The sequence below is a fragment of the Onychostoma macrolepis genome, chromosome 13, assembly GCF_012432095.1.
Source record: "Onychostoma macrolepis isolate SWU-2019 chromosome 13, ASM1243209v1, whole genome shotgun sequence".
Taxonomy (NCBI): domain Eukaryota; kingdom Metazoa; phylum Chordata; class Actinopteri; order Cypriniformes; family Cyprinidae; genus Onychostoma; species Onychostoma macrolepis.
Genome location: NC_081167.1, coordinates 12,919,013 through 13,207,370, shown reverse-complemented (window position 1 = coordinate 13,207,370; position 288,358 = coordinate 12,919,013). Strand labels below are relative to the sequence as shown.

At 36.7% G+C, this 288,358-nt stretch overlaps 10 protein-coding genes and 1 long non-coding RNA gene across 19 annotated transcripts; 4 read left to right on the top strand and 7 right to left on the bottom strand.

The window, feature by feature from the left end:
* Window positions 1-68,112: 68,112 nt before the first annotated feature.
* Window positions 68,113-73,220, bottom strand: emx2 (empty spiracles homeobox 2). 2 transcript variants are annotated; one of them, XM_058796101.1, is made up of 3 exons: window positions 72,308-73,026; window positions 70,785-70,969; window positions 68,113-69,321 (listed from the first exon to the last, which is right to left on the bottom strand). In XM_058796101.1, the coding sequence occupies exons 1-3, from the start codon at window positions 72,696-72,698 to the stop codon at window positions 69,154-69,156; spliced, it is 744 nt and encodes a 247-aa protein (XP_058652084.1). In that variant the 5' UTR covers window positions 72,699-73,026; the 3' UTR covers window positions 68,113-69,153. The 2 variants fall into 2 exon arrangements, with proteins under 2 accessions (XP_058652084.1, XP_058652085.1); XM_058796102.1 differs by lacking the exon at window positions 70,785-70,969 and having other exon boundaries at window positions 72,308-73,220.
* A 4,741-nt stretch (window positions 73,221-77,961) lies between these two features.
* eif3s10 (eukaryotic translation initiation factor 3, subunit 10 (theta)) lies at window positions 77,962-90,208 on the bottom strand. Of its 2 annotated transcripts, none has more exons than XM_058796822.1 (22): window positions 90,069-90,208; window positions 89,168-89,358; window positions 88,578-88,714; window positions 88,129-88,292; window positions 87,741-87,940; window positions 86,174-86,382; window positions 85,831-86,002; window positions 85,627-85,731; window positions 85,193-85,291; window positions 84,966-85,082; window positions 84,613-84,798; window positions 84,178-84,525; window positions 83,939-84,043; window positions 83,668-83,781; window positions 83,246-83,368; window positions 82,944-83,097; window positions 82,621-82,802; window positions 81,125-81,204; window positions 80,486-81,021; window positions 79,900-80,032; window positions 79,160-79,326; window positions 77,962-78,576 (listed from the first exon to the last, which is right to left on the bottom strand). In XM_058796822.1, the coding sequence occupies exons 1-22, from the start codon at window positions 90,115-90,117 to the stop codon at window positions 78,389-78,391; spliced, it is 3,759 nt and encodes a 1,252-aa protein (XP_058652805.1). In that variant the 5' UTR covers window positions 90,118-90,208; the 3' UTR covers window positions 77,962-78,388. The 2 variants fall into 2 exon arrangements, with proteins under 2 accessions (XP_058652805.1, XP_058652806.1); XM_058796823.1 differs by having other exon boundaries at window positions 80,501-81,021.
* Window positions 90,137-98,020, top strand: dennd10 (DENN domain containing 10). Of its 5 annotated transcripts, none has more exons than XM_058796825.1 (9): window positions 92,491-92,952; window positions 93,708-93,904; window positions 94,483-94,562; window positions 94,712-94,860; window positions 95,084-95,195; window positions 96,089-96,189; window positions 96,265-96,372; window positions 96,450-96,544; window positions 96,689-98,020. In XM_058796825.1, the coding sequence occupies exons 1-9, from the start codon at window positions 92,913-92,915 to the stop codon at window positions 96,854-96,856; spliced, it is 1,050 nt and encodes a 349-aa protein (XP_058652808.1). In that variant the 5' UTR covers window positions 92,491-92,912; the 3' UTR covers window positions 96,857-98,020. The 5 variants fall into 5 exon arrangements, with proteins under 5 accessions (XP_058652812.1, XP_058652808.1, XP_058652813.1 ...); XM_058796828.1 differs by lacking the exon at window positions 92,491-92,952 and adding an exon at window positions 94,090-94,151 and having other exon boundaries at window positions 92,967-93,904; XM_058796829.1 differs by lacking the exons at window positions 92,491-92,952; window positions 93,708-93,904 and adding an exon at window positions 90,137-90,267.
* sfxn4 (sideroflexin 4) lies at window positions 97,551-101,936 on the bottom strand. 2 transcript variants are annotated; one of them, XM_058796832.1, is made up of 14 exons: window positions 101,271-101,936; window positions 101,099-101,150; window positions 100,840-100,902; window positions 100,708-100,734; window positions 100,251-100,305; window positions 100,088-100,113; window positions 99,901-99,954; window positions 99,759-99,821; window positions 99,586-99,654; window positions 99,060-99,150; window positions 98,796-98,911; window positions 98,628-98,713; window positions 98,427-98,544; window positions 97,551-98,274 (listed from the first exon to the last, which is right to left on the bottom strand). In XM_058796832.1, the coding sequence occupies exons 1-14, from the start codon at window positions 101,276-101,278 to the stop codon at window positions 98,197-98,199; spliced, it is 906 nt and encodes a 301-aa protein (XP_058652815.1). In that variant the 5' UTR covers window positions 101,279-101,936; the 3' UTR covers window positions 97,551-98,196. The 2 variants fall into 2 exon arrangements, with proteins under 2 accessions (XP_058652815.1, XP_058652814.1); XM_058796831.1 differs by having other exon boundaries at window positions 101,099-101,164; window positions 101,271-101,641.
* A 139-nt stretch (window positions 101,937-102,075) lies between these two features.
* prdx3 (peroxiredoxin 3) lies at window positions 102,076-104,791 on the top strand. The gene is made up of 7 exons (XM_058796833.1): window positions 102,076-102,234; window positions 102,772-102,889; window positions 102,969-103,110; window positions 103,467-103,602; window positions 103,800-103,903; window positions 104,039-104,204; window positions 104,554-104,791. Exons 1-7 carry the CDS (start codon window positions 102,199-102,201, stop codon window positions 104,602-104,604), a joined length of 753 nt encoding a protein of 250 aa, XP_058652816.1. The 5' UTR covers window positions 102,076-102,198; the 3' UTR covers window positions 104,605-104,791.
* Window positions 104,792-105,393: 602 nt separating this feature from the next.
* tm9sf3 (transmembrane 9 superfamily member 3) lies at window positions 105,394-127,485 on the bottom strand. Its single transcript, XM_058796824.1, has 15 exons — window positions 127,200-127,485; window positions 123,801-123,996; window positions 123,494-123,616; window positions 120,202-120,362; window positions 119,900-119,977; window positions 119,657-119,788; window positions 119,290-119,456; window positions 119,084-119,178; window positions 109,079-109,209; window positions 108,400-108,539; window positions 108,131-108,199; window positions 107,882-108,028; window positions 107,585-107,668; window positions 107,104-107,180; window positions 105,394-106,995 (listed from the first exon to the last, which is right to left on the bottom strand). The coding sequence occupies exons 1-15, from the start codon at window positions 127,290-127,292 to the stop codon at window positions 106,928-106,930; spliced, it is 1,761 nt and encodes a 586-aa protein (XP_058652807.1). The 5' UTR covers window positions 127,293-127,485; the 3' UTR covers window positions 105,394-106,927.
* Window positions 127,486-135,052: 7,567 nt separating this feature from the next.
* Window positions 135,053-139,543, bottom strand: LOC131552098 (lysophosphatidylserine lipase ABHD12-like). 2 transcript variants are annotated; one of them, XM_058795614.1, is made up of 13 exons: window positions 138,344-139,543; window positions 137,974-138,065; window positions 137,782-137,875; window positions 137,505-137,624; window positions 137,151-137,181; window positions 137,016-137,061; window positions 136,771-136,900; window positions 136,576-136,613; window positions 136,382-136,470; window positions 135,983-136,065; window positions 135,720-135,798; window positions 135,515-135,639; window positions 135,053-135,260 (listed from the first exon to the last, which is right to left on the bottom strand). In XM_058795614.1, exons 1-13 carry the CDS (start codon window positions 138,439-138,441, stop codon window positions 135,233-135,235), a joined length of 1,053 nt encoding a protein of 350 aa, XP_058651597.1. In that variant the 5' UTR covers window positions 138,442-139,543; the 3' UTR covers window positions 135,053-135,232. The 2 variants fall into 2 exon arrangements, 1 of the variants encoding a protein (XP_058651597.1); XR_009273889.1 differs by lacking the exon at window positions 135,053-135,260 and having other exon boundaries at window positions 135,599-135,639; window positions 135,929-136,065.
* A 148-nt stretch (window positions 139,544-139,691) lies between these two features.
* On the bottom strand, window positions 139,692-144,378 carry LOC131552097 (lysophosphatidylserine lipase ABHD12-like). Its single transcript, XM_058795613.1, has 13 exons — window positions 144,144-144,378; window positions 143,668-143,759; window positions 143,484-143,577; window positions 143,247-143,366; window positions 141,738-141,768; window positions 141,600-141,645; window positions 141,355-141,484; window positions 141,187-141,224; window positions 140,870-140,958; window positions 140,489-140,571; window positions 140,318-140,396; window positions 140,108-140,232; window positions 139,692-139,935 (listed from the first exon to the last, which is right to left on the bottom strand). Exons 1-13 carry the CDS (start codon window positions 144,239-144,241, stop codon window positions 139,908-139,910), a joined length of 1,053 nt encoding a protein of 350 aa, XP_058651596.1. The 5' UTR covers window positions 144,242-144,378; the 3' UTR covers window positions 139,692-139,907.
* A 41-nt stretch (window positions 144,379-144,419) lies between these two features.
* Window positions 144,420-258,211, top strand: srbd1 (S1 RNA binding domain 1). Its single transcript, XM_058795612.1, has 23 exons — window positions 144,420-144,538; window positions 145,015-145,085; window positions 145,388-145,691; window positions 145,948-146,181; window positions 147,050-147,216; window positions 148,210-148,327; window positions 148,450-148,588; window positions 149,268-149,364; window positions 149,551-149,713; window positions 153,618-153,721; window positions 155,186-155,293; window positions 155,369-155,526; window positions 156,766-156,856; window positions 157,463-157,570; window positions 168,309-168,400; window positions 175,190-175,272; window positions 187,506-187,612; window positions 189,379-189,546; window positions 190,612-190,764; window positions 200,672-200,856; window positions 206,157-207,582; window positions 254,388-254,498; window positions 257,654-258,211. Exons 2-21 carry the CDS (start codon window positions 145,015-145,017, stop codon window positions 206,447-206,449), a joined length of 2,943 nt encoding a protein of 980 aa, XP_058651595.1. The 5' UTR covers window positions 144,420-144,538; the 3' UTR covers window positions 206,450-207,582; window positions 254,388-254,498; window positions 257,654-258,211.
* On the bottom strand, window positions 247,409-284,320 carry LOC131552101 (uncharacterized). The gene is made up of 3 exons (XR_009273890.1): window positions 284,194-284,320; window positions 254,373-254,449; window positions 247,409-247,994 (listed from the first exon to the last, which is right to left on the bottom strand). It is a non-coding gene; the product is annotated as an uncharacterized LOC131552101 (long non-coding RNA).
* Window positions 284,321-284,889: 569 nt separating this feature from the next.
* Window positions 284,890-288,123, top strand: six2a (SIX homeobox 2a). Its single transcript, XM_058795615.1, has 2 exons — window positions 284,890-285,950; window positions 287,271-288,123. Exons 1-2 carry the CDS (start codon window positions 285,391-285,393, stop codon window positions 287,575-287,577), a joined length of 867 nt encoding a protein of 288 aa, XP_058651598.1. The 5' UTR covers window positions 284,890-285,390; the 3' UTR covers window positions 287,578-288,123.
* Window positions 288,124-288,358: the final 235 nt, after the last annotated feature.

Sequence of the window (288,358 nt, the reverse complement as noted above, 5' to 3'; positions counted from 1 at the left end):
CGCAGCGGCGGAGGGAACCCTACGCGTTTATTCCGACATCAATCAGGAAGGCCGTCTCTCTCGCGCGCGCTCAGCGTCTCTCTCTCCGCGTCTCACTCTCTAAAGCTCTCTCTCCCTCCTCCTGCTAGGCGGCGGGAAAAAAGAAAGGCCCAAGTAATTTATTCGGGATCTTTGAGAGGATAATGGCCAATTATTTGTTTATAACACTGGTTAAATTTTCATTAGGCAGATTAATGGAATATCATGTACTGTCAACAGTGGACCGAGGGGTGGTGTGTCAGAGATAAACGCCCCGGCAGATGATGTCGCTCTGTGGGTAAATTGGTTTTTCCCACTCCCCTGTCTCTGCTTCTCCATATGGAAATGTAAAAGGTGGATGACAGAATATGGAATTGTGGATATACTGAGAGAAGTGTGTGAGCACTCCAGGCAGAATCTAGCCTTTTTATATATTTATATAAGCGTATGGTCTTTTTCAGACTTTCTGTCACTGTTTAGATCATAAAAGTTGCTAGCATGTCTGAATTTTTAGTGCTCGATTCATTTCTGGAATATGTGTCTTGGGAACATGGGCCCAGTGCTTCTTGAACAAGTTATACATTGCGAGAATGCGGATATAAGCCTTCTTTTACAGTTTTCAATTTCAACTCCAACACTTCTAATGGTTCAGCTGCATTGGAGATACAGTTCCCGCTTTGCCTTCTATCGGGGCAAGATGTTGGCACCATTTAAATGATTCATTTCAACAGTTTAAACTTTCAGATGGGCTCATAAATAGATTCATGGAGTCATAAATAGAGCTTTTCGAGTGGTGACACGAGGGGGACAGCATAATCTGACATTATGCAGCCGACTCTATTTCTGTAAATGACAGTCTTCAGTGAAGCGGCTGCTACAAGTAAAGGCAGTGGGACACATTCTGACCCCTCAGACTGATAGGATGATAAATAGCGGTTTGAACCTGAAGTCAAAGGTTCATAAACAGCCACTTGAAACGTATCTAAGAATTCCTATTTTCTGCATATTGGAGCAGTATACTGCCAGAGGCGTATTTATAAATCCAGATATTATTTACTGGCTTTTTATGTTTCAAAGAAAAGTTCTGAGTAGTCTTAAAGTAAATCATGGGGTATTTAGAAATTTGTTTGGCGAATTCATTGAATAGTAACACCATAGTGTTTCAGCATAGTAACCTGAGCTTTATTCACTTTTAGCACCAATAATCCAATTTAACCAAAGATTTCTACATTATTTCTATGTAAGTTTGTTTATTTAAAATTTGACCTAAATTAGTATTTTTAATCAAAATGTTATAACATGATCGCTTAAACCCAGCACCTTTATTAAAATTGTCTGCAAGCTCACATTTAGATCTGCCTCCATCCAATCAACAACCAATACATTCAACCAAGCTCTCTCCCTACATTTTTCGATAATCCATCTAACTTGGATTTACGTCACAATACGGAAGAAAAGATCTGTCACTACTTCTGTTACATCACAAATTCAGTTAAGATGTTATTTTGTAGTGATCGTAGCAGCAGTAATTCACTACATGATGCAATGGAAATTAATAATGGAGAAGAGTATTACAAGCAGTCATAAATCTAAATCTGTGGTGTACAACAGTGTAATTTTTGACATTTTAAAGAGCATCATCTGGTACATGGATTGAAGTAGTAGAGTGATGCTAACAGTCTCAGCTGTAACCTGATAAGTGTAGCATACAAATTGTGCTCTGCAAAGATTTTGTGGCCGTATTTGTGGCATTATATGATTTGCTTCTCAAGAATCAGGCACTAAAACCACACAAGCAAGTTTTATTCATTTCTCTCTTTGACTCTATGCACTAAAAGAAATACCATCAAAAATGTCACATTGTCATTTTTTAGACTGACAAGTCTAGTTTTAAAATAAATATTTGTATATAAAGGGCATTTTTAAGACAGCCCAGGATAATATATTAAAAATGTTAATAATAGATGCTTCCCCCAGTTGGTAACATATAAGTACTGCAAACATTTTTTTTTAAATGTTATGTTTAAATAGGCATTGTGTAATTAGATCTGAATTTGCATGCATTTACAGAACAGAATCTGACCATTGGATAAAACTAGATTCCAACTCTTGTTACATTTTTGTCACAAAGGTGATTTTGGATATTTCTTTTTATCATTCCTTAAAACAGAAAATACTGTCAGAAAACAGTAAAAACCAGCCTGTAAATAGGTACAAAATGTTGTATAAAATAAACATTTTATAAAAAAAAAAAAAAAAAACTGTAAAAACCTTCAGAATATGGATTGGAATAAAACTGTAAAGTTTGTTGTATGTGAGTGCTACTGAAGTGGAGCAAAGCACATAAGGAAAAACTGGTTCAGTGCATGAGGAAAAATTTATTTTGCAAAAACACCTGTATGGTACAGTATGTACAGTAATTGAAATCTACAGATGCAAATTTAGTGTAATAAAATAAACACATGAAAATGCAATTTGGATGTTTCTTTCCACTAGTCAGAAACAACATGTTATGAAAAGCCAAATAGCTCAAAATCTCAATACTGACCAGTGCATAAAAAACAATATTTTTGCCTTTAAAAAAAAGGTAGAATGAGTGACGACAACAAAAATGATTATCCCAGACAGTTTAGATCAACACAACTACCATATGCAACAGTCCCGCATCAAAGCAGAAAGAGGAAGTGAGCCGATCTAATGGCCTAAAAAATGGGAGAACGAGTCAAGCTTGTTGCCCCCTCCTCTCTGTCACCATCCATATCACCGTGGACAAATTGTCCTGATCTCCCTTTCACACATGCCTCCTCCACATCTAAATATTCATCCATCACTTTCCCTAAGTCTAATATCACCCTCCTTAAAAGCCCATGGGGAAACCTGAACGGCCTGCTCCACCCAATCAAAACAATCGCACGGCGAGAGGTGGGGGTTATCGAGGGGCGAGCTATCTGTAGCTAGGGCTACGGGTTGCTGGCAGGACATAGGGTCCATTTAATTAGGCCTGCTGCTTCCCTCTGGTGTGAAAGACTCTCAGACCACTTTGATTCGCCATTGCTCTCCCAGCAGGAAGTGCCTGGTGATAATTGACACAGGATTTCCTTGTTAACCAGCCACAGACTGGCTGGATTAAAGTGACAGAGATCTCCAGAAGAAAGTGGGGAGCAGATAAGGGAGGGGTTGGTGAGGTGAAGGTGCTCACTGAAGGCAGGGGAAATGGTGCGAGGGGAGTGAGCGAAGCAGCTATTTACCGCTCTTGAGAAACCGGAGAGGAAATCGCAATAACAGATGGGTGTGTGGGTCCCGGCGTGAGTTGTAGCTCCTACTTATCTTGGCCATTTCAGCTTGGCTGATCAAAGATTGGCTCCCTCAGAATAACCTGGACCCTGGGTTGAGTACATGCATCCATGCTTTGGGTTTTTTGGCAAATTATCGTTCCCTCCTTCCCTGCTTCCCCTCTACTGTGGTATTACTGTTTATTGAGGGCTAGAGAGGTAATCTCCTTTCATTCAGACAATTATGCACTATCGTGAAATGAAAGCACATTTGCAAATGACGTAATTTTCGCCTCTTTGCACCAACTAGGTCATGAGCCCTGACAAAAGTATTATCATACAGAGAGAGAGAGAGAGAGAGGATAAAAACTCATTCGGCCGTGGACAAACATGAGGTTTCCACAGCACCTAATCCATATTATTTATTTCCACATTTTCACCTCCCTTATCCACACAGCTCACACACTCACACACACACTCACAAATACACTCACACTGTGTTACCAAGTGTCCAGATTTAGGAAGGAATGGAAAACTAAATATCCAAGAAATCAGGGCACGAGCGTCTACATCTGGCATGACAGCATACAGTCATACAGACACTAAAGTCTCCAATTGACATCATTAATTGTAAAGATAAATTCTGTACATTTCACTGATACATGAAAATGTCTGTATCAAAACACATTCACATATTGTTGTAGAGATGCAATTACATACATGCAATATTTAAATACTTTTTGTTGAGACAAATAAATCATATTGCTATTGCAATAAGTTGTGTTTTCTCCAAGAATTTAGGTACAGTTATCTTTCACATGCAGTAATTTTGTTTTTGTTAAATATTTGTTAAATATTTTGTTTTCATAAATATATGAATAATAATTGCAACTAATGAACAGAAATACTAGACCTTTTAGGATAAAATTCAACTTACCAATCTTTGGGCTCATTACAATTTTTTTAAAAGAAAGTAATACTTTTATTGCATTAAATTCATCAAAAGTGACTGTAAAGATATTTGTAAATTTGCAAAATATTTCTATTTCAAATAAATGCTGTTCTTTTAAACTTTCTATTTATTAAAGATTCCTAAAATGTATCATGGTTTCCACAAAAATATGAAGCAGCATAACTGCATATCAGCCTATTAAAATGATTTATTAAGGATCATGTGACACTGAAGACTGGAGTTATTTCTGTTGAAAATCCAGCTTTGTATCACCAGAAAAATTACAATAAATTAAAATATAATTTGTTGTTTTTTTAATTGTAAGATTTCATGGTATTATTATTATTTATTTATTTTTTTCATATTTTTGAGCAAATGAATTCAGTCTTTGTGAGCATAAGAGACTTATTACCAACCCCAAACCTTTGAAAGGTATATAAATGCATTGATTATCTCTATTATAAGGTATTTTAGATCTTATTTTCAATAGCTTCTCTTTCATTGGCAGCATGATGAATAGTCTGAAGGTGATATTACTGTCCTGTAGTGGAGTTCATCAGGAGGACTAGCATTTGACCCCATCTGACCTTCACTTCCTTCAGCTCCATCTGCCCAGAGGTCAGCAGCACATGATCACACATGAGAGAAAAAACAAGTAAGGTATGAATTTGGCCTTGTGTGACAGAGATATATCTGTAACTGTCTCTCTCTATACAGCAGACTAAAAGTCAAAATTATTCAATTTCATTTGCATAAGCTAATGCTAATAGTGTCATTGTTTTCTGGTCAAATTCAAACAGGCATCTTTTAACATTTCCAGACAGAATGCACTAATATTTAGACATGTTGCTCCAAATATTTTGGCTCAATTGTCACAATGAACAGTTAAAACTGATTAAAATTTGGTTAGAATCCACCTTCTTTAGTTGACTGAATGTATGCTAGTGTGTGAGTGTGTGTGTGTGTGTGTGTGTGTGTGTGTGTTAACTTGTTCACGCATCTATTAGAAAATATATGATGATATTTTCCAATTTTAGTTTAAATTGACAGAATTCACAAACCTTATTCTGGTTTTGAACGAGATCCTTGAAAGCGACATGCCAAGTTACTGAGAAAACTTCGCCTCATGAATGACTTTTTGCAAATATCTTGAGTAAACAAACTTTACTCAGACACAAAATGATTTTAATGCACATTAACTCACTTTTAAAAATTTAAATTAAGCACATTTCTAGATTAAAAACATACTTTAAGTGAAGTGTTCTTCTTTCACAGGCCAGAGAAACTTTACACTGTGTGTTGTGAGACTGTTATCAGTGCTCATGTCGGCAGGAACTGCATCTAAACCCTGCTGTAAGACTTCAATATGTGAGTATTAACACGCTTCAGGGTGCTTGACTTCTGTATCCGGAATTGCTTTCTAGCAGAGAGTGAGAAAGGCGAGACAGAGGGTTAGAGATTTGCTGTTCTCTCAGACCAAAGTAAATATGATAGGCAGGAAAAGCAATCATATAACCAACATATGCTCCCCTATCGAGAAAACACAGGAGTCTAGATTAAGATTTTGTCATGAGTGAAATCATTGCTGTTTAATTGAATCGTGCTACAGATAAACTCCTTGGTCGAGCCCTCTCCCGATGGCTTGGTCGTGATAAACAACTTCAATCAGAGTGCTATAGAGTCACACACTGGCTCTCTTGACTTTTCCACTGATCTTTATTCTGTGAAACTAGAGGGGATTGTGTGTGTGTGTGTGTGTGTGTGTGTGTGTGTGTGTGTGTGAGTGAGTGTGTGTGTGTGTGTGTGTGAGAGAGAGAGTGTGTGTGTGTGTGTGTGAGAGAGAGAGAGAGAGAGAGTATGCCTTGATGGCGAGTGCTGTAGGACTGAGCTAGTTTAAATGTTTTAGGCCATTGGTGCTTTTCTTCATAGTTTTGCTCATGCATAGATGTCCCAATGTGAAGTTTATTTATATAAACCTCTGCGATATATAAGTCTGTACAGTTATGACATGAATATGCATGTAAAAAAAATGCCTCATCATTACATAGTTAAATCTACTTTTATTATATAGTTGACTGAATGAATACTGTACTTTTTTGCTTATGTGTTTGTTTAACTTGTTTTACACATCTATTAGAAAATAGATGATGATATTGTAATTTTAGTGGACAGAATTCACATCATTCTGGTTTTGAACAAGGTTCTTGAAGCAACAAACACAACCTTATAATTACTTTTTATTAAAATTAAACATATTCACTATTAATTAAGAGTTTTTCCTCAATGAACTCCTAATTTGCTGTTTATTTATAGTTAGTAAGGTAGTTTTTGAGTTTAAGTATGGGGTGGATTATGGAATCTAAAATATGGTCATGCAGAATAAGGCATTAATATGTGCTTTATAAGTACTAATAAACAGTCAATATGCTAGTAATATGCATGCTAATAAGCAGCTAGTTAATAGTGAGAATTGGTCCATAAAATAAGGTTTTACCTTAATAATATATTTTATAAGTGTAGTTCCTCTTTCACAGACCAAATATCAGTGCATAAACCTTTGAGATATATCAGTCTATACAATTATTTGACATGAATATGCATGTAAAATGTGCATCAGGGGGACAAAATTAAATGCCAGGAACATTTTTCCATGAATCAATAAATAATTTCATGGTACGCTCTAAGAAAAAAAAAAAGTACAAAAGCTGTCACTAGGGTGGTACCATTTCAAAAGGTTCTAATATGCACATTTAGGACTAAATAAGGCACAAATGGTGAACTTTTGAAAGGGTTTCACCGCAGTAACAGCTTTTGTACTTTTGTGTATAGGTCACAGTGAGCATTTGAAAAGATCTATGACTAGGAAATCAATATGAAGCGTCATTATGGATCCTGATCCAGAGGTGATAATTATGATTTACTGCAAATCCTATGTCACTGAAATTTGAGAAAAAGCACTTTTATCCAGCTGAAAGCCTGTCTAACTCTATATCACAAAGGCAAACTTCAAACATGTGTACAGGGAGCCGTCTGACTAAACCGCCATAGGGGACAGGGTCTTGAGTGGAGATTGTTGGGTTAGTATTTTGAGTGCACGCCAGAATCAAATGATTGCTAGGCTCTTTATCAGAGCACCGCCACGCAGAGGGTGGGTAAATTTCTGGGCGTTGTGAACCATACCTTGTGATCCAGTCACTACACATTCCCCTAATCTGACCACTTCAGCTTTCCACTCATTGTTCTTCTGTATGGAGCCATGGTCTAGGATCCATTTGTGCTACTGGCTTGCTTGACTGAGATAAAGTAGTCCAAGGCCTCCTATGAGATTTCAGTATGGAGTACAGGCACTAGAATTCAAAAAGTTGGAAGATATCTAAAAGAAAATAGTCTTTTATGTTTCATTGTTTGCTGTTGCAACTATTAAGCCATTTTTTGCAGCCTAAATGTTTGTAATGTTCCTGTATTATTTATATGCTTATGTCCCTTTAGTAATTTGGCTTCAAATGGATCTGGATCAGCTCAGATTTGTTCATTTTAGTGTGGCTAAATATATATATGCAAAAGGATATGTTGAGGGTAGGTGACCCAGGGTCAGCTGCAGACTTCAGGACAAATGTCCAGGGAAAGGGAGGAAAGGGTCGTGGCCTCTTCCGTCCAGGACTCCTTAGCCTTCAGATTACCCCCAACGGCAGCCCCTGATAAAGTACTGAAAATCAGAGCCACCTGTGAGCACATATGAAACCTGAGTGAGAGGGCAGAGGTGCTTATTTGTTTTTGCTAAATTAATGGAGGCTAATTGATTCCATTACATCATTACAGAGGGGGAGGAGAGATGGAACGTTTCCAATCAATCGCTGTAGGATGCCGAGGATGCCGAGGACACTTGATGAAGATCTGTACTGCTAATCAGAAACAGACATGCTTGTCCACACTTTGTGACCACGTGTCAAACTTTCTCTCTTCCTCTCTCTCGCTGTCATTCATTTTGTTCGGCAGAGAGTGTGTGGTGTGGTGCTATGAAACATTGGCTCTGTCTTTAATATGTTTATTGTAAGTAGGATGGGAATTAGCAGGGACATGGCGATATCATATTAGTATCTGGGTAGCAATTTTTAAAAAAAGCAACTACGTATTTTCTAGTTTACTGAACCTTTTGCGTCACAAATACTAGGAAATACTAGGAAATTAAAACTTGTGTTAGATCAAAAGAATCCACACTAATGTTGTCCCAACTAATCAAACACAGTTGTTTGAACAATATTAAATTTAACAATATTGCTAAAATATTGAGGGTTTGTGAGTTAGTATGCATTGCAGCATGACCAATATATGGTCTATGTACAGACTTCAGAAACTATATCCAAGACTGCTTTGTGGCATGAAGTGCTTAATAGTTAGTGAACAAACAAATTAAAAATGAACAAAAAGTGTAACTTATAGTGTTACTATTAATAAATCTAAATAATTCCTTTTTTTTTTTTACTTCATAATTATTCAAATGTCCAATCATTATATTGGAAGCTTGACTAGAAAGATTTTTTGAAAGAAATTAATACTTTAATTCAGCAAGTGTTTATTAAATTGGTCAAAAACTATATAATTTTAAAAGTTATTTTAACTTTTTAATATAAAATAAATAATAACTTTGCTGCCTTAGTAAAATATCATTCTTACCCCAAACGTTTGAATAATTGTGTGAGTATATTTACTGTACATAATTTAGTGTGCCTAAAAATCAAGTGAATTTTTCTGTTAAGATGTGTGACATGTGACAGTTCAAACAGATTCCAGTTACAGTCAGGACCAGAAGCTTAGTGAGGTTCAAGACTGTGATAAAGTGAATTAGCCTGTTTACTCTGACCTGAGTGGGTGCTGAAAGATGTGCAGTGTGTGTTGGATGTTGGACTAGTGACATGCTAGGCTACACTGGTGATTTAGATGACAACTAAAGGAGAGGGCAAAAAAGGCAAACGAGTTCATTATACTTTTCTCCACTTCCCCATCACTCCCTTAGGAGCAGACAGGGAAGACATTGAAGAAATGCGAGAGCTCGGTCTCGTTCTTCAAAACCTATTAGCAGAGGCCCAAGGGTGAGAGGGCCATCTACTATCCTACCCCCACATCCTCGACCCCTCCTCGAAAGGTCGCCCTTTTTCTTCCAGTACAGCTTAAACATTTGTATTCCTAAGTTCTCCCCAAGCACAACTTTTATTTTTCCAAAATGAACAGGAGGGTGGAGGTTTGTAGGAAGAGAAGTGATTACAAATGCCTCCGTTCTAGTCTAATTGGATCAAGCTGACTCAGAGCATAATGAACAAGATGCTGTTTGTCATGCTGCATGTAGATGAACAATTGAATTTGCTTCATGATGAAGTGTCATGTACACCTCAGAGCCTAAATTAAGCAGTTGTTTGCATAAAATAAAGCTTTTAGGCAATGCCATTAGCAGGGAATTGCTAATTATGCTTCTTAAATAATTTAGCTACACTTTTCTGTAATTTGTAAAGTGGAAGTGTTTCATATTTATCAGTTGCATATGCTTTTCTTGGCACACTGAGTTCACAGTTGCTGCTGCCTGACGGATTCTATTAATCCTCGGCTTTAGATTAATTTAGCATGTCATTTAGAATGGCTAAACTTGATAATACAAGTGTTGAGTTGATATATAATGATCATAGTACCATCGTAGCATAGCGGCATGAGCTTGTTTTGGACTGTACAATGATTCTGGTTACTATTTGTTCTACACCTGAACCTGAAGTATTTAACTTGTGCTTTTAATCCTGCCCAAATGTACAGACTTCATTCAAATTTGCACCACATTACTCCATATTTTGTGCATGCATAACTAAATTGTACAAACAGTAGACCATAGTGCCAGCAACACCATGGTTAGAGTTTGATTCCCAGGGAATGCATGAACTCATTAAATGTATTCATTTTTATTTTTAGTTTATTATTTTATTTTATTTTTAATTTATAGATTTTATTTTATTTCACGATCAGAACTCACAGCTAACATTTTATTTTGCCACCTTGCAAGCACTAGTATTTCCTTCAGGAATTTAAAATCTTGTTACTTTCAGATGATTTTGTAAGCCTGAATCGTAAACTTGTGTCATCATTTTTCCTTCTGTTGCCAATTTCTAAGCTGTTAATTGCCGTTTCTATGGATATGATCCCATGTAATCTCAGCAGTAAAGCTGCCTCAAGCCTAATGAACCTGTTGCTGTGTCGCCCCACCAATATTATTAAAGATGTGTGAACTGGCTCTGCGCTAGAACAGGCAGCCAATCAGAATCAGCGATGTCATTACCAGCAAAATTCCCCCTTTGGCTTATGAAGAAAAGCAGCTACATCCAAACATGCTAACCTGCTGGTAGCATGCTAGACCAACACAGGAAAATCATGTATCAAAAGCTTATTTTAAAGCTCCATGAATGTCAAAATGTGTTGGCGTTCTTAATTGAAATGTAGTCCGCTAACCGAGGAAATATAGCTAGCCTCAGCCAGCATGTTTTATGGCGATGCTAGCAACACCTGCTTAATATTAGCAAACCCCCCCCTTACAGTATATTTTACATTCCATGCGTCACTCTGACTTTGATTTATCCGAGGGAGGTCAAGCTGAGATAAGATGGCTTATTCATACTCGTATAAACATTGAGTCATTGATTTTTCAGATGCTGGCTTTGTCTCAATGCACAGTTTGTTTTGAGGACACGCAAGGTGCTAAACAAAGTCAACTTTAAGCATTGGCGAGATGCTCCCGTAATGATTAACGAACGCTCTCTGAACGTTTGTCATCTGTGAGTGATTCAGTTTCAGCGACTAAGCCATTTCATGTGTGTAAGATCTGCAGAGGCACGTTTCATAAAGCAACACCAGGCTGTGAGTCTAACAGCTGCGACGGCGGAAATGATTAGCCGGGACCGCTGGTGTCTTTCGCCCAGTTCTCCGTCAGAGAGATAGAGCAATTAAAATCGGTTAATCACCAACCCTTCCGTAGGATACAGAGCAGTCGCATAGTCTCTCTGCCAGCATTTCTTCACAATGCTCTTCTTCATGTCAGCAATTTGGGATTGTAGATTTTTGGATGCTATCTATCGCTCTCCGTTTTTATTTCCCATCCTCTCAGCTGCAGAATCTGAATATAAGACCGAGGGTCACCCTTCCCCCTCTCTGTCAACCTTACCATAACCCCAGGCTCCTGAACTCACTTGTACATTTTAGTCCTCGATAATAAACCAACATCTGCAGAACTTACAAGTGCTTTAGCCGAGTTAATTGAGTAAATTGAAGCAAGCTGTGGCGCAGTGGTGATCTATGAGCCCCAGTCCAGAGCCCAGAAAGGAGACAACAGATTTACTGCGAAGACAGTGGGCGGCCTTTTGTTCGGGCGCTGGTTCACGGGAAGTTTGAGGTCAGGGCGGATTAAAATATCTAGAGGAACAAATGGAGTAATTTTGAGTGTAATATAAGGAACGCTGTGCCAGTTTCCACCAGCCGGCAGGTGTGATTTATTTAATTTCAAGCCCCCTTTTTTTCGTCTGATTTTCACCATCCCCCAGTTCTCACCTGACCACTGTTGCATTATTCAGGATTTATAGATAACAGGGAGATTTGACCATATTAACAGGTAACTTCAGTTACGGTTGACATGACTAAAGGAGCGTTAAAGAGCAGGGGAAACGCAGAGAGCGAACGGGAGATGCATAACAGCAGTAAATAAATAGCAGCAGGGGAGAGCCTCCACTGAGGGAATCAATCCAGCTATTTCCTCCTGTACTCGTGCCCCGGGGGTCTCTACATGGTCAAGTAGTGTTCATCTAAAACCAAAGCGAAGTGTTAGAGAGCATGAGAGAGAGAGAGAGAGAGAGAGAGCAAGCAAGATTTATAATTCTTTACCATAGCCTGGTCTGATGTGGTCCACTTGTGCAGTGATTGCATTAAATTGAGCATGCAAATTTAGCATGTTAAAGCTCAGGTAATATGTTTGTGTAGAGCGTGTCACATCTAAAAGAGAGAAAAAAAAGAAAGAAAAAAAACCTGCTGAGATAGTTATTTAGCACGTTTTCATTAATGCATAACATATTTGATATTTTCAACAAATATCAGTTTAATGAAATAAAATTAGCATTATCATTTTAGATTTTGAAGGGCTTTTAGTTAGTAGTTGACATAAAAGATTATTATATTATATTATATTATATTATATTATATTATATTATATTATATTATATTATATTATATTATATTATATTATATTATAGTATAGTATAGTATAGTATAGTATAGTATAGTGTATTTAATTAGAGCTGCCAAACCGTACTTGATTTATTTGAAACCATAAGCAGAGGAGTTTTATATATATATATATATATATATATATAGGAGCAGCAAATTGGCAATATAACCATATTTTAAAAATAAACAAACATATATTGATAAAAAAATGTTTTACCCTGCTGTCATTTCATTCTTGAGACATGTTCATTTGCGTAAGGATAAGAAAAATTAAATTTTTATTACAGTACATTTTACACAAAAATACTATATCAGCCTTTTTGCATCAAAATTTTGTTTAATATATATTATACAATTTTATTTATTGATTTATCTGAAACAATAAGTGGAGGAGTTTGTAATATATATATGTGTGTGTGTGTGTGTGTGTGTATGCAGAAGGAAAAGAAAAATGATTTTTGGAAGTTGTAATAACAACATTTTTATTACAGTACAATTCACACAAAAATACTATGTCAGCCTTTTTACATCAAAATTTAGTTTAATATATATTATACAATTTCTTTTTTATTGATTTATCTGAAACAATAAGTGGAGGAGTTTATATATACATATATGTGTGTGTGTGTGTGTGTGTGTGTGTGTGTGTGCAGAAGGAAAAGAAAAATGATTTTTGGAAGTTGTAATAACATTTTTATTACAGTACATTTTATACAAAAATACTATGTCAACATTTTTGCTTCAAAATTTTTGTTTAATTCAATGTTACTTGCCATTTCTTTGTACTTAATTGTGAAATTTACTATCAATTTCTGAGTGATAGTTTTTTTTAAACCTTTTTTTTTTCAGTATAAAAAAATGCAAATCAGTAGTAAATTAAAAAAATTATGTTTTTGGTTTTAAATCTACTACAACAAGAAGAATTTGCATTATTGAGTCATTTGGCAAATGCTTTCATGAACATTACAAGCAAATAAAAAGTCATTTTTATAAAGCATGTTATCATCGTTTAGGATCATTAGCATGTTATGTTCATTGTTCGGTCAGCTTCCATAGGTTGTCTATTAATGTGGGAACACATAGATTTGATTGTATATGAGGAGAACACTAATGAACCTGGATGTCCTGGATGGATCAGATAATTATCCCAACCTGATCAATGGCACTTCAATCCTGCTGTCTGCTTCAACATTCATATTCAGCCAAGACCAGAGATCTGTTTCTTTTCTCTCTCTCTGTGCGTCTCTCTTTCTCTCTAACCGCTCTTTGTGATTGAGTATGAAGTCTCCCACAAAGAGAATGTCAGAATGAAAGGCAGAGAGCAGGAGGGAGGGAAAAACAGTGGGCCAACCTCGTTTTCCGCTTGATGGGTTAGCTGCAGAGAATGCGCCTCGACGAGGTAAATGATTAAGGAGGGAGAGAGAGAGAGAGCTACAGATAGAGAGAGAGAGAGAGAGAAACCTTTGCGGCTCTGCCATTTTGCACTTCAAAGATCTAGCTAGGCAGGTTAAATGAAAAGCAAATGTGTTGCCCTGCCGTGCAAATACCTCAAATGTTTTAGCAGGTGCAAGCAATGAGGGAGGTGGGCAGTGACAGAGTCTTGAATGCACCTTGCTTTAGGAACAAGAGAGAGACGTCCTCCTCTCCCCTCATAAGAGACCTGGCCTTCAACAGAGGCTATAGAGAGGTCAACTTAGTGCAGGTCTCAAAGGTCAATTACTGCAGGTTACCATGGGATAATATCCAGCCAAGTAAAGAGGTCAGTTTTCTCATAGAGTGCATGGGAATATGTTGTGTTCTTCCATACTGTACCGTCACAGTGCTTTCAAAACAATGTGTGAATGTTGTCAGTGTCAGTGTGCATTATGCAAACCTATTTTTATTAAGATGTAAAGAGAATTTACCTAATATATAGTGAATTATCCATCTGGCTTTTATAGTAAGTCACCAATAGTTGGCACTGTTTCTCTGGCTATAGATAGACACTGAAAGCCCTATAGCATAAAGTCTTAGTGAAATGTAAATATTATATCTGTGCTTGGAATGCTTTGTATTTTAGTCTTGTGTAAATCTGAAAATAAAACTATATTAAAGAATGTATGAATGCAAGTCAATTAAATCGACATCTGTAGGATGGTGCATTTATTTAGCTCAGATAATGTTGTTGTTAATATTTAAGTCCTGCTGCCATTTGTAAATCCTTGTCCAGGGTTTCCAGGTGTTTATAAATCCCCTCGACATTTTACCAAGACATTCTTTACTGCTCAGTGACATTCTGCTACTCCTGGGTGGGGGATAGAGAGTTTCATCACGTGAAGACTGACTATATATTATATGTTTACCAATGCTGCATATATTTAATTTTAAAAAATCAGGAATGCAGTAATATTGTAACAATTATTACAATTTATAATAACTTTTTTTATTTTATTTTAATATATATTACAATATTAGTCATAAGTCAAGATGTTTGAAGAACATCTTATTCTTATCACTGAAAACAGTTGTTCTGCTTTCCATTTTGTGTGAATTAAATGTAATTGTGGAACAATTTACATTTATTTATATTTTTATTATATTTTTTTACAAATGGCAAGTTCGTCAAAAGAAAAACTTATTTAAAATAGAAATCTTTTTTAATATTCTATACATATTTACTGTCACTTTTGATCAATTTAATGCATCCTTGCTGAATAAATTTCTTTTAAAAACATTACTGAGCACAGAATTTTTAGGGGATATATGTGGGAAGTTATATGTGCAGTTATGTGAATAACCCTTAAACCCACTTTCCAGGATATAATCATTATTTTCCGAAGAGTCTCACCCACTTTGCAAATCCAGATCATTCTTACTTGCCTGAAGATGACTGGGGAATCAGGGACAATTATTAGGCAATTAAGGAAATTGTTTGTCAATTGTTCGCATCTCGGTGTCAAACACAATGGCACTCATTAATTAATTTAATCTTAATTAGTGACCGGCGCGCTGGCTCACCATCCAAAAAATTATATGGATTCAATGTTGGTTTCAGACATCATTATGTGTAAGATGATATCTACATATCAGCTACTACTAATGTTGGGGTTTTGTTCATGACAAGGCGGTTTGTGTTTCTGTAATTACAAACTCAGCTCGAGTGTTCCATGCTGCTGGAAAGAAAAAAAGTGAAAAAACAAAAACGAGGGGCAAGGCATTCCCAGCACGCCTACGTTTGATCTGCGTTACCGCCAGATTGCTTAACACTACGCTGCTCTACTGTCAGACAGTTCAAGTCTATTTTGAGGAGGATCGATTATATTTTCCTGAGAAAATTGTGTGCAGTTGGAACCACAGTGTAGCTTGAGGCTGAACATTATGCAAAGAGGCAGTAACCCAACAAAAGAGGGGTGTTTTTTTTTCTTTTTTGAAGGGTCAGGTTGTGGAGCTCTCTGATGGAGGAGAGAGTGGAGAATCTTGGCTTCTGGATTTATCTGGTGAGCGAAGCGTGAGGCACTTCTCTCCCTCTTCCCTCCATTTCTCCTCTATCTCTGGCACCAAACTTATCACAATAATGTTGAGTAAGATCGTTTTTGGCTTGTGCCTGACAAACTGATATAAATTTCAATCTGACTCTGACAGAAGTTTTCATTTTGCCAAGAGTGCAAAAAGAGTTAAGGGGAGAGACCGTATACACATTATGTGGATACAAGCGGTAGCTTTAACATTGGGAGTCAAGACTTTTTAAGGATGACTGAATGAGATTTCTACTATTTAAATTGATCTGCACAGCTGGGTATGACTTCTAATATTTATGAATATTTGGTACTTGTTCCATCGTTGAAAATAAACAATATTGTTAAATAGTTTTGTGCCCTGAAATTTATTAGAACAAATTCAGAGAAGTTTGCATGCATTTTAATACTTATCATATATCATTCCTTAGATCTTTCTTGAAGTATTTCTTGACAGTTTATCCAAAGATTAATTCAAATGATTCAAATTGAACAGAATGGCCATTGCATTTAATTTGATGATTTCTCGTGCTTTTGGCTGTTGCAGTTTCCCCTATGATGGGCATCTACAGCCAGGTCCAGTTTGGCACAAACAACAGAGGGAGGAATCTTGCACCCTCATTACATAGCAGCCACTCTAATTACAAGCTGCTCAAGAGATGTTATTCTACACCTGCCGGTGACAATGACAGCACCTCTGTCCCTTGCTCGTCTTTGCTTTTGTGTAACGGGGCGCGGGGTGCAACACAACACCGTTTTAAATAAATGAAGCTTCTCCAGAAGGAAGGGCCAGCCAAGGAACAAAACAAAGAAAAGAACTTGACTAGACAAGTTGAGAAGGCAGGTCATAATTTCACTTATTAACAGTTCAAATAAAATGCATACGTGCTCTTTAACTTGGTCTTTAATTGGTCAAATTGACTTAGTTTTTTAAGTATTTATACTATTAGCTAAACTAACTTTATTGTGGCAATTTTCAAGTCCAAACTCAATGAAACATAAACTCCTATCACTTCATCACCAATACATAAACATATTCTCTTTGAAATACTTTATATCACATTGCTGCCTTTGCAACAATAGCCTGGAAGAACAGAGAGAGAATTTTTAGTTATTTTGGCACAGGCGTAGAGATTAATATTGAGCAAACGTTGCACATCATGCTTTAGATATTGTAAATTCTAACAAATGTGTGAATTATTTCATTCGCATTACATTTATGCCATTTGTATCCTGTGCTATTTGTGCCACAAGACGTCTTAATAAATTGCAGCGCAGCCTGCGTGATCAGTATAACGAGTGCGGACCCTTAAACCATTGTTATACTGTAAGTTCCCCCTTGGTCTAAATAAAAACATAAATGTATTACACCGCCGAACACTTTTACACAAGTACACATTAGGCGGCATGTCTCCTAAAAGGTTTATGACATCCATTTAGCATCAGTGAAGCCAGCTTAACATGGCCATGTCAAGATAACATGTAAGCATCTAGTGGGCATTCATTGCCTGTCAGATGAGATTTTACAGTGGCCTTGAGGAAATGGAGCCTATGTTTCCCAGGCAGGGACAGGGGACTTAAAATAGCACCTAAAAAGAGAAAGAAAGAAATAGATGGGGGTGAGAAACAGAGAGACAGGGAGGGAAAGAAAGTGAGAGCAACACAGAAAGAGACAGAGGAGGCTGTAGACTGAGAAACCTGCTCTATGATAATGGTCATTTTATAAAGCTTACACTCTTAAAAATAAAGGTTCCAAAAAAGGGTTTAAGCAGCAATACCATAGAAGAACCAATTTGGGTTCCCTACAGTAAACAGTTTTAGACTAAACAGCTTTCAGTGAACACACTGCTAGTGTTTTTGCTAGTGTGAAGGTCATTCTAATAATCTAAAGAACCTGTTTCCACTACAGAGCCATTTGTGCAATGTAAAGATTCCATAGATATCAAAGGTTCTTTACGGAACCATCAATGCCAATGCCAATAAAAAAAATAAACTTTATTTTTAAAAGGGTAAGATATTAAATCAATAAGGATGTTGCAATGAAAATCAGCACTGTTCGCAGTGGCTGAGTGTCGAATGTAATTGCTGTGAGTGTGAAATTCTAAAAACATTTTCTATAATCAAGAAGTTTAAATCAGGTTTTTTTTTATATATATATATTGCTAAGTAACACACAGACTAACTGATTAAAGCATTCTATAACCAGTCCACTCCGGGTTTTTACCACTCTACTTACTTTACTACAACACAAGACCAGAAGTCACTAGCATTGTAACGGTCCCAGAAAGGTGGACTGCTGACATTAAAATCCATATTGGGTTATGCATTGGCTCTAGATGAAAGCAGAGTAGAGCAAGTATCTGTGGATAAACTGGATATAAGAGTGTCTCAAGCAGAATAATTTGAGATGAGAGCTGTAAGAAGAGACTATAAGAAGAGTGAGAGCAGCGCGTATGTGATGAAAGAAAACAGAATATGGACTAGGTCCGAGCACACAGAGGTGCACTAAAGTGCTCTTTACCAAGCTAGAAGAACAGTATATTTCCACCATCTTTAGTCTTAATTCATCTCATTAGCCTCGTTCCAAGCCCCAGAAGGTGAAAGCAAACTGCTTATTATCTCATGAAAGGCTGTGTATTAGTGATTGTTGGGTTGAAATTCACAGACTAAATAATTACCCTCTGTTTGTGTCTCTCTCTCCATCTTCCATGCATAATAAGAGGCTTCTGGTGAGATGAGTAATCTGGTTCCAGCATGCCTCTCCCGGCGCGCTCCCCTCTTCACGCGATCGTCAGATGGCAAGGCAGCTTAGTCAACCCTTCGCTATAGGCCAGGATAATAATTGCTGTATTAATTGGTGTTGTCCAAGCTCGACAGAATATAAAAGATCCCACTGGGGCTAATAATTAATGTTTTTTTCGCTCTTAGTTCCTCTGTCTCCCGCTTTTCTTTCCTCTTACCATGTCTCTGTCTGTATCTCTCTCTCTCTCTCTCTCTCTCTCTCTCTCACCCCCCACAACCCCTCCTTCCCGTCTTTGGTTAGATGTTGGAGGCTCATTTACAGTGTTTTTGCATTATTAGCTGGTCAACAACAGCATTGCTGGCACTTTACTCTGTTTATTCAGAGTATATGTGAATGTACACATAAAACTACAAGTGGTCCACAATTGTCTACTAGGAAGGAACTCTCTGATAATGTCTATTGTTGAAGCCTTCTCTAAATTAAATGATCCTAAATTGATGAAATTGCATAGTCCCACAGAAAGTGTAGTCTGATATCATCGTTACTGTAAGTGTTGATGGAATAAATGAGGATAATTCAGTTAGTATTAGTTATATATTTTTAAAGATCATTACAAAAAAAATAATATATATATAGTTTATACAACTACCATCACCTGAAATGGCAAAATATTGAATTTTCAAATAGGTTTCACTCACTGTACAAAGTTTGAAATTTTTACCAAAAAATCCACTAAAAACCTATTATTGTTAATATATATAGTGAAAAATATTAAATGGTTTGACATCACATTATATGTAATTTTAGTCTAAAAACAGCACCACATGCTTTACGGAGTAATAAAAGGACCAGAAGTTCACTTCACATATAATCATGATTTCTTCAAATTTGTTTTTGTATCAGAGCATCAGAGTGTTTATGTAATAACATTAGTATTATATATTAATTAATATTAGTTCATATTATATATTACTTATATTATGGTGGTTATCAGTACATTTAAGTCACAAAACAGCTTTGCTTGTTCAAGTAGCTTTGGTATATTAACATTACATCACATGCCATTTTTTATTTTTTATTAGCAGTATATTTTTTACAGTGCTGAATTTTTCACTGGTCTTCCATTGGTTGGACAAACAGTTCATCCCCCCCAAACTCATTAGTAAATGTTTGATGAAAGTAATAATGCTATTGTCAGGCTGGTCATGATGCTCATACAACCATAGCAATATTGTGATAGCACTTTTCATGGAAATCTAATTACAAATGTCCTATGTATGGTTGCATATTAAGCTGGGATAGGAGACTGTGTTTTATCATTGAAAAAATGACACACTTTAAAGCAATGAGACCAAAGTTCTGTGCAGTTTTCCTGTGGAGGGGCTATTTGAGATGACTGTAAAGGAGCCGAGCAATTTCATCCACTATACCAGTGTCAGGCACAAATTCACAATGCTTCATTATAACCAGTTGTACTGCAGAAACTTATCAACAGATCTCAGAGTCAATCTAAAACATGTAATTCTAATTAAGTCTCAGTGCACTTGAACTGCTTAGTGGCTGTCAATAGATTACTTGCGTCTGCATAAAGGCTGGTAATGGTCTTGACCCCCTACCCTTTACCCTCCTCAGAAAGACAGCAGCAAGACAACTAGTTCATTAAAACGCCTCATTAGTCTTTTTCTGGTATGAAGGTTGTTCTCGAAGTAACACATTTTTGGAGGTCCATTTATGAGCCTCTAACTGAGTGTTCATAAGCTAATCAAAATCTAAAGAACTGTAGCCTTATTAGTCAGTGCTTGGTGAGCACACAATCATTTGTCAATTCCAGATGCCCTCTTTCTCTCTGAAGCCACCTGACGACACATTTGTAAGTAAAGTTCTGCTCGTTGTTAATCCCCCAGCTGTATTTATTGTTCTCCTTAATTGTACCCACGGCCGTAGTGAGGAGGGACATGGGTCCTGGTGTTAGCAACACGACTGTAATGACCTGTTAGGGGAATAAATCCTGAGTTACACAGGTATATCTGACCTTTATTTTTAAAACAGGAAGAGCATTACAAAGCATTGACATCTTATGATTGCAGGTCTGACAGGCAGATATGGCCATCTGTCTTAATTATAGGTGCATTCACATAGGTGCAGAGCCAGGGTACAAATATGCTTCTAACCAAAGTACAAGAAGGGCAGCCAAAACTCACTTAAAAGCACAAATTTCATAATAATAAGCAAATAATACTTAGCAAATTTTATCACAATTATTTATTTAATTAATTAATTATGTTGATATATGAGTACTTTAGAGATCTAATACATTCATGGGGACGAGATTAATATTTTGTTCAAAACTGTTATTTCTACAATGCAAAGACTGTATTTAATGCTATACATACATATTATATGCTTTGATAAAATGTTCTCTGACCATTTATATTTCTGCAGTAATTTTGGTGCGGTACTGATGAGATATGGGCATGGCAGAACATGATGAGAAAAAAAAACTGCATAAGATGCCCACAGGGCAAATCAAATGGCTGCCTTCCCAGCATGCACTACTGTGTGAGATACTGGTAATTAACTTAATAGGGGCCTTTAATTATAGTGGACGGCTGATTCATGGCATGTGTTGATGCTCCCCCACTGGCCTAAACAACTACTTGCTGTCTTGTTAAAGACAAATGCTAATGAATCTCATAGCAGGTTGTCTGACAGCAGTGGGAAAGCATATTTTTGAAATGGCATGACTGTGGCAGTCTGGTCATGTGTGATCAAATCTTTGTTCATCACACTCAAATGCATTCATAAAAATTGCACTGATGGGCATATGTGCGTTTATTGTTGTTATCAACAAATAAGTACATCTCATGCTAATGTTTGGCATGTTGTCAGATAAAGAGCAGGGGTGTGATATAGCTTTACTATGAAATGCTTCTCATCTCGCAGATAAACAGGTCCACCCAATAAAAGAACATTCTGAGTTCTTCGTTTCTACTAATGGGTCTAGTCTCTGCAGTCCTGGCCCAAATCACCTCACCATGTGCTACCAAAGAATCATTTAAGGGACTAAGTGCACTAAAGCAGATGAAAGCCATAGAAAACAATCATGAAAGAGGTCAGAAATGTGGAGCAGAGGGGATAAAAACATCACTAGCAAATAGCATGTTTTAACATTTTAATAACCAGTTAACCAGTTAAAAGCATGCATGAAAAATAAGTAAAAGGACATGCACAGGTGGTTGTGGACAGATAATGAAGACACATTTAATGTAATGAAAAAAAAGAAAAAGTTTTGCAACTTATGTGAGTACAAGATTTTTCACTTTTTTTTCAAGCATTTTGTATACTTAAAGGGCAAATTTACATGTAATAATTTAATAATTTTAAGCATAGTTTAAATAGGAAAAAAACACAAATAGGGAAAAATGAAGGAAAGACAATGGTAATGTTATACTCACTAGCTGAGGTAATCTGTTCCTATTCTGTGAGTGTTTTTGGCAGTTGTAATGAAATAATCACAATAAACTTTTTTTGTGTGTGTTTTGAGATGCTTGACAATTTAGGAAGCTGGAGAAGCACAATATGCTGTCAGCTGCCCAACCCAAGCAATAACGCGTGTTAATTAGTCTGATAAATTACGCTCAAAACAATGACATGTTTAAATAGCCCAATTTAGCTTGAATCCTAAATGAGATATTACATCAAAAGCCATCAATTTCCTCCTTTTTTTCTCATTTGAAGAGGCGTGTGCCTTCCTGAAAGCATTTTAAAGGTTACGATTTCCTTTGACGATAAAGCAGTACCTTTTAATGAAATTCTAATTAGTAATTTCATGGACTTTGTTATTAAGCATATCTGATTAGTGCACATTTTTACAGCACTGCTCTAATTAAGAACACTTACTGTATGGTTTCTAATAATTCTCGTTTCAAAGATGGAGCAAATATGTTAAAAACCTATTTGGTAAACAATAAATGTAGCAGTTCAGAGTTTTAATTAAGTTAAAGTGTGATTTCCCTCCACACCCTCTCATTCCATTATAGTGTGGCAGCAGTTCTCTATAAATTAGCAAAAGTGTTTGCTTCTTTTGATATTTAGTCACACTGAAACTTAATTTAAACTTTTTTTTTCTGTAGACTACTAAATCACACTAACTCTCTTAATGGCTTGAACAATATGAAATTTACGTCACTGTATTTATGACATTACAAGAACTTTAGGACAATTTTTTCACTATTCTGTATGCAAATTTGCATTGTACTGATGACAGACTGATATAAGTCTAGGTCTGGAAAATTTTGCGGTTGGTGAATTCGTTTCAGACTCCACAGATGACCTGTGATTTTTAGAAATACAGCCGTTCTTTGAGAATATAAATAAACCTACAAAATATCTATTATTACCATGATTGCGTGGTGGAATTTGTAATCAAATACTGTATATATTTACAATAAAAACTACACCAGATTGACCTGGCTCCTTGAGAGTCATTGATTCTTATTGCTCCACACCTGACATTGACTTCTCAAATGGTCCCAGTACAGGCCCCTGTGGGACTCCCGCAATCCCAAACTGCCAACATGTTTCCACAGTGGCGATCTGTTGGGCCAATGACTGACACCCCAGTACAGGAGAGCCCATTTAAAGTCCACAAAGCCCCACAGACCACCCCTCCAAACTTAAACCTTATCCCCCTCACCCCCACCCTTCTTTAACATGAAGTCTACCTTGTCAAGTCACAAGCAGGACCCGTAATTTGGTCTAATAATTACCAGACATCACCACAATGAAACATCAGTGTCTGAACTTCTTTGGGCCCAAATGAATTTTAATACATTTGGAAAAGGTTGGCCGGAGGTGGGAAAGGGCTTTCCAGAAAAAGGGAGGAGGGAGCTCACATGTGGAAGCACTTTAGGAAGTGATAAATGATTTGAAATCCATTGCGTACCCTAGAATGGAAATTAGGGCAAACAGGTGTTAAATGGTAACCGCTGGTGCATTTTTTTAAAACAGGATGGAAAGGGGTTCCTGGTCTTTGGGATTAGAAAAGAGATGAGGTGTCAATCTGAGAATGAAATGGTTTAGAAGACTGTAGGCTTTACACCTTTGACCCAAAGGTCTGGACTCTACTGATCGCTGGTGCTTTTGAAGAGCTCTACTACTGTTCAAATAAATACTCTTCTGTCCATGAGCTGTGTGCTCCTGCTTTTGTTGCTTACCCTGGTCCCTTTAGACATTGCATATATGCTACTACAGATTGTGAGGTCATAATATTACTAAAACCTTTACAAAAAGCACATAAAATTACTAAAAAATTTAATTAAACTAAAATGAAAACTAATAATATAAAAATAAAAGCTCAAAAAAGTCAAAATACTAATAAAAACTAAAATAATACACAACTAATACTAAACACTGCTGTGAAATGTAAAGATAATTTGTCATACATACAGTGTTTTAAATATTTGTAAAGTGGTCAATCATATTTCTGTTTTGATACAATATTCTTTTAAATTTGTTACCACTTTTTAATATACAGTAGCCCCAAAAGTATTTGGAGATTAAAGTCTGAATGTTTTGCGTTAGATAACAGAATATCAAAGCATATGTCGTTTGCCAACAAGTGATACAAGACTCTTTGTCAAAGCTAACTTGGTGGTCTCACTGTGATTTTGGTAGATATATGAAGTCAGTTCCCCTCAAGTTCACACAGGTGTCCTAGCAGATGTAGATGTCCAAGCAGGTGTAGTTCGTCACATTAACTATGAACATGTTCGACTAATGTTTGAAAACCACAAAGTCTCCAAATACTTTTTGCCTTCATTGTTTAAAACAGAAAATCCATCCATCCATTTTCCAAACTGCTTTATCCTTTGCAGGGTCACGGGAGCTGGAGCCTATCCCAGGATCACCCTGAATGAATGGCCATTTAATCCAGAACATTTTTCATTGTTTTTGTTTTTTTAATACTGAATACCTAACTGAAATCAAAATGAAATCATGTTGATGTCTCTGTAATATCTTAATGGCCTCTTTTTAATGTTGTTGACTTAGAGGCCCTCAAAGTTAAATCCCTCTAAATAGCTTGAGACAAATTAAACGCTTTCCCTTGTAGTGATATGAGCTATGCAGACTAATAAATTATCTCATAATTGTAATTTGTCCGACGGTCTGTTTATCTGTTTGTTTTTCTGTCTCTTTCTCGGCCTGTCTCTCTGATTCTCACACCCACCCATCAAACACTTGATTTTATACAAAGTTTGGGGAAAGCAGTTGAATTGTCCACTTGTTTTAAGTCGAAACACTCTCGGCTTGTTTGGTGCCAGCTGTCCAAACACAAGAGGCTGAGATGATGATGGTAGTTTAGGGGGTTGAAGAGAGGGCGACTCAGTCTGATGACGATGTGTTATATTTCTCCCTGACCCCAACACATCCCAGAATGCATTACAGCGTAGCACACTCTAATCAGGCAGCACACAGTGGGGAGATGGACAGCTGGTGAGACTATTTATTGTAATTCAAGTTAATTTACATCATACCTATAGGCTGGCCCACAGCCCAGATGGAACATAATCCTATCTGTTCTCCAACATGAGTTAACCATTTCATTAGCCCAAGAACACTGCAAGAGGCTTTTTGGCCTGGATCTTCACCTACGTGGTGCTTTGCCATTGTTTTGCTATATTGCAGTTTTATGGGAGTTTCATTGGCTGTTTCATTAATGGACAAACTAATTTACCAGATCCTGTCTGCTTTAAAACTGCGGGAACAAAGGAGTGGGAGGGTGGAAATCAGTCTTTGCCTTGTGGCAGAGCTGCTGACCCGTTTATGCTTTGAAGACGGTCACTTTAAAAAAAGAAAGGGAGGGAAGGGAAAAAAGAAAAGGGAAAAAAGCATCTCAGAAGTTATTTAACTACAAACAACGCCTACCTTCCCCATTCCAGCTGCATAATCAAGCATAATAAGTGGCCTGCAAAGGTCCACTTAATGTATTTCTAACACCGCAGACCAGCTAATCCTGTCAGAGAGAATAAAATGGAAGGAGCATGTGTGTGTGTGTGTGTGTGTGCGTGTTGGATGGGTGGTGTTTGTGTGTGTGTGTGTAAGCTGCAGCATGGATTTGAATGTTTAACTCCATGAAGCCTCATATTTCTGCCCAAGTGCGGATCCATTTTTCCGCTTTAGTGGCCATCAAGGAATAGAGAAAATAACAATAACAGCAGGGGCAGGCCAGCAGCTCACAGTGGACTGAAATATGCCTGTAATGACTGCTCTTATTCTGCCTCTAAATGGAGACCTCCTCTGTCAGGCTCTGTAAAGCATATCTGAAAGTCTGTGTAATATTCTTGCAAAGAGACGTGAGTACAAATCTGAAATTTTAGTGTGTGTTTACCTTAAAAAAGCAGAAAGCAAATGGGGTAACGGAACATCTCTATCATTGAAGTCATTTTGATAAGATGTGCTACTTTGAGAAGTTCTTAGTTCTGCAGTTCCATTCAAGCGATACACTCTTACTGACCTTAGGTAAAGGGATAGTTTACCAAAAAATGACAATTCATCATTCCAAAGCTGTGTGACTTTCTTTTTCCTTTGGAACACAAAAGAAGATATTTTGAAAAAAAATTTATACTATTGTTCATACGATAAAAGTCAATGGGGTCACATGCTGTGCAGTGTTGGACACTATATTGACTTTTATTGTATAGACAAAAACAGTTGAAACATTCATAAAACACCTTTTTGTGTGTTCCCCCAACGAAAGAACGGTATACAGATTTGGAACAACATGAGTTAATATAAAGACGGTTATACTTTTTGATGGTTTTTAAACTTATAAAGCCGTAACATGAATAAAATAATAGCCAGACAAATATTTCCTATTGAAACTTTAGACAAAATATATAAAAGTTGTTTTAGTAATATATATATATATATACACACACATATACTGTATGTGTGTGTGTGTGTGTGTGTGTGTGTGTGTGTATATATATGTATATATATATATATATATATAACTTTTTGAGCATCGTATTTTATACATCAGGCTTCAATTTCAATAGTATGATATAATGAGAATATAGAGCTCACACTCAAGTTTTTAATGATACTTAAAGGCAATAGAATAGAAGGCATGTAGTACTTTGTGTATAACAGCTTTTTCAGCACAGTTGATAATTTTGAGGTCTTATAAATTTGCATATCAAATGACATACAGTAAGCTTTATAGGGTTAATTACAAAAAAAAAAAATCATTTTGGGTGAACTACCCCTTTAACAGCATTTTTTTTTTCAAACTATTCTCGTTCTGTTGTGGGTACAGCAGCAGAGCTCAAAGCCCCATGCTGAAGAGTTTGTTAAAGCGTGAAATTTAGAGATGCATGTGACGCTAGACCAGTCATGAGGCAAAACAAACAAAGACGTCACGGAAGACAAACAGAGATTTGAGTGCATCAGATGCCTCGTTCTCTTCCCTTGGCTCTGTCAAAACACCTTTCCCGGGATCTGTGAAACAGACAGGGTCCATTAGGAGCTCAAGCATATAATCACATCTCTGTAATGAGTTATTAATTAAACCAGGGGCATTCATTGCCCCGCTAACAGCCTCATAAACAATTGACTGGAGATTTGTGATTTTTGACTCGCTGACACCATTAAACAAATCAATATTGGGTTTTGCAGCAAGAGCTCTGTGCCTGGCTCTCCCTGGTTTTTGCCAATCAGCTGTGTTGAATACTAATAAGGGAATTAGTCGCCTCATATTCCGCATGTGTCCCATCAAACAGATCCTTATCAAGAGGGAGCAGAAGACTCATTTGCATGGAGGAAGACTCTGCTTTGTAGGTAAAGATTTCACAATATGTCATTCATTTCGGTTCGCTTCCCATCCTCCATCTTCCTCTATGGCTGCACAATCACACACACACACTTCGCTTTTGCCCAAATGACGAAAACATGGTGTGCCATCACTGGCCCCTAGGAAGCAGTTTATCCTGCTGTGACAACTCTTGAATGCTTCTTTAAATGCGCCTGCTTTCATGTTTGCACAGTGTTTATCATATTTTTTATTTATTTTCTGAAGCATCCTATTTTTCTAATGACGTCTCTGTCCTTTCTTTGAAAACGCTGCCGCCAACGAGCGGAGACCCAGCCAACCCCAGCTAGCATTCGGTTCCTTTTGATAGCTGCGCCAATCTAAGTCGATAAATGTTGCACTTAGCACACCTAATGATGTTTACCATTCAAAGCGTGGAAAGAGAGGCTCTAAAGTGTGCTTTTATTTGTGATGTGTTAGCCAGAATGCATGAGAAAAATTTTACATGATTAGGCTGAGGACTGCGCCTAAAGCTAATCGGCACTACAAACATGTCCGTATACTTGAAAATGTTATAGAGGAAGAGATCGTGTAAATAAAATCAGGCTGAGTCTGTGCAATTCCATATCCTTGAATGTATAAATGATATGGCTGCCAGTTTAACGGATGTTTTAAAAATATGAACCATTTTAAATGGGAGACTCTCATGGTGCGAGATGCTGAAAAACAGTGAGATGCATTGCGTGCATGTGTACATAGACCAACAATTGAAAATCAATGGCAGATGAAATGCAAGCACGTGTTCTTGATGTGTGTGTGTATATATATATTGGCTTTAGAATATATATAATAATTAATCTTTATATATATATATATATATATATATATATATATATATATGTTGTTGCTTATTTGCTTTTAATATATGTGAATAATTAAATTACCCTAGTTAAAAAAGGTAATATATTTCATACTAAGTATAGTTCAAATCTATTAACATATTTACTGACATATCACTTGAGACTGATATAAAAATTATAATTAAACATTATTTGGAGTACTGTACACATAAAATGTGTTTTAATGTCACTATTGATGAGGACTGAAGATATTTAAAGTGTACCTAAAGTATACTTGCAATAGTTTCACTTTAACACAATTAAATATGCTTCAGTATATCTTCACCGCTACTTCCGCACAAATAAAGTACACAATTAGCTGTTCCAATTTAGCAGACTTCAAGTATACCAGTTTAGTGTAACAAAAGTAGCAGGGTATTTTTATTAAGTACATAAATATGTAAATGTATTTGTAGCATACTTAGCATGAAATAAACGTGTTTCAAATACATTCTAGTATATTTATTTTTCACTAGGGAACAATTTAAGTGAGTAAATTTGATAACATAAATATTTTCATAAAAGGTTTTAATTCATTTCCATAATAAATAACATACAAGCTTATTGTTAATTTAGTGTCATCAAGATCTTTAATATTTTGAATAAATGTTTGTTTTTGTATTTTAAATGTTATTTACATTTTAGTTGACATTTTTACAGTTTTTTTTTTTTTTATCAGTATAGTCAATATGGTTTTTTTTTTTTTTTTTAAATGTATTTATTGATTTGTAGTATATTGAGTTGATTAAATATGAGAAATGTTGCTTTGGAAACTAGCTGAAATGGAACAAATTAAAGTTTTTATTAACTAAAATACCATTCTATATATATGTGTATATAAGTGTAAATGAGTGCAGAGTGATTGCCAAACGACTGCCTTGGGCAAGATATCTTGGAAAATGAAAGGTTATAAAGTGCACTGGAAAACATATTTGCAGATGTTTTACCCCAGTCAGTATATCTGAAAATATGTTTTCCAGTGCACTTTATAACCTTTCATTTTCCAAGATATCTTGCCCAAGTCAGTCATTTGGCAATCACTCTGCACTCATTTACACTTAGTATTCAATAAACCACTCTCTTAACTCAAGTTAAGGACATAATTATGCTCAGCCTCCCCCACTTCTCTGATCCTGAAATCATTATCAAGGCTCAGGTTTAAGTTTCACCAGGTGGACAGGGGAAGGAGAGAAGCACTCATTTACTCAAACCCAGCAGTGATACTGGGTCCATCCCTCCTCTCCTCACCTGAGTGCCTCACAGAAAGGAGTCAGCAGGGGGGAGGCCGTGCAGAGCGAACCCCTCGTGTGTGGTCGCAGCTCTGTGGGGCTAATGCAGGAGATTGACTCTTTAATTGAGGCAAGAGTGATGCTCATCATCTCTCATTAATGAGGCCAGTTAGAAAAGTGGGAGTGCGTGTTTGAGAAAATGAGAATGTGAAAGAGGGAAAAAAGAGAGGTGAAGAGGCTCTGAGACATGCCTGACCATCTCAGGGTGGTTATTAGTCACGAATCGCTCTGTGTTGTGTGTGCGTATGTGCTTTCAGAGCATCTAATGAGGCAAAAGAGAGGCTCGCTTATGATATCAGGTATCAATCACAGTCAATATGTCCAATTAAGATCAAAGCTCCACGTTATTTTGAACTTCCATGAAAAGAAAAATGATCTCCTAATTAATATAGATTATCCAGGACAGACTGGAAGAAGAGAAAGGGACCGGTCTAGACGCAGAGCAGGGTACCTCAAGTGTTCACACCAGTCCCACTTAACGGCTCCCTCTCTTGTGGTGCATAACAGTGAAGGATTATGGGGGGACAAAATGGGCATTATTAAAAACCCGCTCCTTTGGGTTTCATTGAGAAATGATTGGCGATTTAGTGTTTGAAATCTGCTATGGACCAGTATTCGATAGAGAGAAAGAGCAAGAGAGAGGTGAGGTGAAACTCTATCTGTCCTGCTTATGCAGTCAATTTTCCCATTCTTTATCCCTCTTATTGCACCAGGATGTGTGTTCGCGGTTCGCACCGCCCGGCGAGGTTGCCAAACTCATTTCACCTTGTGGACCTCAACTTGACTGCAAGCCAGACAACCCAACGTGATAAGGCCGCATTAAACCTTCACTCTCCTAAGGGAGGGTTATTATACAGACAGAGAGAGACGCCGCTCTGCATGAGAACAACAGGTAATGCTACATCGCTAGCATCGTGTTCGCAACATTAAAGTGGGGATAAATGCATGTCATTACAATTCATATCTACAGACGGGTAGAGAAAGTAAGTAAAAGGGTTTCTTCTGTCCTTACAGCCTTTCCAACAACAGAATCCAGCCGCTGAGAAGAAAAAAAATCCCATTCATTTCCTCCATAGGGAAATTATATATAAATAAACTTTAAAAGACCTGTGATCTTCAAGGTTGTTAATCGATGATGTGCACTTCTGCTGCAAACATCAGTTTGCATCTTTTCAGCTTCATGCTACATTTATTTTGTTTATTTTTAAATCATGTTTAACAGTGCACTTCCTGGTGTAGAACTACATCACCCATGATCCTTCAGAGAAATATCACCAGATTAGAGTAATGAATCATGGTAAATAAATTGTACTCACTCAAATGAAGCACTGAAACATAAATAAGTAACCAATCAGTTGTTTTTCCTACACTTTTTGTATATATCTGAATATTTTGCAATAGAAACTTAAGATATATAGTTTCTGTACTAATAGTGAGCAACTTTAATATTACTATTTTTCCATCTTTTTTTTATTTGATTATGCAATTGAAAATGCAATTATTGCAAAATATTTGTTTTGGTGTCCAAAGAAATACTTTTTTACTTTCCATCAAAGTTTGTAATGTTGTGATTCATTACTAAACTGGTTAGTTTGGTTCATGTCTATCTTTATTTTAAAATATCTATATATAAAAATTTAATTGGGAAAAATGGTAACACTTTACTTAAAGCCTTTATAATGCATTATAAGGTGTTATTAAAGGGTATAATGCATTATAATTATTCATAATGTGCATTGTAATAAATTATATGTTGTCGTAAATAATTATAACTGAATTTAAAATGCATAGTGTATTAAGTGTAAGTGTATTAACTGTGGTTACAATTATCCATGCGATTGTACAATGCAGTATAAGGTGCATTACAAGGCATAATTAATGCATTAAAACTACTTTTATAATACATTATACATAAAGGCTTTAAGTAAAGTTTTACCAAAAAAAACTTTAAAAGTAGCCTTGCACTGTTGCTCTCTATAGCAGTCTGGAAATGGTTGATGACCATTACCTGGCTTGCACATGGTTATGCTTTCATCTGCAGCGTTAAGTCTCCATCATTGCTGTGATGGTGAAAGTGCTGACAGACATGTTCTCACACTCACCTACAGTACTCCATAATTTCCAGTGATGTAGTCTTAGTGATAAGTTACTGAGTTACAGTCATTCATTTTCATTGTATCTTCAAAGAAGGCGAGTAGACGTAAGATGGCCAGTTTCTTTTGCACAGCACATGTGGGACCTAAAATCAAAGATGTGGTTTATAGTTTAGTAAGCTTACATAAACTACATGGAATCTGCAGTGTAATAAAAGGCTAGAATAACATTATTGTGTTACTTTAAAAGAGTATCAGTGACTGGATCCAATGAGAAAACAGTTGATGACTCCATGACTTGATCTCTCCATGGTGTATTAAACTCTATGTTGCCAAATTATTACTAACAGGGAAGGAAACATTTTTCCAGTAACATTAATAATGTTTAAAGTTATCTGATCTTTAATAATGTTCTTAAAACTTTTTTTTTTTTTTTCATTTTACCATTTAAAAAGCATATGCTGCAATTTTGTCAAGACCGCTGTGCAACTTTGTTTAAGAGTGGTAAGAGGACCTGTGTTGGGGATATGCGGATATGTTAAGTAGTCTGTGCGGTATGGACTAAAAGCTGTGGGGTGAGCAGGGTGAAGAGGCAGTCTTAGTCCACTGGACAGGTGTAGGTAAACCGATCCTGGTGCCACCCAGGTTCAGGATGAACTTGAGACGTGTCTTCACCGTCCCTCAGAGGTGGAGGTCAGGAGGATTGTCCAATCAGCTGCAATCCGAGAGAGAGGACACCCCTCTACCCCTCCTCTGAACCAATGAAACGGAGACAGGTCACTCCGGTCCAATTAAGAGCCATAAAACATAATCAAAATTCAAAGGCTACTCACTACGGTCTCCATTACTGGGGTTGGTCAGGCTCTGAGGCCAGCACTGATATCTGTTGACCATGCTTTAAACAAATACATTGTGTTCGTAGGCCTGAGCCTAACATCTCAGGTGAACTTGACACAATGGTCTGAACCTGACCATCAGTATGACCTATGCATGCCTAAGCAGCATTCGGTGAAATAAAGAACTTTAAAGAAGAATAAATGGGATTCTGTTTGCTTCAAAGCACTTTCAGATGTTCCATAAACACTGGATTGACAAAGCCATGAGAGATTTGTGGCTTGTTTGTTCATCATTTGTTTAAGAAAATGCTCTTTTTTGGTTATTGCAGAGTTAATTCTCCTGTAAATTTGGATTTGTGTTTTCTGTGGTTTTGGTAAATATCACCAGAACGTCATGCCCAGACATAAATATATTTATAATATAAATATATAAAGAACGGTTACTAAGTCATGAGAGAAGTGTCTGATGCTCACTAAAGCAGAATTTATTTGATCAGAAATACAGTAAAACAGTAATATTGTGAAATAACACTATTTAAAATAACCATTTTCTATTTTAATATACTTTTAAGATGTAATTTATTCCTAACATCTGTTACTCCAGTCGCATGATCACACGTGACATATGATCCTTCAGAAATCATATGCTGATTTGGTGCTTAAGTATCACTTCTTATTATAATCAATGAAAAACGTAAGTTAATCTTGACTAATATTTGATTATGGTTTTGTGGCATTTTTTCAGGATTCTTTAATGAGCAGAACGTTCAAAAGAAAAGCATTTATTTGAAATTGATTATAACATTATAAATATCCCTACTGTCTACTGTTCAGTTTAATGTGTCCTTGATGAATAAAATAATGTCTTTAAAAATAAATAAAATCTTATTTACCACAAACTTTTGAAGAGTAGGCTTTTTGCTTCACTACCTCTAATGTGTATGCATTTCCAATTGAATTTTGATTTAATATTTAATATTTAATTCTTAGACATGGATTACTCAATTATGGTTTGTATATATGTAACAATGTCTCATTTTGCATTTAAAGCAGACAATTCTATATATGTAAAAGGATTAGTGTATTTACAGCAGAATTTTGATTATCATTATGATTTTTATCACAAAATAGATTTCATCATTTGATTAGCATCTTTCATACACAGACTACCAGTCAAACATTTAAACATACCTGAATAAATGTTTTAAATGATCCAAAACTCCACTATAAGAAGTTATAGTTATAGTTATAGTCATAGCCTCAAAAGGATGTTGTGTAAAATGTGTGCTGGCTTATTAAATATTTCAAGTTAATTATCTTGCACATTGTACCCTATTACACACAGTTCTTCAGCTTCCCCTATAATCAGCTATAAATTAAAAAAAAAAAAAAAAAAAAAGTCCATTCCGTCTGGATCTTGTCATAACCCTTCAGGAGTGACACAACAGCTGGCGTACACAACTAACAGGAAAGTGAGTGAAAATTCAGATCACTCAAAAGCATTTTTTCAGATCTGACACTTATTATATTCGGATTACATAGAAACATCAAGCTTGAACATATTTCTCATTTCTCCACTACACCCCAGACAAAGAACCACATTATGAGTAATATTCTTCCGGCCCAGAGGGATTTTCTGGCCTGGGGCAGCACCTGTGGTTGACATCTCAACTCAAAACCTGATTAAACCTGCCCATCAACTCTTTAGGCCTCGCCACCTGTCCAACAACAAACATGTCAGGGCTTTCAATCTGCACTCGAGGTGATTCTTCCTTACACAAACATGTATACTTAAGATGACGTGTGACTTGTGTCTGTCTGATCGTGTGTGTGTGTGTGCAAATGTGTTTGTCTTGGACAGCAAATGCAAGTGTTTACTTGCAAAAATGTGCATTGTGTATGTTATCAGTGCATTGCAGTGACAATGGGAGGCTATAAAGCATTTAAAACAACATAAAACCAAGATCAAAAGTGCAGGACTTTTCCTTTATTGATGTTTGCTTTCTCAGGTTGAGACATGTCTACTAATGACCAGAGACATGGTGGCTTGTAGCCAGTGGCGTAATGATAGAAGCATGTCATTGCTGCTTCCTCCCCCTGCAGTGTGCTCATAGGATATGAAGCTGGTAGGAAATTAGGCTGAGATTTGTAGAACTCCTTTCATGTTTCTGATGGCCATGTTGTTTTATTATTTTGGTACAAGCTATAGAGCTCTTACAGGAAATAGCACGAAGGCCAAGAATCTGCGTCTAAAGTTCATAGTAGATGCATAGTAGTACTTTCACATCGTAAGTTTAATGTTTATATGTGCTAGCATACGTCCCAAAGCGCTAGTATAGGCTCTAGTATACAACCCTACACAGGACAAGCAGTTTGGATGGATGAATGGGTGTACTAGCATTCTGGGAAGATCAGTGCACATTAAACTGAGATGTTTTCTCTAAATCTCAGAAAATGCACTTAGATGCATTTAGCATACATGTAGTGCCATAGCACTTCAGGCATCCCGAGTCCTGGCTCGCGGACCTTTCCCGATCACATCGCTCTCTCTCTCTTGCCAAAACTAAATTTAAAAGAAAAAAGAAAATGCACTTAACTCTTAACTGATTTGACATTTCTTGAACTATTAAACATGATGAAAAACACATTATTTGTGTCCTAAATAACGTACTGTGCACTTATATTATTCACTATGTACTCTATCATATAGTGTATCAATTTTATATGGTTATTTTGTCATCCATCAAACATTCCACACTTTATTTCTGGTTAAATCAGTGCATCATCCAGGTATTAAAAGTCCACTTTTCAGTGTGAACATACGACTGCCCTATTTATACTACAAAATGGCATAGAATAGTAAATAAATGCACAAATTGTGTTTATTCAGATTAATTAGGCCTATTTTCAAATGCGAGTAATGTTTAGTTTCTGTCTCAGAGTAAAAAAATAAATGAATGCATACATAAATAAAAATATATAATTATGATATGAATCCAGTACAAAACAACTAAATCCAAAACCATAAAACATTTCTTGAAATAAAATAAATATTAACTGAAATAAAATTTCTTGGGAAATATCTGAATTTGACATTTACTTGTGAATCTTCTGCTGGACGTATAAAGCTTTACTTAGAATCATTTCAATTGTTTTATTCTCACATGAACTGAATTTACTCAAGATTTTTCACATTACAGGTTTAACCACATTGCACACCCAACGACTTGTAGAGAATATGACTGTGTCGTTTTTATTTTCCCTCTTACATTCCTCAAGCTTAGCACTGTCATAAGCTATTTTCTGCTCCAGCGCAAACCCTAATTGATCGCCCTCAAAATCAGCTTTACATTGTATGGGAAGATGACGGCATTTGATACCGATATTATGCACTGCACTTGCCAGCTAATGCTATTTTTTCTGCTCTGGTGGAACCCAGCGTCTAGACAAAGTGTATGTACACAAGAACGCAGTAAGGATAAATGTTTAGACAATCATTATTGTAATTTAAAAAATTTTAAGGTTGACTTGCTTTCAGATGGAGTTGACTCTGATTGTTGGAGTGTGTGAAGCTGCCATGCCTCGGCTTGCACTCGTTCAACTTTATTGCCGTCTTGCTTTAGACAGCTGAGTCTCTTTCGAACATAGGATGATCTAATTACATAAATAGAGATCTGTTCTAGCCGTCAATCATCACGCAGGCAAAGCTGCTTCAAAACTTTCGTGTGACAGTGACATGTAGATGGAGATTAGAGAGCTGGAAAGTGTTTTGTTGACTGAGTCTAGCTTTGTTTGGTCATTATGTTACAAATGTGCCAAATGACGTGCCCAGCTTTCTTGCATGGCAGATGGTACGGCTGTAAATATTATTGCAAGTACGTCAACACAAACAGAGCAACAGCGCTAAAGTATAGCCGATTTAGCTGTAAAACCTTCTCTCATCTTCTTTAAAAGATTCATTTAAGAGATTCCAATTCCACTCAAGTCCACAAAGTCCATTCAGATCCATTGACTACACTGATTATTTCCATTTTTCATGTTAAACCTATTTGGACAGTCACAATAAATACAATTTGCATAAATACAAGTGAGAAGATATTACTGCAATTTCTGACCTTTATAGTCAAATTGTGCACTTTAAAAAGTATAGAAAGGATTTGCCCATATCTTAAGACATAAGACAACTGTTTTAACCTACATTTTTCTCAGTTTAGCCCGAGGTTAGAAGCAATAACCATCAGTTAAACACCTGGGATGGAGAGTAATTCATCTGACCTTAAACAGCCACAAGCACAGGAAAGGAAAGAGGGAATATTAGCAGAGCCATCGGAAGTCCTGACATCTCTTGTGCTTTAAAGCTGATTCTGCTGTCATTGTTTTCTTTATTTTTCCAGTAGATAAAGAAACATGCTAGCTTAATCAATCCAGCTTATCACCATGAGCTCATAAATGTCCAGGAGGATGTACTAATGACAATTTAGTGAGAGGGAAGTCAGCTGAGAAACCCAAACACACACACACGCATTCTTTCCCAGTGTGGTAGAGAGGTCATGGAGAGCCGAGGGGCGGATGGACCCATGGCTGTGAATGAAAGCTGGTTTGGGGCAGTGTCTGTCGGATGGATTGAGCTGATCACAAAAGCATACCGCACAGGATGCTGTCCCCTGGCCCTAACGAGAACTGAATTATTGAGTAACAGGAAATTAAAAAATTCTTGCAATGCCGATCCACTACTCTTAGCCTTTGCGCTGTGACTTGGACTGCCCCTTCTCTGAACTTCAGCCACTGAACAGGTTCTTTTTATTTTTTCAAATATTTTTTTTTTTCTTCCAACAACACTAATATGGGAACCATTAGAGTCATTGCAAGGATTGGTTGTTTTTCCATCTGGTTTCTTTCTGCTGTCTTTTTCATACAAAAGCATTTCGGTCACAAAATTCACATTGTTTCGTCAAAAATCAAGTGCTCCAGGACTGTGATAAACCCCTCACTTTGACTTACAGTCTCAGCAAAACTTGAGCATTTTTAGGCCAAGTTCAGAGTAAGAGAGCAATGATGGTTACCATGGCTTCAAACGAAACATTTAAATGAATCATCCACCTCTAATTCCCTAATCTGAGGGAATTATACTGCGCAGAAAACTGATCACTCAGGAAAACCCTCTGAACCTAATACCTAGTCAATTACTGTCATAGTGCAAAGTGCGCCGGTTTACGATTAATACTGCTATATAAAAGTTGTGAAAACATCTATTTGTCAAAGCTGTCATTTTGAGTCAAACTGTACATGGCAAAGGAAAACGGAGCTACATGGAGCTTATTGCATTTGCAAGCAGAGGAAAACCATAGCTGGATTGTTTTAATATTTCAACAGCATATGGAAGCTGTTCAGAAAACATTTGTACTTCCTTGCTAATATAGACTCTTACATCAGAAGGGTTTGCTGCGATTAGCTTAGTTAGCTGAAAATGCTGGACCGAGCAAGAGGCTGATTTTGCTAAACATCCGAAGCAAAGACCTACATGTGTGTTTATGGACTTGTAGGCACATTCATTGCAGGGAATGCTCTGATGCCCAACACAGGTAATGAGGTATGACTGTATTACACACACTAGCTTGAGCTGAACTCCCTGTGGAACCACTATACTGATTGGCTGAAGGGGCCCCTGCCATATTACGGTTAGCGATTAGCAATAAATATGACATCACTTTACTCATACGTCTTCAGTATTCATCGGTTTGTAAAGTTTACTGAAGTCACAGATTAAACAGAGGTTTAAAGAGATGGTATAACATACCAAATCGTAAATTCAAAGCTGTTGCAGGGGCAACGTGAACCTATTTTTTAAGCAGGCCAGACCAGTGGCTCTCCAGTGGCTCTAGCTGAGTTGATACATGACTAAAGAAAAAACAAAACACATTTTAGTTCACTTATTTATTCTATATTCAAGTGAAAGTTGAAACAACCTTGTGGTAAAGTTTTGTTTGGCAAGCAAAGGGGACTCAGGTTTAAAAATTGCAACTGAACTTGACAGCCAGTGATCAGCATGTATTTTCACAGCAAGCTAAAATTTTAAGGATAACCCATTTTGTGTTGCACTGGACAAGTGATGATAAGAGCGATGACAATTTTCTTCTTGTTCTCGTGTTTAAAGCAAATCAAATTTGAATTGATTGTACTGATCGGATCTAGACATGTCCCAGCATTTTAAAAGATGTTTTTGATCAAGTCTCTTATGCTCATCAAGGCTGCATTTATTATAGTATTACAGTAAGACAGTAATATTATAAAATATTATTACAATTTAATACAAGTGTTTTCTATTATAATTTACTTCTGTGAGGCAAACTAAATTTTCAGTGTCACATGATCCTTCAGAAATAACTCTTAATATGCTGATTTGGTGCTCAAGAACGTTTATTTTATTTTATTGTCAATGTTGAAAACAGTTATACTCTACCTGGTCTGCTTAATATTTATGTGGAAACCACAATACTTGCTGAATCAAAGTATTAATAAAAATAAATAAATATAATAAAAACAGTCATTTGACCTCAAACATTTTGTATGGTATCGTGTAAAGAAATGTATTTAATTATCAGTGATGGTTGCATTTGAGTGGGCATGTGTCCGTTTTAATGGTCATGGCTCTAGTTTTTTGTTTTATGTTCTAATCCATTATGAATTTGCGCCAGGAAGTAGATCAAGGCCACTATTTCAGTGGAGTTTGCAGGGCTGTCAAACAATCTGGATGTCACGCACACACATTGCCAAAGTCATTATTTTCTTCAACTCTCAGCACTTGCTGAAATCCAGGATGTTTACAGTTGAAGTTTGTGGTAAACCTGTGGCTGTGTGGCAGGTGCTGTAGTTGAACTCCTGCTCTTTCAGATGAAGGATGTTCAAAAGGCTGTGGCTGGCATACAGAGTGATCACTCTCCACACTTTTATCTCTCTCTCCCCACATTAGCACATAAATGAAGCTTCACTTTGTCTCTGCAGCGTTAAAACTCACTCGGAATAAACAACACTTCCTCTTATCGGTAATAGACAGATTTCTGACATCCTAAAAAACCCTCACACCATTAAATATCCCGGAATTATAATATTCCAACCAGGTGTCTTTGAGCATCCCGTTTATCTTGGTATTAGGTGTACACAAAGTTAGTTTGTTTGTTACATAAGCACAGATACGTGATGAACTGAAGATTTATTATTCTTGTATTCTTGAAAATCATTTACCAAGCACAGAATAGAGTACAGATTACATGTACAACTACAGCAAGAAACACACGTTTTGCTGTTTCTGGACATTCACCAGATCTATTTCATGATTCGGGAAAGAGCCTATCGCTCAGCATCCAGTGCAAATTGCATTCTCTGGCACACTCACACACTTTCTCATCTACATACGAGGCTGTTATAAACACCAGCAGGAGGTTCCTGAGCGTCGGATATATAAACACATTTTCGAGAGTGTGTCGATAATGAGCTGGAGTGTGATATAGCCAGCCAGCCTTGATAAGAGTGCGGACATACGTAGATGCCTGTAAAGGGGTTAACGCAACGGTCTGGAGACACCATTGTGATTTCAAACTGAGCTTATCACAGGGGAAGGAGCTGGCAGCCTCTTAGAAGGCATTATGCGCTTCTCTGTTTCTCTCATCTTATTTAACCACTCGTTCTGCATCTCTTTTTTTTTTTGCACTTTTCACACTATGAAGCATGTGGAGCACAGCGGTATAAACTAAAATGTGACAGATGAGGAGGGTATACTGTGTGCTCCCAAAATTTTGTACAATTTTCATCTAAACATGATTTTGGCAGGACAAAAATGTAGGGCAAACAGGCCTTACTCAACTTCTTGTCAGTTCAAACCTGTTCTTCTGCAGGGCACAAAATAGTCAGGTTTGAAATATCATGAGGGTGAGTAAATGACAGAATTTTCAGTTGGGGTAAGTTCTAAATAAAGCAAAGATTCACTGTGTAATTCAAATTTAATAAACTGTGTTACTCGCATAATTATTGGTGAAAATTACTAGCAATTTCTGAGTAAAAAAAATTTTCTGCATGATTTTTTTTCAGTGCATCCCTTTAAAATGGTCATTATTTTTATATTCTACCATTACTTAAAGTCAGTGTTAAGTTCTTCCCATAACAGTTTAGGACTGTGTTCACCTTATTTCCTTTACAGATCTGTGAGGGACCATTTAACAGCATTACTGTGTGACATTTGTTATAATTATTCTATAAATCCACAAAGGTCAAAGACTCTGAGGGCATAAGTAAGGAGATGTAGTTCTTTGCAAAACTATTTGGACCCTTAACCATTCTCTCATTTAACTGCATAACTTACATTAAAATGTAGATATTTTTATATTTATGCACTGAAATTAATTATTTTGCACAATCTCTGTGACTGCAGAAGCTTGTGCAGATGAAAAACAATTGCCCTAACGAGGACTCAATTGCCTTATAATTGGCCTTTACCTGCAAGTTATTAAAATAACTACTACATTTTCTGGGTAGTTAAAAAATAGGTCGTGATAGAGATTTCAGCTTAATTTAAAAGCATTAATTAAAATGTGGCCCAAATCTTACACTGCCCACACGTCAAATCACCAGATCTGTTTAGTATGGAAGTGCTATGCGGCTGATTTACATCAGCAGGAGTGGGTGTGTTTTTAAAGAAAGAGATACTACAAAATACTTAAATGTGGGAATGGCATACTTATGCAGGGGAGAATGAGACTAGATGTCGCACTTTTAATTCCAGTGAGGCATATTGCCCAGTGTTATTTTAGTATAGTATTCTACAGTATTATAGTTTTTAATCAATATTTTGTATTGGTTTTCATTTTTTATATTTCCTTTTTTCATTTTATTTTTAACTTTAAAGTTTTTGAAATTGTTTGTTCTTGTCATTTTTATTAGTTATTGTTTTATTGTTATAAGCAGCAAAACGATTATGAAGCACAAATCAGTTCTTAAAAAACTGAGAAGGTGCAAGGTAACTTACAAAAAAAAAATCCAAACATTGTTATGGCCACCAAATATTTTAATCAATAAACTCAAATAAAACACATGAAACAACCTTCCTCGACCTGACACATACATCCTCATCCTGAGAACAAATCATCCTCATTTTTGTAGTTGAACTCGGTCTTAATGTTTGCCAGTATGCCAGTAATTATGTTCACTTGTTTATCTAGCAGCTATTACAAAAATATGATATTTTATTTAGCAGAGAAGAAATGATCACAAATATGATCCTTTTTATGACCAGGTGTTTGAAAACTAGGTGTGAAACCAATATATGATTTATGTAATTGGAAATTTATTTATATATATATATATATATATATATATATATATATATATATATATATATTTAAATACATTTGAGTTTTAATGAAATATAATAAAAAAATTAAAAAAAAATTTAATATAGTGTTTGTAATTCAGTAAAGTGAACTAGGCATAGGCATTACACATCAGTGAGTACACTATGACAGATACTTTGGCAGTGTTAGTAAACTAATAAGCACATTTATGCAGCAATGCAATCAAATGTATTGTTCTATTGTTATTGTGCAGCCTGTAATTATCAATGATATGTCTATATGTTTATTCACCCTTCTAATTCTTATTTGTGCTTGAGGGAAGGTTCCCCAGCTTTGAAGGATGTCAGACCCAGCTGCTGGCACACTGGAGATGCAAATTACTGGCATAAAAGCAAATGAGAGGGGTCTGTGCCAGTACCGGGCCCGTGCCAGTCCTGGAGAGGCACGGACTTCTCATAACTCTTTCTCTCTCTCTTTCATTTTTCATCTCTCTCTATTTCCAGGGATTGGCAGGACCCTCAGAAAGGAGGGAGGAAGAAACATTTTTCAAAACATTAAAGGAGTTTAATGTATCCTAGCTAGTCAAAAATACCGAATTGATCAGTGCAATAGGAACCGTTTCAGATGGGAAATAATAATTGGACAGGGTGCTGAAACACCGATGCCAACTCCTTACAGGAATGCATTTTTAAAAGCTTTTGGATGTCAGCGTTATCTTGCATGACCAAATTAGGGCCAAATGAGAAAAGTTTATCTGGTGTTTTCGAGTATTGGAGGAGATTTGGATTCATAAATCTTATACAAAGTGTGTATGTATGCGTAGAATTGTGGGTAAATCGCATGAGGAAGGAGCTAAGGCCTCGTGGATTAAAACTGAATGTTTTGTTTCCTTCTGTATGGAAGCCATGAGAACAGTTTTACAGGCAGATTAAACAGAACGAGTTAAACTGTTTGTGCAAATGCATGCTAGCTGTCTTAATGCGTGGAAAATCATGAGGTAAACTGATTACAGCTGACCACCCATGACAAACAATCCGTAAAAGGAAAAGTGATTTAACTCAGCTTGATAATCACAATCATCACTGCTTGTGTATTCAACATAGACTGGGTTTATCACTGCACTCATTAGTTATAGTAGCTGTAATAAATTCATGGCGATGAGCATCATACTGCAAAATAAGTCACAATATTTCTCAGAAAGTACTTTATCTAACAAAACCTGCTAAATATAATAAAAAGAGACCATTCATATTTGGAAACTATATGGGATTAGGTTTTCAAAGGAGCACTACAGGTTCCAATAAAGGTTCCAAAAGGATTTTTCACAACAATATCATAGAAGAACCATTTTGGATTGGATTGCTTTCGTCGCTGCTAGCTCTTTGATGTTGGTTTGGTGTGTCACAGCCTTAAAAGAACCCACTTTTTTTCTTTTTTTTTTCTCAGTGTGAAGAACATTTAAAAAATCTAAAGAACCTTTTTCCACTATAAAGCAGCTTTTGTGGAATGGAAAAGTTCCATTTGTGTTATTTTACAATCCTTAAATGCATAAAGGGATTGTTCACCCAAAAGGTCTAATTCATTCATTGTGCAGAACTCAAAAGACGATATTTTGAAGAATGTTTGGTTATTTTTGCCCATACAATGAAACTCAATGGGGCCCAAAACAACAGTGGACCACAGAGACTTTAATTGTACACTGAACGAAATAAAAAATACAGACATTTTTCAAAATATCTTCATTCAGGTTTGGAGTGACATGAAGGTGAGTAAATGTATGATTGTCTAGACAAGTTCCTGATACTAGTTTAGAGGCCTGGATTGAACTTTTGGAGCCATAGATTGACAACTGGAGTGAAATCACTTCACTTTATTCACAGAGATCTGCAGCAGCCATGAAAACAACCATGGCCGTCACAGAAAAAAAACAATAATCAGTGAACTTTTCACCTCTATTACCCACAAAGCCATAAACAGTCTGTGATCCCATACTTATTACCATCTGTCATTTCCAAATGAACTCAAGAATGCTGTCCATTCCAGACATGACAGCTGAGGAGCGGCATCTAAATAAATTCAAGTTGTTTATCAGTAATATTATTTACATTTTATGGCAATTCGAAAACAATTGCTTTGAAGGCGGACGGTTAAAGACTTCAAAAGGAACTGGACGAGGAATGCCAAACACTTGGCGAGCATTTGATCTTTAAACCCCTTTGATCAGATATGTCCACCTAGGATAGCCATCTCTATTGTTCCAGCTATTGTGTTGCTTAGGGCTACTTTCTCAGTGACAAATTTGGCCCTGCAACAGTTAATGCAGCAGTACTACAAACCTTCTCTTGTTTTGTTTTTTTGTGCTCAACCAACATACGTGGCGAGACACAGATCTGACTGTTTGTAAAAACACCTTACAATATGCGCAACCACTTACAATGAATGTATCAGCCTAACTTCATCCACTCAGTGTCCATAAAAGTAGATAATGTAATAATGTTGGTCATTTTTCAACGGTAATATCACTTACTGATATAATGGATAAATAGATACATGCACACTAGATCATTTTTTTCTCTAGATCAGATTAATCACAACAGCATGAGGTGGGAACCCGGAAATCAAATATAAAGAGGGCTGAAATGGCCTTAATTACCTTGAAATGAGAAACAGATGCTGGTATCACTGGTTATGCTGTCATGCGTTTATTGTCTTATCGATGATGAAAAATTAAAAGGATTTGTTATCGATTTATGGGGAAGAGAAATCATTTAATTTCATGATCATAATTGAAATTATGCCTGTTCATCTCAAAGTATATGACCCATATTGCAGTACTGAGAAGTTTTGCTGCCTCAAACAAGTACCTCACAATTCATCTGACAGCATTCATGAGACGTAATGCAGAACTGCTGACCAGATCATTCGATCTTATTGCATTTTATAAAGAGATTACACCATTATGGGTGTTAAATTAAATCATTTACATCACATTTTCACACATACAGAAAGATTTTTACCTGCCAGGCCTGTTGTGCAGATCAGTTGCATCTCATTTTTGCCTTCGGTTGCCTGTAGGTGTAAAACAACAGCTTACAAATCATGCATTAGACAGGATATTTAACACGCTCATGTAAATACTCTGACACATGTAAGATCTGCTGGCTGTCTTCCTTTCTGTCTGCTGTACTTTTCCTGTTCTTTCATTCGCTTCTTCCTTTCTGTCTTCCTGCTCTACACATTTGACACATGCTGATGATTATCAATGCTATTCTGGGTCACTGAAAGTCTGCCAGGTGTTTTTAATGTCACTCATTCCTTCATTTTAGTGTAAGGAAATAAACACATCAGTGCAAGACGCAGATATATTAGTAAGTGAGATGAAATTGCTTCACAGAGCCTTTGGCAGAACATTCACTGAACTAATAAGGACGATTAGGTGATTTCAGGGGTGAGTGAGTGAGTATGTCAGTATGTTCAGACCAACCCCTCATTTCCTCTTTCCCTGGGGGCGTGTCTGAACCTGCCCCCCAACCAACCAGCAGCTGTACGATGAATGTCCAGGAACGCCCCTCCGTCCTAACACAATGGCTCAGATGAAAGCAATGAAAACATTAAAGCAGGGGACAGACCATGGGACTCGACAAATGCGCACATGGTGCTATGCTGTGTGCATTTTTAAATTTTTGGTATTATAATTACTTGTTAGCACAAAAATGGTTAAGGCTGCATGTGAATAGAAACACATTTTTGTAACCTTATGAATAGACTCGATGCTCGATGTGAATGCTTTCATCACATAAATGAATGTTAACGTGTTGAATATGATGAGCACATTATTCTTACAATGGATGCTGCACCAAATGCAGTAATATGCATATTACATTTCACAAGTTCACACTTACATATAATTAGCTGGAGTATAGTAATGCTTATTTGGTGTGCCGTCCGGGGAAGGGCTCTGAGCTCGGGAATGGCCCGAACCCAGAGTACCCCATATAAGTGTAGTAAGAACTCAAAGTGTGGAGAAGGGCGGTGGAGGGATGCTGATTAACTGTCAAAGGATAGAGGTATGTCAGCTGTATTTATACCTATGGTGTTGATTAACTTGTGTGCTCTCCTCTTGTGTTAATTAGGCTAAGTATATGACGTGCTCCTCCCGAATTTTGTTAATAAAACATCATTTAAAAAAAGCAAACACAGCACACAGAAATAAAAGACTTTAAAAATCTACTCCCTCTAGAGATAATAACAAAGCCTTTGCTGTCCCTGGCACTTTTCAAATACAGAGACCTGAATTAACACTTTGTGAAATTTACAAATGTATCAAAATATGCATTGTTCTTAAGTAAAAGATTATTTTGTAAAAGGCCAAATAATGAATTCTACAGCTGAGTCAAAATGATATTGCATATTATGTTTCTTAATGTCTTCTGCCAGATATTTTCACACACTGAGAGTTCTGTTTTTTGAAAACAAATCTGATTTGTTTTATTTGATTGAAAACAAAAATGCACCATGATTCTTGATTCCTGGCCTGTAAAGAATTTAAAAAAAGGTTATGTTTAGGTTATGTTTGTATCATGATATTGCTGCTTTATAATTTTCTCTAAATACCTTTAAAAGCTTTTAATTGTTTTGAAATACAATGCAATGACATTATTGCAACCTAAATATCCAACAAGTTATGGTCAAAACTATATGCTGAAAGGTTCAGTGTACAAGGTATTGTTAAAAGATGTATAATACTTGATCTGAAAGGAAAATACAATCATTTTAAATATAAAATGTAAAGAATGTAATGTAAGAAAATACACATTTTTGCCCGTTAGGCCAATTTGACTTTCTATGTAAACATTTATATTGCATTCTGTCAGCTTTTTCAACATTTTGTGTGCATTTCATTCTACTTTTAAGAGAAAATTCCCAATTTCAAATTCTCACAAAAACACATTCTTCTTATGTTATTGGGTTCTTGTAATGAACTGATTGTTGATAGTTATCAGCTTTTGTTGTACATGTAAACACTCAATGTCTTAATGAACTGCACTGTGGAATGACTGATCCCTGCAGTAATTACCATCTGCCTCCTTACACACACTTAGTCATGGAGAAATGCCAGAGAACAGAAAAAAGAAAAAGAAAAAAACTTTTTTCCTCTGATTTTCCCTTCACAAACACTTTATGGATTTCTACACATTATATTGAGTATAACAGTAGGCTCAGAGTACATAAATCTAACTAAGCTTATATGTGGTGTTTGGAGGGCAGTTATCTGTTTAACTGTTGGTTGAGTCTTGGCTATCAATTAGGAAAAAGAAGACCATTCTGCACTTTGAAGATGGTCCCACAGGTCTTAACTGAAGAAGCAGTGTTATTGCATGACTTGTGTTGCTTTCTCTAACACACTCCAAAACACCAGTAATTGTCCCTCCATTCACCAGAGCATCTCTAGAGAATACACTTATTCCACCGCAAACTCAAACTCCTTAAAAAACACAGTTACAGTTGGAGAGCATCATTAAATGACCATTTTTAAAGGACTTCAGGTGTGCTCCGGTCACAGAGGTGCCTCCTTTGGGAGGGAGAAGACGGGAGAAGTGCTTGACAGTTGGATATGGGTGTGAGTGCACTAGTTCACTCTTCTCCCCCCCGGCACAGCGGTGGCCAGTATTGGTGGGGATAGTGGGGTTTTGGCCCATTAGCCGAATGCGGTTTAATGAGAGGAAGAAAGTGGGATGGAGAGAGAAAGGGCAGAGCTAAAGGCTGACTCTTTTTTAATGAGCAAAGTGTGAGTCAATAAGCAATGGACGGCTTCTGCAATTCATGGATGCTTAATGACATTGCTAATCCCTAAGGCGACTATGCTGCCGAAACAATTGGTTTTCACCCTTGTATGGTGAAATATCCCAGCAACACCTACCCTCGGCCTGGGCTGCCTCTCAGACAGGGCGAAGGTTGCAATATACAGCCTGTTCTTAAATGTGGAGCTAGAGTTATGGGAATATTAAGAACACTTGTTCTGATGCACATGCAAAAGGAATTATACTGTTAGATAAGTTCATGAGTTCACTATATAACAAAATACATTCAAATACATGATACTGCATTAACATTGCATTTCTCATGGTTTCTTATTTATCTTTTTATCAATATACTTATTGTTTAATGGAATAGGTTACCCAAAAATGAAAATTTGCTGAAAATCTACTCACCTTCAGGCCATCCAAAATGTAGATAAGCTTGTTTCTTCATGGGAACAGGTTTGGACAAATGTAGCATTATCACTTGCAGCTGATTGAAACATCACAATAATCCACAAGTCATTCATATGACTTCAGTCGATCAATTAACATCTTGTGAAGCAAAAAGCTGTGTTTTTAATAAACAAATTCATCATTAAGGATGTTTTTAACTTTAAACCGTTGCTTCTGGCTAAAATATGAGGACTCTCATTCACTGGTGATCAAGCCTGTGAAAATATGAGGAGAAAGGAGTGTTCATATTAAACAATTTAAGTGCCAAATTAAATAATATTATCAAAAAATAATATCAAGTAATAAAAAGTGACAGAATATTATCTGAAGGGGAACATAAATGCATAAATCCTTGACCAAAGTCTAGTTCTCATGGAGACAACAGAAATTATGGAGCGTGTGGTCATCATCTACTCCATTTACATTATCTTACATTGTCAGCAATGTAACGTGCTGTCCATATGGAAAAGGATATGCAGATTTAAAAGTGAAAGTAATGTGAAACCAATTGCATTCCACATTGCATTCCAGGCTGGACTTCAGTGGTCTGCGCTCCTGAGCCACTGCCACATCAGATCTGGCACAGCTGAATTAATGGATGTTTGAAAGTAAATCCAGAATTCCCTGGATTTGGGACAACATTTTCATGCATAGGCCCCCTAACCCTATATTTAGCAGTGTTTTAGTGGAGCCCCTGTCATCATAAAGCCAGGAACGTTTCCAGCATAGCATTGGGTAAATCACAAACTAGAGAAAACTGCAGATCTGAACACCTCATAATGGTCCAGGGTTCAGTTCCATCAGTTTCATGTAGATGACAGAGAACTTTTGATTTCAAAACTGTAAATTGTGTGTGTGTGCAATAAAACAAGAAATGAGTAAATCTGTTTTTGTCATTTAAATTTTTTTTTAATGTAATTGTAATAGTAAATGTAACATGGCCTTTAAATGTATTTTGAGATTAATCCAACTGTTTAAAACCACTGAAAGCAAATATATACACTATATTTTTTATCATTAAAAATGTTTATGTTTCATAATAAATATATCTGTAATATGCTTCAGATATTTTATGCTTTAGATAGTGTGTTTGTATATATAGTAAGGTGTTAGAGAGTAGCTAACCAAAAATACTAAAATAACGCTATACATTTTTTGCCATATCATCCAACATTCAACTGTTTTAGCTTTTCCAGTAACTAGTTATTTAGCTACAACAATGCTTTTATTGCAACCATTGCTTTACAGGAAACGTAACTGAAACAATAATCTCTGTTGTGTGGTATTAAGGTCTGAGTCATTTTAGTTATATCATTATGAGCCTTAAATCCAGGTTTGGTATCTGTTAACTATTGCAATCCTACTTACAATCCTTTTACTAAATACAAACACTCATATATGTTACAACCACATGCAAACCCATACATATATCAGAACAAACAAAACCACATACAATGTTCAGTGCTCGTTTCATTTCACATGCTTATCCTCCCTCTCTCTCACACAGACCTAGATCCAGATGTCCTTTGCTTTCAGCCAGTCTGTCTGCCAGCGGAGGCAAGAGAGCTGCCCTGGCATGAAGAGACAGACAGATGAAAGAGAACAAATGGAGACAGAGAGTAATGAAGCAAGGGGCAAAGTGAAGGAGAAGAGAAAGGTATGAAGACATATGTATATACAGAGAGAGAGAGAGAGAGCAAAAAAAGCGAGAGATTTTTTTCTCCCTGATGTCTTTATTGGCAGTTCACCCTGGGAACTCTTCATTGCTACTTGAGTCCAGAGAGACAAGACCAAATGTGCTACACGTCCATTCTCCTCAACCTCTTTCTTTCTCACACTCTGCCAAACTGTCCCATATTATTTCAATTCTCCCTTTCACCTGTGTAAGGTAACCGGGTTTCTGAAATGAAAACCTTTTACCTTTGACATTTCTAGTTCAGTGGTCAGTAGTATTATGAAACTCAGACAGTATTAATTCAATTTTGAATGTAGTTAACTATGAATTAAAAAAGAGCTACATGTTTTACTGTGATGAACTGTGGCATGTCATATCTGTCCTGCTACTCTGCATCGTCATCACTGACGCTGAATTGCTGTAACTAAAAGAATATTAAATATTTACTGCATACATATAATTCCGCTAAAGATAAACTTTTGGAATGCTATAGCAATATTCATGTAAAACAGACTCTGAAATTGAAATGTACAGCACGCTACCATTTAAAACTTTAGGATCTTTACAATTTTTTGATGTTTTTATGCTCATCCAAGCTGCATTTATTTCATCAAAAATACTGTAAATAACACTAATATTGTGAAATATTATTGCAAGTTAAAAGAAGAGTTTTCTATTTTAATATATTTTAAATGTAATTTAATTCTGTGATGGAAAAGCTGAATTTTTAGCAGCCATTACTCCTGGCTTTAGTGATCCTTCAGAAATCTTTCTAATATGTTGATTTGGGGCTCAAGAAACATTTGTTATTATTATTGATGTTGAAAACGGTTGTACAGCTTATATTTTTGTGGAGACAGAAATCTTTTGCAATATTAGCGTAAAAATGTCTTTACTACTACTTTCCATTTAATGTGTCTGCATTTCTTAACAAAAAAGAAAAAGAAAAACTTAAGAACAGTGGACATTTTTTAATTGTTTTAAATAGTGTTGTTTTTTTCTTCTTTACTAACTATATTGACCAACAACAAAACCCCTCGTCGAGCAAGTTGTTCCTCACAGCAGGGCCTCACAGGTGTGAGTGATCTTTCTTCCTCCTTCTCCTTCCTGTCTGTTTTCTCCTCTTTTAGCTGCTCTAGGTATTCTTCCCCTGCAGTAGAGGGTGCTGTCTGGGGTACAGCTACAACTATCTTCAGATATAAACAGCCACACATCCCTTCCCTCTAGCTTTTTTCTACCAGGCTCACACATCCCCTTCGACAGTCGAAATTAGGGCCAGTTTATTAGATCTGAGGGGCCACTAAACACCACCCGAGATTGCTCACTGATTGCTGGGCCTGACTCATCGTCCACACACACGTTCAAACACTCGCTGTAAACCTGCACACCCGCCTAGTGCTTATCTTTGCCTTTGGCCAAAATCAGCTCCTTTACTCCTCTTCACTTCGAAAGAGCTGTCCAGAGAAAATATATAACCCACTTAATGTAGCACTCACCTTCTCTGAGGAGCTGAGAGATAGTATCAGATGTGGGAGTTTCCTTGCTCAGGAACCAAGGGTTTGTGGCTTCCAGAGGAACATACAATTGGTCAGATGATGCATTTAATTGCTCTGTTTATATAACGGTGAAGGATTCAATTTAGTTTATGTTGTTTTAACTTTCTCGGCCAACATCTCCCACACAAGCAAAGGATTATCTGTTTCTTCTTGGATAAGCAAAAATTCCCTGTTATTTTTAAACGTGACGAAAACTTTTTTGAGTGTTAATGGCCTTTATCCTTCTAATCTGTTGTGTTTCACAGCAGAATTGTGGATCCAGAAACCAATTTTCCTTCGTCACTCGTCACTGTAGTTTATTAGCACCCTTTGGGGTTGATCAACCTTTGGGTAAAAATGTCAAGCTCCTTCAAAGGATTAAAAACTTTGTGGGTTGTCTCTCATGTCAGGTTCCTAATTCTCCTGATGTACTGTTTTATAAGGGGCCGTGACCTAAGAGTCTGGCCCCTGAGAGCACTCTGAATATGCTATGCACAGAACAGCCAGGTGCAGTCGGCTCAACATGGCTATCAAAACAGAGAGATTTGTTTTGCCTGAGATGCAGCCAAGAGAAGAACCCCTTTTAAAATAATTCTTTATTTTTGAGTGATGCAATGTTGTTATGTGTGAAACCGCGGAAGGCAGTTTTGGCACCCGCCCAAGCCTTTACATACAGAGGGAAAAACGTCAGTCCAGGCTGCAGGAATGCAATAGAGGGTGTGATTTATGGGATGTGATTATGAACAGGTTATATGGTCTACATGCTATATGACTGGGCTATGATTGCTTTGCCTCTGAGGTCCTGTTGTTTTTCACTGAAGTAGCCTTTATCTCATGAAAAAAAAAAAAAATTATATGTGTGTGTGTGTTTAAAAATACATTACAAATGCACACCTATATTGGCTTGAATGCATCTAATCTATGATGAGCATGTCTTTAATCCCTATATTAAAATTCATTTTGAGATATGGGGGGGGGGGGTAGTCCCATTAAAAAATAAATGTTTTTTTTTTTTTTCAGCAAAGACACATTAAACTGATCAAAAGTCACAGTTAGGCTATACAGAGCCCTGCACATGAGAAAAAGAAAAAAAAATTATATATGGCCATGAATTAAGAACTTGTTCCCACAATTTGTTAATTACTTGTTCCCTCATTTTATTTAAATCGTGGCTACAATTTACTAATTCCTTCCCTCGTTTTAGTAAATCATGGCAATGTGTAGCCTACTAATTTGTTCCCTCGTTTTGCTTTAACTAAAATAAGAGAACGAATTTGTAAATCTGTCGCAATTAAGATTTTTATATTGTTTCACAAAACTCTATGGCTACGTTCACACTGTCAGTTTTTGGGATTGACAACCGCATTTTCTTTACAGGTGTGACTCTCGAAATCTCTCGTTCACACAGCAGCTTACAGTTGTGTTTGGAATAGCTAACGTTACTGTCTGTATGAAAGTGCAACGGGAGTTAAGCCCACAGTAACCATAGCAACAGTGACCAAAATAAAATCAAATATGGCGACGTCCATAAAACTGAAAGTCTTATCACTTTCTGTCACGACAATAGTCAATCGAGCCGCGAGTTCTTTCGTCAAATCTTCATAAATCGACAGCAGCTTTTATATCTGGGTGGAGAGCGGAGCATTTGAATCGCGTGCAGAACACAAAACTGACTGGAGCGGTTCCGGTGGAAAACTGACTGGATCTAAAACTTTCAGATGACACTCAGCTCATTTCTCCATCACTGTAAGTTACCGAAAACACACATGAAAACACGTAACAGACGATAGACGCGCGTTTTTGCGGCAGAGCGGCTCTCTCTCGCACTGTATGAAGTGACAGGCAACTAGTTGTCCAGTCCTGTTCCGTTCACACAGCGCCTGTGTTCCGAGGTTGCGGTTGCGAGTCCTGAAAATTTACAGGTGCGAGTTCGGTTACAGAATGCAGTTGACTGTAACCGTATTAAGGACTCAAATAGCCTACAGGACTGACAACCTTTTCTGCTACTGTGTGAACGTGGACAATTTCGGCTCCCAATTTCAAATAAATGCTGTTCTCCATTCCTCAAAGAATCCTAAAAAAAAAAAATACTAATACATACTGTGTAGGCTATATCACGATTTCCACAAAAAAAAAAAAAAAAATATATATATTTTTCTTTTTTTATATTTTCAACAAAAACAAGGTATGTTTCTTGAACGCCAAATGGAGATTCATGAAATAAATTACATTTTAAAATATATTCAAATAGAAAACAGTTATTTCAAATTGTAAAAATATTTCACTACTGTTTTTACTGTATTTTTTAACCTAACAAAATGCAGCAGGTGAGCGTAACAGACTTCTTTCCACAACATTAAATAATCTCACAGACTGCAAACATTGTTACTGTATCAAAATAGAGGTTTAGATTCTAGTTTTCTAAGCAATACTGGCTCAGGTTTCTGTATTGAGCGTTGCTCAGTGAAAGCTGAAGTGTTTCAGATATGACATGATTAAGAAGCCTTTCAGCACTCTTGATGTCACTTGATCTGAGAAGGAATGCCGAAATAACACAGATGTATGGTCCACACTGTAGACGTCAAAAAGAGAACAATTTCCTTCCCTCAAGGAGACGTTTCGACATCTTTTGAAGTAGCAGACTAAATCGACTTGTTAGGTGAAGACCAGATGCGTTTTGAATAGCGCAACTTTTACGATCAGGCTTTTAGGTCCTTTCCAGGGAAGGAAATCACTTTGCTCGTAAGATTTTCCTCAAACAAGTGTTTTGATTCGAGACAGCGTTTTTGTTTTCGCCAAACACCTGTGTCTGGAATTTCCCATGATTTGAATAAACGTTCTGAACACTAGCTCCTTAATGCAGACTATATCTTTAAACTCATACCTTAAAATGCACACTGCAGCCTGTGTTCATAAATGAGTGGACATTGGCAAAAGGCTTTTAGCTGCGAGTGTAAACAAAAGCTCTAATTCTAGATAATAGTTCACTGCACATGATGCTCAGGGAGCAGCAATGACCAGTCTCAGTGGCTTCATTATCACTCTAATTTGTATTAGTGAGGCCTATTCTCAGAGGAATAATTATGTATCTAGTGTGTGCTCTCTTAATGAGGTTAAACTTAAGTCTTTGCACTGAATGGGGTCCAGTCTTGCCAGGATGTGAAAAAAGTGCAGTTCTCAGTGGTATGCTGCCTTTTTCTGTAATTGCTGTTTGTTAGCCGCACACTACCATTACACTTAATAAGGTGGCAAATAGGCTTGGCAATAATACTGCCCTTATTGATATATGCACATGTTTGTAATCACTTTTGTAATTAGAGCTCACCACTTAGTTCTGAGAATATTAATGCAATGCATACAAATGCAACACTCATGATACAGCAGCATTTTCTGTGTATTGCACTAGGGAGTCGCCCCATATCTACTATCACAGTAGCTTATCGCTGCGTAAAGTGCATGTAAAGATCTCTAGTTTAAACAGCCTGATCCTGCTCCACAACTCAGCTAAAGCCATTTAAACGCTCTGACCTACAGGAGATACAATCAGAGAACACTCTTATCAAATAGATGGGCCCCTGTCATCGCACAACCTCTCTAACCTTGCCTCAAGACTGTTGAAGACTTGCTGCAAACTGTTGAATCACCACCCAGCTGAAGGTTACAACCAGATCAATCACTGCGCTGACATTAGTTGGTATAATATTAGAGATCTCACAGCTTGTTTGGGCTTAAATATCAGTGCTGAAAAAATAAATCAGTGCTCTTAAAATGTTAAATTCTTTGTTTGTTAAATTCTTGTGGCTGGACAATATTTTGTTTTAATCATTTATGTGATCAAATAAAAAAAAATGTATTTATTCTATACAAAAATTCATTTATGGATCAATCAAAGGTGTATAAGAGTATCCAGGATAAAGAAATCTGTTTTAAACGTGCCAATGTTGGTTTCATATAAAAAAGAACGGATAAGAAAAGTGTCATGTAGCTGAGTACCATACACATAATTTAGCTGTGAAAATTCTGATATTGCACTGATACTAAACTAATGGGTCTCAAATATTAAACAAACCCCAAACCTCACCAACAAGCTCAACACCGCCAATTCACCCAGCACTCCTCTGTCTCTTCTCTTCTTCCCTCGTTAAAAACACCTCTTTTTTCTTCTTCTGCAAGGTTAGGGAGGGAAACCAGCTTATCAGTGATGGAGAGGGATTTATTAGTGAGAAAAAGATAATGGCTACCCATAGGGCCATAGAGGCCTGATTTACTGCCACTAATATTTAGGATTCCTACAGCCAGGCAGGCCGGGACTCTTTATCTTCCCCCCTGCCTGTGGCGCTGAGAGGTGCAGGGTCGAGGCCGGACGATGAGGGATGAACCCCCACGAAACCAATGCTCTCTCTCGCTCACTCAAAGCAATTTCGGACACAGAGTGATGTGAGAGGAGGAAGTTAGAGGGTGCTTGAGGCATCTGTTAAAGCCCAGCTCAGAGATCTGTCAGGCACCTGCTGGGAAACAGACAGAATTCCCTACATAGGCTCGCTTTTTATTCTGTCATATTAGAGTCAAGTTCAACAAGCCATGATCTTTATTCTAACATTTGCCTGCGTTCACGTGGGCCACAAATTATTTAGCTATTTGCTATAAATCATGAAATAAAACAACATTCTAATTAGAATGTTAACATAGGTTGCCTATTCCACACATTCTCTTCTTTACATAACTATCATGTATATCCTGGTCATGTAGGCTACAAAAAACGTCAACGAAAACTTAGTAGTGTTTATAGAAAGCAGTTTGTAGTTATTTTATGTTGTGTTTTCATATTAGCATGCATTGTCCTTTTAGTGATTTGACTGCTTTAAACTGATTGGTTCTACGACGAAAGAACCATCGGGGAAAGAACCATGTCCATTGGGGACATCATATCAAATCTCTTTACCTTTATCACTCAAACATTTTGTGGTACTATGGAGCCCCGAAAGTAACACTCACCAAAAAAAGAAAAGGAAAAAAAAGTGCGCACAAGACATTGAACGAGAAACATCTTCATGTACACGAAAACGTTCTACAAGCGTGTGGAAAAGTAACGGTAACGGCTGCATATGAGCACGTGAATATGTTTACCGGGGGAACCTCACCAAAAAACGTGTATTTAATCCCCAGCATGTTGTATGCAAAAACCCGGAAGCGAGTTAGCATTTTAGCACTTCCGGTTCCATCATCCCAGAGTCAATGGGTTTTTTGAATGGGATTTTGGTTAAATCCCTTAAATAAGGTCCGTGGTTCACACAGGCACAAGATACTTTCACGTTTTATTCTACAACATTAAACACACCAGTTACACCCCACTCGTAATTTTTTTTAAACTGTTACATTTCTTTAAAAAGAGGTTGCTAAAAAGTTGCTAAATGGGACTACAGGCGCTGTCGGAGACATTCAACATCATCCCGCCAAACAGTTTATCAATTTACAGTATTTTCCAATTGTAGTATAATTTGTAATACAATTAATTGTAGAAGAACCAATGAATAGTTTCCTGCATTTTATATTGTTGTTTGACAGTGGTTTTTTGCTTTGCCCTGAAATGCAACACAAGTCTTCAGATGGAAGAAGCTTGTTTATTGCTTTCCTACTGACACAGAGACTCTGAGTTCAGACCATAAGGTAAACTCATATGATTATTTCATGTAAACACAACATTTGCCGGCTTTACGTGATGAAAGTGAAACTTTAACGATGCATACTGCTTAAAGCCACTTTAAAATTAAATGTTTGCAGCCACGTGAAGTTGTTAGAAAGCATATAGACTGAGGATTTTCTAGAAGCAAGGATAAAATAACATTTTGTGGACCAATCCTAACAAAACGATAGCTGAAATGTGGTACTTTATTCACTAAAATAAGTTTAATCTTACCATATCCAAAAACTCGCTCACTCTGTTATTTAATAGATTAAATGCACTAGAATTTTATTGAATAGTACGTGGAGACACGTCTTTAATTAAAATATTCATATTAATCAAGGATTTATTGACTGTTAATGCACCTTATTTCGAAATGTGCAGGAATACGTGCTTTCAGATGTCCTTTAGTTAAGATTATTTCATTTATTCACTATACTATTTATTACTACTGTCTTATTTCAGTTTTAGTTTGGCTCTAGTTTTGTGTTTATTCCAGTTTATATGAAAAGCTTCATGTAGCGTGGATTAAAATTCATATACAGAGTAAATCTTTTTCACTGAACATGTTAAAAATACGTTTGAAACAGTTGTCGGGAGCACGGTGGTGGTGACGCCGAAGGCGAGCGACCGTGGTGGTGTAGTTCGTTTATAGCCTAAGTTTAGCTTTTCAGTTCTGGAGCTTGTATTTAGACTTCAAAATTCATCAAAGTTATATTATTTTGTGAAGATTATCTTGATGGACAAAACGGGTAAATTTCAAGAACTATGATTGAACACAGAGCTTATTTTTTCCGATAATCCAAAAGCCTGTGGAAAAATCCCATTGGCTTTTTGTCGAGGAACCAGTTTCATGCTAACCGCCGATCCGCCTACAAAGTGACGTCATAGTTCCCCCACTCTATTGGGCGGTTTTTCTCTGGTTTTTCTGCAGTTGTCACTAACTTCTCTGAATGAAACCGCTGATTTAACAATTTCTTATTCAGATTAATGGCAATAGTATAATTTGTTCATGTAAACAAAATTCCTGAAGACCACCATTCCTATTCAGCCACTCAATTCCACCATTATTTCTATCCATTATCCACTTACTCTGGGGCTTGAGCCCTCTAATGGACATTAATCCAAATATATTTACTCAAAGAATGTATAAACTGGTGCATTCATGAATCAGAAATCTGCACTTAATGGTTACACAGTGAATAGCCTAAAGGTGTGTGCACAGATGTGTTTATGTACTCATGTCTTTTAGTGGTCTATTTGCCAATAATTCTGCTATCTTGTATGTGTATGAATGTACATAAACGTTTTGATACTATTGAGAGCTTTTACTGTCTTTACCTGAGCACAGGTGACATATCTTCAGGGCTGGATACACAGTTCAAGATAACAGGGAGCCTAACAGGATATGAGGAGATACGCAGCTGTCTGTCCACGCTGATCCCTGCGCTGACCGGGAGGCAGAGGGAACTTCGGCAGCCGCACTTAGATGAGAGGTCACGGGTTCAAACCACAGGTGTTGTGCCCTGCAGCAGGACACTTCCCGTCTAAACAGTGTAAACGGTTTTGAGGAATGCGAAAGTGCACGACTGGATCAAAGGAGCCAGCCGATCAGGGATCCAGTTTATTCTGTATCTTTTGGAGAGACTTTGGTTAAGCCATCCTGGTTTAAGCAGTGAGCTGTGACAAAGATGTGTTATTAGCTGGCTTGTCTCAATGTAATGAGGTAAGCTACAGTTTGAGGTGAAAACAACAAATGATATCACCCCCCATAACCGATGACTAGGTTATCTTGAGCATCAACAAAAAAAGATACAGATATATGTTTGACACCCAAGATAAGAACTTTTAACTAAATTGACATCATGTGCCATTTGCCGCGGTTAGCCTGCTCACAACTAGGATGTGGCTAATTAGTTAAAACTGCATAAGTGACTTTGTTTGTTGTTCTCACCTATTTAGAGCCTAGATTAATCAGGAGATTTTAGCATTATGCTGCAACCCATGTCACATAATCAGTGAGTGTTTTTCACCATTACTTTGTGCCTCAGGTGGCAAAAGCTCTGCCATACGACTGCCTCACACCCTTTAGTGGCAAATAACACATCAGTGGAGCAGGTGTGGCATATCTAGCTGTTGAAAAGTGGGCACCATAATAACACAAAGGCATAGAAATATGCTCAATGGGCCATTGAGCAACTTATAAACAAAATATATGTATTCTTCATTTACATATTAATTACGGTCAATAAATTCCCGGCATTGTCTAATATTTACACTCAAATTGGATTAATATATATCCATTAAAATGCAAGCAATCTTACACAAAAAAGTATGAAAATAACTGTTCTTTCTTGAATTATATATTAATTCTGGTCAATAAATTCAGAGCATTTTCCAATATTTATGCTTCATTTGGATTAATATCTATTAAAACGCAAGGCACCTTTTTTAACAAAAAAAATGACTGTGTAAGTGCACACATCAGAGCCTGGAACCCACAAATTAGCTTCACTTTAAACTCTTCTTTTAGCTGATTCAATTTCTAAATCTTTCATTTCCTTTTTCTACTCAGAAAGACATCACGCCTTCAGAATATTTCATCCTTCTCGCATATCGCCACCTCTTTAAAATAATCTCTTTGCCCAGGCAGAAATCTTACCGACAGATAATCGGAGATAAATATGCTTAATTGAGGCCAAGTGAACTTTCTCTATCCGCACCACAGTCAAGCAATCTAAAGTAAACGTGCTAATTAGAGCAAAGCTCTGTTCCCGCAGAATGCTGAGTGGGCCGGGCTGCTTGAAAGATGCCTCACTACGGCTAAGCCATTAACATGGGGAGGCTCACATACAAATGCATTGCACAACATCACAGCTATATAATATGCAATTTCTATGTTACTTGCTAAAATTGATAGTTAAAAATCTTGACCATCTGAGTAAGAAAACAGTCATCTATAACGTGAGTGTTACTGTAGATATCTTACTGAAGTATAATGAGGAATTATGGGGGTTTTTCACCAACAAAATACATCTCACATGTAAATAGAGACACAATGAACAGGTCCGATTGAACCACACCTGCTCTTTTACACAGCTTTCTCTATTTGCCTGCTAACAAGTTTACATCTCAGCTAACTGAGATTCAAAATGTGGGAAAAACTGCTGAATAGCAGGCGGGGGAGATATAACAGATTCAGGTCAGACTGAGGTGAAAATTAGCGTTTCTCTCCATTTTCCTGAAGGGTCTGAGAGCCCAGTGTCCCTGGTCAGACCGCAGGCCCTAGCACTGATGAGACTGGACAACTAACACCCAAGGGAAGCAAGTTCCTAATTACCCATTGTGCCTGACAGAAGCCTCTTAATTACCAACTTCATTAGCTTGCTGGTCTTTGTTTTTCTATAGTGGGGGCCGGTAGAATGGGGGTGGAGGCTCGTAGAAGGGAGAAATGAGTTGCTGTTTTAGCACCTTTTCTCCCCTTTCTGAACAATTCTCTCTCTCTCTCTCTCTCTCTCTCTCTCTTCAAGGAAATGTTAAGACCTCAGTCAAGGATCTAATTAGATTCATGGTGAGAATCAGACACCTTTTAACTAGCCTCTGGAGTCCCTAAAAGGACAGCAAGTGACTGGGCAGGAGAAAGAGAGAGCTTCTCACACACACACACACATGTACACACCACCTTTCACGTGTGAAGTGGCCTGCTTTACTCTTTTCTCTCACTTAGATTAAAAAGCAACCTCCAGTGAACACAAAATGTAAGACTATTAAAAAGCTCCAATGCACTTAGTTCTAAATGTATTAATGGGGATTTTCTTTTAGTTTTATTTAGTATTTAATCTAATAATCATATTGAAAATGCGAAAATGCAATGTAATCAAAATGTCTGACATCTTGCCCAAAATACAGTTTACACATGTTTGAAGATCCTTGATATATAAATCAAAGATCTTCAAATGTGTATACACTGTATTTTTTTGTATTATATATATATGGTCCCTTTTCAAAAAAAAAAAAAAATTAATAAAAAGTAATATATATACACACACACACACACATAGAAAAGTGAATTATCTTTTAAAAAATAAAAAATGATTAACCTCACACTTCAGTCCAGTGACATCATTCTTCCTTTTTTCCAGTTTGTGCTCTTCTCACAGTGTTCTGTTAGATGGGGAAAAAAATGGTATGGGGTATCTCATAAGGTTGAAATTGTAGTCCTGTGTTTGCTTTAGTTTTTTTGCACTGCATTTACAAAACTGTCCAGGTACAGTTATTAGTTCTATTTAATTATTCCAATAAAAACCATATTCATAACATACTCACCCAAACTGAAGTCATTCTTAAATAAGAAAGTGCTCTAGCCAAACGTTTTAGTCTTGTTATACACACCACCCTCCTTTTCTCTGCTCCACACTTTCCCACTAAATTCCATTTGCTAAACATGGATCATTAGAATTTTTTCCCTTTAACAACATTTTTCTTTTTGTTGCATGGGTGCTGCAACTGTTGAACAATGTTTGGTCTAGGCAACGCACCAGTAGTTCATTTGGGATTGGTTCACCAATTTGAATCAGGAATAGAGTCTTTGACTTTCAGAGGTTGACACTGGCAATGAGTTGTCAAGTGGTTTAGTGTTTTCTGTCTGCATGAGAAATGTCAAAGGATTGACATAAGTCCCAAACTGAAAATGAAATGAGTTTGTGAGAATTCCAGACCACAGGGTGCGTGTAGCGTGTGTGTTCATATATCAAGATCTTAATTTACAAGCAGTTCCAGTAGTGCATATAAAGTGAGAAGATATCAAACATTTCAGATGTTATGTATCCTAAAAAATACTTTGAATTGGTCAAGACTTTACAGAATGAAAAGCATAACCAGTTAATTCAAGACTGAATCTGTATACTGACTCTTAACCAAGCAAGATTCTTGTCCTTGTGGTAACTGAGTTTTAGCCTGAGGATGCATGTTTAACATCGACCACTCATTAATTGTCACAAATATATTCAAGGATTCTAAACTATTGTGTAATAGGTACAAAAAGTAAATAAATAAATAAATAAAAATTCGGCAGACGAAATTGCAATTGCAAGAATTTTCGCTTAATGGTGGACAAAATTATTTCAGTACTGTGTTGTCTAAATCAAGGCTGGCTGCGGTAATGATGTCTTTCAAAACACATACTCAATGAACTAGTGTTAGAAAGCATACCATCTACTTAGGCAACATATGAGAGGAGTGACCACGAGGGCAGTAGACGAGGCGAATCAATATGGCAACACATGTGATATATTTAGTGAAGCCATTGTTTATTTTATTTAGGGAACGAATCGAGGATTTTCCAAACAGCGAGGCCCCAGAGATATTTTATCAGGTGTACAGTTCTGCCATGTGGAATACATTAGTACTTTAAAGGGAATGTCATTTGGGAATATTTTTTTTTTAAATAATAATAATGTATTATTATTATTATTATTATTATTACAAAGTCGAACCAGAAACAAACTTTAACTTGAGAAACCATAAGGAACACGCTTTGCACTTGAAACGCTCGGCTTTGACTTCTCCATATTAGCTAAAGCTCATCATTTATGGAACAGGCTACATTCCAAAAGCTGTAATGACCACAACACTAATGTGGTACTTTCAAAAGCGTGCATTGCTTTCAAACAAAGTTATTAAAGCAGTGCACCTGGGAATTCCAGGGTGAATTTAGTTTTAATCCACAGTGTGAGATAGCCAGGCTTGTGCGGGAGATCCAAGATACTGCATCAAGCTGACCGACTTACACTGTGCAATTGCAGTATTGTTAAAATTCCGTTATTTAAGCCCTATAGGCCTAAGTGCTACAGGTCTATTTCTAGGCCTACGTTTTTTTGTGTGGTCTGTATGTGCGTGCGCGTGTACAGCGTGCGCTCCCCTCTCTTCTCTCGCTCGCTCTGTCTGTGTGCGTATGTCTTCAGACACCGGAAATATGTAAAAGTGAGTTGTCTGTTAGATTTGTCAACAGACTATCGCGGAAATGGAGAGATTGCTCATTTTAAAGCTAAAGTTATAGATTTTGGTTAGGGTTAGTGATTTCTGTCCTTTTACCATATCATCGAGGGGTTGTTGTCTTTTTCTTTCCAATAAGCTGTAATGTAATTAAGCTACTGTATGGGATTAGGCTATTGATGTTATTCTATTAGTTTAAAGGTAGGAATTAAATAGAAAATCACTTCCTAAGTCTGTTGCATAAACTTAATAAATTATTACACTTTTAATATAGGCTATTTAGAGGTATAGGCCTAATATAAAACGTGCTGGCAAGAGTCCCTTTTAAAACGAAACTCTGCAGTCTGTGCATGCACTTGAAAGGTCTAAATACATGACAGGCGATGAGGCTTAACTTTACAGGTCTACCTTAATAAGAATAGTGATTTAATAAGAAATCAACCCTCAATTTGATTTTACCGAGTTAACAAAAGACATTTGAGAGAGATTTCCCACGTGCTCTTCCTCCTCATGCTCTTCTTCCTACAAAACTGCTCCAGTAGCCTATAGTCTGTATCATGGCAGCCACATATATGATCGCTATTATAAATGCATTGGATCTGTTAAGTTGTCAGCCAAAACAGCAATAACTGCAGGGTCCCTTAAAATGACTCACAACGCGCGCTATCCCGTTATATTTTGTTACCTGCATTTTTTCCATGTTGTTGAGCTATGCTGTATTTCTTACTCATTTTCTGAAAATATTTATTAAAAAAAAAAATCTTACCAAATCTCAAATTATTTCTTTATTATATTCACAATTGTCTACTTTGATTACGCATGATTTTTATGTTTGGCGGTATTTTCACGATATATATTATTGGGGTCAAGGAGACAGTTTTGGGCATATACTGGAGAAATTTGCGGGCATAGTTCAGCACCTTTAAAGCGATTTAAAGGTTTTCGTCCTATGGTTTCTTCCAGACAAATTCCCAGCTGTCACCATTAATTAAAATGAGGTGATTCCAAATAACAACATAAATGCATTTTTTTTTTTTTTTTTTTTGCAATACTAATGCATTCACCAGAGGCCTCATTTATAAAATAAGATGCGCAGAAACCATCTTAAAATTGATACGATCATCTCTCAAATATGCGTACGGGTGATTCATAAAATGAACGTACGTACAGAAAACGCACGTACGTGTCTCATTCAGATATGAAATCTATGAATCGCAAATGATCTTGAACTTGCGCGCAAATGAATGGTTTCTGCTCTCTGCTTGTAAACGACTCCTAATTAATGTCATTACCATGCAAAAAATCGCCAGTCATCATCCAAATTCTTTAATTTAGAACAGCGAGCTGCAAAAACAGCTTACATTTCCAAAAACCTGCAGTAGCCTACTCGAACAAGGAAAAGACAGTTTTTACAAATATGAGCGTTGACGAGTATTTAAGCGCACACACACTCTAAGACCAAATTTGAGCGTACGCTCGCTTTATAAATGAGGACCCTGAAGTCAATAATAACGGTACCAAAAAGTTTCCATCATATTATCGTTAAGGTGACGCATTAACCATATGGTCTAGCAATGGATTTTGGCACGTTTTTTGCATCTGCAGAGAAATTAGAATAGACTTTTAAATGCGGATGAAAAAGACAAAACAAAACAAAAAAAGTAATGCTGTTAAATTTGTCAATGAAGTGGCCCTTTGAAGCAGCATAGCATTGCAGGTAAGCGCCATAACCAGGATAAGTTAAGCCCAGACTCCCTCGCTACAGGATCGATAAAGTCTCAGCAGTGCCACCGCTGCTGTTACCCGTGTTTTACCTTTGATCCATTGATATTTGTGTGTTTAGTAAAGGGGATGGGGGGATTCAAGCAGAGTTATAGGAGCAGTACAATACAATGCACCTGACCAAGGCTACAAAAATGTCTGCCATACTAAGAAGTTGTGACTAAATTTACTCAAGTAAATTTCTCCAGACCAGCATCAGTTTAAGAATGGAAACTCTCAGGGCTTTCCTTCGTTAATAATAAAAAGAGAATCTAAGATGATATTTAATTTGTAACGTAAACTATTTGAAGGGTGATTATTTTGTAATTGCTCATTAGTCTTGTATATTTATCGCTGTACCTTATGGCAAGGCCGCGGGAATTGTGAGGGGGGTTCATTCTCCCATTACAAGGATCAGTTTCAAGAGCAATTTGTGAAACTGGATAGATTGTGTTTGTCATGACGTCACATTTCAGTCCATGCTATAAATATGACCTCAAACCAGCTTCAGTGGCCAGTTGCAACTGGAAATACAGCGGAAGCCTGCAAATAACTTCGGACCGTGCAGGACCTTCAGTCAAAAGACACCTATTATGTTTTTGCCAACTGTCAATAAATTGAAGTGGAACTGAGGACAGTCTGCACTTTAATCTTGAAAAATTTTAAAGGTAATCTTACATCAGTATGGTGCAATACGTTGCTATAATGCAGCAGGCATAACTTTATTTTGCACACGCGTCCAGACCGTCCAGCGTACTGTAAAACTGCCTTTTAGTAGGATCAGCGGACGTAATTAAAGCTAGTAATTGCAGATTAGAGGTTTTGGGTCATTGGGGTTATTTGATAGGAGGCTGTTTTAAATGACGGGTAATTATTTAACATCACTCGTATGGCGCAGGTTTTTCACCTGGGTTTAAAACCCAGACCTCAATTTCAGAAACCACTGCAAGCATTTGGAAGCTACACCAACTTTTTTTCCTCGCTGTATGATGAATCATGGCAATGGCCCTCTGTGATTGATCGTTTTCCCTCTGCATAAGCGTGGCGTTGTTGAACGTTTAAGTTAATGTTGCTTCTGAAACAAGTTATCGCAGCACGGGGTAACCTAGCGGGTCAGAAGGTTCTCAATACAGCGAGTCCCATGGCCCGTATATGCTTGTTTAGAAAAGCAAATCGATTAATAGGTCTAGTCTATACAAGGTCGAAGTTATTTATAGTCCACCGCTCACTGTTTGCGAATAATGACATTTTTGGGTGCGTAGAGATTGTATCTTTCGACAATATTTGAATAATTTAAACACACGAGTTTATCATAATATTAATAATTAGTAGCCTACGTTGCATAATTAAATTAAACACATGCTTTAAAATAAGGCTATAAGAAATATAAATAGAAAATATTGCATTAAGTAGCCTGCTTCGGTTCTCTAATGCCCTTGCATTTTTGCTCTTTATTTGGCACAATAACTGGGCCTATAAAATTAATTTAATCTTCTCAACTCAAATAACGTTAACAAATAATAAAAAGTTTCTAAGCCTGTTCTGTTCGGCGAAATATAATTTCCCTTCTTTAAATTCAGCTAATTGTCCAGCATTAAATGCAAAACACCAGGCGCATTTAAATCGGCAATGCAAAATTAATAAAGGGGAGCGAGCGGTAACGAGGGGGTGTCCTGTCTTTTGAGGCACAACGGAGGGAGAAAGTGCGCCAAATTTGTTTGCAGCGGATCAAGGCTCACCGCCTTCACTGCACTTTCTTTATCTTAATTCCAACTTGAAAAGATATAATTATCTAGTTTGAACAGGGCTGCTATCAAATCCTTCTTTAGGCAGGGTAGGGAACAGCTCGAGTGGATTGTGGGCTCTGAGCCGCTCGGTGTTGCCCGAGATAGGAGTAATGAAGTTGTGGAGTCCGGAGATACAAAGGGCATTAACCTCATTAGCATGAAACCTTTTCTTCTAACTATTGTGGGACCCTTTCAGCCTTCTAATCCCTCTATTTCAAAGCTGGGTTTGTAATAAAGCTTTTAGGGGTTTTTCAAAGCTAATAGTATTCTCCGCAGATTTTTTTTTTTTTTTTTTTATATTACCGTTATAGTCCACAGACTGTTCAAAAATCCCTTTATATAGTATGTGTATGTATTGCCCAATGAAAATTTTAACCTTTATCAAACTACGATTAAAAGTTTTGGGGACAACACGAAAACGCCCAGCAATGGTCTTTCTTGGGGGATTTCGGAATATTTTGTCACGTTTGCTCAATAAAATAGCTAATAGGCTGCTACTTATTTCATGCAATTTTATTTTTAAAACGACGATTAGGCTGTTTCGGGATGATGACATATTTAAATGGATGTTAATAGATGTAATACAAGTTAATAGATGAATTGACATGTGTTTCACATACAAATATAAAATTCATATTTGCATTTTATAGCCTATTATTCATAATAGGCTAGTATAATAAAAAAAAACAAGAACGGAGAATGAAGGCTAGATACTTTCCAGCCGTTGCTGCCGACAAGATTTTAAACAAAGCTCCTATTTTGCGGCACATTGCAAACCTTCTCTTATCGCGTTGTGAGAGGTAGTCAGATTGTACTAAATTATGTCCAACCAGGCCCCCTTGGATCCACGGATTAACAGATTAAAGTGGACCACTGGGCAATGCATCCCCTTTCCCCCACATATTACTCGTATGATAATTGCCTAAACTGATTTGCACTTTCACAAAAGCTCGCAGGACTCTTTGTAGCTTGAACAGACCAGACGCTGCTCTTCTACCAATGGAAATAAAACTGGTTAATGCCAGTCTATCAGACTGAGCGGCAAATGAGGCAAGAAAAAAAACAGGCACTTCGCTGTGGAAAAATCGAGCTCAAGACCGTTGTAAGCATTCTATTCGTGTTACATTTTAACCAGTCCGTTTCCCCGTTACATTCTTTATACGCTCAGATTAATTAGACAGCTGGTGGAATATTCCATTGATAAAATAGTGATAATTACGATACCTCGCCTGTTTGTCCTGAAGGACAATGACACCAAGGGACCGAATCAGAAGAACACAACTGCCAGTGAAACCCATACAATACTGTCCAATAATCATTTTCTAAAAAAGGATGCATCCTAGACCATTCACTATACCGGACAAAAGTTTCATTGTGGCCTCTTTTTGTTAAACAAAAAGGCTGTAATTTTATTCTGAGCAACATATTGATAAAACTTTATTGACAAAATATTGACAATTACATACTTCTTGGAAGTATACTTTGTGTTAAAATTGTAGCAAACTTAACACAAACACAAAATTATTTACATTCTTGTAAAAGACGATTTAACATAAACATTAGCTTTTAGTATCTCTATACATGGAATACGCTCAGTGCTTGAAGTTTTGCTGCCTAGGCGGCCGTCAATTCTTGCATTAATCCTTCGAGGCAACTCTTTAAAGGAGGGGCGAGTCCCGATCATATATTCGCACCAAGATTACGGAGTCATGGTAAAGCTTAATTTTTAAGGAATGTCATGGAGAATTTTTCATTAGAATTACTTTTGCATGTGGTAAACTTGAATAAAGTTTTTATAATCTGGTTTTAAATTTGTCTTACTTCTTTAAAAAAAAAAAAAAAAACACTATAACGCAGCACTGCTACTTCATATTGTTTTCACAATCACTTTAACACGAGAATCATAAATTCAAAGACTGCACACTGTTGTAAAAAAGGAAGAAGCACACAACATTTGTCAGATTAAAAATAGAATCAAAACAAATTTACTTTGAAAAAAGAAGGTCAAATGAATGAATTAACCTACCAAAAAATTCATTGCTCTACCATGCAATTCAAGTTTTACAAAAAACAGTTGTATATTTTGGTATCTTGATGTGGAAGGTTCACGTCTTGAAAAAATAAAACGAGAGGAAAAAACCCTCAGAAGTGCAAATGTCCTATGCGCATTTGAGCTATGTTTTGTGATAGTGGTGACGAGGTGGTGCGGGTAGTGTGGTGATGGGGGGCGGGGGGCTGCATGTAATACCTGTCAATCACCTTGCCTTGGCAACGTGAAAATTATTGACAGTTCCCTTGTAGTGACAGCAGTGCCACCAACAGGATCTCTCACCCTCAAGCTGCCGATCTCGAAGAATCAAAATGTGATATTGGCTTTACCCTCTCCCTCTGTCAGTACACAGCATCCTTATCCGTGACATCCTTCAAGCCACGCCGCTGTCCCGGGTTCAAACAGTTTAAGTCTTTTAATCGTCTGAGGTGACGTCAATTTCCTCGGGGCTTCCTTGTTTTGTGGCCATTCTCCATCGGTTTATGTGATGAGTTCCTTTCTTTTTCTGTTGTGAATCCGAACCTTCCTCCTCCAGTTTCTGACGCTTGAACTTCGTCCTTCGATTCTGAAACCAAACTTTTACCTGTGGCGAGGAAAAATGAAAATAAGCAGCGTAACGTACCCACACAAAGGCTTTTCGTTGGCCTCTGAATAAAACAATTCAACAAAGAGAGTTGGCCTAACAGAAGGTATCACTAACGGGCCTTAAGAATAACTAGGGCTAGACGGACAAAGAACCGCCAGGTATCTCACAGTCAATCTAGTCGCGAGAGCATTGGTCGACTTTCATTTAGTGTCCTCGGTCGGCATAAATTAAAACAACATAAAGAATTTAAATGAGGTATTAAATACATATTACTGATAAGTGAGGATGAGATAGGGGAGAGGAAGACTGGCTGGCGTGGCTTTCCTTTTAAAGTGCACCTGACCTGTTTACGAACGACAGGTTGCATCAGCACTATCATGCCCTGCTGCTTCTTCAAACTCAAACTTAACTGTTGAGCGAGAACGGACTCAGTACAATAGAAGCAGCATGTGAGTGTATAATAGTGTGATACCAGTGGAACTTCACCGACTTTGTCGCTTATTATCACGGATCAGTGTGTTAGCTGGCCTATTTACAATTCACCCCCTCATTATTACATCCCCGTATAAAACCTTTTCTATTAGCACACATTGGTAAAGTTCAGTCTTTAGCTTAATTCATCACCTTTATCATTCATATCATCCGTAAAGCTCACAGCTGACAATTTGGCAAGTGAGGCACATTTAATGTGCTTTCAGAGAGCTAATTGAAGCATTGAAGTGGCTCGTAGTCCATTTCTCTCTCTTGCTCTTCTGAAAGAAGGCGTTTAGAAAAGGGCCGGTGCTGTCACCGGGACAATAGACTCCGACCGGGCCACTGAACGATACGCGCAAATACGATCTTAAATATGGTTAGGGAAATTCATAGAATCCGCCTCATTCTTTTAAGTGTCCATTTAAAACGGTTAACTGGTTAATTGCCAAACATTTTCCACAAGAGCCCTCTGCCTAAAACGTAATCGCTCAACCTCACCCAAAACCGGGTTGAATTGGAAATGGTGGATTTAACTCACTTCAAACCATCGCGCTTTTAGAACAATGCCCTTCACGCATGGAATTCCCAACAAAACCAAACGCTAAATAGCACAACAACATTTTCTGTTTGAAATCAAAAAGTCGCCACATCTGTGCAAATAATAAACGTATTGTGCAAGGCCACTTTATTGCTAACGCCAATACTCATTGCGACTACATACATGCAAATATGCCATCAAAGAGAACGATTAAACGTTAGAAAATATTTGCATAAAGAACTTATATTTTAAAAGCTTTTATTATTTATCGTTTTTGTTACGCAAACATTGTCTGTGTGTTTGTATTTAAGGTGTAGTCGTCTAACCATAGTATGTAGCCTAACCGTTTCAATGCAATTGTTATTTAGGCCGTATTATATCCATAGAACCAAGCGCACATTCACATATGGCTGTACACGCTAATGAAGACAGATAAACTTCATCTTACCTGAGTTTCTGTGAGGCTAAGGCTGTGAGCGAGCTGTTTTCGTTCCGCACCGACGACGTAATGATTTTTTTCGAAAGCATGTTCAAGCCGTAGTAGCTGTGATGGTGAAAAAGCTGTACGAATCCTTTTGGGCTTTCTTGCCAGTGCATTGTGCAATAGAAAGCTTTCCGGACTCGTTTCGTTTCCTGTAATGAAAATGGTGGAAATTAAAACCCATTGTCTCCCATAAAATTAGCAAGTCTATCCTTTATCATTGACTTCGTTCAATTTGTTCTCATCTATTAATTGGGCCTTGCATTTTAAAACATTGTATAGCATACAACATCTTACTAAAATATAGTCTACAATAATATCACAATTGACCGGTCATGTCAAATAGAAATAGGGCAATATAAAGATATTTTTTTCCTGTTATCTTTACTTGCCAATAGCGATAATGTTTCCTGTAGCTAAGTAAACTTTTGTTGCAAATTCAAATCTGAGACTAAATAATGTTCATTAACAGGTAATCATTCAAAATATGATGACTACAATATTATTTTCCTACATTTGTAAATAAAACACACGGAGATACAGCACGGCTCTTTTTGTTTCACAACTGAAATGTCTTCGAATTAATTCAATGGCTTTGAGTAGCCTATCTTTACCAGTAGTAAATAAAGGTTTTCATTACTAGCGTTTCGGTTAGAAACTGGGATGACAAATGTTTTCCCATTCTGAATAATATAAAAAAAGAGCCAGAATTTTTGCTTTAACATTTGTGCAATTTAGCTAATAGTGTGATGTATGTAATAATACGATAGCATGACACTTATTAACGTTTATGAATATTAGCGTTAGTTTTTAAGGTCACTTTTACAACATTAAGGACCCAGGCAAACTTACTTTCAGATGAAGGCGAAATTCGATAAATTTACGAGAAAAAACGTCTGTTCTATTAATAAATTATTTCGTTGCTATTAAGTTTTTTTCTTTGTTTTTTTGTTTTTTCTTTGTTTTTTTTTCTGGTAATGTGAATGCGTATTATTTGTAATAAATGTTTTTCATATAGGCTATATTTGACTACACAACAATCGATGGATTTTGTTATGTTGATTCTTTTAAAAGGCGATGTAACACGTTTACGCTAAATATAGCCTATATCTAAACCTATTAAATTAATTAATTAAAAAAAAATAAAACATCAAATACAAAAGTTATACATACTTATTTATGAGTTTTAAACCAGCTTAGTGTATGTATGGTATAATGCCAGGTTCCTTTCTTCCAGCAATTTACTGATAACCGTTGTATAATGTCAGTAGGCTACCTACTTCACAGCATTAGCCTATTATTTCGATAGAATAAAATGGTTATAAACTTTTTTCGATAACATTAATTTCAGCGTTTTTAATATCTAGCTCAAAAGTGCCATTTAGCTAATTATCAATAAAAAAACTGCCGTGTCCTTGGGCCGTGTGGCCTTTTTTCTCTGGACGACTGGTCAAAATAACTGGAGAATAAAATATTTTGCTGGAACTTACCTTGAAATCTGTGACCCAAGTATCTATATCTATGTATCAACCACGGGTAAAAAGTTGAAGGGTCCCTTTGCTGGCTTGCGAAAAGAGGGTGCGGACTGTGCGAGGACGACAGTGGGTGAGCAGCCAAAGCGTGAGGAGGAGGTACTGAATGGACTGGGACGGCGGAGTTGGGAGGATGTGAAACAGCCTCAGCGAACACCAAGTCCGGGTTTGAGTAGACGCCCCTGCCGCTGGAATGAAAGCCGTTTAAAAATGGGTTCATCTGGCTTGAGTTTGCATAGCTGAGAGCCGCTGGTCGTATGGGCTCCTCGGATCTCGACGCTGGCAAAGGATTATCCTTCGCTACCAAAGACTCTATGGTAAAACACCTCTTCGGTGTGGGCTGAAACATGGTTCACCAGTCAAGATTCCCCAGTTTAAGTGAAAACGGTACACGCGTTAGCACTAAAAAATACTCCACACCCAAGACCAAAGTTTTGTCAGCAAGTTAGTGGCGGCTAAAGAAAGGGTAAAAAAAAATCTGTCAAAAGCACACAGCTCAACACATCGTGAGAGAGGTGGCCGACTTCTCCAGACAATCCATGAATGTGATCGGTTCCTCACCAGTTGTGCTAGCGATTTGTTAGTTCATGAGCCTAATTAGCTCTGGAGTCACATAAACAGTTTCCTCTGAAGCCTGTAATGGCTTGGTGATTGGTCGCTGCCGCTCGCCTTAAGGTTGAGGGAAGAGTCTTTAAGTGCGTCAATACGAACGAGCACGGAGAGGCGGATTCAAGCAAAACGGAACGGATTCGCCCAGAAACAGAGCTGTGGAGCAATTTACATACGCAGCTGATCCCATTGAGAGACTCAAGGTACTTCAGCATGTATTTGTGTTGCACACAGGGCATAACGACGCTTTTACATGCTGTTACTACAGCACCTCAGTGCTTAATCACTGCACGTTTAGATGTATAACTACACATGCTGATTTGTACTCGACTACAAAAGTATAAATTCAGAGTTTCGTTTAAACAAATGACTGTAATCAGTGAAATTCTGTCAGGACATAATCAGTTTAAATGACAACCTCTGTGTATATCAAACTTTTGAAGGTTCTTCTTGTCTGGACGCTCGGTGGGCCTGTCTAACGCCCACCTCTGCATTGTCTCTCCACGTTTTCATTTTCTCCGATGGGTTTGTGATTAGTTTAGGGATGAGAGACTCTCTTTCTCTATTGGCCAGGAGACAAGGATGAGGCTTATTAGACACAGACAATATTTTCAGCTCTGTTTGTTTGTCGTATGACTACAAGAGTGTATTACCCTCTAACTACTCATTAAATTAGCTGAGTTCAATCCCATTATGGGTTACTAATGTGCATACTGCATCTCAAAAGTTCAGGTATGCACAGTTGTCAACACAGTTTTATAGTCTGTTTTGCAGGGTGTGAGGTAGTTCGGTGATAGGCTATTTTAAAAAGCTTTTATATTCTTTTTACTTTTACATACTTTCAGATACATCTCATAGCACTACAATTGCTTAACATAGCCTACACCACACAATTATCGGTTGCAAATGAAGACAATTTTGTCGGACATGAAACTATAAATAAAAACGGAAACTGCAGAAATTTTAGTTAGCCTAAATTTCCACCATTAAATAGGCTATACTAGTAAAATACATACATACATCAATTTATAAAAATCTATTAGGCCTATTCTAATTTGTGCATGAGACACAAGCACGCGTTTTATGTCATTTTAAAATTCAAGTGTTTTATGGCACTGCAGTGAACGCATGTGCAATGTGAGGAAAAATAATTGAAATATTTACAAAATAGGTCCACATTTATTACGTTCATTGTTCACTTTAATAATTTTGCCTATAGCTCTCAACACCCCACATTTGTTAAAATAAATGAACAATATATCAGCTGTTGGTTTAACGTACGAACGCAGCATGACAATGTGGTGTACATTTTTTCAGTAGCCTACTGCATTGCATTAAACGGAGGAATTCGTTTTAGATATTATCCTTTCCATGAGCTTTTCTTGTGTTAACGCGAAGTGAGTTATGTAGGCTAGCTAATTCTTATTATTATTAGCCTATTATTATTATTATTATTATTATTATTAAATCCGAATATATAAAGGCATATTATTATTATTATGTCGGTCTATTTTGCTTGCGTCTAAATTAATAGCTAATACACTGTAGTAGAAACGGACCGGATTCAAATAGGCTACTAAGCTACTTGTTTTGTTTCTATAAACCTGCCACAACCCTTGCTCAGATATTCAAGTGATTTCTTGATTCCAGAAATAATCCTGGATTTTCATGCGTATGACAGACATACATTAACGATTATCAATTCAATATCTAATTCATACGAAGCTGGAGTTAAGGTCACTCAGTTTTTGCTCGTCTGCTCTTCCGTGCGGTGAATGCCTTGAAGTAGGCTACTTTACGAGCTACATTTTAAATATGATCGCGCTTTTGCTAGCCTAAACTTTTGGACTTAAAATAGCTGCTGTGTACCCCAGACTTTTTCTTTTACTTCCATTTTTTTTTCGTCCGCATATAAACAAGCCACTAGGCTACATTTCGATTTTTAAGCTATAGGAAGTGGTGAAACGAAATAAAAAAACGGGACAATTATCAGTAATTTTTACACTTGTCCGACTTTTGTGTATTTTCTAAATTAGGCAGATGCTATTAAAATCAATTTCGATATTTTTGATTATTATTTTTGATTTAAAGAACAAAATACGGCGCACACTGAGGATCTGCTGCTCTTCGAAGGGGGTCAGAGTGCTCCTAGATCTGCGCATTGAAGTGTAAGGATAGTGCGACACCAACTGGTACTTTTACAAAATGCACTTTCCGCCAATTCCTGGACGTACACAGAAATGAAAAGCACTGTTTGGCTGTCTACATTGCTAATTATGTTTTTGTTTTTGTACAGGATATTTACTGTTAGGGCGTGTGTGTTACGTTTTTCGGTGTCATTCAACATCGACATCGAAAGCCTTAATCATTTATGGTCCGTGATACCACCTGCAGTTAAGTGATATAGGCTTGTCTCCCGTGGACTAAGAATTTACAAGCTCGTGAGAAGCTTTGTCTGTATGACGAAAATATTAAAATCCCGCCATTAATTTCACTTGATTAAACTCGCAGTGTAATGTACACATTTAGCACTTTGCGGGCCCGCAACCTAAACACATAGATAATGTTAATACAAGCCCAAGAAACAACAATAACAACAACAACATCAATAATATAAATGATCAGTTCGTTAACTTTACAGGTCTCACCATTTTCACTTTTCATGTCTACGTAGACTAGTTAGCCTATATTATTTCTATTGATCTGTAACTGTCTCGAAATTAAGGTTTCAAAATAATAGCCTAATGTTCTCAGTGCAGCTATAGGTTATCATTCATTTGCACAAGCTATCAAAAGCACTAACACTTGATCCATACCAGCATATCGTTTTAGTCTCCAAAGTGATTTTTCTTCGGTGTAAAAATTAAAAGACAAAAGGTTTAAAAGTCGCCGGCGACGTAGACCTGGAATTAGAAGACAAAAACGCATTGAGCTTTATTCGACTATTTATTTGATCCATCCTTCAAAAAATGTGTCGGATACGCAATAATTAAGTGGATAGCTTTTGAAAAGATGTTATGAAATGTAACTGACGCCCATGAACAGCTTTTCGAAGAGCTTTGCAATAGAAATGTCAACTGAATTATGTTATATCGTCAAACTGCAGGATTCACAATCATGTATTCAGTGTGCAAGGCCTATCAATTTCAATACAAGAAATTACCTTTCAGAGCTGTTCTTTTCATTCCACGCAATAACTTGCAAGCAAAGGCTTTGCGCAGACCTATCGAAAGGAATTATTCTGGTATTTATAAAAGTCTTTCGCCAGCATACTGACAAAACAATACACAGTTTTTGTTTTTTTTAATTATTTGCATTTTGCTTTTGAATTCAGTAATTGTATTTCCACTTAAAGCGCAATAATTGTAGGCTAGTGAACCAGCCCAGTAGGAAACTAATTCAGAAATTGCACTTGTTGCTACAAATTAACATTTAATTCATTAGCCCATTCTAATAAATATATAGGCCTAGCTAACACAAAAAGTTTGAAAATGAAATTTTCATGAAATACGATTGCTGAAACTTAAATAAATGAATAACAGCCTACGAAATATGAGGTGTGGTAGCCCAACATGCTTGTTTTAGTCGTTCTCATCTAAGAACGTCCAAGTCGACGAAGCATTTGACATCAGTTTTAATATTTCTTTCTTACACACACCACATGTGTAAAATACACACACATATAGGCTACAAGCCGTGCAAAATAATGTCTTAAAGCATTGAGTGCAGTGCAACTCAAGACTTTACAAGAAACCATCACACTGTTCAACATTAATGTTCGTTGTCCTAGCATCCCAGTTTTGAACGCCGTAGCGGCCGTAATTTTTATTTAGTTTGCTGCTATAATTCGTATTTAAACACTTGCTGCAGCAATATGTTCGAAAAGAGGCTACATTTAGATCTAAATTTATAAAATGTTTATAAACTAGGTATAAAACATTATTTCGTAATTAGAGTTTATAAATTCCAGTCAAATGACTGGAACTAGACTGAAATATAGGGCAACTGGGTGGCAGATGCAGAGATTAAGCGATACGTGCCGTTTAAAGGCATATATCCCGTATTCACAAGCAGCATCCCTCCAGCTCGAGGTCGGCAGAGTTTACTCACGGTGACCCGTGGTCAAACTTCACAAAGTAGGTCTTAGCAAATATAGGGGTCTAATCTAGTTTGGGAGTTCATAACCTCTTGCGTGGGAATTTGAGGCTCCAATTGCAGGATTATTGGCCTTAATTGTGGATTTTCCACTAGAATGCAACAAAGACCGCTGACATAATTGTTTCTTTCTTCTAGTCTTTTCTGCATAATGATATAATGCGAGCAAAAGTTTATCACCCTCGCAGCGGGAAGAATCACGATCCAAAGAAGCCGTTGCATGAAACTAAGAACTCGCATTGATGAGGTTTACCGAGGATTACCTCTTATCAACGTGTGCGTGTGGTCCTCCTACCCCAGTTAGTTTAACCAAGAGCCAGAAGGTCTTTAGAAAAAGGCATCGTACCACCTAAAACTTCCCTGAAAGAAAAAGACCGTCCTAATCGAGTTTGAAACTGGATTATGCCATTGTTATTGTTTTCTTGTAGAGATAAAATCTCGCTGTACTGAAATGGCGGTGTTGTTAAAAATATCTGCATTTGTATTGTCAAATTTGCCACCAAAGGTGTGTGGGGGAAAATCACAAAAGACTGCAATGTTTATTTACTAAACCTTTTAATGTATCAATCAGGAGGACCAACAGCATCGTATTAATCGCTATTGTTTTCTACTGACAACAGCATAAATGAATAGATTATAGGAATCCAATCAATTGTTCTTGGTTCATTTATGAAGAGAGACGTCTAAAGCTTCAGAAAACCTTGCTGAGATTTTGGTGACCCCTAGTGAGCAAAATAATCATCTACTGAGGAGTCTGAAGACTACTCAAATAACTATTCCAGACGGTTTCATTTGACACAAAAAGCATGATATTGTTCTTTCCTGTATAAGAACTGAAATTATGGTCATTTAATGAGCAAACGACTTTATTAATAAAGTTTTTTTCATATTTCTAGAGGGCATACATCCACAGCACAAGCAGCAACTACAGCATGGACACAGCTGTAAAGATAACCTGATGATTTCATCTCAAAACCTCACCACCACACGTTCATGTTCTACAACATCCGCACCTCAAAGAAAAAAAACATCTACTTAATTTTGTGTGACCAATTTAATCCTCCAAGCATGCATAACAAAAAGGAATGAGCTACTTTTCAAATGTAAGTTTTTAAAAAGGGATGAAATATAAATTGCCATGTTTGAAAACCAATTGCAAGTGTTGTAATTCTATGGCAAAGCTTTATGTATTTCATGTTAATGTCAGCAGTGATCTGTACTGATTAGAGAACACATCAAGGCTTAATACAACATCAAGCAAAAAATTCTGATGCTTTAGCGGCGGACAGTGGTCCAGCCATCATCATCCGTCTCGTTCTTGGTCCGGCGCGGGATTTCCTTATCTTTGTCAGAGCGCCAGGTGCTCTTCTCACCGCCATCACGGTCCCGGGGTCTGGGAGGAGCCTCTCTTTCATCCTTGCGCTCTTCCCGTCGGTCTTCACCACCACGACGCCATGAACCACCTTTGAGTTAAGAAACAGGATATAAGAAACTGACCTCTTAAAAAGGTAGCCCAAGCATATTTCACTTGCTCAGCTTTGTCCTAGGGTCTTGGACTTTATACCAACACCTACTGTCATGTATGCCACTTTAAACCAGAACTGCTCATCTTGTTTTGTTTGAGAAAAAAAAAAAAACATCAATAACTTGAACATTATTGGATTCTATTGCAATTTTTAGACTTTGTGGCAACTAAGTGTTTGCAGCAGCATGGCTATGTTTGGAGGCATTTTGGACTGCTGTGGTATCGTGCATTTGTAGTTGCAACTTGAGTTTGGTTTGTTAGATGCATGTCTGTGATTTAGTTTTGGATAAGTGCTTTAAAAAAAAAGCAGTAAATAAATTTACTGTTATAAGTTCTATTATTAACTCACTCATGACCCCACACTATAAAACAGCTTTATCTGGGCCACTGATACAGTACCTTCATCTCAAACAAGTGTACATTTTAATTAAATCTGTCAAAAGGCTCCATATGTGCATACTTAAATGAGCGAAAATATTATGACTGCATTAAAGATGTGCAAGGCAGATCATGAGACTAACCTTCTTCGTGGTCTCTGTGGGGGACTCTCTGATCACGGTCGCGGTCTCTGTCATCTCTGCGGTCCCTCATGTCACGGCGTTCACCACGGTCAAAGTCTTCACGACGAGAGTCACGCCAACTGCTCTGCTCCTCAGCACCACCTCTTCTCCAGCCACCCCCTTCTTCCCTGCACATGCACACATTCACATTAAACTTAATGCCAACTGGATGAGCCTAGATTTCCAGCAAATAGTAAATGGGTGGATCTTAAAGGTGCTTTATGTAAGTTTTTGACTCTTCTAAAGCCAAAAAATAACAATATGCTTGTAGATATTTAGGAAACATGTTATTTTTACACAACTGTTTCTCTGAAAAATAATGCTATAGCCAGTAATTCTACTCTGAAATGTGCATTTCAGGCAGGTTCCGGGAAAAAATTAATGCATATATATTCATTACTACTTACAGATGCTAATTCAAAAAGAAGCAAAACATGCACTAATACAACCATCTACAACAGATTACATCCTAAACATCATGACGTAAACATTGTTCTAAGAAGTACATCATAAGCAATTGCATGGCATGAATGAGCAGCATTTTAACTGCTCTGAAACCACAAGCCTGTAGAATATGCAACAGTGTCACGTTTTTACTTCGAAACACAAAGCGCTCAAATTTGTCATAACAGAAAAGCCTTCAGACAAAACTCGTATTTTTCATATAGAGTAAATTGTTAGATAAAGTTGTTATATTTTACCTGGGAGGGCGGCGATCTCTAAATCGATCTCCCTCATGATGGTCATCTCCCTCATTCTCACCATCATCTTGGTCAGTATCACGAGGAGGCCCCCAGCTTTCTTCCCGAGCCTTCTCTCGCTCTCTCCATCCACCTACAAAAGGTTACATGGAGTAATTACATGAGTTGAAAAGACAATTGAAAAATGGCAACTGAACTGACTATAGTTAACACAAACCAACTTTCCACTGATCAAATACCATATATATTTTTGCTTCCGCCAAATGTCCACATACATTAGTGAATGATTTCCAACAACTACAGTTATAATTCCTTTTTTCACCTCTTATTTCCCAACCATCTTTTCTCTGACCTCTGGAATAACAAGGGTTTTATTTTGCTGTTGTACCTTTAAGACCAAATAAATTTCTCCAAAGAAATGACACTTTGCTGCACTTAAGAACGAGCTGTGGGTTTAAACTGTCCCATGTTTCAATAACAGATGATTGCATCACATTACTTTGTGACAGGAAAATTTGATTCCTCGTCATATGAACTCTTTAACACACATGCAACATGCCCTAAAAAAGAAAAGAAACAGAAGTACCACATGAGCTCGAACCTGGTCTCCCAAGAGGTTTCCAGGGTCTAGGGTCATCTCCACGACGTGGGCCAGAATCATCCATACCCCTGCGGCCTCCCCTCTCATCATCCCCTCCTCTTCTGGGGCCCCAGTCATCATCTGCCCCACGTCGAGGCCCTCTAAGTTCATCCATGACTCTACGGGGTCCACGGTCGTCATCAAAGGCTCTTCTTGTGCCACGGTCTTCATCACCTCGTCTGGGGCCACGGTCATCGTCCATTCCACGCCTTGGTCCACGGTCGTCATCACCTCTTCGAAGACCTCGGTCATCTTCAAAGGCCCTCCTGGGCGCACGGTCATCATCAAAGCCCCGTCTGGGAACATGGTCATCATCACCTCCTCGGCGTGGACCTCGTTCATCATCAAAGCCACGGCGGAGTCCTCTGTCTTCTGCACCACCACGACGAGAACTTTCTCCTCCTTTCCGGAAGGGCGTTTCATTGTCACGGTCTTCTCGATCATTGTCTTCATTGCCTTCACGCCCCTCCTGACGCCAGTCCCTGGAAGGAAAAAAAAAAAAAGATAATGAATCGTAATTCTCTGCATCTGTTTATAATCTTTGTCCTTGCACATATGGTTATCAATTAAAGTGAAAACTCTTACCGGTCACCAACAGGACGTCGCCGTTCTGAATCGCCCTCACCACGCTTCCTCCAGCCCCCTTCTTCACGTTCAACACACTCCTGGAAAGAAAACAATTGAAATTTAGACCAAGAAATAACAATATCCATTTTATATCTGAACAACAGTATGCAGTCATTATCTGGTTAAAATGGAAGTGTTCATTTTCTGAAGTGTTAATTTTTATAGAAATTAATACTCTTCACCAAGGGAGCATTAAATTGATCAAAATAATTGTTACAAAACTGCTGTTCTTTTAAACTTTTTATTCAAAGAATCCTGGAAGAAAAACAAATTCCACAAAAATATTAAGCAGCTCAAATCAGCACATTTGAACGATTTCTGAAGGATCATATGACACTGAAGACCTGAGTAACAGGTACAGATACTCAGCTTAGCCGTCACGGGTAGGGCTGGGTATCAATTCAGATGTCCCGATTCCGATTCGCAAGCTCTCAATTCGATTCGATCTGATCTGATTCTTAATTTTTTAAATTACATTCAGTGAATATAGTTTACAAATGGTGAATTAATAAAAAGAAATTAAGGCCACAGGCCTGTATTTTAAACCTATTCTTTATTGTATAGGGTCCTATTTTTTTTTAAATAATAGGGACCTATAAAATGTTTTTTCTTAATTTGTCTAGTAATCAAATGAAGGCATAAAACATTAATTTAATTTATCCTAATCAAATGAAAATTAAACTTATTTTTGGCAAACAAAGTGCTGCACAACAGAGGTTTACTGTTAAAATGAAAAGAAAACAAATGTGATTATTCCTTTAAAAAAAGTTATTAATATTTATTAGTAGTAGTGGTATTGTTGTTACATTGAGTCTTAAGACTGCACAATAGTAATATATTTCTGTCACAGTTTCTTCACGTTAAACCAAACCTTTATTTTGACAGGTTGCTGTGAAGAACTTGCAGCTGCTGTGTATGTGATATGATATAGTTCTCAAATTAAACGGTAACATGCTAATGAAATGATTTAGAGCAGCTGGAGAGGATATTCGTGTGTTCATGTCATCACATAGTGAGATGGCAGAGGCCGAATATACCGCAAGTGTCATGAATGACAGGCTTTCTGTTGTAACATCGTACAAGGTAAATAAGAATGTGATCTACTGCAGAAGACTAATGATAAAATTCACGTTAATCAGATCCTGTGTTAAATGTTTGCTGAAATAAATACTGGAAGAGATCGATCTGCGGCTTCTGACAATCTATATCGAATCGACGTCAATTTAAAAAAAAATTAAAAAACGATTCATTGAAAAATCGATTTTTTTTTTGCCCAGTCACAGGAATAAATTACATTTTAAAATATAATACCATAAAATGTAATAATATTTTACTGTATTTTTTTCAAATAAACCCAGGGTTTGTGAGCATAAGAGGCTTCTTTCATAAATATTACTTTTGAACAGTAGTGTATGGTATATAAGCACATTTGCCACAGGGTTTTTTTGAGTTACCTTGGTGGGTTTTTCTTCTGGTGCCCTCCTCTCCTCCTCCTTGCGGCGTTCACGCTCCTCAATTTCCAGTTGTCGGGCACGCTGCTTTCTCTCCTGTTCCTCCAGCTTACGCAGGCGCTCCTGGTATTCACGTTCTTCTTCCTCTCTTTGCTCCTGTTCCAAGCGTTCACGATCTTCCCGCTCTAAAACACACAAAACCAATGAACAATTCAAAAATGAAAAGCAGTGAACAAAACAATCACATCAAATAAAATATGAATATGTCTAAAATAGCATTGTAACGAATCACTGTTAACTAAGAATAAATGAACAGCAATAAGAACCTTTCTTGAGCTGTTCCTCATGGATTCTCTGAGCCTCCTCTTCTTTTTGGAGATAGAAGGCCTTTCGTCTGTCCTCCTTACGCTGCTTCTTTCTCTCCTCAACACGCTTCTTCCTCTCCTCAACCAAACGTTCTTGGAACTGCTTGAGTTTTTCCTGTGTACATGAGAATTGCTCAAAGCTTAGCTACCAGGAACATCAACATCCTAAACGTCAAGGACTTCATCTATAATAGTTACTGAAAGCAAATAATCTGTAAAACATTCATTGAATAAATGACACTTGAAATGTAAGTTTTATTTACCTCATAAATGAAGCTTCGAGCAGCTTTAACTTTGGACAGGAAGTTCTCCTTGTCTTCCATCATCCTTGACATTCTCTGTTTGTGTTCCAGCGCCTTCTCACGCTCCATCTTCATATTGCTGATCTGAGCAACAGATAAGCACAACAACCTTTAGCTTCAATTACAATAAACAACATGGCATGATTACATCATTCAACATGTCCCTCTCATTTAGGTATTAATAAATTGCTGAATTAAACTATAACCAGACAATGAACAAGTAGGGCCTCAAGAAATACTTTCACTTTAACTGTAGTTTAAAGCATGTTCAAGTACGTGGGGGATTTGAGACTTTTTTAGCAAAAAAATTTAAAATTGGACCAGAGGGCAAAGTAAATCACATGTAATTCTAACAAGTGCAAAAAGTAGTATGCGATTATTACCCTCTCTTCCTCCTGCAGCTCCCATAACTCCATGTCTTTGATGCGCTGCTCCTCGTAGGCTTTCTTGATCAGAGGAATCTCCTCAAGGCGCTTGGCTCTCTCAAAGTAGTCGATCTGGAATATGCATAATAGTATCACTCAAGTGTAATATTCCAATGTCCTATACTCAGCTGCACAGAATTAACCCTAATCCTCTGACATCTAAAACAGTTTACCAACATACTTATTTACAATGACAAAATACTTCATGAATGTGTAATATAAGCTCTACCTTCTTCTCCTGGTTTTTCAGACGCTCCTGAAGTTCTTTCTTCTCTTTTTCTAGTTGTTCTACCTGTTTGGCCATGATGAAATCAGGGTCCAGCTCCTCCAGATCCTAAAACATAAAATAAATAATTAAAAATAAACCTTTTCAACTGATAATGCAGTCTATATTTCATTTTCCCAGGTAACTTCGCCAATAAAAGTCTGGTGTGTCCTAAATAGCCACCTCCCTGACAAACTCAGTACCTCAATATCAATGTCTTTGAAGGCCTTGGCTCCCAGCTCAGTCTTCTTGATCTGCTCCAGTCGCTCACGCACGGTCTTCTTTTTGATTTGCTCGTGTTCTTGCATGATGCGCTCCTTTTCTCGTTCTTTTGCCTCCTGTCTAAGACGCTCCTCCTCGGCCTTGCGCACCTTCTGAAGCTCTGCCTCCCGTTGCTCCAGCTCCTCTTTCTCCCTCTGGATGTTAAGGCTCTCCAGACGCTCTTTGCGTTCCTCAATCGTTTGTCGGCGAGCGAGGATGCGCTGATGCTCTTTGCGGGCATTCTTCAGGTAGGCTGTGATGGCCTGCTGACTCTGCTCCTCATGTTCTTGCTGTGGGCAAAGTTACAGTTGATAATGAAACTGAAATAACACTGGCCAGCAGGGGAGATAATCGATTAAACTTTGCAGTTGTCTTACCAGTATGGAGGCAGGCTTGATGACTTGGATGGCTTTAGCCAAGGAGGATGACATGGCAGTGAGCTGATTCCGTATTTGTTCAGAGGGCATGTTCTGTAGGAACGGACCTACTGGAGAATCCTCTTTAGTAGAATAGTTCAGATCGGAGCCAAAACTCAGTGTTCGAGATGTATGATCAATGCGCACCTTTGGGTAAATACACAAAGTTTAAGTCACTATAACATTTTGGACAATTTGGAAATTCTCCTTGACCATGTAATTAACTACTAAGATGCTTGATTTAGAGACTATGTGTGGAAGATATACACCAACATTTGATGAGTAAAATGTTTTTTGTTTCTTCTTTGCTATACCTGTAGGTCACAGTGCCGTGCTGCATCTACAATTGAGCGCTCCAGTTGGAAAGCATCTACAAATGGCACCAGAGATGCCAACCTGCTGAACTCAATGCTCTGGTAGATCTGAGCAACCTGGAATATTAAAACCCAGAAGACAGAATTTGAAGATTTGCAGAAGATTGAAGCATGCACAGATTCCCCAAGTAATTTTTAGACGCCTGGGGGTAGATGATCAAGCCAACCTGTTGCAGCAGTCTGAGGATGGTGTTGTTCTGCAAGTGAGGAACATACTGTTGCAGGTCTGATTCTTTCTCAGCTTGGTCCCTCACCCAGTTCAGCACCTATCACAGCAGCAGCAAGAACACATACACAGCATGAATATTGTGTCTTTAATGTGTGTGTTGACATCAAGAATATTGTAACATTGAAGACTGCTTTCAGAATGATCTAACAAGTGCATCGTTCTTCTCAACAATTAGGTTTATGAAAGTCAGTAGCTTAAAAAAAAATTCTGAGTTCTAATGGTTAAAGAGTACAGCATGGGTGAAAGTTTCTATTATTTTATTGTGGATATATACATGATTCTTATAAGCTCAGAGGAAAAACTCTGACTGAATCAGACATAACAGTCACATAATGTAATTCTAATGTAACTAATAAATCAAGTGCCATTCACCTTAGTCACTCTTCCACAAAGTTTAAGAGGGTGGAAGTCCACCTCCAACCAGTTGTAGACCTCTTTGACTTCAGGAACAACATACTGAAGCAGGTTGAACCTCACCTATGACAAAAATAATACCCAAGAAGGTTCTCAATATTTTTCAATAAACTAAAAATGTAAGGGATTACAAAAATGACTATTGGACAGAATGGCTATTACCATGTCGTTGATGAGACTCTGGCGGGTGGGTGGAGACTGAAGGCCAAGTAAAGTAGCCAGTCTGCGGTGTTTCTCTACAATGATGCCATCCATGTCCAACAGACGAGCAATATCAGTGCGCTCAGGGGTGATGGGAATAGACAAAGTGGCCAACAGCACTCGAGTGGACATTCTGAATGAAAGGAATTAAACACAACAACACTTTGAAGCAAGTCTCAAACGAATTAGTAGTTCAATAAATGGCTAACTACTGTAAAATGACAGCAAAATTATTCCATTAATCATTCAAAAACAAACAAATAACCCTCGTTCAATCTGATGTTTGCTCTTATTTAATGCTCACCTCTGCATCTCTTCTTGGGTGAGGTTCTTGCGCATTTCCCGGGAGAGGTGATAGAGTCTGTGTAGGGTGCAGGCATGGAATAAGGCATTGCCAGACTTCCAGAATACAGTGGACACCTTATTGTAGTAGTTGGCCATAAGCTGGGGTTTAGGGGGCTTCTTCGAGAGGGCAAACAATCCATGGATATCTTCAACTGCTTTGAATGCTTCCTGTGTGGATTAAAAAGAATGTAAGCAACCAGTATAATCAGCAAATCATTCTTGCTTGCACAACATATAACAAACAAAAAATCTCTAGTGCAAAAAGATAGGACGTCATAGTTTTTTTCTCACAAATGAATCCCAACTAATATGAATCCCATAATTGTATTTTTTTTAATTGATCTTTTTCTGTAATCAATAGGGCTGCCCTCGACTAAAGATTCTTCTGATCTACTAGTAATCATTAATTTTAAGCAATTAGTCGACTAATCGCATGTTTATATTAATAAACCATATAATTCATAATAATGAGCCTTTAATTGTCTATAGCTTATCAGCGCTAAAGCACACACAAAGCTTGCCAAAGCGCACCCGCAGAAGTAATAATTATGAATGCCTCAGGAAAAAAACAGCAAGAAGACTGCCTTAACATTATAATAATTCATTGAGAAGTGTTTTCTGTATTTTTGGTTGCAAATCGATGACACTGACTCGTCATTTCCACAGTGGACGTGCATATTTCATAAAGATTATATTATATAATAAAATATTTGTTTTCCATTTGAATTGGTTCATTTGAAAGCAGACATTTTCTACATATTTTTCATGTCTGTGAGGCAAACACGGAGTTCAAGTTCACAGAGACCTAGACGTCAGAAAGCGCACTATCACTTTACAAAAGCACAATGTTTTGTTGTTATTGTGAGTGCACACAAATAAAAGTAGACCTTTCACAGATTTGAAAGATGTATTACTCTTATTTGTATGAGCAAAAATGGAGTATTTTAAGCTGAATTCAAATGATCGCACCGGCGCTTCCAAAATAACTCATGCAGTGAGTGCGCTACTATTCAGCTTCCACACGCCGCACAAAAACTTCAATAGCACACATTTTTCAAGGTTAATGTTAGAGGAAGCGGCCATGTAATGTTGCTGCTACTTACATGTTTCAGATGATAAGCCACATTTGAGGTCGATGAACGAAACGAACATTTGGATGTCCTGACCGATGTACTGTAATTACCACATAGACCAGCTGTTAATGATCTGTCCGTCACGGACTACGTGACTTCGCCACTTCCTGTGGATTTTTTTTTTTCTGCAATTAAGCGAACTAATGAAATTTTGATCGACTAAGCCTCTTCTGGTCGACTAACGGTTAGTCGACTATTAGGGGCAGCCCTAGTAATCAATACAGTTTTGTTCTTTGTTTGCATGGAAAGCACTCTCTTTTGCACTGTAAAACGGTTGAAAGTTGCAGCATAAATGGAAACTAAACTCAACTGAGTATAAATATATTTATGTTATATAATAAATATATTTATATAGTCTATTGAACATTGGTGCCAAGTATGAAGCACAGAGACCTGCCACAGCTCCATGCTAATAGCGCTGTCCAGCTGGACCAGACGTGTCTCGAGGTGCATGGACTGGCTCTCAGGATTGTTCAGGTTGATGGCAGTGCTCTGGTTGTGATGTCGTTGGATCTGTCCCAGGTGCATTCGCAGGTTGTCACACAGCTTACGGAACTCTGCTTTACGAGTGTACTGCAGGCAAAACTTAAACGCTGTGAGAGAAAATTTACATTTTTGTTAGAAATTTGCGCACAACCAAAGGAATTTACATTTTTGGTATCATATAACATGCGATATATAATGCAATGCTCTACTAATTCTACCAATAAACCCTTATCTGTACCCTATACTAAAAGTCCCACAAGCAAATGTTTTTGTGTTATATGAGGTTTACACTGACCTTGCTGAGCAATGTCATGGTAAAGGCGCTCCACTTTGGAGTTATTCCTTAGCAAGTCCAGGCACTGGCGGTACGACTCCCACAAGAACTTGACCCAAGGCGTGAGAAGAAGTCTGTCAGTGCGGTCTTGAGTGTCTTCACCACTAACGGCACTCAACAGAACACTGAAGATCACAGAAAATAAACAGATAATCTTTTATGGAACACAATTATCTAGACAGAACCACTCCCTTCAAAATTCACTTGAGGCTGGATGTTTTTGCAGGTTCCTAATGAATACTAAAAACAATAGAAATTGAACATGTCCTGTTTGCATGAAGCGAAATGTAGTGAAATTCTGAAATTAGACAAAATGAATTACACCAACAACGACAACAAACAAAAAAAAAAAAAAAAAACTATCTAGACATCAGTAGGAGGGAACTGCGTGGGCCTTTAGCTTCCTGTACCTCTCTGGGGTCTGAATGTTGTCCAGATCCTCAATGTCCAGCACCATCTGCTGAGACTCCTCTTTTGCAGTCTCAGTCTTCTCCTCTGCAAGTTTCAGGTAAGCACGGACCACATCCTCCAGAGATTTGATATTCACCTGAAGCATGAGAAGAGGAGCAGTCAGTAATTTCATGAGAAGGACAGAACTTACAATTGAACTGAGGTCAATTCTACAATAAAAATTCACTATGACTGCAAATATTGTATAAAAATAACCTAAAAGCACTATGACACAAATGACCAAACCTTAAAGTCGGCATGAAACAGAAGTAGCAACAGATCTTTTCTTTCATATTGCGACATTCATCCGAGTGTAACGGATTATTGAAAAAGAAAAAATATAGGCTGGGTTCTATGCATCAGTTGTTGATCGGATTTTGAGATGTAAGCATTGCATTCTAAATTGCTTTAAGTGGACTAAATGATTGGAGAAGTCCTGCAAATGTCACCAGAGAGCAGTCTGTCATTTTATGACATTTTCATTAAACACTGCAAGGTCAAAACATTCGAGGAATAATAAATAAATAGCAACAATAAAATGGTCTCAAACCTGTTGACAGATGTTTTTGTACTGATACAGTCCCTCCTTTGCCAAGTGGCTCTTGCGCAGATCCACGCAGAGCTCCAGGTACTTGAGCATGATAGGCTCGTGTATCTTCTGCCATGTTCGATGTTTTTTGCTCTTGATGACATCGTAGAGCACATCCAAAGCTGGCTGCTTTTTACCAACTTCAAGAAACTCTGAGAAAATAAACAGAAAGACTGTCATGACCACCAGACTTTTGGGTATTAGTTTATTTATGACATATACAGTATCCAGATGGGATTGATTCACTGAAAAATGTTTCATGATCTTGCTGCAGTATTTTATCAAATACCACTTTCAACACAAACAGGTCGTTTACAGCTGGCTATAATATTGTATGAACATAGAAAAGAAATCGTGTAGGCTAAACCTGTGGCAAGTGCGCAGTGCTGCTATTCCACTTACGTTTTGTTTATTATTTTTTCCAAATAACAACGTATTTGCTTTACATTCACGAACAAGTAATGGTGCTATAGTTTTAAGGATTTTCTTAGTGTGTACTGTTAATTAATATTTAAGCTTCGATAGCGTAACTTGTCATTGCTAAGCTAGCGGAATAGAAAAGCTTGCTAACACGCATGGTAGCATTAACAAAAACGGTCTCTATCTTTGTTCTTTTACCAATTATGTAAAATATTTACATTTTATTTACAATCATGGTCTTTCTTTAAGTACGCTAAGAAGATAAATATACGATGCAGTAATAAAGGAGACTTAAAACGCTGCATCATACATGACACACAGGCCCAGCAGCTGTGACATCCGGCCTGCGCGGAACATGGCTACTCCAGCACGCGCCATATAGAGCTAGCAGCTAGACCCAAGACAACAGCCTAAGAGACGACCACCTACAACATTCACCCACCGTTTGCCCGCTTAAGAGCGTTCTCCGGTCTCTGGAAATAGGCTGGCATTGTTATGGCTTGCTAGCAGGCAGTTTTCAGATAGTCGAGGCTGTTTTATTGACTCTGCCTGTCCATCCGCGCCGTGACTTCTCGCCGCGCAAGCAAGAAAGGACTAGCTAGCGCACGTGAACTGCGCCGGCGAGGAAGACCAGAGTTCCCGTATGTACACGCTTCCTCCCTGACATGCAAAGACATAATAATATATATTTTTTAAATTGAACAAATTTATTTCTTATGTTATGGCTGGCCTTATTATTTGACCTTTCAATAATTTTTTTTCTCAGACATTAGCTATAGGATACAAAAAACCCTAAAGGGGAGAGTGGGGTAAGATGAGCCATTTTTTACTTATTTGGTCCTCAAGATGAGGGAAAATGAGGCAGAAGTACAATGTGAGCCAAATGCTGTGGGGTAAGTTGAGCCAGTAACTTATTTAAAGTGATTTCAGGATGCTTTCTATCATTTTAAATTATCATAATGTATCTATGACAAAGCATTCTAAAAAATTATGGCTTAAAAAATGTTCCTGTGGCTCAATTTTAGGGGTAAGTTGACCCGAGTCAGCGGGCAAGTAAGATGGACCATCTGGGTGAAAACTTACCATCTGACTCGATCTGATTCAATCCCATGTGGAATTTTAAAGATAATTTACCTCTTTTAAAAACTGACTTAATAATCAAATTTCATTTTACAAACAGTCATATTTCTTTTCTTAAAGCTAACTTAAACAAAATAAAACCAATCAAATGAAGTTCAATCTTTAATTGTTTTCATTTCTAAAACAATATGTTGAACGCCAAAGTTTTAACCTTCCCAAAAACAGACTAAACAGAGAGTTTGTCTGGTTCTCAGAGCAGGATTTTGTGCACTTGTACAGTGTCCCTATCAAATAAACTAAAAATAATATCTATATATACTGTACATATATATATATATATATATATATATGATAAACTAAACCAGTTGCATAATATCACATTAAAATACCTGTTTATACTTAAGAAATTTCAGTTAACTTCAGTGCCTTATGCTGGGGTGAGATAAAGTGATGGCTCAACTTACCCCACAGCATTTGGCTCACTTTGCCTCATAGCTGGAATTTTGGAAAAAACTAGGTAGCTTACCAATTCAGGCTAATATTTCGCTAAATGATTTGCGTGGTTTTATATGTTGCCAGATCACCTAGGCCTATATGCATCATAAATATTTTTAAACCTGGATAAATTGCTTTGATGTAACAGCTATTACAATTGTTATGCTACAATTTTACTTTGACAAGCCAAAAACTGTTTTTAAAGTAAATGGGTGCCTTCCACTCCTCCCATGTGTTTCTCCATTTTTCACAGTCTTGCAGAAATGATGTGTGATTCCAAAATACATGGTCACATGACACAAGTGTGCAGTTGGCAAGATAAAGGGGGATGGGTCAACTTACCCCACTCTCCCCTAACATGCAGACATATTGTAATCATTAGTCATTCATGAAAATTATTCTGTGGACAATTATTATCTAAGCATTAGCAGCATAATCTAGGTTAGAGATTGTGCACCCAAAAATAAAAATTCTGTCATTATTGTCCCTCATATTGTTCCAAACCGTTTTCCTGATTTTTATTATACAAACACTGATACATTTTTGAAAATATCTTGAGATGAATGTTTAATTAGGATAACATTGTTTGTACGTTTTGTCAAAAAAAGATGCTGAAACTCAGGAAAATCAACTTTGTTAAGTGCACTGGAGACAGAAGGCATGAATGGTTGAATATGAATAATGTTTGAATAAGTTCAGTGGTTTTATGAAAAAAAAAAAGGAAAAATGTTTTGATTATACACTGTAAAAAATAAATCTGTAAAATAACAGAAAAAGTAGCCTACTGGCAGCTCATTACACATGACATATCCATTCATTTTTACGAACATTTCTGTTAACTCTAAAACACAATGCAATGAAGTGTAAAATTCAAAATACTGGTAAAAAACCTGTAAAAAACAAATACGGAAAAATTACTTCAAATTATACAGTATATTGTGCCCTATTTTTAGGGGTTTTTTTGTGTGTAGGTGAGTTTTATTTACACAAATGTAGAAAAGTTGCTCCAAGATTGAAGTCCTTAAAGTAACTTGCCTTAAAACTTAGCCTATACTTATAGGCTGTTGATTAAATTAATAAGATTCATTTAATATTCATTTATTTATGTTAGAATATGCTTTTATTTTTTGGTTTAATTATTTGTAAGTTTGTTATTTTTTAATACATTTTTGTTTATTGTTGTTGTTTGTTATTAAGATAGGTTTAATTAAGGTTTAAAAAAAACCTTAATCGCACCAACACACTAGATGTCAGTATGTCGTTGGATATTTTAGTTGAAGGTAGAGAAACCCGGAAGAAGCGTGTTGATCACTTGACCAGTAGTGGATTCCTACTGTTTATGATAAGTTTTCGTTTTATGGGTTTGTCGTTCTCCTCTCTATTTTTTCCTTTAATACACGTACTCGGAGGAATTACTGCAACTCAACAGCTAGCTCACATGCACTGATATGCTAGAAACTATTTGATAATTGGTAACGCTTGGCTTACATGAGAAAACTGTTCCTGGATTTAACCCTTAAACATCTATTTTGCAAGAAGAACTGTAGATTTTGACACTATAATCGTTTTCTGGATAATCTGTCTCGGCATATTTGACAATGGGTTGTGTCTGTTCGCGCTGACACGTGCATGTGCTTTCCAAACTGTAAACATAAATGGTTCAGAAATTATTGAAGTGCTAGAAACAGATTAACGTGTTAAGGAATGGAATATGGCTACATCTGAGATGATGCTAAGTCTTGGACTAATTGGTAAGATTAAAATACCGCGAAAATATCTTTTATTATTAGAATATTTTATGTATTAAAGCGATAGTTAAGCCAAAAATATACATTTTGGGTCCCACTTTATATTAGGTGGCCTTAACTACTATGTACTTACATTTAAATTAATAATTTGGTACAATGCACTTATTGCCTACATACATGCTTTTACATTGTACTTATATTTTTAATAATACCTATATGTAATTACATCTGTAATTAATATCTGTAATTACATTTATAATTACACTGTTGACTCATCCATTACACCTTAACCCACCCTTAAACCTACATATACCACCAAACCTGTCTCTAACCTACTCGTATCCCACCTCAATAGCAGCAAAAGTGTTTTGCAATACAGTATGAACACAATAAGTACATTGAACTTATTTTTTGATGTAAGTACATAGTAGTTAAGGCCACCTAATATAAAGTGTGACCAAATTTTGTAATCATTTACTCCTTATATTTTTCCAAAACTGTATGATTTTCTTTCTGTTGAACACACAAGGGGAAGTTAGACAGAGTGACAGCACTATTTGTCAGTCACCATTTACCTTCATCGTGTGGAAAAAGATGCAGTGAAAGTCAATGGTGACTGAGACTTTCAGTCCTTACTAGCATTCTGTCTAACATTTCATTTTGTGGTCTGCAGAAGGCCTCACGACAGAATCTAAAATCTCTTTAATTGCAGAATAATTATTATTTTGTCAGTAATTGCATTCGTCCCCCTTATGCAGAGAAAGATGTAAATGCAGACACGCTTTGGGTTTGGTGTTATCCTTCCATCAGTGCTGATCTGCGAGAGGTTCTGTTGAGAAAATGTTGCTTGCCGTTGAACAATCAGGTGCTGCACACATTTGTGTTTGGACAGTACTGCCGAACCTGGTACTACATCACCACTGTCGAGGTTCAGGAGCCAACTGCGCTTAAAAAGGTACAAAACTTCATGTTTAGGACTCCACTACCATCCTGAAAGCTTACAAAGCTGTGCTCGAATAATGATACTACAGGAATAGTTCGACAAAAATGAAAATTTTGATAATGTGATTGTTTTTTGCTCATTTACTCGTCTTTATCTCGCTCCAAACGTGTCTGACTGTCTTCTGTGGAACACAAAAGGAGAAGTTTATCAGAATGTTGACACTGCACTTTTCCATATGATGAAAGTGATTGGTGACCAGGTGCAGTAAAGCTCTAAAAAGTGACAAAAAGCATCATAACACTAGTCCATACATCAGTTTCATGTGAGGAGAAGACAGAAATCTAAATCATTATTCATTGTTTCTCATTCACATTTGTGTGTGTGGTCTAATTTGGCGCATCAATGACAGATTGTTAATGAATGAGTCAACTATTCCTATAATCCAGTGGTGCTCAACCAGGAGGCCCCAAAATGACTTAAAATAAAATAAACTGAAAATATTTCTTTCTTAGATTTACATCCTTAACGACTGTTTGTTTCCTTTAAAAATCATGCCAGCTTGCTAACTGACTGTTCAATTTGATTCAAAGGTGACACATTTCTCAGTAGTTATCACAGCTAAGGACTTCAACCCTGAAAAATATGCTGCATTCAGTAGAGTTCTGTGCAGGTATGTTTCATTTAAGTACTAACCATGTAGTTTCACAAATCGGTTTCTTTCAGTAAGCATCTTTTGTTTGTCATCACACCATTTCTAAGGATGTACACTAAGTTTTTGTATGTTTGTGATGTTGCATCTGCATCATTGTTTTCGTTCAGGACGTATATCAAACATGGAAGTCCTGTGAAGATGATGGAATGCTACATTGCGGTTCTGACCAAAGGGATATGCCAGAGTGATGAGAACGGCTCCTTCCTTATCAAAGATTACGATGTCAGGAAGGCCTACCTGGCTGGATCTTTAAAAGGTTAGGGGTGAACCCTTAAAATGAACAAGCACTACATACTAACCACAGCAAGAACTGAGCAGCTCAAATAATCTAATCACATACTTTTGATACCATGGCCATTTGCTCCAATTGGCTTTATGATTGTTATTTTAGAAATCCTCCAATAACGTGTCTTGATTCTGTAAAAGAAAATCTATGTACTGTATGCAAATTTACTTAAGATGTTTAATCTTTATTGTAGATGTTGTGTCACAATTTGGTATGGAGACCATCATCCTTTACACAGCACTAATGTTGAAAAAAAGAGTAGTGGTCTATCACCCACGGATTGAGGCGCTGCTGGAGGTCACAAGGTAACCACGGAAATGATCATTTAGTTGACATGGAAGCAAAATGGGCTGATGTTTACTTTCTTAATTTATATTCGTGGTCTCATTGTGCATGATTCATAAATATTCATTAATCCAAACCAGAAATATGTCAGATTGAGGAATTAAAATATGTTGCAAACAGTATGTCCTTTGTTGCTTTTAAAAATATCAGGAGGTGTTTGTGGTTATGTTTAGCAGTTTGTGGTTATGGTTAGTGTTGCAGTTTGTGTTTCTTATGCTCACCAAGGCTGCATTTATTTGATCAAAAATACACTATAAACATTACCGTTATGAAATATTATTACATTTTAAAATAACTGTTTTCCATTTCATTATGTTTTAAAATGAGATGTATTCCTGTGATGGCAAAGCTGAATTTTCAACAGCCTTTACTCCAGTCTTCAGTGTGCTGAAAGAAATATTATCATGAATGTTGAAAGCAGTTGTGCTGCTTAATATGTTTGTGGCAACACTGCTAAATTTGTTCAGGATTCTTTGATGAATAGAAACTTAAAAAATAGAATAGAATAGGGAAAAAACTGTTTATTTCACATTTATTTCAGTTATATTGTTTAAAATATTTCTCATTTATTTTAGTTATATTTTTCAATAGGAAAAAAAATTCACATTTACTTATTTAAAAATATTTTTCACATTCGTTATATTTTTCAATTCAATTATAAAAATTTGTAACTACTGTATTTAAATGTATTTGTCACTTTTGATCAATTTAATGCATCCTTGCTGAATAAAAGTATTAATTTCCTCATAAATAAATAATATTACTGACCCCACACTTTTGAACAGGATTGTATATGATAATGGTCGCACACTAAAAAGTTTGTGGTAACAGTGTTTTTTCTTTTTAAAACCAGAGCTCTTCCTGGATTGGTATGGCATAGAAAAGACTGGTCCATCCTCCATCCTTTTGTTCACCTGGACGATAATGAGCTGGAAAACCTCAAGCTGTGTACAGGTATGGAGAATTTCTTCTCCGTAAAAACTAGCACTTGCTGCTACTTATCTGAATTTCCATGTTCTTTCTCTGTAGGGTATGTTGCAGGGTTTGTCGATCCTGAAGTCAGAGACAGATCAGATCTGTTTGATGTGTACGTTAATCTTTCAGACAGTGAAATCACTGTGTCACAAAATGCCAAAGGTGAGAGATCCAGTTGACTGGGTAGAATTGGGATGGGGATATGCAAGTCATCATATCTCACTGTAGTTTGTTTTCAGAGGCAATGGCTATGGGAAAACTCCATAAAGAGATCGGCAACTTCATTGTCCAGGCTGCAGAGGACACTGATTGCACAGATGCACAGGTTATTAAGGTACGAGTAAGAACACGGTCGAAAATCTCAGCAATGACAAAATACTGCTTTAGCACGACACGACCTACATTAAAAGCATTTCAATTTACCAAGACTTAGAAGTCCTGTGGTTTTAATCCAGCCCCTTTTTAAATCTGTTTCCAGGATATTTCAGGAAAAACTAAGGAGATCCTCAGTAACCTGATGTCTCTTGTTGATGAAGCCGAGAACTCTAAATTGACTTTGGAGACTCTGAAGCAGCGGCACTACCCTCCAGCGACTGAAAACTTCCTCTTCCACTTAGCTGCAGCTGAGCAACTCCTGAAGATCTGACCAATCAGTGCATCCCGGCCAACTGGCATGCCTCACACAGTAACCGATCGGAGAGGAACTTACCATTCATTGTCAATCACACAATGAATTGTAACATTTGCAAGAATCTGTGTGTAATTTCAGGGGTTGTGAACAGTGCGAATATCATATAAGAACAAATTTATATTTCTTATAAAGATATGAAATATCGCTATAACATGATAGCTACACCTCATGAGTGTAATTATGTTGAATCAATGTAACATTTCTATGTGATAACAGGTTTGAGATAAATAATTCATAATCAAACCTTTTGGTAACACTTGGATTTATATGCCATCTCTGCAAACATTCCTGAGGTATCTTAAGTTGTTCATAACCTTAATTTGGCATGCTCTTTGAACTTTTATAAAATTTAATAATTGCACATCAGTGTGAAAGGGCTGATGGTTGCCTAGTTCATACCTAACTAAAAGACTTTTATTATGCCGTAAAATAATAATACTGTGTTGTTCAATGAAAAATAAAATAGTTTCTCTATTGAAGGGTCCCATTAAATTCAGAATGTAAAGAAATTAATCACTGAAACCAGTTTTACTTCACTATTGAGTGCCCAAACCTCATCTTAAAGTTATGATGTTAATTAACAACCTGTATGTCCATTCATGTAAGAAATCTTTTTATCATTATATGTTCAAATGACAAAAGACATTCCCCATGTTAGAGAACTTTATTCCCACATTTTGCAATTCCAGTGATTGCACTTAATGATTGCTTGAATTGATTATGGCATTACTTTATACATTTTTGTTTATTCATCTTATTAATTTGACAACCCCTTGGTATCAAGGGCTATCCTTTGTGCCTAAACAGATCATAGAAGATATTCTGATCATATGTGTGCAATGTATTCTGAAAAAAAGAGGATGCTCAAACTGTACTTCTCTGATTTCTTAAACACTGTCTTCATCCTTTACATAGTCATAAAATGCTGTTTCCTCAGATACTTTGTTAAATATATATGTGACCATTAAATATAAAAAAATGTGCATGTGAGTGGCAACAGGAATTTTATTGACACTAACAGTGTTATTAGCATGATTTGGCCAAATCCACTTCAGTGCAGTGTTTAAAACCCTTTTTAGCCCGAAATGCAGCTATTAAATGAATATGAAATCAAAACCATACAGTTGTACTTCTTCCTTTCATTATTCAGTATTATTACAGCATTGATTAGTAGCTCAAAAACCCTTTTGAGAAAATAGAGCATGCTTTTAAATCTTAAAGTAACCACCTTTTTGAAATGTTGTTGAAATGCACTGGACTTTAATACACTTTGTTTTCAGTGTCAAATAGTAAAGTTACAGTCCTCTGTGGTAAAACAGTTCCCCGTTACTGTCAAGTGACTGGAAATCCTCTTCTAAACTCTCCTTCTTTATCTGCAAATAAATAATAGGTTGGATCTGAATCATGCTCATCTATTGGTGATGGATAATGTGATTTTTGATGATAACATTCAGAATTGATGAATGCATTTCCGAAATTAAAATGATAAAGTATGACAATCTGGTTTGTTATGAATGTGTGTTACCTTGCCAAACTGTGGAAAAAGACTGAAGGACACAGGAATCATCAGGCCAAAAATAATGGCAGTACTGATGTGCCGAACAGGAGCGATTATCATTGGGTTCCTTTGGACAAACTTTGCCCTGAAACATTGACAGCAGATTTCACATGCTCACACTATCAAAACTTTTAAGTAAAACGAAAGTCAAATTGTTTTGACTTGTACCTTTTAAGGAGAGCCAGCAGTAAAGTGGGAACAGCTGCAGTGGTGCCAAAGAGAGCCGCTCTTGAGAGGGCCGTTTCCTTTATGGCCTGTGACCAACACAAAGAATACATATTTAAACAGTTTAAAGATAAGCAGCTTTGGTGGCATAAGGTTTTATTGCAGTCTCACCTTAGAACCAGCTGCCTTCGAGACTCCAACAGCATTTCCGTTAGAATCAAACACTCGTATTCCATTATCGGCCTCTTCACTTCTCACCACCATTACACTGAATGCACCTAGACAGGCTAGAAAACCACGTTTGCTTCAAAACGTTTCGATGGTATTATAACCTTAGAGGGCACTATAGACCGGAATATGTATGAAATTGAGTACTCCGTATGAACAGACTCTACTGAAGGTGTATTGTGTGCATTTGTTTTCTGGTGTTCTTACCTGAGAGAGGAATAGGTAACAACGATCTAGAGAAGGTCTCAACCACGGCACCGATGAGACTTAAACGCTTGAGTATAATCTGAGGAAGAGCCTGAAAGGAGAGTATATTTAGGTCGCACTTCACCCCAAATTCTATATAATATTTTAATATTTAAATGTAATTAAATTTTTGTATTTTCCCACCAAAACATTCATTAAAATGAATTTTTTTTGCATTGTGATAATGATAATTTGGAGAAAATGTGTAGCTAATTGTCAGTTACGTGTATTATCTTGCATTATTATTTTGAATACACATCTGAATGGTCTTAAATTAGGATTTAATTTCTTTAAGATTAACAATCGCTTGTTTCTTTCTTTTTATGTCAGAGGTGTAACATGACCCGGACATGAACTTTGAATCTTGACAGGTTTCATGAGATTCTCACACCTGCTGAACAGTATGTCAACAATACACCAAACATAAAATCAGAGGAAAACGTTTTATTGACACAGAAGCCAGTACTGTGACAAAAATCTCTCTTACCCCTGCAAATGTTGAGTAGGCAACTGTTCCAACAATAAGAATGGACTGCTTCATCGACGTTTTGTTGTCCTAAGCAAAAAAGTGGAAGAACTGTGGTTAAAATAGTCTGCCAAGTTACACGAAGATCGGTATTTTATATCATTTAAATTTAATTTAAGAAAACTACTGTTTACCTTAGTTGCTGTTGCATTTCTGTTAGCATGGTTGAATCCTGCACAGTATGTCTGAAGCAAAAACTACAGCAAAAATTGTTACAAAAATTGTTAGCTGACAAGAAAAGACATAAATGAAGACATAAATGTAGAATGTACTTACTTGCCAGAACAATGCAGGTTTAATGCCTTTGTGGGGGAGTAAACTTGCAACAACCTGTAGAAATAAAAACAGATGGTATCTTTCATTTCAGATTATATACAGTCTTCCAAATGTACATTTTCAACTCTCAATGCATTGCTTCACATTGTAAGCATAATCTATGGACTATTTGAATTTTTGAACTCACCAAGGGAGCAGATATAGGTAGGAAGACTGAAAACAAAAAAGCAGATGTGTCATCAGATGGCCAAAATAACATTTTCAGTTCACATGAATGCAAATTGTTTCACATAAATGGAGCAATACCTCAACTGCATAAATGACACAAACCTTCAAGTTTGTTACTGTACCTTGAGAACGAAACAATAGTGAGATTACACCTCCAGTATCAGGATGGACAGATGACTAAAAAAAAAAATTAATGACAAAAAATGTTAATGATTTAGTTTAGTGCAAAATCAAACTGTCTTCAAACCACATTTGGACAGCCAAGTCACAGCTCACACCTTTAACCAACATGTCAATGATTGAGATGGAACAGACACATCCCACACTTTTACCTGCTATTACACATATGTTTCATCTGAATCTATTTACATTTAGATAATTAAAACTACACAATTATAAATTTATTTGTGAGACAATGGAAGACGCAGGAGACTACAGTAAAACACAGTGAACAAAGTAATCCAAAATAATTTATTTTTTTAGTTCTGTAGCCTATTTTGCGCCATGTCCAAAGAATCAGTGATATCTACACATTGTTTGTCATGCTCACTTGAAAAATGTAAATTCATAAAAACTTACAAGAGACAGTAACCAGGCATTAGCCACCTAGAGAGAGAAATAAAGGAACACTGTCAAGTTTTCAAATTGGTACTAAAGTAAGCAAAGTTAAATGAACACACAAATAAATGCTAAACATATTAAGCAGCCTACTTTTTCCTTTCTTTGTGTATGTCCCTCATTCTGAAGAAGTGTCCTGGCCTGCTCAATTTCAGCCTAAGGAAAAAAATATTGGGTCTTTTGTTGTCAATTTTTAATGTTATAAGCAAGAAACAAATATCTCAACGTTCGTTTCATTCTGTATAGTGCACGTGATACTGTTAATATAGGTTTACATAGAAGGCTGTACTGGGCCGATTCATGATATTAATGTAACGTTACAGATGGAGCGATGCATGATACAGCAACTCACCTGGGATGACAACACAGAACTGGGGTCGAGGATTTTGAACCAGAGACGCAGTCTGCTTAGAAACGACTACAACATTGTAAATTTATTCATTTATTTGTCGCTGATATCATTTTCATTAAGACAAATTAATAAAAACGTGATTTTTACCGAGTACGCAAAGACACACAAGTACCTGTCCATTGCTTTGCCAGTACTGTAAGTTGGGGTCCATTCTAGCTTTTCAACGAAGGATATACAATCATTACCAATTCATTTTTTGTTGCTTACAAAAAGATTAACTTGTGCAGGTCACGCCAATGAGACCTGCTTGAGCTCAGCTGCGAGCCTGCGACGCTTCCGCATGTCACGTGCTCAGACGTTATCCAGTTACATTCTTCTTCTTTTTCTAGCTTTACGGCGGATCGCAGACTTATAAGTGCATTACCGCCCATCCAGTTACATTCCAGGCCGTCTTGATACTTGAACCAAATTTACCTTTAAATCAATCCATACCATATTTCTGAAACTAATCATGAATAGTGCTGTATGTTGCACATTGCATTGTTATGTATCAAAAAATGCATAGAAATATGAAATATAGCCCTGCTTTGTTAATCGAGTATGAGTTAGGAGAATTAATAAATAATTATTTGCTTAGAATGTAGATAATTAACCCTACTGTATCTGATTTGATACATGCATTTCTAAGGACTTTAAATTATCAACATGATCAAACTTTGCCTGTTGCGCACAATCTACTGCATGCCCTCTGCCCTCTGATTGATAGTTAAAATGCCTTTTAGTATAATTCTAAAAATGTCCTCTTTCAGGTCGTGGTACTTGTGTCCTTTTTAATCTTATATAAATAACAGCAGCTGCATATTTTTGCTGTAAATTAACGTGTTTTTTCCTCCTCGAATAAGCTCCATATTCTCATTATATCACATGAGCTATAAAAACCTAATGTATGAAATATGATTTTTTTTTTTAAAACGTGCAAAATTGCATGTAGGTGTGTGTGCGCGCGCTGCGCAACTAATGCAAAATGAGTGCGCAGCTTTGATGCTCAAAGTACTTTTGTTTGCGGATTGCAATTGGATTGCATTGAGCACATTGGCAAGATGGCAGCCACCATCGGGAGACTTCTCGGGACTTCTGTAAGTTTCATTTAGCAGTAGCGATAGTAGCACTTCTGCTGCGGACGATTATTACGAGGAATAAGTGTTGATTTGCATTTCGGTGCAAATGTGATTTAGTTTGATTCTGTTAGTCATCGTTTAGTTAGCAGATACGTTTCACGGTGTTTAACCTTTAAACTGCTTATATAACGTCCACTGTCGAATAACTAATTACCAGTGCATAAACAATTGTTGCGCATATATATTTTTTGAATCAATAAATGATAATAAATTAATGTTTAATGTATTTTAATAAATGTAAATAAAAAGTAGCCAGTTTATGTTAGGTAAATGTATATGAAACATGTATAATCTCACTACAAAACATTTGTGAATCGCTTTAAATAGCAATCAAGTGTACAGCATTCGTGGAATGTACCTCTTATTCTGTGAGCCTGTATAGCTTTTAGATATTTTAAAGTGTACACATGGTGCAAGGCCATGGTGCTCTCTGTTGAACAATGATAATCAACTTTTGTAACGACTTTTCATGCATGTCCCTCCTTTTCACAAAAGGCAAGAAGAGCTGCAGTTAATGGAGTGAAAGTCTTGGTCCCTCACAATGGAGCATCAGTGATAAGGGCTCCAAAACCCCTTGCTTGCATTGCTGCGCAAAAAGCTTGCTTCTCAATCAGTAAGTCAGTAGTTAGATTTCTGCCTTTAATTAAATCTAATATCTTTACTAATCAATCATGCGTGTTTGTAAATATTAGGCACTGCTAGGTGGGCCCCAGCGGTCACTCAGCCAGCCCCTCACTTCAAAGGCACTGCTGTCCTCAATGGAGAGTTCAAGGAGATCAGCCTAGAAGATTTCAAGGGCAAATACCTTGTCCTTTTCTTTTACCCACTAGATTTGTAAGCATACACTTTTTCATTTTCTTCCTAAGTTTGCACATGTACAATTTATTATTTTTTGTACTACTGAATCTACAGCTTGATGCATACTATTTAGTTGTATTTTAAAGTATTTAAGTAAAGTTCAATATAGAACCCTGATAATTCTAAAAATAACTTGGAAAATCTGAGACAAACTCTCATCTGAATTGTGGAAATGCAGCATGCACCCATGCTTAAGATTGCCTTATTATAGCTATAACATTCAAATAAATATAAATTTTATCCCCATTTTAATTATATTTCTAAATGAATATTTAATTATTGTAAATTATTTACTTTTTTTTAATGCTTCTTAATTTCTTCCTACTTGGCAGCACATTTGTTTGCCCCACAGAGATCATCGCTTTCAGTGACAAGGCCAATGAGTTTCGTGATATAAACTGTGATGTAATTGGTGTGTCTGTGGACTCTCACTTTACCCACCTGGCCTGGACCAACACCCCGAGAAAGGTTTATACTTTACTTTGAAAAGGCCAAGTACACATTGCAGCTAAACAGTTAAAATGCACATTAAACACATTACATGTTAAACATTCAACACATTCTCAGTTCTCTAAGTAGGATCAGGTTATTGGGAAACTAGCAACAGAAATGCCTAATTCATAGCAAATCTTAAGCTCACCAACTAAACTCTGGTTTATCTGTAGAGTGGAGGATTAGGGAAAATCCACATTCCCCTGTTGGCTGACCTCACAAAGCAAGTGTCCCGGGACTATGGGGTCCTGCTGGAGGGTCCTGGAATTGCTTTAAGGTAACATGAAGTTGCTGCACTTTTACAAAGAAGTTCCTATAAGTTCTAGTTCCTATGTTTTCATGCATTGTTAGACTGAATAATTTGGTTTTCAGGAGGAATGTGTGCATCACTAAATGATGTTTCAAAATATAGGGGTCTTTTCATTATTGATCCAAATGGAGTGATCCGACACATGAGTGTAAATGACTTGCCGGTTGGACGCTCTGTTGAGGAAACCCTCCGTCTGGTCAAGGCCTTCCAATTCGTGGAGACCCACGGTGAAGTCTGTCCCGCCAGCTGGACCCCAAAATCACCCACAGTGAGTATTTACTCTTTTTACTAGTATTATAAACCTGTGCACTCTTTATAAACTGTAAGGGGCTAGTCACCATACGTTTTCCGTTCAATTGACTTCCATTCATATGTATGCGAATGTGGGAAACCAGAAACACAAATGCAAATCATGTAAATTTCGCTATGCTTTGTCCATAGACATTTTGCATTCTCCAAGTCTAGTGACCGCAGCTTTAGGTTTCAGTTGTTGTGAATTGGTAGTATTTGGCCAGCAGTGAACTTAGTAAATCTGTCATGGCCATAGATGCGGAATGTAAGGGTTTGTTGATGTTTTGGCTTTGCATTTATGTAATTGCCTTTTCTGTTTGTTTCAGATTAAGCCAACTCCAGATGGCTCAAAGGAATACTTTGAGAAGGTCAACTGAAAACTCAAAACTACTGGTACTGACAGATCACGCAGATCTTAGCACTTAAATGAAGCAAGCCCATAATCCATATCCAGAATAAATTATTTATAGACTTCATGTATCAGTATGTTGGCAGTTATTAGAGAGCGGAATCTGTTTTGATATATGTATTTGTTATGCTGTCCAAATAAAAACTGCACCGTCATGGATTTGTCTCTTTGCCATAGCAGATGCTTTCAATTCAAAGTGCTTCACTCTTCGACACAAGCAAAGAATGTTTGACATTTTGATTAAAGATTGTGAGGTCAAATAATTTGTAAGCACAGCAGCTTAAAAATGTGCCTTTTGTAGTAAAGAGGTTGAAGTAAATTTGAGGGTTATCTGCTGAAAGGTACAATGGTGTAGAGACCGATTCTTAACCAAGGCTGTCATCATATTACAAGTTATTTTGACAAACACACGTAATATGTTAAAGACAGATGAAGCTGCCATCACACCATTTGTTTATTCTACTGAAAAGTGCAATCAATTACATACCGATTCGTGTGTAATTCTTGTAGTTCCCATCAAGTACTCAGCTGTCCTTGGGCAGAAGTTTTAATTATGACAACTTTTCCTTCATATATAAACCATGCCTACATAACCTCAAAAACAATGTTTATTTCTTTTTTCTCCTTTTTACAGCAAGTTAATATTGTTTAAAATGTCTCTTTAGACTTCACATGGAACATGACATGAAGAACCAGAAATCAATTTTTTTAAACTGGGAGGAATGAGGTTTAGAAAAAGGCTTTGCCACTTCTCAAAACATTTTTTTTTTTTTTAGTTACATACTGTATTTACACAATGGAACATAAGAAAAATAAGAACAACAGCTTGGTCTAAGTGTGTCTCCACTTAGTAACCATGAAAACATCTAGTAAAGTGTACAATAACTTCACTTTGTACAGTATGTCTGCAGAGATTTAGAATGTGTGCCTAAATTGTGTGACATTCACAATTTTGGTTCAGATCATGGATACAAAAATAAGCACGAGAGAGACGGCTGTCCAAGACGATGAATAGCCTTTCAACTCTTTAAATAAACAAAAAATAAAATAAAAAAAGCTGATGACTAACTCCTCTATGAGCAGCACAAAGTCAATGAAGCACTTATTTTTGAGACCGTTCTACAAGGTGCTAATGAACAAGGGTAGTGATGGGGGTCACCTAAAGTGTAATGATGCTTAAAAAACAAACAAATAGAATCTGATCATATGATTTGGTGAATAATTCATGCAATATCAGGCAAGATGTAACTGTGCCACCAAGCCCACCCCAACCTTCAAAAAAACCTAATGAAAAACCTTAAACTGACTGTCCAAAAAAAGAAAGAAAAGACACCCTTTAATAAATCTGTACAACCAAAATACATTTGGGATCTACATCTACAGTTACATTATTAAGGTTATATACATGGCCACCCCCCTCCATATATTATCTTTACGAGCAGACTTCATTCAAACCCAAACAACATAAGACTGAACTGGGAAAAAAATATCACATCACACAACCCATTAAAAATAATCTGCCACCAAACCATCATTTCAGATCATCAGTCTCACTAGAATCTGCTGTGAATAGTGAACTATCTGATGTGCCAGATAGTGCAAGCTCTATCCCGCTCTGGTCTGTGGGTCTGAGCTACAGAAAAGCAGCCGTCCTCAAAAGGTAGAGCTAAAACCTGGCTGTTTCACATCATATGTTTTTTTCTATTTATTTATGAATGAAAAAAAAAAAATTGTATTTTGGAATTTCAAACCACATTATGCTTTTGGTGTCATTCATAAGCAAATAAAACAATACTACAACAATGACATTGTATGACTCTGTAATACAAAACAGACAAGCAAGAGGATGGACGTAAACCCCACTCTCTAATATTCTCATATAAAAGAACAAAGGCTCTCCATACACTTTGGCCTCTTCACTGAAGAGAGCTAGACTATTCCATCAATAAAGATCTGTTCAATGGTTTTTAGGTGGGATAGAGTTATAAGAAATAGGAGCAACGCTGTGGTGTATTTTCTTTCCCCTTTTATCTGCCTTTACTGCCTGCATTTCCTCCGGAGGAAAAAACAAAAAGCAGATAAAACAAAAAAATTAAAATAAAAGTCCTGTTTATTTCACCTCTCATTTTACCCTTGTGTACGCTTCATGCCGCAACTTTTAATTCATTGAGAATGGAAAACTAGATTTTGTACAAGATACCACAATCTCTTCTTGCAAAATAAATGGAGACTTTGTGCCCGCTTCGATCGGGAGGAAGTGTCGGCTGATCCGCAGAGTTGCTGCAGAGTTTCTAGTCGATTTTCACATTTGTGTAGATCTTCCTCACAAAGGCACTTGTTCCCATGTAACCCACGGCTCCTAAAAACAAAGAGATAAAGAGTAAACGATAGTCAAAATGTGTCAATCCCATTCTCATAAGAGGAGAATCAGAGTACTAGAGAAGTGATTTTGTTTTCTTGTACTCACCACACATGATTCCCAAAGCAGTACTGAACACAGCCATGTAGCCAAAATAGAATGATGTCTGAAATAAGCCATACATTCTGGGGGGGAAAATGAGTACAGACTAATTATTGGTATCAGATCCCACATCTACACAAAGACAAATAATAAATTTCTACTTTTCAATGTACTTTTACAATATATTTGCATTTTTAACTAGAAATTTATAAAAAGTGATACTTAAATTTAAGTATGTTCCTCAGACACAGATTTAGAATGTAGATTCTACTATTTTTATGGTAAATTTTAATACTTTATAGAGCTTTTTACTTAAGAGAAAACGTTTTATAGAAAATCGCAGCTTAGAAATTCTGCAAAATATCTTTGTTATGGTCCATAAAAGAAAGGAAATCATACATTTTGAGTGACTGAGGGCGAGTAAATTAGTCATGTAAATTTAAAGAATTTATAAAATGACATTTGAGGAAAAGGAACTAAAACTCACTTTGTTTTGAAGAAATAGTAGTAGAAGGAGTACATGTAAACGTAAACTGCTGTTGACGCTGCAGAGAGAAAGCTTGTCCATTGCCTGAAAAAAAAAAAAAAGTTCAAAATTACATTAATCTTAAAACAATTACTGTCATTCAGTCTCATGATGTCATCTGGTTATGCTGCGTTTACCACCCTACAAGACATTTAAACGCCTCAGTGGTCTCCCAAGGGAGGATGGATGTGGAAACAAATTAAACTGCATGAGCAAAACAGCATTATAAATACAATATGACAAGCACATGCTCCTTACCATCTGTAGTCTTCTGCGTTGAGAAGGAAGTAGGTACAGACGATGGTAACACAGACTGTAACAATGCACAGGATCACCAGCACCAGCATCATAAATCCGTACACATAGTAAATCTTGTAGGCCCAGAAAGATGTGAAAATGAAGTACCTGAAGGAAGATGAGGCGTTTTTTTCTTCTTTTCTTTTTCTTATAGATATTCATAGTAATTATGGGTATAAATATAAATCCAGGACCAATTTACAGACTTACATCTCAATGAATATTGACCCGAATGGAAGGATGCCACCTAGACACACAATAACTGCCGGCTCCATAAACCTGCCAAACAGAGAAACATTTAATAACAATGACCTAATGTCTATTGATATTTACATTTTACACAGAAAACATTTACAATATTTACATTCAAATTACTTAAGATTATATTTACATACGTAGTCACAGAAAACAAAAATGAAATGATGAATATGGCATGATATCAAGACAGTTTGTGATGTGTGAATCATGGATGAGGTTACCATTTCTTCTCTGGGATGGGTCTGGGTACAGCATTGACCCTACAAGGAAAGTTGGGCTGGCCAGAGAGGTTCCTGCCCAGAATTGTCCCCACCAGGTTCAGAGGTAGAATTACAAAGAAACAGATGCAGCACACTGCAACCTGATCGAATAAATTAGAAACATGATATTTTAACAGATGTAACAAGTACTTTACCAATCAATTAATGCTTTAAGGCTATTTAAGTGCTATTATGTGTAATATCAAGGGGATTAGAAACTAAATAATGATACCAGTGTGTTTACAACCAAATTCTGTGGTCCAGAATAACATTCAAGTGATTGTCTTTCCTTATTTAGCAGTTGATCTTAGTTGTAAAATCAGCCTGAGATTGACTTGTACATAAATGTAAATGTAGGCATGTAGGACTATACACTGTAATGGGGACACTTAATTTCTAGCGATTATCGCCAATTTGATTGCACAGATACTATTTAAACTAAACTGAGCTAGACAACGACATCTCTGAATTCAATAATGAAATTGCCTTTAACTGAAAATTGAGTGTTTAATCTTATCATTATACATTACTGACACTCTATCCTCCAATTTGATACTGTTAAGTGCTTTGACACAATCTGTATTGTTAAAAGCGCTATATAAATAAAGGTGACTATGTATAAGGCAGATGAGGAACTCACCATGGTGCCGAATGGAATAGCTCTGGAGGCATGATAGTAGATAGCGATGAAGTTGATGAAGAATGCTGTGCCACACACCATGGCAGGAATCAGAAAAGCTCCAATGAACATCTGCTTTATCCATCTCCTCCCTGTACAATTGATGTAAAATAGTTGAAAGAAACAACAAGAAGAAACAAAAAAGGATGTACATAATTTCACCTCGTGCAATTTCTAGGACACCTTCGATAGGCTATATTAAAGGCCCTGGTATACTTCTAGCAAAAATTGAAGAATCAACTAATTTGAGACGTCATTTATTTTTTTAAGATTTATACTTGGCATTTTATAACTTTTTTTAAATTTTAATTTAGATAGGACAGTAGGTCGAAAGGAAGCGGTTGAGAGAGAGAAGGAGATGGGTTTGGGAAAGGTCCGCGAGCCGGGACGCAAACTCAGGATGGCGAAGTGCAACAGCGCTACATGTCGGCATGCTGCCCACGATGTCATTTCTTAAAAAATAAATAAAACGGGCCAAAATGAAATTCGTTTCGGAAGTTTGAAACAGCTTGCCAAAGTGAACTTCATGGAAAAGTTTGCTCCTACTGGCAAATACCATCAAACCACCATTGGTCCGTGGTGATGACGTAACAGGTGTGGCTCTGGGGCTCTGCCTTTCTTGACATGGAAATGGTTTATTTCTTCTGGTCAGTCCGTCAAGGTTAGAGGCAAGTAAAAATGCATGAACACACTGGAGAGCCACTTTATACTAGGAATTGAAGTAGTTCAATTCTAATTGAAAGTGTCGTATTGCAGAGCTGAGTATACATATATCTATGATGGCTATGATCAGATTCCAGGGTTGCTGCAGGATTTTTAAGCTCAGATTTAAGACTTTCTAAGACCTTTTTTAAGACCTGCACAAATAAAATTAATACCATATGAGCGGGGTAGGGAAATGTCTATGGTAAACTATTAAACTGTAAAATGACCGTAAAAAGCATGATTTACAGTTCAGATAGAAGTTTTCACAAAAACAAAAGGTTTCATAAAATGACACACTTCACATTTCAGTGTTTAAACCATTTTTTAAGAAAATGGATAAGTCAAAAGTATTAAGTATTATATTAATTTAAACATTTATTATCAATAAATTATTATATTCATTAAATAACATACAAACACATTTTACGGTTTAGATTTTTATAATGAATTATCTTCTTATCGATCCACCAGTTCACATTTACAGTTCTGCGTGTTTGCAGGGTAAAAACATGGGTCGATTTTCGCATTGGTCCGAACAAAAAACAACTCAATGTTCCTGCCGTACCGGAGGCTGCAGTTCTAGTACTGCATTGGACCCTATTTTTTGGGACAGCGCTATCTATTCCAACAGAGGAGACCTGATTCAAACATCAAACAAACAGATGCAAAGACTAGATCCATGGAAACTATTAATTGGTTATCTTTCCATCTTATTTTTAATGTAAGAGCTAGCGTGAACTGTTTGAGGGGGAGTCAGCAATCTCCATTTAGCCTTTTTAGCTGTGCAAAACAGTTCATTGTGCTGCTGGATGTTGTAAATTAGTATTTGTATTTAAATTATTTTACTTTTATTAAAGTACTAATAATCACACTAATTTGTACCGCAATTGTTTTACCGTTTACTGCACTTTAAGTGGGTCACACATCAGACATGAAGCGCTGCGGCTATTGAACTGAAGTCTCGCACAGACACAAGTCTTCTTTCAAAGAAAACTGAATTTAAAACCAGAATATATAGAATATACTGAAATAAATTAGGTTAAATATTTCAAGAGGGTTACCAACGGGTATGTTTAGGGTTAGGAGTTGGTTAGGACAATAAATAGTTAGTCATTTAGCAGATGCTTTTATCCAAAGTGACTTATAAATGAGGACAATGGAAGCAATCAAATTCAACAAAACAGAAATGATATGCAAGTGCTGTAACAAGTCTCATTTAACCTAACGCAGTACATGTAGCAAGGGATTTTATTTTTAATTATATAAAAACAAAACAGATAGAATATAAAAAGAATAGAGCATGCTAGTGTTAGAGACCTTTTTTGCTTTTGTTAATTGTATAATTAAGAAGAAACCGATATAATACAAAAAGATTAGAAAAGCTATTTTTTTTTTTTTTTTTTTTAAGAAAACAAGCAGTAAATGAATAGAGTGCAAGTCTAAAAGGGACAGGTTTTATTTTTTTTTAAGAATAGAATTAGAATAGAGAGTGCTAGAGTTAGAGGGTCAAATAAAGATGGAAGAGATGAGTTTTTAGCCAATTCTTGAAGAAGCTGCTCGGATTGAGTTGGGCAGGTCATTACACCAGGAGGGAACATTTAATTTAAAAGTCAGTGAAAGTGATTTTGTGCCTCTTTGGGATGCCACAATAAAGCGACGTTCACTTGCAGAACAAGCTTCTAGAGGGCACATAAGTCTGAAGTAATGAATTTAGGTAAAGGGGTGCAGAGCCAGTGGTGGTTTTGTAGGCAAACATTAATACCTTGATTTTTTAATGCGAGCAGCTATTGGTAGCCCGTGCAAATTGATAAAGAGAGGTGTGACGTTCTTCATTCTTTCTTGCATTCTTTTTGGCTCATTAAAAATTGATCTAGCTGCCACGTTCCGGATTAATTGTAAAGGTTAGATAGAACTGTCTGGAAGACCTGACATAATACATACATACAAAAAATAAATAAAATAAACAAACAAAAAAAACTAGAGTATCCTAGAAATCCAGTTCTGAAACTACAGCCTCCGGTATTGCAGGAAGGTCCGTGTACCTTCGGATAATTCGTTTTTTTATTTAATATTGAAATCTGAAAAATGAAAAAAACGCCACATTTTTCGTTTTTCATTTGTTCAAACAAAACGAAAAATCAAGAATTCGGCTTCAGTTTTCGTTTTTACGTTCAGGGACAGAAAAGGGATAAACTACTTGAATATTCGATCTCTACAAGTGGGCGGAGTGAAACGCCCCTCTCCGCTGATTGGTCAACCAAACATTACAACATAATAATAGTCCTTAAAAATAATAATAATAGTCCTCTGCTTCTACAGATTCTTAACATGTTTATTTCTGCTACATTTGGTCTCTTTCTCTTCATCAAACAGCCAGATTAACCAATGGCTTGACACAAACCGCATCGAGGCAGAACCTTTCAGTCCTCTGGCACACCGCCTGTTTTATTATATAGCCACCTATCAAAATTTGTGTGGCAAAGCCGCGACGCACTGCAGCGCGGGAAAATGTATTGTAGTGAAGCGCAGACCGGTATCAATGTATGTGAACGCACACAGAGTCATAACTTTTGTTTTAGACAATACGCCACGTTTTGGACAATGGAGGAACCTAAATAATATGACAGATATGACAAGATATGACTTTGTGTAATTTACCTTCACATCACATCTATTAGCTATTTTTCTATTTTGAGTTTTATTCACAGAGCACTTTATAGCAAATCATATTGTTATCCCACTGGCATGGGACTATTTGTTCCTCCATGGTGCTGTTTTAGTGAAATGTGAATTTGACGTCATGATTTGAAGGTGAACTCGGTGCTCACACCTCATGTTTGCGGCTAAATGCAAATTATCATAATTGACGGACAGCTATGCCCTGAAAAGACATCAGCACTCCGGCTGTTGATGTTAATAACGTGTTTTAATGTCGGTAATAATTTCACCACCATCAACGCATCTAATATTCTCTCTGAGTTTCCATGTTCCTCACGAAAATTAGCCATGGTTTTAACACGAATAAATACATTTATAGTGGTCTGCGCTAATACAATCTCCGCGCTGCAGTGCGTTGTATGGGAAGCCAAACAACCAAAAAAAATTTGAATTTGAAAATCTGGAATCTGATGGTGCAAAAAAAAAAAAAAAAAATCTAAATATTGAGAAAATCGCTTTTGTCCAAATGAAGTTCTTAGCATATATTACTAATCAAAATTAAGTTTTGATTTATTTGGGGATTTACAAAATATCTTCATGGATGATCTTTACTTACAGTAATATCCTAATGATTTTTGGAATAAAAGAAAAAATTGACAATTTTGACCCATACAATGTTGGCTATTGCTGCAAACATACCCTTGCTTTTTGTGGTCCAGGGAATTTTTTTATTTTATTTTTTTTTTTTTGGTCTCTAAAGACCAGGGAACATCCAAGGTAATGTTCTTTAACTTTAACAGTGCAATTTTATATAATGGCTACGTTTGTCAGGCTTTTCTCTACGCTACATATTAAATAAATAAATAAATAAAATTTAATTAATTGATTTAAAAACAAACTCTTTTCAAAATTGTAAATTGTATGTAAATTCAATATGATGTATTTTGAATTTTGCACTGCATTTATTTTAGGGTTATTAACTTAATACTGATCTTCATTATGTTAACCTGCAGGAAAAATACGAACTTCTTATGTTCGCTGCGCTGTCAGTTCGGTGGCGCTAGCAAACACGCCCTCCCTGCGCTGTAGAGTCGGTCGTGCCGCTCGGTCCATTGAGCCTATGACAGGACAGCGGCGCAAACTCTTTAATATCGCACTGTTTCTCCCACTTTTGGGTTGTTTGGCTTCCCATCGTTGCGCAGTTTTGCCACACAGATTTTAATAGGTGCCCTACTAAAAAAAAAAAACAATAGAAGCCCATTAGAAACCATCACAGAAATTCCAGTGGTTTACATTAAAATACCATTATGAACCATTAGCTTTTTCCAGTAAAACCATTACAAAATTCCTTTTGTAGTGTGTTTTGGGCATTTTCCAATAGGATTTAACATCCCACCAATAGAATCTATCACATACCAGTAGACACCACTATAGTTTCCATTAACACCAATACAATTCCCATCATAACCATTAAATCCATTACATTTTCTATTGTGTTTTGGGCAGGGTTCTATTGTTTTTTCAGCAGGGTGGTTAGCTATAATAAATCAGGCGGCCGTGCCAAAGATGTAGGCTAGTAGGTAGTTGTGTGTGCAGGTACGAATTAAATTAATATTTATGAGATTTCAGGGTAGGTTGCAGAATTTAAGCCTACACAAAAGAAATCTCTGTCTAGGCTCTGCCTCGGTATTGTTTGTGTCAAGCCATTCCTTAATCTGGCTGTTTGTTGAAGAGAAAGAGATCAAATGTAGTAGAAATAAACACTTTAAGAATACATAGTAGCGGAGGACTTTTATTATGTTTTTATGACTATTATTATGTTGTAATGTTTGGTAGACCAATCAGCGGAGAGGGGCGTTTCACTCCGCCCACTTGTAGAGATCGAATATTCAAGTAGTTTATCCCTTTTCTGTCCCTGAAAGTAAAAACGAAAAATGAAGCCGAATTCTTGATTTTTCGTTTTGTTTGAACAAATGAAAAACGAAAAAGGTGGCGTTTTTTTTCATTTTTCAGATTTCAATATTAAATCAAAAAACGAATTATCCGAAGGTACACGGACCCAGGAATACCCTGCTCACAACAACAGCCTTATTGGTCCGTGTACTTGGCAGGTCCGTGTACGTTGCGTTCATTCGTTTTTTGATTTAAAATTGAAAATAGAAACATGAGAAAACGGCACCATTTTCGTTTTTCGTTTTCAAAAAATGAAAAAACAAGAAATCGCCTTGATTTGCCGTTTTACATTCAGGGGTTGAAAATGGATAAACAGCTCGAATGTTCGATTTCCACGTGTGGAGGGAATGAAACGCCCATTTCACTGATTGGTCAAGCAAAATGAAGCGGTGCCGTCATCATGTCGTCTTCAGTTTTGTGCAACAGAATAAAAGCATTTATTGACAACTCCTGCGTTCATCTCCCTCTCATCAAACAACCAGACTAACAAGTGGCTTGACACAAACCATACTGGGGCAGCGCCTAGACAAGGGCTTTACTCCTGTGTAGGCATAGATTCTCTATGGCAAATATTAGGTGCTTATTGCAGAAATATGTATGTATCTCAGATCTGCCGCCACATTACCCTTTTAGTCTATTTCTTTGGCTCACAGCCCATTTTATTTAGCTGTCCAGTTATCAAAATCTGTGTGGCAAAGCTGCGTGACATTTACATTATAGTGAACATTTACATTATAGTGAAGTGCAGACCAGTATTGATTTTAGCGTGAGTTTTTTTCATTGAGAAGTTTATATGATACTGTCATTATCTGACGGCATGTTACACATGTATATAATGCATGCTATTTTTATAGAAAAGGGCATTTTCTAACTTTATAAAATATGTCTGTCACCTTTAATATTAAATTCCTGAATTTAGTCAATATTTGAAAAATATGACATTATAGGTGTTACCAATTAAATCAGTACCAGGCAAAGCCATCTTTGCACTGTGGCACAGAAGCTGCATCTTAAGTTAATGTATTTACAGAATTAGTGCTGCTCAGACAGTAGTAAATGCATTAACACAACAATTTCATTATGGAATGAGATTGTTTTAAACAAAAACATTTTGAGTAGCCTACAGAAATATGAAATGAGTGACAAAATGAAACAACTGGATAGGCTACTTGAATTATGAAGGTTAGATCGCCAGTAGGTGGCGGCAAGTCATTGTGTTGATGAATGAGTCAGAGTCATTAATTCAACCGATTCCTTCAAAATGCTGATTTTTTTTCAGGAGCAAAGCAAATGGGTCATTGAACCACTCACTCAAACGATTCATTCAAAGACTCGGATTCATTCAAGAACGAAACGCCTGTGTTTTAAGTCAAATAAAACAGACTGTTTTTGTCTAAAATTAAATCAATTTATACTCATTATTAATGAAACTGTACTGTCTAAAATAAAAGTTATGACTGCTGGATATACTAAAATCAATACTGCTCTGCGCTTCACTATAAAGTAAATGCATTCGTCCAGTGTTGTCCAGTGCGTCACGCAGCCTTGCCACACAGATTTTGATAACTGGACAGCTAAATAAAATGTGCGGTGCGCCAAAGAAATAGACTAAAAGGGTAATGTAGCTGCAGATCCGAGCTACATACATATTTCTGCAATAAGCACCTAATAATTGCCATATAGAGTTTATGCCTACACAGAAGTAAACCCCGTTCATTTGTTAGTCTGGTTGTTTGATGAGAGAGAGATGACATGCAGGAGTTGCAATAAACACTTTAACAGCGGAGGACTCGTCTTCTGTTACACAGTACTGAAGACGACATGATGACAGCACCGCTTCATTTTTGCTTGACCAATCAGTGAAATGAGGCGTTTCATTCCCTCCCACACGTGAAAATCGAACATTCGAGCTGTTTATCCATTTTCTACCCCTGAATGTAAAAACGGCAAATCAAGGCGATTTCTTGTTTTTTCATTTTTTTGACAAAACGAAAAATGAAAATGGTGCCGTGTTCTCATGTTTCTATTTTCAATATTTAATCAAAAAACGAATGAACGCAACGTACACGGACCTTGGCAGCCAATGGATTTTCCTTATGAAATTAAAAAAACAAAATCAGGAATCGAGTGGTCACTTGTTTTTTTTATTTAATATTGAAAGTAGAAAAATTAGAAAACAGCTCCTTTTTCGTTTTTTTCATTTTTTCCCCAAGAAACAAAAAACAAGAATTCATCTTAATTTTTCGTTTTTTGTTCAGGAGTAGAAAAATGTATAAACAGCTTGAATATTCGATTTCTACACGTGGGCGGGAATTAAACGACGATTTCTGCTGATTGGTCAGCCGAAGATCAAACCGTGCTGTCATCAGTTCTTCCACAGTTTTGCGAGGCAGAATAATAGTCCTCCACTGCTGCAGATGTACGGATTCTTGATGCGTTTATTGCAACTACATTTAATCTTTTTCTCATCAAACACCCAGATTAATGAATAGCTCGACACAACTCTTACAGGGGCAGAGATTAGACAGCGCTTTCTTCTGTGTAGACATACAGTCTATCGTGTAGAACAGCGGTTCTCAAAGTGCCAGAGGGTCCGTGAAAAAAATTAATTGCTATAGCCTACCGTATTTTCCAGACTGTAAAGTCACGTTTTTGATACATGCTGTGATTTATTCCAAAGTGATTTATATGATGCTTTTAACGTCAAATAATCTAAATGTAGACTTCTTGTAGGTGCATCAAGCAGGCTCTTGTTGTGTATTGGTTCATGTTTGAGACGCGCTAAAGCAGCACGTTTTGCTGTTCACTTTATTTTTCAAAAGGCATGACATAGTTGTCATTTTGAACGTATATAAATAAAGATCTACTTTTTTACCATACGACCATGAATGACAGTGTTATTTCCCATGCTGAGGAAAAAATCCAAGTGAATTAATAGGCCTACTGAATATTAATTAAATAAACAGCAAAAACAAAGTTATGACTGCATATTTGCTGTACACTTCAATACTGGTCTGCGCTTGACTGTAGTTTCGTTTGTCCGCTGTTTAGTTTACTGAGTTTATTTAACCCATCGCAATTTATTAGAACTGTGTGAACTATAGGGGTAACTCACCTTGTTATTCTAAAGGCTTAATACCTTCCTTTTTCGAAAACACACACACACACAAAATGTCTTGCTCTCACTTGGCAGAGAATGGCATAGATGGTGACTTTCACTTTTTTAAAAGGATGCAAATCTGTCGTAAAATAATCCTAATCCCGTGCCATATTCCAAGCGTTCTTAATTTATTCTGTGGGGTTTGGTGAGAATCAACCCGAAATGCAAGTCTTGCGTTACAGTCCTGTGTGCAAGTGCACATGCAGCTCATGGCCGGTACAAGCGCATATCCTTTTGAGATCTAAATTATAATAAATAAAAAATTTAAAAAAAGACTACATAATAAAACTCAAAAGAGTAGGCCTATGTATTTTATGTCTGTTGTTCTCCGATTGTAAAATAGTCAGAATGACACAGCTCTTGAACGTTATAGCATTTAAAATATTTTACTTAAAATTAATTAATTAAACAAACAAATTTACTGGGCGACCAGGGTAGGCTATGACAGGCGTCATATCATACATGCCCAGCTGATGCAAATCATAGAATTTATATCTACACAGAAGAACAGATTGTATCGAGCTATTCATTTGTCTGGTTATTTGATGAGAAAAAGATGAAATGTAGTTGCAATAAACACATCAAGAATCCGTACACCTGCAGCAGTGGAGGACTTCTGCCTCGCGGAACTGCGGAAGATCTTCACCTGACCAATCAGCAGAAAGGGCCGTTTAATTACCGCCCACGTGTAGAAATCGAATATTCAAGCTGTTTATTCATTTTTCTACTCCTGAACGAAAGACGAAAAATTAAGCTGAATTCTTGTTTTTCGTTTCTTGGAAAAAAAATTATCATTTTTCTACATTCAATATTAAAACAAAAAATGAGTGACCGCTCGATTCCCAATTTTGGTTTTCTAATTTCAAAAGGAAAATCCGTTGGCCGCCAAGTACACGGACCCTTATTGACCATGCACATTTGTTCTCTGTCGTTCTTTTGAACGGTTTCCGCGGCAACAGCAGAACACAAAGCAGTGCAGCACCCACTTTGAAACATGCAGCGCTCATATTTATTTACAGCCTTTTCAAGTTTTATCGTCACATTAAGCTGTATCACGATTCTGGTCTGTACCCAAACTTAAGTCCACTGGAAATCATAATTAAGACTTTCTTGTACAATTTAAGACTTATGATGACCTTAAATTTGATAAAGTAAATTTAAGACTTTTTAAGGACCCGTGGGAACCCTGGATTCTTTCTGCTGTTTTCTCAATCCTGTCATTTTTGTTGTGTGTTTATTTTGTTATTGAGAGGAAAGTGAGCAGCACATATTTATATATTCATATAGATGCCACTTCCAGCAATGTGGACGCCATCAGTATACTGTGGCTAAGTTATTTTAGACTTTTTTTAATGAAGAATGAAAAAGAACTTTGCTGTGAGTACATCTGGGCCTAAAATGCTTACATTTATAACTTATGCATAGCTAACATTGTTAAAATGATATTTGGAGTTTTCCTTATTGCAACTGTTACATATTAGTTTGCATACCTCCTTGTTTTGCATATAGACTTCCACCAAAGTAGCCATTGACTGGAGACGTGGCAGCATAAACAAATATGGCTGTACTCAGCATGGACCCTCTCCTACAGAGGCAAGCATAAAATTTTGTTACAGCTCTGGACAAGATAATTAAACAATACATTGGGATAGGCAACACGTTTATGATTGCCCTGTAAATCATAGTTGAAACTCACTCTGTATACAAGTCCTCAATCATGGCCAAAATGATGACGATGAGGGAAACAGAGAAGATCTGACAGCCAGAGCCAATGAGGGAGGAGAAGATCAGCGGATGGCTGGAAGGCCTGAACACATCACCATGAACCTGCTTCCATCCGTATTCATCACCAAGATCACGATCCTGATATCGAGATAAAGAAAAACATAATGTGGGTTGAACTACTGAGAGAAATGTAGCATTAAATTATGGAGCTGTTAACAGAGCTAAAACACATCAGTCATTGTAAGGTTGTGAATAAACTAATTCATCACAAACATGCATAAATTAAAAGTGATGGGGTTTGTAAGGCTCATTTAATAAAGCATTTCAAAAGTGATCACCATGTCATCCATTTCCTCTTCTTTGCTGTATCTGGCATAGTCTTTCCTTAATGTCCTCATCAGGATCATTGAAACAAGACCAACCAGGAAAATCACCATCATGAAAGAGTTAAATATTGAGAACCAGTGAATCTGTCAGGTGCAAAACCACACACACACAAAAACATGAAATATATTCAATATATCATTCAGCACATTTTATATCCATTGGGAAAATGTTATCAAACAATATGTGGCACTTACTCTGTGTTGAAAGAAGGATGGATCAAGGTACTTGTCAAACCTATCCTCAAATTTCACATCAGATTTCTTCCACTTCACCTATGAGGAACATCAAAACATTGAAATATTATACATATGAGAGATATTCAAGCAAACACCGACTTCTTTCACACAATAGCATTAGTTATACATTTTAGTTGTACATTTGTTTTGGCAAAACAGCTTTTCTAAAAGTATAGGGGGGGGGGTTAACAAAGTGAAATTTTAAGTGACAGTTTAAGTAGTATTAGCAGGTTTCTGAGGCTCAGGAAGGTTTTACTCACCGAGTATGACATGGGAATTCTTGTGTTTGGCACAAGCTTGACCTTCCCCTCGCTGGTCAGGTTAACATCCACAATTCTATTCCCATTTTGTCCAATCTCCAGCTTTTTGTAAGTCCAGAGGTAATAGTCCTCACCATTCTCGTCAGCTTCACCAACAATTCCTTATAATAATCCCACAAAACAATTTTCAATAAATGTCAATAGTATATTATTATTATTAGTTTAAGTAAACAGTACATTAAATCCTAATAAAATGAAATAAAATTAAAACTGACTTTTACTCGTTTACTCAATTGTTATTAGGAATGATTCAGTAGCATATGTTATTCTTTCATTAAATATGTAATAACATTCTCTGTCTCCGAAAAGACTGGAATAACCACTAATATTTTACAATCCAGTCAAACCCTAAGAGATAAGTCTGCTGTATATTATTTCCTCTAGAATATTGTGTTTCATCTGAAAAGCTTCACATTACAGACACTTCACATTGTCGTTTCAAGTAAAGAACAGATAGAGTTAATCTTCAAGCTTTTGAGACAAACTTACTATTATGCATTTCAGTTTATATGCACAATTTTATATCTATATTTGTATCTGCTTCAAAAATCATTGAAGAAACAAAACAGTCAAAGATACATCTCGAAAACATATAGCTAACTCACATGGCAGTTAAAGTCCAATTTAATTTCTTCCCATAATAAAATTTTCTTAAATAATTCATGAGCAACTATTAGAACACTTAATAACCCTACTGCTCTTTCAGTACAATGATCGCACCAAGGAAGTTACATTTCTTTAGTACTGTTGAGTAGTGATGGTTCATTAAAATGTCCCCTGGAGGGAAACAGCATGTTTAAAATACTTCAGTAAACTGATTTCCCTTTCAGGCACTGAAAGGTCTGCTTTTCTGAGCATTAGGTAACCATTAGTAACATTACCTAAAGTACAAGATAATTTGCATGGAGTGAGAAGATGGCCAGTGGATGGGAAGCTTCCAGAAAAATTATACAGCAATTTTGTCAGCTCTTAATGGATCTCAAAGAACTTTCTAAAGCATTTCCGTTCCAGTGTTTTCACACAAGCTGTTTGAGGTGAAGAATGTGTAGGGTCCAAGATGCCATAAGAGGCCAGTTTCTGGAGCACCTAGAAGTATCGAGACTTTTTATTGAGTCTCTTTTGGGAGTGGACATGCTTTGCACATATAACCATTTCCTGATAATCAGGAGGAGACACTCAACAGCCTGATGGAGGATGGGTTGGAGCTGGGTGAGCTGATGCCAGTACCCTCCAGAATCATGAGCTTAAAACTGATTCCAATTTGAAGAAAACCTTTGAGTTCTCCATGATCCACAGCATGACAACATCAGTGATTCTGAATGATATTTTGCTAGCCTAAAAGACTTCATGGGCTTCGATCATAAAGTTTCATTCACCTTGTGACCAAAGGCTCAAGAGACAACAGCATCCAACAACAGTGTGGCAAAGATGACTAAATGGAGACTCTCACCCTAAGGATTGGAATCCATTACATCTCGTTGTGCAATGTTGGAACAGTGCAAGCTGGGATGCAGCGCAGACACTACTAAAGTTGTTGCAGAACAGTGGCTCACATCCGGGCACCAAATGCTGGATTTTTTCTAACCTCTGCTTTCACTGAGCCTGATGCTCATCATAGGACATAACTTCCAGCATTCTGATGACCTTCTCGCCAGCCTCAAATGTTGCATAATGGACAAATCAATACTCATTAGATGCATTCTTGTCAAAAACCACCACGAACAGAATGTCCCAGGAGACCCTTAATACAGGCCTAGATACATACAGATTTACAGATGTTGCCAATTTCTAATATCCGAGAAGACGAATCCCAAGAACACCTCAAATATTAGTGTCCAATGCATTCTCACCATTGATGAGGTATACAAAGTTAACCGTACCTCGGAGAGCAGTTGGTAACTTTGCACCACGGTTTCAATCACATTTTGGTGAAGGGCACTCATGAACCGAAACCCCCATCTAGTCTTTTTGATTACTAAAATGATCATCATAAAACTGTTCGTCATTTTTGTTGTTTGTACTAACAGATTTGTCTCAAATATATCTTTTTTACCCTTCACAACTGCAGTCTCACTTACAAACTTTCTCAGCTCAACAGTTGTTATTTTTATTTTTTCTGTAATTTAAATCAAACTGAAATAAATGAAAATATAAAATTAACAAAATGTATAATTAACCTAAAAACAAACAAAAATGAGAAATTTTGCCTTGGCAAATAACTGAAAGGTTTAAGTCTAAGTACAAAAATTACTAAAACTGAAAAAAAATAAAAAGAAAAAAGAATTTAAAAAAATTAAAGCTATACAGAAACATAAAAAACAAAAAGTAATAAAAATGACAAAAGCACAAAACTACTCAAATTAAAATGTGTTTAGGAGCTGGCACAGTATTCACTGCTCGCACATAAGTCCAATTTTTTCAAAGTAGCTTTCTGTTGGTCAGCATGGCATATTTGTGTGACCAACTTGAACATGAGTGACATCTGCAGAGAGAACCTTTTCGCCCTCAAGCGAAACTCCTGAACATGTGGATTCTTATTGAAATGACTAATGATTAATTTGTCCTAATCCTACATACAAAACAGAGAAAATCTGTAAACAAACCAGTGCCAGGGTTTTGTACACTTATGGTGCTTTTCCACTGCATGGTACGGCACGGCACGGTTCAGTATGGCTCACTTTTGGGGGGTTTTCCACTGGGTACAGTACCTGGTACTTTTTTTAGTACCACCTCGGACGAGGTTCCAAGTGAACCATATCGTTTCCAAAACATGACGTGTAAACTCTGCTGATCACTGATTGGTCGGAGAAAATCGCCACTGCCTGCGTCATTGAACTTGCGGCACGAGACACAACAGACCCGCTAGATTTAAATCGATACAGCCAGCGAAGGATCGAATGCAACTGTTTTGAATGAGCGCACCTTTCTTTTAACAAACTTTTTGTTGTCTGTTGAGGAATTACAGACGTTCCTCTCGTTCATCAGCGAGAGCTTGATGGAGCGACGCAGAATTAAAACGTTTTTCAGGAGTCATGGCAGTAGAGGCGGTGCAACTATAACGTAAATAATGTCGCCCACTCTAAAGCGGTACTAAACTGCAGTGGAAACAGAGCCGAACTGAGCCGTGCCGTGCCGTGCCGTTCTGAACCGTGCCGAGCCGGATCGTACCACGCAGTGGAAAAGCGCCATTAGAAAAGAACAGACTTGCCACCTTGGCATCCTGGTTACTCACCCCAGATGGGAAGGTCATCTATGTACATTTGGTACCAGTAGTGGTTCTTGATGGCATAGACAAACGCATCTCTTTTAGGTTTGTCAAGTTCAATGTCACAGTATGTTGTCTGCAACACCTCCTCTGTAAAAGACAAATCCACATTGCATTCTTACAATCACCAAAAGAGCAATAATACTTACTAACCAACAAAAACATGAATGAACTACTAATTTAATTTACATAGTATGACAGTCTAGTACTTGTGCCTTTGATAAGCTTCATTTGAATAGGTTAACACACTAGACATATTAACATATGACCATACCTTTGAACTTGATGTCCAGACCGCTGAACTCCAATTCAACCCCCTGCAGCGCCTCTCCTAACGTCTCATGATAGTGACTAATAGTTTTCTTGATGCCCACGCAGAACGGTAGGGAGAAGTACTTATAGGTCTCCTGTCGGTTGTGATAAGGGCCCACTGTATTCATCCATAGAACCACCTCCTCTTTATCTGTGTACTGCAAAATAAAGAGAGCAGTCATCAGCTACCTGTTTCAAATATCAGCATCTGCTTCTTTGTAATGTTAATTCAACTCCAGGATGTCACCATCTGAAAGAAAGTTTTAAAATAAACAGAAACTAGCCTGCATTTTGTTCTTAAGCAATTCTTCAAATAGTAGCAAACTAACATAATCATTCCTGAATCCGCACACACACAGAGCATGCTGTCCAGGGCTCAAGCACACCCATAAACATTACGTCATTGATTCAAGATGAAGTCAGCTGGCAGAAAAGAGATTTTAAAATTGAGATTGTGATGCTGCCAATCCCTCAAGCCAAAGCAAAATAAAATAATCAAGAGACCATTCTTGAAGGAAAAACTGCTTCAAAAAAGAATACTGTTCACTTGTTCAACATTACACTTCACTTTAGTCTTTAGATAAAATTGATGCATCCTCCAAGTGCACAGGCAAGCAAATTTTATACAATGCTGTTTTAAAAAAGATAAAGAGTTACAGATAATTGATTGTACTGCAATTCCTGCAATACACATACCACATATTTACAGTGGAGAAAACTCCATAATTAACATCAAACTTTCAAATACAAAAGATTTTCCAGTCATTTGTACAAAATATACTGCACACAATTTTGTCTAGTGACCAATATGATGTCCGCATCAACAGCAAAAAAAAAGTGTGCCTAAAATGTTGAACCAACTCGTGAACTGAGTAAACTGTGTTATCATTACTGACAAGGGAAGATGTATAGACTGCTCACTGCTCAACATATTCAAAAGCGGCTGCCAAACCAGTTTTTAGAATTTACAAACTAAAGTACACAGAACCTATGACAGAGACGTTTGGAAGCAACACTTTTGTCACTTTTCAGTGGTTATTGGTATCCTATTGCATGTTTAACAAGGTTTCTTATTCATAATGAAAGACCCTTTCCTTAGGCAAATAACAAGACATTAGACATAACCGGTCACCCACTCAACATTAAATGCAATTGATCCAGGAATGTAGACAATCTTGATGCAGAATAAAGAATCTCTTGATTTTTTGGGGTGAACTATTCCTTTAATTCTTTGAATTACAAGTTTAAAGAATCACAGCAAAGATAGGGAGTGAACCAGAAAATCAGGTAGTGTTACACAATCCTATCGGAATCTAAAGGGCAATACAGAAGCACTCGCGACACTGGATGCACTGGTCTAAATAAAATGAACATGAGAATAAGAGGAAGAGAAGACAACTGCATGTTTGTATCTATGAAACCTTAAACACTGTCTCCCACGCTCAGAGGTATTCTCATTGGCACCAGTTTGAACAAAAAGGAGCCCATTAAGTATCAGAAATCCCCAGATCTCTTGAGACAACATATGAGGACTTTTTATGTACTATAATTCATCATCACAGATTATGCGAGGTTCTGAATGCTTGCAGTAATAATATGAAAGCTGTAAAAGGGGCAATAAAATGGAAGATTCAATCTTAGTAAATACTCATAATCAACTTGTCTGATCGTGCATCATAACACAGTTGTTCAAATTCTATCCAATAGAGAGAATATACCTGCCAACATTCAAAATGCTGATGAATTAAGGAACTTCAGGACAGGAGAATGACATTCAAATTCGCCCCCAAAATGCTGTCTAAGTAGATCCTGACACAAATGATATTTGGACACACTAGGGCACTTAAAGTCACAATGAAACGGAAGTATAAACAGATATTTTCTGTATTGTATTACATCTGAGTGTAACAGATTATCAAAAAGAAACTGGGGGTGGGTTATCGAAAACAAGTGTAGAGCGGAGTCTTGGTTCTCTGTATCCATCCATTGTTGATCGGATTTTGAGATGTGCATGTTTAACTCAAAAATGGAGACAGATGAATGTGAGCTCCAGTTATGACATTCTGATTAAAAATTACAAGGTCAGAAATTTAAAAAAAGAAAAGAAAAAGATGCTCAGATGAATTGTTCACAATAATATCTAAAGAGTAAGCAACTGCACGCACATCGATCTCAAATGGGTGCTCGACTAAAAAACAAGCAGCAGCATATTAGAAATGCAAAGTCGGCAACACCAAAGCTCCAAATGTATCAAAGAAATGTATTTAAAAAAAAATATTCACACTATGCAAATTTTTTAAAATAAATTTCTTTGATACTTTTGGAGCTTTGGTGTTGCCGACTTTGCATTTCTAATATGCTTCTTCACAATAATATCTAGCCTATAACATAAGATTTTGAACGTTGAATTCATGCCGACTTTAAAGTTGTCTGAAATCCAAAGCAAACATTGTTATCATCAGGGCTATAAGACTGCACACTGCATTTATATATTTTTTCTTTTTACAGAGTGTAAAAAAAGCTACAACAAAAACTTGTTAATTGCTTAATTGTAAGCTGCCTTATAAAAAAAAATAAAAAATCCTAATTTTAAAATACAGCTCATGTAACTGTACTCGAGTTTGTTTTTTTGTTTTATAAACATAAATTATCATTGTGTCATTACAGATCACAGAAATTATGCGGCCTTCAATTGAACCATTATACAGCAAGAAACACATTTTATTAGCTTAGACAGGTTTGGTATATTGACATTGTGATTAAATACCATAGACCTATAGGAGCTTTAAAATATACTGTCACCGAAATGTCATCGGGATAAAACTGTCATCCCGTCGCACTGTATTTCTAAGGCAACATTTTAGCGGCTTTTTACTATAAATGTAGCCATCTTTTACAGTGTCAGTCATAAAAAAAAAAAGCCTGGACGAACCGGATATGTGTGTCCAGACGGACATATTTTAGCTAACGACGGATAGCCGACCCTTCAGAGTAACCTCACACATAAACAAAAGAAACACACAGTACACGAAACACATTGAGAGGTTATGCCTGAAGTAACATTATACTTATCAAACATCATAGGAGGAGACGAAACAAATTATCGCGAGCACTGCCCTGCTATTTGCACAACATAATGTAATGGGATAGCTGATGCTAAGCTAGCCACGTAGCTTCTGATGTGCTTAGCATTTCTAACACAGACACGGGACAATGAATCAGTCACCGAGTCCACTGTTTTGGATTTACTTCTGTCCTTTGCTGTTAGACATTTTGTCAGAGCAACCAGGCTAATATCTAACGTCTCTCGAGACTGTACACACCGAGCACAGAGGGCTTCTCGGCCCGCAGTTTATCTTACCTTGTGGTCGTGTTCATCTGCTCGAACTGGCAGCAATGAACTAAAAACAGTCGTCAGGACAACCACTTCAATAGTCCACCTGCAGAGCCCCATGATTTTCTAGGGAAAATTCTGCGACTGATTTGAGAAGGTATCTTTTTTGGGGGCTATCCCACCTTCCTTCTTCCTGGTTCTATGACAGTGGTTGTCTTAAGATGCACACATACGAGTTTGTCGTAAAACTGTTCAGCGAGCGATCCGCGCGTTTTCCGCTGATTGGTGGGCAGAGGTCACGTGGGTAACGTGGGCCTATCGTTGGAGAGAGCGATGAGTAAACGTTGAGGAAGGAAACCCTCCGCTTTGCCACCCATGGCCACGTCATCTGAGCGCAAACAGAAGCTGTGGAAAGGCCGGCTTTTTAGCAGGATGTTAAACCACACAACATGAGTATTCATTGATAGAAACTTCAAATAATGAAGCAGAAGGTTACGCCTAATCAGAAAACTTGTCTCTGTTAGTTTAAAACTATATTTAAAAAAGTTAATTAATTAAACGTCAATTAATTAAAGACCATTGTTATTCAAACGGATAAAATAAGACTATTAAAATAACTTAAGTTAACATTCAAGAGTTGTGGAACCTCAGAGAGCTGGAATATTATTATTCGGGTTTCAGGCAAGGTAGTTTTTTTTTGTGTGTGTGTGTTGTTTGTCCCTTAGATTAGTTTAAGACTTGGGAAAACGCCTCAGCATATAGCAGTGATCCCCAAAGTTATTTATTTTTTATTTATTTGCCTATATTTTAAGCTGATATTAAAATCATTTATCAACACATTTGCATGTTCATGGTTCTCTGGTGTCGGTTAATGGTAACATGGCATACAGATAAATAAAAATAAATATTTTAAATACATTTTATTTATATTGTTTATTGTAAAAAATATATTTATTTATTTATTGTAATTTTATAATTTACATTTAAGATAATATGCTTTTAATCAACTCTCTAACCCCCTGCAGTTCCTTCATGACCCCCCGGGGGTTTGTCAACTCCTGTTTGGGAAACTCTGTCTTTGTTTTGTTTTCGGGGAGCTAGTGTAGCATTTTGGCCAATATCTAATTACAAAAACATTTGTCTTGCAAAATAGTTGAGATACCTTGGGAACATCAGGGCCTCTGAAGGTTTTATCACTTTAGAAGACTATTTAAGACCAAATGAAAATAATGAATTAATGAATTAATTAACACAATGTGCTGTATTAGCAACACTTGAAAGTTTGAAAACCAATCCCCATTGTTTAAAAAAAAAAAAAATCTTTAATAGCTCTACTCTAAATCACTATAATATGGAAATAACTTTTAATTTACCTTCTGAAAAATGTTCTTCATGTGTATTTTTGTCTTGTTTTTCAATGCAAATATCTAAAGATTCTTAAATCTTTGGGGGCAGTTGTGGCCTAATTGTTATAGAGTTGGACTTGTTACACAAAGGTCACAGATTCGAGTCTTGGTACCGGCAGGAATTGTAGATGGGGTGAGTTAATGTACAGCGCTCACTTCCACCTTCAATACCATGACTGAGGTGAGACCCCCAACTGCTCCCCGGTGTTTCATTACTCACTGCTGTGTGTGTGCGCACTTGGATGCAGAGCACTAATTCTGAGTATGGGAGACTATACTTGGCCACATGTCACATACTTTCCTTTCCTTTATTTACCTTTCCTTTCCTTAAATCAAGATACATTTACATGAGAGGCAACATGACTTTAGATCAGAAGTCTTGTTTTCTGTGAAACTGATCAGAATGAAGTGGATTTATGATTAAAAATGAACAAATAACTTCCAATAGACTCAAGCAAAAATCAGCTTAATTTATTCCCCATTGACAGATATTTAGGGGCCAAGCACTGAGCTGTTGTATCCTTTGGCATTCTTCCGCTCTATATGGCAGCCCATAGAACCGCTTGTGGGAAAGTTATGAAATGGTTCACAGATAGAGGACAGTCTCAACATTAACCATAGAAATTTTAGAGTCTTTCATAACTAACAGTTCAAATTTGCCTATATATTAAGTGAAAGTGAGTGACGTGACCATACATGGTAAACCATACTCGGAGTTAGTGTTCTGCATTTAACCCATCCCGAGTGGGGACACACAGCAGTGAACACACACCGGCAGCCATTTATCCCTGTGAGCAGTTGGGGGTCCGGTGCCTTGCTCAAGGGCACCTCAGTGACTGAGGCTCAGTCGTGGTATTGAAGGTGGAGAGAGCGCTGTACATTCACTCCCCCCACCTACAATTCCTGCCGGACCTGAGACTCGAACTGGTCCGACTCTCTAACCATTAGGCCACGACTTTGCTAATAACTATATGTTTGTGCTAATAACTGTACAGTTTAGAAGCAAATTCCCCTTTCCTCTGATTTCTTGGCTCATATCGAGTCAAATGGACACCAAAATCTAAAATTCTACAGGTCAAGAACCCACTTTTTGTAACTTGTACAGTTTGTCTGATTTTCACCAAAATTGGCTCAGGTCATCTTCAGACAATGCTGGCACAAAGTTATGCAATTCAAGTTGACTAGTCAAAACATTCTTGAATAACGCGCAAACAAATTTGACGAAGAGCACGGCAAAATGGACGTGAGGATATATCTCAGCAACACTAGCGTGACAATGACCCGAGGCTACCTGGACTGCATTTCCCAAAAGCATCGTAAGCTTAAGTACATTGTAGAACCAATGGAGCTACGATCACCTTAAGCTTACGATGCTTTTGGGAAATGCAGCCCTGCATAGCTTCAGTGCAGCACCATCTAGTGGTCAGGAGATAAATGGATATTTTTGCTTATAACTTCTGAATGGTTTGAGTTAGGTATAAACGGAGGTCGGAGCCAGCTCCAAATGGGCAAGACAGCTGCAAATGGGTGGGATTTGTTAATATCGTCTACACCAAACCCAATCCTAAACATACCCTCTCCCAGAGCCATTAGGTGTGTTTGACTTGAAGCGGCGCTGTGCAGAACGATCAGTGTATGACATCAAAGTACTGCGAGAGCGATAAGAGAGCAGATGGATCTTGATGCTTTCGAATCGCTCTCGCGCATGGCCATGGGAACTAGAGGTGCTGCAGCACCCCCCGTCGCAGGGCCGGGTCTGAGATTTTCCTTTTGCCTCTCGATCATCCCCAAGATACTTAATTTTTGTGATTATTTATTAAACTGACCAGAAATATATAGCCTAGTGCGGCTGTATTTTTCTTGTGTGCCTCGCTGCGCGCATCCCTCCATCTCCCCCTCACACTGACAGAATTTCATGTGAATGTTCACGTGATATTACCGTAATTTTACATTCCGACTTGCAAAAACCAATCAAGTCCTCGTCCTTTTTATGAGCTGTTTTCTGAAGCTTTCTTGCTTCTCAAGACGGCCACCAATAAGCACTGCTCTTTAATTGCGCTCTAGTCTCTCAAACCACTAGTCTAATCTGTAGCCTAATGCAGGGGCGTAAATTTCATCTAACAGTAGGGGGTGTTATGTCAATATGATGTTATGTTTTTATAACATCATATTGAGCAAAGCCTAAAGCATCGTAGGTCTACAATATTAGCCTATCAGTTCACACACAGGCTTATCGCCATGTTAGTTGTAGTGGGTGACAAGCTACGGTATTAAACTTGTTAACCTTATAATCGCTCATAGAAAATACACCGGATAGCCAATCATAATTTTTTTGTCATGACAAATTTATTAATGATCCAGCATCATCTGTATTAAATAGAAATAATCATTTCACCCGATGTTTAAAGAGAATGAAATAGCGCTTACACATAATTAACTGTTACTGAGGAACTTTGCTCTCGCACCGGATATTTTCTATCGGTAAATAGAGCCCTGCATTTTGGCCCGGGCCCGACGGGCCCCGACTTTTTTACATCCCTAGGGCCGGGCTTCGGGCCAATTTTCACGTCATAGTTCAGACGAGGGCCGGGACTCAGGCCTGTTTTAGTTTTCTCCTTATTTTTATATTTTAGACATCCATCAATGTCTAAGCCAAGTGCTTAGAAAAGCGCTATATAAATGTAAGGAATTATTATTATTATCAATTAGTGATGAAAAAAAAATTGCAGCGCTGGTGGAAACAACACGAGACCGTGCTGCGACTGTGAAGAGCGGCTCTTCGGTGTTTAGTGTCCAGCAGCAGCGATCGCGCCATCAGCGCAGCTGTTCTGCGTTCAAATACATGCAATAAAGCTTGACGCAAAGCCCCAGCAAAAGTAATTACCATGAATGTGTCCGAGGGAAATAGTAAGGAGATATTTTAATTACTTACTAATAAACTAGTGTTTTCTGTGTCAGTGTTGCATCAGTGTGGATTCATCTCCTCATTAGACGCGCCTTTAGAGAGAAGTGCATCTTCACGGATTATGATTATAATGAATGAGTTTTTGTTTTCGATTTGATTTATTTCGTTAAGTAGTAATTTAAAGCTTTCTATAGATATATTTATCATGTCTGTGAGGCATGTATTCGCTGACTTTCGGTTCATTTTTGTGAAGCGAGCTGTTCAAGACGAGACGGCAGAAAGCGTATCGTTTTAAAAGCACGACGTTTTGTTGATATTGTGAGTGCACACAAATAGAAGAAGACCCTTTACAGTTCCGAATGATGTATTACTCTTACCTTTATGAGCAAAAATTACGGCCTATTTTAAATTGTTTCCATTGAAAAAAAAAATGCAATTGATTGCGCTGGTGCCTCCATGTCCTGCGCTTTAGCTTCCGTTCTCCGCACAAACTATTGGAGCGCACATTTATCTAGGTTTAACCTTTAAACATTGTTATATGCTTGAACTGTTTTAGTATATCTATAGATTTTATTTTAGGCAAGTCGTGATGATTTGAGAAGGCTAAATTGATCAAACATGCTGATCAGCCTGCCGGTCTGCCGCTGCTGCTTGGTAGTTACTTTAAGAAAGAAATAACTTGTTTAACGAACAAAAAATGCTCCAAACGTTTTTCAAAATTAACTTAATAAAAAAATAAAAAAAAAAAACGAAAAAAAACGAAATATAATCACTTTGCCATTGTATACAAAACTGAACTATTTTAATAGCTGAAACATGAGCCGTTTTGGGAGAAGGGGGAAAAAAAAGATGGGCTCGGGTCGGACTCGGGCCGGTAATTCTGATAAGCTGTCGGACACGGGCCGGGCTAGGGCCTGAGCATCTCGGGCCAGGGCCGGGCTAGGGCCTGAGCATCTCGGGCCAGGGCCGGGCTAGGGCCTAAATCTGAGGCCTGTACAGGGCTCTATCGGTAAAGAAGGAAAGCAGGCAGTGGACCAAACCATTGTGAGGCAAAGGAGGGGGGAATCAAAACATTTCTGAACTTAAGACGCTTTTTTTGCGTTTATTTTGTTTTACTACTCACACAATTATTTTAAGTATATGTCCATTATATTGTTTTCAGTACACAGAGTCACTTGTAATGATATTTTTAGGGGGGACAACACTCAGATAGGGGGGGTCCTGTCCCCCCCGTCCCCCCCGGGATTTACGCCTATGGAATGTAATCTGTTAACTACGCACATCATAACGTTTTAGGCAAGTAGGCTATCCATATTATGACAAAATATTTTAATAAGACTGAATTTGAATTTAACCTGATCACGTTTAATAAAAAGACATTTTAAGTTGAATTATTATGCGCATGTCCACTATTATTCAAACAACGAACAGATACAGCGAACAAAGAACATTTACATTGTCAAAGAATACTGAAGCGTGAGTGTAAGCACTCAAAAAAAAAAAAAAAAAAATTATAAGCTATAATCAGTGATGTTGTCTGCGGTGTATGATGAATTAATCTCTTACATCGCACGTAGGTAGGCTACATCTGCGTTTCTGATGAGAGAATTCGATAAAGTGCATTGACCAAAACTTTTGCTTATCAGCGATGTTAATATTTAATAAAATCCCCTTAAATAATAGAAATATTAAAGAAAAATTCTTGAAATAAAATCACAAAAGCACAAATACATTGATTTGCATATGGCTACATCTTAATTAGTATGTTAATCTATAAGAGTTTGGGCTGTTTATAGGATTTTGTCAAAGGCCCCGCCCTTCCTCATCAAGCCCCGCCCCCCAGTACCCCCCAGATAAAATATGTTCCCGCGGCTATGCTCTCGCGGTACTTTGATGTCATACACTGATCATTCTCCGCAGCGCCGCTTCAAGTCGAACATACCTATAGACTCTATTAGCTGTGTCCGAAATCGCTCACTCGTTCACTCATTCACTAATCCCTATATAGTGTAAGGCAGTTGAGTGAACTATATTAGAAAGGAGTGAACGAAATGAAGTGAACGGATTCGGACGGTGACGTGTACACTGCGCGTGAGACTTGGCTGTTGCAAAAACATCTTAGATGTACTTTTATATTTCATGTACCTCATTTTAGAAAATAATATTAATAGCAATAACACTTAAAATGACTATTGTAATCAGCTTTGTGGTTTCATTGATGGTATATTATTCATTTGTTCTGTAATATGGTCATAATCATTAAATACTATTAAAATATTGTCAACAAAAATAAACTCACATTAGCACATATTAATAATTGTATGTATTTATTGTTTGTAGTATCTTGAAACTCTCCCGAGAAAACTCGAAACTCGTGCATGTCTTTATGCTTTATGCCGAAATCGTCAAATACCAATTATACCAAAAATCAGCTGAACTTCCTTTCTGCCATTTGATTCATGTTGAAAACCTACTTTTTGGAACTCCTCCTAGACCATTGGTCCAATTTTCTTTTTTCTTTTTTTTTTTTACCAAATTCGACCCAAATCACCATGCCGGAAAAAGATTATGGATTGAAAACATTTTTATAGTGCCGCAACACACTTGAGACATGATGCCAAAATGATTCTGAGGCTGTATCTCTTCAATGCTTTGCCGTATTGACACCAAACTTTTGATTTTGCTTAAAATCATTGATGCAGTGGATCTGATGCTCCCTCCCATGCTGGCATGACTTATCTTGCCGTCTTTGTGCTTGACCGCTTAATTGCTGCTTGCAGCTTATTCTTGATTTAAGTATAAACACACTTCATTGTGTTTAATTTATGACACAAATTTCTATCATTATTTTGTATCTCAAGTAAATGTATCTTGATTTAAGGATGTTTATATATTTGAACTGGATAACAATACAAAAATACTATGAAGATAATTTTTTGCTGTGTGTGTAACATTTAATGGCTTGATTTTATTTTAAGTCTTTTTGCTGTGATTTAAGACCTTTGTAAGGCCTTAATTTGTGGAAGGGTGAATTAAGACTTTTTGAGACCTTTTATAAGACACAGAATCCCTGGAATATGTTGATTTTCTTATAGCCTTACCACTTTAAATCTGCCAACACAGCATTTAAAGGCAGCAAGAAAACAAAATTAGATTTTTGTGGCTTGTAGTCCACGTGTGCTAGCCTTGAGGTCACCTATATGCCAGTGCGCTCATAAAAGTTGACAAAATGTGCTTATAACAGATATAGACATCAAGATCTACATGCTCCAATAGACATATCCCACCTGGACAGGCTGGCCACACTTATTAAGTGGCTTTCAACATTATTCTCCCTCATTCTCTGCCTATCTATGCATGCCGAAGTCCAATTCTGTTGAGTAAATACATACAGTAGAATGTAAGTACTCTTATTACACAGCTTAGATATCTTAGGACTACTTTGCAGGCTAAATGTGTTAGTAAAGCAACCTTGTATAATACTAAATTATAAATGACCATCTTTAGTTGCCCACATAATGAAAAACTTAGACACTCAAGAAACTAAACAACTAGTTTTATTATTAACAAGACAATAAATTCACCCTAATGGGGGCAATTCTGTAAAATTTACTTCAGACATTACAATGTTTTATATCCAAGAAGTGCATACTGTTTAAAACAACCAAATTTACAGTTACAGCACCAGTTATACAGCTATTTAGCCAGTTATTAGTCGGTGTAAATCCTCCTCCTTCTCTGTGTATGTATCATGTCATCAGTGACTGCACAAACTCCCTGTAATGAAGAAAATAGGCAATTATTTTGCTGTCATTATCTAATATTTTTCTGTCATTTAGTGATGTACGTCAAACATTAGCAACAAGTAATGCATAGCCTACTCCTCAAAAGTAACTAATTATTTTTCACCGTTACTTTTTATGGAAAGTATTTTTTTTCTCAAAAGCCTTCTATATCTCCAATGAATTTTTAAAAAATCTTTAAAGAAGTAATATTCAGATGAATAAAACATTTTCAGAAGGTGACATCACCTTATGATATTTGGCAAACCAGGGTCTTTATACAGCCCATTATGAAAATATCCAAGTGATGCATCAAATTGTATCAGCTTGACACGCTCATCTGAGTTTTGGGCCTTTTTTGCAATTCTGTAGATCTGAGCCAAAAAAAAAAAAATTAAAAAAAAAAAATGTATTTCTAAATTATTTTTATAAGGTAAGTTTTGTACACACAAACCTCTTGAGCTGAGGCAAAGGGCACTAAATGGTCATCTTCAGCATGGAAAATCATAAGGGGAGTTCGAATATTTTGCAAGCTATCAAAAAAAGAAAAGAAAAAAAAGAAAGCCAGAAATCAAAAGTTTACAATATATTTACATTTAACATAACACACTAGAATACTATTACAATCATATTTCTACTCATATTGTTGAATAAATTAATTACCTTATATTTTATATTAACCATATGCTTGAATATATTAAAAACAACGTCACATACTTCTCATCAGTTGGAAGGTTCAAATCTTTGTTTTTAAGTGGATTGAACAAGAAGTACTGAATGTATGGGAACTTCCAATAAAACTGGAGAAAAGGAAAAAGAGAGATACAAATAATACTTACACATACCAAATTATGATTAATGACCCATTTTATTGATTGTGTGTGATTTATCCATATATAATTCACTTCAAATTTTACAGAATTAAATTGTATACAGACCTGAAGTAAATTTCACTTACAAATCCCAGATATAATGTTTTGATGTTTGATAGGAATGTTTTAAAAATATTTTTTAAATGATATATACCTAATAAAATTCTTAAACAAAAATATCTAAAACTCATTTGTCAGGACCAGTTGTTTTGACATGATTTCAAAGATCGTTCACGTTACTTACCCAGGTAAAAGGGTGTTCAGTAAGTTTATTAGTTTCCATCCTCGCATTTAGGAATGCACCTTCGAGTATTATTCCATCAAACTGTTTACCTGTCAAGAAATGTGCAGTTTTTTTTATTAAGACAAAATACAAACTCAGGAGAACCACTTAGAAAAACAAGAGCATGCTTGTTTTTAAATCAGTCAAATTCTTACCTTGTTCTAGCAATTTCACAGCAGTGGAAGTCGCAACACTATTGAAAAAGAAACATACTGTAGTTATATGGTGCATACTGTAGAAAATACATTGTTTTGTTTTTTTACTTTCCATTAAATTTATAGTTTATTCATTGTTTCTAATATATTTGAAGTAAACTTAGCAAAAGTCATAAAAAAGCAGATTCTACACACCCACTACCAAGCGAGTGACCCCACACACACACCAGGCTGTTTCCACTGCGTGCCTTAACCCAGTGGTACAAGTATAAGACATCGGTACACAGACCAGTCTCTGTAGGCTCACTAGTGGAGTCCCCAAAACCTGACAGGTTTTAATATATTTGAGTAAGCAATAGAGAAATCATATACTGAAGATTAAGCATGAAATGAGCTCCAATGGTTATTGGCTACAGTGAAGTGACAACATTTTAACCCACCTCTGTAGTCCAGCGCCAAGACATGATATCCAACAGCACTCAAGACCTGTATGGCCAAGACACTTCAGTCATTACCACTATTCAAGTTTGAATCTTTCTTCCTTTCTTCATAATGAATTAAGTGAGTTTGCTCACATTTGCAATTCCAATTCGATGAGCTGCAGATCTGTTTATTAAAGGTACAAAAATTAGAACATCAAGAACATATTTTAAATTGTACCACCAAACAAATCAAATCACAGAGGAACTGAAAGTTGTATTGGCATGCAGTTGCCCATCCCAGTTTTTTATTTACTAAGGTAAAGTGCAAAGCGGTGTGAATTTAAATGCACAAGTCAGATCACTGTTCTCAGAGATTATGATATTGTATACTGTCTATAGGTTAGCAGATCAATAGCAGACAAATATTTTTTTTTCCTAAACAGAGAATAAAAGTCCTAAAAAACTCTAGTATAAAAACCCTCTTAAGATAATTAAAAGGTTTCTTGCCTGTTACCCCTGTTGCCATGGAGGTAGATGAAAATGGGCGATCCGTCCCCCAGAGCTTTCTCATACCAGTCCAGATCCTTTCCCTGCGCCTCCTTCCATCTATGTTCAGGTACAGTGTGCCTAGAAACATTTATAATACAAGAAGGAGGACAAAATAATATATATATATATATATATATATATATATATATATATATATTGAAAACCTGAATATTTGTCTTGTTTTATAATTCTTTGTGTATATATACAGGTATGTGTCATATGTCTTAAAACTAACCACACGCCCACTCTCACCCCCTCTTCGGGTCTGAGGTAGATATTTAAAGTGTGATTGAGACCTATATCTGAAGGTCGGCTGAGGTCAATAGAGTCTGGAGAAATACACAAATGAGATTAGGAAAAATTCTAAAAATTCATAAACTATACGTAGATGACACCACAACAATATTTAACAAAAAAGTTTGCTAACCAGAGAAGAGATGCAGAAGAATTGGTATTGATGCAGAGAGGATGCAGAGAGAAAGAAGTGCCATTGTAGTCCAAATCCATTGCCACTGGGATCTTAAGAAAGAAGGACACACACAGAAATTGGGTGTAAAAACATCAGATTTTAAAGTAATATCTGAATTTTAAAGTAATCTTCATAGTGTCACATTTTAAAAGTTCTTCTTTTTCGCAACCAACTACATTTGAGCCCTATTCAGGGCTTAATAAAACATCACTGTTAGACATTGCCTGATATTGTTGCTGTTCATTTTTATGCAGTTGTTATGCAGCTGTCTAGCAAAACAGGACTACACTGAATTACTTTCAAAGAAGCCAATGCAAATGTGACTTGCCTTGCATGCACACTTAAATCCTTAGATTTCTGACCGGATCGTTGCAATCTTCCCGCAGACTGAAATTTTCTTTCAGATTTATTGATTCTTTTCTTCATTTTGAAGAGCAGGGGACACTCTCTGTCTATTTACTTTACACACAATTTTGGTAATAATTGACAAACAAACTGTGCGACTCACGGAAATGGATGGGTGTAAAGAGCAAAGGGCACAAACTGGGCTTATGTGCACACATTTTTTTTTCTTCTCTAGAATTTTCTACATCATTTTGGTGTGATATTTGAATATATACTGCTCCTGATATGCTTTATGATCAGTTATGAAAGTATAGTTTTTTTGTACACATATTGAAATAGTTTTTTTAGTATGTTGTGTATTTTATGGAGAAAGACCCATTTTACAGATTTGTGGCAGTGATAGCATACATTATTACATTTTTAATTTTTGAAGCTCAAAATTCTCAGGAAAAACAATTGCAATGGCATTATTTATAATGAAGGCTCTTTTTCATACAAAGCACTTTACTCAGAAAAGGTTTAGTTTTTTGGCTCTCATAACCAGATTTATGAAGTGTGTAATCTACTGTTGATTTGTACACTGTCTCCATTGGTCAAGGAGAACGGCATATTTTCTTTCTTTCTTTGAGTTTCCACATGCCTCTTATTGGCTTCTTTTACCCCTATTCACACCTTAAATGAACTTCAGTATTCACCAAAGTTTGGAATAATAATTGCTTTGTCAGATAGTAGCTACCATTAATATATTCACAAATACCTATACGTTGACTTAACGTTAAAAATAAAGTTGAATTATATATTTAATTAAAATGCTTATTAATAGAAATTTGCTTCTACAGAGACAGTTTTGTTTGCTGACATTTAATATCTGACATGACAGCTTAAGGTTTTCTTTATCATTTTACAGAAAGCCGTTATATGAGAACCTTATCCTGTTTATACATCATCTCCTGAAACATTTGATGAGATAAAATTAAGTTGAAAAGATTCACCTCCAGGTTTTAAGAGTTCTTCTTTTTAATATCCCAGACATCCTTATTTTTCATTTATTTGTTTTCCACACTAAGACGCTTTGAACAGCAAAGGTGTATTATACAGAACCAGTGATAGATAATGAATCTGATGACATGTGAGTTGATTTGCACAGGTCAACAGTTTTTTAATTTTAGCTTCCAAGACGCAACATTGTGTGCAGTAAAGTGGATTTTGGATTATTTCCAATAGATTAGGTGTTGAAAACATGCTCATGAATTATAACTGGTGTGTCAATCAGAATGTTTCACTGTGGACACAGTAATACAAACTCAGAAAGAAAAAAAAGAAAAAAAATGTTATTGTATAAAATTTTTTAAAATTTCAAAAGAAATTAATTTTACAAATATTAACAACAATTGGTGGATTTCTGGGGGAAAAACCATCAGATATTAAAATGTTTTTATTCTAGAAGTGCATACTGTTTAAAACAGCTGTAAATTTACTGTTACAACACCAGTTATATGAAACAGCTATTTAGTCGGTGTAAATCCTCCTCCTCCTGAGTGTGTCTCTCATGTCATCAGTGACTGTACAAACTCCCTGTAATGAAGAAAATATGCTTTTATTCTGGTACTATTCAACATTAGCAAGAATAGCCTACTCCTTAAGGTTTTTTCTCTAAATATGTTTTTATATCTCTTATGGAATTTTTTTGAAATCTTAAAATGAGTAATATTTAGATGCACAAAACATTTTCAGAGAGTGAAATCACCTTATGATATTTGGCAAACCAGGGTCTTTATACAGCCCATTATGAAGGTATCCAAGCGATCCATCAAATGGGATCAGTTTGACCCGCTTATCTGAGTTCTGGGCCTTTTTTGCAATTCTGTAGATCTGAGCCAGAAAAATTGTCATTTAAAGTTAGGATGTATTCCCCAATTATTTTTTATGAGGTAAATCAAGTTTCATATACACAAACCTCTTTAGCTGAGGCAAAGGGCACTAAATGGTCATCTTCAGCGTGGAGAATCATGAGGGGAGTTCTAAGTTTCTGCAAACTATCAACAAAAAAATGGGGGTGAGAAAAGTATAATTTTAATATTTAACATACTGTAACACTGGTATAATTTAGTGAAACAATATCACGTACTTCTCATCAGTTGGAAAGGCGAAAATGTTGTTTTTAAGTGGATTGAAAAGGAAGAACTGAATGTATGGGAACTTCCAATAAAACTGGAGAAAAAAAAAGGAAAAGAAAAGAGATACAAATAAGACTTATATGTACCAAACAATGATTAACGACCCATATTTTTTGTGTTTACCTAGTTTGTCCTGTAAAGTATAAATTAACTTTACATTATATAGAATTAAATTAAATTGCCAGATTTTAAGTAAATTTTGCTTTGTAGGAAAATCCTAATTAACAATGTTTTGATGTCTGAAAGGTACCTAGTAAATAATATCTAATAAACTATCCAAGACTTGTCAGGACCAGTTTGTCACAATTTTAAAGATCCTGAATCTAACTTACCCAAATAAAAGGGTGTTCAATAGGTTGATCGCTTGCTACCCGTCCAGTTACGAATGCACCCTCAAGTATTATTCCATCAAACTGTTCTCCTGTCAAGAAATACAGTTTTTTGAACAAGAAAAAAAATAAATACATAAAGAAAAGCTCAAACTCAGTAACAAAATCAGTAAACTGATTTTAAAACATTAAAATATGTAAAGTTACTATGCCCTACAATGACAACTCCAAAAGACAAACATAAAGAGTGAGAGAACAACAATGAAGAGCCACTGAGACAAACAAGAGCATGCTTGTTTTTAAATCAGTTGAATTTTTACCTTGCTCCAGTAATTTCACTGCAGTGTTAGTTGTAACACTATTGAAAAAAGAAACATGCTGTACAAACTGTAGAAAATACATAATATATGTTTTTTATTTTATTTTTTATTTCTAAAAGATTTGTAGCAAACATAGCGAAAGTCAATAAAAAAGCAGATTCTACACACCCACTACCAAGCGAGTGACCCCACACACACACCAGGCTGTTTCCACTGCGTGCCTTAACCCAGTGGTACAAGTACACAGCATCAGTAGTCAGACCGGCCTCTGTGGGCTCACCAGTGGAGTCCCCAAAACCTGACAGGTTTTAATATATTTGAGTAAGCAATAGAAAAATCATATACCGAAGATCAAGTTCAAAATTAATTCCAATGATTACTGTTTACAGTGAAGTCACAACATTTTAACCCACCTCTGTAGTCCAGTGCCAAGACATGATATCCAACAGCACTCAAAACCTGTATGGCAGTCAAGACACTTCAGTCATTACCACTATTCAAGTTTTAATCTTTCTTCCTTTCTTCATAATGAATTAAGTGAGTTTGCTCACATTTGCAATTCCAATACGATGGGGTGCAGATCTGTTTATTGAAGGTAAAAAAAGTAGTGCGTCATGCAATCATCAAGAAAAAAAAACAAAGCACGTACATTCAGTATAATGCATAATTTATTATTTATTTAGTATATGGAATATATGGAAATATTATTTAAGGTAAACAAATTCATAATAATGTGGTAGTGTTTGTTTGTTACATTTGGTTTCACCGGACTGTGATATTTTGTTTAAATAGTCAGGATGCAAAAGAATTGAATGTGGACATTAAGTAATATGCTTCAGTTGCTCATCCCAGTTTTTACTAAGGTAAAGTGCAAAGCAGTGTGAAGTTCAAGTCAGATGACTGATCTCTGATCTCTGTGCAAAGAGATTATGCAGATACTGTATAGTGTCTAAAGACCTTAGTTAGGTTAGGCACAATACTGAATTTATTGCAGTGAAGTATAGACCAGGGTTCCCACACCTTGGTTAACTTCAAATTCAAGGACCTTTCAAGGACTTCCCAGGTCCAATACCCTCAAATTCAAGGACTTAATGTGGGTATACAGAGTTCAAGTGAGAGCAAGGTTACATCGCGTCACCATGTAATTTACATTGTTACAGCTTTCATGTGTCAAACACAACTATTTTTTTTGTTTTTGCATTTATTTTTGGCCATATGACAGAAATCTGATATTCTATTTGTCGTATTTCTGTTTTGCATAAAACTGAATAATACTTTGTACATACTATACTGTATTCTAAAATGATCTGATATTAACTTTTGCATGGATTTTATTGAAAAGAGCTTAGGCTCATGTAACCAGAAGTTTTAAGATATATGAATATGCTTAAGTTTTTCTTGCCTCATGACTTTTCATTATTTTAACAAGCAAAGTAATACAACATTACATCCTTTGGATCTCTGGTAAGCCATTCTTTGTAATCTTCTTTGGTGAACCAAATATCTTGAAACTTGCATTTTCCAGGCATCACGTTTCAGCGGTTTCAGCCTATTTTTGCAATGTGCACGGTGTGTCTGTGAAACGTTGAGGTACCATCTTAGTAGTTTTGTGTGCGTGTGAACGTCATGGCAACGAACAACACAAAGTACCTCACATAGGAAACACTTAATGTAACGCATAAATGTGCATAACTAACGTAAATCAAGTAAGCTAGTATGCATATGCCACAAAGTGTTGGCGAAATAACACATTAGCGGACCGGAGGGAATAATATGGAATTTTCAAGGACCTGTATCTATGTTTGTTTATTTTCAAAAACTTTCCAGGGCCTTAAAAATTTTTAATCAGATTCACAAACTTTCAAGGATTTCAAGGACCCGTGGGAACCCTGATAGACAGTCTTACAATCTTTACAATGCCACAGACTGTATAAAGGTCCTAGATCACATAATCAAAGGCAGATCAAAGGCATAAACATGTAATCTTTAGGGAAAGTCCTAGAAGAAAAATGATTATTAGAATTTTTTTTAAGTTTAAAGGCAATTAAAAGGTTTCCTGCCTGTTACCCCCATTGCCATGGAGGTAGATGAAAATGGGCGATCCGTCCCCCAGAGCTTTCTCATACCAGTCCAGATCCTTTCCCTGCGCCTCCTTCCATCTATGTTCAGGTACAGTGTGCCTAGAAACATTAATAAAAGAATATCAAAATGATCAAATAATGATTAATTGTTATTGTCTTGTTTTATATTTTTGTGTGTATACGTGTGACGTGTACTGTAGATGTCTTAAAACTAACCAAACTCCCACTCTCACCCCCTCCTCGGATGTGAGGTACATGTTTATGGTGTGATTGAGCCCTATATCTGAAGGTCGGCTGAGGTCAATAGAGTCTGGAGAAATACACAAATGAGATTAGGAAAAATTCATAAACTACAGATGACAACACAACATCAATATTTGGAACAAAAAATGTTGTATACCAGAGAAGAGATGCAGAAGAATTGGTATTGATGCAGAGAGCATGCAGAGAGAAAGAAGTGCCATTGTAGTCCAAGTCCATTGCCACTGGGATCTTAAGAAAGAAAGACATGCACACAGATTTCAGATTTTTGACCTAGTGTGGTATATTCAAGGTGTGGTTATATTAAAGACATTGCGATCTATGTGTTATGGTTGATGCTTTTGCCTTTGCTTGCTGGAAGATGAAAGGTTAAGTAATGGCATGAACTCTTGGTGAATTGCATAAATGTACCTTCATAGTTTTAGTCCTAATAATAGCTTGTGTTGCCTGTATCTTTTTTTTCACACTGCAAATTTAAAGTAATCTTCATAGTGTCACATTTTAAAAGTTCTTCTCTTTTACAACCAACTACATTTGAGCCCTGACATTGACATTTCCTGATATTGTTGCTCTTTGTTTTATGCAAAAAAAGTCAATACAACATATGGGACTTGCCTTGCATGCACGTTTAAATCCTTAGGTTTCTGACCAGATTGTTTCAGTCTTCCTGCAGACTGTTTTTTTCTGTCAGATTGAATTATTTTTCGCTTCATTTTAAAGAGCACGGAGCACTCTATTTACTCTACACAGCTTTGGCAATAATTGAAAAACAAACCGTGCAAATCACGGAAGTGGACAAAGAGCAAAGAACATGGACTGGGCATGGACAACTGCCGTTTCTGCATATTGAGGAAACATTTGAGAAAAAACATCAAGCTGAACTTTTATTATGTATTTTAAGCGTTTGAGAACTTTAGCTACATCACTTCCTGCTGCTGACGTCGCCAAGGAAACAAACCATCCTTCAGTCGTGAAATGTGTTATGGTTTGATGCCTGTCAGAGGATCACTGTAAGTTTTAACAGTTTTGTAAATAAGCAACTTCTGTAGGGGAACATCTCTGGTTTAATCTCTGGTCATTTGCAGAAGCAACAGCCCAGACGAATTACACGAACGTGGTCGCGCGCTAAATTCAAATCTGCTTTCTGATTCTAACGTTACAGAGACAGTTTTGATTTATGACATTTACATTCACCACAACAGAGTTAAACACGCTTTTACATTACCATGAATACTTTGCATATGTTTAGCGTGACAGCTGACAGACAGGTTTTCATTTCAGTTTGTCTGAAAGTCGTTATGAGAAATATTATTTTGTTTACTCACGTCTTTTGTATAGACGATAAGATAAAAGTAACTTAATGAGTTAAAAATGAGTTATTCACTTCCAAATTTTAAAATAGTTCTTCTTTTTACTATCCCAGCCAGGCATCCTTATTTGTTATTGTCATTTAATTTGTTTTCATTCGTTGTTTTCCCACACAAAGATGCTTCGAAGAACAAGAACAACAGCAAAGGTGTATACAGAACCAGCGACAGATGATGAATCTGAAGACATGTGAGATGTTTTGCTTTCTTTGATCAAGCCAACCCCCCTTTTTTTTTGTCAGATTAGTTTCCAAAGCTAAGATACAACATTGTGTACAGTAAAACGGACTCTGTTTCTGCCAATAGATTAACAGTGTTGAAAACATACTCATGAATTATAACTGGTGTGCCAAACTGCTCTTTAACCACAGAACGTTTCTAAGCAGACAACCTTGTAATACAGTTTTTTATTGTGTAAAAAAAGTCCACGATAGTAGCTTCTATTTATTCTTCATTAATGCTGGATGAAATAAAACTGGTTTCTTTTAACAGGACGGGCCAACAAAAAGATGACAGTGAGGAGTTAGAAGAATGGTTACCAAATTTAAATGAAGGCAAAACTAAAGGAAGGCGTCAGAGGGGGACAGATGAAACCGGCGAAAAGAAAAAAGTGATCAAGAGGGTGGCCAAACCTAAAGAGCCAAAACCAAAAGAACCAAAACCTAAAGCAGAGAGGAAGCCCAGAGCTGCACGGGTTCCCAAAGTGAAGAAGGAGAAGACTAATACAAAGCAACAAACTGAGGATGCGGTTCTACCGAAGCCTGAGTTACAGCAGCATGTGACGGTCAAAGAAGAGGCAAGTCATTAATGCTTGTGCTTTTATTTTCACTGTGGTATACAGTTTTTCTTACTTATTCACAATTCTGCATCTATATAGTAATTGAAATCAGCAACAGTAATTACCCTGTAATAAGTGTACTGCAAGCTGCTTTTCTAAATGACTACTTATTAAATCCACCCTGACTGATGTCAACAGTTCAAATATATTTATCCAACACAAACATTGTGTACTCAAATAATTTATTTCATTTGAACCTTTTGTTTTATTCTAGAGGTTGTCCATTAACTTGAGCAGTAATAATGCAGGAGATATGCCTGATGAGATTCCATCATCTAGTCAACATTTCCCCAAGGTGAAAAAAGAGCAGCCAGATGACAGCTTCACCTTTGATGAACCTGCTCAGAAGAAGCAGAAGACCACAAACTCAGCCCAGGGAAGACCGATAAAAATTAAATCGGGCAATTCCTGTGTGGAGGACTTACAGATGAATTGGGATGCCATTCAGGTGGGTTATTACTTTCTGAGATAGGGATTGAGTGTTTTTGAAATTGTTGGTAACATTCTGAAGATCACAATGATCTGTTGCACTGTTAAATGTATTATTATTTGCTATTGTAAATTATTTTAGTGCTTTCTGGTATACTTGGTGCTGATTGGTCAATTGCAGCATTCTACAGGGAAATATGTGACCCTGGACCACAAAACCAGTCTTAAGTCGCTGGGGTATATTTATAGCAATAGCCAAAAATACATTGTATGGGTCAAAATTATCCATTTTTCTTTTATGCCAAAAATCATTAGGATATTAAGTAAAGATCATGTTCCCTGAAGATATTTAGTAAATTTATTACCGTAAATATATTAAAACTTAATTTTTGATTAGTAATATGCATTGCTAAGAACTTAATTTAGACAACTTTAAAGGCAATTTTCTCAGTATTTTGATCTTTTTTTGCACCCTCAGATTCCAGATTCTCAAATAGTTGTATCTCGGCCAAATATTATCCTATCCTAACAAACCATACATCAAAGGAAAGCTTATTTATACAGGTGATGTATATAAATCTCAAAATTGACACTTATGACTGGTTTTGTGGTCCAGGGTCACATATAAGTATATATGGGTCAAAGATGAGGCGACCCATTTTATTGTCCACATCTAATTAAATTTAAGTAATTTTATATATATTGAAAGCATATTAAATGTAAGTAAAGTGTCTACTTTACTGTTTTCAAATAACTTTAGAACTTTAAAACCTAGCGATTGGTAAAGACAATATTTTTGATATATGAACTCTTGTTACACTGAATGAATGACATTATTTTTGCTTAGAAAATAAATTAAACAGGACACATTCTAATATCCCATGTAGGTTCTTGCTGAGAAGTCTGGTGTGGAGCAGTGGGTGTGTGCAAACATTGTACAGCTCTTCCAGGAGGAGAACACTATTCCCTTTATGGTGCGCTATAGAAAGGAGCTGATCAACCATATGGATGCTGATGCTGTTCGAGATGTGCAGCTGACTCTTGAAGAGTTACGGTAAGACACTGGAATGGCACAACAACAAAAAAGGAGACAAGAAAGGAAATAACTTTTTATTCAATTTCAAACTGATCTACTATTTAGCACTGACTTTACACTTTAAGTAACATCCTTTAGTTGATGTTCTATATTTATATTCAAGGAATCAGAGTAAGTGTTTTGTTTTGTGGTTGTTGGATAAAACTTTTACTTAACCATTTTACAGAAACAGTTTGGATCGATTTTATTTGTACATCCTGACTGGTTTCTTGCAATTAATTCAAAATGCTTTTAGTAGATGAATGTCTCCAGTGGCACAAAAAGCATTCTGATATTTTAATGTGGCCATTATTTAGCTTGAATTACCTTGATTAGACTGCTATAACCAAATGTGACCTGTAGGTGGCAGCAGAGATCAAGTCTTGTAACGTTCTCCATGTAAATGCCTTGAGATTCTGTAAGGAGTTTCAGCCAGGATTAAATGACAAAGTAAACGAATTTTCTATCATGATTAATTTGACTAAATAACATTTTCTTTATGTACAGTACAGTTGAAAAGTTTTTTTTCCCTCAAAATATTTTTAATTAAAAAAAAAAAAGTTCAAAATGTATCACACAAAATGTTTCCACAAAAATGTAATGCAGCACAACTGTTTTCAGCATTGATAATAATAAGGAATGTGAATTTGTGAAGGATCATGTGACACTGAAGACTGGAGTAAAGGCATTTGAAAATTCAGCTTTGCCATCACAGGACTAGACAGTATTAGAAAATTATTACTGTTTTTATTGTATTTTTAATAAACTAAATGTAGCCTTGGTGAGCATAAGAGATTTCTTTCAAAAACATTACAAATTCTTACCAACTTTTGAACAGTAGTGTAACATGACAATTAAATAGACATCAGTTTTTCCTAATTTTACCTAATGTGACAGAAAAGTGAAAAGCAAACAGGATCAAAACTAATAATAACACAAGTACACAGAGTTAATTTTATTCACGTTTCTTAGGTCAGTGGCAAAGAAGAGCAGATCTGTTTCTCAGACACTAAAGAAGGAGGGGGTTCTTACTTCAGAGCTGGAAATGGCTCTAAAGAACTGCACAACGGCTGATGAAATAGACCATGTGGTAAGAACAGAACAGAATAAGCTTCTTAGCTTACTCATTTGGAGTTTTTGACTGTAAGTGACCTAATAATAGCTTATACTTATATATATATATATATATATATATAATTGTTTTTTCTTTAGTATGCTCCTTATAAAAAGGGCAGTAAGTTGTCCAAGGCCCGGCGAGCTAAGGAGCTAGGACTGGAACCTGTTGCACTGGCTCTGCTTCAGGAACCTCAGAAACTGGACCTGCAATCCTCGATCCAGCCCAACACTAAAGGTATCAGCGCTCTGCATACTTCCAGCAACCAGCCTGTTGTAATAGTGCTTGTACAGTAAGGTGACCAGATGTGCCGTTTTCTGGGGACATGTCCTGGCCAAGATTTTTAAGTCACACAACAATCTATCTGCACAGCGCAAACCTGGTTATTTTAGGCAATCAAGAAATCCTGGGCAGGATGTTTCCCTGGAAAATGGCACGTCTGATACAGCAGCATTCACAACTCAGTGTCCTCTGAAGTGTAACATTATTTATGCTTTTTGAAACTGATTAATTGTCCCAACATCATCACTTCCATGTATTGTTTAATGTGCGTTTTACATTTTTGTCTTTGCAGCCTTAATTACTAAATAAAATAAAAGTTTGATAAAAGACATTGAGTCAATAGAGGGCAGCAAAGTACTTTTGTTTTTTTTTGTGTTGTTGTCTTCTTATGTTTATGGGTTGACATATTAAGGCAGTGACATAAGCAGTATAGAGACATGTTTTTCTAGGCATTTCTCTCATTTATATGCATTCTTGTGCATGAGGTTTAAATATTATCTAAAAATAAGTAAAAATTTGCTACTATTCCACACTTTCCATCAAAAACAAGCAGTTCTCATAAGTTAATGCTGGGCCACTGATGACTGTGAATGTTGTTATGTGACATTTCAGCTGTTTCGTTTGCTGTCTGTAGGGTTGTCGACCCTGGATGAGGTGGCCACAGGTGTGCAGGAGATCCTGGCAGATATGATTGCAAAGGACAAAGAGACTCTCACCTATGTACAGTCACTGTGAGACGCTGATCATTTGTGCAAATTCACTCTTTTCTCCTGCTATCTTAATTATTAGCTTTCTATTATCTGTTAATCTGTTTGTTTTGCTCTGTTGGCATTATGTGGATCTTTCTAGCCTGTCAGTCCTTAATTAGTCAGTAATTATAAGTGTGTGTTTGACTCTGCATGTATATTCATTCTCAGGTGCGACAGGAGTGCGGTGACCATTCACTCGTCAGTGTCTAAAACAGCCCTGAAAGAACAGCAGCCACAGCAGGGCAATCAGAAGAGTAAACCAAAGGACATTTCCAAGTTCAGCCTGTATGTTGACTTCACCTGTGATGTTCAGCGCATCCAGCACCATCAGGTATGGTCAACTCTTTATCTTGTGTCTCACCAGATTCACTCTATAGACAGGGCACTTTCAGATCTCTAAACTTTTTTTTTTTTTTTTTTTTTAATTGGAAGATTGGAATATTTTATGCATTGATATTGCTTTCTTGCTCTCAGGATAAGAAGGGGTAGTGGGTCTGGGAAATTATGAGTGTGATTTTAAATTCTTACCTGGTTGGTAAATCTGACGTCACTGATGTCACTGTTTCCGGGTCCAAACGCTCTTCTAGATCCAAAAATAATATCAGTGTTATTTATTATTAGTTTTATTATGATTATTAATATTGAATTAGCTTTTATTTTATATTTTTATATTTCATTTTAGTTTTAGTTTAAGTTATAGTATTTGGTTATGTGCTTTCATAGTAGTTTTTTTAAAAATTTTATTTAATCATAAAAGCTTTTTTTTTTTTTTTTGAACTATGAATCAATTGACCAAGGCAATGCTTTTTTAGGTTTAAGTTTTACATCTAATATTTATTTTATTCCAACTTTATAAAAAAAAAAAAAAGAAAAAAGGAAAATATTTTTAATAGTTCTAGTTTTATAGATAGGAGCTAACAAGGAGCTAACAAGCGTCAAGCATACATGTGAACATCTTCAATACTGTGTAAAAAGCATCACAGGATGCACCTCATGAAGAAGCCGAATCGTAATGTAATTTTTGATTTATTTAACATTTTTAATCACTATGTAATTCCCATGCTTGTGTTATTTAATTTTGTTGCCGGTTTATTGTAAAATATTCCTAATAAACAATGAGTAGGTGTGTCCAAATCTTTGACAGCTAGTGTATATTTACACACTCGGAGACAATCCACCAGTCCACACACACACACTGACAGTGTTGTGCCATTTACACAGGTCCTCGTGCCATTCTTCAAAGCTCTTCTGTCAGTGCTGTTTAACTGTATGTGTTTGTGTCAATGGTGTCCCCTTCCCCCTCTCTCACTTCACGGGTACCCGCTTACTCAGAGTTGGTTGTGGGCCACATGTCACAGTGACTCTGTCATCCTTTTCTCCCTCTATTCATCTCTCTCACCCCGTTCCCTGTCCCCCAGTCATTCCCGATCTTCCCCTCTTAACATATGTGACACGTCCCCATCCACGTGCCTGTGAATTAGAGGTTAGGATTGACAGACACTGCTTCATGATGACAGCCGCTCATGGGCTCTGTGAGAAAGGAGGGGGATAGGGGCGCGAGGGTGAGAGGGAGAGAGACAAAGAGCGAAAGACGGCCCAAATGAGTGAGTGAATGAGTGGCGGCGGGATCTCCTGTGAAGCATACAGTTTACCCGTTGTTAATCTGCTGACGTGGATTGTCAGTGAGTGTTAATTTGAGTTTGCCGTGACCTGTGAGCTGTCACACTCCGGCTAAAATGAACCTTTTCGTGGTTTTGCTAGAGAAGAGCGTGGAATGTATTTTGACAGGAGGCATGTGTATGCACACATACTTGCTTGTTTAATTTAACACATTACTTGTGAGAGTGTATTAAGGACAGATGTGTGTGTGGGTTCCGTATGTTCATATCATAAGGGTGAACCGGTTGGTGAAAGGTTTTTTGGTCTTAGTGACTCCAGAGGTTACTTTGATGCGTTATCTGTAAATTAGGCAGAATTTACAATTTTTTGCTTTTTTTAATGATCAGACTGTTTACGCTAGTGGTGTAACAGACTGTTGTAAAATATTATTTTGCTTGACATTTTGATAGATGAAAGATGTAAAGACTAAAGACAGAAGCATGCAGAGTAAGTAGTATAACTTAAAAGTGATGAGTTTAAATACATTGCATATTTGTGTATGTTTATATTTTGCTTAATTTTGGTTGAAAATAATTTTGCTTCAAGTATTTGTTTAAACAATATTTTAATAAACAATTTAGAACAAAATTATTTATTAAACTTTTCCATTCTGTGCACTTCTTTTTTTGTTTTATTATTATTATTATTTATTTTATTTTATTTTTTATTTAAATTGGAGAATTAAGAGAAATACAGACATTTTATGTACTTTATTGTTAATGTAAATCATGGGCTTGTGCATTGATATGTATCTTGCTTTTTAAAATTGTTATTTTTATTTTACATCATTGGACATGTTTTTGTTATTCATCTAAACATATATAAACTATCGTGGCATTCTTTTACTTCTGTGGCCAGTTGACTTTATTTTCAAACATTTAGAACTAAGAAGCCGACTTTTTTTAAGCTTTCAGGAGCTGTTTCTGGCTGATATATGGCATTTTGTAAAACATAAAAAATTTATATTAATGTTTTATTTATTTATTTTATTTATATTAATGAAAATGAGTGTCCGTCGTGTCCATGCTGTAAACATACATTTCTATAGTCAAAATGCACCAAAGCTTTTGTTTTTTAAAAGTTAATTAAAATACAAATTGAATTGGTACGCTCATTGAAAAAGTGCAGCTGAAAATTCTACAAATTGGCAATTAGTAACAAATAAAATGTGGTCTTGTTTGTTTGAGCTTATAACAGATTGACTACAGTATAATAAGTGCTAAACATCAAATGGTTTTGTAAAGCAAAGCTGCCCTTGCTAAAGAAAGAGATAGTATTTATTTTGTATGGAGAATGATCGTTGGTGTATTCTGAGCCCCATGTTGTGTATGTTTGTTTTTCTGTACATGCAAAAATAGGAAGTGAAAAGTTCATCCATTCTTTCTGTTTTTGTAGAGGCCATCCTCTATTGCTCTGTTCAATGGCAATGCCGTTGACTTTATTTGGAGAAAAAATATTGAATCAGAATAGCTCAGTCTTTAAAATAATATTCATTTCTGTCGCTTACATTCCTCATATTTTTCCAATTATGATTTCATTGTTATTGAGGAACATGATATGTTGAATATTTAGACTAAACTTTTCCCCCTCCTCTGTTTTTAAAATGTCATGTCCTGGACTGTTGAGTCTGAAATATGACACTAAACCCAAATCTATGAAAAATTGCTGATTTTCTCATTTTTGAGTGTTAAATTTAATATTTCTTTTTATCCACATTCTCTCTTTCTTTCTTTTTTTTTCAATTTATCAGCCTTTTGTTTGTGACAACCATTGTCATACTGGCTGTGTGAATTTTTTTTAGATCTTTGCGGCCTGTTTTTGACACCTGTTTATTGGTAGAAATTTGTCCTCCATTAATCTACAAAGCTATGCTCGCATGTATTTTTAGAATATGTTTATGTTTCTTCTCAATGGTAATTTAACTCATGGCATGATTCAGACCAGTCTAATATGTGCATTAATAGATATACATTAACTACACAAGGCCAAGTTAGAAATGACACGGAGAACGGAGAAAAGTTTGATATTTGTTTTGACATTTCCCTCATCTCATGCAAAACTTCAAAGGCGATAAACATCGCATGAGAAAACCCAAGTAAACAGCTGCCTTAGGGTGTTGAAATGCCAAAATATGGAAATATAATTTTCATCATATTTCTGGCTGCATTAATTCACGTCTTGATCAGGCCATTAGCTGTTGAGTGGTGCAGAGGGGGCGGTTGCCTGCTCTGTGGTGGCGTGTGTGTTTTGTGTAGGGGGTTGGTGGCATTTGTCAGCTCGGTTCTTCCGCTTGGAGTCCAGATTGATGGGTCATCTTTTCCCTCTTGTTTCCTTTCAAAAGATTTTCCTCAGAAAAGGTCAGATACTTAAAACTATTTGCTTCACAGCATGTCACTTTCCCTTAGAGGGCCAGTAAGGGAAAAGTGAGAGAGGCGCGGAGCTTTTCGGTGCGACACGAGTGCGTCTTGGTGCGCACTGACTAGTTTTAGGAGAGGACGGGAGGGGGTGGTACCGACGGTGCGCTACCGTGCCTCGCCTTGTGTCGGCTGTCTCTACAGGTTACTCTCTTGTTTCAGACGTTAGCCATTAACCGTGGGGAGAATCTGAAGATTCTGACAGTGAAGGTCAACATCCCCGACAGGGTGAAGAATGACTTCTGTAGGTGGTGCATCAACGTCAGGTCAGCACACACCCACAATGCCCACACACGCACCACACCTCATCTTCTTCCTCTCTCCCTCGTGGTCTTGTCCAGTGCTGTTGCCGGTTTAATGGGCAATGGGTTGGCAAGTGACTTTTACAGCCACAGGTTCTGATATTGATGTAGCTCTTTCCACAATGTCTCAGACACCATTTCTTTAAAAAGTTATGTTTTTGATAAATAATGTGTAAAAAATAATTACATTTTTAAATAATAAACATTTAAATTGTATTTAGTGAATATTAAACCAGTTATCTCCATATATAATTGATCATATTGTATAGTCAACCCCAAATTACTTAAAGCTCTATTTGCAAGTTACATTAAATATAATAAAGATAAACATACTACATGCACATTATAAAAATATACAGTCACACTTTAAGGTCCAATTCTCACCATTAACAAAACATTAACTATAAACTTTTGCCTCAATAAACTCCTATTTTGCTGCATATTAATAGTTAGTAAAGTAGTTAAATTTGGGTATTGGGTAGGATTAAGTATGTATAATATGGTCATGCAGAATATGTGCTTTATAAGTACCAATAAACAGCCAATATGTTAATAATATGCATGCTAATAAGCAACTAGTTAATAGTGGGAATTGGTCCCAAATATACTTTGCATTCTAATTGTAATGCAATATATTATAATTAATTTAATTTGATAGGAAATTAATTTGACTTATTTAGTATTTTAATGTTTTAATTATTTATTTATTCTGCATTTGTACACTATAGGTCTAATGCTCACCAAGGCTGCATGTTTTTTTTTGTTTAGTTTTTTTTTAATATAATTTTTTAAATAAATGAATAATAAATCTGATATCTGAAAGACCACGTGACACTGAAAACTGAAGTAATGGCTTCTGAAAATTCTGCTTTGCAATCACAGAAATAAATTACAGTTACAGTTGTAATATTGCACAAATGACCATTTTCACTTTTTTAACTAAATAAATGCAGCCTTAGTGAGCATGTCCTTATGCAACTTTAAAAACATAAAAAAAATCCATGATCCATTATCAATTATTACAAACTTTGAAATTCTGAGTTATTGTGCCAGAATTAAGTTTTCATTAAATGAAATAAAAATGAAAAGCACCTTGTTTTCAAAAAGATAATTAGTTGTCCCCTTCATTAATTAAACATTTCAACTTAATGCTAATTATTTCCATGTAGTTATTATATAATCACAATCTCAGATTTCGAACACACGTATTAGTGGCTTTTGTGGCAGGCTCTACAATGTAAAGGTACAGGTAAAGCAGTTATCTAAATATATAGATATGAGAAATAGAACAAACACACTTTCTTTGAAAAACTACAATCTGTATTTTTGTTTCACTGAAATTCTGCTGATGTCTCACTTGCATAATAATTTGGAACACAGTGTATGGGTGTGCAAACTGATGGACTCCTTCTGCTGTATGACTTACAGGTGGAGGCCACAGGGATTCGCACGGCCAGAATTGATGACGATTCTGAAGAATGCTGTTGAAGATTCCTACAGGAGATTTATTCTGCCTTTTCTCAGTCGAGGCAACAGGTTTGTTCTTGCCGGATAGTTAAGCTTCTTTTTCCATATCTTCTTTCTATAACATTCTTTTTCTTCCTGTCCCAGGACTAGGTTGACTGCTAGTGCAGAAAAGGAGTCCATCGCCATGTTTGTTCGGAATCTGCGTCAGCGCCTTCTGATGTGTCCGGTGCGTGGGAGAGTCATCATGGGAGTGGACCCAGGGTTTCACCACGGCTGCAAAATAGCTATCCTGTCCCCCACCAGTAAGAGAACCAGAATAAATGTGGAATGAACTTTGAATAAATGCTAAATATATGTCTATATCCACATCTAAAACTATATCTAAATGTGACTCTGGACCACAAAACCAGTCATAAGTAGCACGGGTATATTTAGCAATAGCCAACAATACATTGTATGGTTCAAAATTATCGATCATTAGGATATTAAGTAAAGATCATGTTTCATGAAGATATTTTGTAAATTTCCTACTGTAAATATATCAAAACTTAATTTGGACTTCGTTTGGACAGCTTTGAAGGCGATTTTTTTAATATTTAGATTTTTTGCACCCTCAGATTCCAGATTTTCAAATAGTGACCAAAAAATGTCCTATCCTAAAAAAACCATACATTAATGGAAAGCTTATTTATTCTTTTATTATTTATTTAAATCTCAGTAACTAAAACTTAAAACTATAGACATAAAACTAAAAATATATATAAAAAAATAAAAAAGTTGCTTTTTTGTTTTAATGTAATATTGTAACAGTACTTTTCATTATAATACTGTATAACTATTTAATAATTTGGTATTTTTCTAGTTTTTCTTTTGGCTGTCAATTAATGAAAGTGTCTTATAGTAATGGATAGTTATGGTAAATTTGAGCTTTTTCAAAATTTTGTAATCAACCAAATATAGACCAAAATTGACGTAGACTAATTGAAGTAGAATTGAAGTAGACTAATATAGTCTTAATGAACTTTTGCCTGTTAATTGTAATTATATTTAGTTTTATATATTTTTTTGATGAAGGAGAGTGTCTGATTGGCAGGTGTGATGAGAATGCCCGTTGTGCCCTCTTGGTGGGAGGAGTGGCACGCTGTGCCCTGTGTGTGCCCTGCGTCCAGGCGACTGATCGGCCTGGCGGGTGTGTGTCAGGTGGCATTGCCATGTTTTGCCCTCTGCCCCGCAGCAGCACCACATGCAGACCCAGCTTGACTGTGACAGGTCTGTGGGTGTGGAGTCACATGACCTGCCGGGCTCTTGAGGTGTCTATTGCAATTAGACTGCCTCTCTCAGGCTGACAGAAAACGGCAGCCGTATTGTCTGAGAGGAGAGGGGAACAAGGTGATGAGTGCAGAAAAATCGGAGAGGAAAAAAATGGGGGTCCGCTGTACCTTCATGATGATAATGTATTGTTAAGTTGATGCCCACATAAAATTTAGTCGCATACGTCCTCTGCTGTCCTGACATATCTTCTTCCTTTTTTTTTTCCTCAGGTCAGATTCTGCACACAGATGTGGTGTACCTCCATGGTCCTGCTAAACACAAAGAAGCAGAAAAACTGCGCCATCTTATGTTCAAACTTAGGTATTACAACCATAACGATAACAGATTTTTATGCTTATTAAGACTGCATTTATTTAATCAAAATACAGAAAAACAGTAATATTGTGAAATATTATTACAATTCAAAAGAACTCTTTTCTTTTTGAGCATATTTAAAATTGTAATTTATTCTTGTGATGGCAAAACTAAATTTCAGCTGTTTTAGCTATCAATGTTTTTTGCTGCTTAATAATTTTGGGGATACACTGCCATTCAAAAGTTTGGGGTAAGAACGTTTAAAAAAAATAAGGAAATAATACTTTTATTTAACAAAATTGATCAAAAGTAACAGTAAAGACATTTATAATGTTACAAAAGATTTCTATTTCAAATAAATACTGAATCCTGAAAAAGCACTGAAGACTGGAGTAACAGCTCCTGATATTTCCGCTTTGCCATCATAGGAATAAATTGCATTTTAAAATATATTTCAAGTGGAAAACTGTTATTTTATATTGTAATTTAACATTTACATTGTTTTTACTGTTTTTTTTCTTTAAAAAGCTCCTTAAACATCTGAATTATTCCAAACTTTTGACCTGTATTGTGTATATATTTGAGTAACTTCTTAATTTTTTCCCCTCACAGCTGTCAAACAATTGTAATAGGAAATGGCAAAGCATGCAGGGAGACTGAGGCCTTCTTTACAGACCTAATTAAACAGCATTTCTTCAAGCCCCTCGATGTGTCCTACTGGTATGACATTTCCCTTTTTTAAATCCAGAGCAGAGCAGTGAGAAGTACAGCAGATGTTCTTCTGAGAGTTGCTCAGCAGTTATTGGCTTTGGTGTAGAGATGAAAACTGCATTTGTTTGAGGTCACATCAGGCTCCTGTACAGTCTTAGTGCAATTGCAGCTTGAAATTTCAAAATGTTTTATCAATAAACTCCACTAAGAGTGAAAATAGCAACTGTCAAGCAAGGTACGCAGAAAAGGAGCAAAGGAAATGGTGCTGGTCTGGAATGTGTTACTCTTGCGGGTTTTAAATGGTATCTGGACCTTGTTTGACTGTCTCTAATTAAAAACAAATATTTCTCACCGTCCTTCAAACCAAACCAGTCCGATGTGTTCTCATCCAACCCAAATAAAGACTAGATCTGGGATTGTCTCTCTCTCCATCTAGCTAGACTCGTGTTTGTTGACTTTTGGTTCTGACTGGAGAGCTGCCCAGAACCGCTCTGAAGTGGCCGTTTATGGCGTACACTGATGGCGGTTTTCATTACAGCTCTCCGCATCCCTCAGCGCAGCTCAGATGGGTTGCCAGGTCTGCCTCAGTAGTTCTCAGCAAAGCATGATGTGTCAAAATTGACATCCAAGGCGCTCCACAAGTGGATCCATTTCAACATCCATTCTAAAATGAAAGTGGAAGATTTGAGATCTCCACATTGGCAGTGCAACATCGACTGCCACGCCAGGGCGTGCCAGACAGTTTGAACTTTGTTTCCTGTCGTGGTAGTCACAGCCAAGTATTTGTAGAAGCAGGGTGCTAGTTGAAATAAATTACACTTATAAAATTGCATACTTAAATGTTCCCTTAAGTGGAGAAATGGATATGCTAACTTTACTTGTGTGAAATGCTCATTCACGCCACAAAGAAATATCAAGTGGTTACATTTGTATGAAAGCATTATTTCACATTTTACAAACTCAAAGTGTGGTCAAACAAATATCCACAAGTACACTTTAAAAGTAGTTAGTTAAAAGGGGCATATAATACTTTTTTGTTGTTGTTGTTGTTATTTTAATTTCTAATATTTTATCTTATTCTCTTTAAAAAAAATGTCCACATATAAAATTTTTTTTTTAAATAATCAGATATTCAAGGAATTTAGATCTTATGCCAGTTTTTCACCGTTTTACTGACCCTCAAACAACTGATCCCAAAGTTTTGAGTAGTAGTGTAGATACATTTTGGGTATATGTGTGTTTGGAGATGTGTAAATACACCAGAGAGTTTGTTTTTCCAAGCATCATTACCTTTTAAAAGTTCATCTCCACAGTGCACTTTGTACATCACTAATCAATTAAACCAGCAGCTTCATTTGCACGTCTGCTATCTGTCTCCCCACTTTTCAGCTTGTTCAGACATAAAATATCATCCGTTGCCCCCATCTATCGTCACTTGCTCCCTTCCTTCTGTCCCGACGTCCCCGCTAGCCGTCTCCTTTCCTTTCTTTCGCCTGACTGCTCCTGAGGAATGACAGGCAGTGCCGGCAGACTGTATGCGGTAATGAGCCTGCGGGATGAGCCGCATGGCTCTCAGCGACCTGGTGCAATTCGTTTTAAATGAAGGGACTTTAGCCTGTTGAGTTGGTGGGGTTGTTCCTTGAGGAATACTGGGATAAACACTGACCTCTTGACATTTTCATTCGGTTCTTTCTATAATAAAGCCTTTTTTGGCTGAGGCCTTGGATGTTCTTTTAAAGAAATAGGAAAAGTTGTCTTCACAGAAATTTACTTGTGTGCAAGAGTGTAGAATGAAGTTACTGTAAGTAGTACATTAGTGTATCTATCTCATTTTTAACATAAGAATGGGAGCACTTGGATGTGCAAGGCTTCTAAATCTCATTCCCTTTCAGTTATTTTAGCTGTACAAAAGCAGTCTGTTATGCTGCTTGATATTGCTAACTGGTATTTGTTATTTTAATTCTTTATAATACACTCACTTTGTGTGGGGCTCCATTGTGCTCCAGTTCCCTTGTTTTAGGTAAATTGTGACCATAAATCAAGAACTTGTTTCAACAATTTAAAAAATAAGTTCTTAATTTATGGAACCAATTTACCTAAAACAAGGGAATTGAATAAAAGGAAAAAGAAAACAACGTCTTAAATTGCAGGAACAAATTCTTAATTTGTGGCCACATATATATTCCTTGTCTGCATCATGTCATGTGCAGGACTCGCACACTTTTATGGTTTACTGCAGTTTGTGCTTCAAATTATTTACCTATAGCAGCTAATGAATTGGAAGTCTTGCGCAATTTGATAAAAAGCTTATTTTAGTTGCTAAATAAGGTGGATAAAATGTATTATATTCATTATATTTAAATTTTATATAAAATATTGTATTTTTGTGATAATATTATTAATAATAATTAATAAAAAGAAAATACTAGCAGGCATGCACAGAATCCACATTCAGTGGCCACATCTGTTTTGCTCATATATTTTAGCTAGTTATTTAATGCTTTCACATTTTCCATACTTAAATAATTTAAAATTTGTTAAAAGCGAGTATATATGTGACCCTGGACCACAAAACCAGTCTTAAGTCGCTGGGGTATATTTGTAGCAATAGCCAAAAATACACTGTATGGGTCAAAATTATAGATTTTTCTTTTATGCCAAAAATCATTAGTATATTAAGTAAAGATCATATTCCATGAAGATATTTTGTAAATTTACTTCTGTAAATATATTAAAATGTCATTTTTTTATTAGTACTAGAATTCATTTGGACAACTTTAAAGGCGATTTTCTCAATATTTAGATTTTTTTGCACCCTCAGATTCCAGATTTTCAAATAGTTGTATCTCGGCCAAATATTGTCCGATCCTAACAAACCATACATCAATTGAAAGCTTATTCATTCAGCTTTCAGTGTACATATAAATCTCAATTTTGAAAAATTGACACTTAAGACTGGTTTTGTGGTCCAGGGTCACATATGGTGTTGGTCTCAGTTGGGATTGTTTGCACATTACCTGTGCTGTACATTGAGCAGCTCACGTGTGTGATGATGAGTTAACCCCTCTTTGAACTTTGTAGTTGTGTGCCCTAGTTGAGTCTGCTCCAATATATTAGCTGTGAGATTTACACCATGCTTTGAACCTCTCCTCTGGAACCCCTCTGTGGCGCCCTCCTCTGGCACAGCGCTCTTTACCGTCAGGCACTTTTATCCTTCTAGACCATTACAATAATTTAAACTGATTTTAATTATGAGTAAAGGTACAGATAATTAGCTTTGAACTTGAGGTGGGAGATTCCTGGAATACAATCTCTGACTCTATGTGTGTTTTATCAGTGTTGGTGTGTGTACAGTGCATTTTTTTTTTACTTCTCATGACTAATACATGCAAGGGCTACTAACATGAATCAAATCCAAGATGACCCAATAAAAGTTGACCTTGGCTGGCATGGTGTTTTTACGCTGCTGGAAGAAACCATTGGCGCTTTGGTCATGGATGTGTCATAGTTATGTTGTACAGATTAGGCTTAGGGGTTCAGTACATATTCTGTGCCATTGATATTTGTTCATAAAATGTTGAGTTTAGAGCTGCTGCACTTTCATTAAGTGAGTGTGATTTGTTCATTGTGTATTATAAATTGTCTCCCTTCTAAGGGATATGTTTAAGGTGCTGCTCTGACTCTAGTCATTGTTGCTGTTTGTCCCTGACTTTGCCTCTCGCCCCTGAAGGACAAAATGACATGTATCTTGCTTAACGAGGGAGCCTGTAGTGTTCCTGACTGTCAGGACAGTGATCCTGATACTGAGCTATGGCTACAGACTGATTGGACAGCTCTGTCAGTTCTTAAGGTTGAAGACAGCGGCAGTGACCACCCTTCTCCCCTCAGGCTGGCTCTCTGCCACCAGCCGGCCAGTCTCTGGACATTAGACTCACTTTGCAGGGGAACACAGAATTACAGGAGCTCTCTACTCTAGCCCTTTTTATTTTTCCTTTAGTACACTGTTGCTGGGATCATTTGAAGAGTTTATTTGCAAAAACAGATAACTCTGTTTTTAACCATTTTCACAAATCAAGTTTTTTCATTGTGTATTCCAATTAATCTCAATCAAACTGCATTTGGGTTATTTTGATTTGGTAAAAAATAACTAAAAAAATACTAGCTTAATAACACAATACAAACACAATACAAACATGATAACATAAAAAAAAAAAAAAAAAAACAGATATCTGTTTTTGCAAATAAACTCTTCAGTTGTTAAGCTTGACCGCTTCAGTCTTAACAGGAAAGAAATGATCACTTTCTGTAAATTATAAATAGATACGTTATTATTATTATTATTATTATCATTATTTTACTTTATTTATTTATTTATTTTCACTTTCCCAGGAGCAAGTTGGCTGTAAAGGGCATGTATTGTATTACAAATATGGGCATATATAAGAAATAAATATGTAAATAAATGCAATGTAGTAATAATAATAATAATAATATAAGCTTATATAGTATTAATATTTGTTTTTGTTATTATTATTATTATTATTATTATTATTATTAAATTATTTCACTTTAGCAATAGGAAGCTGGCTGTAAAGGGCATGTATTATATTACAAATATGGGCATATATAATAAATATATAAATAAATTAATTGAATATGTAAATGTAAGCTATTAATAATAATATAAATATAATTACTGCTTATCTAATATTGATTTATTATTAGTACTAGTATTATGTAAGCTTTTATACATTTATACATATTATTTAATTTTTATATTATTTTAATTTATTATTTATAATTACATAATTTATATATTTCTATATTTATTTAATATATGTTCATATATAATTTAATACATGCCCTTTACAGCCAAAGCGCTCCTGGTAAAGTGAAATCACTTTTTGCTGTAAGGTCTTGGATGACTAGAGTTTTGCATCAGGGAAGTTTGTCCTTTGAGGAGGATTCTGGGTAGGGTGATTAGGACAGTGAGGAACGAGGAGGAATATTTGCCAGTCACAGGCCCATGGCTAATGGCTCACTGAGGGATAGATGTCCGCATCACAGAGGACAGCCAGAACCAGTGGCTCCATGAGCAACTGTCTTGAGCCCACTAATTTTGATTGACTGCTGTTAATATATTGAAATTTATGTTAATGTCTGTGCTTGGTTGACAGTGATGTGTCTTTTATTGATGTCAGTGTGCCATCTTATATTTATTGTTAGATTTGTCTTTGCATCAAAGAGTAAAGCATTCAGGATTTCAAATGAGTAGTATCTCTGTTTGATCTAATACATCTATTCCAAATAGATACAATAGTTTTTGCAATTCTTTTTTTTTTTTCAAAGAATTATATTGGTTAGGGGAAACACTCACCGATTCTATAAGGCCATGTGTTAAGGTAAATTCCCATGGTATGACATGGTAATCCCAATAGGAGTGTTCAATCAGTTCAATCAGATTTATAGCTATCACAATAAACAATTCAATTAATATAGTTTTTTTTTTGGTCTAAATTTAGGCCTTTTAATGCTAAACAACATAGCAATTTGTTACATATAATACAGCTGATGTGTGATGTTGTATATGCACTACTGTGAGTAAGATTTGTATTTTTGCTCACAAAGGTTCCATTTATTAAACCGTAATGTGAAATATTATTACAAATTAAAATAACTGTCTTCTATTTTAAAATAAGCTGAATTGTCAACAGTCCTCAGTGCCACATGATTTTTCAGAAATAGTTTGGTGCTCAAAAAACATTTATTATCAATGTTGAGTACAGTGCTGCTGAAATGCTTCCTTTTTGAGTAGAACGTTCAATAGAACAGCATTTTAAAAAAATCCTTTGTAACGTTATGTCTTTACTGTCACTTTTGATGAATTTAATACATCCTTGCAGAATGAAAGTATTTATTTTTATAATAACATGGAACATTCAATCATAAATTGTATTAAATTACATATGTTATAAAAACACTTTTCTTATTTATAATAAGAGATTTTGGCATCTATGGTATGAGTATATCAGACATGCTAGCTTACTATGAATACTTTCTTGCATTTAACATAAAGTTTCCAGAAGAACGGACATGAATACTGCAGTGTCACTCCCAATCCGGCTAGTGCTGATTGATCTGTGGCAGCCAAGCATGAGATCAAGCATGCGGGCCGCTTGAAAGTTTTCATTGCCTTAAACCCAGATGCCAAATCCCCATTTGTCAATTTCTAATCTAATGGTCTCTTGTGATGTCAGAACAACTGGAAGCAATCCCCACCAGTGAAGTTTTTAACATGCTGCACATTTCATGCCTCATTTACTTGTGTTTGGCTGTTTTAGGTCGTAGTTTATAGCCCTTGGAGTACAGAAAAAGAAAATGCAAGCAACATCAAAACATGAAAACCTCAATTCCACATCTGCATATATGAAGCAGGCTTCCAATGAAACTGGTCTTGAAAATTAGGATATGGAAACCTCTGGGATATCCTTTTAATGGGCTGCACTTGCGTGTTTTGAATTGCTAGTTCCAGTCCACAGTGTAAACCATCAAATCTCCACAATATTCTTGGTTAAGGTTCTTGAGTTTAAGGCTTGGACACTATATATTCAAAACCTGCATGTTTTCCTGCACGCTACACAGGAAAACATCCTGTAACCTGGCCTGCTGACACTTTCTGCTGCAGTTCTTTGGGTGTTTAAGGCAGGAAGGGGAGTTGAGGGGGTGACGAACATCTGCCACCAGTTTGACGTGAGTGGCTGTGAGGTTTTGCTCTTTTCAGAGTTGTCTGGTGGTGGCAGCAGCTTGAATGTGCTGTTAACTGCGCCTCCACACACTTCCTCAGGCACAGAGCCTGAGACTGACGGCCTTTGACACCTGCCATTTTGGCCCTTTTCTAGGCAAAAAAATGTCATAGTGTTTAGACTTGGCATTGGCCTGATATCTGATGATTGTTTTTTTTTTTTCTGTTTTGGGAATCCCTTCGGTCAGCTGGTTCTGAGTAATTGGCCAACATAGTTTTATATTTTATATATTGTTTTTTATTTACTTATTTTTTTTTAAAATAAGAATGTCTAAATAATAAATAATAAGAATGTCTAAATAATAAATTTCTTAAATAAGAATTTTTTTGTTTCTGCTAACATGAAAGAAAAAGACAGGCTTTAGTAAATTTTGCACATTAGATTATGATATGTGGTGATGTACTTAAATTAAATTGTTAGTTTAAAACTGTACAGTATTTTGCTATTATTCTGTATGTCCTTTAGTGACCGTTTAAATAAGTAGAACTTATTTATTTATATAGATAGTGTTTTTTTCACATCTACCCTAAGTTACCCTACCCTAAGTTTGGGGCCAATTTTTAAAAATGAATACTTTTGTTCCACAATGATGCATTAAATTGATCAAAAATAACAGTAAAACATTTGTAACATTACGAAAAATTTCTATTTCAAATAAATACTGTTCTTTTGCACTTTCTACTCATCAAATAATCATTAAGAACATATCAGTTTCCACAAAAATATTAAGCAGCACAATGTTTAAAATGGAAGTTATGTTAAATTGTAATAATATTCCACAATATTACCATTTTATTGTACTTTAGTGTTCTAGTAAATGCAGCCTTTATGAGCATAAGAGATTTCACTCCTTTTTTTTTTTTTTTTTTTTAAATCTTTCTGAACCTAGAATTTTTTTTTGATTAGTAACATGTATCTTGCGTAGGATAAATGCATAATAATACATTTATTCATAGAGAATTTGTGTTATTCTATTAAAAAAAAAAAAAGAAGTAAACAAAGAGTTCCACATTTTTGTCCTAAAAAGCTAATTGTATGAGAAAAGTTGAATTGAAAATTCTTAAGTGGTATGTAATTTTTTTTTTTTTTTACAACTTGACAGAGTAAATTGTATTTTTGTAATTTTTTTTTTAAATTATAAAACACAGAAAAACAATTTACTCTGTCCAGTTGTCAAAAAAATCACATGAACTGTAGTGCTAATTCACCTAATAATGTACAGAAAAACACTTTCATTGTGTGCAATGTTGAATTTCCCTGACTTTGATAGATTTTTATTTTGTCCAAATTTAACCAGTATTATCAAGAACAGTGGACTTCAATCCACTGCTGTGACGATATCTCTTCACCCTGCAGACAGATCTGATGAATGCGTTTAATTAAAACATGTGTTTAGGGGGCAAGTATCAAAGTATGTATCCATCTCTTGGTGTCACCCGGTGGTCATGGACATCGGAAGGGAGAGATGGACCAGCCTGGAGGATGATGACAAATACTGAGAATACCACTGTTACTTACAGTTAGAGGGGCCCCGGCTGTGACTTTGCCCAGAGACTCTCATAGAGACATGATAGTCCCCAAAGTGTGAGTGTATTTGGGTGTGAGTAACTGAGTGAGTGACTGTCAGACCTCAAGGGTCATCAAGTCATCTTCAGCACTTGCAGGCAGGTTTTGTCTTTGTTCTTATGTCTTGGTGTCCACTCGAGCTGGGCCTTCTGCTGCCTGCCCTTTTGCAAGTTCAACCGTGCTCTTAATGAAGAGAAGTGGTTGGTGAATGCCATGTGTATCTGTGTCAGAATGGTTCAGAGCTTGTACCCATTAACCCTCGCAGCCTTTTTGATTTATTTAAACATGATAGGTTCCACTGTTTTTCAGTGTCCAATACCTGCTCTCCTATTTGGTCTTTTTGCTGGTGGAAAGAATTGAGAAACTACAATTACTTGTGTACATCCCTAGTCGAGACAAATGAAACGCCACTATATAATAATGCTGCTGCTGATGATAATAATATATTAGAAACTATTATATTACAAACATCATATAATTATAATTATTTTAATTATCATATATTTGAATAGTTTCTAGTTATACTTTCTAGTGAATGTTTGCACCTCTTGGCAAGGCATTGTCTCTTTGTTCATGATTACTGGTCTGAAAGAAACATTTAGATAGCTTTTCATCCTTTAATTTAATAAATGACAATTGGTTTATTTAGGCTATGTGGTTTATTCATCGTAAATATTGTGTAATTTAATATTTATCTAGTTTTATATTTATATAATTACGTTTTATTTGAATGTTTATAAAGGTTGGCATGTGTTTCTTCCTTAATTTGTTAATAATCCTACTAATATCCTGCTCCATCTTGACCCCAAGGTCATATGCCAGGGCTTGTTAGTACCGTCGTCATGGCTATGTGTCAGCTATGGGAGGGAGAGGGAGGAGGGGGAAGGGTCTGGGAAAATGAGGCCACCAGTCAAACTGGAGGTCCGTGTCACAAAGCCTCTGCATCCTGTCATGAGCATGATGACACTAATTGGCAAAGTTACCCAAGGAGCCCTTAGGCACCAATAAAGAGGCAGCAAATGTAATGGAGGCTGCAGTGGTGATCTGCCCTAATTTGTAGGGTCATTCTGTAACAGTGGTGATAATCATGTGCAGACGACATTTATCCCTGCTTATGTTTTCAGAGAGAGGTCAGTTTAATTAACAACCAGACAGTTGAGAAGGAAAGAACTCATACATGGTTTTTATCATTTAAATAACATTTATATTGTTTGTTAAATTTCATAATGATATGGTAATATTAATATAATTTCTCTTAAATTAATGCATTATTATTATTTTTATTAAAAAGTTGCATGCACTAGTCAGTTTTCCAGCAGGAGCCTTTAAAATCTATTTTGAGTTTGTCAAAAATGCTATAGCGACAAGCACGTTTGCCATTATGTCCTCTAGATGGCAGTATTGACCCATGATTTCAGTTATTCCTTGGCCTATTAGATTACCAGAACATTGTATTACACAAAAAAAAGTTTTATGTAATGTAGTAATAATAATAATAATAATAATAAACTTAGTTTGTAAATGTTTGTTTTGTTTTTTTTGTATTAATCTTAGTAATGTGTTTGTAGTTTAATGGCTAAACAGATCTGGGCTTGTTCAGGTAGAGATAACCTTACCACTGTAAATATAACTGAAAGCACTCTAACACCTTTGAGTCTATGTGGGCGACACCCCAACTCCAACTCCTCCTCCAGTGGGACTGACTTTGCAATCAGTATACTATAATTCACTTTAAGTGGCAAGCAGCACAATACACGCTTGTGAAACTGTGTTGAGAGAGAGATTGAATCTAGTTGACATCTAGTTAAGAATCACTTATCTAGTCACAACTAGGTGCACAGTACTTGAAAAGATGTCAGTGCTTTGCTAAATCTGAGAAAAAAAAGAAAGAAAAGATTATAAAAATGTAAAATATTTGGTCAGTAGATTTTATATAGCTAATAGATTCATATGTTTTTTTGCGGTACTAAAAAATTCCTCAGAATATGTGTACATATTGTACACGTTTGGATGGCACTTGTAACAGAATATACAGTGTGTGCCAGACATCACATAGGCTATCTCTCTTTTTTGTCATTAGTTTAAGAAAAAATCTTATATAATATAGAACAGAAATGGCTGTTCTTATTTATTCTTATTCAATTTTCCATTGAAAGCAAATCTCTTATGAATTTGACTTCCATGCATTGATGTTTACTCTAAACTTCGGTGTCTGCAGTCTCAACTACAAGCTTTTTATGAAAATGTATTTAAATGGACTCTTTGGTCTGTCGCCTCGTAGACGTACTGAGGGAGCTTCATAAGTTCACTGGGGTCTTCATGAGGTTACCGCTCTGATTTCCTTGGAAATGTGCTTCAGTGTGTCTCTGTTGTTTCAGTATAACAGATGAAGCAGGAGCGTCCATCTACAGTGTGAGTCCAGAGGCTGTTAAAGAGATGCCTGACATGGATCCCAACTTAAGGAGTGCAGGTGATTTACATATTCCTTCTTTTTATGCTTTCAGAACTAGTGATCGACCATAATGTTTTTTTGTTTGTTTGTTTTTGTTTTGTTTTTTTTAATGTAATGCCTAAATTGAGAGGACACCAAATATGTGCATAATGCAATTTAATGGTTATGAATGAGACAACCATAAAGTCTGAAATCAAAGACACTTATTAAAAAAAAACGTACACTTATTTTTTTAGTACTTACCCATTATCAACTGTTGATAAGGCTGTCGGCAGATTTTAAAATTTTGGGCATTAATCGGCAAGTCTGGCAGTGCTAACAGTCTTAAAAAAATTAAAATAATAATATTACATAAAAATACAGTATTATTGAAAAAAATATTGAAAAGACTATTAAAAAATAAAATATTATACAAGTTAAAAAAAATTAAAGAGGACAAAAATATCTAAAAAATATATTAATATTATAAAAAGATATTATAATAACAAATGTAATAATCCAAGGAAATAAACGCATTTGTCAAAATCTAAAAAAGAGAAAAATAAGATCTAAATGTTAAAGAACCACAATATTTTGACAATAGTTATTGACCCTGTAATGGTAAAGATGGTTTCGGATTTTGCAATGAGATGGCTTAGGATTTTGCAAACGTACAACCTTGAATGTCAAAGCTTTTATATTTTCCAGTGCCAAGAATCCAAGTCTCCAGTCGCACTGGCCTTAACTGTCAGTCCAACTCAGCTCCCACTCAACCAGACCTTTACTTGCCATTTCAGTCAACCCTGTCTCCTTAGTCTGAAACAGACTCCTTGTTTCCTTTAGGCCACATTCATATCTCCAGTTGTCAATACATGGATTTCAGAAGCAGTGACAGTACCTTTGGAAATAGTCTTTCACAGTCTATCAAACCATTTCGATTCACTTCTCTCTATATCTGTCATACCCATTAGATATCTTTCTGTGAAACAGAACTTTCTGTAAAAAGGTTTGCCTGTGTTTAGACCACACAAGCACCCTCTCTACTCTTCCAAAAATAAAAAAGCAAGGCGAAAAGTTTGGAAATCTCTCAAACGTTCTCAAAAACAGGATCTGAGAATTATACCAGACTTCCTCTATAAAAGCAGTAAATCAGTATGGGATTAATCATAAATTTTCCTCTGGTCAAGTGCAAGAGCAAACTAGGGAGCTATATTTATCGCTTTTATGAAAGGCGTAAGAAATTGGGCTGTCCTTTGTGGGATGTGTGTAAATGTGTGTAGTGTTTTGTGTTTCATGCATTAACACTGCTACATTACTAGCATATAAATAATTCAATAATGTCTATTGTTTTATTGGATTTTTATGTTAATGAATTAGTTTTTCTGACTAGTTTCTAAAGATTTCAGAATTAGATGTTTTTGCAGCTTGGTTTCAATCAATGGTATTTTTAGACTTGAGAGGATATATATATATATATATATATATATATATATATATATATATATACATACACACACACACACACACATATATACACACACACATATATAATATATATTTTTTGTTTTAAAATTATGATATGTCCTGCAAAAATGACTTGCTCATTATGACTCCTGCTCTAACCCACAAAGGTGCTCATGCTTTGAGGACAATTTTTTTGTAGAGGTGGTCAGCTCTGTGTAAAGATCAAGGTGGATGTGCTGGCTGAAGTAGGTGACTGTGGAACGAGGTTTTGAGGTGGCTTTCTGGAGCGTGATCGCCAAGCCTCACTCGCTGCGTCTCCACATTGAACTCTGTGGGAAATTGCTGCCTGTAATAATATTTGGAAAGGGATGGAGTTTCAGCTCAGGCCTTGTACAGCGCACACAAAAGCACTTCTCTCCACTCTCTGTAATGTGGAGGTTGTGCTTGGGCAGAAAACCACGCAATGTCTCACATTCTGTCCTGTGTTTTCTGTCTGAGTCGCTCTCTTTCTCACTCTGACTCTCGCACATATGGTCGAGCAAAGATGAAAATCTGACTTTCATTTGCTGACCTTCAACAAGACTAGATAAAGCTAATGGGACAAGTGTGCCAAACTGCTTATGTTCATTTCATTTTATAATATTGTGTTTGGCTGGTCACATTTCCTGGGATAAGTTAGATTCGAGTTTTTCTGAATTGGGTTTTTATTTGTCTTTAATTGAGTTCTTATTTGACCAGACCTCTCTTAGTTGGCCCATGTCTTTGCCTGTCTTCGACAATTTACTAGGAAAAGGGGATTCATAAGCGAGTGTGTCTATTATTGGGCCCGTTTCTCTCTTTCTCTCTGACAGATGTGATGGCATATTCATCTGTAGCTTGGTCTGTTAAATGATCTTTTCATTTGTTCACAGTTTTTCTGTAGATTATTTCAGCCTTAATTGAGCTGTTTTTGCTTTATTGAAAACTTTACACTTTTTAAAGCATTTGCTGACAGATTGTAAATAATAACAATGACAATCAACCGTAATAATTGGAAAGTAATATTTGTATATGAATTGGAATATGATAGGTCTTTTTTTGCATACATTTAACCATATGTGGTCACATTTAAATTGACTGCTGAGTAGTTGTGTCAGGGTTCTGGAGGGAGGACTCAAAAGCAGAGGGAGTGTAAACAGGTTTATTTGACACAATGAGTGACAGGACAAGAGATGGTGTGGAGGGGAGTGTACTAGAGCTGCGCGGATGAGCTCAAACGTCACCCGAATTTTCACCGGAATGCCACTGTATCTGTCACTGCAACTTCCCGAACAGGCGAACACACAAAAATGAAATCTGTGTGTCTGTCTGCCTGATGAAAAAATTAATTTAAGACACGTTCATATTTTAGAGAATATTTGCATCACTAATGATTTCTCTCATCCACCCGCAATTAATTAGAATGTATTTTTTTATAACATGACCCACCCGACCCGCGGATTACCCGCAGATACAACCACCATCCGCGCATCACTAGAGTGCACACAGTCCAGACAAAAGGCAGAGAAAGACTCGTTGACCGGCAGGCTGTGAGAACGACACACAGTTCATCCCAAGACGGCAGTTCGCTAGAGAGCAGTGATAGCAGCGCAGCTGGAGGTAGCAGCGGAGGCCTGACAGGATCGAGAGGCGCAGCCACTCCACACTAGAGATCTTACTGGCACAGCCTAGGTTCAGCTGCGAGGCAGATCAAGGGGGCAGACCAGGAGCACAGCCTACAGGACAGGATAGGACAAGACTAGTGCCAGACAGGAGACAAAATAAACAAACAAACAAACCCTGCCTAGTAGAAGTCTCAGAATAACTGAGGGTAGACGAGCTGGCAAACACAGAGACGATAGCACACATGCAAGGTAGATCAGTGAACTGACAACACAAGAGAGAAAAGGGAGAACACTATAAAAGGGACAGAGAACAGGTGAGAACACTCAGACAAACAAGGACTAAACAAGGGGGTGTGGCAACGGGAAACAGGCCAAAGGGAGCACATGGCAGACGACAAAGACGGAGCCATGTGCTCAAACACAAAAACAAACAAGGAAACATTAAACAGTGACAAAATAGACAGGGCTCTCAAATCCCTGACAGCGCTAAACGGGAAATCAGGAGCCCTTCTTGGGCTTACCAGGAGATCAATAGCCCCTCCTGGGCAGACTTATCTCGGGAACACTGGAAGGCGCTCTTGAGGAGCCGGCACTGGGACTGCGAACTCGGGGGCTGGAGCCAACTCGGGAACCACCCTCTCAGGAGCGGGTTCGGGGATTGCTCCTTCTGGAGCGGGCTCAGGAACCACTCTACTAGGAGCAGATTTAGAATCAACCTCCTGTATAGGTGGCTCTGGAGGCTTACCCTCAGGAATCTTGTACTCAGTGGACACAGCAAGGGTGGTGAGAATCTCCCTTGTGGACTTGATTAGGTTGGCAAGAGATTCAAAGAAGGCCTCAGCGGGCATGACAATGGGCTGCATAGTAACTCCATGGCCGTGAATGGGAGAGCAGGGTGCTCGGAGATGGCCTCCGTGGCCATAACGGGCTGAATGAGAGCCGCTGGAATAGCCTTTGTGGCCAACAGAGTGAGAGTTAGGCAGTTCAGGAATGGCCTCTGTGGACACAACTTGACTAACAGGAATGCTTGTTGACTTCACAACAAGCAGGACCATCTTTAGACTTGACTAGCGGGAATGACTTCCGTGGATGCAACTGGGAAAACAGGCTGCTTAGAACTGGCCTCCATGGCCGGAACAGGCAAAACGAAAGCCTCTGCGTCGGCCTCTGTGGCCATGACAGGAGAAGCAGCCAGCTTAGGGAGAGCCTCTGTGGACATGACTGACAGGAACATTCTTAGACTTGACATGACTGGCAAAACAGGATTCAAAAACATGGCTTCAGTGGATCTAACAGGAAGGGCATTAGACTGCACAGCACGGGCCACTTTCCTCCTCTCCTGATGGATAGAAACTACATAGTTGACCGCCTCTGTAGTATCTGTAGCTAACTCGGCCAACACAGGCGGAGAGGTAGTGATCTTGCAAGTCTCAGTGGAGACAGGAATTGGCCTGGCAGAATGTGACAGGTTGGGAACAGACCTTGGGGACTGAGGGACAACATTAGACGTGACTGATTCTTGAATAACAGGAGTGCACTCAGTTGACTCTGGGAAGACAGTGGTTGACTTGATAGACTTAGAGGTGTCTGGTGCAAACTTCATTGAGTAATGACTGTGGTTGACAACTTGTTCCTGGATAACGGTAGTGAAGGTGACCGATTCAGGGATTACAGAAGTTGACTCTGGCTTAGAATTGACTGGATAGCTGCCATCTTGGAAATGACCGGGGCAGGGTTGACAGGCACGGGAATGACTGGAGCGGACTTAACTGGCTCCGGAGTGACTGAAACGGGCTTGACTGGCTTTGCAGTGACTGGATCTGGCATGACTGGAGTGGATTTGACTGGGTCAAAGATGACTGAAGTGGTCATGCCTGGCTCTGGAGTGACTGGAACATCACTCTTGACTATCTCTGGGAAAGTTGAGGTCGATTCAACAGACTCAGAAATAACTGAGACTGACTTAAATGTCTGGGAGATGACATCAGTTGACTTGACTGGTTCAAGGGAAACATGAGCGATCCCAGAAAACCCAGGGGTGACTGGGAAGGTATCAGAGTCATGAATGGATGCAGCCGACTAAAGAGCCCTCTTCATTCTTGCCCTTCGCTTCAGAGTAGGAGTCAGAAGAGGATCTTAGTCTTGACTTGCCAAGGGAAGTGGGTCAGGGTGGTTGCTGCATGCTGGGTTAGGTGGAGGAGGCATTCCCCACTGGATGCGATGACCCAGATACCTTGAAAAGTCCCAGAAATTCAAAATCTTGAGGTTCTCTAACTCCCACTAAGTCACAGGATCATCCAAGCAGGCATTGAAAATGTCTTTGAGGGTGGTATCATCATAATCAAGCCCCCTTGACATCGTCCAGAAAAACTGGGTAAAAACACCTATATCCCAGCCTTGTTGGCGAAGGTTAGCCAGACCTTGATGGCAAGCCAGTCTCTCCCGGGCATTAGCAGGTGGCAGGACCTTGATACTCATTCTGCGGAGTCCAGTGCTGGTCAGGTCATTCTGTCAGGGTTGTGGAGGGAGGACTCAAAAGCGGAGGGAGTGCAAACAGGTTTATTTGACACAATGACTGACAGGACAAGAGATGGTGAGGAGGGGAGTGCACAGTCCTGACGAAAAGCAGGGAAAGACTCGTTGACCGGCAGGCTGTGAGAACAACACACAGAGTTCAGTCCAAGATGGCAGTTCACTAGAGAGCGGCGATGGCAGTGCAACTGGAGGTAGCAGACCAGGAGCACAGCCTACAGGGCAGGACAAGACTAGTGACAGACAGGAGACAAAATAAACAAACTACTAGGCAGGGAAGTCTCAGAATAACTGGGGGTAGACAAGCTGGCAAACACAAAGATGATAGCGCGCACACACAAGGTAGATCAATGAACTGACAGTACAAGAGGGAAAGGGAGAACACTATAAAGGGACAGAGAACACGAGGAACAGGTGGGAACACTCAGACAAACAAGAAGAGTACGAGAGGGACAGGTGACGACACTCAGACAAATAAGGAGAGAACGAGAGGGACAGGTGACGACACTCAGACAAACAAGGACTAAACAAGGGGGCGTAGCAACGGAAAACCGGGAGGCAGGACGAAGGGAGCACATGGCAGACAACAACAAAGACAGAGCCATGTGCTCAAACAAAACAAACAAGGAAACATTAAAGTGACAAAACAGACAGGACAGACAGGGCTGTCAGGGGACATCCCTGAAAAGTTGTGTATGAAAGCTTGTTTACACCACAGGATTAAACAAACAAATAAATAAAGGTAATTGCAATTTTTTTTAATCCAACAGCTCTGACTTTTTTCTCACAATTCTCAGATTTATGTGCTCTATTATAAAAAATTCTTAATTCAATTGTGATATAAAAAGTCGCAATTTCCATTTTTTATTTTATTCTGTGGTGGAAACGGGCTTCCATAGTTGTGTGTTACAAACGCTGATATTTCAGTAAATGCAAATCTTATTTATTAATATAATATGTTAAGCTGTGATTAGTGCATTGCATTCCACACAAGCTTTTGCATGATTTAAATAGTCTCTCATTTGCATAGATCTATGCTCATGTGAGGCTAATTTATTCTTAATTAAGTCTGTGGGTTTATTAAAGTGTAAATATTGTTGTTCTCTTGAGACATTCGTTATTATATTTGAGCATTAACTACCCATAATGGTGAGATGATTTCTTCTTGTATTCTTTTCATTGTCCTCAGTGTCCATTGGGAGGCGTGTTCAGGACCCTTTAGCGGAGCTCATTAAGATCGACCCCAAACACATTGGTATCGGAACTTATCAGGTTAGTCACATGACATTCAATCTCATTAGAAACTAGTTTTGTGCATCTCATCTTCAAAACCATGCTAATAATGGGTTGGTAGTTTGTTATACAAGTGGTTTTACTTCAGTAATGTTTATTGTGTTTTTATTAAACACTGCCAACAGTTGAGTGTCCTCTCACATAATGCTGTGTACATGATGTTGTGTCTGGCTCTGCTCTTGATCCAGTGAAATGTTCAAAGTAATTGTAGGCGCATTCCCAACTTTCTAAGCCAGGCTCTGATTTTTAGTTTTGAGTAATAGCAGTTTCAAACAGAAGTCAGCTGGACTAGAGAGCTAATCCTGTCTCTGACTGTTTGCTTTTGCAGTCTCATATTATGAGTAATCCATTTTTCTCCTGAAATTAATTCTACTATGATTCCCAGTAGCATCATATGTTGACTCAAGGCTGGGCCTGATTTGTATTTTTTCCTTCTCGCTCTTACTTTTCATCTTTCTATTTTTCTCAAGCTGTCCTGCATGCTTGATTTCTCTCTCCTGCCCTCTGCTGCTCTTTTTTTTTTCTTTCTTTCTTTTTTTTTTTTTAAATATCAGGACATTTAACTATGCAGAAACTCTTATTGAAATAAATTCTGTATATACACACTACCAGTTTCCACAAAGATATTAAGCAGCACAACACTTTTTAGCATTTATAATGATAAGAAATGTGTTTGAGCACCAAATCAGCGTATTAGAATGATTTCTGAAGGATCATGTCACACTGGAGTTAGTCCACTGCAACCTTGGACCCATATTCCAAATAAAGAGAGGAAAGAACATCTTTCGTCTTTGCAAAAGGATCAATATCACATATCACATGCTTCTCGCTGCCAACTTTTTGACCCAAAAAACATATGCACATGTGCTGATGCACACAGGTTTAGGTTAGCAGAGTATCAGGGTCACCTCGCCTTGCCCCTGCACAGTGTGAGTGTTGTCTAGTGTGCATCACAGCGACCCCCTGCACGTCTGTCAGCACTTACCGTTTATTTACCCTGCCACATAATCTGAGCAACACATGATGCCTCTCCACCGCATTGACATGCTGAGTGATAAGTGTGTTTGTGTATGAGGGAGGGATTGTACATATATATATATATGTATGTGTGTGTGTGTGTGTGCGTGTGCGTGTGTGTGTTTAATAGACAGAAAGAATGGATCATGTATCTTATTTCTTAACTTGAGTATCTCAAGTAGGGCTATAAGCACTATAAGGGGGTGCTATTGTATACCCACTTTCCTTAACCTTGAAAAATTTTGAGTGATGGGAAAAAGGTGTTTTACCTGTAAATTGTGGAGTAAAGTTTGCCTTTAGTGGTTATCTCAGTTTAGAACTCACTTATTTTGTGTGTGTGTGTGTGTGTGTGTGTGTAAGATGTTTTATAAATTACATAACTCATAAATTCCAATGAATGATTAGGGAGGGTTAATAAAATTACAAAGATTACATTAGATTAGGGTTGCACTGATATAGAAATTCTGTCTGGTACCAAGAAGCTATAATTAATATCAGTGTTATTGCTAATTAATTTTAACACTACTTTAATTTAAAAAAAAAAAAACACACTAAAAACTAAAATCAGTTGTTTTAAATGCTACAAATAGTAGTAATATAGTATGAAAATGGATGTTTATTTTGAGATTTACTAATTGTTAGTACTAATTATTGGTGTTTTTAAAGATGAACTTAAGTGAAATGTAGTTGACGGAATCAACAATATACATGTAAATATATGTGAATGAGCATGTACAATTAAATAACATAATATTGGCCTGGTTTCATAGACAGGGTTTAGACTAAACCAGGATTAGGCCATAGTTCAATTAGGACATTTAAGTAATTTTTATAAACGTGCCTTAGAAAAAACATTACTGGTGTGCAATTTGAGACAAAATAAAGGCACTGATATATTTCAAGATATGTTTCTTTTAGTTGAAACAGCTCAGACTTAGATTTTAGTCTGGGATTAGGTTTAAGCCTTGTCTGTGAAACTGGGGGTACATTTCACAACATATATAAATCCAACAGAGACAATACAGATAGATAAAATATGATTGATATGTTACAGATATAGTGTATATCTCCAAATAAATTATAAAATGTTATATAAATAAAAAATAATTCGGTAACACTTTAGTATAGGGACCAATTCTCACTATTAACTAGTTGCTTTATTATTACTAATTGCTATTAGCATAACTATTAATAACATATTAGCTGTTTATTAGTACTTATAAATATTCTGCATGACCATATTCTACATCACTAATCATACCAAATGCATAAACTTAGCAACTACCTTACTAACTATTAATAAGCAGCAAATTAGAAGTTTATTGAGGCAAAAGTCGTAGTTAATGGTTTGTTAATAGCGAGAATTGGACCTTAAAATAAAGTGTAACCAGTAATTCTATGAAGAATTTATTGTATGAAATACAGTAACATTATGAAGTGGGTGGAAGCTTTTGCTGCTGAGCTGAACTTGAATCGCTCTCTTAAAAACGTCACCTTCATAACACTTTTGATTGCACATCGCTCTCTATTGTTACTTGTTTTGTCCTGACATTCCATTTAGTCAAAGTGGGTGGGACCTCTAAAGTTAAGGTTTATATAGTTAACTGTCAATCACTGAGACATAGGTGGAGAGTGTTCAGGTTTCCCAACTGCTTAAAGGTCCCATAGGGCACATTTTACCATTTTACCCAGCTGTGAGAGAAAACACAGTACACACCCCCGGATATTAAGGAAACTGTCACTCTCCTTGATGCACTTTCCCGTGTGTTTTTCAAGTCCAAACATTTAAACCAGCAATAAACCCTTTATTTATTATTTATTTAACCATTCTTTATTATTACATTATGTTAATCAGTGTTTATAAAAGTTTTTTTCTGAACGCCTGCAGAAATATGCATATGTTAGGTTGCACTTTAATTTTGAATTACAAAATAGGTTACATTTGAATGTTTGTTCACACAAAGACCACTATTGATCACACAGATGAAGCTTTAGTATATAGTCTTGTTTTCGCACTGTTTATTGCATGTTCAGAACGCCAATAAACAATCTCTTTGAAAAAGAAAAAAAAAAAAGTTTTCGATGAAGGTTGTGTGTGAAAAAGCACCGGTGATGTCACTCCTGAAGGCTTTCTCTATTTAATGGGCCTGCTGAGACTGTTCCCTCAGGGTAAAACGGAAGAGAGTGAATGGTATTGACTGACAGGAGGCTGATTGACGATGATTGATAGCTGAGTCCATTTTTGCGTGGGAAAAAGGAAAAGTTATGCGCTCTGCTGAACACCTTCTTTCATTCTGATCATGTCTGATCTAGCTGTGTATTTGCATGATAAATCTTTAACTTATATGACTTTTAATTAATTTTCTCTCCTGGGTAAAGTCTGCAAGAATTATTCTTATGGCTGTTCACATTTGTAGCAAACTTCTGAAAGAAGACTAACACCAGTGTTGTTTCTCATGACTTTAGTGGGTGAGTCCAGTAGTGCAGTGTGCGTGGGTGCAGCTCTCGTTCTGTTTGACAGGTGTTTACTGACTCCAGACCTGGTCTCCAGGCTTCACCTGAGGTAAAGGAAAGATGGAGCAGAGTGTAGGTGAGAAAAGTGTCAGAATTAGTCGTTAAAATGTCAGCCCACTGCCAGGAAACTGCATCATCTGACTTGCTGCCAGAATGCTTTTTAGAATTCATGCACGATGTTTTTTTAGTGGAGCAAAGCAAGCTTTGAATAATTCTAATATAAAAATAGTGTTTTTAATGCCTCGAAAAGTCATGAAAATTTCTGTAGTGAATCTGTATTTATTTTTTCTATTAATGCTTTATGCTAAAACATTTCATTGACAAAATTTTGAGCTTGTATAGAGATTTGTTATTTACTTTTTTGTAGTCAATGCTTTAATGCTGTCAAATTAGTTCACACACTGATCTGACTGATTCATTAGCAAACCAGAATCATAATGAAAAATCTTCCCCCGTACTTACAAATGACTGAAAAGATCCTGGAAAAGTCCTGGGAAAAGTTTGAATTAAGTTTATCAAAAGTGACAGTAAAGACATTTATAATGCTACAAAAGGTTATATTTCAAATATGTGTTTTTTTATACTTTTTATTTATTAACCATTTCTGACAAATATAAAAAAAAAAAATGTTAAAAGAATAAACAGTTATTTTTCCTATATTTTTGGTCAAATAAAGACAGGCATTATTTGCATAAGAGATTAAAAACTCCCAAACTTTTGAACGTTAATATACAGTATGTCCAAAACAAGTGCAATATGAATTACTTGCTGGTGAATTGGGTTGAATCACAATTATTTAAAAATTCTTTTTCCATAGTCACAATTGACTAAAGAAGGTCATGGAAAAGTCCTGGAAAATTCGATGGTGAATATACAGTTTTCTGTTGACGTCTATAATGAATCTGTCAGATGGGCTCAAACGGCATCAGAAAAACAAAGTTCTCTCAAATGACTGGAAACATGGAAATTCATTGGTCAGTAAGCGTAGGAACACTGCGCAGAAGTATTTAATACTTATTGCAAGATTTTAGGATGTGTGAGATTCTTTCATTGGTAACTTACATCTACATGACCTTGCAGGTAACACAAGACTGCACATTTAAAAATCTTATGTCATAGGTAGAAATTGTAGCCTGTTTTAAGGGTGATTTAACATAACTTCTGCTCTGTCAGGCCTCGTCATTTTTACACTACTGTCAGGACATCTTTAGCCATTTTTAGATGACATATTTGGAGCTTTTGTGTTTTGCTGAAAACATAGGTCTCTGGTTACGCAGGAGGCAGAGGTTTGGGAGGTATGTAAAGGGATCTCCCCAGTCAAACATCTTTGTGTGTTCAGCTCTCTCTGGGAAGTGTGTTTTCAGAGCCTGCAGCTGGTTAGATCTGCATTGGGTCATGAGGGCGGGGAAAGGAGAGAAGAACTGATTGACATCTCAGAGTGGCAGCTTTTCGTAAAAAAAAACCCTGTTAAATGGGCTGAGTGTGGACAGACACACTTTGTTCTGGCGCTGGGGCCTGTCCAAGCCAAACAGGACCTCGCACCTGAATTTAATCCCGTGGTTTGTGTGAGCCTGTGTGTTTTTGTGCATACGTGTGTGCATGACTTGGGTCGGAGACCTCGGCGTGGCTCTGCTGGGCTTGGTGAGGCAATGTAATTGTGTATTTGTGTTACCACTGGCCCGTCCCCTGCTCTATACCTGGCATGTTGGGGTTCGGGATATGTGTCTGTTCAAACAGAGGGCAGGTTTAAAAACTATGTGAACTCCCACCACATTTCTTCACCTATTCCCCAATGCTTTAATTGAGTTTTGGTTGTTTTGTCTTCAGGGTTACCACACCACTAAGCCATGTCAGAGCTCAGCTGTCAGCCGCTCTTCCTACTGTGAGCGAGGACCAGAGAGTGCGGCTCGTGTGCGTTTGAAGACAGATGGAAAGCTTAATATCGGCTTTAGGCGAGCTTGGTCTTTCTCAGGCCCTGCTGGAGATGTTGGTTTGATTCTTAACGTATGCTCTACCAGATGCAGCTCAGTTTTACACTCGCTAATCGAAATGGTTATGCAGTCTTAGATATATCCAGTAGGATTGACAGGAGATTGGAGAGATGAAAGCTGAAGCCTTTTTCAACAGCTACTACTGGAAACATTCAACGTGTCTAGGTTGATATCTCAAATATGACCGCAACAATTTCAGCCCATGTTTACTTTCTTGTTCAGCTTTGTTCAATTTGTCCGCAGTGATTGAAGTGTTTTTCAATCCTTAAAGGGATAGTTCATGCAAAAAAGAAAATTCTTTTATTATTTGCTGACCCTTATGCAGTGTAGGGGAGTAACTAGTTACATGTAGAATCAGAATCAGAAGAGCTTTATTACCAAGTATGTTTACACACACAAGGAATTTGACTTGACGACTGGAGCTTCCATTGTAGAAGAAAGTACAGACATAGTGCAGACATACATAGGAATAACACAGTAGGGATCGAATATAACGGAATTACGTAATTTAATTACAAAATAAATATAACTGTAATGTGTTATGTATTATAGTTACTGAGAAAAATTGTAACGATTACAAAAGGGGTTACATCTGAATATTTTCACACATTCAGTTTTGATTGATTTCTTAAAATATGAGACGCCAAAGTTTCAGGAGTTTAGGACACAGAATTAGACACTTATTTATAAGCTATAACAGTTATGCTTATTTGATAACTGTTTTATTTCATATTTGGGTTTATGCTTTATTTTTTAAGATCAACTGCATGCATGCAAAGACATTGTTAGATGCCAGCGTTTCCTGTCACAGCAATGCAAGGATTAGATTTTTTTCTCATAACTATTAAACTGTCTAATGATTTTAAATCCGTATTTAACCTTAGAATGATCTCAAAGTAAAAAGAAGTGCTAAAGTCTGATTCTGTGGTGGTGGCTGTGCTTTAAAATAACATTTTTATAATCTTAATTCAAGTGATGAAGGATTTTGAAAGTCTGACAGTAATCAGTGTTGAGTACTACTGTAAGGTTAGCCCAGTTTGGTTTAAATGTTTCAAAATTATTAATAGTTGAAAACATTCATTAGAAATGTAGAAAAGTACTCAAAAAGCAATCAAATGTAATCAGTTACATTACTTTAATAAAGGGTAACACTTTATTTTAAGGTGTCCGTGTTACACACACTTGTTACATATACTTTTATAATATACTATTATAATAATAAATTATGCATAATTACATGCAAGTAACCCTAAACCAAACACTATTCTTAACCCTAATCATATAGTAAGTACATGTAGTTAATTAATATTACTCAGTACTTAAATGTATAATTACATTGAAACAAAGACACCGTAAAATAAAGTGTTACCTAATTAATTAATTGAAATAGTTACCCTACTTATTACATTTTAAATAGGGTAACATTTCCAAAGTAACCCTCCCAACACTGCCCTTATGTCATTCCTTTCTTCTGCAGAACACAGAAGATGTTTTGAAGAATGTTGGTAACCAAACTGTTTTGATGACCATTGACTTCCATTGTATGGACAAAAACCACATTTCTGAAAATATCTTTATTTTTTCCACAGAAGAAAGTCATACTGGTTTGGAATGACATGAGGGTGGGTAAATGATGCCAGAATTTTCATTTTTGGATGAACTATCATTTTAATTCACTCTTTACTGACCTTGCATTGCCAGACGGCCCGACAGTCGATACAGATCATTGGCTGTTCTCTTGTTCAATCATATACCATTCATTAGACTTTTTCTCCCAGTACATGAGCACTAATATCGCAGTGGTGGCGTCCCGCCTCGTAAATTAGTGTACCCTAGCACATAGCTTTCTGGAACAGCCTTTAAAAATAGATCTAGGGGGGTCATGATGATTGATGGCTTTCTAATGAGTGTGCATTCCATCAGCAGAGCTCCAAACTGCCCGCAGGCGACACTTTTTGGGTGTCTTCCTCTATCAGCCTGCTCAAGGACTGTGAGAATTTTCGCTCCATCCGCGCTCAAGGCGGTTTATACAGTCGACCGGCTGCCAAGTACTCAAAAGCTAACCTTAGGGTTTGGGAGCAGCTACATGGGAACCTGTCCACACACTTCTCAGGTTGCATCCGGCTATTATGTGGCAGCAGGTTTTTGTACGTTAAAAATAAAGAGTTGTTTGTTGTGAGAAGTACCTCGAGCGTGCACTGATTTATTGATTATCAGCAAGCTGTCAGTGATTGTAGCATTAAAATCTGTTTGTGTACAATAGTGAATGTGTTGATAAGTCTGATGAGTGACTGTTTTGAAATCACCATAAGCATCATATGGGAAAATGGCATTAAACGTTTTGAATAAACGAGGATCATTAGGAATGATTGGGCTGCCGTTGAAGATCTCAGCTTCTGCCTTCAGGCTTCGATGTTTATTTTTTAGTTTTCATGTTTCATTTCAACACATGTGTTCCAGTAGTGTACATATATTTCTCACCTCTCTAAGGTTACAAAGGAAATGTGTGAGAGATTTTGACAGAATATTACAGCCAGTGGTGTTCTCCCACATGAAGGCTGTTTTTGTGCAATAAATATTTTTGGAGGTCTAATATTACAGTTGTTTTTCCAGCATTTGTGTATCACTGACTAGATTTAGGAGGTGATACTAAAATAACATTCATTCTTTTTTGACTATTGGCAAGTTGCAGTGAACCGCAATAACCACTAGAGGTGATATTACAAAAGAGTGCAGGATTTCTGAAAGCCTCAAGACAGATCTTTCATTTTTTACACTCACAATACTCCCAGGGGATGTCTAGTGCTGAGATCTCAATGCCGCTACTGTTTTTTAAAACCATTACTAATTAAGTTAACTAGAAGTTTAAGAAAATGCACAACCTGGTGCAGTGTTATGATGATAAAGTGTGATTCTCTTCCAGTCTGTGATGAATGATTTTCTGTCTTTGCTTGGATAAGATTACTCCATTGTATACGGCTAGACAGTATATGTTATCACACAGATATCCTTGTTCCAGTGGCAGTCATCCGGATCCTGTCAGGTCAAAACACACATTCTGCTCTTTGCCATAACCCGCATAGCTCAGCCAATTCATCCTAGCAGTCACTCAATATCTCAGTCATCCTTAACCCACTGAGATGTTACCATTGTGCTGGTCTAAACAATTTCTATTTATCTTCATTCAGTCATATCTAATAGGACACTATTCCATCACTCTATTTGTCAACGAAGAACTAAGCATTAAAACCTCATCTCCATTGCACTGCAATACTTATACATGGGGCACCCTCCTTGCAGGAGTCCATATTTATTTTATTTTATTTATTATTTTATTTTATTTTATTTTATTTTATTTTATTTTATTTTATTTTATTTTATTTTATTTTATTTTATTTTATTTTATTTTATTTTACATTTTTTAATTTACTCTGTTTGTCAACAAAGAAGTGAGCATTAAAACCTCATCACCATTTTACTGCAAGAAAACATGGTTCCTTGAAGTCATACTTAAATATGAGGTACCCTACCTCCCTACCTGCAGGAGCCCAAATTTAATTTAATTTTACATTTAATTAAATTGAACAAACTCTGTTTGTTAACGAAGAACTGAGCATTAAAATCTCAATTCCACTGCACCGCAAGAATATTATTATTATTTTTTTTTACCTGTTTATTAATATTTAAATCAACCCATGCACAAAATGATTTCAGCCATCAAAGAAGAGGAAAGTCTGCTTATCCCATAACATCTCTTATCACACCTTTTCTTGGAGTGCTTTAGTGCCTGTTCTCGACGGACATGTGTTTTGTGGACAAACAGGCAGATCTGCTAATGAGTTTACAAGATCAGATTTCTCTAGGCAACAACATTTGTTTTGAGGGTGATTTTTTTTTTTTTATTTTTTTTTTGTTAACGGAACATCTGCTTCTCAGACCACTTTGACATTCTCCATGTTTTTGGCCGCAATTTCACAGTCCAAAAGTACTGCATTTTATTACACTGGAAAACAGTTCTTTAGCTAGCATATTGCGTTGATCTGTGTTTAATGCGAAACATGATTGCCATGGAAGGATATTAACAGTCAGTCTTTAACAACTGAAAATCCACCATATATGCATCCTCCAAACATTAGTTATAGAATAAGGTTCTCTACGCTGTTTCATGTTTTCTATTCTTCATTACCAGCTAAATTGGCCTCATGATGAAGCAAGTTGATTTGTAATGTGTCCCAGAATGATTAAAACAAAAGATATTGGGATAAAGTATCATGATCCACATCATCTCAGACCCACTTCTTACTATTTTCCCATTGGTTGTGTAATTTCAAACACAAACACTCTCTGAAAGTAAACCACTGTGTCCAAATATGAGGGAAATATATCGTCTATGTCTTTGTTTATTATTTCTGCCTGTTCTTGTGTTAGTGTGTGACTGTGTGTATTCATGTGAGCACAAGGGAGGTTGAATGTGTATATTGAGTTAGCTATAAGAGGTCTGTGGGCTTCTCGGTCTGTTTAATATACTGAATTTGTATTCACACAAACACAATGACACACTAGTGCACGCAAAGACAACTTGAGAGCATTAGATCTTACTCACTCACACTGTAAATTTACACAGAAAAGTACACAGAACAGGCAATACATGTCGTACACTCCCAAACCACCATAAACTGTCATTGCTGCTCTTTTAAATGTTGGGTTTTCCCCTAATTAAAAAGAAAATTAGAGAACACTGTCTTTTGACCTCTTGAAGTTTCTCATCATCCTTTTACAACCATAAACGGGCTGGTGTTTCAGAAGTCACATGCTCAACAATTCATCAAAAGAGCTTTGAATCTATTTAGGTTGTAGATGGAGTCAATGAGCTATTTGAGTAGTTTTTCTAAAGTGTTGAATTCCCATCATGTCCATTGCTATAAATGGTTTTATTTTAATTGTAATAATTGTTAGATGCAATGTACTTATTGTGTTCATGTTGAACTTCAAAATGCTGCTATTGAGGTGGTACATGCTTAAGGGTAAGGTTCTGTGGGCTAAGATATAGGAGTAGGGTCGATTAGTGTAATTGCAGATCTAACTACAGAAATTAATTACAGATGTGATTACAGAAAGGTGTTTTCAAACACAAGTACAATGTAAAAACATGTATGTGCACAATAAGTAAGTATAACAACCACCCTATTTTTTTTTTTCCTATAATCCATTTTACTCTGATGTGTATTGAAGCCTGCTTCCGTCACTGAATAAAAAATGTAAAAGGTACTTGAGACTTTTTCTCACAATTCTGACTTTTTTCCTCAGAATTGTGAGATATAAACACACAATTACAAGTTAAGTCAGAATTACGAGATATAAACTTTACATCGTGCAATTCTGAGTGTATAACACACAATTGCAAGTTATTAAGTCAGAATTGTGAGATATAAACTCGCAATTTTAATAACATAAAAATTATTATTTTTATGTTCCCCGGGGGGGGGGGAACTGGTATAAACTAGCAATTGCGAGGTATAAAGTCCAGTTCCCCCCCCCGGAACTGGACTTTATACCTCGCAATTGCTAGTTTATATCTCACAATTCCAAGAAAAAAAGTCATAAAGTTTTTATCATGCATTTCTGAGAAAAAAAAGTCATAATTGTGAGATGTAAATTCGCAATTGCGAGAAAAATATTCTCACAGAATTGTGAGAAATCGCAATTAACTTTTTTAGTTTTATTCAGTAGTGGAAATGGGCTTCCGTAGATGTATGCCACGATACAAAAGAAAAAATCTATTGCTACTTCTATTTCATTGCAACTTTAAATATGAGTAAAATTAATTGTTTTTCTCCAAAGCCTCTATGGTGAACTGTAACTAGTACATGAAAATGAAAATGTTGCAAAAGTGGAGGTGGTGTTCGTTGTAATGAGTTCTTCCAAATGAAGAATTGCACATTCTTCTTAGCAGGTCTCAAGCACTGGTATAACTTCTTCCATATGGATACTGGTCCCAATGCAAGACAGACAAAGGCTTGTCAGAATTCCCTGCTTGCTCCTAATTTTGGTCAGTTTTGAATTTGGCCTTGTGGTTTTCTTTGCTTTGAATTCCTTCTCCATTTTAGAAAACCGCCTCCAAAGTGTGAAAAGTTCGGCTGGATTAACTTTATCAATTCCCTGCACTTAATGGAAAACCCCTGTGAGAGGACTTTGAAGTGTCACAGATGCTTTCCAATGAAAACAGCCTCAGACCTTCTCTCCGTGTCTCTTGAGGCAAAGCAATCCACTGGCTGCCTTTTTATTCTGCCGTCTCTTTTTTCCCCCTCAGACCAGCATGAACACCGCAAAGTATTTAGGGTTACCGTTTGATTGCCAATGACACAACGTTGGCCTTGCAAAGCGGCTTGTTTTTGGAAAGTGACTGAGACAGCACGATTTGTTGCTGAGATATCTAATAGATTTAGACTTTCTTGACATTTCGAAAGACACGGAGTAGAACTTTTACCGTTTTAATTATTTTCAAAGTGACCGTGGCGATTTAGTGAACTTTTAATACATTTCAAAATTGCGATTGAATCAAGTCAACATACTAGAAAAAACATCTTCAAGGTGTATGATTTCGTTTTCAGAGCCCAGGTCAAGAACAGAGCTCTTCCTTTTCCTTTCTTGCATAAACACACGTTCTAAGACTGTGGTCACTCTTTCCAGCACGACGTGTCACAGAGTTTGCTAAGGGCAGCGCTGGATGGGGTGGTGCAGGAGTGTGTGAGCTTCGTGGGAGTGGACATCAACATCTGTTCAGAGACGCTGATGAGGTAGAGGCCAAATACTTTCCAGCAGGAGTCACAACATGGCAACTTCTCACTCGCCTCCCCGTTATTGCTTAGCGCTCTGTTTAGTCTGACACCCTACACGTCGCGCACACACACACACTCAGAGACGCACACACCGTAACATCTTTTCACATCCCCACTACACACAAACATTGTGATCTACATACACAAACATTGCCGCTCGCTAACATATACACAAATTGAGATATATAGCCTCGAATATTAGTCACATAAACTTACAGAAACACCGAAATGTACACATTCATTACATCCACTCGCTCTGCCTAATACCTTGTAGGATTTCGTGAGTAATTGCAAATTGTTTGCATTACGGAAAACAGTGATTTGGAATAATATATTTCCGGAATACAATCAGGATCATGTCTACATGCCCTAGATGTGCCTTTGAAATGTTAGCTTTCATTTACACAGCTTATTCTTTAAAAAAAAATCCTTAGTTCAACACGAGAAGTTAGTATAAGCGAGTTTAAAAAATATTTTGATGAAAGCAGGTACACGTTCATGTTTCATCAATGCATTCATTCAGATACATGTAAGCATTAGAATGAAATACGCACATTTCACAAATATCAGATTTATATATTTAACTCTTTAGGATTATGCCTTTGACTTATGGTGTACTTAGACACCCATACATCACTATACTGAGCTGGAAAGCTGTGTGATCCCATTAACATGCAGGGTTAAATGCTCGTGAGGTAGGCTGGGATCAGGTCATCTGTTTACCTGACTTTAAATGAGCTCTCAGTACCAGAGCTCCAGACGACGTGTTCGTGGCTCCAGTGTTATTCACCCCTTATTTATAAGTGATGACATATAATGTTTACATAGCTGCTTTTAGGGGAGCTGCCACTTCGAATTGCCCATACCGTCTCACAAAAAAATTGTCTCAATGCCTTTCTGTTTTGTATGGAAAGGTCAAAAAGATTATGAGATCTTAGGTAGCCATTTGGTAATTCTGCTGGAAAATGTTCTCAATAATTTACTAATATCGGACTTCTTGTTTGTGAATATGTACGAATTACATAAAAATGAAAAGGAATTTCCATGGCCTTGGGTGGACTTTTAAAGCGAAGCTCTTCATCCAGGTTGTGTGGTTAATGCTGGGTATTAACATATAAAGCAATGACTAATTCCAAAAACAAACAGGAGTTGAACCGGCGGGAAGATGTGAGAGATTAAATTTAGTTTTTTTGAACCGAATAACTGTTATATCTGACTCAAGAATCACTTAAATCACTTAAATCTCATTGCGACCTAAGAAGTTTAGTCGCGTTAAGCATAAAAGGTGTGTTTAAGAATTACATTTCTGAACGTCAGAGAACAATAGCAAAACTTGCTAGCCTATAGCACATTAGCAAAAAACCTGAAAAAATTTAGAAAACAACAAACATTTTTAAAACATATTTGTTTTGAACGCTCAATTAAGATTTTCCAGTCACATTTTATTTTAAGATACAATTCTCACTATTAACAAGCCATTAACTTTGACTTTTGCCTCAATAAACTTATCATTTGCAGCTTATTAATAGTTAGTAAGGTAGTTGTTAAATTTAGGTATTGTGTATGATTAGGGATGTAGAATATTGTCATGCAGAATGTGTGCTTTATACGTACTAATAAACAGTCAATATGTAATAATAGGCATGCTAATAAGCAACTAGTTAATAGTGAGACTTGGTCCCTGTACTAAAGTGTTACCAATTTCCCTTTTTTTGTTTTGTCAGGCACATAGCAGGTCTGAACGCAGGGCGAGCACGCAGTATTATGGACTGGAAAGAAAAGAACGGGCGTTTTCTCAACAGAGAGCAGCTGAAACTGGTCAAAGGCCTCGGTCCTAAGAGCTTCCAGCAGTGTGCTGGTTTCATCAGGATCAACCCCGAGACAGTACGCAGGTATGCGTCCAAATCATGACACTTCTACAGTTACATGTTTTTGCACCAAACTGCCTTTATATCACGTAGGGCATGGCTGTGCAACCCTGTTCCTGGAGATCTACCATCCTGCAAAGTTCAACTCCAACCCTGATCAAACACACATGAACCGGCTAATTAATCTCTTAGGCAGTACTTGATAATTACAGACAACTGTGTTGGACCAGGGCTGGAACTGAAGTCTGCAGGTAGGTAGATCTCCAGGAACAGGGTTGGGAACCCCTGACGTAGGGGGTAGTGGGAAGATGTGTCGCCCCCTTAACCTAACATATTTGTGCATTATTTTTATCATATATTGTATAATATATTTATAAAAGGTCAGTGTGTAAAATTATGTAAATTATTTGTCTAAACATTAGCTGTGAATTATAATATTAAACATTTTTCATTTTTTGGTTAATGTGTCAGTGGCTCAAACAGTAGTAATGGTGAGCTTTGCCTCCAAATGGACAAAATGCAATTACAATAGTTAATTCATATTAATTAAATGAATGTAATTATTATTAATAATAATTATTAATGCTATTAATGCCACAGGTGCTATTAAGTAATGTTGAAAAACCTTCGACTGCATTAAAATTTTCTAAATATTAAACCTGGATGACTGATAAAAATGTAATTATTGTGCAGCAAATAAGGATTTGGAAAATGATTGTTTAATGAATAGTTTTACTCTTTTACTTATTTTCTCATTTGTATTAATCTTTTTGGGGCAAAGTGAGGCAAGTTGTATCACTTGACCATTTTTTTTTTCTTCCCATAATTTTATGGATATATGTAATAGATGCTTTCATCTCATCTTAATAGATAATCTTATAATCTTATACATATGTATTATAATGCATCAGGATATCATCATCAGATATATCTAATTTCTTGTAGAATGCAACTAAAAAGTTGCACAGCTTACTCCAATCTCTAGAGAACGAAGAAGAAATACTTACAATTTATAGGTCACAAATCACATGTAAAAGCAAATTTATAATTCAGACATTTTACCCTCAGTGTTTTTGTAATTGTGTCAAGCAGTGTCTGTTCTGGAGGGAACGAAGACCTCAAGGTTCCTCTGAAACAGACAGCTGAGAAGAAAAAAGTCAAAGGCTCTGGGAGCACCTCTAACCAGTTTAACCCACTGGACCAAACCTGCATCCATCCCGAATCCTACAGCATCGCCTTGAGGTGAGAACAGAGCGTGGCACTAAACTATCACGTTACTGCACAACTGCAGATGATCATTGGATCTGCTTAAGGATTGACCCAAGTGGTAACAAGTGTTTACCTCAAGTGGGAGCATCTGGCCCTGTGTTGCTCAGTGTGAGAGTTGTGCGAGCTGCTGGCGCTCATATGAAAAGCACATTCAGCGTGTGCTCAGCACTCTCTGGCAGTGAATGACGCTCTCCCCGCAGCTGTGCTGCTCAAGTCTGTTTAGACTACTCCAATCTGACACTTGTGCCTGTTGCTTCCAGAAGATGTGCGCACGGATGCCCTGTGGTTTGGATTTGCTTGCGTGCATGACAGCTGCAAGTTAAATCAAAATCAGTGTGTGCATGTGAAAGAGGTTTTTGAAAATTGAATATGAACCGTGGGCAAGGCATCCGAATGCTGTGGAATTTGGAGGATTTATTGGTGAATGGCAACTATAATTTAGGAACAAGACATTCATTCACTGCCTATTACTCACTTTTTCATTTCCTTCATAGCTGATGTCGTACTTTGGCTTCAGTTGTAGTACAGTGTGTGTACTTGTGCAATTACACTTCATTTTGTGACTTTGCATGTGTACATGTGCAGTTGTGTACAAACATCTGAGACCACACTGAAAATCTGGATTTTTTTCCCCAGTTAAACCTGGAAATAAACAAAGTTGCCAAAACTGATTTTATAAAAAAGTTAAACAAAGAAAGTTATGACTTTAAGAAATATTGAAGACTCTATACTATTTGTAGGCCAGCATTTTATATTGAATATGAATTGTATATTGTATATTATAAATTTAAATAGAATTAAATCAAATTAATGAAATTAGAATTAAATAGAATTATATAAATTAATAGAATTAAAATGATTGATATATTATTTAAATATAATTAAAATTGAATTTAGATGGATGGATAGATAGATAGTTTGTAATTTACAAATCATATTGCATAATAATCACTATAATTAATATATATATATATATATATATATATATATATATATATATATAAAAATGAAATTAGTATGAATTAAATAGATTTAAAATTGAAGTTTTCACCCCTCTGTATATGTATGTGTGAATCGTATGCGTGTCCATCCACTCCTTCTCTGCCTGATCTGTCGTCAGAGGCGCCTTTTAGGGTCAGAGGTCTAATAAAGCCACTTAGGGGCATGGAGTGGGGGAATAATCACCCTGTCATATTCTCCCTCCTCTCCTCTCCTTCTGTTTGTTTTCATTTCTCTCCGTTAGGCTTCATTTCCGACTAAACCAGGCAGAAATGCCTCCCTTGCAGTCCCCTGTATTATCACCATTCTCTATCGTTACCAAATGCTGCGCTAATGGACATTTCTCCACTCCAATTGTCATCATGAGCCCAGGCATATTTTTCTTGGAGTTACGGGATTTGATTAAACATGGCCACCAGCAGTGCTGAGTTGGTAATGTAGCGCCCAGCTAATGTAGCGGACTTTAAACAAGGGTTTCTAGGGGGCTTGGGAGGAATTCTGGGTATTGCTAATAAAATGTATCAAATATGTTGCGAGTTTCAGCCAGGGCTGGAATCATAAGGCTAATGATGCGAGCAGAACCGTCTGAGCGATGTCTTTATAATGATGATGACAAGCTTGACATATTCCCAACAATCTGTAACCCATTTATGCACTGGGTTCATCACTCTTGTCCTCTGTTTCACCAGCTCATTCTCTTTCCCTTTGCAAATTATTGGACAGGCCTTTTCACTTCCTCTCTCATTCTCATTCATATAAATGCAGCAGTTAATGAGAATAGAAATGAAATGGAAAAACGCCCCTCACTGCATCCTTGACTGGTTTGCGCTTAATATTTGTGAAGTCAGGACAGGAGGTGGCTTAAATCAGTCACACGTTGTGCTTGTGAAAACATGCAGCTTGTCTCCCTCCATTTCGTGAGTGATTTCGTTGCACGTCGAGCGCTTTGCGAAGCGTGGGCCAGTGGACGGTAATGGCGGATCATGTTGCTCTAATGTGATGAACTTGATACCCTTAGCCCCACCACTTCCCACTCATACACACACAAATACGCATACACAATATGTAGCACTGACCCCCTGATGGACCATCTCTAGTATTTAAGTATTAGCTGTGAAACAAAGGTTGATGTTAGCTCTTATTGGAACCTCCTACCAAAATAAACCAGTTTCTGTGACGTGCCATTTTATTATAGCCAAGAACTGATAGCACTTTCTTTGTTCTTCCGTAATTTGCAAGAGCATGAAGGGGAAGGTAGTGATCAACCATGGTATTTAAAACATTAAATGTTGTGTTAATACTACAAGTATGATAATATCTTAAATAATCCAGTGGCAATAACTATATGATGTGTGTTTCCCATACAACAATGTAACTTGCTGATTAACTACCAGTATGTTGGATAAATTAACCAACTAGTCTTGACTTTACCAATTTCCCAAAACTGAAGTAGCATTGTCACACCTTCATCGACTCCATCGTCGATGTGTTTGCCATTTTGGAATGGCCAGCATGTCATCACTCAAAGTAAAAATAAAGAAGTTTTCCAAGATGCCACAACATTGCACAACCTCTGATTTAAAAAAAACGCTGAGATTTAAATTCCAGAAGAAATGGGAATGTGTTGGTTTATGTTTTTATATGTATTGACTCAATATTACAGGTTTTTAAACTATGGTAACTGTAATGTGTTTGATAATGGCTTAGTCTTGTTGTATTGCAAAACCATCTGCTAAAGTCTATTGCAGATATAGATATTCAAAAATGCATACTGTATATTCTTTAGTTCTCATGGACCAGCTTTGACCGTTCCAATATAGTGGACGCCTTGCGTATAGAGGCTCATAGAAAGAACCACTAATGAGGCATCTATTTATATACAGTAGTCAACATTTGAAGTGGATCAAAAAAGTTCATAAAGGTTGTCCTAAAACAAGAACGCATTTTGGTTTTAGGTTTTAGGACAACTTTGATGAAAGGTTTTGATCCACTTCAAATGTTGACTAGTGTATATATCTGTGGTCTCAATAATATAGGACTGTTGTTAATGGCATCATGCGCAGGTGGTGGAGTGATAATAACTACTAATTAATTAATTTGAGATCTCAGAGAAGGTGCTGTAATGAACATGGCACCTGATGATTACTGAACTATTTTTTTTTTTTTGCCTGTCGTTTTGCTTTATTTGATGTTTGATTCATCACAGGTTTGTCATACTTTGCCATTTCCTTATGCATTTATGCACATGGGTACTCTTCAAAAACTATGCTGATTGTTAACATGATAAAATATAAACAGTAGATTGAAACGGACAAGAGCTGAAGTTTGTGATACTGTTTGTGAAAAACTATGGTTTCAGAAAACATTGTTGAAGTATGTTGGTTACTTACAACCATAGTTAGCTAAAGACATGCAAAAAAATTAGTTTGTCAGTGTTTGTTTTTTGGATTCCATAAAAAGATGCTGTTAGACACATCAGTCTGCAGTAATTGCTGATCAACAGTAAGTTCTTTATACTTTTTGTACAGTTATGGTTATAAACTCTCTCGTCACTTTCCTACATTACTAAAAAACTCGAAAACACAAAATAAACGAAGTTAAAGATGAATTTAACTTATATCATTATTTATTTTTTCAAAATTTCTATAGTTAAAGGGATAGTTCACCCAAAAATGAAAATTCTGTCATTAATTACTCACCCTCATGTCGTTCCAAACTCATAAGACCTTCGTTCATTATCGGAACACAAATTAAGATATTTTTTGTGCTCAAAGGAAAAAAATAACAACTTCATTCAACAATTCTTCTCCTCCAAATCACATCTTCCGCCATTATGGAGAGTACCTCTGCATGTAAACAACGCATGCGCGTGCTGCTGCTTACTATACATTGAACACGCATGCACTGCGTCGTGGTACTCTCCGTAATGGCGGAATATGTGATTTGGAGGAGAAGAATTATTGAATAAAGTAATTATTTTTGTTTTCTATGCGCACAAAAAGTATTCTTGTAGCTTCGTAAAATTGCGGTTGATTCATTGATGTCACATGGACTGTTTTACCGATGTCCTTACTACGTTTCTCTGCCTGGGAACATTTCAGTTGCATTGCTGCCTATGCAGGGTCAGAGAGCTCTCGTATTTCATCAAAAATATCTTAATTTGTGTTCCGAAGATGAACGAAGGTCTTGCGGGTATGGAACGACATGAAGGTGAGTAATTAAGGACAGAATTTTCATTTTTGGGTGAACTATCCATTTAATGCAATAATATCATTACCATATTGCATAATCATGTAGAAAAAAATCTGATATTGTAGCAGCCCCAGTACTGATGTATAGAAATGTTTCACTTGAATATAAAAATTTTGTCATTATTTGCTTGTCCTCATGTCATTTCATAGCTCTGTGACTTTTTTCTGTGGAACACAAAAGAAGATATTTAAGTAAATGGGTATGGATGCTGTCAAGCCCCAAAATGACAAAAAAGCACCATAAAAGTGCTTTATATGACTGTTGCACTGTGTTCCAAGTCATTTGATGTGTGTGAGAACTGGACCACTGAAAATCTTTTAAATTAATTGTGCTATTGTTAGAAATGTCGCATCAGGTTTAAGGTAAATTATGACAATTTGCGTTCTTCGGTGAACTATTCCTTTGAGTACTTTTCTGTCTTTAACAACCAAGCAACACACACATCCATTCCGGCATTATGAGCATTGCCAAGTGAGTCTGAGGAAGTGAATAGCTCTTCGTCGTTTTCAGTGCAGAATTAGTAACTCGTTTTTCTCAGTCACTGAATCATCGGAGGGTTGATATCAAATATCTTACATTCACTGATGATAACGAATTAACTTCAGGGTTACTGCTAAGGGGACCACACACTAAAGCAGCCTCATTGTGTCTGGATAGCCTCTATCTGTAGGCCCACCCAGTAGCTTATGGTGTGTGGAACAGAGGCCTCCTCCACAATGCTCCACGGCGGAGCTGCTTTTCATTATGCCCGGAGGATATGGCCGACTCCGCTCTTCTGGATCCAAAAGAGCAGGAGCACTGGTACCCCCTAAACACTAACACACCAGAGGGTAACATAAGCCCAGCTGAGACCCCCTCCAGAAACCTGAGCCCTTGGGCCAATTGCCCGCCACCGCCACACTCACACTGTAGCTGTTCATAAATCACTCAGAGCTCAGCTCTGCAACCTCCTCTCTCTCTCTCTCTCTCCATCTCTATTCTGTCCTTGTGCCAACTCTGGCGCTCCAGAGGGACAGCTGGAGGGAAGCACAGTGTCCCTGACCAACATCACGGAAATCTGTGCAGGACCAGTTTAGGATGATGGGTAGTTGCCATTGGGCAATATGAGTGCTTGTGTAATTTGTTGAAATTGGTAGAAGTACAGGGTGCAGGTATATGTGTGAAAGTAATTTACAAGCAGGCGTTGTCAGGACACTAAGCTTGTGTCTGACTTTTCAATTAATTTTCCGCTGGAAATTTGGTTGTTGTTTTTTTTCTTTTTTTTTTCTTTTTTTCTTGTATCATTATTAACATTGACCATATGTTGAGCTAATGTGGAATGGAATTTTCGGTAATTTGTTTGCAGTTGATGTATCTTTAGTTCTGTCATAATATACATTGTTAACCTGGTAATACTTTACAGTAAGGTTTCATTTGTTAATGTTTCTTAATGGATTATTATAAACGATCACTTTACAGCATTTATTATTCTAGGTTAATTTTAATTATATATTGTTAAATACATATGCTAATACATTTTTAACTTTTAAACTTGTGTTGTGATTATTTTATGAACAAACATGAATAAATAATAAAAAGTATTGTTAAAGGGATAGTTCACCCAAAAATGAATATTCTGTCATTAATTACTCACCCTCATGTCATTCCAAACCCGTAAGACCTTCGTTCACGAGAGTACCACAACACTTATGCATGCATACCTCTGCTTGCAAACAAGGCGCAGTGCATTCGGGTTCTACATCAGAACCCTGGCTCCTGCATCAGCAGCACCACACACATACTGTCGTGTATGGGCGTCAAAGACTGACACGGAAGAGAAGAAATTGTTGAATAAAGTCATTATTTTTGTTTTCCTTATGCACAAAAAGTATTCTCGTAGCTTTATAAAATTATTGTTGAATCACTGATGTCACATGGACTATTTTAACGATGTCCTTACTACCTTTCTGGGCCTTGAATGTGGTAGTTGTGTTGCTGTCTATGCAGGGTCAGAAAGCTCTCGGATTTGATCAAAAATATCTTAATTTGTGTTCCGAAGATGAACAAAGGTCTTACGGGTTTGGAACGACATGAGAGTAATTAATGACAGAATTTTCATTTTTGGGTGAACTATTCCTTTAAAAGTTAATAAAATATTTTGTTGTTAAAAGTATTGTGAAAAGCTAATGCATTATTAATGTTAACAAATTGAACCTTATTATAAAGTGTTACCAATTATATAGTATATATTATATAGTGTATACTATGTGGATACCAGGAAGACTATGGACCATTTTGTTGAAGCTAAAAGGCATCCAAATAAAGATATTTTTTCTTTTATTTAGCAAGAGGATGCATCAAATTTTTATACATTGTTTATTTCAAATAAATGCTGTTCTTTTGAACTTCCTATTCATCAAAGAATCCTAAAAAATTTATCACAGGTTCCACAAAAATATTACCAGCACAACTGTTTTCAAAATTGCTGATTTGGTGCTCAAGAAACATTTCTTATTATTAACATATTAGAATGATTTGAGGACTTAATGACCGACAGTTCATCTTAATGCTTTAAATTCAGCTTTGCCATCACAGGAATAAATTACATTTTAAAATATATAGAAAAAGTTAAATTGTAATAATATTTGACAGTATTAGTGTTTTTACTGTATTTCCAATCAAATAAATGCAGCCTTGGTGAGCATAAGAGACTTATTTCATAAACATTACAAAATTCTTACCATTTGACCATTAGTGCTGTTCTTGCTGTGGAGGCTACAGAACATGCAATGTCACTTGAATAGTGTCTCGGTTCTGCGGTTCTTTCATCGAATCTTTTTCTTGAGAGACAAGCTGGAATTCATCCGGTGTGTGTGTGCGTGCGTGTGTGTCTGTTACTCTTTGCATTTTCATCACCTCATAACTCAAAGGCTATGATTTTTTTTTTTCACTAGATCTAGTTCTGCTGTAGAACTGTTAGATGTTTCAATGTGAGCATGAAAGGCTGCTTATGGCATTGCACTTCTGTGTTTATAGCTCAGTATTGGAAATGTCTGGGTTTGGGTTTGTTCCTAGTAGGTTTAACTCTTAGAAAACTCTGATGCAGAACTCTCTCAACAGTGTTTGTATGATAAGCATGATAACTTGAATCATGCAGCTTGTTGAGGTATGTTGTTACTTTTCACCTGTTAAACAATAAAAGCCACCTGAGCCATATTCTTAATAAATGCATGGATTATTCACAATATATTTCGTACATATGAATTTCTGGTTAAAATGATGAAGGATCTGTGTCTTGTCAATGTTTGACCACACACAGTTTAAAATTACGCTCTACCAGCATCCGTCCTGTCAAGGGTACACTTTTTCAGGAGGGTGAGTCGAGGAGGAGCAATGATCAGTATGTAAGCGTATTAGTGCTGTGTATCTGTTTGCAAGCTCGGACAGTGTGAAATTGTCTGGATACATACAATAGAGTGAGTGTGAGTAGATTTGCCTGTCACTGTTGCTGTCAAGCCCTCTGTCTGCAGCAGGAAATGGGTGGGGTTTGAACCCACCTGCCCTGTCAGTCACACAGAGGACAGCTGCGCTGGCGTCAGGCTGTCACGGCGACGGCCATCCATCAGCAAGCTGGCTCAGCAGGTCTGCCCCCTCCTTTTGCCAAAACTCACATTCCAGTAATGCCCAGGACCCCAGCATTCCACAGCCACCTCTGGACAGCTTGACCCCCTGATACAGGCTTGTTGCACACTCCAGTACGTGTGTGTCCCCGTAGAGGTTATATCACTCATTTGCACTGTGCTCTGATGAGAGAACAGTATTTAGGCACTAACTTTATGATTTTATACGGCAAACTGAGGAATTATGGACTGACCTTTTATCAGTATGTTATATTTACATTTAAAGCAACTTCCAAATATATAATGTTGTGATGCCTAAATTCACTTTATTCCATTTAGAATTTTTTTTTTTAGCTTAATAGTATAGAATATCGATTTTTGACCATTTATCAGTTATTATTGCCTATAATACAAAAATAATAATTGGTCTATTGGTATCAGCCAGAATTTTAATGTGGGAACATTTCTTATGGTTGTGAATTTTCTGAAATGATTCCACATATAAAAATTTGGAATTTTAATCTGTTTTATTATTTACATGGTTATTTTTCATTTTTTTTATTTTCATGGAAAAAAATTCAATTTTAATCCAATTATTCATAATTGTATTTATTTTGCAAGCATACACAGGACAAAACATTACAGACAAATGTCATGCTGTCTGAAAATGTTTGGCACTCTAAATTTTAAATCCTTGTTTTACTAATTGCAATATGAAATTATTAATGAATTTACAAAACAACAGGGGCCAAGAATGCTGCACTTGTCTTTTCACGTAGTCAAACTGTTTTGACTGTTTTAATGACTTAGCCCAGTTAATTAATGAATTAATTTATTTTAAAATTAATTGTTTTGGTTTTAATTAACTTGTGCATATTAAATTTAGTTACACATTATTTCATGTTCTTCAAGCAGGCATTTTAGTGATGGTTATGAGCAGAACTGTGGTTTGATCTGTTAAGGTGGCAAATAAAGTAATAATAATTATCAAAATTTATTATAGTCTGTAGTGAAGAAATATATGGGTTTCTTTTGAACCACAGATAAAATCTGTTTCAAAATCAGCTTTCAGTATTTGAACTTTTAGTACTGGCTGTACACACCCCCAAACTAAGAACAAAACTCTAAACTCTGAGAAATGTGGCATTAAAAATGGAAAGAAATGCTATGTAAGTTCCAAAACCAAAGTTTTGTTAATTTAATGCTAAAGCACTGATCTAGACAGCTCTTTTTTGAGGTATCGGGAAAACCTAGAAGTTTTTTTTGTTTTTTTTTACCTGTAATTTTAGTGCAATTCAAACAGAATCGAATACATTATTTGCCTAAAGATTCCCACCCATACATGTGCTGTGTATTTACATGCATTTTTCGATTTGTAGTATATGTCCCTAACAGACCTACTATGCAGCACAATATAAAGCTGAAGATTAACCACTGTCTCAGTGTTACAGTTCATGATCACATCATGAATATAAAGGCTCATCCTGAGCTTATGGTCTGTGCCAAGTAATAGGCCATGTCTGGATCTTTTTTGCTGGCTGTGTTTGCTCTGTGTTCCTGCTTCACTGCTCAAGCCTCAGCACTAACCTTTTCCTTTTATGTTTGGCGCTCACAAGGCGGTTAGATTTATGGAGGGAGACAGAGTCTTCATCTCTGGGACTCTAGAAATCAAGATTTAGGGCATAATTACTCTCACCTCCCCTCCTCTATCTACCTCCTCTCCCAGTCTTTGCTCTCCTCCACTCCGTGTGTCGGCCTTCAGGCTCCTCGCTGGTGTCAGGGGAGTTCCTCCACGTGCACTGGGCTCCGAGAAGGGCTATTAAAAAGTCATTCATTAAGACACCACCTCCCATGGTCCTCAACAGACCTCACTGCCTTAACACAGCATCTGAAAGTGTATGTGTTTGCATGTGGAGTGTTTCTGATTAAGATTGAAAATTTTACATAAGGTTTTATATGAAATGTCCTTAAAAACTTAATTTCTTCACTTGTCAAGGCAGTAATTGTATGTTCTTGCTCTCTTCATATAGGTTCTTGTCTCAAATAGGGGGCAGTTTGGATCAGATGGGCAGTGCTGCGCTCAGGCAGAGTATTGAGAGCAGTGTTAAGAGCAGAGGTCTAGATGTCTTGGCCAAATCTCTGGACACCACACCTGAGACTCTTCAGCTCATTGTGGATGGGCTCACTCAGCCACCTGGCTTTGACATTCGTCAGGGTAAGTGTCTATCTATGATGTGCCCACACTTTCCTCTTCATAAAGGACAGTATAAACCAGGGTTCCTCAAATCTTTCCCTGGAGGGCCAATCTGCTGCAGAGTTTAGCTCCAACCCTGATCAAGCTCACCTACCTGTGATTTTCTAATGATCTTGAAGACACTGATTAGCATGCTCAGGTGTGTTTGATTAGGGTTAGAGCTAAACTCTGCAGGAAAGTGGATCTCGTGGGCCAGATTTGAGGATCCCTGGTATAAACTTTGTTTCTGAAGATTTATGCAGGCCTCATCGATAAAGATTGCTCACTGACCTGGGTCACTTAACTCTGTCACTTTCCCTTTTTGGGCCCACAATCATATTTCTTGATTTTGTACATTCATTTTCTTGACAACTGCTTATTATGTTCAAGTTCTTACATCATCATTGTTCAGCAGAAGTGTTTATAGATTTATGGAGTTACATCATAGCTGTGATTTCCAGCTTGACGCAAATTGCAAAAGAAAAATACATTTCTAAAAATTAAAAATGTATAATTTTTTTGTGTTGGTTCCAGTGAAAATCACAACTACTGACTCACAACTACTGTTGATGAGCCCTTTTTTGGTTAATCAAATGGATCATTCACCCAGATTACAGACTGTTTAGCACAAGTTTAGCTGAGTGTCTGGACAGCTTTTCCAACACACTTTCATGGCGATCCATAACATTTAAAAAATTTGGTGAATGTGTTGCGAAGTTGTTCTGTATTGATTTGTACATTCTCTTTCGTACGAGCTGAAATCATTGAATGCAACTCATCTTTTAGCATTAAAAAATACTGTCAGGATTTATTAAAGACACGCAGTTAGCACTGAAAAGTTGTGGATTTTTGTGGCTGAAAATATTGCACATGCATTAGTAGGAGTTTCTCTTTCAGAAACAAAATTTATGAGAGGAGAGTATTTAAATTGATTCATGCAACGCAATTTACTAAGGTTTGCTGTAGTCAATCAAATAAGGATGTCTTAGCCCACTTTGCGCTTCACATGGCTGTGATTGTTGCTTCCAGGAGGAGGCACTGCAGAGAACAGAGAGCACGTGTAGAAGGAGAGAATTTTTTCCACCGGTATTAATTTATTTTGAATGCCAGAGGAAGGCATTATCTGAACATGTCCTTACGCTAATTTGCGCTGCTCTTGGTACTAGATTGCGTTGGTCATTATGGAAAAGAGATGTTGCATCTGTGTTCTTTCAAAGGGTTAGTCCACCCCAAAATTTAAATTCTTTCATTAATTACTCACCCTCATGTCATTCCAAACCTGGAAGACCTTCGTTCATCTTCGGAACAAAAAATAAGATATTTTTGATTAAATCTGAGAGCTGGCTCGTGCACCAGCAGCACCAGACGCTTGCATCGTGGCATTCTTGTGAATGCGTGTCGAAAACTGACACGGAAGAGAAGAAATTGTTGAATGAAGTCATTATTTTTGTTTTCTTTGCGCACAAATGTATTCTTGTAGCTTCATTGAATCACTGATGTCACATGGACTGTTTTAACAATGTCTTATATCTTTCTGGGCCTTGAATGTGGTAGTTGCGTTGCTGTCTATGCAGGGTCAGAAAGCTCTCGGATTTAATAAAAAATATCTTAATTTGTGTTCCGAAGATGACCAAAGGTCTTACGGGTTTGGAATAACATGAGTGTGAGTAATTAATGACAGAATTTAAATTTTTGGGTGAATTAAGTTGAGCATTGTCAGTAGATCACCTGCAGAACTTTCCACTTGCATTGGTGTTTTTTGGAATTGCGCTCTTGTGCTAATTTGCCTTGTTTAGTAAATCTGGCCCAAAGTTGACAACTCAAAAAGTTGTTTTCTCATGAGGTTGGATTGACTTTTCCATTCAATGGAAGTGGATGGTGACCATTAGCTTTTGAGCTGTTATGCTAAAAAAGGATGAAAAGGCACCCTAATCGCATAATAAAAACCCAAATCATACACTATATTTAAGGTCAGTACAATGGCTTTGTGTGAGGAAAAGACTGAGTTTATTATGCACAGATAATCTTGCTCGATGGCTTTGGAGATTCGTTAAATGAAAACGAGGAGCTAGGACATTGTCCTATAAATATCTCCTTTTGTATTCCACCAAAGAACGTAGATCATACAGATTCGTCAGGCGGCTAAGTAAATGCAAAATTTTCATTTTGTGTTGCTTTAATAGACACAATAGACATGTAGGTTAACTCTACACAATATAGACAGGCTAATGCAAACTAAGTGCATGGACGTTTTAAATTTTCTATAACGTGGTTTGGATTGTAGCCTGTGGCTAGGTTTTGAAATCAGTTTAGCACAGCAGAAACCAAAGTATCAAAGTTCTTTCTCAACATGGCCGCTGTGCAGATCATAGACAATGCTGGCATCTCATACTCTTTTTCTCCCTCTCATCTAACACTTCTCCTCCCGTCTCCCCTGAGTCCGTCTCTTGTCTGTGAGATGACTGGGAGGCGCTCCAGGCTTTTGAAGCCTTGCCGCGTAATTTGGGGGAAGACCCACATTATTAAAGCAGACCTGCCGACAGATATATCATTAATGAGAGAGAAAGCTGCGTAAAGAGGAAAGCAGAGTAGCCTTGATCCCAGCGCTAAAATCCCCCAGTGACTCGCCGAGTGAATAAAAACGACCAAACAACAAACGCCTCTTCTGGTTTTAATGTTAAGTTCAGACATCTGAGAAGACATTGTTTTCCTTCTGCGGGTGTTGATAGTAAATGTTATGTTTCATTAAAGGTGACAGGATTATAATTGAGATGAATGTCTTAACGTGTTTTCAGGGTTGGGGAGCATAGTTCATTATATGCAGAGAAAGGTTTTCTTTGGGAATGGGAGGGGTTTTTATTTCCACACTTGAAAAAGATTATGGCAATGCTTATTGAAGTCGAATTAAGACTCTTGTGGAGGAAAAACTCTATTTATAGGTCTTTTAGCAATAAGTTAATCTGAAAATGCCACAAAACATATTGCACATCTGAATAAAGTGTTTTTAAACATCATTGATCAAGATCATTAGCAAAGATGGTCACCTCGTCAGTGTCGTGCACTAGATAGGACGCTAGATTTCTCATCAGAAGGCTGCAAGCTCACTTCCCCTGGTAGGAAGCCTGATGGGTTCTGCTCTGTAGCCAGCTGTATAAATAACTGCCATGTGAGCGGTGCTCTAGGTAAGGTGTCCCGGATAAGAATAATCAGAGATGAATGTTTCCTGGACTGCAGAGCCTGCTGAGAGGCCATGTTTATGTAAAAAGCACCTCCCAAAGAAAATCACCCCAAAAAACAGACAAAATGGACTCGGAAAGAAGAGGTTTGAGAGGCCTGGTAATTCTATTTGTTTTAAACCATTAACTGAAGCTTGTTTCTAATGTCTAGCTTTGGAGTTCTTGGATCAATTTGGAGGACGGTGCTCAAGACTTGAAGGGAATGAGGCTAATGTCAGTCTTAGTCATTGGAAAAAGACAAAATCTGTTTAAACATTCTATCTTTCCTTCTTTTCATCTTTGTTTCTAATGGTGCAATCACATTTACATTGCTTGGCGAAATTTCGCAAATTCCACTAATTTCAATAGGAGTCCAAGAGTTTGCGTGTTTTGTGTGAGGGTGAAAAAGTTCCCCTCACGAATTCATCATAAATGTGACCCTGGACCACAAAACCAGTCTTAAATGTAAATTTTCCGAAATTGAGATTTATACATCATCTGAAAGCTGAATAAATAAGCTATGTTAATAATAATGTTTTTAAGGATAGGACAAAATTTGGCTGAGATACAACTATTTGAAAATGTGGAATCTGAGGGTGCAAAAAAATCTAAATATTGAGAAAATCACCTTTAAAGTTTTCCAAATGAATTCTTAGCAATCCATGTTAGTTATCAGAAACAACGTTTTGATATATTTACAGTAGTAAGTTTACAAAATGTCTTTATGGAATATGATCTTTACTTAATATACTAATGATTTTTGGCAAAAGAAAAATCTATAATTTTGACTAGGGATGCACCGGTTGACCGGCCATAAATCGGAACCGGCCGGTTTTTGCTTATAATGTGCGATCGGCTTTTTGTCTTTTTGTCTTTTTTCCGGTCGATTTTTCCAGAAGTGCGCCCGCGTGCACAGACTACATTTGTAGGCCTAATCATTCGCGAACATGTAATTTGTGTGGAAGTATTTCAAAATCTGTGCGCAGGACGTGAATTTTGCAATCTGCAATGTCTGCAAAGGACAAGTTAATCACGGACAAATAAGAGCTGCTTTCCTGCGCTCGCTGAAGTTGCGCGAGCGTACCTGTCCGCGCCCTGCACAAGCTTAGACAGTGAACATTTGTTCAGCTCAGCTTCTCACGTGTTGGATGAGAAACGAAACAGACTTACTTGTGACAAAGCTGAAATGCTTGTTTTTGTAAAGAAGAACTCATATGCACTTTTGAAAAACCAGAAGTAAACATCAGTTCTGTAAGATATAGGATGATTAGGCCTATTTTTTATTTTACCTTAAAATTACATTGACTTAATTTGATTTAAAAAGCACCTGCTGTAGCATCTTTGTTTTACTCGTTGCACTAAACATTATTTGATTTAACATTTTGGAATAATATATTCATATAGCCAACTTTGGTTTTATTTAGTTTCACTGGTAAAGACCTTTTTTTCTTTATACCAAATCTAAAAATGAAAACAAATGCTGAATGCTGATTAAGTAACATCTTTGTTTGAAGTGTTGAATGTGTTTTGATTGTGCTGTTTGGATTGTGGAACTATACAGTTGTTGCCTTTAAAATTACATGGTTACAGTTAATGTTTTCATTTAAGGCCAGTTTATAGATTCAACCCAATTTTTCAAACCAATGTTTGTATTGAATGTAGCCTACTTACTGTGCAGTTACTGCTGTTAATTTCAGATGGTTACAGTTATTTTCAATAGCCAAAACCCAGTTTGGCCTGTTAAATACCAAATAAACATCTTGTTTATGTATACTTTCATTCTTTCTTGTTTGTTGCTTTGATTAAAAAAAATCAGAAATCGGTATCGGCCGGTTTGCTTGTAAAAAAATCGGTATCGGAATCGGCCATGAAAAATCATGATCGTGCGTCACTAATTTTGACCCATACAATGTATTTTTGGCTACGGCTACAAATATACCCCAGCGACTTAAGACTGGTTTTGTGGTCCAGGGTCACAAATGACAATGTAAATTGTTTGCCCATGAAATTTCACTAATATGACTGCACCTTTACCCTAATTATTTTCTTTTTTATTGTCCTCAATAGATTTTGAGCAGGCAGATTTCAAGCGGGAAATTGTGTCCATGAATGACCTACACGATGGAATGGTGGTAACTGGCCGTGTAACAAACACTGCTTTATTTGGAGCTTTTGTGGACATTGGAGTCGGACGTTCTGGTCTCATCCCAAAGCGTTTCATCACTCCGGATAAGCTTCCTTTTGACCAGCGGCAAAGAAGCCTAGCTCTTGGCCCAGGTGAGCGGGTAGAGGTACGGGTCATAAATGTGGATCTTCAGAGGAATCGGATCACTCTGGACCTCATTAGAGTTCTCAGATAAAAACTATTAATTGAAGGTTTGCTGTAGTCAAGTCTAGTTTTCAACGCTACTTTCATGTCACATGTAAAAAAAAAAAAAAAATGTCCTTTGTTCTTGTTCAAAGATACTGTTTTTTTTTCTGTTCTACATTTGACCTGCTGTTACTGTAGTTTTCAAAACTTCAATAAAATAGATAACTTGCTCTGTGAAACTTGACAGGATTATAATTGAAATAAATGTCTTCATCTTTCCAAATATGAAGATTCTTGTTACAAGTGATGCTCTTCCTAAAATATTGTCAGTTATATATTCTCAGCAAATTATTAAAATACCATCTGGAGAATATTTACTTAATTTAGGCATATTAAGATGACAGTTGTTAAGTTGGTAAAAAATAGAGTTAAACATTAAGTTAACATTATCCTTGAAATACAGTTTTTGTTCATTATAAAAATACAATCTATTTTTCAATATCTTTCATACCTTTGCAACCCCCAATTAAAAAACTTGTGGTATAATTAATGGATGCAATTATATGCAAAACTGAATGCAGTAAATAATATTATTACTTAAAATAATAATACTTAAATAAGAAACTTGTTCTTTTTACATTTCTGTTTCTGTGACCCACTGTTACTGTAGTTTTATTCCAGTACAGCATAATTATGATGCCTGAAGAGGGCGTTTCAGAGGCCTGTGATCCAGACACTAACTGGATGCTGTTGCTATGGACCACTCAGGATGCAGTAGCAGATGTTAAGCTACCAAACTCAGGCCTGTTTGATTGACAGCCACTTATCAGGCAAAGAATGGGGGGCTTGTAAAAGCAGCTGCCACACTGCAATATGACTAGAGGCCGTGGGGAAAAAACGAAACCTAATTATCCTAGACTAGCCACGTGCTAATGAGCCACTTCAAAATTAATCCCACACTCCCTCGTCTCTATTATCTAATCTGTTTGTGTTTATATGACACAAATTAAAAAAATTGATAAATAAGAAACCTGAGGTGCCCTGAGCACTTAAAACAAACCACAGGGACCGAATTCCAAATGAGTGTGTGATATTTGCATTGGGGACGTTGCTTTGTGTTACAGAGAAGTTTCATCAGAACTCAGCTGCAGCGGAAGGATTGAAGCTTCATTGTATGATCAGGTGTGATGGATTTTACATTGTTTTTATTCAATAATTCTGCAGTAATAAGCCACAATTCTTTTTTTTTCACTATCATTTGTTGACTCAAAATTATTGTTTAGATGGATGGTATCTCTTTTTCCATATCTTAATTCTTTTAATATCTTATTAGTAAAATTGTCTCTCTTTTTGTCTGAAGCCTTTGTGAGCATAAAGATAAAAAATCATGTGTTATCAAACTGATCTGCTGTTTTCGATCACAAGTTTAAAGCCATGCATTTTCTTTTCTTGTTTGTTATCTGGACACAAAGATGCTTTGCTCTGCTGTTGAAGGGACAGCTAGCTGGTCTTTACCACTGACTATATGGCCATGTGTGTGCAACTCTTATCTTATTTACAGACTTCACCAGACCATTTTCTGGGATTTTATCAGAACTGCATGTCCTAGAGTCAGATAAAAGAACGTGTGTGGATTTATGTGCATGTGCTGCATTTTATTTGTTAAAACATTCCTCAATCTTTCCCATTACATGTTTTTTCATTAGCTGAATTAAGAAAAGCACAGGGCTTAGATGTGATTTAAACATCTGGTCCAACCACGCAATGTCTTTGGCGAAGATTATATGTGGAGAATGGGTTTTGAAGCTGGCAGTTTATGATGTGATGAATACAGAAACCCAGGGCAGAGTACCACTGTACCAAACCCACTTACATACTGGAAAATTTTGGAAGTGACAGTTGTGTTTAAATGCAGGAGTGAATCCTCCAAATCACTGGTTCTCAACCAGGGAGCCAGGGCCCACTAGAGGGCCTCAGTAAATGGCAATGTAAAACAATTAAAAATCAAGATATTACTTATTTTATTGGCTGTTTTCATTGAAGAACCAGGATTCTTGACACAAGAAGTCTCTGAAAACATGAATATATGAGAAATTGTAAAAGTGTGATTTCTAGACCTTGCAAACTCATGGAAATGGAAAAGAAAAGTCTTAAAATGAATATATTTCACATTTCTTTAAAAAATCCTTATCCTTAATCTTTATCTGTAAATCATGAACAATTACAAAAGTCACGGGGTCTTTGAATATTGTTGTGGACAATGGGTGGCTTTGGAGTCAATAAGGTTGAGAATCACTGCTCTAAATGATCATTTAGAGTGTGAAGAGAATTCTGGAGTCACTCCTGAAACTGTAGTGATTGACATATGATTACCGTACCAACTTAGTGTGAACTTGCTTTGCTTTTTAGCGTCTGCTATTTTTGAGGAAAGAAATGTTAGCAAGCATTGACTTTAATGTCTGATTGAACACTGAACTTACTAAACTTTGTGCTTGGATTTAAGGGATTCTAGACTCCATTTACTAATTGTCCACACAGGAGAATGAGGCAGATTTAAGTGGATGTGTCAAAGAGATGCACACTGTTAAACTGCATATAACAGCCCCTCCAACCAAGAGCAGAACACTTCTCTCCTTTTCAGTAAATCAAAGACACGTCCCACAACTTCCATAGCCACACACAACTTCCACACTTAAAGAGTGTTCCAACTGCACCCACTACTGCCGTCATCAAACACAAGCAAATGAACATACCACTAATGTGCCTGGACATTGAGCTTCATGATTGAATCATTGAAAGCCTGTTCTGTACGCTTGTAAAAGCTTCGTATTATTTGTGTGGATTTCCCATGAAGCCAATATTGCGGTATGGTTGCAGTAAAATCTAATTAGCCTACCATCCTACAGAAGAAAAACACTATGAGTGGAGCTGGAACTTTACTGCAAAAGTACTTTGTGTTGCCCAAGAGGAGTGAGTTTATATGTCCCTTTAGAGAGTTCAATGTGTTCCCACTGTTAGTTTTTGCACGGGTTTCGATCACTCCATTGGGAGAGAGAGAGATGGTTTGTACTTGTCTAGTTTGGGAAATGAGAGTGAATGGCCATAACTTGTGGATATGGTGCCTTTCAAGGGTATTAGGTTTTAGCTTGTTAAGAGAGTTGACAGGGAAGAGTGAATTATATTATGAATATAATATAATATAATATAATATAATGTGGTGATATAGATACGATTTTATTTAAACATCTCGTGTGCTAATTTATTCAATCACAAATACAGTAAAAATAGTAATATTGTGAAATATTATTACAATTTACAATACATTTTCTATTTTAAAATGTAATTTATTTTTGATGTCACATGATCCTTCAGAAATTGTAACATGCTGATTTGATGCTCAAAAACATTTTTTTATCATTATCACAGTTGAAAACAGTTGTGCTGCTTTATATTATTTTTGGAATTCTATGATGAATAGAAAGAACAGCATTTATTTAAAAATATTTTTAGTAACAATGTAAAGTCTCTACTGTCACTTTTGAATATATACTGTATATAAAGAGGAATCTTTTTTTTTTTTTTTTACTTTAAGCCTGTTTATTTAACTATGCAAATTTAAGATTGTATAGTCAGTTGCATTATTGTTATTATTACATGCATTTATTGTTGTTTTTACATCCTGTGCTTTGGTCACACAGACTATTTAACAACTTCATTCTCTCAAACCCAGTTTGTCCTCATCAGCTCTTCTCTGAATGCCTAAGGGCAGGTGAATGGCTGTTTGCATTAGGCTGCACCTTGTCAACAGAGCTTATAAAAGCTGTTGTCCCCAAATGAGAGTGATATCAAAACCTCAATGCAAGCATTGGATTAGCAGGCCCATGGGGAGCCCCTCTCTCCCCCGAGCCCCCCCTGCCCTCCAACCCTACTGAAAGTCATCTTGCTCCCTCTTTGGCGGCCATTAGACTAACTGTGTTACCCAGCCTGCGTATCCCCTGCAGCCCTTCAGCTCATCTCCACTAAGTGGATAATGTCTTTAGACTGATTATGAGAGTGAAGGATGCTATTGAGATGGGGCCCTGCAGCACTGAGTCCTTTACAGGCCAAATATTTTCACAGCGGTCCAGGTGTTTCGTTCTTAGAAAGGAGAGGGCTATAACAGGGGGCTCACTAACACGATTGGCACAAATGTGAGGAGAGACATTTCACGTACAATAGTAACTTAAGGCTGTAGTTCACCCCAGAAATGAAATTCTACTCACTCTCAGAATGCTTGAAATATATTTTTCTGTTATTAAGCAGAAGTTCAGGCTGTTCTGTGAAAAAAATTATACTGTGATTCTTCAAAAATGTGGGGGATAAAATTATTTTAGTATGTATTGTATATATTTATTATATAATCTCTCTATATATTTATAGTGTATATATTCATTATATAATCTATATTTATACTATTATGTTCTTTATATATTTTAAATGATATAATACTTTTTAATATATATTACATGTGTATAATCTTTACAATGCAATACATGATAGAAAAACAGATAAATGTGGGCGTGTATATATTTATTTTTTATATATTATAATATTTTTACAATATAACCTTTGTATTCTAAAGCTACAAATGGACGTAAATTAAGTTTTAAGATTATTATTGGATTACATTTTACAAGAAAATAATTTAGTCTTTTATTTTGAAGTATAATTTAATTGTATACTTCAAAATTTCTTGTTTAATTTAGTGTTACTTGCATTTATTTGAAATGTATTAGCAGTTTTCTTAAAAAAATATTTATTTATGGCATTTTGCTTTTATTAAGATATAGTGTAGAGTAGACAGGAAGCGAAGTGCACACATAGCGCAACGTCAATAACTGTTGGCACACTCCCCTCTAAGCTATCGGCGCCGATGTGAAAATTATTTCTACAATTTTTATTATTTCTATTTTATAGTTTATACCTTTAGAAGGTTGATTTTCATTCATTTCTGATGTGGAAACGAATAGCCTATAAATGTAAGTGTGTGTGTGTTTGCCTTGAGTGACACAGATGTGCATACACAATAAAATGCTTGCCAAATCATTTTGAGCTGAACAATCCCTTTAACAGAAAACTGTATCTGTCTAATGGATTAAAACTTTTCCGCCAACACAAATTGTTTAAAGTTTGGTTGATTCGGTCCTTTTGACCTTCAGTATTATTTACCAGACAGGCTCTTTCCTCCTAGCCCCACATTTCTGTGAAATCCCCCAACAGAAATGTTTGTGGACTCAGTAGACCTCTTCCTTTTCTTGGGTCATCAGTAAGGGCCCCTTGCTTTCTGTGATTGACAGACTTGAGTAGGAAGTTGTGTTTCCACTCGCCCTCACCTCACTGGTCCCCTGATATGAGAAGCCTTTATCAGTGAGACTTTCTGTAGACCTCCTGACTTTTTCACAGCTCTCATCTCATATGCATATTTCATATCCACGGATCATGTTCACCCACCGGAAGGAAAAGGGGGTACACAGGAGGGGAAAACCCCTATAATGGCCAGAGAAACATGCAATACTGTGGTCCGAAGTTGAACATACACTGTTGCGGCTATAAACCTGAAAATAAAAGACCATCCTGATGTTTTATTGTTGTTCTAATACATCTTTGTTTATAATTTTTCCTACAATTAAGGAGATTAATGGTTATGATTTGAATCTACATTGAAGTGAACTGCACTTTTGAATCATATCTAAAAAATATGATATGACAAGATTGTTCAAAAAGTTATTTTTTAAAAGAAATGAATACAGTAAAGGCTTACATTATAGTGTTACAATAAGATTTCTAATTCAAATACATGTTCTTTTGAACTTTCTATTAAATCAAAGAATCCTGAAAAGAAAAAGTATCATGGTTTTCACAAAAATATTAACATAATAATAAGAAATGTTTATTTAGCAGCAAATCAGCATGATTTCTGAATGATTTCTGAAGGATCATGTGACACTGAAGTACACTTACTGTTACTTTGTTTTTGATCAAATAAATGTTGTCTTGGTTAGCATAAAAGACTTTGGTCACAATTCTCGCTATTAACAAAGCATTAACTCTCTGACTTTTGCATCAATAAACTCAATTTGCTGCTTATTAATAGTTAGTAAGGTAGTTGTTAAGTTCAGGTATTGGGTGTGATTAGGAATGTAGAATATGGTCATGCAGAATATGTGCTTTATAAGTACTAAAAACAGACAATGTGTTAATAATAGGCATGCTAATTAGCAACTAGTTAATAGTGAGAACTGGTCCCTAAACTAAAGTGTTACCGAGACTACTTCTCACCAACCCCAAACTTTTGAATGATAATGTGTTTCTTGTTACATAATAGCTTTCATAATTTACCATTATGCGAGGTCTTAGAAGATTTATGATTTAATAATCAAGATCAAAAAGATCATGTATGTGGTTTTTAATGGCCTCAGAACATATCTGCTTTGCTCCAAACAAGATGACAGTCACATACAAATTTATATGCATCATTACATTCTAAAATGACCGTTCAAATCGCTGTCATTCAACACTTTGCAATTTCCTTAAAGACCCATTTGAGACCTCTGATTTATGTTGATTTATTAAAGTTACCGCTATAAAATTGTGCAAGATTACTTGGTGTACTATTCAAATTACATTGTTTAATAAGTCCCCTGTAGCCAGTGAAGTTCATTGTAAGCAGTGGTAATGACAGGGGAGGACATGTCCTGACGTGTCTCTGATGGCGGCTGCCAGGACATGAGACCTGCTGAGTAATTACCTTTCATTTAGGATATTCAGCTTCTAAACAATGAGGAGTAATAATACCTTATCAAAGTCAGACTGACTTGTCACATTATGACAGATTTACTGTTAAAACAATACCACTGGCGCTCGAAAGCAGACCTGCTCTGAGACCAGCCGTCTGCATTCTACACATGGGGCCGTTTCCAGCGCTACTGCTACATCACACTGCACACTCCCATCCATGTCACACAGCCACAAAACCTGTAATGTACTGTTCTCACATGAAAAGAAGTCTTAAGCATTTCTGGCTGTTTAATTTTGAGTTTGAGAACTGAATGAAAGCTCTTTGACACCCATAATAAACTCCAATGTGATCCATTTTTATTGGGTTACATTTAAAACGTGATGCTGTTTTCTTAACGTTTTGGGAAGCTTTTAGAATAATTTGTTGATTTATATCTGCGAAGGACATTTTAATAAAAAATACTATTTGAATTCTTAGTGTGGGTGTGTTTGTGGCTGGGTGTCGGTTTCTCTGTGCATTCATTTAGGGAAGTAGGAAGGAAGGAGGTTGTCCATTAACTGTAGTGCTACTTGGCCCCAACACCTTTAAGACAGCTGATGATAATCTATTTTTCCCAATGGCCAGCAATTCAGGAACAAGAGGAGACAAGCCTGTCATCAAGAGCTTTCAGTCATTTTGGCAGTTAGCAGTGCAACTGGCTCAGGAAAGTGGTTTATCAGTGCAAGTGTTGGCACTTTTGCTGTGTCAAATAGATGCAAGATGTCTGTTTTAGGCAATGGACTCTTGCCTTTCAAAGCAAGTGGCATCAAGGTTACAAAGATATGTACAGAAGTGACACATGATTTAAATGCCTTGTTTTCAGTTCATTTAATTCAAGGAATGGTTGACCCAGAAATTATCATTTGCTTCACCCTTAGGGCATCCAAGATGTAGAAGAGTTTGCCTCTTCACCAGGACAGATTTGGAGAAATTTAGTATTACTTCACTGGAGAACACAGTGTTGTGGACAGTTGACTCATATTTTAGCTGGAAGCAACAATTTGAAACTTATGAAAGTATCTTATGAATTTGCTTGTTACAAAAATGCAGCTATTCACTTTTTAAGACATTAATTGAGTCGTGTGGATTATTGTGATGTTTTTATCAGCTGTTTGGATTCTCATTCTGACGGCATCCATTCACTGCAGAGGATCCATTGGTGAGCAAGTGATGTTATGCTAAATGCTAAAATCTGTTTTGATGATCAAACAATCTATGTCTTGCATGGCCTGTGAGTGAGTACATTTTCAAAAAAAAAAAAATCATTTTTGGGTAAACTACTCCTTAAACTGCTATCCCAAAGGGCCTTTCAGGCATAATATAACATTTTTTGTGGGGATCAGAGTTCAGGATGTGTGTGACACTTCAAGGTGTGATGAATCATGCTGACCCTTGTGGCAATAAACCTCATACTCAGCAAGTCCAAACACGCTTCAGGTCTACTAGTTGTTATCTATGTTGTACTTTTTATTAAGAGTTTTGCAGTATTTACTGAAGATTTGTTGGCTAATTTGTTGACACAGAGCCAGTTTGCAGATTTTGGACTGTCAGGTTTGACCGAATTCTCAGAAAATTGCATGGTGTATGATAGGCACAGATTCCATCCAGGACAAAAATCTGATGTTTTGAGCTGATTGTAGAGCACATATTGCTTCATTTATCTTGCATTTCCTGTCAATGAGGCATATGTTTCTGTGTGAATTTGTGTTCGGAAAAGCTTGAAAGTCTGGTAATGTGATTCTCGGTTGTTTAGAATATGAAGAGTTTATTTGCAAAAACAGATAACTCAGTTTTTAAAATTATGTTTTGTATTATGTTATCATGTTTTTATTGTTTTATTGTGTTAGTTAGCTGTTTTTTTAGTTATTTGTTAACCTAGTCAGAATAACCCAACTGCAGTTTGATTGCGATTAATTGGAATACACAATGAAAAAACATGATTTCTGAGAATTGTTAAAAACAGAGTTATCTGTTTTGCAAATGAACTCTTCATATGGAGTTTAATTTTTCTCCATAACAATTTAACCATGTAACCGGTTGCCTTTAAAATGTATTCAGATTTGAAAAGCTGTATATTCCAGGTATTAGTCTTGATAAATAATTAATATAAACATAGAAAAAGATAAATATTCAATTACAAAAACATTTTGACACTGGCTTGTTAATAGTTCTGAAGTGCAAGGTAAATGTTGTTTCATATTCATTTAACACAGAACCTATTGTGAGCTGTAACAAGTTATTTCTATCTGTCTTGGTGACAAAGATTCTTCTATTTGCTTGTGTCTGTGTCCTTCTATATCCTGCCTTGTTCCATCAGCGTGGCCAAGAAATTACAACTTCAGAAACTCCACCTAACACTCACCATGTATGATGCCCATGCTCCCCAGGACAGAAAACAGAGGCCAGAAGTTTCTAGGCCAGCGAGCCGTCAACAGATCTCTGAGTGAGCCAGAGTTTTACACTAAGCGCATATAGCTGATTTTGTCTCGGGCCAAGCACAACACTGTAATGTTTCTTAAAAGCATGACAAGTTCAAAAGCTAAAGCCGTAGGCTGACTCATTGGGGCCTTTTCACAGGGACCAATATTAAGATATTAAGACTCAACAGCAGGAGGTTTGAAGCAGTACACTGCCAAAGCCTGTGTACTGACAATTAAGATCCAAATCAACAAATCACATTATAGTAGTGTTAGCGTGGTATTAACTCAACTTGCAATTAAAAGACTCAACTTGCAATAATTTATATTTGAACAACCTTGTATCTCAAATATTAAAATAATATAAATTTAAGGCTACACTACATGACTGAACAGATTTTAAACACTAGCCTGTGTGAAGCACAAAGTGCACGAACAGGACAAAACTGACGAGAGCACCTCCGTGGGAAGACAGCGATTGGGGCTAAAAGATGAGACACACAACACAAGTTACGGAAACAGGAAAAAAACACCCCACAGACACGAGACAAGCGCATGTACACCGCAGAGACTATGACGTGACAGATGACTGCTGTACGTTCACACAGCAGGTGTTCAGTGAAAATGTGCTGTGAAAATACCTCAATTTACGAACACGAGTTTGGTTGTAGAATGCTGTTGTCACTCTCGTAAATAACCAAACTGTGTGTGAACATTTCTGTATAAAGCACTCAAATACAGGACTGACTATGGAGATTACTCACTCATGAAATAAAATTCACAAATTTACACAGAATGTTTCTACATGAGAACTGAACCCATGACCTTGGTGTTTCTAGCACTATACTGTACTTGATTGAGCTCAGGGTGTTTATGCAGTGATGTACTGTATGCATCAGTGGAGTGCTTAGGCCTACTGACTGTTTGGCTTTCATTTCCTCATTATTTCCTAGTCTTTCATCATTAGATATTCTATCGCAAGAAGACTGAGATAGAGGATGGATACTACTTCTGTCTACCTTGCTTTGTATCTTTCTCTGATATTTTATAAATATCATAGTATAAACTAGCCAAACCCCCAGCTGTCTTATGAGGACCATAAGATTTTACCATGATCCGAGCAATCAGGTTTAACATGAACAATTAAATACAAGTTTATACAATATAGTTCATTTGTTGTCGGCCTGCAGTTGAATTTTTTGAGGGAAAAATATATATTTTTTAAATCACACACAATACAAATAAAAATACGCAAAAACAAGGCAATACAGAGTGAAGAATTTATCTCTAGAAGGAGACATACAGTGAGGAAAATAAGTATTTGAACACCCTGCTATTTTGCAAGTTCTCCCACTTAGAAATCATGGAGGGGTCTGAAATTGTCATCGTAGGTGCATGTCCACTGTGAGAGACATAATCTAAAAAAAAAAAAATCCAGAAATCACAATGTATGATTTTTTAACTATTTATTTGTATGATACAGCTGCAAATAAGTATTTGAACACCTGAGAAAATCAATGTTAATATTTGGTACAGTAGCCTTTGTTTGCAATTACAGAGGTCAAACGCTTTCCTGTAGTTTTTCACCAGGTTTGCACACACTGCAGGAGGGATTTTGGCCCACCTCCACACAGATCTTCTCTAGATCAGTCAGGTTTCTGGCCTGTCGCTGAGAAACATGGAGTTTGAGCTCCTCCAAAGATTCTCTATTGGGTTTAGGTCTGAGACTGGCTAGGCCACGCCAGAACCTTGATATGCTTCTTACAGAGCCACTCCTTGGTTATCCTGGCTGTGTGCTTCGGGTCATTGTCATGTTGGAAGACCCAGCCTCGACCCATCTTCAATGCTCTAACTGAGGGAAGGAGGTTGTTCCCCAAAATCTCGCAATACATGGCCCCGGTCATCCTCTCCTTAATACAGTGCAGTCGCCCTGTCCCATGTGCAGAAAAACACCCCAAAGCATGATGCTACCACCCCATGCTTCACAGTAGGGATGGTGTTCTTGGATGGTACTCATTCTTCTTCCTCCAAACACGTTTAGTGGAATTATGACCAAAAGTTCTATTTTGGTCTCATCTGACCACATGACTTTCTCCCATGACTCCTCTGGATCATCCAAATGGTCATTGGCAAACTTAAGTCGGGCCTGGACATGTGCTGGTTTAAGCAGAGGAACCTTCCGTGCCATGCATGATTTCAAACCATGACGTCTTAGTGTATTACCAACAGTAACCTTGGAAGCGGTGGTCCCAGCTCTTTTCAGGTCATTGACCAGCTCCTCCCGTGTAGTTCTGGGCTGATTTCTCACCTTTCTTAGGATCATTGAGACCCCACGAGGTGAGATCTTGCATGGAGCCCCAGTCCGAGGGAGATTGACAGTCATGTTTAGCTTCTTCCATTTTCTAATGATTGCTCCAACAGTGGACCTTTTTCACCAAGCTGCTTGGCAATTTCCCGTAGCCCTTTCCAGCCTTGTGGAGGTGTACAATTTTGTCTCTAGTGTCTTTGGACAGCTCTTTGGTCTTAGCCATGTTAGTAGTTGGATTCTTACTGATTGTATGGGGTGGACAGGTGTCTTTATGCAGCTAACGACCTCAAACAGGTGCATCTAATTTAGGATAATAAATGGAGTGGAGGTGGACATTTTAAAGGCAGACTAACAGGTCTTTGAGGGTCAGAATTCTAGCTGATAGACAGGTGTTCAAATACTTATTTGCAGCTGTATCATACAAATAAATAGTTAAAAATCATACATTGTGATTTCTGGATTTTTTTTAGATTATGTCTCTCACAGTGGACATGCACCTACGATGACAATTTCAGACCCCTCCATGATTTCTAAGTGGGAGAACTTGCAAAATAGCAGGGTGTTCAAATACTTATTTTCCTCACTCTATATGCTTTTTTTCAACATTTTATGACTTTTTATTCATTTTCCCATGGAACAGGTTTCTCAAGCTTTCAACATGCACAAGACATCTGAGATGAAAACAAATAACATATCGCTGCATATAATATTTAATGTTGGGTAATTTGTTTACCTCATGACTATTTTTGTTTGTCCTCTTGATTCCGGTGAAATGGCAAAGAATACCAAGGAGTTTATTTTTCTTGGAGTACTATGACAGAAGTAAGGACAGTGTTCAAATATTGTAATCGGTACAAGACAGTTCAAGGGAATGACAGTCTATATTTAAGCAAATTTTCATAAACACCAAGAACAAACAAGGCAACAGCCCATAGAGCTCTCATTTCATTAAATATAATTTCAGCCCTCGCTCTTGGCAAAGTGGATGATGCCCAGACAAAGTATAAACTGTAATGTGAGGTACTGATCTCTGATTGTTTTTCACACGAGTAGAATCTATTTGGTGTGTGAGACTATGTCAACGCTCTTTATGCTCAGTGTAGAGCACAGTAGTACTATATGTCAGAGCTTTATTCAGGAGCCCATAATTTCCTCCATTTCCCTTGGTACTTTGCTGGAGACACAGCTGGCCTAGTCTGACGTGCATCTCAGCCATTGTTTCTGCAAGGGATCAGCTCCCAGCTGAACTCACATCCTGCCTGCGAAGGAAGCAAAAGGGACAACACAAGAATGTGCGCACATAAGACTTTTTTTTTCAGAGCAGGAGAGTTTAATGAAGCCTAATGAAGATGTATTTTAGTGCAAAGTGGGTTTGACTGTTCTGTTAAGGGACATGGCTATTAGCATTCCTTTAAAGCAAAAGATTCCCAAAGTTGGCTCAGAATTTGTTTGCATCGCCTATTTGGAAGCAACATAGATGTCTGGATTTTGCCATGCACTGTACATGGAATGGATTTCAAAATCAGATCTTATATCTGGTCCAAATTTGTGAGACCAACAATGACAAAACACGATGCATCAGAAGGCCACTGTTTTGCTCTCAATATAATTTAGAGCATGCAAATGCAAGTAACCCCCAGGAGTTAAGTGGTCTGCACACTTTTGAACAAGAGTTCAAAATGAACATGTTTTATCCATGGCTTCCAATGCAAACAAGGGCTGAATTTTGGCAGAGGCCACTGTGCTTTGCTGATATGCAGCTGTTAATTGTCCTATAAGGGACCCGGTGAAATCTGCATACTGTGTGGTAAGTAGGTGTGCGGTCCTGGTTCTTGCGATAGTACAGGCCTTCTTCCTTAAGCCTGAATAGCACTTCTTGGCACACGTGGGATCAGGTATAATGATGTCTTTGGCTGCCGGTACACTGTAAATGAACTCAAAGCGCTTGTGTTTATGAGCGATCAGGCTGCTTGGGGACAGATCAGAAGCAGGCCCGTAGCTTAAGCTAGAGTTACGTTATATATTTAGTCAACTGATCTCATATTTTCAACTAAAATTATATGGAAAGGAATGTCAAAACCGACCAAGCAGCGAAGGATCCAACTGAAGAATTGAGCCTAGTGATGATAAGAACTGGAGGACCACTGAGGACTTTTGCAGACTTGAAATATAAAGTGCACCATATCGGAGTATGTCAAGATTTGTGTAATGAGGGAAATTCCGTATAGTAATTCTGTACATATGTAGCAGTGTAGAATACGCTGTCATTTTCCAGATCTGGCCATTGCTATTTTTCTTCTTTCTGAGAGGTATATTTTTCCTAAAATAACAAGTGAGAGCAGCAGATTTGAGTCTTATTTCTAATAGTCCAGATTAATGTTTTGCGGACCCTCGTGAAGAAACTGTGGCATTTACAAAAAGCATGCGAGCTGGAGAGAGAGGTGGAGTGAAAAAAGTGAGAGTGAGAAAGGAAAAAGACAAAAAAAGAATCAGGGAAAGAGAGAGGGGCGGTTTTTGTCATCATATCTCCAAAGCCTCAGTTCTGCATTAGACTCATGGAAAACTACTTAGAACTCCAGACGTGCTAGTCTTGCCAGAATCAGCTTCCATTCCAAAAGGAATTAATATTAATATTAGAGAGAGTCGACCCTGACATGTGCAATTTAGGCCAGAACCCGTATAAATCTATCCCAGAAGCCCTCGCTTCCGGTCGGCCGAGACCTGGAAAGCTGGAACTTTGAGAGCTGAGCGTCTGAAATATCCATCGGCCAATTATCTCCCTTGCCCTGCTCGGGCTCAGAGCTCCATAAAAACTCGTCTGAGATGGACTCTGAGGCATTTCTGTTCCTCTTGTGGATAGGGCTCTGTGCCTCGTATCCCCTCTGACAAGCACTTAAATGTGAAGGACAAAAAGAATTCTGCAGTTCATCTATCACCTGTTACAGATTTGGGCTGTAGCTGAGAAGTAATAGTGTAGTGTTACCCACAGCTAGAAAGAGATCCGTGAAGTATATTACTGAAACGTTCCTAATGTCGGCCTACAAATGGTTCAGCGTTTGCACATCTGGTTAGACTACTGTATAAATTTATATATTGTTTGAATTGAACTCAACTTTCATGAGTTTGAATTTAAATTAAATTGGCCACGCCCCACAGGAAGTTGAATTGGAAATTACTGAGTTTCTAATTTTTTTAAATGTAAAAATCATAAAAATAATGAAACAAGAATATATATACTGTGTGTGTGTATATATATATATATATATATATATATATAATTTAAAAAAAGATCAATTGGTGACATTTCAAACAAGCCTATAAAACCTTCAAACTTCAAGCCTTTTCAAACTTCTTTTTAAACTTTCAGACAAGCTTTTGTCAAGCCATCATTTCAACCTTGTCTTGACCATTTTCTTATTAAAAATGACACATATTGCAATTCATTTTTACTGTACTTCCTTAAAATTCAAATGCAGTTCAAATTCATTGATTCAACTGATTCTCAACTGCATTCTCAATTTCATTAATTTAACCATTATTTGCTTTAATGCATCCTTAAATCCTTCAAGACATTGCACAGTTAGCAACTTGTCCTTTATGATACTGTGCTAGAAAAGATGAAACATATTATTTCTGTGCAATGGGTGGTTAGTAAGTAATGCGCTGTAGACTCAATGAATCGCTTATTGTAGACTCCCATGAGAGATCTTAGAAATGGAACATCTAGCTGTTGGAATTACAGTTAAAGGATCCGTTTTCACCAGAGTGTTATGAGAATGTGATTTTCATTTCCAGATTTATCGAACTTAATAGATAATATTCGGAACTTAATACTACATCTACAAAATGACTTGACTGAGCCACCAATGTTAGTAATTCCTGAGCTCGGTCAGGACCCTACTGTTCTCAGGCCTGGTTCCACAGCCTCTCAGCAGGTTCAGTGTGTAGCCAATGCTAATATTCTCTGCACCTGTGTAATATGTGCTAGAGATCTGACTGCTTAAGTTAGCCGTGTCTGTCATGCTAGCTGTTTTCATCTTGCCGTTCATTTATTTCTCTTTGCCTCTGGCATGCAACCGCCTGTGATGGAGAGAAGTTGAGGGTGTTAATGTTTTTTTTTCTTTTGTGCAGAAGAACTGGCTGGCAGGGAGGAGAGTTGTCCGCCTTAAAAGTCAAAATGACTAAGTATGACAAAGTGAATCAAGTGAGCTAATATTTGAACTTTTTTGAGCCGTGATGAATTGAGTGTCCAACACTGAGAAATATCTTCATAATATTTACTCAAATACTCCAGGAAATGAATGCCTCCAAATGGCAGTTTCAATTTACACCCTCTAAAAACTTTCCTTTGCTCCCACACGCTCTTCACTTTACATCATGTTTTCTTTATATCGTTGTACTTTTTATAAAAAAGGAAATGCTAGATTGTGGAACTGTGCCTATACTTACCCAAGTGCCAAAGCAACGTATAGTTGACATATAGTTGAGTATAGATGATACAGAACCACATACGGGTGAGCATCTAAAAGAGTGCATATAGTAAACAGTTTTTCAGTATAACATAACATATTTCATAAAATAACAAATTTCAGTCTGGTAATTTAAATTAATTTGTATCTTATAAATTTTTTGCAAATTTTTTTTTTTTTGTTGTTGTTTTGTTTTGTTTTGTTTTTTTGCAGTTTTATCTATGTATATTGTAACTGTCCCTATTGAAATAAACCAAATATATAAATAAATATATTTTCCAATACAGTACAATTGCATAATGTAGTTTACCCTGAATATAAAAAAGCAATTGCTAAAAAAATCTTAAATTTACAGTTATAATATAAATTAAACGGTAACACTTTACAATAAGGTTCATTAGTTCACAACATTAGTAAACATGAACTAAGAATGAATAATACTTCTACAGCATTTATTAATCTTTAGTTAATGTTAATCTCAGCATTTACTAATGCATTATTAAAATCACAAGTTGTGTTTGTTAACATTAGTTAATGCACTATGAACTTACATGAATAAACAATGAACAACTGTATTTTCATTAACTAACATTAACAAAGATTAATATATAGTGTAATAAATGCATTGTTCATTGTTTGTCCATGTTAGTTAATACATTAACTAATGTTAACAAATGACACCTTATTGTAAAGTGTTACCAATTAAACTAATATACACTCGTAAAAATAAAGGTGCATCAAGAGGTTCTTCAAGTGATGCCATAGAAGAACCATTTTTGGTTCCACAAAGAATCATTCAGTCAAAGGTTCTTTAAAGAACCATCTCTTCTTTACCTTTTTATAATCTGAAGACCCTTCTTTCACCACAAATAACCTTTTGTGAAACAGAAAGGTTCTTCAAATGTTAAAGGTTCTTTATGGAACCATTAAGACAAAAAGGTTCTTCTATAGCATCATGAAGCACCTTTATTTTTAACACACACACACACACACACACACACAACACATATATATATACACATAAATTTATATTAGTATAAGTTATATTATAAATATAAATTTAAGAAATACAAAATCCATTGACTTTTATTTGTCTAATATATATATATGGATAGAGAATAAATATCTTAGACAAATAAAAGTCCATGGATTTTGTATTTTTTGGTAAATGAAATAATTTAATCAACATTCTGTTTATTTTTTATTACCAAAGAAGTTATATACTCTGCACCCCCACCATAAAAAAATTTCATTCCATTAAACCTGGTGACACCCAGGAAATGACATCATTGGGACCCTTTCAACAGCATGGCAGGAAGTAAATACTCTCAATCTGTTTTCTTTTTCATTTAGGTTGTGAAGCAATGTGTTGACTGCATGTGGCTTGATCATTTAACTCTGTAATCAGAAAAAATTATCATAGAAATACAATACCAAATAATACCAAGCTAACATGTGGGCCAAATGAATGCTACCAGGTTGATAACTTAAAGTAGGCTAAATAAAACATTATTCCATGTTTTTATAAATGTTATTATATTATAAATAATTAAATTAGACGTGCTATATTTTGGTAACAGGATTGTAAAAGCATCCTAAAATAAAATAAAATGGCTTATTTAGTTTGACCTCTTCAAATGGACAAACAACATTTCAGTATCATTATTGGCTGTACCTCAAAATAATATAATAATATATTAATTTACTTAAGGAATTAGTGTATCACTAAAAACCAGTAGTATTTTGTGTTATTATTAGAGTTTTAGTCAAAAATGCTGTTGTTTTGCATTGTGTACTATGAGCTTGCGTACAGTTTGTAGTAATCCTTGTTTAGGCTCAGGGCAGAGGAACGGATCTGAGCAGAAAAGAAGTGGTTTAACTGAACGTGTAACCTTGAGAGTCCGGGTAGAATTACAGGTGTACTTCCTTTCCCAGGCTCAGAAGAGGGAGTGTAAATCTTTGTGGCCGAGGAGAGATGCAGCCAGGCCTGCTATTGTCATACACACATTCACACACAATGAGTCAGGCAGGTGAGCGAGTGGGTCTTGAGATTTGGCGCGAGTGAGGGAGAAAGAAAGAGAAGTGAAACCAGAGGCGCCTTGCTGAGGAGCTCACCTGGGGATGGAGCGGCGTTCAGACTTATTCAGGTGTGAGGAGGGGTGTGTTGCCTCACCTTCACGCACACACACACAGACACATGATACTTCCTCTGGTCCCACATCCCAGCATGCCTCATTTCACATGAACACCATCTTGCCAAAACATCAATGCACTGATTAGCTCTTCTCAGAAGTATGTATTTATAGTTAAAGATATTATTTGGCACAATCTTAAAGGCATAGTTCACCCAAAAATGAAAATGCTGTCATCAATTACTCAGCCTTGTATGACGTTTTTTCTTTTCTGTGACACTAAAGTAGGTATTTAAAATTCCTTCTAGATACAGACTGGCATAACTAGCATAATAAAAAAGTATTTTTTGATATTATAAATAAGTTCTATTTTAGATTTATTTTGAATGGAACTTTCTGAATGTATTTGATCAAACATACAATAGAAACAGTTATATTGTGAAATTCTATAACATTTTAATTAGTGCTGTCAAACCATTAATCACATCCAAAATAAAAGTTTGTGTTTACATAATATATGTGTGTGTACTGTGTATATTTATTCTGTATTTATAAACAGATACACACATGCATGTACATATTTAAGAAAAATTTTATATTGTTATATAAAATATTTATAATATATACATGTATGTGATTTCATTTATATATACATAATAAATAAACAGTACACACACATCTATTATGTAAACACAAACTTTTATTTTAGATGCAATTAATCGTTCGACAGAGCTAATTTTAATATGTATAATATAATAAATATTCATAAATATTTAAATTGCAATTTTTCACATGATTTGTTTTTAATGTATATTTGGTGAGCAAGGCTTCTTTCAAAAGAAATCATAATTATTCCAAACTTTTATGTAACTGATTCTCAGTGTCGGTAATTGCTTTAATATGTTTTATCTCTTATTCTGAGATCACAAAACGGTTTGAAACTTTACCACATATCTTTTTTTATTCGTATTATTTGCATAAAAAGCACATGATAATGCTTTATACACATGCTCCACCAAGCTAAACCCTTTGTGACCATCTTCTGGCTGCTGTTTGCAGTCTTTATGTGGATTGATTTCAGCAGAAACGTGATTATCCTCATCACTTTAGCGTCCACAGCCTCTGCGAGGCAGCCTCTCGTTTCTCAGCTCTGCAACCCTACACCAATATAGCTAGAGTTTATTTCGCCCGTTTATTTTTACTAGCAAATCTCTTCCTTCTCCATTCCTCCCACTCGTTAGCCTTCCATTGTTGGAGAAGAAGAAAGGAGAGGATGAGAGTTTGCTAAACATGTGCGCTGTTGGAAAAGTATTCTGGCTTCCCTTTGTCTCAAACTCTAGTTTTCATCCTTGCCAAACATGCTGCCATTTATACACAGCAAGACGTTTTGTCATATTGAATTATTTTAAATGATTGTGTAAAGTTCATTATTGGAGTGATAGTAGTGTTTTAAGTTGCTGTCTTCTTAGTTCACAATACACAGTTGGCCTGTGTCAGTTATAGACTTTATATGAAGACTCCAATTGCAGCCTTTTATGTGTCCATAACATTTAACTGATATTTTTTTTCCTGAAAAATGATGATGGTGGAATCTGTGGATTTTTATGACATTTTCTGCAAAACTTGGTCAAATGGATTGAAATTGTAATTTAATTACATTTAATCAAATTGATTTTTTTAATGTAATTAAAAGTTTGGAGTCAGCACGATTTTTTAAAGAAATTATTTTATTCAGCAAGGATTCATTTGATCAAAAGTGACTGTAAAGACGTATAATGTTACAAATATTTCTATTTCAAATTTTAAAAAAAATATTATATTATATAAATACATATATAACAAAAATATTAATCAGTGAGGATTTCTGTAAGGTCTACTGAAAATTCAGCTTTGCCAACACAGGAATAAATAACATTTTCAAATGTATTAAAATAGAAAATATATTGTAATAATATTTCACAATGTGTATCTTTGAAATATTTATTCAAAAATTATTTTTTTTATCCATTCCACATAATTAAACGATTTTTTCCTTAAAAAATCAAACCGAGGAATCAAATGTTCTAGTGTTTGAGCTACAGAAATGCCTTTATCATGATTTTTACAATGCTACTGTGCAAATTTTTCACCTGTATAACGATGTTTGTTTGGCCAGAGCTGATGTGTTGGATTTTGTGTTGAATTCAATTCTACATTTTGACATTAGTATTATAGATAATCTTTAGCAAAAGTGCTTACCGTTGACTGAATTTCTCAAAGATGTGGTCACACTTGTTTGGAGTCCAATTCTCAATATTAATTAACTATTAACTACAACTTTTGCCTCAGTAAACGCAATAAATGAATAGTTAATAAGGTAGTTGTTAAATTTAGGTATGGAATAAGGGATCTGATATATATTCATGCAGAATAAGACATGAATATGTGCTATATAAGTACTAATAAACACCCAATATCCTAGTAATATGCATACTATTAAGCAACTAGTTAAAAGTGAGAACTAGACCCTAAACTAAAGTGTTACCGAAGATGCATATGTCAGTGGTTTGCTTTGTAACCAGCAGAGGGAGATCAGTCTCCGGGGAGTTCAACAATAGCACCGAACACACTGTATGTGCGAGACGTGTCATTCAAAGGTCACTTGTTCTTCATTGAACAAGAGGCCTTTGAGAAAATAAGTTGTACAAACAGGTTGCTGGAGGTCAGCGCTAACGTGTTTGGCAACTCGATGTCCTGTTGGGCACCTGAAAGACGGCATGAGAGAGGTGCGATGCTTCCTGTGTAAGAGTGTGTTCAGACTTGACTGTTCTGGCAGCTTCTCTCTTCGGCTTGGATGAACTCTTGCTGACATTAGTCAGAGTGTAACGTCTACTATGACTATCCATATTCACACACACACACAGGGTGACCGGCTGAACGCAGGTGAGAGGAAAGCCTGAAGGTGTGAAGGTTAATAGTTTTGTGTAAAGTTGCAACAAGAAGCAACCCAATTTTTTTTCAATTAGGCAAAGCCAGCAAGACCTGTTAGACCTAACTGTCACTGTTCAGAAACAAGGACATGAGACAGTGTGTCAAACCAAATCGTTCAGAGACGCATGTACGTCTGGAAATACATATTTGTACAATGAAGGTACTGTATATGTGTGTGTACATGCTCTTCTCGGGTTTCCCAGTCAAATTATTCTAACCCGGTGTCTGTTTCATAGCAAGTGACAATGTCTGCACCAGATGAATAATAATGTCTTTGTCTGGCTTGTAAATATGTGCTGTATCTGAGTGTTCAAATATGTCTTGGCATAAATGATTGGCATATTAAATGTTTTCACTGAACGTGCACAATGGCAATGTAATGTTTTGAGTGCAGAAAAAAGGCTTATCAAATTACCTTGCCGTATGTCTACAAAATTTTCACTTGGGATTAGAAGCACTTGAGGATCTCAGAGTTTAAAGAGACTATGAGAGCTTTTAGGCTCCCGATTTAAGGGTGGTGACAGGCCGTGTGTTGGAGTGACGGCGAGTAGTTAATGACTACCTGTTCAGGTGAGAACAGCACCTAGTGTGAAACCAGTCTGAAGACTCTGTCACTGACAAGGGAGGCTGGGCAGAGGCTGATAGGCCAGAACTTCCCCTGAAAGACAAGGTAAACAGCAGGGTTAGGATGACAGCAGAGGAATGCGAAAAATCCACTTTAATGGATCCCTTAGTGTTCCGCAGGGCAGGTCAGCGAGTGAGAATAGAGAGGTAAAAGTGACAGGCTGAGCTTTTGGAAGAGCTGTACAGAAGAAAGGGAGGACGGAGGGGTGTGATGAGAGACTGGCGGCCTGTCAAACGCATCTACGGACGTAGGTGGGAAAGGAGGTATATACCAGAGACGGGACTCTCTACACAGTTACTTATTGTTCAAAGGGAAACGGCTTTCAGTAGACCTTTTGCACACAGTCATGCTTGCTTTGCGCTGCTGACAGATTTATCTTGGAGGACGTTAGCAAAAGGCTTAAGCTTTTGAACTATGCTGTTGCGCCAAAAATATTACTCAACTGTGGCATTACATCATAGGACTTTGTATTTTTAGGTGGTTGCAATGACTATGTTGGCAACTTATTTAGGAACATATTACAAAAAACAGTGTGCTTGAATTTAGCATGAATTTGCTTATATTTTTACTTATTATGTAAAGAGTTAATGTGATTTAAATTTGGCGCGAGGATAATGGCCTTATTCTGTGATTTACTATAAACATTTCAGTTATAATTTCTGTGTAATTCTGATAAACTGAAAGACTTGTTGAAATGCAGTTTATGGTGATTCATACATTCATGAGTTAAATTACGCTCAAATATTTGATTTCTCGGTTCTAATCCAAACAAATCTGCTATCGGTGAAATGTAATTGCAATTGTTGACAGTTGTGCCTGACTGCCACAGGATATCCCGTGTTAATGGGGTGTTAATGGCTTTCTTTATTGCTAGGATAATACCTGTGGACTTTTTGTGTTTAGTGACACTTTAAAGAGACAAAGTGGATCTATTACCTACTAATTCTTAAATTACATAGATAACAGAGCAAGACTTATATTTGATGGGTTTACAGAGTAATTGGTGTAACTGCTTTGGGTTTCTCTGACCTTTGACCTTTGCCCGCAGAGGCTAAGATGCACCTGCAAGTGTGTGTCACGACCCATGTAACCTCAGTCACATAGGCCTCCCTTCAACAGACGAATACTGGTCAAGACAGCAGATGGATAAAAAGACAAAAATATCTTTAAATGATTTTCTCTTTCCTCCATCTATAAGGCCATATAATCAAAGCAAAATCAGATTTAAGAGTGTTTTAAAGCTTTAGCTGACTCAAAAATAGAAATGCTGTCATAATTTACTCTCGTGCTCTGATGTCATTGTAAATAAAGTTTTTTCTTCCAAAAAAAAAAAAAAAAAAGATGTTTAAAAGAATGTTTATGCTGCTCACTTTCAATGAAAGTTAATGGTATCCAATGGAGACCATACAACTCATGCATTTTATTCAGAGTCCTCTAAATCCACAAGATAGATTTGTGCTAGGAACAGAATAAAATTTGGAGTCTCTCCAAAATGTTGCTACTCTCACCTTAAAAACCTTAAAAACCTTAAAAATTTTAATATTGTGGTCACCATTGACTTTCACAGTATGGAAAAGAGTAATACATGCTATAATTCTGACATTCTGCTTTATATGTTTTAAAATGACATAAATGTGAGTAAATTATTGCAGATAACTATTCCTTTCACTTAAAAAGCATAAAGCACGACCCAAAGGATGCATTATCGTTTGGAAAACCAGTAAGAGACGTAATAGTGAAAATGACTTGGTGAATGAGCAGGTGAGGAGGTTATTTTCTGAGAGGTGGTATTTATGGTGTGAGTGTTTGTGTGATGGATGAGGGGATGTGTGAGAGGTATTTCCATGTGTGTGAGTGTTTGTGTGAGTATGGAGTGAGAGAGAGAAGCGAGATGTGGAAGTTGATGTTCCTTTCCCTCAGGGATGTGACATCCCTGCAGAGGAACAAAACCAGCGCGGTATTAGTAACAGGATACACCGCTAGCGCAAACTGGAAACTTGTACCTCCTTATCTAGAGGGCAAGTGAGTCGCTTTGTATCTTTTCCCATACATACCTGATCCACCCGATAAGGTCCTGTTTGTGTCTGTGAGCTCTCAATTTACAAAAAAATTCCCCAACGATCAACCAGCGCACAATGAAACAATATGACTTCTACAGATAATAACTCTTTCAATCAATATAACTGAAATGATCAATACCAGCTAATTGCTATTTTAATAGTGATTGTACAACTAATACAATTAAATAGCACGTTAAATGTACAATAATTCTTCAGATTTCTGACAGTTTGTTAACTAGTGTTTCGTGACGTATAGCAGGTTTAACCTGACAGTCAGCTGCGTGTGAAATTACCTTGTCTGTCTGTGTGTTTATCAAGGCTGTGTCATTGTTTCATTGCTTGAATTTCCTGAGAACATCTTATTTCTCTTGTGTTTCTGTGTGTTCACTATGTCTTGATTTCCATTTCTGTGTGCATGTTTGTATTACAAATACTGCAAATTTGTATTTTGTAATTTGACCTTTTTTTTCCACAGACGATTTATAAGTAGAAAGGAAAAATCTACATTTACATTTACATTTTTATTAATTACAGTACATTTGCCAGTTCTCTTTGTGTTATTTTTTTCACCTTATACCATTTTCAAAAAGTTGGTGTAACAATTAAATAAAAAGTAACATTTTCCTTACACCTTGAATCATAATTTTCCACAAAAAAACCTTTAAGAAATGTATTTTAATGTCTTAATTCATAATATTTATAAACAAATTCTAATATATATATATATATATATATATTTATTTATTTATTATTATTTTTTTATGGAAATTACAATGTAATATTTTAAGAGGCTTGATATAATTTCCTGTTTTTTTTGTTTTTTCTGCTTGTTAGTTGCGCCATGACTTTGCACCAAGTAGTGAAGCTGTTGGCATCAACATGCTCATCATAGAAGTTATTGTATGTTTATATATTTTTTTATTAATTTATTCAGACAAAAATGAGCATCATGTCATTGACCCTATGTGATTACACATTGGAAATGATATAAACTCACGGTCTTTAATGTTAAGCTTAGGGTGGATGTTGCTATAGATTATGATAATAGCAACCAGACATTAGCAGGGAAAGTCTGTGGTGAGATACAAATTAAGACACAATTGAGAGCTCTATTTGTTACTTTGCCTTAGGTTATACCGCTCAACATGACATCTCTGTTCATCCTTTCTCATCAGCTCTTTCCCTCTCGCTCACCGCCTTCGTCCGTTTCTGTTTCACACTGAGTTCCGAAGAGTTTTAGGTTGCGTGTTTTTCACCTTTTTTCCTGAAAAAGTAAGGCGATCCGATCCGGCTTTCGTTTTTTTCCCCCAGAACAATTGCAGAAGGTCTGTGCAAGTGCAGACGGTGGAATGAGACAATGAAAGAGTTCAGGGCTCACAGCCTCATCTGTAAAATCTCCCTTCTCTGGAGGATGTCCATCTGCCTAGTATCTGGTTGCAGAATAGAGACACAAATTTAGTCCATTTTGACAGAGTATTTCACTTAAAGTTAATGGTAAATGTGTGTTTGGTCCAACCTGCCCCTGAATTCAAGCCCTGGGGTGCTTTTTGGTAATGACTTTGTTGCGGTTCAGTTTAATTTCAGTGCTTTGTCATGTATCATTCACAACTCTTCAGTTCGTCCACGCCTGAGGATATCATGCTTAGCTTCAGTGGAAAGGAGGTTTTGTTGTTTGTGTAGTGATTTTCATCGATGATAAGCTCCATACTGTGGTTCTGTATGAAGTGACTGGTACAGTGGAGCAGTGTTTATGTAAATAGAGATTAGATATATATCCTTCATCCAGAGAAACATCCATAATGTTTGTCTCTTGACACACATGTCCAAGACTGTGGTCAGGATAGTGCCACGTTTAATTACTTTGACAGGAATGAAAACGAGGCTTTGAGGGATAGATCATTGGATTTTACTGTTGTTTAACAACATGTAGATTGTCCAACTGATGAAACGCCTTTCAGAGAGAGAGAGAGAGAGAGAGAGAGAGAAAACAACTTTCAGTAGACAAAAACGTCATAAAACAATTTGGAAAGTAAAATCTTATGTGATCTTATTTTCAACTGAATATGGTGTCTAACCTGACTGAGGTCTATAGAAGATTCCTTTTTGGTTCCCCAAATATTCTTTCGGTGAACAGAACCATTTTTTAATAAATATTTAAATCTAAAAAAAAACTCTAAATAGATTTCCATTAAACCTGTATATGTGTGTGTGTGTGTGTGTGCACGTATACAAATATACATACAACCACACATCTTTCTTTCTTTCTTTCTTTATAAATTAAAATGGATTCATATGTATATATCAAACAGATTAAGCTGATTTTTTTTTGGTAGGTAATATTTTTACCATAACCATAATCTTTTTTTCTGCTGAAAAAAGCAGCTGTAGTTTGTCATTAGATTTTTTTTAAACATTACATAAAAATAGAAAAGTCTTCGTCATCTTAAAATAAATTCGATTTTTCTGTCATTACAAATCTCAACACAAGCTCGTCCAACCTTTTTTTTTTCCTTTGAGAAACATTCTCCATTTGATGAATGTTCAGTTGGCGCAGAATGTTCTTTAAATCTGAGCACTTTTTAAAGGAGCGTGTCAACACGAGATTGATTTCTCTGCATTCGACTCCAGTCTGCTTTGTTTATATCCAGTACAGCCCATTCCCTACACAGTGGCTGTGCAAGGAGGCATAGATTTGGATAGGCTAAATGGCAGTACTCTGTAAGTGAATGAAGCAGTGGTTAGCATCATGATAAAATATAAGACCCTTTTGGCGAGCTTGCAGGCAACATAGACAGACGGCCATGACTCATTGCTACTGGAGCCAACCTGTCTGCAAAAGTACTCAGAACCTGGACCCTGGGTCAGACGCCCCCCTCTGCCTTCTCCTCTGTCCCCCAGCTGCTGGCCCTTGACAGGACCACAGGCGGCCCCATACATGGGGGTGTTATATGGGCTGTTTGATCGCCCCTAGTTTCATTTTGTGTGTGTGAAACGGAAAGTGGGTGTGAGAAATATACCTGATGTAATTTGCTCCATAATCGCTCGTCTCCTGTTTTCTTCACCTATGGTTTTATAACAAAGGTCTAAAGTATTTTTTTATTTTTTTTTATTTTTTTTAAACCCTTTCCCCTGGGCTCTTCAGTAGAAGAAGGGTGTTGGGTCACAAACCACCATGCAGTCGTTAGTAATGTTTCTATTTTAAACCACAGCTATAAACAACATGCATATTTTCTTACAGTGAAAACAAATAGACTAAGTTGCTGAGAAGTCTTTATCTATCAATAAACAGTGAACATTTATTTTTTTACTTTTAGCTGGAACTACTCCTGCAAGCAGTAGATGCTTTTTCCCTGGAAAGCAATTGGGATCAGTCTGCTGTTATTTTATTAATCAGTCCCCAATCAAACTATTATAGGAACCTGTTCCTCATCTAACAGTATCTGTCTGTTTAATTTGCCTAACCAAAGTAATTTAGGTGGAAAGCAATATCACATTCGGGGCAGTGTCTCCATTTCACCTGCTGAATTAACACTCATAGGATGTTAATAAAATTAAAATTTATTCTGGTTTAATTTGGATGACTGTTGGATTTTAAACCATTACTGTTGCAATTGACAAATGTGGCTAGCGTTTCATAATTGGACAAGTAAATTAAGAGTAGTAAATCAAAAATGCAAGGCTAGTTGTCAAACGTTTTACACCAGAGAATATTTGTCAGGGTACGTCAATTTTTGTTTTGGCACATACGGTACATTAAAGTCTTGGTTAAAGTCATGGCTAATTTGCCACTGAACATTTCCACTGTTATTGCCCAGAAAAAAGCAGGGTATGTTGTCACATTATGAGGGGTAAGTTGTCACAATAAAACTTGCCATTAAGCAACCTTACCTAAAAAATAAATAAATAAATATCCCCTACTCAACCTTTAAATTAAAATCCACTTTCATTACTTCATCAATATAGCAAGTATATGATGATAACAGAATTGCAACATTATTTTGGAACATTATTCTAAATGATTTTAAAATTAGATGTTTGAATCCAACATATAAAGTTTACTATAGAAAACACACATTTATGTAATTTTACTTCTGACTCAAAGTACAATAGAATGTGGTGAATATTTACTGGCTCACAAAGATACAGACTAAAAGACATAAGAACCTGTTAAAAATAAGCTAAAAACCCCTGATTATAACATTTTAATTTATTTAAAACAAAAAACACATATTTAATAATTGTTGACTATCATAATGATAGTAGCTGCATCAGCTGTATACTTTCTGTTAATTAAGAAGCAGAGCTAATTAAGGATCCTAAAGGCGGTCGTCGAAATGTGGTTTCAGCCACTGAGTGCCAAAATCCCTTTGCTCCTCTCTCTTTGCCCTGCATTAGAAATTCCAGCCTGGAAAATCTGAACATAATCCGAAAACACGAAAAGGAAATGAGTGTGAATGTGAGACGGTGAATAAACAGGCTTGGTATATTTCCATAGGGTTCTGCGTTGCTGTGTGGAGCAACTGGGGCCTGGCCATATGTGTCAGAAATAATTAAGGCTCCGTCTTTCAGTCCACTGCGTCTGTCTAACCTTCTGTAACAGAGCTGATAAAGCCATGCCTCTCCTGGTGTCCCTGATCCTGACCCTTGACCCCTACCTGACCTCTTACCTCTTACCTATCTAGCCAACCCAGCAACTTCTGTTGGTTTCTGACCTTATCTGCCACATAATCCTGATAAGCTTCACTATTATGACAGCTTGATGATATAGATACCGCAGTACTTAGTAGAATATTTAAGCATACTGATGTCTTACAGTGAATCTTGATATACTTAATAATTTGGGTTACTATATAGTTTAAAACACACTGTATATTTTTAGGAACTTAACACAAGTTCATGTTTGTTTTATATGGTTTTGAAAAATATATATATTTTTTCAAGAGTTTCTTATTATTATTGAAAGAGATTTATTTATTTATTTATTATTATTATTATTATTATCTTTCATTCATAAATACCATTCTTTTGGGGTGGTCAAACCACATTGCATTTTACAGCCTGTCCTGAACTAATATTGTTGTGTCATAAAAATGTAAAATTATCTGATATTTTCTGAGATTTATTGACTAAGATTCAGTCATTGTCTACTAGTTCTAAATGAGGCTTTTTTCCTTCTTCAGGATCATGAAAAAATAAAAATAAATAAATAAATATTCAGAAATATGCTCATAATAGAAGCGATATAGTCATAGTATGTATGAATTGGATTTTAATGTTTATTAATAAATTCATAGATAAGATTAAAAAAATGAGTGTCAGTGTTATTGTAGTAACAGTGTTTATAGTTATTGTTAATTTTGAGTTACATTCATATAGTTTATGTTTATTTAAATTTTATTTAAATTTTTAGGGGGTTTTTTGGCCATTTTTATCTGTCTTTTTATGTTTTTAAAAGTTTTACTTTCTTTAGTGCCTTGACAATAAGCTAAAATTAAATATGTTTTCTTAGTTTATTTATTTATCAATTGATTTTTTTGTTGTTGTTGTTATTTTAAGTAATGATTTTCTTTTTTTTTATGGTTTTATGTTTGTTTTTTTAAAAGATGTAATGTGAACCAGATATATATATAGATATAGATATAGATATATAGATATATATATGAAGAGTTCAGTTGCAAAAACAAATCATGCTTTTTCATTGTGCTTTCCAATTAATCTCAATCAAACTGCAGTTGAGTTATTTTGATTTTGTTAAAAAATAACTAAAAAAATACAGCTAACTAACACAATAAAATACAATAAAAACATGATAACATAATAAAAAACATGATTTTTGAAAATTAAAAAAAATGGAGTTATCTGTTTTAACAAACAAACACTTCATATATATCTTTTATATATATATATATTTGTTTTTACTAAATATACCAGTGTACTATGTTGATTTCAGAAGACTGACTTGGACATTAGATACTATATGCCTGTAACAGCCTCAGCACTGGCAAATATTTTGCTTATAAGTAACACGCTGAACCATCATGTAGGTGACAGGAACTCGTCAACAGTACATTGCAGTGTGCGCTCATTCCATGCAACCCGTCAGCGAGGATATTGCATCACTGAGTCCTGGAAGACCCATCAGCCTCCTGGCTCTGGGAATAGTGGGGGCTTCCCTCTCTCTGGCAACAAGCAACCCGATCGGCAGGCATTATCACCTCATAATTACAGTCCTTTTGGACATATTAGCGTAGGCGCTGCGATCCGGTTTCAATGCGGAACCCAATTCCCCAACACATTCCCCACCTCTCCCATTTTTTACAGATGCCTTCTCAACAAACAAGCCTTGTATAAAAATATCCCCTGGCAGTAATGGTTCTCCGTTGCAGTTGGCCAGGGTGTTAGGCATGTGATGCGATGCGGCCAATGGGCGAAGACGTGGGGTGAAGCGTGTTGGGTTACCTGAGTGGCGCATGATAATTTAGCATGGCGATGGTATTTATATCAGCAGTGAAAGTGTCATGGCGAGAAGGTCAGAGGCTTGAATAAACACATGAGTCTGCCGTATCAGAGAGAAATCTGCTTGTTAAACATGCGAGGCCTGTGTGAACACACATTTACACAGAGCACATATGCTCCTAGCGCTTGTGGTTTTGACATATCAAGAGGCCTGTCTGACTCGATGAGATCACTCAACGAGAAATCGAGAGTTACGTTTCCCCACTTCTTTATAGCACAATTTATGTCAATTGAAATTGAGTGGAACCAAATCAAATGTACTGAGTCTGACTGAGGTGATAAAGTGCATATTTCCCCAGTGTAGTAATATGGTGGAGTTTCTTTCACACTTTCTCACACACATACACATACGTCTAACAAGTCACACATGCAAATCTCTGACCTGCAGAGTGGGAATAATATAAAAGCCATGAGAAATAGCAGGTTATCAGCGTGCTCTCTGGGGTTAGCATTTACTTTCCGTGTGCTTCCCTTGCGTATCAGTTTCAAATGACAACAGTGGTGTAATTGCACCATTCCAATGTGTGATAGATGAAACCCTTATGTCTTCCCTCGGTCATATGATGAGAAGAAAGAAAAACCTGTGTTTATTTTCTCCAGACAGCTACGTGCTGTCTCAAATGGAAACTATTACCTGAAGCCATGCTGGGCCAAACAAATATCTTGAAAAGCGGAATAATAAAACAAATTAACGTAGACTGCGAACAAAATATTTGAGCCCTAAACACTAGTTCTAAACTGTAGATTTATGTGGCGCTGGACTGAAAAACAGGCTTTTGATTCCAAAGCTGAGAAAGCATGAATCTCTGCAGTGAACAATTGCCTTCTTTTAAAACTAATTGCTACAATCTATTTCCAAAAGCAAGAGATTTATTGATGCTATTACCTATATTTTCAGGCATAAATCTTGAATGAGTTTTCAAGCTTTAATGAGTTAACTGTTTCAAGTTCCCTCGCCCTCCTCCTCCAAGAACTCATATCATTCCATAGATGTCTTTCATATTTGTCGAGTTAAACGCGTCAATCCTCATTCAAGCTCTTGGACTCGAAGCAAATGTGGGCCTCCAGGACACCTGTGTGGACCATATCAAATGTGCCACTCAGTCTGTCTGAGTGGCACACACACACACACACACACACACACACACACACACACACACACACACACACACACACACACTCACACACACACACACACACACACACACACACACACACCCTCACTCACACACTCACACACACACACACACACACACACACACACACACACACACACACACACACACACACACACACACACACTTTTTGAAACACTGATATTACATGTGTCCCTTATTCATAACTGAAGAGGTTTCCTTTCCAGCTTTTGTCTACAATATAATGTGTGTGTCTATGTATTTATCATTAATTATATAATTAATATATAATGATTTATTATTATAATTTTTTAACTACTTTCATTTTTCAATTAATAAAAGGACACTGATGATAAATATGTGTAAGTAGAGGAGATAATTCATGTATTCATTAATTTCAACTACTTGGTCATAATGTGCTTTTTAGGAGATGTGAGTCAAAATTTGCTAACTGGTAATAATGGAAAAACAGTTTTAAAAAGTGATTTTTCTCTATTATTTACTTTTTAATAAAGTAAGTTTTAATAGTTTTAAGAGTTTTAATAAAAGATTTTTGTTAGACAATAAAAACAACTTCAAAACCATACCTTTCTTGGTAAAAAAAGAAAATTTATCCTCTCACGGGCATAAATCACTTCTGACTAGGAAAGGAAAAGCTAGGAAATAAATAATTAATACCTTAGGGTCTATCTGTTTTCACATCTACTATGTCTGTCAAATAATAACATGCACAATACACAGTACTTATGAGAAGAAGAGGTCCAGCGAATACACAGATTTTCAGGAAAACCCACACTACCGGATGTTTTGACTACATCATTGCTTTCTGAGCAGGAGAAAATAGTGATCTGAGCAGCTTCAACATACTGTCTGTCAGAGACAATCCCTGCGTCCCAATGTGCATACTATCTATCCTAAATAATATGTGAGATTAGAATAAATGTGTCCCAAAGCATAGTTTGTTGAAAAGACTATAAGTCCCCAGATAGTCTATTATTTCCATTTTTGATCCGTGCACACTCTAATGGCTGATATTGCCCACAACCCATTGCACTTTGGCGAAGGGTTCGGTTCAGAACTACAAACACGAATAAAAAGTGTTTAAAAACTACAAACATGGCGGATGTGTGCAATCAGCAGTTAAGTAGTGAGTTTTAGATAAAGCCAAGGGGTTGAGTTTCTAATAATCAGCATTTGACCTGGTAAAAATATTTATTTAATGTTGTCCATGTTATATTTAATCTGCAACAACAATGTGAACATTTATAAACATCCATTTGGCCATTCATTTTTAAATGCATCACTATGCAAAAAAAAAAAAAAGAGTTCTCTGCATGAAGACCTACGGCTGGCAGATCAACATGCTACTACTTAATAAAATAAAATATGGAGTATGTTCAAGGTGCCATAGAATGCATTGATACAATATTTTGAATTGTTCTCTGATATCTACATAGAAGGTATGTGGCTTAGGTAAGGGCAAAAATTCTCCAGAAACAGTTTTACATGTGCATTTACAACCCTAGAATTTCTTCCACGAATGAAATGGTCTGTTATTGGCTTATTTGGAATGGTCATGAATAATAATGTTGAGCTCTGCTCTGATTGGCTGTTTCACAGTGCGGCTCATTTCAGTAGCTCACAGCAGGAAGGAAACACAGGGAGGAAAATATATATTTCAATAATTTCTCTTGCAGTTATATCGACGGATAATTATAGTGTATATAAAATGCGGGCATCAGGGAACCGCTATTAATATGTGGGGCACTGAAACAGCAGTACTTCTCACACATTTTACAAGATCAGATGCTTGTCAGTGGTGCTCAGGATGTGTAAATCATTCGCCATCATCCTCAGTCATCTCTCCTTACTCTGTTTATGTGGTAAGTGAAATCTTATGTACTGTAATGTAACAGGCTACCGCTAGCACGGAGCTAACCATGTCCCTTTAGTGGCTCGTGTTATTTTATTAGAACGTTTTATTTGCTTTTGGTGCCTTTCTGAATACAGACACCAACCCATCCCTGCACTTCACATCCCCTGCACTGCCTGGAACATAACATTTATTTCCATGATGTGCCATTTTCACTGTTGTCCTCGCTTGTTTCTTCACAATACCTGCAGAACTTCTGATTGTTCGGCTGGTGGCTGGCCTAGAACATGGGCGGGGTATATGCAAATGTTGGGGGGCGTAACTATTAGTGATCCAGACTGTTACGTCAAAGTCGGTGTTATGTTCTGATTTGTCTATTTTTCAGAGGTCTTTTTTATTCACGAGATTTACATAAGAAGGAGGAAACAATGGTGTTTGAGGCTCATGGTGTGTCATTTCCATGTACAGAACTCTTATTATTCAACTATGCCAAGGTAAATACAATTTGACAGGCCAGTTTACAGTGACAGGATGTGCATCCGTTAAAGACGCAATTGTATGACATGATAGTATGTCCCAAAGCTTGTCCACTCTTCTACTATACACTCAAAAGTGTGTACTTTTTCTTCACAAAAAGAGTACATACTTTAAGGGCATAGTATAAGCAGGTAAATTGGGATGCAGCAAATAACATACACGACACATGACACACGTGAGTATAAATTTGCTCTCAACTTGCTGAAACTGAATCAGAATAATCAGAGAACTAAATGATATATTTCACACTGCATGCTAAAGGGATTACATGGCAATCCAATTGAAAAACCTCAACTGGTTAGTGAACATCGTTCAACATGTGTTGGTTACTGACAGAAACAGGAAGTTGTACGTTATAATTTTAAGTTTTTAAAAAGCACATTACAGTAGTCCAGTTTGACTCTCATATGCTGATGTAAAATATATTACTGAACTTGAAAGGTGATTTTCTCAGTCATTTGAAAGGTTAAGGCAATTATCAAATTTTGATCAAATGTTTAATTTTTTAATAAATACTTTTTACATGATTTGTTACATTTAATTACTCCCTTAGCAGATTTTGACTCATATTACCATAGGTACAGGTCATCACATTAACTACAAACATATTTCAACATTTAAATAATTTGTTCTGAATTTATTTTGTTTTATTTTTTGTGAGACATGTTGCATGAAAAGAGTGTTCATGATTTATTTTGTAACATACAGTAAATAGTACTTGATTTGATATTTTATCGAAGGCATGTACATTATCCATGCAAGAATAATCAAAATGCTCATGAATTGTGTGTGAGTAATTTCAAACCAAGGGTCTTTATTTTTCAGTGTGCGAAACTTAATTTGGGTTTTATTTTATTTGAGACTTTAATCAAATCTGAAAACAGACTAGTGCTTTAGTAGCTTAAAGGCAGAGTAGGATGCGGTTCACATGCACAGCACTGGTGATGGTGTTTTGGTAGGTGCCCAAATTTTGTAACCACTCCACCATCCACAGCTGCAGCCCCAAAAGAGGAAATGCAGAGTTTGTTAATGACTCTTCCCTCACTCAGGCAAAATTTTATGGTGCTGCTCTGTATATTTAGCAATTATGCTGTAACATATCTTCATTTGTAGTGGTAAAATGTACCATTTAACATGTGCTTTGCAAAGTGTGCAAGTACTTCAACTCCTGGAGGATGAAGCTATGAAATCCAGAGAAACTATTTTTCTTAGAGGTGGACAAATAAAGCTGTCTCCAGCCCCCAGTGAAAGCTCCCGCTAAAGAGTGCGACTAACTCATCTTAATGGAGTGTTATTTTTCTGTTCCGTCTCTCTTGGTAACATCATAACATTTTCCTTTCCCACCCACAAATGTGAGCCCTGCCGTTGACACGGTATTAGTCAAGCCTCGCTGTCGGAGTCTGGCTGTGCAAATTCAGACGCAGGTCTTCGTCACCTGTCAATCAACGCCGCAGCACAACATCTCTGCAGCTGTTTTGGCCCCTTCCACCTCACCAACTCCACCCATCGCAAACGCTTGCTTTTTATTAGCAAAATAAGGTGGTAAGTTCATGTTAATGTGAAGTTTGGAGTTCATCTGCGGGATACAAAAGCTGTTTTTGTTTTTTCTTTTAGCGCTGAGTGGACACAGGAGTATAATCGCTCCATAAGGCGGTGTACATATATTACGGCGACCTGCGTATTCCATATTTCGTAGTTGCTCCCCTGTCGCTCACCTCTGGGTTGCAAATGTTCTTTTACTACTTAAATAGTTCCATCTCCTCCCAAAAAACATCCCATATGGTCCCCCCATTGTTCCGACTGCCCTACTCCCCAGTGTCATGCCTTGTCACTGTTATTATAGGCTTACACTCACAAGACGCCGTGATTTGTTGTCCTCTTCTGGCTTTGAAGATCTAAAGAGTAGTGCAGCGTGAGATGAGGGGAGATGAAGATGAAGTCGACAGCCGTGGCCTTTATACGGCCGCACACATAAACACACGACGAAGCATGACTATACACAAACTCTGACAACCCCGAGTCAAGAGGCGCGGGTCAAGTTACGATTTCCCCTTTGTGTCTTTAAAAATCCGCAGATGACAATTACGGTGGATTTGATTAACTGAGAGGGCGGCGCAGATAGTTGGGTTTTTTTACAAAGGGCCGGCGGTTCGGGTTTCACTAGCTGTCATTTATATGGCCAGAGAAAGGCAGGGGGAGTCCCTTTACTGCTGAGCTGGGGCCTGGGCCCAGACTTCAAACACTACTCTCCAGCATAGCTCTTCACTTTTATAATGCGCAGGGAACGCGCATGCACAGCACTTAAAATGCTACATTAGAGGGGTTTTAAGGAGCAGCGTTTGAACTCCAGTGGTCTTGCTTTACTTGGACCTGGGATTTGAGACCTGTCCATGTGACAGCTTTCGTCTCCATCGTGATTCAGTATAGATCCAGTGGTATAAGTCGTATTTTATTTTGTTTTATTTTAGTAGTAGCAATAATTATAATAATAACAGTAGAAGCAGTAGTAGTAGAATCACCATAATAATAGATTATTTGTTTGATTTTATTTTACTTAGCGCTATTCTAAAAACAGAATGAAATAAATCAATTTTATTTATACAGCGCCTATTTTAGTTTTTAAATGTCAATGATTGTTAACATTATTATTATTATTAATCATCATCATCAACATTTACAAATTTATAATATAGGCGCTATATAAATAAAATTGATTAAATTTATGATTAATTATTAATTATTATTATTACTACTACTACTACTACTATTAATAATGATAATAATTATATTAATTAATATGCAATTTTTATTAATAATAATAATCATCATCGTCATCAATTTGATTTAAATTATAAAGCATTTTTCTATAACCAAAGTTCATTTTGTAGAATAATAAATATGATTTATTTCTTAATGATGATATCATCATCATCATCATCATCATCATCAATAATAAATAAAACTTAATCTACAAAATTACCTTTAGTTTTAAATGATGATTATTATTATTACAAAATAACAATACTTCTAAAATTAAGGCCAAATGATTTCTGTACCTTTAATCAGCGAACAGCAAATCCAGTCTCTTCATAAGGCCCCTTTCCTCCTCTCTCTAAACCAAACCCCCTTTTACCAGACCATCCATGACAAAGGCGGCCTGTAGTCCCTTGCGTTCGGTCACGAATGGATTGGGCCCACTTGTTTTTACAAGCACCCCGTGTCAATGGTCTAGTTTATTGAGACAGGTCTCCTCTTGGCCTGTGAGGCGCTCAGCCGATGGACGGCACGGATGAGTAACCCTTGTGTATAAATAGCTTCCTTCATTAAATCAGTTGTTCTCTTAATTGAACTTAAATAAAGAATGACTTATGCCTGCCAGCTGGTTTTAATAGAGCAGACCGGCTTGTGGTGTATAAGAGGAGCATTATTTCAGCGTGCCGGGCCGGTGTACTGGGTGTTATCAACGTAGAAGGTGAAAACAGGAGAGGCCACCCCCCCAGCCTAATGCATTCTGAGGTTTCATTGGTTTATTTTCCTAACAATGAAATAAATGGTTTGGTAATTAAATTTTCGGCACTGGCTTTAGACCTAATGGGCATCTGTGACAAGTGTTAATGTATGGCGAAGACGCTGAGGGGTTTGACACAAAACACGCCAGCCCCGTTTCTAAACGCTACATGCTCTTCCACACTTTTCTCCACCGTCTTCCAAACCTGCAAGCAATTTTTGCCGTGAAAGGCCAATCAAACTCCTCTGCCAGGGCACAGTTTGCATTAATCTGCTAACCTAATGCACTGAACTCTCTCAGCTGCACTGTGATACTTTTCTCCAGCCATTTTTTTTTCTGTGTCTCTCCTCCCTGAGACAAGAATTCTTGAAGTGAGCCGTTGTTTGAAAGCGTTTTGTGGTCTCTGGCAGCAGCAGCTGATGGAAATTTGCTGAGTTGGAGCCCTGAAATGTTGCAGCTGTCTTCAGAGGAGCTCGGCCACAGCTCTGAGTCTCATTGCTTGGCCGCTGGTCAAACAGAGGGAGAGCACTGATTGACTCCCTCCCCGCTCTTGATTATTCCCTTTCTTCCTTTACGTCTTATGCCACTCGATCATGTAACACTTTCTCGGTCATTTTACCTTTTGCATTTTAGGACCCCCGATCTTGTCCAGCTTATAAACCAAAGCTATTACCTCATCTGTGGGTCAAACATTTACGAAGATACCTTCCTCCCCATTGTATGGTGGAAATCGAATAAGGTTGCATTGCTTTAGCCCATGTTTACAGGACCTCCTGATCCACAGGAGGAAGCCGTTTCTTGACCATAACTCACAGTTTAGGGGGGAGATGCTCCAAAATAGCGTAAACTCATTTGTGCGTGTGCTGCACTCCACTAAGAGGAAAGCAGCCACTTGTCGTCTGGAGAGATTGAGTAATGTAATCCTTCACAGCCCAGCAGCACCACTGCCACATACCTCACTAATAGCAGGTTGATTATCAACAAGACTGTCCTTTAACACATTCCCGACATCTGCTTTCTGTCTAAGCGTGGAGGTGGATACGTATAGACGTAGCAGAACACTCGCACACACCGCTTTCATTGTAAGTGTATTTAAAAAAGCACCTTCTGGTCCACAAATTACATATACGCACATTTAATGCATGTTTGTAAAATTGTGCACACATTTAAATTTAAGCATTTAGACTGTCTAATGCTGCTTCTGCTGTAAAACACACATACACACAATCTCTGTTTCATCCATCTATAGTATACAGGCTCTCAGTGACATCCTGTTGACGTTGTTTGGCACTGTTTTGATTGAGAGTGTTTTAGATGAGCTGATAATGTCAGCTAGAGCCATATCCTCTCACTAATGAGCTACAATGAGCTCTGACTTTTGTTAGTGTCACTTCCTGGGTAGAGTTTATAAAACTTAAGCACTATCCTGGAACGCCCTGAGTTATTGAAGTGGGTGTTTTGTGTGTATATGTGTGTGTGTGTGTGTGTGTGTAATTTTTCTGCATTGTCTCTAATGTGCATAACACCGACTGCTACAATGTCTAAAAAAATACTGTATATAAATAATATATAATATTAAATTATAAAATAATTAATTATATTAAAATGATGAATTTTATAAGATTGTTAATAATATAGTACATGTATAGTGCTGTCAAATGATTAATCGCGATTAATCGCATCCAAAATAAAAAAAATTGTTTACCTAACATATATGAGTGTAGTGTTTATATTTATTATGTATATATAACATGTATATACAAACACATGCATGTATATATTTAAGAAAAAGTATTATATGTTTATATAATAAAAATATTTATATAATAAATTATATGAATATAAATATATACATGTAAATATTTTCAAAATATATACTGTATGTGTGTGTATTTATATATACATAATAAATATACACAAGACACACACACATATTATGTCAACAAAACTTTTATTTTGGATGCGATTAATCACGATTAATCGTTTGACAGCACTAATTATGTATATTATTTTGTTTAACTATTTCTATTGGTGTTATTCAATCAGAGAGATATAAAAATACAATAGCAGTTTCGACCTAGTCGAGAAATCAAAATGAAATTAAACAAAAGTATCCCATATGCTCTTAGTCTGTCAGAAGATTCAATTATGAGTGCTTTCACAGTCAAAAAAGAAATAAAATAAAATAAATACATGTAATCATACATAAAAATGTATACATGAAATACAGTTTATGTATATTATTTAAATATTAAAATAAAGTAAAAACACTGTAAAAAATGCTAAGTTGACTTAATTTGAGGTAACCCGTTGCCTTAAAATTATTAAGTAAATAATAATTTTTAAAAAAAGTTAAGTGAACTTGACAATTCACAACTTAGCATTTTTTACAGTGAAGGTTTTTGTCTTTAATTTTTATTTTTTAAATCTTAATTTGGAAAGTCCAATCAAGATAATTTGAAATTATGCCATCATCAATCCACACTTGTTTTTGCTTAAAAAAAAGTCAAAACTGGTCCTTTATTGTATATCCTTATTAGAACACACTAATCAAAATTTACACAACAGAAGTACTTAGTAGATTTTTTTCTTCATAATCTTAAGGCATTGAACAAAAACTGCCATCGGTGTCCCATCCAACAGACAAAAATAGCGCACGATGCCCCTGGTCTTATGGTATTATTGGCAGTATGATATTAACATGTATAACATCAGTGCAGCAGAGCATCTCTGAGTTTTTCTTTAATGATGGCTTAGAAGCCTTACTACTGATTCACTGGTTCCCTACAAACCCACATCGGTTTGATTGACACATGCCTCCCTGGTTGTTGGGACATGTTGCTGATTGAGGCATGGCATGCGATTTTCCACTGAACCCCATCCCTGATTTTCACTCATCACGAAGCCCTCTGGAAGTCCACAGTGTCTCCCCTTAGAACTGATTTCTCCAGCTTCTCGGTTTCCCCCTCGTATGGCTCCTGCGGCCGAGGCCAGTCGCTTGGGCAGGCAACAAATGGAATCAATTTATACCCCTGGAGCAAGGTGGTTTTGATGACATCTAAAATGTTCACAACGTAAACTCTGGATATAAACATTTCAGGTCAGGAAGAGTTTAGAAATGTCTTTCATAAACATGTGCAGGGAAGATTTTTGACTTGTTTTTGATAGATGGCCAGTCGTGTGTTCAAAAAGTAATTCAATTTGTCATGCTATGTCCTGACAGAGATGGGGGGGTGTTGGGGGAAGGTTTGGAAGACTCAGAAATTAATAGGGTCTTATTAGATCTGACCAGACATGTGTGTTGTGATACAGTATCTGTCTTTAGAAGAAACTCAAATACACATTAAATAATGAAACCATCTGACTGATGAGGTCCAAGAGGAATATATATATACACACACACACACACACCCAAATAGAGGTTTAAAAATACAGATCTTATATATATTTAGTAAACACAGATGAGCGATAAGCAATATCCGTCTTTTCAGTCAACACATGAATATTGTCTATTCAGTCTGTTGATTATTTTTTTAACATATTTATTGACTATTTTTTATAGATTTTATTATGGCTTTATTTTAATACAATTTTCTCTAATACACTATTTTTACATTTAAATGATATTTGGTAGGTTTAGGTGTAGAGTTGGTGTAGGGCGATATTACAGTTTGTACAGTATAACTACAGTTTGTACAGTATAAAAACCATTAGCTTTGGAATGTCCCCATAAAACATGGAAACACAACGTGTGTGTAGCATATTATGTCATTTTATTCTGTATAAGCAGGTTGAAAATCTCCTTCACCGCTCACTTTTAAATTCTTACACAAACAAACAAACATTTTTACTGTTAGTGATCAGAAGATATTAGTGATGCGGTGGAATGAAAGCTAGGCTGAATTTTCCAGCCTTGTGGTTTTAACGTTAGTGTTAAAGGACAAGGTTAGCGTTAAAACCCTACACTGTAAAAGTCTCTTTTTGCAGCTTGACCATCTTAATTGATCCTCCATTAGGGCTTTATAGACACTGTGTCCTTCGTCCTGTGCCTCTTTTATAGATACTAATAAAATGTTCAAAGTCCCTGTGCAGCTCCTTATCATGCAGCAGTGTTTTTATGCCCTGCTTACACCGGGAGTGTGACTATGTCTCTCTACTGTACAGTCTGATGAGGGTACGGTTTCACGGCCCCTGCCTTCATGTCGCAGCCTGGCACCATTTTATGACTGGAAAAAGAGAAAGAGGAAAAGAGAGAGGCATTAAAAAAGTAATGTAAAGATACACAAGATGGGGTGGGGGATGCAGGGAAATAAGCAATGTTTATTTTCTAATTTGTACAAACCAGTTTACGCTAAATGATTACAGTATTTTTTTAATTATATACACACATTTCACAAAATAATTTACCAGTTCCCAAAGCTATATAAACAAAGCCTATTTCATCTACATAACCACTGAATCTGGTTCACTGGGCAAAGAGTGAAGTAGCGACTATAATGACAGGCCTCTGATTACAGTCTGTGTATATTGAGTTACTTATTGGTTTCAATCATATATTTCCATTTCTAGGTGGAAAAAGAAAGAAAGTTGGATTTAGGAATGGGGAATGTGGTGGAATTAATAACTCTAGAAGGATATGATGTGAGCCATTCCTGTACTGTAAATGGTGAGAGCAGACATTGTCCCATGTAAAAACATATGTAATGTATTGTTTCAATTTGAGCCAGTATAGCAAACTGCTTATATCAATTTTGCTTGAGTGTTCTTGCAGCTGGTGTTGACTTTTTACATTTTTTTTAAATGACTTATTTTAGAATTTTAAAAGGTTCTCAATAAGACGTGCTACAGCACTGAGAATTGTGATTGATTGATTGATTTAAAGAATGCACCAGAACTGCAAATTGCATGGAAGCAACGTGTTAACAGTTTGTTAACATTATATTATTTAGTGTGACTAACTGTGTTTAATGTGTGTTTGATACAACTGTTCCTGTGATTTTTGTAGAAAGGTTGCACTCTTTAAATCTAGAAATAAGAATAATTATTCAGTGTTTATGCATGGGGGAAATAAATAGTGAGAAAATGTTGTGCATGTATCTCTGTGAGTGTTAAACATGCTGAATTGTGTGGAAACATACCGACTCAAACCCTTTAGCATTCACAGATTTTTCTTTGTGTTTGGTCCACAATCAAACTACCGAGTAGCATATATTATCTTGAAATAGTCTCGATTTCCACGAGGAGATGCAAGAACAACTAAACCTAAGTGAATAATTTGCTGAAACACCTTAAGCCCCTTTCAAACTAAATTACAAAATCAAAGTAGCACTTGCAATAATTATGCTAGTGTTTTTGAATCAGGGTACAAAGGAAAACAACAATTAACAGTCAAAGTTCCCTCATTCACTAACTTTGTCGACTCGCTCTGATAGGAGAGGAAGTATCTGTTTACTTTGTGATTACGACAATTTTGCTGTCGCGGGGCAGAAAATTCAAACCAGTCGTGAGGCTAGATTACTCCAGACAACATGAAGCCCGTACGGCCACGCACATCCAGTGCTCTGCCATCGGCTGAGATTTCTTTATGGTGGCTTCAAAGTAAAATAAACCTTTATACATAATTACAGAGAATTCTGTATATTTTTCTGTCCGTTTCCCTCTAACAAAAAGGGTATATTTTAAGGGCCAAGCATGTCACGCTTAACCACCGGCCTACAAAGTAGATCACACATCGGAGGACCTGACCCGAGTCTCTTGTTTATTCAGAACAAATTCTAGAGAGAGGGTAAAAGGAGCCTTATTCATTGCACATTCCAAATCACATGGACTGTCATATTTAGACAGTTATACATATATCCCCGCTTCAGAGTTGCCATGTCGTGAAAACATTATCAAAGTAAATATTATGACTGTAGACACTTTCTTTTATGCAAAGAGAGCTAGTGTGAAGTCGGGTCCGATCATCGGGCCTCGGGCTTGAGGCGGTGAGACGGCTGTGAACATGAAAGCACTGCGGTCGCTTAAAAGCATAGCCAGGTTATCAGCCAATTCATGATTGTGTTATTATTCTGTGCTACTGTTTTTCTTATCAGTCAGTCAACATTTCATGTCAGGAAACAAGCTAGAGACGCGTTTGGCCGCATGCCATGCAGACCTGAAAGCGTGCACCTCAGAAACCCCACACGTGTGTATACGGTGAGATCTGGACAGTGTCCCCGTGGCCAGAGAAGGATGTGAGCAATTACCAATTCTCAAAACACTACTTTACCATAGTTAAATATATTACACGCCTTACACCCGCACCAGCCGCGGACCTCTCTTGCTGCAGCCTGGGATACTTGTACCTCACAGAAATCCAGCCACCTTCAGCAGGCACAGTCTACTGCAATTAACCATCATCATAATCATCATCATCATTACCATCATCATCATAATCATAAACTCACTGAACGTGCTTTGTAAAAGGCGCTTCACACTAATTTACACCAGCCAATGTTAGTTTTTGTTTTATTGTCACTTTTTTTTTTTTTTTTTATAGGGAGAGAATTTTAATATATTAAGATGTTATGAAAATATCCTTATGTTTTTACAGATGTACAGTAAAAGATTTAGGGCAGAATGGGGAGTGTTGTAACACATGGTTAAAAAGTGAAATTTCACGTCCTACTTATAAATGTTAATGGTTTTTAATGGATAATAAAGGGCAGAACTGGTACTAGAATTAGCAGATCCTTATTTTTAATGTGATATATATAACATCAAGCTTTATAATTAATATTAATATATGGTGTATAAACTATAGGGTAGAGTGGGGTAAAACGCCCCCCTACTGTTTTTCCCAAAATAACCGCAAGATAAAGTCAAGATTGATTTTTATTGTAACTATGGACTACGTTGATAAGAGTGATGCAGAAGTTTTCACCATGATGCTTACACTGGTGATGTAACGGAGAGAAAACTGATTTCACAGTAAATGATCTAATTTTCAGCAGTAAGAAAAAAAGTGTTTTATAGCTTGTTGTTTTGTAGAATATCACAGCTATACATGATATGAGAACAATAGGGCCTGTAGATAGAGAGTATGTGTTATTTAATAAAAAATATAATTATATTTTCAGAATGACATATTTTTTTTCTCAAACAGCCAGGTGGGGTAAAACGCCCCCAGGGGGCAATGGGCAATTACTGTAGTTATTCTGTTCTGAACATCAAATCCTTCGTTTTTCCATCAAATGAATTCTTACTGGTTGGTTGAATAAAAATAGTTGGACTTTATATTTAAAAATTACCTCTAGTTTGCATCAGGTAGCTAGTTAGCTAGCCAGTTATCATCAGCTAACTGGGGGTAAAAGTACCCATGGGGTAAAACGCCCCCTTGGCACAAATGTAATTTTTGTTAAAAATCTACTAACATGAAAACTCTGGACATTTTTTATACTTGGTTTATAATTGATGTCATTGTCACTAAAATAATGATAACTTTTCTGAACACATTTAACTTTTGATTCACTGAAAAAAAAAATGATACAATCCTTAAGGGGGACGTTTTCCCCCACTCTATAGGCTAGTGTATATACTACATTAGACAGAGCTGTTGGCTAATACATGCACAGACTGTGTAGCATAGGATTTATGTATTTCCATGTTTTTCTACTACTTTAATCACACCAAAATTAAATTAGATATTTTATTCTCCCTTGTGTCATTCCTTTATGACTGACTTGCTTCTGTGGAACACAAAGGAGGATTTATTTATTTATTTGTATATCAAAATATCTTTTTTTTTTTTATGTTCCACAATAGAAAGTAAATCTTTTGAAAATTTTTACAAATTTAAATTTTTTTGAAAGTACGTGACTATTTTGTGACAGTGTTTTCATTCTTGGGTGAACTATCCCTTCTTACCATTTTAAATTATGCGGATGGGGAGAAGTAAATCTGATTACCACAATATAAAATAATGCACAAAATTTAAATGGACATCTTTTCAGTGCAACAGTTTTCAACAACAGCGCCATTTGTAGCTACTTGACGTTGTTTTACACTGCTTAGAAATAAGCTGTGGGTTTATAAACTGCTTGAATTTGTAGCCAGCAAATGTGAGAATATTAGCTAAGAATTTGGGATCCAGCACAAAAACAAAACGGAAACAAACGCTGAAACATCACTCTTAACACTCCCTCGGTCTACCAAAGCGCACTGTTGATAACACTGTAGCCTATATATGTAGCATCGACTACATATAACTTAATCTTATTCGAAAAGAAATCCACAAAATTGCATCTCTGCTTTAGTGTGATACTTTGACAACGGCTTGAAACACAGGCGTCCCGCACATAAAACCTCCATAAAACATTTTGCACTAGGCGCGCAGTGAGTGCGCATGCAGCAAACACACACACAATCCCTCTGGCCATGTGGGTGTCCACCTCTGTAATCCCAACAGACTGAGCCATTCTGCATTCAATATGGGGAATAATTGCCCCTCAACGCGAGGAAACGCTCAGCGCATTGGTTGCGCACACTGCAGCGCACAGGCCTCAGTAACACTTGGTGCTGTAGCCCATAGAAAAGGCGGATCTGGTTCATTTTGATCCTGGATTTAGGAGATTAAACAAGCCTGATTGCCACAAATCAAAACCTGGACTGTAATTAGTGAACGCGGACATGGCTCCATGCATCAGAGGCAAATTAAACAAACAATTATATCTATCCTGGGTAACCGGTTCTCGTAAACTCAAATTAAACATTCAGTCGACTGACAAGCACACGTGAAGTCTCTGCATTAATATAGCTATTTCACTAAAGCTGTCAGACGCAATAAAGAACGCGACGCAACATTGTTTATTGCGATTTTTCGGCGGTGAAGGCTTTTCCTGAAAGTTGTAAACTTTGTAATTATAAGAGCATTTAGGAATCAAATGTAAATCCAAAGCATCAACAACAAACACGTGAAATGTTTACCACCGAAAATAAATTGTTTTAATATGATCTGCCTCTCGTTTAATTAAAAAATCGTTTAATAAAAATAATAATATATATCTAATAATTTATTACGCGTTTATATTATTATTATTATTATCAGATTTAAATACGGACATTTTGTGGACAATCTTATAGGGTCACAATCTGAGGTCGGTTCTGATTTATGGACAGGCAGCGGGATTGCGGGCGTCGCTTACACTCAATCACCAATTCAAGCTCCTCCGACATCAGGCTAAACTGAGGGCATAATGTGTCCACTTGGGCTAAAAGCCGGTGTTAGGTTGCAGCGCAGTAGCATCTGCCTAATAGATATTGCAGAGTCTGAACACAAATGGGCTTCTCTTAGTGTATGCTGTATCACTTCTCACCGCTCACAGGTAGAGTCTGTCTGTATAAATGCTTTATCTTTTAAATGGCCGCATTTAACCGCCCCGATGAAAACAATCAATGAGAATAATGTGTTTAGCTTTAGCTTATTTTACAATTTAACACGCCCGCCTCTACCGACAGAGACTAAATAAGCATCCACGTTTTAGCCTAAACATTGTACATATTGTTCACGTTTCTTGAAAGATAAACTAGGCCAAGGCAGTGTAGAAAATATTACAAATCCGCTTTCAGTGTGGATCGGGTGTATCTTAATATTTAAACTCACTTATTCACCCAGACGCTTTCCAGAGCGCCGCTTTAATGATTGTTGTCAAATCATATGATTAATGACTCCACAACTGCAGCATTAGCTGAAACATTGAGTTATTTTCTGTTTTTTAATGACCAAACATAAAACACACGGAGGACACATAATATAATATAACAGGCTATATAATATGTTCTTTCATATTTTGTCAAGGATTCTTACTGCCTATGTGTATGTAATTGGTAGGTGACATAAGTGAATGGCATAAACAATAAATCTCAGTTCCAAGTAATTTCTGATTTTCACCAATTCTGTCAAATAATATTAAAACCATCAAAATATTATTACTTTGCAAAGATTGGAATTACAAAATGATTAAATTTGAGGTGTGCGTATGTGTGTGCAACACTCTGATTAAATTAATCATCCTCAAATCACTAAACCTCTAAATTAGAGTAATTTAGGAGATAATTAGTCCTGCATTAAGTCCTTTGCGGTGACCAGTATAATCTGGTTTTATTGCTTTACATCTGTGGTACAGAGTTACAAATAATTCTTGTGCGAATATTATGCAAATTCCCACCAGGCGTCACACACATCCTCAGGGTAACTTTGAGAAATAATTAAAATGAATGAATACATATAAACACACATTAAATATAATAAATTTAACTTATAATATTATCGAAAATGCAATTCATGATAATAATTTGCATTTGCCGTGGGCTGCAATGGTTTGTAAATGTATAAAGGTGTTTATGAGCGAGTGTAGAGAATAAGAGTGGGTGTGTGTGTGTGAGATGCTTTACTTGTGGTCTCCATGGTCTTGTAGAGCACAGATGAAGGTTACCGACTCTCTGTGTCAGTGTGCAGGTTACTGTTTCTGTGGTCACATTGGCCACTGTCTAGGTTTAAGTGTCTGTGTGTGTGTGTGTGTGTGGCTGAGTGCAGACTTTGGCTCAGGCTTATTCTGATATATTACCATTTGATCCTTCAGTTTCCTGCCATTGATCAAGCCCCACCTATTCAGCTGATGGGCCAGAGGAGAAACTCGATCACCTAACAAGAAAGAAGCAGAGGAGAGAGGAAGGAGAAATTGAGAGAAATGGTACAAGCCTTCACCACAGCCTCTTCTTTTTTCCATTCTTACCTAAAATACATTCCCCTCTGTGCATCTCAGTTTTACTGTATCTACTTTACATTTACACGTACTTAATTCATCAGCAACAGCTTGTCAATGTAAGCTGCCTGTGCTTTGCATTCAGAAATACTATCAGGCGATTGACAATATTTAGCTTATATTTAGCATCTTCCCAAAACTACAAAGTGTTGTAGTGTTCACACACAGCAAAACCGTCTTGTATATATGTCGCTTAACCACACAGTCATTAGAGTATCATATTTACTTGATGGTTATTAGCTGACAGATCTGTCATTAAGGCAAATATCAGGAGAGTGGCAATTATAGTCTGTGGACTCCTTTTACACTGACATACATCATCCTCGTCTTCTCTTTTACACTTTCGAACACACATACACACTGAGACACTGAGTGACAGTAGATCAGCTCTCCTGGCCCCGTGGAGGTCATAACCCACACCATCTGGATCTGATCGCGCTATGCACAGAAAGGTGCTGGGTTTGCAAGGTATAGCCTCTTTAGCAGTGGGAACCTGCTATGCAGTCGATTTCATAAACTGGGCATCTGAATGCATATTCATACTTCTGTGCTGCTGAAAGACAAGTGTAATGTTTGGAACTAGTGTATGGAAAATTCAGATGTTGGCACCTTTTTTGTGATGATTTAGCCATCCAGTGTAAATGTAGAAAACATTATAGTCTCCCATATGAAGGGGCAAAGAAAACAATGACAGAATTTTTGGTCTTTTTCTGTAAAAGAAAACGTTGACCTGCGTCTGTCAGGAAGCTGTTCAAGTCTATGCTTGGCCTCAAGAGCTCAAGTCATTCACTCCAGTGGTGTAGCTGTCAATTACTGTCCTTATCGGCTTACAACTGGAGAAGGTGAGCGAGTGACAAACCTCTCTTTGAGGTTTTAGGTTACACAATATGGTAACAACAAACTGTCACTGGGCTTTAGAGGCCTCATCGAGGAACCTGGGGAATTCCCACCCTGGGTCAATGCACATAGTGTCTGATTCCAGAAGGTTTGGACAAGATTATCTCTTTACAATGAACTTAAACTTCAAGATCAGTGTATTCAACAGGGGCCTTTAGTCCATATAATGCTGTGAATGCTCTGCACTGCACTGGACTGGCTAAAAGGAATTTACTGTAAATTACTGTACATTTACTGTAAATTTACTTACTGTAAATTTACTTAAATTTACTGAGGTGTAAAATAAGGATTACATTATAAATTGTTGGGAATACATACTGTATGTAACTGTCCATAAATTAATTATTTGCCAAACAACTGTAATTGTCTGCAAATCTGTGCCAGTTACGGAGGGATTTGTTTGAGCAGATCCACTACAGCTTTGCCGCCTATGCTGTATTGGATGAATTGTTATTGTTGTTCTGCGTTCTCATTGGTTTGTGGGTGATTACATGCGCAAGAAAGGCTGTCTGTGAATCGCTTAACCAAGCGGAAAAGTGTGCTGTTGCTGCAAGATCTCGATTACTGACACGCACATTGCATTTGATGTAAACTAACTCAATTTTTTTTTTTTTTCAAGCAAAGGTAGGGCTAGGCGATATGGCCAAAAAAATTATCAGATAAAGATTAGATCAAATTTTTATAGTCGATATCGATAATTATCACAATAAATTTCAAATCTTTATTTCTTTAAAGTTTAAAGGCAAATTATTGTTAATTTATCTTCATTATCAAAAAAGTAACATCTGTAAAAATTCTAACAAACTTATTTTGATATCATGACATGTAATTATTCTTACTGTTTGAGTTTTTTTTTTTTTTTTAATTAACCATTGGTGTTTCATAGCATACATTTAGATCATAACCACAGTTAAAACCTCAACACCATGTTAAAAGTGTATCTATATGGTTTCTAGATATTTTTATGAAAAATACATTTCATATAAATACTCAAACTCTGTAACTTAATCTCAAAAATACTGTAATTATATTCCATTACTCCTTTAATACATGTCTACATTAATAATAATAAAATTCAATATGACATTTTTTACACAATACCATAATGCAGTAAGTCTTACTACAGTAAATCCATGGTAAATGATGGCAATTTGTAGATTGAAAAGCCTTCTGTATCGTTGCACAGAGTGTTTCTCCTGTTTGTCAACGCTGTTTCATCTCGCTTAAACTAGTTTAAATCACCGCGCCATTTTAGTTCTTTACTTAATTCAAGCAAATCACAATGGATCTCACAGTGTCACGTGACCGAGACTCATCAGCGAGTCAATGCATCTGCTCTACTAAACATGCGCTGCGCTGCCGTTTGAACTTAGAGCCGAGCGGACAAACAATCCATGTGGCGTGGTTCAAATGTTTCGTTCTGCTTTTGGAGCATAAACTTTATATCGAACATTTATCGAACACTTGATATCGTTTTATTAAGGAAAATTATATTGTGATAATTATCGTTATCGTTTTATCGCCCAGCTCTAAGCAAAGGTCATTTTGAAAGTCCACTGAAAACATCATCTTACATTTTTCCTTTTTTTTTGTCATAGACAAATTATGTTACAAGTTATTTGTGACCCTGGACCACAAAACCAGTCTTAAGTTGCTGGGGTATATTTTTAGCAATAGCCAAAAATACATTGTATGGGTCAAAATGATCAATTTTTCTTTTATGCCAAAAATCATTAGGAGATTAAGTAAAGATACATCCATACAAACCATACATCAATGGAAAGCTTATTTATTCAGCTTTTAGATGATGTATAAATCTCAATTTCGAAAGATTGACACTTAAGACCAGGGTCACATTTGGCAATGTGCTTCAGTAAAATAATTTTTATTGTTCCATTAGTTTTCCACTTGCTTGACTAAAATATTGTGTGTATATGTAAGCCTGTGGGAAGGCATTGCCACCTGAAGGTTATTCCTGGTGGCAACAGCACTACTTTTAAATCAACACCTGCCATGCTGTTTCTTATTTGATTCTCTGATAAATTATATAGCATACCCAGTTAAGTCATCGCATGCCGCTGGTATTCAGAATGTGAGACTATTGCTATTGAAGTGAGGATTGAGCTAAAGGCTATGTATGTATCTGTCTCTTTTTCTTGTTGACTGGATTTTTTTTTTTTTTCTAGACTATTATTAAGCACCACTGCAGTAAATTGGTGGCACCTTAAATGCTGAAACCAACGGATACGTCTCGCACCCAGTGAAATATGAAGTTGGGTCTCAGTAGCCCATGTCCTTCTGAGGAGTCTTGTGGTGTCCTTGTCACAACGGCACTGACAAATGATCAGGCTCAAATAACAGCACACTGCCGCTGTCTGTTCCACAGAGACATGTAAACAATATTTTGATGAAACTAAATTAAGCATGTAAACGTTTCTCTCCAGAACCACAGCAGACCAACACGCTATTCTACCTGTCACTTCAGTTGCCTAAATTTCACATTTCTTTTGCTTTGTCTATAACTTTTGAATTATGTAGCCAGAGAGTATGTGAAGCAGTGAACGGAATCAAGCTTACGTCATAAAATGTATGTAGATGGGAAAACTGCGCCAATTTGAATCTTAAAAAAATATAGTGTTTATGAATATAAAATATGAACATATAATTGTTTATGATTTTATATTTTTATGTATTTTCTGTAATAGGTTTATTAGATTATATAGATTCAATTAAATTTTACTGTAACAGGCTGATGTTCATGATTTTAAAGCATAGCATATTATTTAAGGGGTCATCAAATGCCCATTTTCCACAAGTTGATATGATTCTTTAGGGTCTTAATGAAAAGTCTATAACATACTTTGGTTAAAATTTCTCAATGGTAGTGTAAAAAACAAATTTTTCCCCCTGTCAAAATCAGCTCTGTTTTCATCAAGCCGTTTTTTAGTCCATGTTGCTTTAAATGCTAATGAGCTCTGCTGACCCCGCCCCTCTCTTCTGTGGAGTGACGAGCAAACTTTAAACTTAAGCCGCGCAAAACTGTCTAACTAGCACATTATTAGGAAAGGCGATTTGCAAAGATTCATTAAAAAAACCCTGTTATACTCACTTCTTCTGTAGATGAAGCTGGATCACGAATGATTCGCACGAACATAGGCAGATCGGAGATCGGCGCATTCTCTTCAAAATTAAAGTAACGTTAATCCTCTGCGTCTTCAGCGGCTCAGATGTCGGGAGTAAATGACGGCTGCTAGATTCATTATTACGTCCAACAACAAAACGCCTCAATCACTCAGTCGGAGACATCTTGTCTTCCCATGCGCTGGAGTCGACACAATGGCGGTCGGACTGTTTACAGCTCACTCAGTTCACTCAGCTCTCTCAGGGCGGGTCTAAGGTAAGACGGCCTTGTCAATCAACTATTGTGGGAGCGGTCTGTGCAGAACTACGTCATTCTGACAGAAACCTCAAAACAGCCTGATTTGAGAAAGGGGATTTTAAAATAGGGATTTAAAATAAAAAAAACACTGTGTGGATTTTTATCATTATAGGATGGATGTGTACACACACTTCCAACACACATTTATGTTCAAACAACTTGTAAAGTGAATTTTGCATCCAATGACCCCTTTAAAAAAACAAAAGATCTTTTGTATAATTGCATCCTATTTAATGAAAATCATTTACTCATCCTAATACCATTCCAAACCTGTATGACTTTTATCATATTATGTGGAACACAAAAAAAGATGTTTTGAAGAACGTTTAAAAAAAAAAAAAACATTGGATCCCACTGACTTCCATTGTAGGGACAATAAAACATTTGTCAACACAGAAAGTTAGTCGTAAAGTTTTGAAATCACAATAAGATGTGTGTAGATAAAGTAAAGAGTTTGACAGCTTAACTAGCACGATGATCACAATAAGTTATTATATAAACGATAAAATTCAAATATTGAATCACATTAAAACTCCAAGATAAAGTCAAAAACTGGTGTCACAATAATGTAATGTTTAACAAAACACCCTCTTAATCGTGCAGCTGCAATTACCCAGCTAAAATTTCCCATTATGTAAGGAGGTAAGAAAATTTTGGTAGTATGTTTTTGGTATTTTAATATCCAAAATTTGAATCATTGGACAAAAAGCATTTCACATGATGCAAAAAATAAAGCACTGTGTTAAAAAGCAATGTTTTTCAGAAGGCTATAAAATATATGTTCGCTAAATGTATTCAGTGCAGTGATGTCAGTTTATTAAGTTACAGGAAGATATTTAGGTTCGACAAAGAGCAGTTTTACTACCAAAAAAACAAACCAATCTCATTTTCAGATTTAGCTTAAAAAACAAAACATTGCAGCAAATTATCTTTTTGCAAAAGTCTGTTAATAACCTGTTCCTTATTGTTTAAAACAATTTCACTGTTGACCAAAGATCACTCCAAAGCATCAATGGTTGCCATTGTTGGTGAAGAAAAGCTGACAGAAATGGGAAGCAATAAAACCACCCAAGGGCTCAGATTTCTTCCTCTTTATTCATATCTCCATCTAAAGCAATTATCCATTTAGTTTGCTAATTTAGCTTTTCCTTTACGTCTAGCATGATGCAGGGAAAAATTAAACGGAGAAAAAAAGACTTCTTATCAGAATACATCAGCCTGCCATCATAACTGTAAGTGATGGTTATTACTCTAAGGGTCATTTCACTGTTTATGCTATTTCACAATATTGTTAAGCGGCTCGTATTTTACTTGTGACAAAACATCAGTCTGTATCTTTTCAGCAGAATCTTAAAGTAAATAAACGGGGCCCTACTGAGAGCACTCCCCTACTGAGAGCAGCTACGATTGCCCCATCACTCTTTATTATTTCTCTAGTTCACTCCTTGCTTTTATGCACTTTATTAAAAGCTGTAAAGTTAAGTGTCTTTTATATAAAATATATACAAACTTTATTTTATTAGACCACAAGCTGTAGTTTTACTTTTTGACAAGAAAATAAGCTGAAGTGGAAAAAGTCACATTGCTCAGCTCAATCCAGAAGGCATTTAAAATGTCACTGTATCTGACTAAAGATATCCTTAACAGCATCGATGCATCAACAGAGGCCGGACAGTTGGGCTAATGTAGGTCTAATGCAGCAAGCGGGAGCTTGTTTTTATTACCGCGCAGCCCAGTGTTTGTGCAATTTCTCGATTTTCTAAAGCCCACGTTGACAGGCCCACTCTTTGAGCAAAGCCCCAGCAGATGTCCAAAGATCGGTTAATGTAACCAGCAGGACCCGTGCACCCAGAACACAGAAAGAAAGAAAAAAACATGGTGGCCAAAGCAATTACTCAAATGGAATAGCCAGTGATTTCACACATCTAGGAAACAGAGAGTTTAACGTAATGGTGTGGTTTAACAGTTATAAACAAAGCAGACCATCTTCAGCCCAGAGTAATCCTGAGAGGACGCATTTATGTGACTTTCTCTGCAGGAAGCGTTGCGATGAATCACTTGACTTCTGACCCAAAAGTGAGGGAAGTGAGGGAGGGAAGTACGTGCGTGCGGGTTTCAGAGCCATTCAAGTAAATGTATATCTTATATACACAATTTGAATATATTTAAAAATGTAATTTATTCCTGTGATGGCATTACTGCAGTCTTCAGTGTACTTGACAGATCATTCTAATATGTTAATTTGCTTTTTTTATTTGAATTTGAATTATTTCAGTTATTATAGTCAATGTTGAAAAGTTATGCTATTTAATATTTTTGTTGAAATTGTAATATATTTTTGTTTTAAGATTATTTACTGACTCCTATATAAATAACATGCTTTAATTTATTTATATTGTTACTATGACCGTGTTGTGAATGTTTTATACAGCACAGAGAACTTCAAAAATGACAAGTCTAAGGTTTGAATTATGAGAAAACTTATCTTTTTGACTAATCTGATTGCTAAACAGTAATTTACTTCTCTTTTATGTTCCCATTTTTAAAAAAACAAAACAAAAAAAAAACAAGAAATCATTAGAGTGACCTTTCTTGGTGTTTGCTTTTGATCCTGTCTGCCTCCTAATGTAGAGTTTGAGGAAATGATCCAATAAAACAGGATCATCTGTCTAAGAGCAAGACAGCTATGAGCAAATCAATATGATACTGTATACTTCAGCGCCGCTCACATCAGTGAACGTTCAGCCTATGCTGGCCCAATTCTGAGACAACATCCAGCAAAATAAATATATTTAATTATGATTTACTAATATATACTTATATTATAATCTTGATATAATGAGGTTATACAGTGGTTTTTAATTTATGCCCCTTTCCTGCAAAAAAAAAAGACTCTTCATTAAAAACTCTTCCAAACTCTTATCTTAAAAAAAATAAATAAAACAAGACTGTAAGATATAATGACAGTGTGGTTTTAAGTCTAGTCCAGCAGGTCTCGTCATCCTATGGTCAACAGTTTTTAACATTTTGTTTATGAGAAACAGGAAATAATGATAGTAGGGTGGAAGGCACAAGTTAAGATAAACAATCTGATTTTCAAACTCCCTCTGCAAGCTCATCTTCTTCTTTGATGACGTCCTAGTCAAACTTAATTATGGCATAAATATACTGATTGTTCCTTACAGCAGAAGTTTCCGTTGAGGAGGAAAGCTATATATCAAAACCAGAAATTTTCACTCTTCATAACCAATTTATGGTAATTGTCATATTGATGAAAAGACAGTTATGAAATCTGCTTTTGTAAATGTCAGGTTTTCATTTCAGGACAACCCATTGCACAGACTTTCATGTCATGGTTCTCTATTATTTGTTTTTCCACTCCCTGTTGGGTATCTCGCCACAGTACGATAATGCTCTCGTTTGTTTGGGCCTCCGCTAAGGATGAGAAGCTCGTCTGAATCAGTCGTTGTTTGTTTAGTCGCTATCTACCCTCCATATTTGGTTTACAACTAAACTTTGCAACGTGAACTCTATGCATCAAAATGATGGTTCACTTGAGCAAACCGAAAACAGATCTGAAACAAATTTATGAGACTTTTGTTTTCAGACTTGCTTTTTCAAAAAGCACAAAACGTATAATTGTAAAAGCTCCAGGTTATGATGTAAAAAACACATTAAGAAACTAGCTTTTACCTCAGATATCTGCACATATTATTACTAGCATCAGAGGTTGAAGTAAATGCAGAGAAAAGTGTAAGTGTAATCACGGCTGTAGGGACCCGAGGCCATGCTGTTGTATCCCCAACAAGTCATCAGGATCAAATTGCTGTCCACTGAGGGGATTGAGTGCTAACCATCATGGCTTCCCTATAAACACACAATCACACTGACACAGAGCCTATTGTGTTATGTAGTAGAGAAAGAATGGACAATAGGGAAATGTTGGATGGAGAGAGGGATTGCAAGAAAGCGAGAGTGGAAAAGAGCTAAAAAAAGACGCTATAAAGGAAGAAAGTGAGAGAGCGACTAAGACAGAAAGGTAAAGGGAGCTCTGTGTGGATGGATGGGCCTGCAGGCCGTAGGGACCGGTGTAACAGCCTCTCGCTCTCAGGTGTCCAGTCGATAACTGATGCATTAGTCTAGAGCTCTGTGCCGGTTTTGGGTTTAAACACACATTTTCTTAATACAACATGACCCCATTTCCCTCTCTCATTAATCATGAAACGCAGTTAGACTGGCCCCCTCGGTCTCTGACAAAGGGGGCAAACCTACTGTTGAACCCTTCTCGCACTGCGCACGTTGATTCTTGTGTGCCTGTTGACTGATTATAACTGCTGCTTGTTCACAGTGTAACTAAAAGTTAAAGGGATACTCCTCCTGAAAATGAAAATCCTCTCATCATTTACTCACCCTTATGCCATCCCAAAGGTATATAACTTTCTTTCTTTCACAAACTAGGTTTTTAGAAAAACAGTCCAACTCTGTGAGTCGATATAATGAATTGGTCCCTCAAACCCATGCAAAATGAACACCACGGCAATCCAAGCACCGAAAAAACAATGACTTTGAAACTGTTTTCACTAAGAAATTGTTTGCAAATATCACAAATAATCATGAGGAAATGGCAATTAACACACTGAAATAAATCTTTGTAATCTTTACTAAATCCAATTTTTTACAGTGTATGATTAATTTGTCTTCAGAAGCAAAAAATGATATGTGTGTGAGAAAACAAATATTACTATTTTGAACTTTTTAAACTATAAACTATTGTTTCCAGCCATGAGGGTGTGTAAATGATGAAAGTATTTAAGGTAGAGTATTCCTTTAAACTATGTTAAACTATACACTGTAAAAAGTGATAAGTTGACTTAACTTAAAAAAATTGAGGAAATCCGTTGCCTTAACTTATTTTTTTAATTATTATTTACTTAACTTTAAGTGAATTGTCAAGTTCTCTTAACTTTTTTATTTATTTATTATTATTATTTAATTAATAATTTTAAGGCAATGGGTTTCCTCAATTTTTTTTTTAGTTAAGTCAACTTATCACTTTTTACAGTGTACATTAATTTATGTGTTGATTTGTGACCTTAATATAAAATCAACAAATAGAGAAGGCCGTAGCGCCAAACACTCGTCCGAAAGTCCAGTATAACAGTAATATACGGTGTACAATATAAAACATATTTTAAACCCAAAGCCGGACATCCATTAAAGGCTTCTGCACTGCGACTAATACACGGTTTCCGGAGCAATTGGGTTCAGCATGTCTTAAAGGTACAAAGTCTTAAAAGTCATCTGCCTCATACACAAATTCCTGTGGTTTGTAAATGTTTCATGAAGTTTTGTCTACGGACATCTGTGACACATGCACATAGCTATAAGACACACGTGAGGGGGGATTTTCTCATTATATTTCAGGTCAGACTTTGTCATCAGCTCATGGATTCTAGTTGTTTGCTGTTTGCAATTGGTGTATTTCCAGCCTCCCACACAAGCTTGTCCGTTCTCTTACCCAGCAGCCCTCACTCCTTCGGTAGTCACGTGTGTCAGATATTCCGCTGTGACTAAACATTTCTGCTCCCATTGGTATACACAGTTTGAGTTCCTCAATTCATCTTATAAACTTGTTTGTGAAAGTAAACACTGTGCCTTACGGATACAGGTCATGATCATTATCCATAATTTCAACAAAATGGTACCAGGCAGGTCTTCAGAACAGCATGTAAAATATATTCCGCTAATTTGTTAAAAAAAGAAAAACAGCTGTTTTCCAAAAAATTTAATGATAGTGAGTCCTTATGTTACTGATGACAAAAGTTTGACTTTTGTTCATTCTGGAATATTTTTCCCAAAATGACGAATGCCAAAACCATTTAAAAAAAATTATGTATGACATCAGTCAAACATTTGGAGACACGTGACTTAATGAATGTCTATACAAATCACAAATATATGTATAAATAAATACATTTAATGATAAATAGTAAATTTTCTTTAAATAAAACGAATGATTAATAATAGTAATACTATTAATAATAATATATTTAAAAATATATGTATTTCAGGTGGTGTGTGCAAAATCAAGGCAAAAGGTGGCTTCTTTGCATAATTAAATGTGAGTTTGATTTGACATTTTTTGGTCATTGCATAATTCCATTTGTGTATTTTAACTACATTAGTCAACATTTGAAGTGGATCAGAAAAGTTGTCCTAAAACGGGTATTGTTTTGGTTTTAGGACAACTTTGATGAAAGGTTTTGATCCACTTCAAATGTTGACTACTGTATGTTATTAATATTTTCCAAAGGTGTAATAATACTGAGCAAGTAAGTCTACATTTTTGATTAACTGTTTTTTTGTTAAGTAATCAACTTTTGGTGTGTTTGTGTATTGCGTTTACATTTGCAACATACTTAAATTTTCGATTCATAAACTTTTATACATTTATCAGTGATTTAAATACAATACATAGCATTGAAATAGTCATGTAAACACATTGGTCTAATGAGCTGTCATTATACTGATGAGAGACTGCGACCAGTACATCCATCTTGTGTTCTCAAAGACTAGAGAGCTGAACCTGGGTGAGGTCAATACTGCCTTACTCTCTATGGGTTAAAGCTGCCTGTGTGAGTGACTAGCGGCAGCTCTATAAGGGCTTGTGAGATTGCGCAGGAAATAGAGGAAACTGGAGTCTGAGGGAGACTGGGAGACGGAGGCCACAGCAGAGCAAGGAGGAACAGGTCAGATTGGGTTTACTGGCCTGTCAGTCTGTCAGTGATACCCCCACTGCATCAGTCCGTCAGCACTGCGTATAGCACACACACGGGACACACACACACAGGGCACACGTGCACAGCTTTAAAAATAACAGATTTGCAGATTGCTGTAAAATGACATTTTCTGGAAATTCCAGAATCCGGAGCTGATTAACACCCATTATGTGTAGATGCAAATAATGTGAATTTTTAATATGTTTTGGAAAGCTGTGTCATCATCAGAGGCAAAAACTTTGGAGAAATTTAATCCAAAACTGTGGCTGCATCGATGAGTGACAGGATGTTGCGGGAGAAGCAACACCATGTACACAGATACCTTCAGTGATACTGTGAATGTCTTCCAATATACACACTCACACACACACCCCCACAACACACTCTCAGGGATGGTATTTCAATACACCGACTGGGCAGTATAGAGCGCTTTCTGTCTGTGTGGTTTCCTGTGAAAGCCTAGCAGCTGATTTTACCTTCAACCACAACAATAGGCCTGACACCAAATACTCACAAACATACACACACATACAGAGAAGATGAGACAGAGAGTGGAGGATCATTTGTGTTACAAATCCAATAAATCAGAATGTTTGTCTAGATGTGTAGCCGACCCTTCTTTAGGACATTAAATCACGTATTAAACATTAAGACATCAGGTTAAGTAGTTCATAATTGTCTGTTAATCTGCCCTCTGCCACCGTGTTCAATATCACGACTGGTGAAGTTCCATCACGGCTGTCTTCTGTCTACTCGGGGACACTATCTGGCCGTGAACCTGATGGGCAGATCAATTTAGGCCTTGAGTTTCTATTGATGTCAATCCCCTTGTAGCCTCTTACCCTGTAAAGGCCACTTAAGCACAAGAGGTCCCATCAAGTTAACATGGATTCCATCATCAATCGCGCTCTGGATGGATGGACAATTGGCTTGGCAGCTATTTTAAAAGTTGCAAAGCCCATGTGTTATGTCTGATGGCCAGACGAAGAGGTAACAGTGGTGGTATTTTAAGCACGGCGCTATGTCAATAGTTGTAATGTTAGCTACACATGCGCTTTAAATGTTCGATTTTAGTTAGACTAAAGCTGTCAAAAATGAAAAATGTCATGTAAACACTTCAGTCAGTCTGAAAAGTGTGTGTGTGTGTATATATATATATACACACACACACACACACACACACTTACATTAAATATAAATACATTTACTCTATACATGCATTTTCAGTTTTTGTAGTTGTAATGTACATTTTGTTCAAAGATTGTTAACAATGTATCTTTCTACTTTTGTACCTTTTAAATTTAGTTAGACCATATCTAGTAAAAATTAAAAATGTAATGTAAACACTTTAGTCTGACTGAAAAGTACCAAATAAATTAAACCAATAAAATATTTGTGTACAATGTAAATATTTTCAGTTATATACATACATATATTTACTCTATACATACATTTTCAGTTTTTTGCTCATTTTGTTCAAAGATTATTGTATTATCCGTTAACAATGTATCTTTGTACGTGGTGTTAATATATCTAGTAATATCTAATGTTGGTATATTCCATTTTTTAAACACACATCCGCTATTTTTATTTATTTTATTTGTATTTTTATACAAAAAATCGTACTTGACTGAAACCGTACCTCAGACCTCAGTGTTGTGTTTTCTCTGTAAGTCTGTCTGAAAGACAATCCTATCTATATTTGTTTACACATTGTGTCATGTGTACTTGGACAGAGAGGAGCCTGGCGATGCAAAAACCTGCTGTAGCTTGAACATAACTGTGTATATTATTGTACTTAGATTAAGTGTGGACGATAGATGTTGATACTGCTTGTTTGGCGATCTTTTAATCTATTGCCTGATTATTAGAATAGTCAACAGCTAGCGTTGCATCCCAATTCATCATTCTATCTCACAAAGTTGTGCTTTCACCCCACATCTTCACGGAAGTCTCTGTTTTCCTTCTCTCCTGGAACTGGGACTATCCCTCTCGACCCCCATCCCTCTCCCATATACAGACTGTACCACTGCTTCATTTCTCTTTTTCCTCTCGCTCTTTCTCTCTCTCGCTCTCCCTCTCTGCCTCCTCCCTTGGCGCTCACTTGGGCGGGCAGCCGAATTCCTGTGGGCTATCCGGTTACCGGTTGCCGTGGAAACCGGTGGGAAGGCAGCTCCATTAATCATTTAGAGCGCGCCCGAAGTGGAGGTCAGCCTGATTGCAGCGGATAGGGTATCATCCCTGTGTCCCACCAGGGACCTCCTTGATTTGAATTAAAAAAGATTAAGCTCGCCCCCCCTTGTGCACCCCTACTACCGTGGCCCACCATCATCATCGGCCCAGCCGTATCATGTGACCATGCTCCACGGAGCCACGCGGATTAAGAGATCGGAGCTGTGCGTTTGTTTTTTAGAGACTCGCTGAAACATTAGACGTGCACAGGTGTCTACAACAAGGAGCCCAGGAGCTTGTGTAAGAAACGGACAAAGACCATGCGCACCCCTCTTGGGCTTATCCTCTATATTTTCTTTCTTCTTATCCTCCTTTTCTTATATTCTATCAGTTACTTGTTGCTGCTCTTTGTCAAACTGGAAGCAATAACTCAGTTTTACTCTCCCACTGACATTTTCCTCTCTTTCAAGCCTATGAAATGGTGCATTTGTTGCAAAACCTTTTTATAACTTAATAGGAATATGATTTTTACGAGCGTGTAGGACAGCTGCCGCTGGCCAGACATGTGCGTGGGTGAAGTCGCTGTGACATCTCTAGGGTCGCAGTGCACCAAAGTCTGAAGCCTGTCTGGCTGGGAAGGGATCGCCTAGATGAAATGTGAAGAGCAGTGAAATGACCAAAAGCGTTAGTCCATGTGAAGTGGCCCTTGGGCCTCTGCTCGCCGGCCCCTGTTCCCTAATGACGGCAGCATGAGTTTAGATTTACGGGGCCTCTGTGGGAACGACATGGAGAACCATGAATCATCCAGGCTATGAAATAGTGGCACAGCCAACTCCGCCGCAGCAGCTCCCAAAGGTGCCCACCAAATTTACGGGCGCCTGTAGCACTTCAAAAACTTGCCATAACTTAAATCCAGACGATTTTATCTTTCCGTAGAAGCAGAAAGGTAGATACGAGAAAGGTGAGGGAGAAGATAGATGGGCTGGGGAAAAATTACAACCACCTTCATGTTAGTCAATTAAAATTCCAATGACAGCCACTTTCAGAATCTGCATTCTGCGTACTGTAATAGAGCTTAAACTAATACTGATAGGTAATGATTTCAAGCTGTGTTGCTTTGATAACTTGAGTGTTTTATCCTTGTGTCCCAGTCATATGGACCAACCCAGGAGAGCGATGTCAGTAAAATAAGAGCTCCAATGAGATTATCATCGGCTCTCCCTGTTAAAATTAATGATCTCGACACCTTGCTCGTCCAAGTTACAAGGCATTTGGCTGGTACGACGCCTTGTTAATGTCCACTTTAATAAGTGTTTCGGTAGCACTTGCCTCACAGGGCCTGAACAGATGCTGGCCAGCAGGTCAAGCTGCTGTGAAGAGACCGGTGATGTGAACAATGTCTGTGACTTAGGAACTCTGTGTGCGGAGATTTCACTTTTCAAATTTATGTGGGCTTAGTAAGTGTACATTAGTAGCATTTGTAAAATTACTGTAACCGTAGTAGTGACAGACCTTTTCTTCCGTATTGTGGCATACATCAGAGTGAAATTGATTATCGGATGAGAAAGCATGTAATGCAAGGGCTTGGTTCCATTGGTTGATTGAATTGAGGCTGATCTGAATACAAGCTTGTAGTTAATTGTAAGAAAGAGGCCGAGGTTAAATGATTAGAGGAATCCAGCACAGTTTCACTGGAAGATTGAGTTGATTAAAAATTACAAATCGAAACCTAAAAACAGGAAATGCATGCATGGATGACTTGTTCACAACAAGATCAATAACATTGCATTTAAAAAAGATCATGCTGATTTAATTGAATGTTTATAGCAGTTTTTCCTTCATCTGCTTATACTAAAACACACTTCTTGTTTCATACAAGTTGCAAATCTGTTTCCTTTCCCCAAAAAATCTTCAGTATGGCATGCGTTCATATAAAAAGCACTACCTTTCAGAAGCCATAGTAGTGTTCTCACACCAAATCTCACCATGCACAGTAAAAAAATAACGTAATTTTAACGGTAAAAAACTGAAAATGCTACAGTAAAAACCTGGGTCCCACTTTATATTAGGTGGCCTAATATAATAGGTAGTTTATATTATATTAGGTAGTTTATATTAATGTGTACTTAAATTTAAATTAATCATTTGGTACAATGCACTTACTGTGTACATACATGTTTTTACATTGTACTTATATTTTTAAAAATAACTATATGTAATTAGGTAACCTACCCATATCTCACTTCAACAGCAGCAAAAGTGTTTTGCAATACAATATGAACACAATAAGTACATTGTACTTATTTTTTGATGTAAGTACATAGTAGTTAAGGCCACCTAATATAAAGTGTGACCGAAACCTGTTAACTGTAAGCTCCCCTAATATATACGGTGAAAAACTGTAATAGACATTTCAGACAATTTTATGGTGAAATACCATTTTTGGAAGTGAAAAAGAATATAAAATTTACAGGGAAAAACCGCAAATTGACGTTCCCAGAATTCCCTGCATTACATTTCAAATTTTGTTTGAATTTGATGTTTTTTCTTTGAAATAACTATGTTTCTTCTTAGTTTTTTCTTATCAGTTATGTTTATTAGGGTTGTTTGTTACATCTAATGTTGTTAAATTAATGTTTATTGCAAATTTCAGTTTAATGAGTCTCACCATGATGGTGTTTGTTTGTGTGAATGACACTGTGCACCTTCTATATACAGTATGTTATTATTTAAAAGCTGCCTGTGATGGGCTTTGGTTCATCCTGTGACTTTCTCATCACCACCTGCATTTGGTGGTTATCAGTGTATTTCAAAGGTACAAAACAGATTTCAGTACTTCAATAGGTTGGTATATTAACATTATGTCAGTTAATGAAATTACGGTATTTGACTGTAAATTAAAGTTAAAACAGTAAAACCTAAAATGTTGCTACCGTATTATTTACGGTAGAATTCCGGCAACCACAGCTGCCTGTTTTTTACCGTAAATTTTACAGAATTTTTTTACAGTGCATGTGAACACTAGTATGCGAATTTGATCATATCCAATTCTGAACCTCAGAATGTATATAAACAGCTACACTTTCAGTTAACTGGGTTTGCATCCTAATGATGTTCAAATTAGAGGTAGAGTATAAATACTATAAAGCAGGGAGAGAAAAGCCAATGAGAATGTTTGTCTCTGCTGAGGTCTGTGTTACTGTAGTTGATCACGTTCTTTTGTTGTATGACAGAAATCCATATGAACAGGAAAATCTTCTCTAGCCAGTGGAGGTGGCTGCTGAGAACATTAGCATGGAGTCTTGCCTGAAGAGGCTACTTTTGCTGTCTTGTTAGATCTACGGTAGAGTAACATTATCTCTGATGTAAATTAGATTGAAAATTGGTTTGAATCTTTGGCCCCACTTTATATTAGGTGTGCATACATGTTTTTACCTTTTTAAAATATTTGTAAAATACTTGCATGTAATTACATCTGTAATTAATTTCTGTAATTACATTTATAATTACACTGTTGACCCATGCCTTACACCTTAACCCACCCTTAAACCTACCCATACCACCAAACCTGTCCCTGACCTTACCCATATCCCACCTCAATGGCAGCAAAAGTTGGCAATACAATATAAACCCAATAAAGTGGTACCATCTTATTATGAATCTTATTATGTCACCAATTTTCACCTATTTGCCAAAATATTTTTACAGAATTGTGGTTTTTAACAGTTTTCATTCAACATGATTTATAGAACAGCACATTTAGGATTTTTTTTTTCTTCAGTATTTAACTCTGCGCTTATTCACATCCAAAGTTGTTTTTCCAGTAGTAAAAATATTTTCCTCAATTGATTCTTTATTCTCCAAGAACAATATTTTAAGTTCAGTATAATGAGTCATTGGTTTCTATTGATGTATTTATTACCTGCATTGTAGCATTGTAAATTGTAATACTATAATATCTAATTGATGTAGATTCATTGTATTAAAAGGTTTTGGCCAACAAGACCGATTTTTGATTTTTGAGGCCGATTTACACTGTTGAACGTACACCAAACCCAACTCAGATTCAAACAACAGCAGTTATTCACTCCAGTATTTTGTTTCTTCATAAAAGCCTATTGAAGAAGATTCTGTTGATAAATATGTTTGCAGTTGCAGTTTTGTGGTTATAATTTTGAGAAATGTGTTATAGTTTTAGGAAATGTGCCTTAGCAAGTAATATTTACAAATACATGCTACACGTGAAGTCATCACACCTGTCTGAGCCAGGCATGTTTGATACCTTGGCAGACTGGATGAGCAGCAGATGGCCTGTTATCTCTGTGAACTTGAGTTGGTCATTCAAACTGAACATGAGCTGATAAGATAACCTTTACCACCAGACAAGCTGTAGGTTGACCCTGGTGTTGAATGAACTAGAGCAACAATGGTAAAAAGAATAATTCAATTTAAGAAAAAAATATCTATTATTTTAACATCGAGATGGGATGAATACAGTGAGCCACAAATCATATTCAATTGGCTTTTGTCACTTCCCAGACTAGTTTTCATTGCCAAAAGTCATGAAGGCATCAGGAAATATGAAACATGAAATAAAACTGACATGAATATGCACTGGTCTTCATCTCCAATTTATTTGTTGCATGCTATTAAATACTAAGTACTGAGGGAGAGGCTTGATTTCTGGAACAGGTTGATGAAAGACAGAGACCGGCCGAGAAGAAGGGAGAAGAGTGCTTTTTCCTCACCGTTGTGGGGACATTCCCGGAGTTCAACTTTAATTAAGCACACCGGGTAAGCGACTAAGGAACAATGAGACATCTGTGTGGGTGCGTGCATGTGTGCGATTCTGTGGTTGAAAACCGCAGCCAGGAGCAGGTCTGCTTCAGTGATCGCATGCTGCTGTTACATAGATTCTGAAGACATGTAGGTGTTGTCGCACTTGTTTAACCGAGGAGTCGAGACGTGATTCACAATTCATAGTTTGAGGCGGTCTGAGAAAGAATGTGGAAGATGATAATGGCTAGAAGTTCCTGTGCATGTGAAGTCTGTCCGGCATATAATGGATGGATGGATAGGTAAAATCCAACTTGTTTTATGTCTTTGGAGTGGTCAGAACTGTTTTTGAACCAGTGAACTCCTAGAGCCCAGAATGAACGCTTGATGACAGGCCCTAAAGCTACGACTACTATTTATTACTGCTGTAGCATTTCAGCACTCCGGTGAAGTGCATGTGAGCAGGTAGAGCGCAAAAAATGTATCATCCTTTCACTGATAAAACAACGGAGAGCAGAAACAGGGCAGCTATAAAATCACAGATTGATTCCAGACCTGGATTTTATTGTCTGAGGGTTATAGAATATCTGGTCAGCGTGATTCTGCAGTGCCCCGTCTATTATCCAGATGACCAACTCACATAAACCGACTATTCACGTAATACTTCATTCTTTCTTTCATGATGGATTCTTTCAGTTTTTTTCTCTCCAGGGTTTATCCTCTTTTTCCTTTGCTGTCCCTCTAGTGGGATCAATGTTCTGTATTGACCTAGGATTTTAAAATCCTGCCTTTTGTTGCATGGACTTTGCTTTTATTACAGGATGGGTCTCATTTTACATATCAATCACGGAGATGTCACAACAGCTCTGAGCTCTTTAGCCTGCTCCGAGAGGGCAGGAGGAGGAACTCCTTTAGGCCCGGATCAAGACCAGACACAGAACATCTCTTTTGCTCTCTCTTGCTTTTCCCTCTGGTCTCAATTCATGTGAAATGTACAATGCAATGGCACTTCTGTATACTCTGTACTCCTTGTCTGTTCCTATATACTTAGACGCTTACTAAGTGTTGTTTTGTAAATTTGCAGTTTTATGTGTGAAAGTTGTAGTTGCAATAGTAAGTGTATTCGACTTCATCCCAATGCATGTATTTGGGCTGAAATCTGATGAATTAAGTCGAACAGCTTTTATAAATTGAACTTGACTCGCCAATAAAACCCCCCTGTTCTGCCGGCAGGTCGAATGCAGGACAAGCCCTTCTTGCCAATCAAGAGGGACTGATCCGACTTAGTGTTTTGCAAAAAATGCAAACGGTGAAATTCATACTTCAACAATGTCAGCTTTCCTCTGCTTGCCTGTCACTCATCAGAAAAGGCAGCGAAGCTTTGGTTGCAGCCATTGAAAAAAACATACAGATTCTCAAAAAGAAGATCCTGTGTCATTTCCTGTTCCTTCGTTCTCTTCCTGACCTTTCCTGTGATCGGTTCTGTGTTACTTGCCTTCCCACTCTCCGCCATCTGGTACATCCTGTGCCCGGTGCCCGCTTGTTTGGTGTGGTGGTCTCTGATAGCCTGACTGAGCGAGTCGCTTGAGCTTCAGCTGGGCGAGTTGCCAGCCTCCTCTCGGCTGAACCTATGTTTGACCGAAAGCATGAGGGGTGGGTGTTTTTTATTTCTCTTGGAGGCCTCACTCAAAGGCCGGTTCTCACTCTGTCTAACCTGTACCGAGGCCTTTCGCAACTCACAGAACAAGCCCTGACAGAACAAGCCCTTCTGTATGCAGAGAGTCTCGCAAAATGTTGTCTTTTAAAACACGCAAATCAAGGAAACAAAATAGATCCTGTCTTTAATAAATGCAGCATTGAAAGCTGTGGCGAATTTAAAAGGTGAAAAACAGGTGAAGGCCTGTCTTCATTAAATTAGTATTGACTTACATAACCCTCCATTTACGCTTTTCTCAACTAAGTCAATGTCTTCCTTTCCTGTTCCAAGCAGTCCTAAATGATTGAATTAGTGACTAGATTAGACCGGACAAAAACTACAAATCTGCTGATCCAAAAGAGAGGTTTTAAGTGCTTATTTCCAGAAAGGACACTTCAAAGAAACTACTGTTTACAGCTCATTTATAAAAAAATATATATATTTTGGTAATAATAATAATAATAATAGTTGTTGTTGTTATTATAACATTTCTAAATGCATTTTATTTATTTTTTTTATTATTATTATTGTTAATTATAAATAAAAACGCACAATTAAATTTTTGCTTTTTGATCTTTTGGCCGTCATTTATTAATCTACATTTTTAATAATGTGCCAGTCCTTGATGAAGTGTAAACATCTGTTGTTTAATTGATGGTACTGACTGTGCTATGTTTTTATTTATTTATTATTATTATTATTATTTAGTTAGTTATTTTAATTCATTCTTTCTTTCTTTATTTGGTCACACTTTATATTAGGTGGCCTTATCTACTATGTACTTACATCAAAAAATAAGTACGATGTACTTATTGTGTTCATACTGAATTGCAAAACACTTTTGCTGTTATTGAGGTGGGATACGGGTAAGGTCAGGGACAGGTTTGGCGGTATGGGTAGGTTTAAGGGTGGGTTAAGGTGTAAGCGATGGGTCAACAGTGTAATTATAAAAGTAATTACAAAAATTAATTACAGATGTAATTACATATAGGTATTTTTAAAAATACAAGTACAATGTAAAAACATATATGTACACAATAGGTGCATTGTACCAAATGATGAATTTAAATGTAAGTACATAGTAGTTAAGGCCACCTAATATAAAGTGGGATCCTTTATTTATTTTTTTCATATTCCTATCTTGAATATCATGATATTTATATCTTGCTGCAATCACACACAGATTGTAAATGGATGAAATATGTATTTTGAGGATTTAATTTCAAGGAAAATGTATTGTAATGCATTAGGGGATTTCAGATTTAAAATAAGCCAACATTGCGTCCTCAAATGAAAGTTTTTTTTTTTTTTTTTAAATATAAAACACAAATTAGTACCCTGGTATCTATAGTAATTTACAGGCTTACGAAAAGCGCACCAGGCCAGGAAATAACACCCTTGATACTACAAATGCCCATGACTGCAATAAACACTCTAACGCCCCCCAAAGAACAGAGCATTAATGAGTTTGCCAAAACATCAAACTCCAATGTTGTGCTTGCTTTTCCGCTCCATCAGGGAATATAAAGTTTAAGGGCCTTTCGCTATCAGTGACCCAAGAAGAGGAGGCATTTGTTGAAGAAGTGGCCGTTTAATTGCGGAACTGCAAGGCTGCGCAGAGGGTTGCTAATGCGCCTCTGAACAATGACACCTTTGGAAGTACAGTTACAGGAGAACAGGGCCCCTAATTTATGTCAGCACTATTGCAGGGTTGAATTTATTGATGGTAATGTAAGATGGAGAGATCTGCTTAAAAAGCCCCAAGGCCTCTTATTATACAACTTGTCTGTCTTTCACACTAACCTGAACTGTAACTGTAGAATCTTAGCTGACATGAAGGACATATGGCATCCAAAGAAACCATTAGAAGGACAGTACCCCTCTCGCTCAGAGGAGTGTTAATGAACCCAGCGCTCCCTCCTCCACCCTTACCGTTGAAATGTTACTAAAGTTAGACTGCTTGTGATCTGTGCATTTTTAAAAAGGGAACTGTGGAAGTCATTTGATGGAAAGCGAATGCTAATTTTCTGGTCGCTTTAGGATTATTATTCAAAGACAGCGAGAGGAAATATCAGGATGGAACTGGAGAGCTGGACGAATGCAGAAAGCAGCTGGCCTGTAACCGAGAGGTCAGCTGGGAAATGCCACACCCCCACGTACATGGCTGGGTATATATATATTGTTTTAATGTGCAAGCCTGTACTTTGTCTGCTTTTTTGTCAAGGGAAGGCATGTGTTCTATAGGCATGTTGACTCTGAACCCCTCTGACCCTTTAAAAGACACAAGAATGTACTAATTCTCAATAACTTCACCTTTGTGTTTTACTGCGGTGGTGGGAGAGGAACATCCAGGTTTATTGGCCATTAGAGGCCCTAAAATTGACCCGGTTCCAGTCACTTCCCTCTTTGAATATTAAAGTTCCTCTCAGAGCCTTATCATTTCATCATTCGTATCACATTAGAGGTCAGCCTCATCACGACTGTGAGGTTATCTCAACAAATACAGACATGTCGATACCAGTATTGGTTGTACCTTGCAATCTGCCGACTCGTCAGTTCTGTGAAGTGTTGCTTACTATAGGCACTGAAATCAAAACCATTGTCTCTAGAGGACAATATTGATGTTTAGTATTCACACAAATGTGGAAACTTAAAGCCATATATTGTTAAAGGGACAGTTTGGCCAAAAATAAAAAAAAATCATCATTTACTCACCCTCATAAAATATTTGAAAGAACGATTCAGCTGTTAAAATAAAGGTCAAATGGGTCAAAAACAACATTGGACATCATCGTATGGACAAATTTTATGTTCTGCAAAAGAAAAGACTTGAGGGTGAGTAAATGATGAAAGAATTTTAATTTTTTGGGTAACTATTCCTTTAACCATATCTGAACCTAATTAGAGCTGGAGAACTGTACATCTCCTCCAGTGCAGACTAAACCCTCCCCCATCGGTCTTTCACGGGACGCCAGCAAGCCTCTGAACAGCTGCTTAGACACTTGTCTGGACTGAGTTACTGCAAGGTGCCTCTCTTTCTGCTTTTATTGATAATATTACTATAGTTGATGTAAATATGGCTTTGGCGTTGTGTCTTTATAACAGCGTGGGCCACGGCTGGCCGGCAGAACATTATCGTGACCCCCGTTTCTGTCTCCCTCAGGTGAGGCTCAGACAGGGGTCTGCAGGAAGCCATAAGCATGCTGGGCGACAGTAAATATCCAAATGCTCTCCTTTCATTTTTTTATATGCTTGTATTTGATACTCAGCCATCGCTTCATACTGGAACATAAATAACTTATCCATAAGCTTTATCTTAAAGGAGCAGTTCACCCAAAAATGAAAATTCTGACATTACTCATTTGAGAATCATGATTCACAATTTCATGATTGAAAGGTTCACACAGTGAAAATGTTCATGTTTGGGTAAAAGATTCCTTTAAGTCTTTGAATCGTATAGATAAATTGTAAATGAGTAATTAAATGAAATATAATTGTTAAACCATTATTGCCCTTTTTCTCAACAGAAACTTCTTTTCTGAAACATGCCCTAATTTTTAAAATAAATTCTAATGTAGTAATTAAAGCATATATTTTATGTGTAACGCCAGCTGCTCACTCTCCTCTGGGTCGTTTGTAACACATACAGACACTTCTTTCTACTGTGCACCATCTCACAGCCATCAGGCCTTTTATCTGCCCTGACCTGTGGGTGTAAAGTCCTCTTTAATGCGTGACTGCTGAGGACTGCTCTACTGTCCAAACGTCTGCTCCAGCTGCCACACACACTGTTAAACACAGCAACTGAGTTGTTGCTGTCCTGCACAGTATTTTAGTTTTTTTTTTTTTTTTCTCATTTATTTCATAATTAGATTCGGACTTGGTGTGTATGAATATAAATTGTTATTTTCCTGCAGAACAATGTACAATAACAGTTTGAATTGGTTGGATGAAACATGTTACCATTTTGTTACAACATTTGACATTTTTCTGCAGGAACTGTGCTGTGTCGTCTGAAATGTAAAATTCAATAACATATACACACGAAAACAAAATAGAAATCACCTGTGATATCAGTGTTTTTGTTTTTTTCTAGCTTGTGCTTGCGAAATGTAAAGTGACAAAGTAAATGAAAAGTAACAAAGAGGGCAGTATAGTTATACAGTCTGTGTACCAGCTACTAACAGATGTCTTACTTTTGCACTCTTATGAAATTAATGGTTTCCATATAAGCCATGATTACATTTGCTACATTAAAAATATAAACACTCAAACAATAAGGTGTTATGCTGTCTATCATGTGTAACAGTTTTGATTTATAATGGAGATTATTGTATTGTAAAGGACTAAGGATAGCAATGCCTCAGTATATTGGCTTATGTTCACAGTATGTTCTTTAGATTTTGCCTTTTCAGATCAAACACAATTAAAAAAAATAAATATAAAAATTTAAATTAAATCCAAAGAAACTTTTGCACAATAAAATATTGTTTTTAATTTGTAATTATATCTATGAAAAGGCAAATTTCCAGAGATCCAGTTTGAGGAAAGTGATAACTGTAAGTGACTGAAACATTATAGATTGGCTTTCTCTTTTGGAATGGACACATGTAGCCATCCATCAGCTCTGGGCAAGATGTGGGTGGCCTGGACTGACGGTAATATTGCAATTTGTATTCAATTGACAGTAATTCCACTGTCCCCATGAAGACCCCGAGCACACCAGCACGTGCACACACACACACACACACACACACACACACACACACACAATCTGCCAAAACATAATTGCATGTATTATTTTTTAATCTTAAATTAGGTTGTCTTTCATATACCAGTCGCACATGGTATATAATTAGGGATATTCAGTTGTTTAACCAAGACAGTTATTTCGACACACTTTAACATTTCAATACATTTTTTAAAATATGGAATGTTTCTGTAGTTTTAATTTATAAACCAAGGTGGCTGTAATAAACGGTATTTTATCAAAATTATTTTCTGAGAGAAAATTAACCAGTGTTAGGTTTCTTGTTGCCATCTTGGAAAATAAAAACTCACTTTAATAAAGTTAAAACTTTTAGATATATTCTTCTCATTAAAGTCAAATGTTATCAATATTAAATTTGTCTCATACTAAATTACTTCTATTAAATTAATAATGAGATAAGACTATTCTGTGCTTCTTTCCCTGTTCCTTGCCAGTAGACAACAACCAGAAATGATAAAATATGCTTGTAGGTATATAAAAGTAAATGTAATGGTAGGTTAAAGTAATACCACAACACACAAGATCACATGATCTCACATGCTGGTTCATTGCTGCATTTTGTCTACAAGTGCAAAAAAGCACAACCATTAAACCTTCCTTACTTTCAGTCACCTTGGTGTTGATAGAAACTAATGCTGACCTGAAGAAGTGAGAAACGAGGACAAAAATCTAAGGCAAGTAATGCGAACACATGTTCTTGTTCTTCAAAATCAGTTCTATTCAAACTGAAAAAAAAAAAATCTCTGTTGAAAAATCCTACTCTCTCAACATCAACAAACAGCCACTTTTCAACAGTCCCATCCTGTCAAAAAACAGTTTGATACACTTCACTAATAATGCAATTTAATTTAGTTACATTTAGTTCACCATTTTATTGCATATGCTCCAGTCATGTGTTATATCATGTTTCCACTTTATAGACAGTGTTGAGAAATGACTGTATAACTTTACATAACTAAAGATATATTTTAGAATGTTTTAAATTCATATTTTAGAACATTCATTTAAATGGTAAATTGACTGAATCTGTGATTCTATTATTGCTACCATGCAATTGTGAAGCAGTAGTAAAATCTAAATAACATCAAACACATTGTAAATGTTTGATCCTAAACAAAGGTTCTGTTTTTTTACAGGTGTTTCTTCAACCTGATGATCTGTGTTAAATCATAGTCATGCACAGAAAGCCAATGATATGTAAACGTTTGTACACACTTCTACTCAAAATGCAAACAATTGCCACATAATCTTTACAATATGTGGTTTCATATTGCCTTCTTATTTATTCTACAAATGCAGCAGTTTATGTCCTAAACAGACAAAATCATTTATTATAGTTAGGCTGCAGAAAATTGTGATCTACAGTATGATTGGATTTAAAACACTGTCTATAGTTATTTTCATCAAGCAAAAGCCATATCGCAAACAAACAAACATGATAAAACAACAACAACAACAACAACAAAGATAAACCCTTATGGGACATAAGGGTCACACCATCCAGGAAGACAGTAAAAATTGTCTGGGCATTCATGTTACCTTCTGCCTGCCTAGTCCATACAGCTGTTGGTGTTTTATTATTTATTTATGATAAATACAGTAATGTAATCTGTAAATTACAGAATATGCTGATCTTTTGTTCATATGTAAATCTGCACAATTTTCTGTTGGATGTTTTCTACATGGATGTAAAATACATGTACAAGTCAATAACCGATGCACACGTTGAATACTTGTATAATTGCTGAGATATCAGGTATACCATACGATTTATTAAATATAAAACTACCTGTCATATTTCATGTACACATACGGCCAACCACCAGTGACCTACGTTCCCAAATAGGCTACTTTATTTTATCTTAGTAAAACTATAAATTACTTTTTTTTTTTTCAAGTTTGTTAAAACATTAAAACGCAGAATAGACAAAAATGGTCATTTTTTAATCTTCGATTTTTTTATGTCCTACAATATCGAGTGAAATTGAAACATTGAATTTGCCTGGTTTGACACCCTTTTTTCATCTATAGTCTTGCCATTTATTTCACGCGTATATGCTCAAACATTTATAATTTACCTTCAGATTGCTTTAATATTTATTAAGTGAATTTTATGCATAGGTATTTTCTCCCCTGCCGTGCTTATTATTGCCATCTTGTATCATTACTGCTATTGTCATAATAAATCAACCAAGATATGGCCAGCAATTTGAGCTAATCTTTAATTTGTATTTCTGTATTCTTGAGTTGAGCAGTACTGGCTCATCTGGCGTTTAGAACGAAGTGAGAGACAACTAGGAGATTCGCCTCAAGTCACGCGCGACTCCAGTCTCCTAGGAGCGCAAAAGTCTGTGCGTGTCACAATAAGTTTTGCACCAATAACCATAACCAGTTTTAATAGTTTCAAATGTACGGAGACAGTCAGAATGGGTGAAATTTCTTGCACTAATTCTAATACCAAATAGCCGTTACGCCACCAAGCCCGCATTTGAAGAAAAGCACTTGTTGCTTAAAGGGCGCCATCCTATATAAAGGGACTCATCCAGTAGCAAATTACCCAGAGCATACAACCAATTTCGTTACCAACTGAATCAAAATGTACGTTCACTGTGATAGCTTTCATTTGTTTAACAGAGGGTGAGTGTTGTAACACATTTATGTTTTAATGTGTTTTGGGCTGTCTCAAACTTTGAAATAAAAATTACCATATTTCCTATCTGGTTTTGAATTCTAGCTATTATTTATTTTTAAACCGAAACGTAATGGCATGTACAAAGTGTGCTTGTAGCGACAGGCTGCAACATTAATAAATTTGTTTGTTTGTTTATATTCATCAAATTCAAAATAATTATGACCCATTTACAAAACTTAATATCATATAGGCCTAAGCATTTTAATTCAAAAAGGTAAACAATTAGGCTAGGAAACCTCGCAGACGCACAAAACAGCAAAAATGGGTCGCAAATACAATACACATAGCCTACCATTTTAAAAACATAAGACAGATATTGTGTGTGCACGTGTTTTAGTCGCTCATACTGTGTCAAATTTAGGCCTAGAAATTTTCCCATTTTGTCAAGTCTTTGTTTTAAGAAATACATAGAAAGTGTTTCGTGATTGACAGCATTATGCACACTTATGTCCACTAGGTCTTTTTTATTGTTAAATTTAACTTGGTTATCTATCCGCGCGGAAACGTTAATTCATTTCAGTTTTTAATTACACTGGGTGTCTTGTTTTGCTTCCACTGAACCGCACATTGACACCACGCGTCTGGGTTTAATTCCTTCTATTCCCGCTAAACATGACATGTCTGAAAGAATGTAACTCATCAGGTCTTGTGGTGCAAGCCACGGAGCTGCCGCGCACTGCCGCCACCCTGCGATTTCGAGAGAGAGGAAAAAACATCTTGCAATAATCAGTCCAATTAGTGGAGGTTGCGGCTGCGCGCTCTCCGGTTAGCTGTGGGAGGTTGTCAAAACAGGGGGCGGCTATTAGACGAAACGCGATCCCCATTCATCAGCATTGTAATAATCACCGTGCAGACGAGCAGCGCAGGTCCTGCGAAGCTCTGATCAAAATGATCCGTGGAAACAAGCCGTTTACAAACAGTGTCAAGGCGAGACGAGTACCTTGATTTGGCCTGTCACTGACATATCCCCCCCCAAACACACACACACACACACACACACACACAGAGCATCCAAAATCCTTTCAGTATGTGTTTTCCATTGCTTCACTTCACTGCATTGTTATAGTTTCATCAGTGTCACAAATGGAAAATATAGGTAAAATACCTCGATTTGTGTCGATCACAGAATAAGCTCACTATTATGTTCATCTGCATCAATTGGAAATCGGATATTAGTATTGTTTAAGTAAGGGATGATAGATTATTAAGTAATGGGATCAAAGTAACATGTGAAATGTTTACTCACCGCAAAGTGCAACTTAGGCACCATATAATACCCATTTTCAAGGGCAGTGACCGTCTCCTAGGCTGGCATTAATAGCTCTGCTTTTATTTATTATTTTGCTTAGCCTAATATTTATTTACTTACTTATCACAATATCAACAAAAGTCATTAAACTGCGTTGAATTCAGCATGTAGGCCTACAATATCATTTTAGCTGTAATCTGAATGTAGATTTTAGGATTGTTCTTTCGTTCGTGTTAATTATGTAGCTAATTATGTATTGTATATTTTATGTAGTAATAATAGCCATTATAATTGTTGCTGATGTAAAAAGTGAAATATTGAATTCAATAGATGCTAGATTTCTCAAGTCATTAGATCACAAGCATGTCTGTTCAAAAATGCGTCAGTAACATTGATTACTTGTTTCATTATGTTATCATTTATTTGTCAGAACTTGCAGAAGTATATTTACACATGTAAAGCGACCCAGTGCGACTATATTATGCAAAATTAACAGTTAAAGGGGTATATTGGAAATTTAGTATTTTAATCTCTCCATGATATTAACCTCAGAGAATGCTGCGTGCTTTGACGTGTTTTGAATAATATGCTATGCAAGTTCTGAAGTCGTCTTCACTAACAAGCCACATCACAGGCCTTTACTTCAGCAATGCAGTACGGGTCTCTAAAAAACTGCAAAGACACTAGACTTTAAGCTAAGCAATTTTGCCTCTGCTTTATGACAAGGTTGGCATGTCTCAACATCGTCAGCATTTTTATTTCATTGTAAGATGCGCATTTGCTGAACTTTCTTGTGGCCTCAAGTACCATTCAGCTGAAATCAGAGAGCGTTCCTGATTAAAGCAGAACTTTGTTTCTGTGCCACTACATGGTGAATTACAGTTCAGACTACAGACACTGACTGATGAGATGCCAATAATGGTGTGAGTAATAGGCATCATTAAAAGATGCGCCACTCACTTATGTGCGGTGTTTCACATTGTTAACTTTCAGAAAAACGAATGTTCTATAGTTTTGCTTGAGAATATGTGTATATGTGTATATATATATATATATATATATATATACAAACTTAGTAAAAGGACGAACATTATATTATTAATTCTATTAGCTTTTGTCAACAGCATTTTTAATGAATCTGAGTTGTCTTACCGGTGCAAACGTCCCTCGCAGTGTTTCATATGCCTTTGTGGTATGATACCCAATCGCTGTTCTTTCTAACGTGTATCCTTTAAAACCGCTCTATACTACTTAAAAACGCCCTCCAACCCTGTTGCACTCCAGTCCATAATGCCTGGCTTTCACGCGTGTGCACTTGGAGAAACATACCCCCTTGTTTATCTTCAACAACTGCTAAATAATGCATAACACAGCACAACTGGTCCGTTTAAAAAAAAAAAAAAAACTGAATTGAACAGGAAAATAAAATGCAGACTGGATGTGCTTGCAAAAAAAAAAACATGTTTGTGTCAAATTGAGATTTTATTTTATTGCATTTGATAGCAGTAATAATGATGTGCTGCAAAAGAATTAGAGAGAGCCCGTGTGTGGTTTCTGAGAGTTTCCCGAACGCTTAAATAGTTTTGATGTGATCAACAAGTTAAAAAGTGGTAAGTTTGCAGGGTGGATTGTCTGCTTATGGTCACTCACACTCCGGCTACTTGGTTTGGAGAGCGTCTGGTGCGCAGTCTTGCTCTGGCGCTCTCATCTCAACTGCTGCTACCTCACTACCTCAAAGATCAGCGCTCTTTGGTTGCTAGAAGTGTCTGTCAAACCCCGGGCAAAAATGTAATATACAGGGAAAGTCGAGGCTATTTTTCGACGTCGGTGGGCGGGCTTTAAATGAAGGGAATAATCAGTCAGCCAGCCCAAGGAGCCACCTCAAAGCATATCAGGTTACCTTGAATGACAGCGTAACCATGGCAAATAATTTGACTAAAACTATTGTCTTATCCTCATCATCCCCGGGTCAGATAACCAACCAATCACAGTTCACATAATCGCTTTTCTTGCCAGCTTAGAATAATATTATTAAAACAAGAGAGCGAGGTCCTTCTTCGGGAGTGCGTTATGCTGAAACGACATAGAAGAGGTGGCGAGAGACTCGCGCAGGAGGAACAACTTTCTCTCGTGTGCTTTAGATGGATATACGGTGTATTATGCTTGCTTGAACGGATCTAAAGTTTTGTGCCTCTCTACGCCCGGAGTGGGATTTGATTTCGTCTACTCAAGAAGTCGTTCTAAATTTTTGTCGCTCAGAGGGTTTACTTAAAATCTGTTGAAGAACTGTCACTGTCATCGTTAAAACAGACATAAGTACGAAAAGTGAACGTTTATTCGTGACAAACCATGTCTATGCTTCCCACATTCGGCTTTACGCAAGAGCAAGTGGCGTGCGTCTGCGAGGTCCTTCAGCAGGGTGGAAACATTGAACGTCTCGGGCGCTTCTTGTGGTCTCTGCCGGCTTGCGAACATCTCCACAAGAACGAGAGTGTGCTCAAAGCAAAGGCTGTGGTCGCTTTTCATAGGGGAAATTTCAGAGAGCTTTATAAGATTCTGGAGAGCCACCAGTTCTCTCCGCACAACCACCCAAAGTTGCAGCAGCTATGGCTCAAAGCGCATTATATCGAGGCTGAGAAGCTCCGGGGCCGCCCTCTTGGGGCTGTTGGGAAGTACCGCGTCCGAAGAAAGTTTCCGCTACCCCGCTCCATTTGGGACGGCGAGGAGACAAGTTACTGCTTTAAAGAAAAGAGCAGGAGCGTGCTGCGGGAATGGTACACCCATAACCCATACCCTTCCCCGCGGGAGAAGAGGGAGCTAGCAGAGGCAACAGGGCTAACGACAACACAAGTCAGTAACTGGTTTAAAAACAGACGTCAACGCGACCGAGCAGCGGAGGCTAAGGAAAGGTACGGGTCTAGTACGTTAATAACTACAGCTTAAAAATTGTTTCAATTACGTGTTTAAAATCTTTCTTTACGTGCAATGCATTCATTAATGTCGTGCACTGTGCATTAAGTCAGCGGTCAGTATAACCATCTTAAAAGAAACTTAGGCTACATTAAAAAAAAAAGAAAATCCCACAGATGGCTACAAATGGTCATCATTTCTCCAATTCTGTTAATGTCGTTTTATATGTATATTTAGGCTATTAATGTTATTTTTAACAATATGCCTACTTTTCTTAAACGTAGTAGTTTTATATCCTTTTCTAAAAAATCTCATAAAGCGTGTTGTACGTAGCCTATTATGGTGTGGCCTAATATAGGCCTAACTTTAGGTGAAATATTACTGATAATTAATAGGAAAGTTTTTCGAATTTTGAGAGTTATCTACGTAAATCTACTATTGTTTAGAATGTGTGCAGTTGCATACTCCTTAAACGGGTGTCTTGTTTCACCCGCAGGCGAGGTAGTCAAGTTGAAACCACAGTGTAAACCATTAAACTAGCTCGTACGTTTCCCGATACTTTATACTTAATTAATACTTAATGAAAGAACTTTTACTTGACATGTTGTGATTGAGAATTTAGATAAATCAGTAGGTGACACTGTTTTTAACCCAGGCGATTTATTTTCAAACCATGTTAAAAATTAGGGCCTACATAATTCACGTTTTCCTGTATTTGCTCGCTAATATGCTTGAACGTTCTTTAATAGGCTACAAATTATTAATATCGACACGAATTAAGAAGTGCAATAGGACGAATGATTGATTCAGACACAAATACACACACACACCGTTAACAGCCGTACATGCTTTATATTTGTGTTACGTAATCTGATACTCTGTGTTGTAATAGACCAAGAGTAAAGAGATCATTTTTTAATATTTTTTATATTTTAAATAAATTTTTTAATTCGCTTTTTGTAGTATTTTCTAATATAAACGTTTAATACCTACAGAACCAAACCGTTGTCTTCAAATGTATTAGACCTAATGCTCTAAATAATATGAATTGAATAATATTAATGTTGTTTATTAAAGCCTATCTATAAAATATACGACTAATATTCGAATAATGGCATTATTATTATTATTAGCAGAAGGTGTGTTTTATATGTTGCTACGTATTTATTTGTTTATTTAGTTTATTGGTTGATCCTGTAATGTCAGACATGATTTTACAGCAGATGAGTGAATTTTAATTACAGCCCACTAACAGTTTTGAATACTAAACTTGTCGGATATGTTGCTCTAACCCTTACTCTAAATTCTCATTTTCCCAGGGAGAATAATGAGAACTCGAACACAAACAGTCACAACCCGTTAACGTCTTCCATGAATGGAAATAAGACTATTTTAGGAAGCTCGGACGACGACAAAACGCCGTCTGGTACCCCAGATCACACCTCGTCAAGCCCGGCCTTGCTCCTCACGTCAAACTCCGGGCTTCAGTCCCTCCACGGCCTCGCACCTCCACCCGGTCCCAGCGCCATCCCAGTACCTAGTGCAGATTCCGTGCATCACCACCATTCATTACATGACACTATACTGAACCCTATGTCATCAAACTTGGTCGACCTTGGCTCTTAAACATGTGGACCCTTTCCAAAGGACGCTTGTACATGAACGTTTAGAGTAAAACATCTCCAGACACGTATAAAACAAAAGCAAATGAGACATGGAACGGACAAAGACAGTTGTGGATGTTTGTCGGCTGACCTACTCGCAAAGCTGATATGGAGGGCCTTGATAGAGGTATTTTTCTAGAATGAAATGCCATGATCTATTGTTAATAAACATGCTAATAAACGTCTTAATTGTTGATATCAACTTTATTTGATATCGTTATTATTTTAGATTGCAATTGACCCAGGACTTTTCAGTCGCATATTCCGTTTGTTTACATTTATTCTTTTAAAAAGGCCATACGTCGTTTGACTTTAATGGGATTTCGTTTAATGAAATGTTTTAATATCAACACAGCATTTTTGAAGAACTATGGGGCATCTCTTCATTTTCATTTGTATTTTACTTTTGGAAAGCGACTGCATGTAACCTTTGGGATCAATAAACAATAAACTCCAAACTCATCATAGTTTCATATACCCTTAACAATAAAATAAGATGCATTTACTGAGCAAAGAAAATGTTTGAATGGTTTTGTTGTGCATGCTGTGCAATGGTCTGAGCAGGTGTTCTGATTTGATCGTAGGAGACCCTGTTTACTAAAATGACATGCATCTGGTCCCGTGGTGCTTCCGAAAAATAGTTTTAGACTGCAGTGAACATGATCTTGATTGATTCAAAAATTAAGCTTTTAGAAATGATAAGATTTTGGATTTATAACAGTGCATGATCCATGTTACAGTAG

Excerpts from the sequence above, each read along its gene's own strand:
- emx2 (XM_058796101.1), bottom strand. The coding sequence starts at position 72,698 with ATGTTTCAGCCCACACCGAAGAGGTGTTTTACCATAGAGTCTTTGGTA. Across the intron at positions 70,970-72,307 it reads CTTGGGTCACAGATTTCAAG|GAAACGAAACGAGTCCGGAA; the intron begins GTAAGTTCCAGC and ends TTTTCATTACAG. Across the intron at positions 69,322-70,784 it reads TTAGCCTCACAGAAACTCAG|GTAAAAGTTTGGTTTCAGAA; the intron begins GTAAGATGAAGT and ends TCCTCGCCACAG.
- eif3s10 (XM_058796822.1), bottom strand. The coding sequence starts at position 90,117 with ATGCCAGCCTATTTCCAGAGACCGGAGAACGCTCTTAAGCGGGCAAAC. Across the intron at positions 83,369-83,667 it reads AGCTGCAGGAGGAAGAGAGG|ATCAGCAATATGAAGATGGA; the intron begins GTAATAATCGCA and ends TCTGTTGCTCAG. Across the intron at positions 81,205-82,620 it reads CAGAAGAAAAACCCACCAAG|GAGTGTGTTGAACGTGAAGA; the intron begins GTAACTCAAAAA and ends TTTTCTTTCCAG.
- dennd10 (XM_058796825.1), top strand. The coding sequence starts at position 92,913 with ATGGCTACATCTGAGATGATGCTAAGTCTTGGACTAATTG. Across the intron at positions 96,190-96,264 it reads AAACCTCAAGCTGTGTACAG|GGTATGTTGCAGGGTTTGTC; the intron begins GTATGGAGAATT and ends CTTTCTCTGTAG. Across the intron at positions 96,373-96,449 it reads TGTGTCACAAAATGCCAAAG|AGGCAATGGCTATGGGAAAA; the intron begins GTGAGAGATCCA and ends GTTTGTTTTCAG.
- sfxn4 (XM_058796831.1), bottom strand. The coding sequence starts at position 101,309 with ATGGACCCCAACTTACAGTACTGGCAAAGCAATGGACAG. Across the intron at positions 98,714-98,795 it reads CGAAGGCAGCTGGTTCTAAG|GCCATAAAGGAAACGGCCCT; the intron begins GTGAGACTGCAA and ends TGTTGGTCACAG. Across the intron at positions 98,275-98,426 it reads TTTTTCCACAGTTTGGCAAG|ATAAAGAAGGAGAGTTTAGA; the intron begins GTAACACACATT and ends ATTTATTTGCAG.
- prdx3 (XM_058796833.1), top strand. The coding sequence starts at position 102,199 with ATGGCAGCCACCATCGGGAGACTTCTCGGGACTTCT. Across the intron at positions 102,235-102,771 it reads GGAGACTTCTCGGGACTTCT|GCAAGAAGAGCTGCAGTTAA; the intron begins GTAAGTTTCATT and ends TTTTCACAAAAG. Across the intron at positions 102,890-102,968 it reads AAAAGCTTGCTTCTCAATCA|GCACTGCTAGGTGGGCCCCA; the intron begins GTAAGTCAGTAG and ends TGTAAATATTAG.
- tm9sf3 (XM_058796824.1), bottom strand. The coding sequence starts at position 127,292 with ATGGGGCTCTGCAGGTGGACTATTGAAGTGGTTGTCCTGACGACTGTT. Across the intron at positions 119,179-119,289 it reads ATTGAGGACTTGTATACAGA|GAGAGGGTCCATGCTGAGTA; the intron begins GTGAGTTTCAAC and ends TTGCCTCTGTAG. Across the intron at positions 106,996-107,103 it reads TGCTTTGGGAATCATGTGTG|GAGCCGTGGGTTACATGGGA; the intron begins GTGAGTACAAGA and ends CTTTGTTTTTAG.
- LOC131552098 (XM_058795614.1), bottom strand. The coding sequence starts at position 138,441 with ATGAAGAAAAGAATCAATAAATCTGAAAGAAAATTTCAGTCTGCGGGA. Across the intron at positions 135,799-135,982 it reads AACCTTCCAACTGATGAGAA|CTTGCAAAATATTCGAACTC; the intron begins GTATGTGACGTT and ends TTTTTTTGATAG. Across the intron at positions 135,261-135,514 it reads GGTTTGCCAAATATCATAAG|GGAGTTTGTGCAGTCACTGA; the intron begins GTGATGTCACCT and ends TCTTCATTACAG.
- LOC131552097 (XM_058795613.1), bottom strand. The coding sequence starts at position 144,241 with ATGAAGCGAAAAATAATTCAATCTGACAGAAAAAAACAGTCTGCAGGA. Across the intron at positions 143,760-144,143 it reads GATTTAAACGTGCATGCAAG|ATCCCAGTGGCAATGGACTT; the intron begins GCAAGTCCCATA and ends TTCTTTCTTAAG. Across the intron at positions 139,936-140,107 it reads GGTTTGCCAAATATCATAAG|GGAGTTTGTACAGTCACTGA; the intron begins GTGATTTCACTC and ends TCTTCATTACAG.
- srbd1 (XM_058795612.1), top strand. The coding sequence starts at position 145,015 with ATGCTTCGAAGAACAAGAACAACAGCAAAGGTGTATACAGAACCAGCG. Across the intron at positions 148,589-149,267 it reads GATCCAGCCCAACACTAAAG|GGTTGTCGACCCTGGATGAG; the intron begins GTATCAGCGCTC and ends TGCTGTCTGTAG. Across the intron at positions 187,613-189,378 it reads TGTTCAGAGACGCTGATGAG|GCACATAGCAGGTCTGAACG; the intron begins GTAGAGGCCAAA and ends TTGTTTTGTCAG.
- six2a (XM_058795615.1), top strand. The coding sequence starts at position 285,391 with ATGTCTATGCTTCCCACATTCGGCTTTACGCAAGAGCAAGTGGCGTGC. Across the intron at positions 285,951-287,270 it reads GCAGCGGAGGCTAAGGAAAG|GGAGAATAATGAGAACTCGA; the intron begins GTACGGGTCTAG and ends TCATTTTCCCAG.